Genomic DNA, 241,573 nt, shown 5'->3' on the forward strand with positions numbered 1-241,573 from the left:
GGGCGTTCCCAGGGCGTGTCTTTCTTGGTGCCTCCTTCCCACCGGAGGAGGGATTCCTTGTAGGAACTGTCACGGGGACACAAGAGGTAGAGATTTTTCCTGCTTGCAATGCTAATACTATTGTGATCCATCACAATTACCTGTAGCTGCACCTTGTCTTAGGAATTTTCCCTGCCTGGAATTCTGATAGGTTATAATCCCTCACAATTAGCTGCAGCTGAACCTTTTCTTCGGAATGATTGCATTTCTGTTTTCTTTGTTTCCCCTCACATCTTCCTTTCTTCCCCCTTTCTCCTTGTGACCTTGTGCTCTCTGCCTATGGTGATAACTTCTTCTAGCTCAACTAATCATAAAATTAATAGAATCAGATTAAGATAAAATCGAATTTTTATATATGCACATGGGGAATTCCCATACATGTAAAAATTCCAAAGGCAGCGAGGTAAGATTGGGTACTTTGCAGGTAATTTAGGAAGACTGGCACACTCATGGAAGGTAAATTGTTAGGCTATCTAGAAAATAATGCTACACAGGGGAAGGGTGGTCAACAGGCTATACTGGGCGTCTTCCCTCCTTATGCTAAGGAGTTTACCCCAAGTTCCCCTCCTAAACCAGGTCTTCCATTTGAATCTCTTAGGCAGGAAAGAGGGAGGGTCAAAGGCTGTTTCAGAGTCTTTTGTCTCAAACCCTCGAACTCTAACCGGAACTAGAACTCGAACCCGAACTCGAACCCGAACTCGAACTCGAACCCGAACTCGAACTCGAACTCGAACCAAACTCGAACTCGAACCCGAACTCGAACTCGAACCCGAACTCGAACCAAACTCGAACTCGAACTCGAACCAAACTCGAACCCGAACTCGAACTCGAACCCGAACTCGAACTCGAACTCGAACCAAACTTGAACCAAACTCGAACTCGAACCAAACTCGAACCCGAACTCGAACCCAAACTCGAACTCGAACTCGAACCCGAACTCGAACTCGAACCAAACTCGAACCAAACTCGAACTCGAACTCGAACTCGAACCAAACTCGAACCCGAACTCGAACTCGAACCAAACTCGAACCAAACTCGAACTCGAACTCGAACCAAACTCGAACTCGAACTCGAACTCGAACTCGAACTCGAACCAAACTCGAACCAAACTCGAACTCGAACTCGAACTCGAACTCGAACCAAACTCGAACCCGAACTCGAACTCGAACTCGAACTCGAACTCGAACCAAACTCGAACTCGAACTCGAACCAAACTCGAACTCGAACTCGAACCCGAACTCGAACTCGAACTCGAACTCGAACCAAACTCGAACCCAAACTCGAACTCGAACTCGAACTCGAACCAAACTCGAACCAAACTCGAACCAAACTCGAACTCGAACTCGAACTCGAACCAAACTCGAACCCTAACTCGAACTCGAACCAAACTCGAACTCGAACTCGAACCAAACTCGAACCCAAACTCGAACTCGAACTCGAACTCGAACTCGAACCAAACTCGAACCCAAACTCGAACTCAAACTCGAACTCGAACTCGAACCAAACTCGAACCAAACTCGAACCCGAACTCGAACTCGAACCAAACTCGAACTCGAACTCGAACCAAACTCGAACCCAAACTCGAACTCGAACTCGAACCAAACTCGAACCAAACTCGAACTCGAACTCGAACTCGAACCAAACTCGAACCCGAACTCGAACTCGAACTCGAACTCGAACTCGAACCCGAACTCGAACTCGAACTCGAACTCGAACCCGAACTCGAACCCAAACTCGAACTCGAACCCGAACTCGAACTCGAACCCGAACTCGAACCCGAACTCGAACTCAAACTCGAACCTAAACTCGAACTCAAACTCGAACCCGAACTCGAGCTCGGACCCGAACTCAAACTCAAACGCGAACTCAAACTCAAACTCGAACCCGAACCCAAACTCGAACTTCGAACAAGGCAGCATAGGTAAGAGCCAGGTGAGAAGGTAGTTAATTCAGGTGTGCCAAACCGTGCGCCGGGTTTCACCTCCAGGACCCCACATTCCAGCGGGCAGCTTCCAGGGCACAGCCCTGGGTGTGACACATTGGCTCAGAAGCCTTTGGAAAGAGCTTGTCTTGACCTCCACTCAGGTGTTACTCCCAAAATGCACACGAGATGGCAGCAGAGAATAACTTTTCATGGTCACCTGCAACCAGGTGTTATTCCCCATATGTACACGAGATGGCAGCAGAGAATAACTTTTCATGGTCACCTGCAACCAGGTGTTATTCCCCATATGTACACGAGATGGCAGCAGAGAATAACTTTTCATGATCACCTGCAACCCGGTGTTATTCCCCATATGCACACGAGATGGCAGCAGAGAGCATTTCCCTGCCCACCAGCCTTAAAATGAGAATCCAGGCCCCTGGGACTACATTCTCTTTGACATAAATCCTGTTACAGGCCCTTCACAGGCCTCAGCTCACCTACTGGTCCCATTTTACAGAAAAGGCAGAAACAATTAATATCTCCATGCACAGGTAATTAAACGGGAGAGTGATTCTAACACAGTTCTGAGTCCAAAACCGGGACCGAAATGGGCCCACATGGGCCAGTAGAGCTTGCATACATGGGATCCTGGTCAATATTATCTACGTATTATCAGATACTTTAAAACATAAGCAAAGAGTCTGAGTATTCAGACTTCTTTTGTGGTGTTTCATATTTCAATCACTCCCTACCTGTATTATCAGTTGAAGTACCTGACCAAAAGGTGTGATGTGAGAAAGCATTTAGCTTTATACCAAAAGTTTCTAGTTTTATACAAAAAGTTTTTCAGGGTGAGGCCAGGAAGCCAGAGGCCCCTCTATACGGAGTGCAGAGAATGCAGCCCCCCCAGAGCAGATGGTAAACAAAGACAATGAGAGAAAGCACAGACCTTCGTCACACAGGCAGTAGGGATGGTGGAGTGGACAGGGTGTCTCCGGTCTCCCACAAAATGTGAGGCACCTCCAGCCCCAAACCCACTAAATCGTGGTCCCCAGCAGATGCTGCTGGACCGGGATCTGTCCAGCACTAACGGGTAAGGAAGGCTGGGAGACAGATGCCCCTTATGGGCAGAGGCCCCTCAGGACACACTCCCCTGGGAGCTGGCACAGCCAGGCAGAGGTGCACTGGGAACCCCAGCTTCTCCCACTGGCCACCAGGCCCAATGGAGTAAGTGCACCTGGCTGATGGTGGGGACCGGAGAGGATTACCTTCCTTGGTCACAAAGCCAAGCTCCCGGGACACAGAACGGGAAGGAAAAGAAAAACCTCAAGTCCGCAAACACCAGTCTGGAGACAAACACTTAACTCCCCAGCCGGTGGGGCAGGCTCCAATGACAGGCGTATGGGAGCCTGTGCCTGTGTTCTGTCCCCGTGTTGGTTCCTTCTTAGGACAAACGACATGTAAGACACAGACACAGGAAAAAGTGAACATCTGTGGGAGGAAAGAATAAAAACCCTAGAGTCTCTAGGCAATAAGTTCACAGATATTTTTTTTCTGACGATCTAAATTCATAAAAGAGAGAAAAGCCTCGCACCCCTTCTAACTTCTACCCAACCCCACAGACAGAGACCAGGAATTGTAATACATGCGCACCTGGAATTCACATCACCATGAAATTTCCAAAGACAGGAGAAATCAGGTAAACATGACATTTTAGACAAGGGTGGGAGGGGGCTCTTAGAGTTTAGATGAAGAATGGGAGATTTACAAGTAATTCAGGAAAAGCTAAACACATGTGGCAGGTAAAGTTTTGTGAGGCTCCTGCATGGAGTCTTCCTGTCTAATGCTAAGGGGATTGTGCTCAGGGTTTTCTTTGTGCTTCACGAAAGTCTTTAAGGAGGAAGGAAAAGGGGAGCCAGGCTGGACGAGGGAGGCTTGTGTTGTTAAAAGTGCCCGTTTTGAAGTTTTCATTTTATTTAGCTCAGCAGGCCTGGGGCAGTTGTGGGCTGTGTTTACATTTCAGATCTACTCAGCAGAGGGCCAGGGGCAGATGCTGAGACTTTCTCATTTCTATCAGACTGAGAAATCAGCTTCCATTTTTTTGTCAAGTTTCTGATTGGTTATTAAATCCTTTAAAACCTGTTTCAACATAACAGTTCTCTAAATCTTAAATCTCCAGAAAGGTTTTTAACATTTGCACATCTCTTGATTTTCTCTTCTGCCTTTTTTAAACCTAATATTGATATTAGCATCTGATAGGACCCAAGAAGCTAAATACTCATTGAAAAGATTAAGAATATAGTTGAATTTCCTTGTATTCATTTGTATTGAAAATGGGGTCTTTCTCTACGGTCCAATCAAAAAGCTGTTTGTCATAAGAGTTCTCTGACACATTTTCCAATTTAGAAGTTTTTCCAATTCAAAGGATCCATAGTCTGACCACTGAAGATAGGATTTTAATAGCTACTCAAACCGATAAGCCTTTTCACAGCTTAAACAAGAAAGCCACAGGCTTTCGGTCCCTGTGGTATTTCATTGTTACAACAAATGACACAAGAGACATAGACACAAAAAATGACCACCTCTGGGAGGAGAGATTCAATAAAGAAAACCTGTGAGTCGCTACTCCCAAGAAGCCAGCTTCACAAACGTTTTTTCCTGCCAATCTACATGTGGAAAAGAGGAAAAGGACATGCAGCACTTCTAGATTCTCCCCAACACCACAGAAATACACCAGGAAGCCTGACGGTGAACAAAAACACCGCTTACCTCTGCCACAGACGTCCCTGAGCTCTCAGCAGCAGCGGTTTCCAGGAGATAGCAGTGCTCCAGCCGGTAATTCTCCTCGCAGGCTCCCCCAACACTGTGGGGGCTTTAAAAATTATTTATTTTGCTCTAACCTAGTGTGTTATCGGAGAGCAGGTCAGAGTCATCACAGGAGGGCATTCCAGGATGTAGGTTGTAACAACGCCTCATGAACAAAGGCAAGCAGGCCGAGGAAGTATTAAAAGAAAACATATCCACAAAATGCAAGAGGGGACAAGCCAAGAAGTAAGAGCAACTGTGCTGGAACAAAGAAAATTTAGGATTGTACTTGAAAAAGGGCGCAAAACATTCAGGGATGGAGTCACAGGTGAGCCCAGGGCATTTCCAGGGTGTTCCCAGGGCCTGTATTTGCAGACCACTCCTTCCCATCGGAGGAGGGATTCCCTCATAGGAACTGTCCTGGTGACCTAGAGGGTGGAGATTTTTCCCTGCCAGCAATGTTAATAGTATTATAATCCATTACAATTAGCTGTAGCTGCACCCTTTCTTAGAAATGATCTCATCTCCTCTCTTTTCTTTGTTTCCCTCACATCTTCCTTCCTTTCCTCCCTGCTCTCCCCTTGGCCCTGTTCTCTCTGCCTATAACAACTTCTTCTAGCTGAGCTGATCATAAAATTAACAGAATCAAACTAAGATAAAATAGAATTTTAACATATGTGCATGGAGAATTCACATACACGTGAAAATTCCTAGGACAGTGAGGTAAGATTGGGTGCTTTGCAGGTAATTTAGGAAGAGTGACACACTCATAGAAGGTACATTGTTGTTAGGCAACCCACAAAAGAATGGGACATGGGGGAAGGGTGGTCAGCAGGCTCCCTGGGCGTCTTCCCGCCTTATGCTAAGGAGTTTATGTCAAGGTTCCCTCCCTGATCCTGGTCTTTCCATCTGCATCTCTTAGACAGGAAAGCGGGAGGGTCAAAGGTTCTTTAGGAGTCTTTTGTTTCCTAATAACCAGCTTAAAGTCAATATGCCCAAGGGCATATTTTGGTCCTCTTCATTCCTGCCTTTGAAACTTTAATAAAAGTTTCACATCCAGAAGTACAATTAATAGATTTTCCCATATTTCATTGATCTAATCATTCAGACTTAAGAATAAGTTACTTTGGTTACATGGTTGAATCTTATTTCAGGACCCGGTGATGTAGATACACTTCCAAATTTCACCTTTTATTAAATATCTGATTACTTGCTTATGTGGGGGAGAAACAGACTTTCCTCTACCTTCAGGCTTCTGACTGCTGTAATAATCAAATAGACATGAAACAGATTATCAAGAGAAATAAGCAGATTTCATACATACACATTAGAACCGGCACTGTGTTTCCAGGTCTTCCGTATATTCCTTTAGGCCCCCCAGGACTGAAGTTCCCACGCCAGACCAGCCCTCTGGACCCAAAATTGGCCCCAGCCTTGGACCAGACACTTTATGCCGGGGCAGAGGTAAGGAATTCTACCCCAACACACCGGACAGGTCCAGCTACCTCAGCTGTGCAGGGGGGTGGCTGTTCCAGCAAAGCTGCCCCAGGAGCCTGGTGTTCAGCTCCCCTGCAAATGCTGCACAAAGGAGAGAGTCAGGGACCCCACATGCAGAAGAGGTAGGGAGATAGAAAGGAAACGGGGACATAAGACATCCTGAGCTAGGGATAAAGTAAGGTCTCTTGGGGGCTCGAAAGGGTCACTGCAGGGTGATGACAAGAGCGTGAGGATGGAAAGGGGCTACAGGTTAAAGCTGACAAGCTCAGGAGACTGAAAATAGCCACATAGGACGGCGTGAACATAAAAATTCCTAACTAAGGTGGGCCATGGCGGGAAGTCACATTCTTGCCCTACAGCTTCCTTGACAAAGGTCAGTCTTTACCTTAAGTGAGCCTGTCTGTTGTCTTTTTGCATCTAAGATAACATACACTTTGGAAGGTCAGTAATCCCTCCCTTCCCCCCACCACCACCACCAGAGCAGGAAACTGTAGAATCCCTCATTATTCTTCTACGGATGACCATCTCTGTGGGCTGTAAAAAGTGAAGTATAACTATCCTGTACACACATATGTGTAAGAAGTACCTTTCTCTCCAATTTACTTGAATCACAGAGATTTCCCGTTTTGCTTTCTCCCACCCCATTAATCTACCACCGGTGGATTTCATGTAACCCTCCTCCTGTGATTCTAGGTATAAAATCAGCTGCAAACCGCCGCTTTGTGGAGCGTTGTCTCCGTCAGTTGAAACTTTGCTTCCCAGCAATTGGCATCGGCTTGGCTCAAATTAACTCTTTATAGGCTTTCTCTTAGGCTGGATGTTTTTCCATCGACAAGCATGTTTCATTAATATCTTGAACCTAGTCAGACAAAGACAGATGTTGACAGAGACTGAAGGAGAAGGTCACACAGGGGCAGAAATAGACAAAGAATGTAGGGTGTGGGGTGCTGAGCTGCTGCCAGCCCACGGTTGCTGACTGTGTGCGTGACCTGTGGGTTTGGGATCTCTTGGGGTGTCCTTGGCTGACTCTGCACTGTTTTCCCAGGTCTTCCGTATATGTCTTTAAGTCCCCCATGACTGAAGTTCCCACACCAGGCCAGCCCTCCAGACCCGAGAGTGGACCCAGCCTTGGACAAGAGCCCTTATGCCACAGAAAAGCTGAGAACAGGTCCAGCTACCACAGCTGTGCAGGGGGTCGGCTGTTCCAGCAAAGCTGCCCGAGGAACCTGGTTTTCAGCTCCCCCTGCAACTGCTGCACCAGGAGTGGATTCCCCAAGGCCCCTTTAGCTCCAGAACCCAGGCCAGAGCCTGGGATCCCACACAGCCTACCTCCCCAGCTATCCCTGGGGTTGCAGTCTGGCCTCTGCAGGCCTCCCTATGGCCTTTCCATACCCAGACTTTCTGCTCTTAGACCTGGAGTCCTTTTGGTCTGGTCCTCCTGGGCTGCCTCTTTTACAGGCAAAATAAATCTTTCGTTTGTACCCTGCTAACCCCAGTTGTGGTGTCTTACAGCGGCTTTCTAAGCACACTGCTCAAAAACGGCCCTGGGGGTGGGGCGGGCGCCAGCCCAGTGGCTCAGGCGGTTAGAGCTCCATGCTCCTAACTCCGAAGGCTGCCGGTTCGATTCCCACATGGGCCAGCGGGCTCTCAACCACAAGGTTGCCAGTTCAATTCCTCAAGTCCCGCAAGGGATGGTGGGCAGCGCCCCCTGCAACTAAGATTGAACACAGCACCTTGAGCTGAGCTGCCGCTGAGCTCCCGGATGGCTCAGTTGGTTGGAGCGCATCCTCTCAACCACAAGGTTGCCGGTTTGACTCCCACAAGGGATGGTGGGCTGCTCCCCCTGCAACTGGCAACTGGACCTGGAGCTGAGCTGCGCCCTCCACAACTAAGACTGAAAGGACAACAACTTGACTTGGAAAAAAGTCCTGGAAGTACACACTGTTCCCCAATAAAGTCCTGTATCCCTTCCCCAATAAAAAAATCTTTAAAAAAAAAAAAAAAAAAGCAACGGCCCTGGGGAAGGTCGGAAGCCAGGAGGGGAGGGTGGCATAAGGCAGCATAGGTAACAGCAAGGTGAGAAGGCAGTTAATTCAGGTCTGCAAAGCCCAGTGCCAGCTTTCACCTCCAGGACTCCACATTCCAGCGGGCAGTTTCCAGGGCACAGATGACTGCACCTGGGGCACAGCCCTGGGTCTGACACATTGGCTCAGAAAGTTTTGGAAAGAAGAGCTTATCCTGACCTCCACTCAGGTGTTATTCCCAAGATGCACACAAGATGGCAGCAGAGACTAACTTTTCCTAGTGACCTGCACAGGGTGTTTTTCCCTATATGCACAAGAAATGGCAGCAGAGAGCATCTCCCTGCCCACCCTCATTAGCATGAGAATCCAGGCCCCTGGGACTCCGTTTTCTTTGAGATAGATCCTGTGTTAGGCCCTCAGAGACCTCATCTCACCTACTGCTCCTATTTTCCAATTGAGGCAGAGACAACTATTATCTCCATTTCACATGTATTTAAAATGAAGACTGATTCTAACGCAGTCCTGAGGCCAAAATTGGCCCACATGAGCCAGAATAGCTTGCACACACGGGATCCTGGACAAACAGAGTGATCCAAACAGTCCTTGCAGCGTTGGGTGCAACCTTGGTCATTCTATTGAGGAAAACCTGCACGTAAGATAATGGTGCAGCGTTGCAAGGCACTCACCCAGGCTGGTTTTGGGGTGGAACCGGGGCCAGCAGATGGGGACGGGGACAGGTGGGAAGGGAGGTGGTGGCCTTGCCCTTCACAGGAGGACAAGCAGTACCAGATCCTTGTGACAATGACTCCCACACACACACACAGCTATGCCCTGACTTTGCTGGGGTCTTTTAAAACCTCTTTGGGCATCCGGATGGCTCAGTTGGTTAGAGCACGAGCTCTCAACAGCAAGGTTGTTGGTTCAATTACCTCATAGGACGGTGGGCTGTGCCCCATGTGACTAAGATTGAAAACGGCAACTGGACTGGGAGCTGAGCTGCGGCCTCCACAACTAGATTGAAGGACAACGACTTGACTTGGAGCTGATGGGCCCCGGAAAAACAAACTATTACCCAATATTCCCCCCGCCCCCCCAAAAAACAAAAAAACTTAAATCTCTTCTTCCTCAGCCCAGGGCACGGCTCTGCTTCTTCCCCATGTTCCCTTCCTCTGAGGTCACAACTGACAGGAGCTTCCTGGATGCTCAGAATGGAGTCTGGGGTAGCACCTTCCTTATGGAGGGTGCCTGAGCCTCAGACAAGCGCAGAACTGGCTTCTGTCTCCTCCAAGTACTAGCTGTGTGACGTCAGACAAATACATGGAAATTCCATCTTCTCACCTGTCAGGTGGGGATAACTGCTCCCTCTCAGGGTGGCTGTGAGATCAGTGAGATGATGCAGGTCAGTCCTGCCCCACACGTGATGGGCCCTCACTCCCCCTCCCTCTTCCCTTCCCAATCCTTTCTCTACCTCCATGGGCTGGAAGGATCAAGAGTTTAGCAAATAGTCAGTCTCCTGGTGGCGGAATGAGCTCTCCTGTTGGTGTCCACACAGCCACAGTCCTGAGTGCTGACTCTGGCATCTGTGCCAGTTTCACCCTCAGGGCAGCGCTCACCACAGCCTCTCCATCTTCTGAGCTGAGGTGAGACCATGATCACCTTGGTTGTGTATGTGCTGTGACAGGCAGTGTGCTGAGTGCTTTGGCTGGCTGTATTCTCTCCTATTTTACTGCAGTTTTCTAAACCACTTTATGTAGGTACGGTTGACAGAAAAGCCATATGAAATTAACATATGCAACTCGATGAGTTTGAAGATCAGTGTACACCTGTGAAACCATCACCGGATCTATGCCATAAACGTGTCCATCACCGCCACTCGTTTCCTCCAGTCTACATATTTATTTATTTTTTATTAGTACTGTCATCATCACTTGTGTGTGTGGTAAGAACACTCACCATGAGATCCATCCTCTTAGCAAATCTCAAGTGTACAAACAGTATTGTTAAGTATAGGCACCATGTTGTACAGTAGCTGTGTGGAATTTATTAATTGTGCATAACTGGGACTTTCTACCCCAATTACCACAGTGCACATTACCAGCGACACCAACACCAAGCCTGCTAGCACTGAAGCCTGCAGCTTCAGTGCTCCGTGCCCAGGCTTCTCAGACCCTGCTCCACGACATGGAGGGGAAGAGGTGGTGTGCCAGGGGGCCGTTCTGAGCCCATGGAAGTTAGGGAGCTAACGAATACCTCCCCTCATGACTTCTGAGGCTGAGGCCCCAGGTCACCCACCAAGAGTGGACAACAAGGTCCTTATACTTGACCAAGCTCAAGTGTAGGTGGGCTGGGATCCTGAGTGTCTCCTGGAGGCCAGCATGGACACAGGCCCAGGTCTCTGACCCTTGGCACTGCTGACCAACATCCTTGTGGTGGGGGCTGTTGTACAGTGAGCAGCATCCATGGCTTCTACCACCCACTGGCACATCCTCCAGACACTGCCAAGTGCCCATGGGAAGGGACGGTAAGATTGTTCTGTTTAGGAACCCCTGCTCTTATCCTGCTGCACAGATTTGGGCTCTGGCCAGCCCTTGGGCTGCTCAGGCAAACAGGACTTACCTCCTAGCCAGGCCACTGGGTGAGGGGGGCGCTGGAGTCTCTTCCTCTCCTCTCCATCACTGTCTCCTCTCTGTCACGTCTCCTCTCTGTCATGTCTCCTCTCCATCACGGTCCCCTGTCCATCACGTCTCCTCTCCATCACGGTCCCCTGTCCGTCACGTTCTGCTCTCCATCACAGATGTTATCAACAAGATCTGCTGATTCAGCAACTCACATGAGGTTGACATTTCTTCTCTCTTATTCAGGTCGTGAAAACAATATCTTGGTTTCATTATTAAATCCCCGTATTCTTTATGAAGAAAATAATGTTAATCCCCATGTACCTAGAACTTCGAGATTTTAAAGCTACTGCTGCTTCCATTTAAGACACTGACGATTGTAAGGGCTTTGGGAAAAACACATCTTCGTGGGTCTATAACATGTTTCCTTTTTTTTTTTAATTTATTTATTGGGGTAACACTTGTTAGTAACATTACATAGATTTCAAGTGCACAACTCTGTATTACATCACATGTTTCCTTTTTGATCCCGGGGGGGCTCAGGCACCACTTCTGGATGGACTAATTGAAGCTAAAGATTTGAAGAGGATTAGGCCCATTCCCCTCCCTATTTCCTCTCTGTGTCGGGGCCAGTTGCCGGCCCTGTGCAGTGGTGACGGGGGCGCAGTGCAGGGACGCCTCTGGCTGCTGTGCTAGTTCACCTCAGGCCAGGGGACTCACTCCTGGCACCCTCCCTGGGATGGCACCGCCCACCCCCCCACCCCCTTCAACCACTGATAACTGGCAGAGCACTGTAATGACTTCCAAGTGGGGCCAAAGCTGCTGTGTCTTTCGGTTGCCAGGCTGTAACCCTGAGACAGGCAAGGAAGCCCGGTGGTGCCTGTTTACCAATAAATACTGCGGTCAGTGAGGGGACCTGTCCAAATGCCTCGTGGGATGCCTGCAGAACTTGCAGAGGCCATACGACCCCTCTGGTGAGTCTCCACATTTAATTCAGTTGAATCTGAAACCTCACAGAGGCAGCTGGCGCCAGCACTCAGCACGTGACTGGGTGAGTATGCACCACCTGGAGCCCACCCATGGGCCTCCCAAAGCTCTGGGGACTCACGGCTGTGTGAGGACCGGTGGAGAGCTTTTCAGTCATGCGGCTGGACTGTGAAGAAGCTTTTCCAGCCAAAGGCTCAGCTCAGCCAGTTGTTTTTGTCTATACCTGACCCACCCACAGGGTTGAAGCCGTAAAGAATCCAGTTCAAGTCTTGGCTGGAAACTCAGGCTCCACCTGCAAACAGCCAACTTTCCCAGGCTTTCCTCCTGCTGATCAAGCTGATCAAAACCTGACGGGGCGGCAGATAACAGGAAGAGGAGCAACCTGCCCATGAACAACCCAGGGTCATGTTCAGATGTAGAATCCACTGCAGGGGCTTGGGGGGGGGGGGGTGCCCTAATGATTGCCAGGTGAAGCCCACGTTGGTTGCTGGGCCTTGGACACACTATGCCATGAGTGTGGCAGAAACAATGTCATTCCATCAAGCCTGGAATTCTGTTCTCTCTAGCTTTCCCTCCCACTCTTCAAACCCTGAGCTTGCTGGTAGGTGCACCCCCACCCTAGAATTATGTTCGTTTCCCCTCAACCCCTCAGCCCACCTGGAACATGCACCCACGCCTCTCCGACACACACAGGACAAGGATGTCCACTGTCGGCCATCACCAGTACCCTGGGACTCTTCTCAGGGCCTTATTCAGTTCAGGAAATGGCCTTTTGAGAGAAACTCATCTCCTCTGGACACTGCTTGCTCTCTCTTAGCTTGCCCAGTAGGTATCTCTCGGACATGTTTTGATTCTGCCTGGAATTTATTAAATTTTGTATAGATAATTAACACACCAGGTCATTCCTAGCTTTCAGACCAGTGGACATGCTGAACCTTCCGTTTGGAATAGTTTTCCTGCCTCTGTGGGAATCTCTCGACAGTTTTGTTTGCTTGCTTACTTCACATGTGCCTTGTTTGGGAAGTCTGTCTGCATGTCCAGCCCCAAGCCCAGCAGGATGTTTCTCCTGAGGGCACCTGACTGCTGTGACTGCTTCCTGCACTTAACGGGACATTTAGTGAAACGAAATGAAAATTAAATTTTGGTAATGCAATTGGGCAATCAGTACTAAAGGGCTTATAGATATGCATACTTTGTGGCCTCGTAATTCCACTTTTAGTTAGGAGTCCAGTCTAATAAAATCATGAGAAATAAATGAATTCAAGAAACACAGTATTACATAAAAGGTAATCATTGGAAACATTTTAAACATCCAATAATGGAATGGTTGAAAAGTATGCCTGTGTTCATATACCCAATTTTTAAAAACCATATTTTCTAAAATCGCTTAATGAAAATGTTCTTTACATGAGTTGAAAAGAGCAGGCTGCGAAACTGATTAAACAGCATGATTTTGTAAAATATGTAAATACTTATGCAGAAGAATAAACATAAAATATACCAAATTGTTAATACAATTGAATGCTGAGTAGTGTGAGTATAGGTGGTTTAACTTTATTTCATTTCTTTGTATTCTCTGGATTTCTTTTACAATGAATTTATAGTACATTTATAATTATACATTGCAATTATTTATAGTATACTTTCTCGGAGATAACAAGTAACAACTGATGCTATCTATCTCGGAACATGTGTTTTTCCTACGAGCCTGGGCAGAAGTCTTCCTTCTCAGAAGACAGGCCGAGAGGGGCTCTGACCCTCTCCTTACCCCTATTACTTTGACCTGTGCCTTAGGAGTCTGCCTCCTGCAGAACTTCGCCCAGACCACCGAGCGCCTGGAAGCCAGTACACACAGGTGTGGTTCCTCTGTCATCCAAAAATCGGCCCAAAGCAGCCTCCTTAACGGCCGTGCTGGGGAAGCGGGGCGAGCACTGGAGAGAGAGCGCGGGCACGGCGGTGGGAATGAGGTGCCCTGGGTCGGGTGGGCGATGCTTGCTTTCCAGGCTCAGGATTGCACCGACAAGAGCGCGCACCTATCACTGGCGGCAGCCTGGGGGCGGGTCCTTGACGGCGGGGCGGAGCGAGTCCTTGGGGCGCGGCGCAGAAGGGGCGGATCAACGGGGTTGCGGGGCGGGCACAAGGGGAGAGTCCTCGGGGCGCGGGGCGGGGTTTGGAGGAGGGTCCTCGGGGCGCCGGGAGAGGGGCTCCTGGGCGCTGGTCCGTGGGGCTCGTGTTGCGGGTGCTCGGGGGCAGGTACTCGTGGGGCGGGTCCTTGAGGCGCGGGGCGGGTCCTCTGGGGCGGGTGCTTGATGCGCAGGGCGGGGATTGGCTGCGGGTGCTCGGGGCGGCGCGCGCCGGCGTCCCCCGCTCCTCTCGCGCGCGGCCGCTGAAGTCCCCGAGGCGCGCGGCCAGCCCAGCTCGGGCCGCCGCACTCCGAGCAGCCCCGCGGCCGGGGAGCGCGGGCCGTGGCCGAGGCCGCGGCGGGGGGCGCCGCCCCCAGCGTCTTTCTGCAGCCCCTGGAGCGGGGGGCGAGGGCAAAGACGGGGTGAGCGGGGCCGGAACCATGAACCGGAGTTTCCACAAGTCTCAGACCCTGCGCTTCTACGACTGCAGCGCGGTGGAAGTCAAGAGCAAGGTGAGCCGGGGCTGGCGGTCTGCGCCCCCTGCGAATGAATGGGCGCCCCGCGGGGCTCGGGGCGGTGCGGGGGCGACCGGCGTCCGCGACAAGTTAGGCGCGCAGGCGCCATCTGGGAGATGCAGGGTCCGGACGTCTTTCCCGCCCCTCTGCGGACACAAAGCCCGCAACCTGGTGAGGCCAAGGCACCCGGAGGGCCAGAGCCATCGGCCTGGCCGCGCGGGCTTCGGACCCTCAGCGGGAACGGCTCTTTTGTTCCATCAGCGGGAAGCGCCCGGCAAGCCGCACGGTGGCGGGGCCTCGGGGGCCCGGGACGGGGGAGGGCTCTGACCGCGTTGCCTCCCCTGCGGAGAAGCGTCGGAACCGGCCAGGGGAAGACCGCAGCCGGCCCCCGGCGCGCCCCAGGCCCATCCTCCCGGGCGCGCTGGGCGGACGGCTCCTCCCGCTGCCGGCGCCCGGCCCGAGCGTGCCCGAACTTGCGGGCAGCTGTGCGCGTTTGGGTTACTGACTGATAGGATCTGGCGCTTCTGCTCTTTGCGGGGGCGGCTCCTTCGCCCCAGACGCTTTTGTCTGCACGGGTCTCTGTGGGGTACCCCACGGGCAGATAAAAAGCTGCAGTTGTCTGTGGTCCTGGAGAAGGGAGCCCTTCAGGCCTTCGGCTGACTGCTGCTTGGAGCCAGCCCTCCCTTTCTCTCTGAGCCCCCTGCCCGCGGTAAAACAAGGCGGAGCAGCCTGAGTGCTGGGAGGGCGGGGCCGGAGGGTGGGCTCTGATCTCACCTGCGCGCACCCTGGAGGCGCGGAGAGGGTGTCTGTACTCTGACGGGTCTCTGGGGAGATGAGTCCAGTGGCCCCCGTACCTGGGCTGCCCCTTCCGGCAAGGCGGGGTGGGGCGTGGGGTGGGGGTCCTCTGTTGTAGGACTTCCAAACCATCCGCCGGGTGTGTGTGTGTGTGTGTGTGTGTGTGTGTCAGTGTGTGTCATTGTCAGGGGCGGGGGATCGAAGCTGCAGTGAGTTGCAGGATTTCATTCTCATCTTCACTCACGGACTTTTTATGAACCCCTAGTTTCTAATAAGGTCGCACCGTTCCCCCACTGCGAATTCTGTGACCCTCGCCCCCGCTTCAGCCCGGGAGTGCCCCACCCCCCAAATCACATGGGCCTGCTGAGTCGTGTGGGAGAAGAACCGCCAGGCATGAGTGGGAGTCCTAAATAACTGTCTGTTTCTTTAGCTCTGTGGGAATGTGGCTTTTTAGAGCTTGTCCACTGCAATAGCCACTGAGCACATGTGGTGATTAACTTTTTCACTTTTTACAAATTTTGAGATCATAGATTCCCAGACAGTTGTGGGAAAAAATAGAGAGCCTTCTCAAAGGTGACATCAGTGTCAGACCCAGGACCTTAGCGGACGTGTTGGCATGTGCTGAGGTCACCACTTTTGTCGCATGCACATTCCTGCAACCACCAGCACTGTTGAGAGACGAGCACTTCTGTCACAGTGGCCACCTGATTCCAGCGTGCACTCAGTTGTCATAGCCACATTCCCGCTGCAGTGCAGCTGCCTGATCAGACGCACAACTCCAGGGGATAAAGATGGAGGAGACGCCCTTCCCAGGCCTTATCCGGCAGCTCTGGACTGCTGGCCCCATGCAGGCCGCTGGGGGCTGGACAGTAAGCCTGTCTTTGACTCTCCTTGGGGACTGGGGCCTGTGCGTGTGCTGGTGGCCCAGTGGGGTGTCTCAGGACACCCTGATCCTGGGTTCAAGTTCATTTGCTGTGAATGCTCCCCTGGAGTAGCAGAGCCAGAGTTTTTCTTGAATTTGGGACCACCTCTGCAAGGGCCACACCGTCCCACCCTTGCTAGGCTGCTTGGTTCTACAGTCCCTGCCCCTTTTGGAGGATGGGCTTGCCTTACTAGCTATCCAGAGGGTTCACATGGCTCTTCCCTTGGTAACACCCTTCCCCGGAAACCAGTAATAGCTAATATTTGCTCCCATGCAGTCCATCTCTGCAGGGATCCTTTACTTCTGTTGTCAAAATACAGGATGCAAAACTTTACAATAGTGATGTGTTTGCTTAACCTAAGTGTAGCTCCAGAACACATTGGTTTGTATGTAGGGAAATGGTGCTAGCGGGCTGAGTCCAGATGGTTCTGCTACCCCTACCCTTGTGAGCTTTCAGGCAAGTCATTTACTTTTCCGAGCCTCAGTTATTCATCTGTGAAATGGGCATGTACCTGTTCTGCTCCCTCCCAAGACCAGATGGGATGATGGGTGTGAAAGTGTGCAGCACCTACAGTCATAGAAGTGACTCACCTGTGTGTGTCAGCTACAGGTGGCTCAGGGCTCTGCTGCGTTTCAGAGCAGTGGGTCTGAAAATCACCTCTGATTCTCTCAGAATGTTTGGTGTCAGCCATCTGACAGCTGGTCAGTTCCCAAAGCCTTGGTGACATTATCTTGACCTGGTTTCTCTCCACCATCACGTCACTTCTTACACTTCCCCAAACGTTTCTGCCTTACTCGCTGCGATCCTGATTCTGACATTAGGGCCACCGTTTCCCCATTTACTTTGACTGCAGCCTCTGCTCCGGGAGACCTGCAGTAGGAGGGAGGGGCCGTGCAAGTGTCTGGGGAGCGTGTTTCAGGCCAAAGGGAGCAAGTCTTGGCCCACCAGAGGGTGGAAGGAAAGCCAGTGCTGGGGGAGGGTCTGCAGGGGTGGAATAACTGGGGATGACTTGTCATTTGAGGAGAAGATAGAAAGTGACACAGTGCCCCTGAGAATTTGGCCGGCCTTTAGCTACATGAGTGGCTGGTCAGCCTCACCAGCGTCTGCGCGGTCTGAAAGCTACAGGACGCAGTCCTCCCATCTCAGCAGTGTGCTCCACCTGGATCCGCCCTCTGCTTCGGGCTGCGGGTTCAATCCCACACTGGTCTCATCCACGGTCCCTTGCTGCCCCAAAAATGCTTTGTCTAAGAGTTTTCCCATCCTGCCGACCCTCAGGAGCAAAGCCCACCCCATGCCTTCCCCAGGCTGGCTTCCTCTGTCCTCTGACCCTGTTTCTGTGTTTCCCTCATCTTAGGGCTCTTGTCACAGTGCTGGCACAGGGTTATTTTAAAGAGCAGGGACCCAGGAAAGTGTTTACACTCACAGGACTTGTGGCTATTGTGTTTGGGGGAGAACAGCACTAATAGAAGGTTTTAATGCAGGTTTTGCTGCTCTGTTTAAATAACATTGGAGGCTTGTTTGGATTCTAAACAAATACATTGTTCATTGGAGAAACCATTTCAGGTGCAAAGGGAGGTAATTCTCCTGTCCAAAGGTGAGCCACTGTATAGGGCTGCCCCGTGTCCACTGCACCCTTTTCATGCTCTCACCTTTGTTTTATAGAAACAGGGTCAGATATAGTAGGCATGTTATTCTGTGGCCCTCATTCCCCCTTCAACTCAACAGTGTAGTGCAAATGTTTTCTTCTGTCATAAATATTTTTAGAAAACATATTTTTAAAATGACTACATAGTATTCCATCTTACGTGTAAACCATAATTAATTTAACCAATATCCCATTTGGGTTATTTCCAATTTTCTCTATAATAAACAATGCTGTGAATAACATCTTTATATTTAACTCTTTATATAAATATACATAGTATATGAAGAATACCGATTCTATTAATGCAGTGCAGAGCTCTGATGTCTTTAGCACACATTCCTAGAAGTGAAATTACTGGGTGAACAGTATGCGTGTTTTTAAGGCTTTGAATACGCGTGGCTGAATTTTCTTTCAGAAAGTCTCTCCTCCCGGTTTATACTCCCCGTCCCGCACCTGTGCCCCCGTCTCTCACCTCCCTTCAGCACTAGTTTTCCGCTTCTTTCCCAATCAGATCAATGAAACGCTGTCCCGAACCCTTGATTTGTACTCATGTGTAGGTGAATTGAACGTTTTCATGTCTGTTTCTCCCCTGCCCCCTTCTGTTTGTGCTCTTGTTTTTTCTGCATTCACGGAGCTGCTTGTCCAGTCGGTGCAGGTGCTGGTAAGTTCGTGTGTCCCCCATCCCAAGTCTTGTCTCTGGCTGAGGCTGCTGGCTGCCTGGACACGCCCTCTGTCAGGTGGGGTGGCTGCGCCCTTGCCTTCCGTGGGCGGGTTGAGAACTGCCTGACACAGTTTGACTCACCTGTGTGTGTCAGCTACACCCTTTTAAGGTCCCGGTTTTCTTGTATCTGTGCATGTCTGTGTTCAAACAGGTTCGGTGACTATATTTGGGAAGTTGCACCCTAGGAGACCACTCAGGGACCAGGTGGAGGTGTCATGTGGGCACTGCAGGGGTCGCTGGCAACCTCCCTGGCCTGTGAGCAGCAGAAAGACCTGTGCACCTTCCTGGGGGCACCCCAGCTAGCCAGGGGTTCCAGCCCTTTCCAGGGACCCATGGTATCTCAGGGTCTCCCAATTTTAGGGAAGGGAAGGACTGTCAGGAATTGGAAGGTGCAACCGTCAAGGTGTCAGAAACCAGAACGTTTATGGATCGTGCCCAGGAGTAAGAAGGGAGAGTATCCTGACCCTTTCCCACGAAGGACCCTCTGGATCTTTAGGGGAAGCAGGGAGGGGATGGGATTGATGACAGAAGCACCCGACAGGTGGTCAGGTGTCCTGAGGGGTCTGGGAGTCACCTGTGTCCCGTTGGCTGTTGACATGTTGACTGGCTCCCCACTTCATTTTGGCAGGTTTCTACTGGCCCCTGCGGCAAGGTGGGAGCTGCTTTGCCCCTTTTAGCTCCAACACACACCCTGTAGCCCTCCTCTGAGGCTGTCCCTGGGTGTAGAGATGGTTCACAAGTATTTCTTTAAATTTATTTAACCACTCACCCCAACATACGTATTTATATACCAGGCACTGTTCTAAATACATTGTGAGTACAGGTATAGTTCATTAATCCGTGTCACAACCCCATGATACGGGTTCTGGGGTCAGTCCCATTCCACAGGAGACAGCCATGACATCCAGGGCGTCTCACTAAGCCACCCAAGGCAGTGTGGATCCAGGCCTCTCCACAAACTGTCTGCAGCCCCTGACCACGCCTCCCCAGACATCCATGGAGTCCGCAGCTCACGCTGCGTGGAATGGTGAGACCCCAGCCGTCTGCATCTGCCACCGTCTTGCTGCATGGCCTTAAGGCACGTCTTCTACTCAGCAGTCGCTCTGAACGTCTGCTCCACCATCCAGTCCTTTATTCACTTGCTCAGCAAGTACTATGCACCAGATCTGGGCCTCGTGCTGGGCTGCAAAGTGGCCAAGACCGACAGTGTCTCCACCTTAAAACATATGGTCCAGTGAAGGTTCGCTCGGGAAATGACTGCATTTGTTGGTTAATAAATCAAAACGAGTAAGGAAGAGACTCTTGGCCTCACAGAATGTAAGGTCCCCACCGCTGACGTGCGAAGGGCTCTCAGAGGCGTTCGACGCTGTGGTCTGAATCGCTGCTCTCCTGCTGTGCTTTGCTTTCCTTCAGTCCACACCAGCTGCTGTGGGCCCTGCTGGTGGCTGGTGTGCCAGGCAGCGAGGAAGGTGGAAGTGTGGGCCTGGTGCTAACTGACAGGTTGCGGGACTGATGACGGTGGGCAGTCTTCCCTTTAAAAAGTGTCTGACTTTCCCACGTGGAGTGGAGACCTCCACCCCTAGCAGCCTCAGGCCTGGTGGTTGTGGAGACGCGTGCAGCCTGGGAGTTGGCCTGTGTCACCTGCAGCTCACACCTGTGCACGCCTGAGCAGGTTGAGGGTCACTGTGCAGCGGAGTCCTGCCGAGGGAGCGTCACACCGGGAAGCTCGTCGGTCAGACCAGGCCACAGAGCTCTCTGTGCCTTTGCTGCTGAGGCAGGACATGGAGCACTGATGGGTCCAGACGTTCACCCTCGAGTCTCCTTTGGGGACATGTGCTGTTAGTTGTGCAAGGGCCCACAGGTACCCAGCAAGGGCTGTGGGAGAGAGAACTGAGGGTCGTCCAGGTGGTGAGCTGTGCGGGAGGAGTTTGGGGACTGGACTTATGTCAGCATCCTGTTTTCCATGGCGCCCCACCCACAAGTCCTGACCTCACTTCCCTCACTGGTCTGGACTGATAACGGGGTGTTGCTATGGGACAAAACAAAACTCTGCAGGTAGGGGGTCTGTCACATGGAGGAGGAGACGGTGGCACTTGGGCCCTGGCCTGAGCTCTTCTCCGGCCCACCGGTAGCCCACAGGTGCAGGCCTGAGAAGGATGCAGGTCCCAGCTGCACACGAACATGCTCCCTTCCTCTGCAAGCTGGCGCAGAGGCTCTGTGCCTGGACACACGTTGCCCAAGGAGTGCTTTTGCGTGACACGTGTGCTGGGTGAGCCCCACCCCGCTGCTCCCTGTGAGCTCAGTGTCACCTGTCCCATCCACCCCCTTCCCAAGATGGGAGCAGTTTCGCAGGTACGTGGCCACACAGCTTGTCAGCGGAGCTGTTCTCAGCCCAGGCGGCCATCAGCACCTATCCCTTGAGAGTGGACGGGGTGTGTGTTTCTGGGTGCACAGCTACTGTGTGGAGCATGGTGGGAGCAGCTGCCCCAGCTCCCATCTCGTGGAGCAGCTGCAGGTGGTATGACCTCTCGTCTGTCTCAGTGACGTGTCACGGCTCCGTTGCTGGGAGCATCAGTTTCAAGCCGGGCTTCTGCCAGCCGTGCTTGGTGCTGCAGACACCTCACGCCTGGGCTGTGGAGAGGCGGCCTGGTGCGTGAGTAGGCTGTGCACTCGCCTGACCAGGGTGCCAGCTGTAAGTGGCACAGCCAGGTCTCAGCCCCTCGGTGCTCCACCTGCTCCATCTCATCCCTGTGGTCCCCGGCTCCCACCTCCTGGGACAGACAGCACCTACCTGCTCCAGATGTGCTCTGAAGTCTCGTCATGACTCCCTCCACCTTCGTCTGCAACACCCCCCGCCCCCCAACCCCTGACACTTCAGGTACCTCTGCCTGAGTGCGTTTCTGCTTCAATACTGTCTCTTGAAGGCAGCCTCCTGTCCACCAGCGCCCCCTCTCACAGCACTTTACCCCTAGCTGCTGGGGTGGCGCAGCTCTGGCTCGCACTGCACCCCTACCCCTTGGCCAATGGCCTCTCTGCCTATGCTGTCAGCTGTCCCTTCCCCCATGGGGTGTCCCTGCTCCTGACCTCCCAGTTGGAACTCTTACCCCACCGTTGCAGCTCTTTGGATTTTATCAGAGTCCCTCCTCTGTTAGCCTCAGTTTCCCTTCACTAGCCTTTGCTCTGACAGCTTATTGTATCTTACGAGGTATCAGGCTCCTGTTCTCTAAAGTGGTAACGGTGCCACCTCTGGTTGCTTCTGTTGGGGTTACAGACCAGCACACAAAGCCTGCTGCTGCTGGTCGTACCTCTCCCAGCCTGCAAGAGGCCACAGACCATGTTCCCAAACCTGTGCCCTCCACGCTCAGCCTGCCCCCGACCCCTGCAGTGCTGTGTCTCTGTGTGCAGATCACATGCGTGCCCACAGCGGTGACCATAGGCGGTGGACCGGGAAGCCTCTTGCAGGACGTGGGGCTTGTCTGAGCAGTTCTGCAGGTGCTTACGGCTGTGCCATCATCACTCTGCCTCGGGGTGGGTGGATGGGCACAGGAAGGGGCCAGCCCTGCTGTGAGCCCCACCCTGTCTGACTCACAGGTCTGTGGCCCGATGTTAAACTGTCCTAACGTCTCAGCACGGAAGTCATCCCCTGACACGGTCCCACGCTCCGACAGATGCAGGTGCCTTGTTAGGTGGCAGCCTGTGCTTCCTGGTCGTCCCCTAAAGGGAGGTCATTCTACAGTTTTCTCTGTGGCGTGCGTGTGCATACATGATCCTTGGCCCTGTCCCAAAGCCGTCACAAGGTGCTTGCATTGACCTACAAATGCACGCTCCTTACATCTTTTCTGATTGGCTCCAGCCCCCTTTCTGACAGAAGCCCCGACCCTGCTTGAGGTTGCAGGGCTCTGACGGTCTCAAGGGAGTCCATTCTCTGCAGTGATTTGTTCAGAGAGGGCCATGTGACCCCCACCCCCCGGTGAGAGGGAGAGTCCTCTTCATCTGACTGTTGTGATCCAGGAAGAGAGAAACATCAGAGCTAACAGCCCACAGAACCATCCGTCACTAGCACCTGACCACCCGGAGGCACAGTGAGACCCTGCTAGTGTGGCCATTGCCCTCTGCGCTGCTGTGGGGGAACTGCTCCCAGTCTCTGTCTGTCCTTAGAATCCTGCCTTGTCCTGCCGTCTCTCCGTTCCTAATTGCACATTTGCACGTATGATTGCTGTTCACCATCGGGCTTTCAAACCATCAGCCCCATGAAGACACCCAAATTAGCACATGGCCCTGCCTGTAAACTTGTGTTGAATGAATGAATCCTGAAAACCGCCCATAGCGTGACTGCTGGGTAGGGAGCTGGGCCCGTGGAACGGAGCCTGGGCCCAGCCCCAGACGCCCCTGCCTCCCGCCCGGTGCCCCCCTGGGCTGCTCTGCTGCACCCAAGCATTTGTCGACCTACTTGGGATCACACGGTAGATTCAGCCCCGTGTCCAAGACACAGCTGTCACTTCCTGTCCTGTACAGTCTTCCTGAGGCATTAGCTGTGTTGGCTTCATCGTATTTCACCCCGGGAATGAGCCCGTCTGTTTGGTGAGCTTTTACTGTTTCCATTTTCTACTGTTGTAAATATTTTGATGAACATTTTCCATCGGAATGCCTGTGCTTCTGATGACCCACTACGGTTGCTCTCACCTGACAGGCTGGAGCTGGGGCCGCACACAGTCACCCCGTGGGCGGGAGCCTCTGTTGGGGCTCGGCCTTGGTGGGGGCGGTGGCGCTTAGGGGCGGGGCTTCTGGGCCTCCAGGTGGGGAGCCCCAGGCCGTCCTAGCAGCAGCGAGGGATCCTTGTCCCCAGAGTCATGAGTGTGCGTCACTTGAGGCCTGCGTTGTAAGACAGACTTCAGTTCCCGGGGAGTCCATGTGTGGAGGGTGTCGCAGGCCCCTGAACACCCCTCGGGAGATAAGCACAGCCTTTGACAACCAGGATGCGACCCCAGGAATCCAGTGCCCAGGCCGTGCCAGAGAGCAGTCGGTGGGTATCGGAACAGGAAGATTGAGTGTCCAGCACCCTCCTTGGCCCCTTGAGATGAGGGCAGTTTCAGGACAGCTGGAAGGACTCTGGCCCTGAGGACTTTTTCAATAAAATACTGCAACCCCAGGAATTCTGTGGGGAGTCAGGACCAGCTTTGTGGCCGTTTGGCAGGCGGTTTCCTGAAACCTCACACCTGGGGCTGCAGGTGAGGTAACAGGCCAGTCCCCTAAGCCCCAGAGCAGTAGTGCAGAGGCCGCCATCCAGGACATGTGAGGAGACCCAGGTGGCCCTGTGCGGGGATGGCCTGTGGCCCTGCCCCTTCCCTTTCCCCAGGCACTTACCACCTTCTTCCTGTATGATTAGGTATTCATAGCCTTTACCGCTCACTCTGTCTTCCACACTAGGCTCTGCCTACTGAGGACAAGCGATTTTCTGTTTTGTTCACTCAGTTGCCCAGTGTGTAGAATAGTGCTGGTGCTTAGAGCCGTTCGGTAAAATGTGAGCAGGAGTGAAAGCATGGTCACACCTTGCACTCACCATTCCTTCAGCAAATGTCTTCAGATCTTCAGAGCGCCTTCTGCATGCCAAGGTCAGTGGGGGTGACATGAAGATCACACTTTTCTTTTACAACCGTAAAGGCCAGCAAAGGCCAGTGTTGGAAAGCATATGTTCAGTAAGTTCCTTCTTGGCAGTGTGAAGAAGTGAGTTCAAGTAAGGAGACACATGTCACTTAACACGACACCTTTGTACAAGTGTAATGGTGCTTTGGTTGTTCTTGGTATCTCAGATGATTACACTTCCTTCTTGGGAAAGTCATTTGGAAACAACCTTTTTTTTTTCCAAGAAAACTCCCAGCACCTTCAGGTAGCCACTGAGTTTCATTGAGACCATGTAAGCCTTTGTGTCTTTCAAACTGGCACTTACGGTGGAGCGGTGACGTATCAAATGAAGTCACAGCCAGTGCCCTGCTAGCTTCCTGCAGACAGTGTGGTTTATAAGTTTAAAGATCCCCAGGTGGCCCGTTCACTCTTCTGTTCACAAAGACTCACTGAAATGCTGCCTTCTTGGCTGTGCCTGTGAGAACATCTTCACCTTGGTGCTGACACATGGCATTTACTTCAGATTGACAGGGCCAGGCAGATGGATGCAGAGCAGAGAAGGTGAAGGCAGGTGCCGGTGCCTGACGCCATGCTCACGTCTCCTGACTTCCTGTTTTGTAACTGTCAGCCAATGCTAATCTGTTTAAATTATAGACTTCTATTTGAAACCGGTGAACAGAAATTTAAGTGGTTGATTCAATAAAGATTTGAGTACTTGCTGTATACCAAGGGTGCACCTGGCTGGAGCCTGCAGGCTGCTCTCACTGGCTGGTCCAGCTGTGAGCTGTGGCAGCTGCTCAAAGGGTAATTAAATATTGTAGCTTCTTCGGGTTGGGGAGGTGTCCGCTTCTTGGGGTTGGGGAGGTATCGTAGAATGACCCACTTACTAAGCAGATGTTAACTGGTAAGGGCTCTTCCTTAGTGCCTGGCTCCAGTGGCCTTGCCTGGTGAGTCACCAGGAGCCAGATGACTTAACCTTTCTCAAGTTTAGAGCATCTGTGAGTCCAAGATACCTTCCCCCCAGGAACAGCAGCATCCAGCAAAAGGATGTTTTCAAAAATTAGCAGATCAGTGAAAAACACAGAGTAGAGCGGTAAGGACAGCGTGCTACTGGTCGTGTAGAGAAGTGGATGTACAGATATGTACACAGCTCACGTCTGTAGTTTCATGTGCAACGCGGGTTCCTGTGGGGAGGGCGCTGGGGGTCTTAACTGACAAGCTTTTGAATTTTGAGCTGTGTGGTTCTATTCCTACTCAAACCAGAAAGAGCTGGCCCAGGTGGGACTGAAACGGCCCCAGGACAGGTGAGCTCTGGGCTCCAGATGGCCCCTTAAGTGTCATTCCAGACACTAGACCTTGTTTTTCTTCCTGGTTTCTTTTTTTTCCATCATGAATCCTCCTCGTTTCTCCAGGCCGTGTCCACAGACACATGTGCTCAGCTTTTCTGACCTTTGTGTGCAGAAGAAAGAATGCTTTTTTGAAAACACCAGAGTAATTCGAGGAAGTGACAGAGGAGGATATAAACTCAGAGTTGGAGGTCTTTACTCCTCTGGTTTGATTCCGTTTTTCTGTGAAAATCAGCGTGAAGGGGGAGGTGACCTGAGGACACTTGTGTCCAACACTGTGGCAAAGTTGACTGCGAGTGATTTCACCTGTTGCTTTTAGTTTTGGCTGTGTACCTTCATGAAGAGGACAGTTCATCTCTCCCAAGAGGTTTGAGATTACAAATGATGTGTGTGTGTCTTCTGTCCCCAAGTAGCTGTTAGAAATACAACCACGTGCGACTGTTTAGTTCTCGCCTGTTCCTCAAGTGACAGAAACAGTGATTGGTTGGTGCTCCCAACCCACCTTTAGGTCATCAAGGGACATCACATGTTCAGGACCTCAGAGCCCTCCCTAGTTCCAAAGACAACAGTGAAAGGACATAAGTAACAAGAAAATACTATTTATGATTTCCCTCCTCTCCCCTTTGATATCAGTGGGTCAGGATGATGGCGGCTGCTCCGGCTAACTCAGAAGTGGCCCTGCAGCCTCCTTGGGGCTGGCACTGGGCACGTCTGCATCTTAATCACCACACATGTGCCTGCCGTTTTATCATTTGTATGTGAGTGAGTTTCAGAGGAAACCTGGAGACCATTTTTCAAATGGAAGATGGACTTTCGGGCTGGCTAGGAGTGGCAGCAGCGTCATGTGCTGGTGGGGCACCAGGCTATTTCCAGCCTGAAATCCAGGATCTCCCGGGCCCTGGACAGGTGTGTCCTCTCTGAGTCCACACGTACAGTGTGGCAGCTTGGAGGTAGTCGTGGGCGTGAAGACAGTGGGTCAGACCTGACGTGCACAGACCAAGCCTTTCCAAAGTAGATTTGCTTGAACATATGGGTAAGTGGAGAGAGACCTCCTGAGGTGGTAGCAAGGAAAAGAAAAGTTTACATCCTTAGTATTTTTAACCTGGAAATAAGAAATGATCATGGTAATAAATTATTCCTGGCGTCACATGACACTGAATGATGAACACAGGTTTCTATTGCTAGAGCCTTGGGCCTCAGAAATAGTCATGTGAAGTTTTAGTTCCAGACTTGGACCAGAGGGACTGAGGCCCTTTTGCACTTTGGGGTCAGGGCGGAGATGGGAGTGTGAGAGAAGGCACCTTGTACCCTGCTCGGCGCGCCTTTCCTCTGACCTCCTTACACTGTGGGACCAATTTGAACTGGAAAAGCTTGCCCTGCCAGCTAGCACTACTGTCACTTTCTGTTTGTCCTATGCAAGGACCAGCGGTAGTGGGGGGCCTTCCCAAGTCCTTCAGTCGTCGCCTTCTGACTGATGTGTGCTGACAGCTGAGGGTTGTGCCCTTGGTCCTCGGGGTACTGGTCTGCCTGGAGACACAGCAGCCCCTCCACCTACCTGCCCACCTGCTGGGGTTCCTGTGTTTCTGATGATGGCCTTCAGTCAGCCTTCAATTGGCTATTGAAAAAAATTATTCTTTAAGGTGAAAAATGGAAAAAGAAATAGGTCTGTGAGCTCTAACTGACATAAAATAAAAATCATCCCTTTGGAGTGTAAACTCAGTAGTTTTTGGTACCGTCACAAGTTGTGTGGTCGTGGCCATGGTCTAATTATAGAGATTTCCTTTACCCCAAAAGGAGACTCCGTTCCCATTAGCACTCGTTCTCAATGCCTTCCTACCGCCGCCCCTGGCAACCACTAGTCTCCTTTCTCTGTGGATTTGCCTGCTCTGTACATTTCATAACAATAGAGTGATACAACATGCGGTCCTGTGTGTCGAGTCTCTTTCACTCAGCGTGACGTTTTCACGATTCATCTTGGTCGTGGCCTGTGTCACTGCTTCATTCCTTGTTCCTGCCAAATAATGTGCAGTCATAAGGATTCACCATGTTTGGTTTATGACATGAGGTAGAAATCCAACCTCATTGTTTTGCATGTAGGTATCAAGCCAGCACCAGTTGTTAAGAAGACTTGTTCTTTTTCACAATTGAGTTTTCCAGGCATTCTTATCAAAAATCAATTGGTCACAAATGTAAGCTTTTTCTTTTATGGACTCCCAAATCTAATCTAGTGATGATGTGTCTATTTATGCCATCACTACACTGCAGTTTTGAAATTGAAAAGTGTGAGTCCTCCAACTCTGTTCTTCTTTTTCAAGAATCTTCTGAATTTTTGGGATCCCTTGCATTTCTGTAAAAATTTTAGGAACAGCTTGCCAATTATTACAAAAAACCAGCTAGGATTTTCATCAGGGTTGAATTGAATCTGTGATCAAGCTGGGGAGCATTCCAGCTTCACAATATTAAGTCTTCCCATCCATGAACATCAAATACCTGTCCTGGTTTCAAGGCCTTCAGTGGTCCTATCTATTCCCTGAAGACATCTGCTGGTAACTTGGAGGAAAGTACTTGGAAAAGGGGACTTACTGGATAACTGTAGTTAGTATATTAGAAACAAAGAGTGAGATGGCCAATATTTTGACAGGCTTACTTCATGCATGAAAGGCTGTTCTGTTTTGGTTTATCCTGCTCAGATGTCCGCAAATGCACTCACACCATTTAGGTTGCCTTTCATTTTTCAACAATGTTCTGTACTCTGTAGTTCTCAGCGTACAAATGTTCTCACTTCTTTTGTTACATTTATTCCTAGGTATTTTTATCTGTTTAGATGACATTTTAAATAATATGATGTGACAACGCTGGAAATGTGAAAATGGAAACACATACCAGAAATAATAGACTTTAAAATAAAGGCTATAACAAGAGAGAAAAGATGTTTCATATGCAGTAGCCAAGATATGGAAGCAACCTAAGTGTCACCCATTGATAGACAAATGGATAAAGAAATTGTGTACACACACACACACACACACACACACACACACACTGCAATATTACCTGACCCTAAAAAAAAAAAAGGAATGTTACCATTTGTGATAACATGGATGGATCTACATAGAGGGTATTATGCTGAGTGAAATAAGTCAAAATGAGAAAGACAAATACCACATGATCTCTCTTATATGTGGAATCTAAAAAACAAAATAAATGAACAAACAAAACAGAAACAAACTCATAAATACAGAGAACAAACTGATGGTTGCCGGGTGGGAAGGGGCTGGGGCGGGGGTTGGGTGAAAAAGATGGAGGCATTAAGAAGCACAAATTGGTTATTACACAGTAGTGATGGGGCTGTGAAATACAGCACAGGGAATATAGTCTATAATATGGTAATAACTGTGTGTGCTGTCAGATGGGGCTAGACTACTCAGGGTGGGGGGACTCACACAAAAGTTACATAAATGACTAACCACCACGCTGTATATCTGAAACTAAATATAATGTTGAATGTCAACTGTATATGGAAAAAAAAAAAGAACACTTTAAAGGAATGGTTGAGATGGTAAATTTTATGTTGTGCATATTTTGGTACCAAAAAAAAATTAGGAAATATGCTTGTAGCATATCATATTTCACACCTTGCTCCTAGCTTTGGAGCTCATCTGGCCTGTTCCCTACATGGCTTGACTGACAGAGCCGACCTCATTAACAAGCAACAGAAGTGCTTTGTGTCAGGAAAAAGTCTGAATTCGTTTTGATTTCCAATCACTAGCTTGCGTGCCTCAAACTGAAATAACCAATATGAGATTGTATGCCAACTGAACTTAAATTTAAAATAAACTTGAAAAATTAACATGGTAAGGCATATTTTCAGGAAAATTATGAAAAGAACTGAGAAACAAATTGAGGTGCATCTTAGATCAAATGGCAAATGCAGTTGTGACAAGAATATCGCCGTTGGTCATTACCACAGTTGCAGGATGTGACATAGGCCTAGCAGACGTGTGAGGAAGAGCAGAGGGGGGCCTGTGTCCCTCATATGAAAAAGAGTGCATTGTGCCTGTTTGGGGGAATATTCAGCTATGAAGTGTATTTAAAGTCAGAAACACTTGCTAGTTTTATTATGCGTGATTAAACTCTTTAGTTGTAGTGCAGAAGGCACATACTGATTAAAAACGAATTGCTGTGGGAGTGAGCATGTACAGTAGTACCACGGTTTTCGAACATCTCTGTTGACGAACATTTCGGTTTACGAACGCCGTAAACCTGGAAGTAAATGCTTCGGTTTTCTGACATGCCTCGGAAGTCGAAAATGTCACACAGCTTCTGCTGAATGCAAGATCCTGAGGCCTAGCTGTCGGCTGTTTTTGAACATTTCTTCAGGAATGGATTACGTTGGAAAACCGAGGTACCACTGTATTAGATACATGACATGGGAAAGGAGACAGTTGACTGTCATTGAAATTAACATACATGATGTGACTGGATAACCGAATCTGAAAATAGTCACACTCAACTCATTTGTAGCCTTGATCTCTTGTGTCTTGAAAAGTTCTGCAGTCGTGTGGGCCAGCCAGTGGTGCACATTTGTGATAAACGCACAGAAGGAAAATGCTGCTTATCTGAAATCGTAGGGGGCTCTGATGTGTGGCGCGCGCACACGCCCTCTCCCCTTAGCGGCAGGCAGGCTTCAGGAACTGTGGGGAGCCGTCTAAGTGGCTTTTCCCAAAGCAGTACTTTGCCTTGTCCTAGGTTGTGTGCCCAGGGCATTGCAGGCAGGGTGAGGACTTTGTTTCCTTTGCTTTTGAAAAGGGGCAGGAGACTGGTTCTCAGAGCTCTGTGCAAGTTGAGGTCTGGAGACTAATTCCCTTAAACCGATGGTTTGGTTTGTGCAGTCCCCAAGCCCACAGCATCAGCTTCTCCTGGGGATTCGTCAAAGATGCGAACTCCTGGGCTGCTGACTCCAGAACTCAGAACTCGGCTGCCTGCCCTGAGCTGAAGGCCACGCCAGCCTGGTTTGAGTTGACTTGCCCTTGACTGACTGGCATAATGTGCAGAGGATATAGTGACTAGATATGTGTAAACATTAAGCATTTCATTTATGTGTATTTTGGAACCAATAGAATTGTTTTTACTTCCACTGACAAGCACAGCATCTCTCCTTCCTGGTGAGTAAGGTCCCTGTTGCCAGTTGGGGAAACAACAGTGGGTCCTGAGCCAGACAAACAAGCTGTGTCCTTGGTCTCTGGACAGCTCAGCCCGTGGGCGGTGACCAAGGATACTCTCGTCACAGGAGGTCTAGGGCTCTGGAGGGAACTCCGTGTGCATCTGGGCCAGGGCTGAGCATTCCCCAAAGCAGGAAGAGAGCACTGCGTTTTTGGAGAGTCCAGCTCTGTGTTTGGGGCAGTTCAGAGCCCAGGCTCTGGTCTCCCTGACATCCGTGAAGTTCCCTGTTTCCAGGTTCCTTTGAGCTTTGTGTGTTTTGCTTACACGTTGATCCTTTTGAAGTGCCACTATTTGGTCCTTTTTAAATGCAAATCATAATCAAGTTTTTTCCTTGCTTACTGTGTTTCTCCAAAAATAAGACCTAACCGGAAAATAAGCCGTAACATGATTTTTTCAGGATGACATCTCCTGAACATAAGCTGTAATGCATCTTTTGGAGCAAAAATTAGGATAAGACCTGGTCTTATTTTGGGGGAAAAACAGTTAAATTGTTCCAGCACTTTCCTTGCCCTCAGCAAAAAGTCGGAAGTTCTGATGTCCTTGCTACTATCCTGTCTCTGGGTGTCTGATGTGCCTCAGGGTGCTTTGGACATCTGCCCTAGGGCCCTCAGCAGGTGCTTACAATTGCCTGTGACCTTGCTCCCCATGAACTGTCCTGACCTCAGGATGTGCTGAGTGAGCTGTGCTCTCACTGCTGGTCCCTGGTGTGCTGGCGTAAGCTCCGTGAGGACGGGGACGCTGGTCGCTGCTGTGTCCTGGGCCGTGTGGGCTCAGGACACACTTTGTCTCTGGTGGCCATCCCCGCTGCTCACTCAACCCCATGTCTTGCGTTGTAGTTTGGGGCTGAGTTCCGAAGGTTCTCCTTAGACCGACAAAAGCCAGGGAAGTTCGAAGACTTCTACCAGCTGGTCGTGCACACCCACCACATCGCCAGCACCGAGGTGACCATCGGCTACGCGGACGTGCACGGCGACCTACTGCCCATCAACAACGATGACAACTTCTGCAAGGCCGTGTCGAGCGCAAACCCTCTGCTCAGGGTCTTCATCCAGAAACGAGGTACCTACCGAGTGGGCCGGGCGTGCTCGCGCTCAGTGCCTGCGTTTGCGGTTTTGCCAGCAGAGCCTCACGGTTCTGGTGTCGCCTGTGATGAGGGTAGAGACAGGAACGTTTGCTTGGTCAGCATGAACCTCTCAGGAGGGCTTACAAATACCTCACTGATTTTCCACTTAGATAGTGTTGACTTGTGATTTTTCGGTACTGAAGAAAAATAAATATTGATCCTTTCAGTATTTTAACTACAAGCAGGTTAATTCAGTAACCCAAAAATGCCAGTAAGTTTTGCACTGTCTTCTCACGGTTGGAAAAACATGTTAGCTTTAAATTCTTCATTTGGTTGACGTTGGCTCTGATGTCCAGTGCGCTCTAAGTAGCAACAGCGTCATCTTACGTGAGAACAAGTGAGTGACAAAGTAGGTTCCTGACTGAAAGGAGGGGTGCCCTGCTGTTGTGGCACAGTGGGGCCCTGAGCTGCTCAGAGCCGCATTCAAGACTTGTTTTCTCATCTCCAAATTTGGAAATCCTTCACGTTTCAAAATAACACAGTTGACCCTTGAACAACAGGGGGCTTACGGGTGCTGACCCCCCCCATACAGTCGAAAAGCCATGTATAGTTTGACTCCCCAAAACCTTAAGTTGTCCATGGGCACCCACGGGAGTGGGTTCCAGGACCCCCCACAGGTACCCAAATCGGGTGCTCAAGTCCCCACATCTGGTGGCGAGATCAGTGCATAGTCGGCCCCCCACATCCGCGGACTCCCAACCGCGGATCAGAAACACACAGGTATTTATTGAAGTTAGTCCGCATACACGTTCAAACCCATGTTATTCAAGGGTCAGCTGTACTGAAGGAAAGAACCACCGAGGTGAAGCTGGATGTTCAGAAAATGGTATTTTGATTGACGTGGTTATGACTGTCCCTCCTGCCCCCGCTGGCCCTCCAGGAGCACAATGGCCGTGGGGACACTGCACAGCAGCAGTCACAGTACCGTAGTCACTGCTGGGAGGAGGGACAAAGGTCTCAGTCTCTCTGGACGAGCAGGGTGGTTTTGCAGAGGGACAGCCTGAGCAGGGACTAGAAATAGCTGCAGTGACGTCCAGGTGCAAGGCCCTCGGGAACGTGAGAGACGGGCCCAGCCGGGGAAGTGCGTGCAGGCGGGCCTGCTGTCCATCACCCACTCACCTGGCAAGTCCCGGTGAGGGGCGTGAGCGGCTTCCACAGGGTGCCCAGGTGGTCTGGACAGTGGTCAGCGCTCTGCGTGCTGGCCACTGCTGTCCTCTTGTTTGTGCTGATGGCAGGGAAAGTGGGAGAGATAACGGCTGGTCCCGGACCTCGCTTTAGACTGTTGTCTGGCACAAGATCAGAGAGCTTTGCATCTGCCTTGCCAGCTGAGCCTAGCTGTCCTGCCGATGCCACTGAGACATCGACACAGCTGTGACTTCCTCACAGAGGCCTGCGCTGTAGCTTCCCGTGTCCCCCGTTCTTTTCCGCATCCCCTGCTGCCCTCCCGTCACGTGGGCATGTGTTCACTCGCCACCCTCTCGGGAGGGCCTGGCCCCAGTGAGCTCGAGTCCCCTCTGCCCGATGTCCTTTACATTTATTAATCGCTCTCAGGGCTGCCTTGTCCCCTGCCCCGATCCTGCGTCTGCAGCTCTGCCCTAGCCACCCCAGCTCACGGCATTTGCTCGTCGGGGCCCTATCACCTGTGCTGCAGGAAAGCAGTCTCCATTGCGTGTGGGGTGCGACAGAAGGTGCTCTTTGCCCTTGGAGAGGCCGTACTAGTGACACTTGGCACCCTGTGTTGTGGACTCACTGAATCTGAGGGGACACAGGAAGCTCCAGGTTTGTGTGTTTGCAAGGGGGACTTCATTGGGTCACCATGGACAGCTCAGACCACGTGGTCCCTTCCAGCGAGGCCCTTCACCCTTGCCCTCTCTAGTGACTCAGTGACATCCCTTCCTTCCCGTGCCATCCGGGAAGAATCCCAAAGTTCAGCGACCTGGCTGACGGTTTCTCACCCTCTTGTTTTCAGCGTGAGCCTGTTGCTTCCAGCCCCTGCCTTTCTCTGTCACATGACAGCCAGGAGCTTGGGTTACCTAAGTTCAGACCTTCCCTCCAGCACCTTCTCGTTGGCTCCATGAGCAATGAGCCCCATGTTCTCATCTATAAAATGGGAGAACAGCACCTTTGGAGGGGTGTTTTCAGGCTTAAATACCCTGTTTCCCCGAAAATATGACCTAGCCAGACAATCAGCTCTAATGCGTCTTTTGGGATAAAAATTAATATAAGACCCGGTCTTATGTATTTTAGTATATACTTACATATTTTAGTAAAATAATTCTGGGTCTTATATTAATTATTGCTCCAAAAGACGCATTAGAGCTGATTGTGCAGCTAGGTCTTATTTTCGGGGAAACAGAGTACAAACCAAAGTTACAGTAATTCTAGATTTGAGAATAATAATTGTTTGTTTCTTTAACTTTTCTAATTTCTTAAATCACGTAGACGACAAAAAGTGCCCTTCCTAACCACTGTTACCGTAATACTGACTTTTGTAATTGCCCAGGTATTTGCCTTTACTGAGATCTTTATTTCTCCAGTTGGCTTCCAGTTACTGTCTAAGTCCTCTCCTGTCACCTACAGGACTCTCTTGAGCATCTCTTGCAGGGCAGGTCCAGTGGTACAGATTCCTCAGCTTTGTCTGTCTGGGAATGTCTGATTTCTCACCTAATTTTGAGGGAAAGTTTTGCTGGATGTAGGATTCATGGCTGACAGCTTTTTCTTTTCACATTTTGAATGTATGGCCCACTTTCTTCTGGCCTCCTAAGTGTCTGATGAGAAAAGGACAGTTTTACCAAGGATCCCTTGTACGTGACCAATTGCTTCTCTCTCACTGCTTTCAAGATTCTCCCTTTGTCTTTGTCTTTTTGAAAGCTTGGTTATAATGTGTCTCGGTGTGGGTCTCTGAGTTCATCGCACTTGGAATTTGTTGAGTTTCTTGGGTTAGTCTTCAGTTTTTGAATGTTTTCAGCCATATTCCTCAGTCTCTTTGCCCATTTTTCTCTCTCTGCTCCTTTTGGGACTCCCACAATTCGTGTGTTGTTCCTCTTGATTTTCCACAGATCCCTGAAGCTCTGTTTGTTTCATTTTCAATTTTTTACTTTCTGTCCCTCAGCTTTGATGATTTCCATTGTCCTGTCTTCAAGTTCACTCGTTCTTTCTTCAGCTCAAATCTGTTTGAATCCCTGTGGTGAAATTTTCATTTCAGTGATTATAGTTTTCAGCTCCAGAATTTCTTTTGGATTTCTTTTTAGGTTTTCTGTCTCTTTACTGATACTTCCATTTTGCTCAAATGTTGTGTTCTTGACTTTCTCCACAACTTCCTTTAGTTCTTTGTGCACCTTTGGACCATTGTTTTAAAGTCTTTGTTGATATCTCTGCCATTAAGTGTTTTTCAGGGACAGATTCTTTTTGTGTGTGTGGCCTCGTGCTTCTTTGCACCTCTGTGATCAGAAGCAGCGGGCAGTAATCACAGCACAGGTCCCTGATACTTGGAGAACAGGGTCCCTTTTGCACCCCGTTCCTGCAAGCTGCTCCAGGACACGTGCATGGCTGCCTTCCACAGCTGGGTGAGGGGACAGGTAGCTGCTACTGTGGTAAAAACTGAAACTGACCAAAAGTGACTACAATTACTGTCCGGTTCTTCCCCTGGACATTGCAAGTCTTCAACAGACTCCAGAGTTCCAAAATAGTTATATCAGATAAATCCAACCCCTGCACGTGTTGTCCATGTCGGGGAAGAGATTCCTGGTGCTTCCTGCTTCACCATCTTCCCAGAATTCTGTGCTTTTATTTGTGATTTCACTGTTTAAAAGGACCCCCAAGCACAGGGCTGGAGTACTGACAAGTTTTCCTGAGCACAAGATGCATGTGATTACACAGAATAATGCTCATGGCTGTGAGTCAATGTTAATGAATCAATAACACATACTAAAGAATTGATTGTCTTTAGCCATACATGGTACAAGTTTGTGTCTTCGTGGGTAGATGAACATGTAAGCAGAGGCTTGCAGAAAGCTAACCCTGTGTCTCTCCAGGAGCCATGGTTCAGTGCTCAGTAATTTGGTGTCCATGGAGACTGCAGAACAGAACTGTGCTAAACAGTGAAACGTCCTAGATGGGCATATCCACAGACAGGAGCAGATTTGTCGTGACGGGAAGGGAGGGGGGTTGGGAGGTACGTTTCCTTCTTGAATGATGGACGTGTTCTGGAATTTGACAGTGGTGCTGGTTGCACAGCTCTGTAAATGTGCTAATAACTGTTGAATTATTCTGCTTACATGGGTGAACTTCATGGTATATAAACTAAATCTCAGTAATGCTGTTAACACAGGAGAAGAAGAAGATTCAAACCTGACTCTCCCTGGTCTGAGCCTTTGCCCTGGATGAGGTCACCTGGGCTCGTCTCCAGCTTTATTTACAAAATTCAGCCATTTTAATATGTAAGAAAGTTTGACTTTTTCATTAATCAATTTTTTGAAAACAAATGTAAAAAACTTTTTAAAAAATCATCTCTTATCATGGTAAGAAACTTTCAGTGACCCCAGCTGTGAGCCGCGCCTGGTGTATCGACGTTGAAATGCGAAACAGCGCTCAGTGCTCTTGAGGGGCTTCTGGTGCGACAGGGGGACATGAACACATTAGGATTGTAAATGGCACTGCACAGTACGATTAGCAGGACCAGGAATTAGTTACCAATAGAAATCACAGACATTTTCACAACATGAAGTAGTGGTAGCCAGATATCTTGAATATCACGTACAATAAATCATTACTTTAAAACAGTGTTGCAGATTGTTATTTAATGTATTAGTAAGAACGCACATATGTCAGTGGGTTCCAGGTCCACAGATTCTTCCAACTGCAGATCAAAATATTTTTTTAAAAGTTACATTGTTGCTTACCTGTACTATGTAGTTAGCCTACAGTATTTACAGACTGTTTTCCTTGTCATTTCCTAAACAATACAGTATAACAGCTAGTTACATGGCATTTACATTGTATTGGGAATTATAAATAATCTAGATGTGATTTAAAGTATGTGGGAGGATGTGCGTAGGCTATAACCAAATGTTACACAATTTTACTCATAGGGCTTGAGCGTCCTGGAACCAGTACCCCCCACGGATACCAAGGGACAAATGTACATTATCGTATACACATTTGGTTTAGTATTGTGGTTATTGTTTTCACAGTGATTTATTTTCTCTGTAATCTCATTCTTTATGCCTTTAAGCATGTTATTCCCAGGGGAGTCCCCCAGCATCACGAGGTAGCTGGGGGTCGAGGGGCATTCGGCGTTAAGAACACAGTTGTAGACAGTCTGCATTTGGGAGCTCAGGCAACAGGCCAGGAATGATTTGGGTTGCTCCCTCCAGGAACCCAGTCAGGGGATGTTTCCTGAGGACATTAGATGGCATTTGTGAGGCAGAGACCACACCTAATTGAATTTCAGTTGCTCTTCTTGCCCTGGGTTCATCCCGCCCAGGGTGTCAGAGGGGCCTCATGTCTTCATCATCCCCAGAGACTTGCAGGACAATTAGAGCACTTGGAACTGTTTACTTTTCAACTGAACATAAATATTGTACACTTGCATGTATCTGTTAGCTGTTCTGGACTTTCCGGTGTACATTTGGGTTTCTAGAGTAAAAAAGGCACATTTGTAAACTTTCTGATTTAGCAGAAGTTGCGTGATTGGGAGCGGGGGTGGGAGGGAATTGCTTGTGATTTCATTTCAGTGAGTTGCCAGGAAAAGCAATTAAGGGGTTAAGGGGTGTTTTTCAAAGTAAAAGTTAGGTTTATTGAGAAGTTGGTTATAGACCTTCACGGAATCTTGAGGTACCAGGTGGAAAAATCCGGTTGTGACGGCTTTGGTTGGGCTCCTCATTAAAAGTAGCAGGAGGTGTGTTTGGTTTTAAGTTGGGGATTCACTGCATAGCAGAAAGTGCTCAGGGTGTCTAACTGTTTAAGCTGCCACATTCAGTGTCTGTATTTCCTGCCCGTTTTATTCTCTTTCCTCAGGCAACGCCAGGGCTTCGAGGCTGTGGGTTGAGGGCAGGAAAGGTGCAGCTTTGCTGAGTGAGCCTCGGCTGTGTCCCGTTACAGACCTGGGCCCAGGGGTTTCACACCCTCTGCTTGGGGAGCCTTCACGAGACCCATTTGCTTCTTTAATTGCCGGAATTCCTGGGAGTTTGTGTGTTTGGAAAATTGCCTTTTTTTTTTTAATTGGAAAAAGAGGGCAGAAACTCTCCCACTGCTCCACCGTGGGAACAGAAAACAAAATGACTGAAGCCTCGTTCCCCCTGGAGTGGGAGTGACAGGGAGAGAGAATGTGCTGAATCGGCTCATTAAGAGGAAAACAAAGCCTAACCACACGGTCCAGAAGCATCCAGGGGCACGTCCTGCAGCCTGGGTCTGCACCGCCCCTCCAGCTGTTCATTCTGACTGTCCCAGCAGCACACCTGTGTATAAGTGATGAACGTTTACTTGATAGAATTAGGCTCTACTCTTATTAATTTTCTACACATATGTACTTTACATGTTCAAACCCATAGTTTATTTCTAATTTGGATTGTTGCATTTTAAAAACCTACCATCAAAACCATATCCTGTGCTATTAAACTCTTTGTAAAACTTTTTTATTAAAAACTCTTTTCTGCTTATAACATACTTGTAAAAGAAAACTCAGACGACATGCAAATAAACAGCCCCACCACCCTGAGGTGAGCACGGTTAGCATTTTGGTACAGGCATAATTAGTTGGACATATTTCACAGAAACAGAGTCATAATACACGCACTGTAGAGATTATTTTAACCTAGCATTACATTTTTGACTTTTTATATACGTGTGTAAAGACATTCCACCCTTTTAATGGACATACCAGTTGTATGAATGTAACAAAATGTAACCAATTCCTTATTAGCTTGTATTTAGAATTTCGCATTATTACAGAGTGTTGTGCACTTTTTTTTTTTTTTAAGATTTTATTGGGGAAGGGGAACAGGACTTGATTGGGGAACAGTGTGTATGTACTTCCAGGATTTTTTTCCAAGTCAAGTTGTTGTCCTTTCAGTCTTAGTTGTGGAGGGCGCAGCTCAGCTCCAGGTCCAGTTGCTGTTGCTAGTTGCAGGGGGGCGCAGCCCTCCATCCCTTGTGGGAGTCAAACCAGCAACGTTGTGGTTGAGAGAATGCACTCCAACCAGCTGAGCCATCCGGGAGCTCAGCTCAAGGTGCCGTGTTCAATCTTAGTTGCAGGGGGCGGAGCCCACCATCCCTTGTGGGAGTCAAGGAATCGAACCGGCAACCTTGTGGTTGACAGCCCATTGGCCCATGTGGGAATCGAACCTGCAGCCTTCGGCATTATGAGCATGGAGCTCTAACTGCCTGAGCCACCGCGCCAGCCCTGTTGTGCACTTTTAGATACGTGTCAGGCTATCTCTGCAGGGTAAAGGAGATGTGATCTTCTAGAGTAAAAGTCTCGCGTATTTTTAACTAAGATGTGTATTGCCAGTGCCCGTCTCCTTGGCAGGACATTAGAAGACTGACGCTTGAATTGGATCTTTTAAAAACACATCTTTGGAGACTGTCCTTGAGTGGCGAGCAAATGGGTGCACTTTGAATTTATCTACTGAATGAGGTAGTGAAGGCCAGGAGGGTCTGGCCCAAGGTGGGGGGTTGGGGGCTGCCACCCAGCGAAGGCCATGTGGAGCTGCGAGTCCAGGAGCTCAACCACTCCCGCTGGGACTGTCCTCAGACACCTGGGGTTTGGGTACTGCCTTCAGGGAGCTGTCAGCCTGTCCCATGGGTGGTTCTGAGGTTTCTGCAACCCAACCGGCGGAATCAGCTTGGTTCCATGGAGGCCCCATATGTGTGGCTGAAGTGATCCTGTCACACAGCAAGGTGGCTTGCTGGGACGCAGGGTTCGCTCGGCGGGCTGGGCTCGCTGGCACTGAGGATGGCTCAAGGATTCCAGGTTTGATGGGAGATGAGGCTAAACACGGGCTCTGTGTGGGGCCTTCTTTGGCCAGCGAAGCCAGTACTCCCTAGCTGAGGGACTGGTCAGGCCTCCTGTGTTAGCGGATCTCTCTTTGAAACAGAGCAGCGTCCCCCTCCAGGGCAGCATGCTGTGTGTCTTCCCCGGATGAGCTGGCATCGCCTGTTTTAGAACCTGGGGACTCTTCTGCCTTCCCAGGAAGTGCGTGCCCCACACCCCGTCCTCCCTCTGTGGTGCCTGGAGCTCGGGGCACCAGGGACGCGGGGGCCTGGTCCCCACCTCCCCTGAGGGCCTGCAAGCATTCCTTGCTTCTGGGCCCCCGATCCTTACACCCTCCCATGTACTGCGGGAAGCAGATCAGCTCCATTCCTGCTTGTCTGAGCGTAGGCCTCCTTGGGGCATGGGGCCTGGGGGCCTGGGGTGCAGGCCCAGGGTGGGGGGCCATGGCATGAGTGGGGCCGGGGCCTCTGCTGAGTCTGATGGTGAAGATGGGGCTACGAGCAAAGCCTCCTGCGGACGGACGGTGCTTCCTCAGGACAGGACCCTACTTGGCATCCCCGCATCCATGGCCGGTTTGGAGGCCTGCTGTGCCTGCAGTGGGTGGAGTGAAAATCTGACGTGATGTTTTATTAAACCTCATTTAAGGCTGGCAGAAGCAGGGCTCTTTGGTGAACAAGGGGCTGAGTTGGGCTTCATGACCCTTGTTGGGGGTGGGTGGCCACACTTGTGAGTACCGGGTTGTAGGCTGTGATCTGCCTTTTGGCACCTTCCAAAAGACAGGTCTTCGCTCGCTCCCCCTGGACCTCCCTAGTTCAGCCAGCGCTAGCTTTGCACAAAGATGCCGCATCATCCACTCGGCAGCTCTTTGCTACTTTTCTCATTCGGCTAATGTGACGCGTCGATGGGCCCCTCCCAGCCTGCGTGGTTGTGCCCCTCTGCCTCGTACCCGGACACTGAGCAGGTTCAGTAGGGCAGCCAGTTCTAGGCTCACCTCGCTTACAGGCACGTGGAAGTCCTGGGGACACAGGCCAGGTCATGGCTCCTGCCCTCAGGGGACCTGCAACCCCACATCCTGTTGGGAAAACCGTGACCCCTGAGGGGATTGTGCCGTGGGGACTGGGAAGTCCTCTGTGTTAGACACAGGCCCATGAGGGCTTCATGGGCAGTGGTGCCACAGCACGGAGTCCTCTGGGGCAGCTTGGAAAGCGAGTGCGAGTCATGGAGAAGCGAGTGGTCCAGCTCAGTTTGCAAGTGCCAGGTGAAGTGTGTGTGGGGAAGAGGTGGTGGGGAGTGACGGGGGGCTGCTGCGGCCCTGCAGCCCTGTGTCCACCTACGAACAGTAGGTGCTCACTGATGAGCTGGTAACCGCGTTGGGAAGCCCCTGGCAAAGGGCCTGCAGACAAAGCAGAGGGAAACAGGAGATTGATAAGCGCTGGTGACCGCGTCACATGTCACGGGACATCTAGATCCAACTTGCCCTGAGTGGAGACTTCAGCACGTTTGCAGCGGCTGGCGAACGCACCTTCTGTGTAGGTGAGAAGTAGTTGGTGGGCAATAATTTTAAACTGTGTTCTCTTAAGCATTTTGTATTTGAGGTATCTTTGCTAGAAAATTGCACCAGGATGGGCCAGTCTGAGTCTGTTCTTAGGGTTACCAAGCTGGGAAGCTGTTTAAATTCCTGTCATTTTGAGCCCAATTATTTGCCATTCCATTCAGAGGACAAATTTTTTGGGAGAGAATGGAGGCTTCTGGTGGAGAGCCTGTAGGTGGTATTGGCCCCATAGAGGCCCCCCGGGGGGGAGGGGGGAGCCTGGCCTACAGCACACGGACGGGCTCACGGACACCCTCCTGGGACAGGCTCCGCCAGCTCTGTGTGGCCATGGATGTGTAAAGAAAGGGCTTCTCATTCAGATGACAGCTGCGGAGACGCAGGGTCTTCAGCTGTGCTGCCTCAGCAGGAGTCACCCGGACAGGCAGCTGAGAGGGAGGGACGCGCGTGTCAGAGATGCTGAGTGAGGCTTCCCTGCCGCCTCCATGCCTCCATGCCAGGCCTCCAATCGCAGCTCCCACGCTGGCTTCCTGGCACCTGTTTCCCTCCTTTCACTGCCCCCAGCACTGCCGACCGTCTGCCACGTTCTGCTCACGTGTCCCCCTGTTGCTGAGCCGCACTGGACCGCCCGTGGGATGCACGGTGGGCGAGCGGGTCTCCTGTGGCCCCTCCCCCTGCACCACGCCTTGTTCAGGTGCAGCCGGAACACCCACTGACCCTGCACACCGCTCACCCCAGTGTCTCCACATTTCTGCCGTCCACAGCTCAGTGATGGCGTCTCATTTCCTCTGACACCCACCACTCCCTGAGGTTCACCGGCCACCACCTGACTCCAGGAGCCCTTGGCCATAATTCCCACGTGGCCCCAGGACGGAGGGCTGATGGGGCAGGGATGGGGGCTGGAAACAGATCCCTGGGGAAGCCCATCCAGTGTCTCCTGTACATGGGGGCTTATGAACCACGGCCTGACACGCATATTCCCCGTCTGCTCAAAGACATGTGCTCATTTCACTTTCGCTGTTCACCAAGGACTTTTCAAATTATCATGTGACTGTCACCACAAAGCAAGTGGTAGAATTATTCTCATATTGCACGTGATGAACGGAAGCTTCAGAAAACCCCACATGGCAGATACAGCTCTGAGCTGCGGCCATTGAAGTCCGCTCGATGGAGGCTGGCAAAGCAGGGCCCTCCCAGCACCTCGCTGCAATGATGCCATGTGTGGCCGACGAGCTCAGAACCAGGTACTCGGTCAGCCTTGGGGACTGGACTCGACTCACAGGACGAGCTGACAGGGTGGCCTGCTCGGGACACGGGGGACCCCATGATTCCTCCTTCCGTCCGCGGAGGCGTTTGCTGAGGGGACGATTTCCCGCGTGTGTTTGGAGTCCAGACAGAAAAGTTTCCACATTGACCTTTTTCTTTTCCAGAAACGGAAGCAGATGTGGGTTTCCTCTTACACAGGGGTCTGTCTTCCTGTTTTTCCCTGTATCTCTCTCTGTTCTTTCCATCCTCTCCTGTGGGAAAATGACTCAGCCCAGGGCCCCACTGGTATCCCGCTTCTCACAGACCCCAAACATTCATGGCGTCTAACAAATGCAGACAGACAGTTGGACTTGGGGCTGTTTGCTCCTAAGCTGTTTCTTGTGGGGGCGCAGCTGCCCGGCCTCATTCTGCCTCCCCTGGACTACAGGCTGGAGCTGGGAGTGCTATACCCCGTGACTCTGAGGGTCAGTTTGTACAGTTTATATGAACAAGTAACAACAGCATTAATACAATTTAATGAACCAATGACAGTGTTAATACAATTTACATGAGCCTATAATGACAGTATTATACTTTATATGAAGCGATAACAGTATTAATCCAATTTATATGAAGCAATAATAAATGCAAATTTTTTGTTGTGGGAAACAGAGGTAAGAAAATTTACCGTTTTAACCATTCTCAATTGTGCAGTTCAGTAGTATTAGGCACATTCACATTGTCGTGAAACCACTATCCATCTTCCGAGCTTTTCCATTTTCCCAACTGAAACCCAACGCATTAAAACATTATGTGTTCTGGTGAGTGAGTTAAATGAGACTTCAAAAGTACCTGTGTACCTGTCAGTATAGATTCCGATAGAATGCCCGTGGGCACACTGACAACCGATAAAGTGTCTGTAGTCTTGTTAGAATTTTCAAATCACAGGGTGAGAAGTTACACTTTTTCCAAAAGCACATCATTCATGAAATAATGGTCTCTTGTGGGCGGAGTCTTCACACCCCTGCCGAGACACCAGACCCCTGGCTGCTCCCTTCCGGTCTGTGCACGGACCACGCCAGGGGTGGTCTGAACATCAGATCGCCTGTGGTGAGACGTCAGTTAAATTGCCCAGGAACAAGCCCCGCCCGGCTCCTCTGAACATGTTGGGCCATCAGCAAAGACTGTGAGGGGTTGGTCACCCTAACCTGTCCCCCACCTGCGTGGAGTACAGAGGGGAAGCACGTTATCTGTTGAGATGCCAGCTCTCATCTGTATATATTTGTTGGGGTGGCAGAGCCCTGACAGCTCCACGTGCAGCAACAGAAACGCTGCAAATCTGCTTGCCTCCAAACATGTCTCCTTTCGCCTCCCAAAGCCAGATAAGGGGAAACCTGGTGATGGCCCAGCTCCCATAGTCCCCTCCCTGCACTGGTAAAGCCCAGGAGGTTCTGTGCTGACGCAGGCAAGAGCAGAAAAGTGGGGAGCCTTGGGTCTGGCGACCCCCTCGTCCCAGGTGTGGGCTGGTGGTGTCACTTTATCTTCCCGCCTACTCGCTCGTCTTGGTGCTGGTGGGCCCTGTGCCGGTGGGTCCCACGGCATACCCTGTGTGCATCCTCACTGCCAGCCACGCAGCCCCAGAGCCAGCTCTCAGCAGTGTTAGACCTGCTGTCCCCTGGCCTTGGCTCACTCAGGTGCTGGGCTGCAGGGGGGCTGGACGGTGGGTCGGGGCCTCTGTGGGTTCCCACACAGATTGGCCCCACACGGCCCCTGCCCATCCACCCTGCGACCGCAGTGGGGGGGTCTGTCTCAGAGACCCCCGCAAAGGAGTGTGTTTCCACGCTGTTTGCCTTTCGGGAGCGCATGCCTGAGCAGGGCGCACTGTCTGCAATGTCTCTTCTGTGCAGCACAGTGTCACCCAGGGTTTCTTTTTGGGGTCCCGAATGAGAATTCCCGAATCTGGCAGTGGTGATGGTTGCTTAGCTGTGAATGCACTGAAAGCTGCAGGATTGTGCACATCAGCGAGTGGACTGGTGGTGGGTCAGTCGTGCTCCACGTGGCATCTCGGTCCAGCTGTTCTGAATGTCCTCTGGAAGCCGTGCTTCCCCTGGCTTCAGCCTCGTCCAATCACGAACACTAGAGGAGTTCTTGGTGCTTTGTTCCTTCTCTGGAAGGAGGTGGGAGAAGAGCCTGTGACTGAGGGGTCTCCAGGCCTGCCATGTGGGAGCAGAGGCAGGGGACACACAGTGGGCGCCGAGTGGGGTGAGGACCTTCCCATGGCATTTGTACTCGGGAGCTGCCAGCCCAGGATGGAAGGTAGCTGGGGCTGCTGGGATTCCCCGTGTGCTGAGAGGAGCAGACACATCGGCCCATCGGCCAGCGGCCTCTCCTTGGGAAAGACCTGCCCCTGTTTCTGTACTGGGCTCAGCTGACGGGCGCTAGGAGCTGGTGGTACTGAAGAAGCCCAGCCGAGGCGGAGCCCTGGTTACACTGGGGAGGGAGGAGGCGCTGGCTGGCACTCCCTCGGGCCTCTTTGTGGGGTCCTGCGATTTCCTTTGAAAGGAAAAAAGATGGTTGGTTTGCTGTGCTGGCTACGCAGGCTGGTAATGTCAGCCGAGAGAGTGGCTAGAGGGTCTGCTCTAAGTATGGGCTTTTCTGCCAACAGTTATTTTCGGCTGTTTGGATTACAGTTGTCCTCTCTGGTTACCACCGTTGCATCCTGTACATACAGCCCAGGCTGTGGAGTCAGGGCTGGAGGGTGAACACGTGGACAGCCCCATTCCTCCTGAGGTGACGGTGGCCTCATGAGGCTTTAAGTAGAGTCTCTGAGGAGACAGCCTGTGGAGGCTATTCTTCCCACAGCCTCTGCTCGTTTACGGAAGTCGCTTCTATGAGGCCCACCGTGACCAGGGGACACATAGCTGCGGAGGTCACACACTGCCCTGACTCTCCGACGACCCTCCAGGTCTGAATTCATGTGGGACAAGCTGCCTTTTACAAATGCCTGTCATCCATTCTGTCCCCCCTCAGCGATCCCAGACGGAATGATGTGGCCGTCCTGGAAGGCCCTGAGAGGCCATGTGACATCTATCGTGCATTTTCGTGGCAAATTGGGGGGGGGGGTCACATTACCTTTCTTTTCCCCATCTCCTCTCTCCTGCATCATAAAGAAGATTTACGTGTGAGACAGTGGGACATGGAGAGACCTCTTGGCAGACTTCCAGGGTGACTGGTCAGCAGGGGACTGAAGCGTCCTTAACCACCAGCAGCTTGATGGGCTGGTGAGATGAGAGTGGTGGCCTTTGGGAATGTCGTGCCATGGCAATGGGACCGCAGACCAGAGCCATGTGGCTTGCTGACCCAGGTGGGGAGGGTGACAGAAGGAGCTGCTGAGCCCCTGAACTTGCTGGCCTGTGTGCCCTTGGGTCTAGGTGGCAGGACCTGGGTTCGCATTTGGGACAGACACCACTGTGTCTGCCAGCCGCCCACGTGGGCTCACCAGCAAGGACTTGGACCACAAGAACACCTACGGGAGCTCACCCCACTTCCCAGATTACTGAGTCTGAGTTGGTGACTTAGGGTAGAACGGTGGCGACCTGACCCAGCGCAGATCGGGAGACGCAGCCACCCTGTGACACGAGAGACGCTGAGTGAGGGCAAGGCTTCACTTCTGGCTCTGAGTGTTGTTACGTAAGCTTCTTGTCTGACGTCAGCTCCCGGAACGTGAGTTTCGTTCCATCTAGTTCCCTTTGAACCAGCAGCCCTCTGTCTCCTCGGCTGTGGTCCTTGGGCGAGACAGGCATCAAAGGGAGCTGGCTCCTCAGCTCACCAGCCACATGGGCTGTGGGGATAGGAAGACGCTGTCTGGTCTTTCAGCAGAAGCAGGGAGGGCTGGGGTCCACTGCCCAGCGCCTGCCCTGAGAGCCCCCAACGCCCCTCACAGAGGCTGGTTGTCAGGCGCACAGAGGCGTCGTCGTCACCTGTCCTGTCTTGTGTACTGCTGGTGGTGGGACCCAGTTCCTTCCACTCTGGAGCAGAAGCGAAGAGCAGTTAAGCCCAGTGCTGCGCACTGGGTGTCACGGGTTGTCACCAGGAAGGAGTGCGCTATGCACAGTGTGAGCCAGGCCGCCCGCCGTGAGGAAGCCTGGCCCTTAACGGTAACTCTTGTGGGATCCTTCCTTGATCTCTTAAGATGATTCTGAAGACCAGAGAAGGTGAAAAGACATTGGTCATGAAGTAGATTTCAGGGATTGAGGGTAAAATTGTGTGTGTTTTAAGAGGGGAAGGAGTAGAAGCTACAGATGAAATGCTTGTTAACGTTTGATTTGAGATTAAGGGGCAGTGGCGTGTGTGCACGGGCATATGTGTGTGTGTGCGTGTCCCATTGTGCCCTCGGGGCTTTGGTTTTGTGCCTGGAATAAGTTCACCTCGGGCTGCTGTGACTTTGGCTTCAGATTTATCTAGATAGGAAACACAGTGAAAGTTAATACACTTTTATTAAAATCAGGCTTAAAATCACTTCTTCCTGATGCAGGAAAACTTAAATCACCTTCCGAGGCTACAACTGGCCGTCCCGCATAGATTTCTAAGTGGCGACTCTGTGACTATGTCACCTGTACGGTCAAGGAGATTCCTGCGCTTGGCGAAGCCGGTCAGCACTTACTAGGCTGTCAGTCGAGGTCAGTTACTGGACAACACGTAGGCCCAAGCAAGGTGATTGTGGGACCTTGTGGTCCCTCGTAGATAGGATTTTCTAACAATACACCAAACAGAAGCGTTTCCTTGAGTCCAAAGCAGAGCGGGAGGACAAGACCTGTCTAGACGCCTTCTGTTCTCACACAGCACTCTGAGCTTGACCGCGCCCTCCGACCCTTGTGCAAGGAGGTCGCAGGCTTGGCTGTGCCTCTTCGGCTGCGCTGCAGGGAAACTGCTGTATGACTGGGTTTCGGCTCTGCCTCTGCCGCTCCTGTTTTCTCGGAGGGTCTCGGTAGCACCCAGGATGAGTGGGCAATGCTGTCAGTGGGCGCAAGGAGCGGGCACAGGCCCTCGGGCTCCGCGAGGTGACAGAACTTCACTAACGGTGAATTCAGAGGGAACAGAGCCCTCGTCTCATTTGCAGTCATCGTCCTCACTTGCGTCAGCTGCTGCTGTGTAACCGTAACCTCTGACATCTACAGAACGAAGATGAGATAACATGCCGGTTCTCACCACATAAAGGCTCTGAGTTAATGAAGTAACGTTGGCAGAGAACCCTGAGCTTCTTCCGGGAAGTGAGGTCCCATGTTTGAATGGTCACTGAAGCTACGACAATTTGCAGGCTCGCCCGCCACTCGCCTCCCTTTCTGCGGACTGAAAATGAGGGCAGGCGTTTGGGATCACCCCTCGAATTGCTGCTCCTTCCTCTGTGGAGCCTGCGTCATCCTCACCATGACCACCCAAGAGACCTCACAGAAGCCAGCACAGGAGTCTTCAACAACCAAAAGCTCCACATTTGTAACAGAAATGAAAGCAATTCAAAATAGTCAGGAAAAGAGCCTCCAACAGAAATAGACACATCACAGATGACTTCGGTTGTGATTCATGGTGCCTCAGTGGTCTGCAGTCAGCCAGGACACCACGGGTAGTGGTCTCGGGCGCCCGGGGGGACCACCGCTGTCCCTGCCCGCACGGGGCCCTCATCCGGGACACACGTGCCCATGGTGAGCCTGTTCGGAAAAGGAGACCATGAACTTGCCTGGGATGAAGCTAGGCGTGTGCTGGATAGTGCGGTACAGGCCAGACCTTTCAGGCTTTCACTCATTGATTTTGGTGTTGGCCTGATCGCAGGGGGGGAAGAAGAGTGGTGAAAAGTGGGGGAAAGGTTAGACTCACAAATCTCGCTCTTAAAAGACATTCTGCGCTCGCAGCAACTAGAAAGCTCTGTGCCATCAGGTGTGTGGGAAGTGCTGTTTTTGCTCCTCCCAAAGCTGGAAGGCACCATTTTATTTATTTTAATGAAAATTTCATTGAGATGTCATTCATATATCATATAATTCACCCACTTAGTGTGCAGTTGGTTGGTTTTCAAGGTGTTCAGAGTTGAACAACCTCAATCAGTTTTAGAGCATTTTCACCACCCCAGAAAGAAACCCTGAGCCCATTACATAGTCTCCCCAGCCCCCAGCAACCACTGGTCTTTCTGTCCCTATGGATTTGGTTGTTCTGGTCGCTTCACATAAGTGGAGTCTTACCGTGTGTGGTCTCTGGCCCCTGGCTCCCCTCACTCAGCATAACGTTTTCAGGGTTTGTCCACGCGGTCTGGAGTGTCAGTGCTTTGTTCCCTTTTGTGGCCGAATGATGTTCCCTTGTGTGGCTCCACCGCATTCTGTGTGTCCTCAGCTGATGGACACTGTGGTTGTTTCCGCCGTTTGTCAATAGAGGTGACGCTGCAGTGGAGCTGTAGGCACAGTTCAGTCTGGCAGTTCCTCAAAACCGTACACACAGAGCTGCCATGGGACCCAGCAGTTCCATCTGGGACGTTGTTTCACATCTTTCTTTTCCACCTGGATGCCTGTCTTTCTTTTTCTTGCCCAGTTGCCATGGCTGGAACCTCCAGTGCAGTATCAAGGGAAGATCGGGCGTCCTCGGCCTGATCTTCGGGAAAAGGCACCCAGTCTTTCCTCAGTGAGCACGGGGTTTGCTGTGGGTGTTTCGTGAAGGCCCCATATCAGTTTGAAGACCTTTTGTTTTCTTCTTATGTGAGGGGCAAATACATCTGGAGTGCGCTCTTAGTTCCATCTTGTTCGGGCCTTGATTAAAAGGACCAAAAGAAGAGAGCCACCTGACCAGTAACGTAGTTGTACCAAGAAAGTCCATAAAAACAGGAGTTAAAGCACTTTTCGCCACTTCAACATTCACTGTACACGTGTCATTGGAATTAGAATTTCTGTTTGTGTCTGTACATGCAGTTTCCCTGTGTGCCATGTGCTCTCAGCCCACAGTGGGACTCAGAGTTGATTTCCTGACTTGGGGGATTTCAACTTTAGAGCACAGCTTCATTTAGAGGATTTGTTGTATTTTCCATTTCTTTTTATTAAGTTGCATGAAACGTCACTAAGGCTGGCTTAGATATAGAAAGCTCATTATGACTGGATTTGCTAAGTCCGTATCTCCATGATCTGGGGAAGGAATGTCTGCAGAAACAAATGACGGGTTTCTCCCAGCTTCTCGGGAAGGGCTTGTTATTCATAGCACAGACACGGAGGCAAAAGACGAAACAGACTCCTACCCAGACTTGCCTGATGCCGGGGTTTGTGTATGAGAGCTGGCTCAGCTGTGAGTGGGGCTCACTGGTCCCACCCTGCTGTGACTGGGTGACCAGCTTGCTCCCTCAGGGCCACTGGAGTTTTCTGACTGTAAAATAAGGGAAGGAAAATGATGCTGGCTGTTTTTGTCTTTTGGTTGTTTCAGTTTGGTTATTTAGAATCACCACTGGGGACACTAGCATACTTTTCCGTCCTGCTGGCTGTTATATGCACACACCCCCCATTCATGGCCTGTCTCTCACACGGCTAACTCTCCCTTCTTCCTCAGTTTCCCTTCAGATGCCTCCTTCAGATAGAGAGCTCGTAAGGGCAGGCTGCGGTCTTACGAGCAGCCTCGGTCTTGAGTGTGGTCCTCCCGTCTCTGAGGGGGGTCTCCCAGGCACCCATGCTGGCACAGTCTGCCCATCCCGCAGGCCCCTCTGGGAGGCTGGGCCACCAAGGCAGAGGGAACAATGGAGGGAGGACAAGGTTCCTCAGCTTTTTGGCACATGTCACATTCAGCTAAGTGTCTCGCCTTGCACCCAAAGCTAAAGTCTAAAAGTGTGACTTTGGGTGAAAAGGTCTCCATGGACGTTTGTCCTCCCCAAATAGCAGTTGTGATAGTTGAAGGAATTAATCAATGCTTGGTCAGCTCTGTGAGGGTGCGTGTCCGACGATGGCTCATGCAGAATGGACTACAGCTGTGTGTCACCTCCCATATAATATCGGGTCATTGAAAAAAGTGTTGGATTAGCACCTTTATTTTCCTGTGAAAGCTATCCGAATGCAGTTTATGCTTCTCTCAGAACGCTTTGGCCAAAAATGTTACCTTAAAAGATAAATTAATTTTTAGTGTGTATTTCCAGATGTTATTGGAAATAAATTCAAAGTTGAGGTGCCAACACCTGGGGATTGATTCCTCAGCCATTAGCAAAGACAGGGACATGTTTATCAGTGGACGCCACTGGTTTTCAGTGCAACCCCACAGTGCAGAATTGGCCGCCAGCCGTTCCTGCAGCTCACACCTCGCCTACTGAGTGTCTGCGTGTCCTGAGGAGGAGAGACGAAAAGGGGGTGGCAGGGGCTGCCGTTCTTCTTAGCCCCTAAACAGAGGCTGACCAGGTGGTCCGGGTGTTTCAGGAGAGGGACACAGCAGTTCAGGGTCAAAGGTGACGTCACGTTGTGGATGCAGCAGGGCCTTGAGTGCCTAGGTGACGCCGAACTCCAGCCTCAGTTTCCCTCCTGACCCGGGGCGGAGGCGGTGTCAGGTGTGGTGCATGTGCGCTCCAAGCCTCATGGGGGCTTCTGGCCGTAGGTGCTGTGGCTGCAGGTCTTGCACGGGAACGTGAGCCAGGCCAGCTCTGTGAGACCCTGAAGCCACGCACAGGGCAACTTTGCTTCGTTCTGTGCAGGGAAGGAGGGCCCCCGCAGGCTGCCAGCAGCCCCCGCGGAGCATGTGGAGAATGCCAGGCCACACGTCACGTGCCTGTGGACCAGGCTGCGCAGGGCTCTGGGTGGGCAGGGTCTGAAGCCACGAGGGGAATGCTGAGATAGAAGGGTCACTTCTCCAGTCATCCGTGTGGGAGCTCTGTGTCCCCAACCAGAACCAGGGGTCGGCTGTGAGTGCGGGCTCAGAGGTCGCAACTGCACCCCCCAGCGCTCTGGTGTGACCCTGTGTCAATGCACAGTGCTCATTAGCATCCTGCCGGCTTCTGGACCCCCACCCTGCGTGGCTTCTGTCTGCTACAAACGCAATGCGAGGGCGGTGCTCTCACTCACGGCCCCACTGCCAGTTTAGGTGGATAACTCTTTGCCCTGGGGCGTCCTGAGCATTGTGGGGTGTTTCTCTGCACCCGTGGTCCCACCCACGTGATGCCAATAGCACATCAAGTTATGACAACCGCAAATGTCTCCACCATCATCATGTGTCCCCTGGGGGTCGGGAACCTTGGGGTCAGTCATGGCTCGTCCCAGGGCTTGCCTTCCCAGGAAAGGCGGCCCTGGGGGGGGGGGGCGTAGGGGGTTTGGTGCATGTTAAGTGTGCAGTGTAGTGCTAACAGCTCAATAGCTGGGCCAGACCTCCTCCTTACCAGGTTCGAGAGTTCCCGTCACCCTCAGCACCCCTGTCGTTGGTGTGATAGACAATTAAGCTTAAAAATGAGATGGCTTTTCTGGAAATTTCCGGGGCAGCTGCAGGCCGAAGCCATTGGGTGGTTCCCAGCTCTGCTGCAGTTAACATCACAAGAAGTTTGTGAAAAATAAGGACACTGAGTCTGACTGGATAAGTCTGCCAGGGTGTGGGGGGGTGTGTGTGAGGGTGGCAGTGCCAGGGCAGCAGGGCACGGACCATGGTGCAGGGTCCCTCCTGCTCTCAGGGTTGTACCAGGACCTCACAGAGCCCGCTCTGGGCCGCCAGCTGTACTGGCACACAGTCCTGTAAGGAAAGGAATATATCCCAGGGCCAGGCAGCGTGGGCAGAGGTGGCCAGCACCCCAGCATGATTTCGCTTTGCCTGGCTGTGGCTCTGTGCCTGAGGCTGCTTCACTGAAACACTCCTGAGTGATTTCAGCTCCCAGGATTACCGAGTGAAAATGTTCCCTCTGGTTAGAAATATATGACTGCAGGCATCCCCCCGCCCCCAGGCCCTTCCCTTTTAAGGCACGTGGGCCACGCCTCCTGGGCCTGGCCATGGGCACAAGGCCGGGCTGTTGGCAAGAAGTCCTCCCTCGTGGTCTTGAGGTGGGAACCATGGGTTCTGATTGGTGCTGTGTAATCGGCACCCCCTTTGTGGCTTCTGCAAAAATGTAGGAAATTAGATGGTTGGCTCTCCATTTCCCTTGACTCGGCATGTTACCCATTAACTGTCTGCCCAGGTTGACTTTCCCTCATTCCTTCCAGGAAGAGGCACAAACAGCATGAAACAATAAGGCTGTTTTGCATTCACCCTGATCTCGTATGTGGGAGGGACAGAGCTTAGGGACTGACATTCAAGGAAATCATGGTAGAGGCCCCAACGCCCAAGACGGTAGCCCTCAGCTTTTGTCCTAGACCCACATCCGTTTTGAGCGGCACAGAACAACCAGCCCCTAGCACACTTCCACGAACCCCTCGCCGAGGCTGGCTCGCCATCCACCCACAGTTGTTGAATTTTGTTTTCTGCTGTGTGTATTATGGAGATAAAGACTCAGGTTTCCCAAAAGGGACGTGATAAGAGGGTTGTGCTGAAAATGACGCTTCTTCCAATCGAGTGCCCTATCCTGTCGGCCCCCTCGAGTATCACTGTCCCCGGGTGAGCTAGGCCCTAGCCGGAGCCTGTGTGGTGTGGGGTGCGGGGTGAGCTACAGTGCTCATGGAAGCTCCCTGGGCTCTCAGCACCTGTGCTCGTCTGTGCGTCCCAGGGAACAGAAGGTCTGGGGGAGCGTCCTGCCGTGGGTGCAGCCGGGAGGACGGACTGGGTGGGGGCACCGCAGTGCGCTCAGACTCACCATGGAGTCTGCCCAATGTCCCAGCCAGAGTAGAACTTACTGGCTGCCTCCCCAGTGGGCAGGCACCTGACAGCCCCCTGAGCCGGGGTGGCGATTTGATTGAGGTTGTTTTTCGCGATGATTGCAGTGGTCACACATCATACACAGATCCCCGTGTCCTGTGCCCAGTTTCCCCCAATGGTGACGGTTCACAAAGCTGTTGCCCAGTATCGCACACTTATGCCATCTGCCCTGTCACTGAGCTGACCCAGTGCTACGTTCACTCCGTCCTGTAGTCGTGTGTGCTGGTGTGGTTTTTAGGAGCAAGTCACAGCAATACCAGGTAAAACTGTACACAGAAGAAAGTCACTGCTTCCCATCTTATGGCAAGACGTGCTGTTTCATCAGACTGAGGTTTTTCTCGTGCATGTTTCCTGTTTTCATGGCTTGTTGAAGGGGCTACTTACATGACTACATATTTTGCCTGCGGCCCAGCCTCCTGAGTGCCTTCCGCCGCGGGGGACAGTCCTGGGGTCTGGATCCCACAGCCAGTGGGTCTGCTTCTGGAAGGACCACAGCAGAGGCCCAAGGCTGACGTGGGCTTCTCTCCCATTCTCCTCCGGTCCCCTCAACATCAGAGACTACAGAGGGGCTAAGATGCCACAGCAGTGGCCGGTTTTGTTGTTTGGGGGGCACTGGGCATTTTGTTTTCAGTTCTGAAGGGAATAGGAAATACATATTATAAGTAGGGTAACTGGTTCTGAAAACAAATTATGTTCTAGGTTCAAACTTAACATATGGGCACATCCATCGTCTGTTCTCTGTGTGTGTAACTTTTCCAGGTGGGGACATTAGAGAACCGCGGTTAAAAAGTGCATATGTGCTATGCACATGCTCTAAGACTGGCCAGGTGTCTGCTCGCATTTCTGTTTTCACCTGTCTCTTTAGCCGCTATTCCGTCCTCTTTCACATACTTCTGTTACTAAAACTTTCCAGGTAAAATGGGAATTCCGACAGTTTCGAGAAGTGTCCTTTAGCCCCCACCCCTTATCCCCTTTGTCCTCCTCCCGCCTCTCTCTCTTCGTCATGACTTGTAGCTCTTCTGCCCTCCTCCACCTTCTGGGCATAAACCAAACCTGTCCTCGTCCCAAAGTGCCACCTCCAGGAAGCCTCTCGGGATTTACTGTCCTCCGGCCAGAACATCACCTCACGTTGCTGGGGCTGGTGGGCAGTTGGAGTTACTGCATTTGGAGAATTCTGCCCAGAAACAGGTTTGAGAATGTCTCGTCCTCTATGCTGACCTGGGCCCAGCAGCCCCCTTCCAGGAAGAGCCCAGCCAGAAGCACGGGCACACGATGGCTGTGGCAGACAGGGCCGTCCTGACACGGAAAGTGCTCACAGTGCAGAGATGGGGATGGCTGTGACTGCACAGTGCTGGGGACTGAATTGTCCCACCATCTGCCCTGAAGCACTGACCCCAGTGCGAGGCTGTTAGGGGCAGTTACGCTCAGATGAGGTCATGAAGGGCTGTGTCCTTGCAAGAGGAGGAAAAGCCCGTGTGACTTGCTGTCTGCCTTGAGGACACAGCGAGAGGCTGCGTCTGCAGCCAGGTCTGTAGCCAGGAAGAAGCATCGCAGACCGGGAACCCTGCACATGGCCTCCCGCCCCCAGGGCTGTGAGACGCGCCTGCCTGCCAGTTAACGCACCCAGTCTGAGCTGTTGTCACAGCCGCTGGAGCTAACTAGTCATATCCCAATTCTGCGACAAAACCTCTATTACACTGCTATTGTGTACATTACCTGTCTATGATGCTGTGATGGGTAATTTCATGTGTCAACCTGACTGGCCCAAGGGCGTCCAGATAGCTGTAAAACATGCCTCTAGGTGTGTCCGGGAGCGAGTTTCAGGTGACGTGACCACTGGACTCAGTACACGGAGTACAGCAGGTGGATGTCCCCAAGGGGCTGGCCCTCATGGGACAAACGGTGGCAGGAGGGTGGGTCTGCTGTCCACTCTGGCCTCGGACGTCGGACCTGCTGTTCCTACAGCTGCGGACGGCGGCTTTGGGGCCATCTCCCTGGCCATGATGCCTGAACCAGTTCCCAGGACACGTCCCTGTTGACTCTGTTTCTCTGGAGAACTGATGAACACATGGGAATGGCTGCATGTGGGAAGGGCGGAATTACTGGGGCGTTTTGCTGCTGTTTGGCTGTTTAACCCATCTGACCCACTCTGTTTACTGCTCTGCCCTGACGTGTGGATCCAGGCATCTCATGTCGTTCCGATGAGTGGTTTTCACCATGATGCTTCACTTTCCCAGGAGCACGCACCCTCCGGCGTTCTGCGTCTCGCCCAGTGCAGCACTCGGAGCTCCTTGGTCGTCCCATTACCTGTGCTGCCCACGTCTCATCTCAGTTTCCCCACCTGTCACAGGATGGTGTCACTGTCCTCAAGGGCCATGAGGACTGAGAGGAGAGGGTTGGACACTCTCACCTGGGCCCAACTTCCAGGAGCTGTGTTCTCAGCCGACTTGGCCTTGGGGCCCCAAGAAAGTCCAGGAATGGCTGCCAGACCCTGCAGCTGCCCTTCTCCGGGGACCGGGGGGGATGCTGGGCTGGAAGGTGGGCCCCAGGCCACTGCTGAGCACCCAGAGTGGGTAATGGATGCAGAGGCCCGTCTGGTGATGAAATTGCAGCCGGGCTGGCATTTGCAGGCATCTTTGCGTTTCGTGCTCAGGAGCCCAGGGAGATGTCAGGAGTGGCTCACAGACTGGACCAGGCTTCTCCACGTATCCTGAAGCGAGAAGCTGTGAAAAGCAGATTCATTGAGCCGCCCATCACTCACCGAAGGGGTCTCCCCAGCAACCAGAACCCTGAATCTCAGAGCATTTTGGGGGCTGCCCAGGAGTCTGCGTTCGTCACTGTGCACTGTGACAGATCTCAGCAAAGCCTCGGGGAGTGGCCGAAACCCCCCAGTACTTGGGCACAGCTTTCTTTGGACCGAGAAGGGTACTTCAGAGTGGATTTTATTTTGACTTTGAGGTGCTTTCAGGAGAGATCCGCTGTTTGAGGAAACTTAACAGAAACAATGCCGATGGGTTTGTGCTTTCTCCCCTGGCAGGTGGTGTCTGCCCATCCGCCACCCTCGCAGGCATGCGCTGGCTCCTGGGCGCTGGGTGGAGCCTCGTCTTCTCCTTGACAGACTGCAGCCCAGAAGCAGCGTACGTCCCCGGGCATCACACACATGAAGTCGGGGACTGGTAGCAGGTACTTCATCTCTTAAGTGAGGACTTTCTACAGTGAGCAGTGTGTGTGTTTTTACATCAAGCTGATTCCAGACAAGGTCGGTCGTTGCCTGGTGCTCTGGGGGTAGGCCTCTTCTGCAGACACAAACTCCTGAGACCAGGCCCCAAGCGCAGAGTGTTGTTTATGTTTCTGGTTTTTTTATACTGGGGCCACAGGTACTTCTGTTTGCCACTTTACCTAGAAATTCACAGGGATGTGACCTTGGATTAAGTGATGGTTTTCTCAATATAACACCAAAAGCACAAGCATCAAAAGAAAAACTAGATTAGTTGGACTTCATCAAAATTTACAACTTGGGGATGTCACAGGACAGTAAAGAAGTTGAAAAAACAACACACAGAACAGAAGAAAATAGTTCCAATGCATGCATCTTATAAGGACTTGTGTCTAGAACATACAAAGAACACTCACATCAACAATAAAAACAGAACAGTGGCAAATGGGCAAAGGATCTGAATAGATATGTCTTTGAAAAAGATGTACCAATGGCCAACATGCAGGTGACAGACAGAGACAAACAAAGGTTGAGAATGTGGAGAGGGTGGACTGACAGACACTGCTGGGGGGACGTGACACTGCAGCCGCCGTGGAGAACAACATCGGTTCCTGAGACAGTCAGAGTGAGCACGTGACCCAGCAGTTCCACTTGTAGGTCCTCACCCAGGAGAAGCGAGCACACATCCACAGAAACCTGTGCACGAACTTCCATGGCAGCGCTCCTCACAATACCAAACAGTGGCAGCAAGTCAAGTGTCCGTCAGGAATTCACGGATAAACCAACTGGTCCATCCACACACGGAACATTTCAGCCATTAGGAAAGCTGACTCTGGGCGGTGAGCACACAATGTGAGATGCAGATGATGGGTTACGGAATGTACACCTGAAACCTATGTCACTTGACTAACCATTGTCACTCCAATAAACTTAAAAAAGAAAAACAAAAGAGAAAAAGAAAGAACACTTCAGCCATGACCAGAAACGCTGCACGGACCTTGAAAATACTGTGCTGAGCAACACGCCAGAACCAGAGGCCACATGGCATGTGACTGTGCTTCTGCAGAAGGTGCCGCGAGGGCCATGCTGTTGAGAGGTTAGTCCTGCTCTGGGCCGTCGCTGAGGGCTGCTAAGTGCCCCCGGCCTGTCCGCCCCACGCTTCATTCAGGAGTGGTCGGGATGCATCGGAGCGACCGGGCGCCTGCAGGGCCCAGGATGGGGCGGTGGGCTGCCAGGTCTTACACGTTTCCTTTGTCGTTGGAGCTGTTGCTGCCAGAGGTCCTAATGAACTTGCTGGCCTGTGTTGTATCTGGAACCAGCCCTGATAAGAGCAGCCACGAAGCAGGACACGTATGTGGAGCCACTTCCTGAGACGCATGGGCCCATGTGCCATGGGGAGCCTCCCAGCCACACGCCTCCCAGACTCGGGCAGCACAGCCGAAAGCCTGTGCTCTGAAGCTAGGAGAGAACTAACCCAGCCGCCTCCTCAGAGCGTCACCCTCATGCTGAGACCTACAGCCGCAGGGGACACAGCTCTGATGCCCACGAATCGGGGGGCGGGGGGTGTCTCCAGGGAGTCGTCTCTGCCCAAAGTCAGCGTCGGGCACTGTGTTGAGTGGGGGTTTGAGGGGAAAGCAGTATGGACTCAGGTCTTACGGCTTCAAGACAAAGTTGGTGGAGAAAGCAGACTGCTGGGAGTTTTGGATTCCTTTGTAAAACATGGCACATTTTGTTTTTCAATTTGTGTGGCAGACTTGAATAATATAAATGTTTCCGGGGCCTCTCAGAGCACAGTCTTGTTCTGACTTGTTTCTGAGCCTGTGGATCAGTTCTTCCAGGATGTCTGTATGTGTGTGTGTTTGTCCAGTTACGGGAAGGGACTAGCTGAGAGCCACCCGCGGGTCCCCTGTGGTGCGCATCCAGTGACAAGCAGTCCTCCCCTTCTCTCCTTTCTTATTTCTAGAATTCTTTGCTTTGAAGCCAGCAGCCATTGGTTGCACCACTTCCTGTGTCTTGGCCCCGTGACTCTCCCAGGTGACCCGGGGGAGGGGCTCCAAGCAGCTCATCCTGTGACCCTGAAGGAAGTTTGGCTGATAGTGTGCTGTGCTTGTCTTGGTGATGCTCGAAAGTCAGCCAGCTGGTCCTGGAAGGCAGGTCCCAGCTCGGCAGTGGCAGGCGGGTGTGGACATGGCAGGCCAGGCCAGACGGAAGACAGGGGGCCTGTGAGCCCGTGTCCCCCTGCTGCCTTCCTCTGTCTGGCTCTATCAGAAAAGCATGGGGCCCTGTCGAGCACCCGCTTCTTGGTTTCTGCTCATCTGGCTGCGAGGACCAAGCATGTGGGTGCAGCACTGCCTGAGGGCGTGGCTCGGCCAGATGTCACCCGCCCTCCGCACCCTGGCCACCCCGCAGGGTGCCTTGCCGGCATTTGCTGTCCTTCCGCACAAATCCTGGCTCTAAGGTGTCGTTTCTGCTTCGAGCTGTTTCTTCTCAGTTATGACAGTTGATGTGTACACACAACCATTCCTGGGATTGCAAATTACAGCTGCTGTGGGTGCCGTTTTCTCAACATGGCCGTCTTCATGTTGTCCCCGGTTATAAGAATGTGCAGGGTACAGGCGCACGTCCAGACTGCGGTCATTTTACAAAGGACACCAAGAGTCCCTATGGTGCCTCACCAGCTGGCCGTGCGAGTGCACGTCTGGGCGTCGGCCTCAAGGGACCAGAGCTGTTCACACGGAGCCAAGACGCGCACAGCCACCTCCCTGCTGGTGGTCAGATTGATGCTGAATGCAAACTGGGTGTGCGGCTGCGAAGCTTAACGTTGAATAAATTCAGGCAGATCCATACATTGGAGCCACATGGAGGCTTTAAAAGTCCCTTAGAGCAGGAAGTTCTCTGAGCAAATGTTGCTCACTCTGCAGCAGTGCTGGGAACAGCATCCTCCAGACACACTGCCTGACACACTCATGCACACACACACACACACACACACCTGCACATGGCACCCACACATGCAAGCTCTCACACATATGCACACTCACGATTTGTATGCTTTCACACACAGGCAACACCAAAAGGTCAGATAAATCATCCCAACTGATGGGGCCAGATGGCTATGTTTACGTGGTGTGCAAACAGCTTGGAAAATTGAGCGGTGAGCTTGTACTATTTCTGAGGTTGGAAGGCACATTTCACCTGCATCCCAACCCACAATGATCCAAAAGTAGGACTGCCCCGGGTCCCGCCTGGCCTGTACACTCAACAACTGAGCTGAGTGAATGGTGGCTAGGAGTCAGGCGACAAATATTCCAGGTACACGCTCTCAGCATTAAATCCCCATGTTCCTATTAACTCAGCAGTTACTCAATTTGTAAAGTTCAGACTTTCTTTGACGTGCCAGCCAGCTCCTGTCGTTGCAAATTGTGAAACAGATGTTTAAGCAGGAAGGTGCCTCCTGACTGGTGCCAGTGACGAGCGTCTGTGGGTGCTGTGACTGAGGTCTCATCTCCCGTGTCCTGTCGTGGGAGCACCTGATACACCTGGGGAAGCCATGCGGGGGGCCCCAGTGTGCCCCTGTGTGCAGGCCGAACCGCCACCTGTCCTGAAGCAGCTGTGGGATGAAGGGGAGACGTCCTTCTCAGTCATTGGCCCACAGGCATCATGTGTAGGCAGGTTTGCGGTCACACTGTAAGTAGTGTCCCCGTGCTGGCAGATGTGAACCAGGAGGGAGCAGGGGCCGCTGGGAGCTTCTTCCAGGTGCCATGGAGTGACCACGAGGGGCATGTCCGTGGACTGGCTGTAGAGCAGCCACTGCCCCCGGTCACACGGGAGGCGCAGTGGCCGGGCAGGCGTGCTTTCAGGCTGCCCGCCCATGGCCTCACTTCTCTTTCCTAGGTGATTTTTTAAATCACCTTATTTCAAAGGTCCTTCTGGATCTTGTTTCATCAATCTGGAATAAATGATGATGATTTTGTTGGTTGATGGTGTAATCGATTGATTGATCGATTCGGCTGAAGGCTGGCACTGGGTCCTGGCTCCAGGGCCAGGTCTTCGCCAAGCGCAGGGCTGGGTCCTGCCATCATCTGGTGCCTACAGCCTGTCCCAGAGGGCCTCTCACCGGCCTCAGTGCCAACTGCTCTCCACATGGAAGTAATTCTGTGTCTGAAGTCCTTTCCTGAGCTGTGACCATGTTCCCTTGAATAAACAACAGGGCGGGGAGCCTGCTTGCCACCCAGTGGCCCTGGGGTTGTGTTTACAGCACCACATCTGGGCAGGACCAATGTGGGCCCTGGGGAGGGCGTGTACTGGGTTCCTATAATAAATCCCACTTGGTCTTGGTGTCTAATCCATTTAATATGCTGCTGAATTCCTTTTGCTAGAATTTCGTTGAGAATTCTTGCATCAGTGTTTATTTATAGGGAATACTGGTCTGTAGTTTTCTTGTGGTGTTTTGTCTGGCTTTGGTGTCGGGGCAATGCTTGCCTCAAGTGTTCCCTCCTCTTCACATTTTGGGAAAAGTTTGAGAAGGATTGGTATTCTTTAAATGTTTGAAAGAATTCACCAGTGAGGCCGTCAGTTCCATGGCTATTCTGTTTGGGGAGATTTTTGATTACTTAACTAATGTACTTAACATAGGTCTTTTCAGATTTTAATTTGAGTCTTTTTTTCCTAAGTCCACTAGTTTCTAAAGTTGTATGGTTAGGTTATTAGTTGGAGGTCTTTCTTGGTTTTTAATGCAAGCGTAAATTTCCCCCTTACTACTGCTTTCACTGCTTCCAATAAGTTTTTTGCAAAATTATGTTTGTTTTCAGTCATCTCTAAGTATTTTCTAATATCCCTGTGATTTCTTTGATGCATTGGATGTTTAATAGTGTGTTGTTTAGTTTCCACATTTTTGTGAATTTTCCACTTTTCTTTATGTTGCTGATTTCTCATTTCAGAGAAGATACTTTGTATGATACCTATCTTTTTTAATCTATTGAGACTTACTTTGTGCCCCAACAGATACGCTATCCTGGAAGGTGTATCCCTTGTGCACAAGTGTGTACTGCTGCCGTTGGGTGGAGTCTTCTGTGAGCTCCGATTTAGCTGGTCTATTGTATCGAGTCCTCTGTGTCCTTACTCATCTCCTGTCTGGTCATTATATCCATTTCTGTCAGTGGTGTACTGAATTCCAACTATTGTTATGCAACTGTTTCTCCCTTCAGTTCTGTTAGGTTTTGCTTCATATATTTTGATGATCTGTCATTAGGTGTGTAAATGTTTTTAATTGTTATATCTTCTTGCTTTATTGAACCCTTTTTTAACGCATAATGTCCTTCTTTGCCTTGTATAATTATTTTAAATTTAAAGACTAATTTTGTCTGCTATTAGTACAGCCTCCCTTGCTTTCTTTTGGTTAATTTTGGCAGGGAATGTCATTTTTTCCCCTTCCAAACATTTGTCTTTAGATCTCAAGTGAGTCTCTTGTTGACTGAGTACAGTTGGATCATTTATTTATCCATTCTGCCAGTCTCTTTTGATTGGAGAGTTTAATCCATTTACATTTAAAGTAATTACTGATTAAGGAGGGACTTCTGTCACTGTGCTATTTGTTTTCTATTGTCTTATGACTTTTCTGCTCCTCATTTCCTGCATTCATGTCTTCTTTTATTTAGTTGTTTTTTCCCCCACTAACATGTTTAACTTCCTTTCTCATTTCTTTCTGTATATATTCTATCACTATTTTCTTTGCCATGGAGATTACATTTATCTTCCTAAAGCTGTAACGTTCCAATCTCAATTTATAGCACCTTAACTTCAATAACATACAAAAACTCTGCTCCTTTACAGCTCCCTCTCTACCTCTTCCAGTTGTTGGTGTCACAAGATTACATCATTATACAGTGTGCCCCAGAATACACACTAATAATTTTTGTAAATACATTAGTCTTTTAAGTTATGTAGAAAACAAAATTTTAAGTTACAGACCAAAGTTACAACAATACCACTTTTTAGCATAATGATTTTTGCCTTTTTCCTTAAATGTGTTAGTCTTTTAAATCATGTAGAGAATAAAAAGTGCAGTTCCAAACCACTATTACCGTAATACCAGCTTTTGTAATTACCCAGGTATTTACCTTTACTGAGATCTTTATTTCTCCAGTCGGCTTCAAGTTAAGTCCTCTCCTGTCACTTGAGGATCTCTTGCAGGGCAGGCCAGTGGTACAGACTCCTCAGCTTTTGTCTATCTGGGAACGTCTGATTTCTCACTTACTTTTTTTGGGGGTGGGGGAATATTGGGGAACAATGTGTTTTTCCAGGACCCATCAGCTCCAAGTCAAGTCGTTTTCAACCTAGTTGTGGAGGGCGCAGCCCACTGGCCCAAGTTGGAATCGAACTGGCGACCTTGGTGTTATGATCTAACGAACTGAGCCAACCAGCTGCCCTGATTTCTCACTCACTTTTGAGGGACAGCTTTGCTGGATGTACGATTCGTGGCTGACAGCTCTTTTTCTTTTCGCACTTTGACTGTATGGCCCACTGCCTTCTTGCTTCCAGAGTGTCTGATGAGAAATGGGCAGAGTCTTACCAAGGATCCCTTGTATGTGACGAATTGCTTCCCTCTCTCTGCTTTCAAGATTCTCCCTTTGTCTGTGTCTTTTGAAAGTTTGGTTATAATGTATCTCAGTGTGGGTCTCTTTGAGTTCATCACACTTGGATTTTGTTGAGCTTCTTGGATGTTTATATTCACGTCTTTCATCAAATCTGGTAAGTTACAGGCATTATTTCTTCAAATATTCCCCTCTGCCCTTTCTCTTCTCCTTCTAGGACTCCCGTGATGTACATTTTAGTTTCATTAACCTAAAAACAAAAGGCCTTTCAAAGTAAGAATCAAACAAGCGTTCCTTTGAGATCAAAGAACAGCTATTTGGGCAGCACTGACTCCGGCAGATTCCCAAGCAATGTTCCGAAGAGGAGACCAAGGCAGAGGGTATTTATGAGAACAGGAAGGGAGACAATTACATCCATGGAAGGAAGGCATTGCTATTGGTGGGGATAACATAGTGATGCTGATTCTAAGCAATGTTTTTAATTTTCAGTCTGGCAAGCATAATATCTGCTTTCTTGTTATCTTTGCAAACAGTTCTTTGAGCTCAAGGTTGCTTAGATCCAGTCCAAAGATTACTTTGCCCTGTTTTTAACATCCCAAAAGTTTGAGGCATCAGATGTGCCAGGAAGTTCTACTGGGATGGCAGCTCCTGCTCCATTTTAAACTGGCTCCATTTTTATTGTTTACAGTTTGCTTAGTGGTGTCACACAGGTCCCTTAGGCTCTATTCATTCACTTTTATTTATTTATTTTTTCTTTCAGTTTCTCAGGCATAATTTCCATTATGCTATCTTCAAGTTCACTGATTCCTTCTTTTGCTTGTTCATATCTGCCTTTGAATCTCCCTAGTGAATTCTTCATTTGCTATTGTACTTTCCAGCTCCAGAATTTATATTTAGTTCCCTCTTAGGTTTTCTATTTTTTTTTTTTTTTTAAAGATTTTATTGGTGAAGGGGAACAGAAATTTATTGGGGAACAGTGTGTATTTCCAGGACCTTTTTCCAAGTCAAGTTGTTGTCCTTTCAATTTGTGGAGTTGTGGAGGGCGCAGCTCTACTCCAGGTCCAGTTGCTGTTGCTAGTTGCAGGGGGCGCAGCCCACCATCCCTTGTGGGATTCGAACCAGCAACTTTGTGGTTGAGAGCCCACGCTCCAACCAACTGAGCCTTCTGGGAGCTCAGCGGCAGCTCAGCTCAAGGTGCCGTGTTCAATCTTAGTTGCAGGGGGACTCAAGGAATTGAACTGGCGACCTTGTGGTTGAGAGCCCACTGGCTCATGTGGGAATCGAACCGGCAGCCTTCGGAGTTAGGAGCATGGAGCTTCAACCGCCTGAGCCACCGGGCCAGCCCTTCTGTCTATCATTGATATGTCAATTTTGTTCACATGTTTTTCTTGTCCTGTTGTTTCAGGGACAGTTCCTGTTTCTCAATGGGCCATACTCTCCTGTTTCTTTGAATGTCTTGTGATTATTTTTCCTGACTACTAGACGTTTGGATCTAATAACATAACTCTGGAAATCAGATTCTTCCCCTTCCCCAGGGTTTGCTGGGGGTTTCTTTGTTCTGTTTTTTGTATGTTCTCTCTCTGCCAAGGATCAGCCTGAAATGTACAAGGTGAAAGTTTAAATTTTAAAAATTACAGTAAAAAACACATTGTCATTAATTACCCCTCACAATACTCCCCCTCACTTCGAACACACTTATCTCGTTGTTCTTGCCACTTTCTGAAGTAGTTCTGGAAGTCCTCTTTCATTAGTCTTTGCTTTATCCTGCATCATGACATCGCACCATGTCACACATCGCTTCTGATACAGCAATTTCTGTGGAATAAAAACGTTACGGTGTCACCTCCTCCACTTTATTCACTGGATCTGGCACCATGTGTCTTCAGGCTCTCCCCCACAGTCAGAAATACCGTTTAAGGTAAACATTTAGAATTGATTCAGGACATCGAGGCAATCATGACAGCACAACTAAAGACACAAAAGAGGACTTCCAGAACTGCTTTAGAAAGTAGCCAGAAGCAAGGGGGGGTATTTTGAGAGGGATTAATGGCAATGTGTCTTTTACTGTAATAAATTTGTTAAATTTAAACATTTCGCCCTAGTTTGTGGTCACATCTCGTAAACATAATATCTCCTCAGGTTTTTTCTGAGCCATTCCCTGGGTGTGTGTGGTTACTTCCTAGTTTCTCCTATATAAAGTTGGTTTTGAATGTCCTAGTCTTTAATATCTGGCTCCCAATGGTGAAAAAAGTGACAAATGAAGGCGGTAGAAGGGACTGGTCCTTTAACTTTCCTGGAAGTACTTGAGCCAGAGGGGGAGGTGCATGGAGATGCACCGAAAAGGGCTGCCCCCCTCTTTGTCTGCATCTCTGTGACCAGAAGCTGTAGTCAGTGATCAGAGCACAGATTCCCCAATATTTGGAGGATAGACTCTCTTTTTGCCCATGTTGGCTCCCACATTCTGTGTACAAGCCGCTGCAGGAACAGGTACACAGCTGCCTGCGTGGTGCTTCCTGCTCCACCGTCTTCCCACAATCCACTCAGGCACTTTTAAACCTTCCATCTATTGCTAATTCTCTGTATTGCAGTCTCTCATTCCTACCTCTTAACCTTTCAGTCATTTCATTGGTTGCTGTGGATCAGTTTGGAGATTTCTAGAAAGTGAATTTTAGGAAGGCAATCCCAGTGGAACTGGGCCTCTAATTCGCCTGGTGAACACTGTGGGGCCCGGTCAGCGGTGGCACCATCGTTGTGGGCACGGTGACACAACTCAGTGTGACACAGTGACACAAACTCCAGCGTTTGTGTATCATCCTGGATGCTGTTTGATACTTTCCAGAACAGGGAAGTGTGGGGAAATGACTTGATAATTCAACTCCTGGGCCTGAGAGACCTGTAAATAATTCCTTGAAACACGCGACTTGACGGTAGCACGCCTACCTCAAACCTTTGCTGAGGTCGTTGCCAAGCAGAGGTTGTCAAGTAAGCCGCCGCAGGAGCCGCCGGGGTCCCAGGTGCTGCCAGCTGTTTGCCTCGTGCTTGCTCACTGCTGTGGTGTCTGTGCTGACTGTCCCCTCTTGCCCGTTTCAGAAGAGGCGGAGCACGGCGGCGCGGCTGCAGGATCGCTGTCCCGGCGGAGGAAGGCGCTGGCGCTGCGCGAGGAGAACCCGCGCCGGCGCGCACACCTGCACATCGGCCTGCCGCGCGACTTCCGGCCCGTGTCCTCCATCATCGATGTGGACATCCTGCCCGAGACGCACCGCCGCGTGAGGCTGTACCGGCATGGCTGCCAGAAGCCGCTGGGCTTCTACATCCGCGACGGCACGAGCGTGCGCGTGGCGCCGCAGGGGCTGGAGAAGGTGCCGGGCATCTTCATCTCGCGCATGGTGCCCGGCGGCCTGGCCGAGAGCACCGGGCTGCTGGCCGTGGACGACGAGGTCCTGGAGGTGAACGGCATCGAGGTGGCCGGCAAGACGCTGGACCAGGTCACGGACATGATGATCGCCAACAGCCACAACCTCATCGTCACGGTCAAGCCGGCCAACCAGAGGAACAACGTGGTGCGCGGCGGCCGTGCGTCCTGCAGCTCGGGCCGCTCCTCGGACAGCGTGGCCAGTCGCCACAGCATGCCGGCCGCCCCCGCGCCACCCGGCCTTCTGCCCGACGACATGGAGAGCGACGACGAGGCGGACGTCGTCCTCGAGGGCGAGCCGCGCCCGGTCCCCAGGCCGCCGATGGCCAGCCCCGCGCGGCTCAACGGCGCGGGCCCGGCTCCCGGACTGCTCGGCCCGGGCCACGAGGGCGGCGCCCGCACCCAGCGGCTGCTCAGCTCCCTGCGCGCCCACCCCCGCCACAGCCTGGACCTGCCGCCGGGTGGCGTGGAGGAGCACGGCCCCGCAGTCACACTGTAGGTCTGGCAGGTCGGCGGCGGGGACAACTGCGACCGTGTCACGCTCCTGTTGTGTTATGTATCCCTGCCTTTCTTCCACAACCCTATTCGTTGTTTCCACTTTGGATGGAAAATGAGAATACTCCTTGTGTAGCATTTCCCCACAGAGCCTAAAGGACACGCACGCGCGCACCAGGCCGGGCGCAGGTCCTAGGGCCTTTGCCAAGTGGAGGAAAGGATCTGACCAAGCGCAGAAGAGACTACTTTGAAATTCTAAAAATACTGCATTTTTTAAATGAAGCTTTAAAATTACTTTTTAAGAAGAGTCAGTTCACGTTTTTAACCGATACCATGCACAAACGCCCCATCTGGTGGCCAGCGTTTGCACCCGGCTGCCTTCGGCCTTGCACAGACCCTGCTGCCTGCCGGGCGCCGTGAGGAGGGAGGGTTCCCAGAAGGTAGAGACTGGCCTTAGGAATAGGGACCCCCAAGCCTGTGACAGGATGACAGACGACGCACTTCAGATGTTCCCACTCTTTATAGCCCTATTGCAAACAGCCAGGTGGGGGCTGAACACCCAGATCGCTGGGAAAGGCGCGCTCTCTGGAAGGGGTGGTGGCAGACGGCCGCAGCCAGCTCTGCTGGGTCGGAAGGTAAAGCTCAGCACTACCGTTCGTGACCAAAAGCCGATATTGACTCCGAGATAAAAGCGTCTTTATGACTGGATTGACTTTGAGGGCAATTTTTAAATGTTTCCACGCATGGATGGGTCGGCCCACGGCACACTTCCAGGCCCACCTCTGAAACCTTAGCCATCAGGGCGGACAGGTTCTGTTACCTTTGTTTTTAAATATTGGCACATGGAACTTGATGATTTTTAACATATTAGGTTCATTGTCACTTCTCGTTGATCTTCTAGTACTATTTGCATACTGAGTAATTTTCAATGTTTATTCATGTTTATACCAATTAAATTTTATATGAAATGTATTTTGTTTGAATCTGATGTGGAGGCAAAAGTGTTACACTTATATTTTGAGAACTAAACTTTGACCAAATAAAGCTTTCCTATGAACACAGGTAAAACTATTTTTCTAGGTGGCCTTTCTATGCAGCTGCTTCTCTGTGGTGCGGGGCCCCCTGCTGGTCAGTGGCAGAACTGTCCTGACTTCATGGGTGTCAGGCCGGTACCAGATGGGAAACTGCCTTTCCATGTTTTCATTGTTTCCTGAATTCGTTAAGTGAAAAGCAAATTGTTTTACTTTTGTGCAGAAACTATTTATTGTTCATAAATAGCTTTTATTGAGTAGTCGTGGTTTCCTGCGCCTCTGTTTATTTTGTTATTTGAATGCCAGGCTCTTTGTCTGTTTTGTTCCTAGCACAGGGAAAACCAAAGATGCTCCCTCTTTGAGGTTTGAGCTCACACTTCCAAATTTGCGAGCTCCAGAAACTGTACCAGCATCGTGTTTGGCACCACAGCAGTTGGAAGCTTTCTTTACTACTACGAGTATTACAGAAGCAGAATTCTACTGCTAATTTACTATCACAGAGGAAATGTTCGTTTACTAAGTTATTGCTGGTTAATGAGTGTCTTATTGAATAACTGGGTCTGTTACCAAGAAGGAATGTTATATTTCTTACCATGTTTTCAGTTGTCGAGCAAATGTGAATAATTTTCTTAAACCAAGACAGGCTTGCTCAGATTTGTGCGCTATTGTTCATAATTTTAGGATCATGAGCTGCTTGGAACACCTGCTTGAGTGTGTTTTTCTACCCAGGTCTACACTTCTGCCATTTCTTTCATAAAACAAAGACAGAAACAATGTTGTATTACATGGTAAAGTTTTCTTGGTTTTATATAACAAAGAATAAAGATGGTTGCTTTTAATGCCATTTTTCATTTGTGTCCTAAATAATGGAGAGATTGTCATTGCTAATGATTACAGGTCAGGATGGAGAGCCTGTAACACCAAGTGCCCTTCATGTGTCATCTTTTCTCACTTAATCCTCACACATTCTCCATGAGGCAAATAGTAGTATCCCCACTTTACAGGTGAAAAAATGGGCCCAAACTCAACCACGTAGTAAGTCATTTTAAATGACCAAATTATAGTCATATTTGATGGGTGATAGATGTGTCTTAGCTTCTTTTTACTGTGTATCACTGAAAATAACACCTATCCGGACCATCGGCTCTAATGTATCTTTCAAAGCAAAAATTAATATAAGACCCAGTCTTATTTTAATATAAGACCTGGTATAATATAATATAATAATATAATAAAAATTTCGGGTCTTATATAAATTTTGGCTCCAAAAGACACATTAGAGCTGACGGTCCGGTCTTATTTTTCGGGAAACACAGTAGATCCTTTTTAGAACCTTCTTTTGAAGACTTTAAAAAAGCTTTTTTGAATACTTACTATACAGCTCTTCCTAAATATACTCTGGTTTCAAAAATTAACACTCTGTCATTCTGAGATTATTGCAGAGCTTCACCAGACACGCAACCAATAAATTACAATTTTATGGAGATTGCAGGGAGTGCCAAGAACTCCTGGAAGAATCAGGTACACGTAATGGGCTTTACGAGCATTCGTCGCCCACTCAGTCCCCTCGATGACACTGAGCCGTATGCAGCCCTGTTCAGTTTCGAGTTGGGGAAACAGTAACTGGACAGTGACCATCACAGTCGGATGAGATGGTGCTGAGGCAGGTGGTCAGGTACCGAAGCTGGATACCTGCTCTCAACTCTCGTGACGCAGTGCAGGTGCACACCCCTGGCTGCTGGCAGCTGCCACACTCAGAGGAGCGGCCATTCAGCGGCCGATGGGACTGTACACAAATCAGTAAGGTGTAATTTTACTAACAATTGTCACCCCAATAAATTTAAAAAATAAATTATAAAAAAAAAAAATCAGTAAGGTACTGTTGTATCTCACAGTTTCACACAGAGCGGTCACAGACAGGGGGTGGGGTCTCACAGCACGTTGCAAAGGCATTTGAAAAATGCTGAGACTAAAAAAAATCCAGCTGAGCCACAATTTTGAGGTAAGTCTCTCAACAGAAGCTATTAAGTTCCTGTCACATATCCATCACATTTTTTTTTAAAACTGACTCAAATATTAACCAAACATGGTAGAAATTCCCATTTCTAATGCTTGCATGAAAAAATAGCCCCTGGAATGGATGATGGCAGGTTGTTTTGTGGGTGAAAACTCCATAGCAGGAGTTGGGACCGAGTTTTTTGTAGCAGCACTAAAAATCACAACAGTCTGAACAGGGCAGCTTACAAGTCAGGCTGAACTAGTAGCCCAGTCCTAATGCACAACAGTTTCTACAGGAAGTACATCCTCCTTAGCTGAGTGCCAACTCAGCTTATCTTCCAGGAAGCTAAGCTGCTCATCTAAGCTCAAGTGCTTCCCATTTCACTCGGGCTGGCCGGCGCTCTCTCATCTTGACCCCGAATTGTGGGTTCTGTCACAATCAGCCAGAGTGTCTGGCCCAGCACCCACAGAGGCTCGGACTTAGCAATTCTGGGGATGGAACTTGAGGGTCGTCAATTCTCATGAGTTCCCAGATGATATGGAATCACACTTTGAGAACCATTGGCTAATTCCCCTAAGAATATTGCCAAGAAAGTTACAGAATTTACCTCTGAGCTTGGACTTAAGGAATGCAGGGACCCGGCCCACGGGCAGATGAGCTGGCCAGCAGTCAAGGTCTCCAGCTCCTTGGGACGCTGTGTGCAGGCGAGCAAGCCTGACAGATGACCCTCCCATAGAGGTTCTCTGTACCTATAGAACCTTGCTGCTTCTCTGCCTGTGAGCAGAGCGCTGCCCCTCTGGCCGGCCGCCGCCGCCGGAGACTCTCCCCACTCAGTCTCAATAAACCTATGTCCGCATGCAGCTACCTGGTGTGCTCTTTGGGCTGGTGGCATCTCAGGCACAAATCTTGCAACAACTCAGACTCTGAACAATGACCAAGGTTCCAGGATCTTCCTCTGGTCTACCAGGTACCCGTATTGAGACATGAGGTGACATGAGGTGACTTGACTAAGTATTTCCTGATGTGCAGAAATGCAGTCTGTGAACGTTCTTATCCCCCCGAACTCCACTCCTACCTGTCTCCATCAGCCTCCTAAGGCTTTTACCCGGAAGACATCCTGTCTATATACACGTCTTTTTCCTCTTTCCTCACTTTCCTTATCTACTTTATCGTCATAAAAAGAGAACTTTTGCCAATGAGAACTTTTCATTACTGACCCACAGTTCCAAGGAAAGGCATCAACTATTATGTTAATAAAAAGCAAACAAAGTGACTCAGCATTGGTCACCCCAGCCCAGGAAATAAGTGCCGTTTCCACACTCCCTCCCCAGTGAGCTTTGAAAGTAAACACATTATTTGTGACCTGAAGCCTCCTGACCTCAAGCTAACATGCCAGGGGAAGAGTGCTTTTTTAACATGAGTTTCAACTTCGGAGCCCATCACACGGTCCACTAAATGAGTGTGGTGCTTCATGGCCAAGGCGGTCCGAGGGTCCACCCTCAGCTCCAGACCAAGTTATGTGGTCCGTGTGACGTTCCCTGAAGCCCAGAACCCAGTCGTCCCCACAGAGACCCTGCAAGGCCCTGGAGGGAAGCCTGCAAACCCCGCTTGGTGTCATCGGTTGCCATTTGGTTCTTTGAATTTTGTCTCCTAAACCAGCAAAGCTCTTTTTTCAGAGGTTACATTCTCTACCCTCTGTCCAGCTATTAATTATTTAGTGAGTGTGAGCACACACACGTTTCCATGGACCTTACACTTCAAAAACATCACAGCAGATGAGGACACCATGCAGTATGTCGTTTGCCAGTAATGACTGTGTACAAAAACAACCGGAAGGAGGGTATTGTAAATCTCGACCGTTACTTTTCAAATGAGGAAATGAAAACACTGATGTTTCCAGGATTCCACAGTAGTTTTCAGAGCCACAGTTCACACTATGTGCTGACATCCAGTACTCTACCCATCTGCTTCCAGAAACGCAATGTCTGTCAACACACTTCTGGCCAAAGAAACACACTCCCTCCAGCCGTGAATTACTCTGGAGTGGCTATAAACCTCCATTCTGTCTGACAGGATTGTCATCTTGCACGAGTGACTTCGCATATATGAAATGAAGGGCTGCTCCCTGTGAAGGGTCACTCAAATGGCTCTTTGAAAATACTGAAGGGCAGTTCCCTACTGTGGGACACTGACCCACAGGAAGGAGACAGTGACTTCTCTCCTCACCTTTCTCCTCACTTTCTCCGAGTCGTGATTCTCGTGTGTGAAAGTATCGTAGAGAAGGAATGCTGCTGCAGTGGGAACCGGAGCAGGAAGTCTCGTTGTGCCTTCCAGTAACCAAGCTGCCATGACCGGGCTGTGCCCCTGGCCACATGCCCCAGGGCCCCTGCCACAGGAGTGGCTGTCGCCTGATTGAGAGCAACTTGGCAAAGGCTCCCAATGTTGAACAGCTGTAGTTACTGTGAAATTTTGACAAAAACTAAGTGCCCTCCCTGTAACCACTGCACATTCTTGCTAGTCTGTCTCCTTCGGCTGCTGTCTTCTCATTGCTTTGTCAACACCGCTCCTAAAATGCAGTGTCCCAGGCTGAACTCGGTACTGCACATGCTATCCGGCTGGTTGGAGCCCAGGGAAGGCCACATTTACGGTTCGCACGCTACATCGTGCCACGGCGGCCTGCAGCACCGGTGCCAGGGGCCACCGACCTGCACACAGGCCACGCAAAGCCTGGTTTCCCCAGCCCTGCACTTGTACAGCTTGAAAGTTTTTAGACTATAAATTTAGATTCCAGTAGAAATTAACATCAAAGAACATGAGTGCATTAAACAACACAGTAACTAAGGATGCATTCCCAGGTCCTAGTGCCCTACTGCTCCCTAACTCGGAAAGCACACCGACTAGTGAGCGACGCCTTACTAGACACAAGCAGAGGCCAGCTTTGTCCACACTGGTAGGCGGCGAGCGACTTGAGGGACCACCAACCACACTGAGCAATGCCGGGCGGTGGGCCTGGACCCTGTACAAGGGTCCACTGTCCCTATGACCGGAGGACAGGTCACCTGGCAGAGGGACGACACCTGCTACCTGGCAGGGTGGCGTGACTACAGGGAAAATAGCACCACCGTAAATTGCTGGTGGTTCGCCCACTTCTTGCCGGTGCCCTGTGGTGCTGAGGTGGGAGTTCCAGCTGCAGCTGCTGAGTCCCAGGACACTGGCTCTCCTGAGGGCTGTGCCAGCAGGAATGGAGGGTCCAACCTCTTGCCTCAGCATCCTGCCTCTGGGCAGGAGCTCCAGCCATTACCACTTGTGGTTCCAGCAGCCCTGGGGGGCATCTGCCTCAATCTCTTTCCTCTGTGGATCCCAAAACCAATGCAGTCAGTTCTCCCCATTGAATTTCCTTCGTGTGAGACATATGGCAGTTTTCAATTTTCTAACTGGACCCTGATTGACAGATAAACACGTGGGCAACCCGCAGTTGACAGTGAGGAGAAGAGCGTGGGGGCGGGGGAGAGTGTAGACGCGTGCCATTGGTGGGGTTGGGGGGTACATGCACAGAAGCAGGGCACTGCCACAGGGGCTGGCAATTCCTGGCACCCCCTTGGAGTGCCCACCCTACTCTGAGCTGAGGGAGGAAATGGTGCTGGAGTGGGGAGCGTTGTTGTCCCGGGATAGAGGCCTTCGCTTTCACACTGCAGCTGTTTTTCCGGCTTCATTTTGGTCATAGTAACAGCTCACACCATCAGAAGCCCCCATGGACAGTGTGACCCTCACAGCACCTGTGAGGAAGGTGTGACACACGCTCCTGCTCAGCCGCTTGGCTGCCTGCGGCTGACAGACCGAACCAAGGCTCCCAGACCAGGTTCACACCCTGCTCCTGCACAGAGATGGCCCCAGCTGGCGCTCCTAGAGAAGTGCTCCCTGCCCCAGCTCTCGCACAGCCTCTCCAGGTGTCCAGCGGGGCCCAGACGCAAGGAGAAATGGCAACCAGCACCCACCAGAAGTCCCCACCAGGCTTCCTGGTCCCTGACGCACTTCCCACGTACACTCTGCTCATCCCCTTGTCACATGAACCCGCCCAGTTACCCACAGAGAACTTCGGAAAGTGTGACCCATGGAAGTCGGACCCTAAGGAAGACGTGGGCATCTGGATATTTTAACACGAGCAGACCATGAAGCATGGACCCCTAAAGGTGCAAAGGCCATGACAGTGGTTGTCAGGGAACGGGCTGACAGACTTTCCTTTCTAACTCTTTGAGATTTTCAGAAAAATACAAGCAACTAACTATGTAAGCAGAAAAATATAGATTCTTCCATTTTTGAAACACGGTAAAAATGGGGCAAATGAGGGTGATAGAGATAAACCCTGAGACTTCCAGGCAATACAGGGTCTGACGAGTGTCATAAGGCCTCGAAACCTCCAGAAGTTTCTAGCAGACAATACAGTTGTGTGGTGTTTTTTTGTTTTGTTTTGTTTTGTTTTTCAAAGGTGACTAACATGAGGCAAGCTTCTTTTTTTTCTTTATTTTTTTAAGATTTTATTGGGGAAGGGGAACAGGACTTTATTGGGGAACAGTCTGTACTTCCAGGTTTTTTTTCCAAGTCAAGTTGTTGTCCTTTCAATCTTACTTGTGGAGGGTGCCGTTCAGCTTCAAGTTGTTGTCCTTTCAGTCTTACTTGTGGAGGGCGCAGCTCAGCTCCAGGTCCAGTTGCCGTTGTTAGTTGCAGGGAGCACAGCCCACCATCCCTTGCGGGAGTCGAACTGGCAACCTTGTGGTTGAGAGGATGCACTCCAACCAACTCCAACCATTCGGGAGGCAGCTCAGCTCAAGGTGCCGTGTTCAATCTTAGTTGCAGGGGGCGGAGCCCACCATCTCTTGCAGGACTCGAGTAGTTGAACTGGCAACCTTGTGGTTGAGAGCCCACTGGCCCATGTGGGAATCGAACCAGCAGCCTTCGGAGTTAGGAGCACGGAGCTCTAACTGCCTGAGCCACTGGGCCGGCCCTCGTGTGGTGTTTTTAACCTTAATTTTGTTGTGACTGTAAAGTTCATAGATGCTCTTTCTGAAATTATGAAAACTATCAGGTGGATGAAGAAGAGAAGCACCCACGATACCTTCCTACCAGGTGGTCGCTGCTGCAGGGAAGGGTCCTGCTTAGAAGCCGTGGGACAGTAATGCTAACACACCAGGTGAACAGACACCGTGACCATGCATCTCACTTTCTCAAGGAACTTATCACAGGGATTTTCCCATGGCCATAAAGATTCTTCCAAAACTGTATTTGTAACAGCTGAAAGTAAAACGTGGATATACCTAAGTTAAATTTGGCATTTTCCTGACGGATAATGGGTTTTTTAGAGTATTCATATTACAAAAAGCACAGAAGCTTTATGTGCTGTGAAGCTTTAAATCTGGGGTTAGATTTCTGGTTATTTCCTTAGGAAACAGTCTTAGGATTAAAATCACTGAATCCAGGGCTAGGGATATTTTTGAAGTTCTTTCTTCTTTTTGAAACAATCTCACAGAGAAGTACGGTCAAACGCTTCGGAATATGCTTTCAGACTAAGGCCCCAGGACCCTCAGTGACACCGTTGCTACGAACAAGCACAGCTGTCCCAGCCAGAAGCAGACCAGCAGACTCCAAGCTCACCTGCTCCCGAAAACCCTCATCTACAGCTGCTCAGGGACAGTGTCCTGAGCGAGACCTGCTCAGTGTCCTGAGCAGACTAGCTGTACGGCTGCTTCATCCACACAGATCCACAGAGAGCCACAGCCAGGCCGAAGGGAGGCTAAGACTCAGAGTCACCAAACGCACGGCGACTGCAGTCAGGAAGGACCCAGAGACCTGTGCAAAGCCTATCTACTCTCCCCAGAGCCATCCCGCTCCTTGCTCCCCCACACGCAAGGCCTGGATTAGGGCTGGGCGTTCCCACCAGGCATCAACCCATTTACTCCTGCTGCATACCCAGCATTAGGGGGGGGCTCGCACGCAGTGGGACCAGTGGACAGATGGGAAACACATCACGAGGGGCACAGTTTCAGGACAGAGGCGGGACCTGTGGCTCTGCAGGGGCCTGGGCTCAGCCAGCAGCTGCATCAGTGTTTTTGTCAACAATTATTAAATGTGTGTCTAGAAAGAAAGCGATGTGTTTGATGTCCTCTTGCCTTTTACCTGTCCCAGGGCCATCTCCACATGCCCAACCGGCCCCAGTGGGCAAGGGCAGGGGTGGGCATGGGGCGTCCCCACCTCCATGGACATCCTGCAGCCTTTGTGGGTTGCTAAATGCAAGCAGAGCGGGAGGAGAAAAGTTCAAGGGCTCTTTCATGAGGCCCTTTGGCAGGAGGACGGGCTGCGTGGCGCTGTGTTATGTACGCTTCCTTGCACTCGAGTTTCAAAGGTGATAAAGACATTGGATGATCTGTTGACCCTAGAACTCGGCTTTCTGTGCTGCTTGAACTACAAGCATAAAACTTCTGCAGCCGAGCAGCAGCTCGTTTCAGCAGTGACAGCCACAGCTCCATGAACACTGATTTAGTGTGTCAACTGGTAACACTGTTAGATGACACAGCACTTATCTCTTTTTAGAGAACTAAGTAAATACACATTCAGTTTATAAAATTTGTCAAATACAGAAAAACAAGCGAATGACTCCTGGCCTCCCTGCTGTGTGGCCTGGGGCCTGCCTGCCTGTGTTTCTGTGACACATTCCCCTCCTGGCTGAGGCACACTGGGGCCTGGGCATTCAGAGCATTAACTGAGAGCAAGTGAGCACAACGGTTCACAGCGTGTTCACACAGCAGCTTTCCCAAAGGCTAGGATGTGGAAGAAACCCAGTGTCCAGGCACGGGTAGGTGGAGAGCCGGTGTGTTCCGTCCATACAGTGGAATATCACTCGGCCCGAAGAAGAGGACATCCTGGTGCTGCTGCGTCGACGAAGCTGGAGGACCTTGTGCTAAGTGACAGAACCCAGAGACAAAAGGACAAATGCTGTGCAATTCCACGTATGCGAGGTCTACAGTCGAGACAGGAAGTAGCTGGCGGTGCCAGAGGCTGGGGGCGGGGCGAGGGGCTGTTTAATGGGGGCAGAGTTGCAATTTGGGATGACAGAACGTTCTGGAGGTGATGGTGGTGACGGCTGCACACACTGAACGCACTTAATGCTACAGAACTGGACACCTCAGTGGTTACGATGGCCAATTTTATGCTATGTGTATTCTACCACACACACAAAAAAAAAATGGGGGAAAAAGCAACTGAGTCTAAACATCCAGCTGTAAGCACTCTGGAAATACATTTTAGATTCATACCTGATTTGTTCTTTGAGGTCCCTCCCTCTGCTCGGGGTGCCGTGCACAAGCGTTGCTTTGCACACAGCTGCCCTGTGGTTTGATAACCCTCAGCACCCAGGTCACGTGGGGCACAGTCCATGTGGGCTCTGTGTTTGGACCCTAAAGCCCACACACCCAGCCTTGACGCTCCGTGGTCACAGGCAGACCTTGCTTACGGCGCTTCGCGTGAGCACGCTTCGCAGGTGTTGCGTTTTTCACCAACTGAAGGCAAGACCCTCCACCAGCAAACAAAGATCTCACTGTGTCCCAAGGTCTGGACAAGAACCGGGACAGCTCCGAGGCTGCCCCGCATTTACTTCTCACCGGCAGCCCAGCCGGTTCTTAGTTGCAAGAAACACAAATGATTCGGTGATCTGAGCAAATGTTGCAATGGGAACGGTGAGGGCAGTCGGGTCGAGACAGCACTACTGTGAACATCGTGTTTTCTGACCCGATGTGAAACCAGTCCCCAAAGAAGACACAGAGCACAAACACCGCCCCTTCCACAGAGATGGGCCCCAGGCACCGCTCACCAGCTGGGGTTTGGAGCCAGGGACTCTGGCGCAGGGCAGGGGCGGCACCACCTACCTTGGCAGAGCGGCCAGACGTCGCACAGCCAAGTTCCCGGCTTCCAGCAGCATTGGAGGGTAGGCAGGCAGGTTCAGTGGCTGTGTCCCTACGGTGTCACTGGGGTCCTCACACAGGACCCCGCCCTGACTCCTGCCCGTTTCCTTTCTAAGCAGCTGAGAAAACCCTGGGCTGCACCTGCTGCAGCCTGTAGCTGTAGCTGGGGACGCTGGCTGATATGCTACAGCAGCCGGAATCATCTGGGCTTCAGGACTGCCCGGCTTTCCAACCACCTCTCTCCAAATCTCCTTATCTCGTGTTGGCTTTCTCTTCTACAGGATCTTCTGCGTGTCCCAGTTTGAAAGGCTGTTGGAGAATGTGAAAGCCAGCACGGGCTGAGCCTCTGGTGGGGCCACAGCCACCCGTGGCAGCCCGTCACCACTCCCGACACCAGCTGCCCTCCAGCCGGATGCCCTTGGGTTCTGGATTGGTGGCATTTAAGCCACTGTGGCTGCCTTCCCTCTCACTGGGGAAGTGCTCACCGCACAGATGAAACCCTCCCTCTTCCTTAAAGACTTGTGTTTGCGATCATGTAGATGGGAAGTCAGTCAGTCAGTCCTCCGCCTTCAACTTGGGTCTGGATTCGCAGGCCCAACGCCATTTAACCACCTGGGCGGGCTTGCGCGTCTGCCCCTCCCAAGGGATCAACCGGGATGAGATTCAGGTGAGCAGACTGGGTAAACCAGACGAATGCAGACTCCCAGAGGCCACGTTCTGTTGGAACACCAGGCACCACACCTGCATTGAAGCTCTCACAACTTGCCTTTAAGGAAGGCTCACTGACCACCCAAGGTGGCAGGAGCGTGAGTGCCCCACACCCACCTGCGTGACGAAGCCCAGGCGGAACTTAGGGAGGAAAGCTGACCAGTCAAGGGGCAGACCTGTTCATCAGCGTGGGGCGGCACTGCGGGCACCAGGCCCCGCTGCATCCGCCAGCAGCCAGTGTCACAGAAAGTGAATGACTGAAGGAGAGGGAGGAGTGACAGCACGGGGGATACTCGAGGGCAAGAGTGGCTGTCACCATCTACCGTCCCACACCTAGCCAGGCGCCCTGCACGGCACGGACAGGGCTTCAACATGTGCACTTTGCAGTTGACACATGTCAGGAAGCCCCTTGGCTGGGGCTTCAGGGCTCCTTTCAGGTTTTACAAATGGCAGTAATAGAAACAAGGAAAAACAAGTTAACCACGTTGAATTCATGGTTACTTCCATTAAGCAACTTCTATCAACTTAAAAACATAAGAATTTCACGTGAAAATAGATTTGCTATTCAAGTTATCAAGTTAATAATTAATGGTACTCTTGTCAAAGCTTTTTAAAAAGATTTATGCATAAATTAACTTCACAAATATAGTTAATCCTAAACTAAGGTTTCTTTTTAAAACCCAAAGCTTTCGACATGAGTCTCGCAGACCCGACTAGAGATGATGAGTTTGTGGGTATGTTAGATACGGTGTTTGGTGTTTGTCCCAAACATCGTCATGATTTAAACACTACCATGGAGTTATATATTTGGATTTTTAACTATGCTATGCACATATTCAGATGCCAACTGAATTTGCAACAACAGAAAAAAATCTATTTGATCTAGTTCCTGTCTTTTCATTTCAGGTTGTAACATTGTAATTAGCACCTGACAAGGGATCAAATGTTAAGATTAAAGTTTTAGGGCCGTCCATGCTTTCGGCCAATGGCAACATCACAGCAGCTCACATGTGGGAACCAGTGACATCTGAGGGCAAAACAGGGGAGGGGCTGAAGCAACAGACACAGACCCAAGTCACACATGCTTGTATGCACCCTGCAGCCTTCCAGTGAGGAGGGACTCAGTCATTTGAACCCTTTGGTGAAACAGTAATGACTAAATTTGACAAATGTGAGGAACTTGGACTATGTAATGCAGTAATGAAGGCCACAGTTACCCCCAATTTTGTGCAGGCAGAGCTTGGGGATCCTGTGCTTCAGTTTCAGACCCCGAGAAAACGAGTTTGGCAGAAGAGTCACGCGAATATCTGGGTTTCCCAGAACACACAGCAGTTATGTTTACACTGTGCTGCAGTCTATCACGTGTGCAATAAGCTTATGGTTTTTAAAAAGTACAAACCTGGGGCCGGCACGGTGGCTCAGGCGGTTAGAGCTCCGTGCTCTTAACTCCGAAGGCTGCCGGTTCGATTCCCACATGGGCCAGTGGGCTCTCAACCACAAGGTTGCCGGTTCAACTCCTCGAGTCCCACAAGGGATGATGGGCTCTGCCCCCTGCAACTAAGATTGAACACGGCACCTTGAGCTGAGCTGCCTCCCAGATGGCTCAGTTGGTTGGAGCGTGGGCCACAAGGTTGCCAGTTCAATTCCTTGACTCCCTTGGGCAGCGCCCCCTGCAACTAAGATTGAACACGGCACCTTGAGCTGAGCTGCCGCTGAGCTCCCGGATGGCTCAGTTGGTTGGAGCGCATCCTCTCAACCACAAGGTTGCCGGTTCGACTCCCGCAAGGGATGGTGGGCTGTGCCCCCTGCAACTAGCAACGGCAACTGGACCTGGAGCTGAGCTGCGCCCTCCACAACTAAGACCAAAAGAACAACTTGAAGCTGAACAGCACCCTCCACAACTGAGATCGAAAGGACAACAACTTGACTTGGAAAAAAGGCGTGGAAGTGCACACTGTTCCCCAATAAAGTCCTGTTCCCCTTCCCCAATAAAATCTTTGGAAAAAAAAAAAAAGTACAAACCTTAGTTAACAAGGCCCCATTGCTAAGACCGTCAGCTGAGCCTCCGCCAGTCGTCCCCTTTCTGCTGGTGGAGGGTCTCGTCTCCATGTTGAAAACACAGCTGAGAAGCACGACCAAGAGAAGCCCAGTAGGCAGAGTAGCTTATGGTAGCCTCACCCTCCTTTTAGCTTTTAGAGTTGTGATGACTCTGCACATCTTGTAAATTAAAGCCACTGACATGAGGCAGATGCGAGCTTGGCAAACTTGAGGCTTTGATACATTCTGAAAGATTCACGTGAACGGTGGACACCAGTCAACTCACAAGGAAGGTGTTCAACAGCTGAAGTGAAGCAACTAGCCCTGTTTCATTGGGTCTCAAGCTGTCCTTTGTATTTTTTTTAAAGTACATTTTATTGGGGAATATTGAGGAACAATGTGTTTCTCCAGGGCCCATCAACTCATAGTCGTCCTTTAATATAGTCGGGGAGGGCACAGCTCAGCTCCAAGTCCAGTTGCTGTTTTCAATCTTTAGTTGCGGGAATTGAACCGGCAACCTTGTTGTCGAGAGCTCGCGCTCTAACCAACTGAGCCACCGGGCCACCCACTGCCTTTTGTATTTTTATTAGCATCTTTCTACCCCTGGACATGTCATCTAATCCGTAATCAACTTTGAGAGGCAGACAAATGTATAGAGCACATTCCAGGGAAATTTGGTCCAAAGATACTTTACTGCTTTAGCAAGAAAGGTCAGCAGCATTATCTGTATGGTGAACTTTTTATAAAATAATTTTGCTGACAATTTTAAGAGGATGCACACAAATTTTGTTTTACTTTAACGAGAAACAGGGCGCTTACATAATCTGCAAAGCTTTCCACACAGTTACAAAGGGAGAGGAACGGCCCGGCAGACACCACAGCCAACAGAGTGGCCCAGGCAAACCTCGGCAACAGACACATTAGCAGCACTTCATCCCAGGGCATTTCCAAACTCCCTGCATCACTTACTGCAAGCTGTCTCACTGGTGCACCTAGTCACTCTATTTAGTTACTCAAAAGTATTGATAAAATCTACACAAAATTATTTTTTTAAAAATAACCCCAAATGACCTCCTCTGTAAAATGCAGTTTCTTTACAATGATCTCTTAGGAGTTTCCCATTGTTTTCAGAAGTCATCTTCCACAAGAGAACAGCAAACCGTGGATGAGACCTTAACTCGAAATCTGCCGGAAACCTCTTCGCAGATTCGTAGGGAAATTGTCTTCAGAGAAACTACTGACCCCATTAAAGCTTTATTATTACTCACTGCAACCAGTATTCCATTTTCTCTAGTTTACCTTTAGGTAAATGGTAAATTATTTAACATTAAACTGTTCATATTGAGAATTATAAACGTAAGGAACTAATTTCTGAAAAAATACATTCATTCAACTAATTCTGAATTTGTATTTGAAAGTATCACCACACAATTTTAGTTTATTCATAGTAAATACACCTATACGGTTTCTGAAGTTTGGTTTACAATTTCAATATTAATAACAATATTATTATTGGAACACTTCCCTTCTAAAAGGATGTTATGTACTTTTGGTTTAAAAGTAAACAATAACAGTGCTGACGATTTTTTGTTTTGGTTGGAGAAAACGTGGTTTAATCAATGGCAAAGTCGATTTCTGCAGCTGCAGCTCTTGCACAGACAAAAACAAAACAAAGCCCAAAAGAATGCTGACTACACAAAACCTGTTTCTGATGGATCCTCCTGTCCCTCGTACTCTGAGGATGAGGGGAGGAGTCCCTTAATCCTCCCAACACAGAATTCTCACGCAGAAATGGGGTTGCGGATGGACCTGGGAGCTTCTGAGTGAGATGGGAACCTGGGTAGCTGGTCTGGGGTGCAGGAATGTACACTGCTCATGATTTGTGGGTGGGATACAGAAAAGAGGTTTGAGGAGCCCCTCCCTTACGAGTCTGTGAAAAACTAACCTTAACTACTATTTAACAGCATTCTGCACATATTGTTTCCTCTCAAAATGTGTAGCTACAACATTTGTGTGGACGACTGGTATTAGGTTTGCAAACAAATCTACAATATGGTGGATTTAAAGATCACCATCAGATACACGGATTTTTCATCTATTTTATAAGGTGGCCCTTCCAGATAGCAGACCCTAAACAAGTGTATGACTTAGACTGTTCTCATGTGTCATTATCACAGGTCTTTGAGGTGGACAATGCAGGTAAATTCTCATCATACTGTGAAAAATCTAATAGTAATCGAAACTTACACTTTTTTCGATGTTCACACTTTTTACTCAGATGTTTCATGTATCACAAATTAAGAAGCCTTTAGAATCTGAAAAAAAGTAACCATGGGCAGAACTATGTAACAGCTTTATCGCCCAAATGATTTTTATACTTCTGGTTACTTTAAAGACTAAGTAGTAATGAGGACAAACTATCAAAAATTAGAGTCTAAAGCTGCAATTTACTAACTGTGAAACAGAAGTCTGAATCCAGGAGGCCGGAGTTAGCAGTTATGCTACAAAGTAAAGCTTCCTGCTGAGGAATGTGTGACATCTAGCTGTTTACTGTCACCACCACGGAAAGGGAACTGGTCTGAGAACATTCAAGTTATAGAAACCAGTAAGAGAATAAAACTCAGCCTACGTTTTTAAAACTAAAAACAGTTTTCTGGCAGAACAAAATTTTCATTCCCAAATGGATAGAAGTTCAGCTTGTATCAGATTTTGCCTCAACTTGTCAGCCTGCACAATTTGTGAATAACCGGTGATTAGCATAATCTAAGAAGGCTCAACATCCGGAGCTGAGCTACAGCGACAACAAAATCGATCAGAACTCCTTTCACAGCAGTAGTCGTCAGGCTGCTTCTACCCCCAGGGACACTTGGCCATGACACTCGCAGCTGTCACGACTTACAGACTTACAGGGAGAGGAGGTGCTGCCTGGGAAGCCGGGACACTGCTCCAGTCCTGCAGCAGCCAGGACAGTGACCCCCACAAAGAGTGATCAGGCCCCAAATGTCAACAGAAACCCCCTGATTTGCATGAATACAGGAAGGTGGGAGAAACCAGGGACAGCCACTCACTGCGCTGGGGCGGCCTGACCTGGCCTCCTCCACTCAGGAGCCCAGCCTCCATCCACAAAGGCAAATTCCTTTTTGACCGTTTGGGGGCCCACTGTTACAGACTCGAAAGTCTAGCCACATGACCCTATTTCACGACCCTGGTAATTAATTAGCCGGCTGGAGTGATGCTGAGTTACCTTCACAATGACAAGTAATGTTTTTGAGAAAACAAACATGGCATCTATTTCCACCTTGAGATTATTGCTATGAGTGCCAGTGACGTTTTAACTGTTAAAAGAAGTAAACAGTTCTATTTGCAGTGGTATAACAAATTTTAATTCAAAATAGACACTCTGAAAACAATAGGTAAAAAAAAAAAATAAACTTCAACAAGCTCTTTTTGAATTTACAACAGAGTACACCAACAACCACAGACCAAGTTCACAATTGCTTCAAAAATGCACATTGTAGCAATCACATGCAAGTATATTTTTAAATCCATAGAGTAGCATTATCTTATTTCCCAGAGACAGTCATACCTTCTGAATACATCGGACAGGTGCCTCTGTGCATCCCAGCAGTGATGTAAGGTCTAAACTGGCTGGTTTCCATCACTGGTTCTGGTGCTTTAAGTTCTTTTATATTGTGTTATTACGTGAAAGAAGTAACAGAAAACGAGGTGTAACGGTCCAAAGAACGCTAACACAATGGAGTCCATTAGCCCGACACTGGGCTGTGTGGATGCCTATTTCCCCATACGAACACGCTCACTTCTAGAAAACCATCAGAAATTAACAGACCAACCATGGAAACTTCCTCTTGCCCCAGAAAACCTATGCTTACATTTCAGCACCCACACTCAGGGGTAAAAATTTCATTCCTGAGTAACACAGTTCTTCCCTTTCACTGGTTCTGAACAGTTAGGTTAGGAGGAAGGGTGTGTGTGTGTGTGTGTGTGTGTGTGTGTGTGTGTGTGTGTTTCAGTGTTTATTCTAAAGGCACTAAAGATTTACTGTCTTACCTTTGACTGGAGAAATTACTTAATCACCATATCAAAAAGAGGGGAAAGTCTACATTGAAAAGTGTTTCTGCAGCTACAGAATTAATTCATTTGTAAAACAACTCTTGACTTATAAGCTAAATACTGGACTTCAGGTTCAGTGTATTTTTTAACAAATGAAAACATGTGGTTTTCTATGAGTGATAATCAAAAACAGCTGTTAGGTCAAACCTGAAAAAAAGGAAAACGAAAATCAGAGTCCAAGAAGCAAATATCTTACAAAGAAGAAAGCAGCCTAAGTTACTGCCGTGCGCACTCGCTTCTCTAAACATTTACTGTTTCATTTGCGGCAGCTACGTGGGAAAGGAGGGAAGGGAGACCTCAGCTCTCATGTGCAGTTCATTAAGTATTCTGAAACAAGCTGAGATTTCCTTAAATGAAAAAACAAATATACGTAGATTTGTTTTTATCGTATGATACTGACACTACTGGGAAAACAAGGCGTGCATGAAATACCAAAAGATTTGATTTACCTGACTGAGGAAAAAACTAAAATTAATTATGTCAAAATCAAACCGCAGGAAACAATAACTTTGAAAAAGAACTATCACTTCTTCATACAGAAGTCCTGCAGAGCACCTGAAATACATCTAAGGAGCAGCATGAAGACCACTGAAATTGATTAGTTCAACATACAGTGAGGAAAATAACATTTTTTAAATCTCAATTGAAAAAAACTACTAATTTCCTAAACTTTTTATGAGTTTTTTGGTTCGTACTCAAAGTTCAATCTGTGTTTAACGTTTTTAAGTTCAGACATATCAAAGCCTAAAAGCACAGAAGGCTTGTGATTTCGTATTGCTTTCATGCAAATGTACCTCCTTTTTCCAAAAAATGAAGCCACGTCAATTTTCCACACCCATAACAGTGAAGATAACAGTTCTATTTCCTTTTTACTAGGATATGGCCTCTTATGGAAGTAATCTCTGAGAAACTGCTTCTTTTCTTCGTAAGAACGGTCTTCATATTTTTTGGGGTTTAACGCTAAGATCTGAAGAGCGTCATCGTTAACCGCCAGTGGCCCTTCCGTCCTGCTTTCATTCCTCTGTCTTTTGAAGGGCATGACGCTGGTCGCCTTTTCCGGAGCCGGGTCTGCGTCGGTGTTTATGACCAGAGGCCGTTCCTCCACAGCCCTCTGGTCTTCGGGCCCCAGGTGGCCGTCAGGCAGCTTCCTCTTCACAGAGAAACTGGCGTCATGTATGACCTCGCCGTTGACCACAACCAGGTCACTGTTGTCGATGAAGCTCGGCTGCGAGTGCAGGTCGGGGCTGCTGTCCTTTGGGGCACTCCTGCAGCGCAGCAGGTGGATGGCAATGGCGGCCAGGGTCATGTTGCCGGTGTAGACCCCACAGCAGTGGATGCACTTGAACGCCGGAGATTTCAAAATCGTGTGCACGGTTGGCGTGATGTGGTGCCTGTCCTTCAGGTGCAGCTCGTAGGCCTCAGGCGTCCCAAAGGTGCCAAAGCAGAAGGGGCAGGTCAGCGCCCGCCGGCCGGGGCTCCCGGAGGCGCCCTCGGGCTGGGGCCTCACGCGGATGTACACGGGTCCCAGCGACTTGGGGTGCAGGCCTGCCAGCACCGCCAGGTGTACCTCCCGCTCCCCGAGCTCCTCCCTGGGCAGCGTGGTGACAAAGTCCAGGTGGGGGAACAGCAGGTTGCCGTTGGCGTCGACATCCAGCTGGAAGCCTCGGTCACTGTACTCCGTGGGGACCTTCTTCCTCCCCGGGTGCACGGTCCTGCTGTGCTCGCAAAGGCCCCGGAGGTCGTGGAAGGTGCTGGGGCAGAGCAGGCAGCCCAGACCGTGCATGAGCACGTGCTGCATGAGCTGGGGCTCCGACACCGGGCACTTGCAGGACAGACAGCGCACCGCCTTCTCCCTCACCCACTTGAGGAAGGGCGCACAGGCGGCCAGCCGCTCGGGCTCCGGCTTCTCGGCAGGCTGGGCCTCACTGTGCTTGTGTGCCACCTCCATGTGCACCTGGTACACGTTGGAGGGGAAGAGCTCGTTGCACACCGGGCATGTCTTCCACTGCTTGGCCTGTCGCAGCGCCTGGCCCGCCTCTGCCGCCGCGGCGGTGGCGGGAACGAGCGCACTCTGAGCGGCACCGACCAGCACCGGGGGCGAGGGCGCACTGGCCACAGAGCCCGCCACCTGAGCGGCCGCGCCCGACGGCAGAAGCTGAATGGGCACCTGTGGGGGGGCGACGGTGGCCACGCCCGCGGCTGGCACAGGCAGAGTGACAGAGACTGGGGCCAGCGTGTACGTGGGGATGCCGTTCACTTGTTTCCCTGTCGGAATCAGCTGTCTCAGAATGGAGCCCGACGTCAGGAAAGTTGTGTTCTGGGAGGCGCCAGGTCTCACTGGCTGGTTTGCAGGCAGAATGCTTGGATTCACAGACTGGTGAAGCTGCAGGACCCCGGGCCGCACCGGCTGGCTCACAGGAAGGACTCCCGACATGACGGGCTGGCCGAGCTGAACGACACCGGAACTCACACCCTGGTTCACAGGGAGAATGCCTGACGAGACCGTCTGGCTGGGCGAGAGCAGCCCCGGCGGGACCACCTGGCCTGCAGGGAGAACCCTCAGGGGGACCGTCTGGCCAGGAGGGAGAACCCGTGATGGCACCGTCAGCCCCGGGGGCAGAACTCCCGATGGGGCCGTCTGGCCAATGGGGAGAACCCCTGACTGCACCATCTGGCCAGCAGGGAGCACCCCAGAAGTTGCTGTCTGTCCCGAAGGGATCACCCCAGCAGGGGTGGCTTGGCCTGCAGGAAGAACACCCGACGGTACTGTCCGACTCACAGAAATCAGCCCTGGTGACACCGCCTGGAGAACCCCGGGGGTGACTGCGGGGCTGACGGGAAGGATGGCAGAGCCAGCAGGTCTGTTCATGGGCCCAACAGGCTGGGTGAAGGGTGGAGCTCCTGGGCGGATGGCCGGGTTCCTGGGGAGGACTGCAGCTCCCACAGGCTTTGTGACAGGCCCCACTGCTTGCGTCAGAGGCAACACAGGAGGATTTGCTGACTGATTCAGGGGGACTCCGTGGGAAAGAAAGACTGGGGGGGGGGCTGCGGGCGGCAGAGTGAGGCTGCCTTGGCCAACTGCCAGGGGGCTGGAGACGAGAGTCACGTGGGGCTTGGCCACGGCAGGCGGAGAGTGGGCGAGGCTTCCAGAAGCGCCTGAGGCCACCGTCACGGGCTGGACTGTGCCCTGGCCTGGTGGGGCGGCCGCTTGGCTTTGACCACTCTGTGGCAAGGCAAGATGAAAGCAAGGGGCTGTGGCTGGGATGCCTGGGGCACTGCCATTTGGTGGCGTGGGCACCGCTGGTTTGGGGGCAATGTGCAGCTGCTTCCAAAGCCCGGTCTTCTTAACGTGCTCCGAGATCACGGACCTCAGCTTGTTCTCCAAATCTCTGTGCACGTCTGATGTGAGGAGGTGATACATCAGTGCATCCTGGCTGCTGGCGCTGGCCTCGCACTTCTTGCAGTAATACCTGTCGGGGGGTGGCGTCTTCTCGGCAGAGAGGGTGCCATCAGCTTTCGGTGGCTCAGCCAACGCCTCGGTCCGCAGGCCGAAGTAGGAGCTGATCAGGTGGTGAAAGTGGGCAACCAGAACGTGCTTCTTCATGCTGTAGTACAGCGTGTTGGAGAAGTTACACTTCAGGCATGTGAAGCTTATCACATCGCCCCGGGACGAGCGGGTCTCGCCCAGGATGCTCACTGTGTAGCTCTGGACCTTCCGCACAGGTGCGTGGAACATTCTGAAGTGCCTGCCCACAATCTTGGGCTGAGAGGAAAAGACACAGTTTGGGCACGGGATCAGCAGCTCCTGGTCAGCCTCTTCCTCATGGTAACGATGCAGGTGGTTTTTGAATGATGTAAGCACTTTGGTGGAGTACTTACAGAGGCCACAACAGTATGGCTTCGTTCGGTATCTCTGTGAAAAGACAAGAAAGTCACGCATAGTTTAACCCAGTCAGTGGATGGATACCACTCCGACAGTTCACAGTGTTTGTGACTCTTTCTTCGAACGTGCGAGAACCTAACACCATCACTCTCAGAGAACGTTTGTTCTCAGCCAGGGCAAGATTTTTCTTCAAGGGCCAGAGAAGAATATTCTAGGCTCTGTGGGCCACCCACACAGCCTCTGTGGTGAGTCCTTGGTGCTGCCACATTAAACCAAACAGCGCAGATGACACACACGTCCGTGAGCATGGTTCTGTGCCAATAAAGCTACAGACACTCATTGAAATTTCAAGCATTTTTCACATGTCAGAAAATGGTATTCTTTTCACATTTTTTTCTTCTCAAACATTTAAAGATTTAACAACTATTCTTAGCTTGTACTCCATACAAACACGAGGTGGCCTGCAACTCAGTTTGCTGACCCATTTTCCAAACCATCCGCTACAACCACATCTCATTACTTAGACCTATACTTTGAATTAACTGCACAATTAAAATAAACTTGCTTATTCTCTGCAAGACAGTTATTTTCTCCCCTTCTTGTCCTATTTCTCCACTGTTGTTTTTGCTCCAAATTTGAGAACCTCTAGAATTCATCTACAAATAACTTGCAAACTGTGAAAGCCATCACTACTATTTTTTACTTCCCCCGTTATAGAAATGTCTTAGGGAAGGTGAGAGCCAAATGGACAGTGCTTAGCACGGGTAAGTCCAGCCAACTCTGAAGCTATGTGACAAGCAGTAAAGAAAGAAGGGCTGTGCCTGAGTCACTGTGAACAATCTGGAGCTAAGATTTGGAACATAGCACTGACAGTCTACAATTTCTCTTTAAAGCAAGTCTGGGGAATTCAACAAACCAGAGGCATAACAGACACTGGAACCACAATTGGACACCTGGGGAGTGAGCCCGTTCTAACATCCAGTAAACCTTGTTGGTCTGTGACAATGGAAGGGAGTGAAGTCTGTGATCCTGTGACAGTCCCCAGACCCTGGAGCCACTCACCAACAACACAGCTGGCCCTAGTTTCACAAGGACGATGGTGAGACATGGACAGACGGAGCACACAGCAGGGTCCCCAGCACGGCTGTGCCGAGGTCGTCCCACACTGGGACACTGCTACTCGTTACACAGTGGCCACAGGTTAAGTCCTACCCTCCCAGATCTGCGCTCTGATGATCCATCTCCCTCAAACACCACACATATATTCCCATTCTGTGACTGTCACCCAATCTGTCCAGGTCATGCAGGTTTCCCTCTTGAGTCACAGGTCAGAGAAATCATCCAAACACATTCAATAGCATGTTGCTACCTCTGAGCAGTTAGGCTTTGGTATTTCTGGTAGGATCTATAACAAACCTACGGCCAACCACAGGCTAAAAACCCATATTTCAATGATTCTGACCCTTTTTTTTTCCCCATACTTTAACACCTCTGAAATCTGGGTATACTTTACAACTGATGGCTCCGTGGTACCATTTAATTATCACTTGAGTTTTCTTAGGGGACCAGTAAAAAACGGTGTGTCTTAACGAAATACTGTACTGAAAACCAGATACTCAGTGAAAATTACACTGAATCAAAGAGCAGACAGAACCTACTAACAACTGCATATTATTATCTGTTAGTATTGAGTAGATCTTTGGGTGGGGAAAAATCTTTTCAACTGTGACACCATAAACATGATCCATCAGAGGAAAAAAATGACAAATTGGACTTCATCAAAGTCTGAAAACCTCTGTTCTTTGAAAGACACTGTTTAAAAAATAAAGATCAGCCACGAGCTAGGACACAGTATTTGGAAACCACACATCTAATAAAGAGCTCATGTCCAGAATACAAGTTGTGGACATGTTCAAGTCAATAAGAAAACAAATGACCCAATTTTTAGAAAACAGACCAAAGATCTGACACTTTACCAAGACGGTATCGGAGGCCAACCAAGGACATGCACAGATGCATCGCGCCCTCAAGTCAGTGGGGAAGTGCAGACTGACTCAGCACACACTACACACCTACTGAAATGGAAATAAACAGCTGAATCCGCAAGCACCCTCACCCGACAACAAGTCTGCAAGGCACAACTAGAGCTCTCACATTGCCAGTGGGAAAGCAAATGGAACAGCCACGTCAGGAAACAGTTTGCTGTCTTTATAAAGACAAACATATGCTACTTCCCAAATACGCCCAGCAAGCTCATGCCTCGCATTTACCCAGGAGAGACGGAAGCAGAAAGCCGGATGCGAATGTCCTAGACAGCGATCGATCCGAAGTGACAGGAGTGTGAGGCCATGGCTCCCTGGTGAGGGACACAGCCAAGGAGAGAAGCAGAAAGAAGTGGAGTCGGGTACTGGGCGCTGGGAGAAGTCTGCCCCAAAGCGTATGCCGCCTCCGACAGCGCCGTCACCTCAGGTAACCTCCGCAGGTCTGTCCCCAAGACCCGAAAGGCTAACATCTCATTTTTCTGAACTCCTAAGGGTCTCCCGGTAGCATGACCAACAGAATCCAGTGTGGTCACAACTTCTCTGCTGTGTGGCCTGACTGTCTCTGCTTGTGAATCATGGTTCCCCACAACAGCAGGCAGACTACCTGAGGAACGCAGAGGAACAGGGACTGAAGGAGCAGGCCACACGGTCTCTGCCACGCCAGACCACAGCAGCTTTTTCTGCATACAGTATCTTACATAGAAATTCCAATACAGATTCACTCTCTACTGTCTACTATCTCATATTGTCAGTTAACATTTGTGGTCTAGGCCCTATTCACCTCAACAAAAACAAACTCCTTGAGGAAAAGAACCCTAATTTTTATCCCTGGATCAGGCACTCAACAAGTTCTATCTACTTTAAAGCAGGAATTAAAAACAAGTGTTTGTTGATGAAAAGCACATAATTACATACATCCTGCAGATGACATGTTTTAATAACTGAGGTGAGAACAGCCAGTGTCACAGAGTCACGGAGTTAATGTTCTCCACACGAGGCCTGCTGCGTGGCCCTACGAGCTGTTCTGAGAACTATCACCACGTCCGGGACTGTGGGTGGGGGCAGGGAGGGCAAGACTACACGTGGGACAGCAGACGGGCAGAAAAGCAGCCTCAGGAGGACAGGCTGATCACAGCAGGTTTGGAAAGAAAATTCTGACCGAACAATGATGGACGAGTTACAGGAATTTTCTTTAAACCAAAATTTCCACGGCCACCATGACTTGAACCAATAGGAGGGGAAAGGATAAGGTTTAGGCCGAGTGCGACACTGACGAAGGTGCCTCCTCACAGCTGGGTGGCAGGCAAGGCTCCCAGGAAGACACTTCAGTGAGGAAAACCCAGCAGTGTGCCACATGCCTTAGCTTGAACTTGCTCAGGTTTGAGGTTTCCAATTATTATAAACTATGTTCCTCAATTCAAGATGCATATTTTTATTTTAGTTTCTGAAACCAGGACGCACCTGTATTGTACAGACTTAATGTCATGGCGTATCATTTTACTCAGAATAATTATAAATCCAAGGCCCTTCTTACATCACTCATAGTGACATGCGTGACAAGTATCATTGTTATCACTTAACTTTACATACAGAAAACTCTCAAAGCAGCAACAGTTATTTACCACAAAACATGTAACTTTGTTTTCCTTTGTTTCCCTGAATGTTTGCACCTCCCCATTCATGCATCAGCAACCCCAACACATGTGATGTTCCTTAGGATTAAACTGACCCTCACCCCCAACCTTTGAGGAACCATGAAAATCAAATACAAAACTACATACCACTTTCTTTCCAGAAGGTTCCCAGAGAGCAATATCTCCCCACGATGTGTTATAAAAGTACTTCTCTCCTGGATCAAAGCCTTTAAGGTCCTTTTAAAAAGGGAGAGAAAGAAGGAAATCATTATGCAATTTCAGAAGATAAATACTGAATTAGAACCTGATAGGGTTACTAGTCCCGGTAAAATCTACGTTGGAAAAATGAAATAAAAATGCCATCCATGGGCAGACTGTAAGAGAGAGCCCACTAAGTATGAAAACTGAGGAAAAGGTTGAAATGATCCAAGTTAAAATTAATTTTATAAGAAACAAACATGACATTTCCCACAACTAATTTTTGGAAGAGGGAAATGGTGTGAGTGGACACCACTGCCGCCTGAGGGCTCTGGAGGAGAAGTTCGGATAATGAAGCATCAGTGGGAGCTCCAGGAGTGTGTGTGTGTGGGGGCGACGGGGGGGGGGCGGGGGGGGCGGTGGCGCACGATTTAGACAAGGGCGGGGCTCACATGCGTGGGCACGAGAAGACCCACAGGGACGGGGTCACTGAGATCCCAGCAACCAAGTGCAGTGGGGTCTAGACTGAGTTGTGGTTCAAACTAACCAAGCCTAACAAGTGTTGGGGGAAAACTGGAGACTGTGAATGTGGACTGGGGAACAGGCAAGACAAACACCGAGTGACACAGGAAGATGAAGGTAACTCAACAAAGGCAAGTACTAAAAAAGCATGATCAATATGGACTCACTGTGGTAAAGACCACAGACACACATACACACGAGAAGGCTAAACAATAAGATGTAAATAGTGGTAATCTCTGAACAGTAGACATGTGGCATTTTAAATTTTATTTTCTAAACAAATAATTACCTGTATTTTCTCTTCCCCAGTTTATTACTATTTTTATAGTTTATTTTTAATATATTAAAAAATATTAGTTAAACCAGAGAAAGACAGTTAATATAACAATTGCCTTTGAATATACTTTTCCAAGGCCAATAATACTTTGAATCAAATTCTTCACAAGTTCAAAAAATTCAAAGCAGATCTGGTCTCTATTTCAATAGCTATGAACAAAATACACATAGAATTATCAATGGCTATAAGGATACACAGCCTGCCTATTTAACAATTTTCTTTACTAGATATGCCAGCAATATAGTCTCAAGTTATAATAAAGGATATAATTATGAGAACACAATTTATCTATAAAGTTTGTCCGTGACCTTAATTTTTAAGCTTTTGCAAGACTACACGTATTCAATTAAAAAATCAGAAAAAAACAAAAGCCTATCATATAATGGATGCATCCCCATTTGTTGACAGTTAATACTGAGAAATTAAGTTAGGGTCTTCTTTTGCCAAAGTAATAAGTAATTCAACACATTATCCTTCAAGATCAAAACCACATACACGGTTAACCCTTGAACAACGTGAGGATCGGGAGCCCAACCCTCAGCCCACCCCACCCCTGCCCAGTCAAAAATCTGCATGTATCGTTTGACTTCCCAACAGCTGGTTGTCCTTGAGTACCTATGGGAGATGGGTTCCAGGACCTGCTGTGGATACCAAAATCTGCAGATGCCGAAGTCCCCCACATAGAATGGCACAGAACAAGGCACACCGTCAGGCCCCCACCCCCCACCCCCGATTCCCAGCCACAGATCAAAAATCCCGGTCCTCATCTACAGTTGCTTGAATACGCAGATGCGAAACCCAGGGATACAGAGGGCTGACTGTGTATTTATTGAAACAAATTGCTAAGTGGACCTGTGCTGTTCAAACCTGCTCATGGGTCAACAGTATTTTTACACTGACTATAAAAAGCTCCTCATAAAAGTAACTTTAAAACTTGAACAGTTTAACCCAACTCAAGTAGAAAGACATAAATAAGAATTAATAACGCTCTCATGCAGACATTTCAATGAGCAATTTCCACCTTGAGGAATCTTACCCATTATTCCAAAACTCCCAGTTCAAATCTCACCTCCCACAAGCCCACCCTCGCATCTCCAATGTTACTGTCTTCTCTTAACCTGTTACTGATCCTCTTACCTTCAGCAACTCCTTGCAGCTGTCAAGCCCAATATCCACAAGAATGTCTTTCACTTTTTTTCGTACCTTCCTGATGTTGTCAAGATTTTCCACAGGAATTTGAAACATTTTTGAAATTTTCCTGACAAGGGAAGAAAACAGAACTGTAGTAGACACGTGTGTATGTACATATGAATATATATTATGTGTGTGTGTGTGTGTGTCTGTGTGTGTGTGTGTATACATACATGCATTTTTTTAAAGAGATTTGATAAACACTAAGAATAATTTTCAATAAATGATGCTGGGACAATGGGCTATCCATGCGCAAAAGAATGAAGTGGCAGTCTTTCCTTACACCACACACAAAAATTAACTCAAAATGGGTCACACACCTCCATGTACGAGATAAAACTTTCAGAAAACTCTCAGTAAAAACATATGGGTAAAGCTTCGTGACCTTGGATTTGGCAATGGATTCTTAGACACAACACCAAAAAGCACCAGCAACAAGAAAAACTAGGTAAGTTGGACTTCATGAAAATTAAAAACTTTTGTGCTTCCGAAGAAACAATCCAAAATGTGAAGAGAATCCACAAAATGGGAGAGAATATTGAAAAACCGTATTTCTAATGTGGAACTTACACCTGGAATATATAAAGAACTCTGATAACTCAATAATTAAAAGATAAATAACCCATCTTAAAAATGAGCAAAGGATCTGAACAGATACTTCTCCGAAGACAATATACAAATGACCATAAAGCACATGAAAAGATGCTAAACAGTATTTGCCACGTGGAAATGCAAAGCGAAACCACAATGAGATACTACTTCACACCCACTAGGATGGCTGTAGTTTTAAAAAAAGAAAACAATTAGTGTTGGCAAAGATTGGGAGAAACCACATCTCTCCTACATCGTGGGGGGGGGGGGGCGGGGCGGGTAAAGTGGTGCAGCCAGCTTGGAAGACAGTCTGGCGGTTTCTCAACATATTAAACATACATGTGCCATGTGAACCAGCAATTCCACCCAAGAGAAATTATAAACATGTGTCCAAACATACACTTGAACAAGAATGTCCATAGTAGCATTATTCTTAATAGCCACACAGAACAAATAACCCCAGCGTCCACCAAATAACCAATGAATGGACAAATAAAATGCGGGATAGACATACAATGGAGTACTTTTTGGCCCTAAAAAGAAACGAGGCACTGACACACGCTATGACGTGGGTGATCCTTGGGGAACATCATGCTGAGGGAAAGAAGCCAGACACAAAGTCACAAGCTGTATGACTCCACTTCCGTGAAGTGTCCAGGACAGACAGATCTCAGAGGCAGAGGGGCAAGTCCTGGGTGCCTGGGGCTGTGGAGAACTGGAAGGTGCTGACTAAGGGGACACGGTTTCTTTTGGGAATACTGGCATTGTTTAAAACTGACTGTGATGATGGTCGCACAACTCTGTGAATATACTAAAAGCCACTGAACTGTACAATTTCAATAGGCGCATTGTATGGTATATACATCACATCTCAATAAAGCTGTTTTGAAAATATCTGAAAGGCGTAAAATTAAAATACACTCTGTGATACCTGACTGGAAAAGAAGGTACAGGTGTGACCTTATTGCTTTTAATATATGCATAGATGAAAAATAAAGTTGTAAACATGTGTGTAGTCCGTAGCTCTGTACACTGAAGGAAGCAGTTACACTGCCCAGGAGCAGTGGACACTCCTGGGGCCCAAACCTCATTTTATAAACACCACTTTGCATTAAAAGGAACCCAGGCTCCTTGCAAAAATGGCTGACTCTAGGGATGGAGCATGGAAAAGGCAAGCTGAGCCTAGAACACCTTGTGCCGGAAAATAAGGAAGTTAGTCAAAGAATGGAGAGTAAATGTCAAAAAGACTCAAAAGAAGCCAACTTGAAGAAGTTGCTACAAGCCAAATATGGGGCAATTGGGGCATCAAATAAATAATGATTGGAGCGGATTATAACCCGTGGCACTGAATTTTCCAAAGATAATGCAAAAATATATCCCATCCCACGTGTTCTTAAAATATGACATGGACACTCCTCCCAGAAAGTGAGGGCATCCAGACCCCCACCCTTAGGACCTGGGCAGAACTTGTGGCTGCCTCACCCAATAACGTGTGGCAGAAGAAATGCCATGTGACTTCCACGGCTAGACCATAGCAACGCCACACTTCTGCCCGCTCTCGGGCATCCAGACACCACGTTGAGGAAGCTCAACTAGCCCAGTGGAGACTACATGCAGGGGTCCCCCATCAGTCAATGGTGTGTGATGCAAAGTCCTCCAGAGCTCCCCGCTGCCCCATCACCCCAGGCTTTGAGTCTCCCCACATCAAGGCCCCAGACACTGGAATAGAAAGAAGCTATCTGAACTCCCGCCTGGACTCCTGACACAAAGAATTATTGAGTTGCTTAAATAAAATGTTTCACTCCACAAAGTTTTGGGGAGGTTTGGTAACATAAACTTAAGTCCCTGGTGATTTACTTAAATGGATTGAAAGTTTGATGAGAAATGGGATATTTTCATGGTTTCCAAGCACTTCCCCACGAAATACTGATAACCAACAAAAAAAGAGTAACTCACAGAAGTCTGGCATACAAAACCAAATTAAGAGACACTGTAAAAAACAACTAGCCTGTAATATTTAGAAATGTCCGGATCAGACAAGGTAACACTACTCACAATGGCCAAAAAGTAGAAACCACCCAAATGTCTGTCACTGGTGAACAGATACACAAATGTGATGGATCCACACAGCGGAATACCACTGGCAATAAAATGCAACTAGGTACTGAGTCGCACTGGAACTCCAATGGACCTCAGAAGATGCTGCTGAGTGAAAGAAAACAGATGCCGATGTCCTTATACTGTCTGACCCATTTCTATAGAGTCCAGAGAGGACAAACCTACAGACAGAAGGTAGACTTGGGGTTTGGCCTGGGGTGTGAACAGGTAGTGACTGCAAATGGATTTTAGGGGTGTATGCTGGAAATGTTCTAATACTAGATTGTGATGATAGCTGTACTAAAAATCAATGAATTATACACTTTGAAAATAAAAGATCATGGAAGGAAAAACTAAGGATCTGTTCCAGATTGCAAGAGCCGGGATAACTAAATATAAAGTGCAATTCTAACTAGACTCTTTTACTGTAAATGTTATTGGAACAACTAGCAAAACTTCAATGGAGTCTAAGGATTCAACGGTAGTAATGTATTGATTACATGATTTTGATGGCTGTGCTCTGGATATATACCCCGTTTCACCGAAAATAAGACAGGACATTATTTTTGGACAATAGCAGGACAATCAGCTCTAATGCGTCTTTTGTAGCAAAAATTAATATAAGACCCTGTCTTATATTACATTATTTTATATAAGACCCGGTCTTAAAGTAAAATAAAACCGGGTCTTATATTGATTTTTGCTCCAAAAGATGCATTAGAGCTGATTGTCTGGCTAGGTGTTATTTTTGGGGAAACACAGTAGGAGGTTCTTTGCAGGAAAGACAGTATTTGGGGTAATGTAGCGTCTCGTTCAGCAACTTACTTTCAAATCATTTAGGGAAAAAAATTCTTTGATTGGGCTTGCAACTTTCTATAAATCTGAAACTATCTCAAAAAAATTTTTTTAATGTGTAAGCTATAAAAGCAAAAAACAAAATTGATAAAATTCGAGATAAAGGAATGCCAGGTGAAATAATGTCAATTTTTTTATTATCAAAACAGTAACTTTCAAATATTGATAATATTCACTGGTAGTGAAGGTAAGTAAAAAAAACACTGTAATTCTTACATGTTTAGAGGGCAATTTGCAGTATCTCCCAAGATTTTAAATGACGATTTCTGAGTCAGCAATTCCACTTCTACAGCACTCTTGTGACCCCTCCTCCCCAAGGGTAAATTCGGGCCTCCCAGGAATCCCCAGGGTAACCAGTCTATACTTCTCTCATTTGCACTCACCTCACTATGTCGCAGTTATCTGTGGATATTCTTATTTCCCCTAGGGGACTACACTTCAGGGCAGGAAATATGTTTCATTTGCATGTCTGAGGCCTTAATAATCCATATTAAATGTTCATAATAAATGAACAAAAGGTGTAAAATAAAACAGGGCAAGAATCATAAGACATTTACAAAGTGCTATGGAGGGCTACAGAGCTGGTACCCAAAACATTCCAGGTGAAGAGCTCAGCATCAAAAATGACTGAGGTAAAGGAGGAAGAGTCTGAATATACTTGGCAAAAGGTAAATTAAACCAAAAGGGAGACTGGAATCTAATTGGAGAGGAGGAGGGAGGAATTTGGGATGGGTAATAAGGAAACATGAAGTTTCTTAGAAGCTGATTTGGAATGGGTATGTTTTCAGACAAGTTATCTATGTGAAAAGTGATCTTAGGCTCAGGAGAAGGAGAGATTCAATGATCGTTTAGTATTTTAGAAATGGGTAAAAATAAAATTACTAAAAATAAAATGCACTGAATTGGGCTCTAGGCTTCAAAAGCACAATTGAACAGAGCTGTCAAGCAGCTCATGATGGCATCCTCAAAAACTAAGCTCAAGGTCACTTTCAAGCCCAACCGCCTTCTTTAGCCAGAGCAAGCCTCGTCAGAAATGTCTTAGATGCTTTCTAGTCATTCTATCAGAACTGCTTTCATTTCCTCCTTAGAGTGCCACTATCCTGTCTATCCTTTGGGGTTTCTTCTTATTGTTTAAGGTGTGGAACAGCATCCACATATATCTGAAACAAGCTAAATTTATTGCTTGCAAAAAAGTGTGGCATTATGCTGTGCTCGCTGGTCTTATTACAGGGTTTTGAGAAGCATGGCCAGCAGGGACTGGTGGGCTTTTAGACTTTCAGAGCAGCAGTTCAGGCACTGGCTGGATCCAGACTGGCTGACTCGGGAGGAGGTATTGAAATGAGCCGTCAGTGACTGGGCAAGCTTTAAATAGGCTCTATCGTTACTTGTTCAGGCTCAGGAGTAGGGCCAAGAAGCTGTCAGCCTTCTCCCTTGAACTGGGAGAATAGGAACTTTCTATTCTCAAGCGTAAGTGCCCACCTTCCGTCAGCATGATGATTGTACCCCTGCCCCAAAACACACAGATCCCTTATTTAAGTTAAAAAAAAAAAAAGTTTCCCATTACCCTTTTTTACTGTTTTGGGGATAACTGTTTGCTGTTTAAGGATAACAAAAAATAAAACATGGGTAAATTACTGAAGTTTCATAACCTTAAAACAGTTCTTTCAAGAGCCCTGGTCTACAGTTGCCAATCACTTTGGGGAAAAGCAGCTGAGTTTTACCATAATTTTTCCATTGCAAAATACTAGAACTTATCCATTCTAACAGACCAGAGTCCACACAAAATGTCCTGTGACTTAACTATGAAATAAACGGGTGTTTTCATAGATCCTCTGTGATGCTGTTGTCCACACGTTCTTGGCACTCGGTTAAATCCGTACAGCACCTGTATGTAAGGGACAACACCAGCACATGGCAGGCTAATGCAGTCGCACCAATCTGTCAATCTCAGCTCACAGCAAGTGACCTGTAACTTCTGAGTGTGCGCCAGGCATGAAACTACCAGGAATCCCACCGATGTGGATGAGAAAATACTTTCCAAAGGGGCACGTAAAGGACCTCCTCTGTTGTGTTTTTAGTATCATGACCACTGAAGAATATTCCGTTGTGGAAAAAAATACACTCCAAAAAATAAAGTCAATCAGATAACAAGTAATAACCCTTTATGCCACAGAACTTTCTGTTGAGCTTCTGTGAAATCTAAGTTCTAAAAAATTTTCACTTGAGAGGAAACACAGCTGCCTGGATTCAGATCAGCTCCCCAACTTACAAGCTGTGTGACCTGTGGCAAATGACAACCCGTGGGCCTCAGATGCCCACCTGACAAACAGGGAGAGGACAGCCTACTCTAGAAACAGCTGTGAGGGTGAATGAGTTAATACAAGAAACACACTTACAACACACGCACAGTGAGTTCGCTCTCTAACTCCAAAAATCCAAATGCAATGTCCCAACCACTGGAACATAGGTCTTTAAAATAAACAACCTTAAAGATCACATACTATTTGTGCCACACATGAAAGCAAGCAGATCCCTCCCAGACACCTGCCTTTCAGTCTCCTCCTAGGAAGCACACTGCCCTAACAGCCAGCGTGGACAGCCCACAGACTGCTGGGGACTCAGCCCCCCAAGAGTTACTACAACCATAAATTCACCAATAGCACGTTGCAAACCAGAGTTCAAATTAAGAAGGGGTTCCAGGATCTCTTCAGCTAAAAATCTTGCCATATCCCCAATCTTGCCAAATGCTAATGCTAATGCAGCCCTCCCGTTACCAGACCCCTGCTCTCCTCCCCAGCCCTGTCCACCCTCTGGCCTAGCACCAGTTCCCTCCCCACAGAGATGTGTCACTTGCCTGCTTAAAGATCACTGGCCCAACAGAGTCCCAACTCCCAGTAAGATAGAAGTTCGTTCACTATACGCCAACTCTAAGTTACCCTCATTGTACTTGACTTCCAACCAAAGATGAACGTGCATTTTCTACAACCCCTCCCACAACAGCTCCGGATACCCCCAACTCCTACCCAGACTCCAAGCGCTACTTATTTGATAAAACCTGTGTGCCTTCTAATTATAACGAGTTTTACCAGCATTCAGGCAAGTCTCTTATTCAAACGCAAACAAAACACTTACAGTATTTAACTATTTGCCATTCTGCAACTGTGCACTATTTGGACTGGCTGTTATGATTTTTGACATTCCAAAGCCAAACGTCACAAATTTTGCAAACAGAATTTGCGTCAACGCAGTCAGCAATGGCATATGAAAGTTAAAATGTTAATGTCAATCACCAATATTCACATCCAAAGGGTGGACACAGGGATTTGCCATCAGCGGTCCTTCTGGGGGAGAAGCCACGACAGGGCAGACTTCGGCGTGACCGTAGCTTCGCGGCCCACATTTTCACTCACTCGAGGCTGCAGCTGCGACAGGCTCCGGGAAGAGCCGCGCCGCGCGAGGGGCGCCCTGCAGGGGCCCGCCCTGCCCCTCCCCCGGCCCGTCCCCCTGTCCCCAGCCCCATCTCCCACTCGTCTCTTGACCCCCGCCCTCCACGCCCTCCAGCCCCCTCGCCCCCAGTCCCGTCCCCTCATCTCCCGCCTCGGACCCCCGGCCCCGCCCCGCGGCGACCACCCCCCGCCCCCTCGTGACGTGAAGGGGCGACCGGCGCCGTCCGGGCCGCGAACCCCGCGCCCGCAGAACGTCGCGGCATTCGTGAGGCGGCCGCGGGTGTGGGCGGGGCGGGGCGGGGCGGGGCCGCCGCCGGGACTTCGCGGGCCGGGCCGGGCCGGGCCGGGGCGGCGCCGCGGGACCGGGCCGGGGTCGTACCTACCCTGGGCGCCTGGAGCGCCGCCGCGTCTCCCGCCGCCTCTCGCCGCGCCCCGCCGGGGCCCGCGCTCCCTCCGCCCCGCGCGGCGGGACCCCCGCCTCAGCGCGCGCCCACCCCCGCGCGACCCTATCCCCTCCTCCCAGCTCGGCCAGAAAGAGAAAATGGCGCTCGATTTGCCTCCGGAAGTGACGCGTGCCCTCATTTGCATGGTGGTGCAGCAAGCCAATGGGAGGAGAGTGTGCATGGGACCCCTGGGCAGTGCTCCACAGACCCCTTGGGGCCCCTGCCTAAAGCTGGACTGGAGGCTCTACAATGGGAGTGGGGTACCCCTGCTGGAGACCCTGTCTTGACGCCCCCTCCTGCCACAGTGGGTTGGCCTGCCAGCCCCTCAACAGCATCTGTGCACACTCTCGTGAGAGTTTGAGTGGGTGATGACGTCATTAAAGGGGGTGGGGTAATGGAGTCCTCAACCACGTGACTAATCACGTGGGCTCACCAGAACTTTGACTTCATTTGCATGGAATGGGGGTGGAGCTAGTGGCTGCCGCAGGAATGGGTGGCCCCGCCCACATCTCAGAGCCAATAGGAAAGTAGCTATGAGGAGAACCCTTCCTGCCATTGGAGAATAGAACTTGAGCTTTCAGAACTTTGGGAAGTGTGCCCTTGATTGACACATCTTGGTGAGCTGACTGGATAGGGTCTCCTGACTTAATTACCTTCTATGAAAATTAATGTCACACCTTTCCTTGAGAATTCTGATTTTTAAGTTAGAGCCACTATATATTGTGTAGGGAAAAGGTTAATTGCATACATTTCGTAAAAACTCCTAACTGGCCTAAAAGTTCACTTTTGCCCAGATTAATTAAAAATTGTGAAACTATTATATTTCTCTAAATGAGTGGAAACATGGAGTAAGAACTTTCAAAATGGGTCTGTTGTCTTCATCCATTGAGTCCAGCGACCATGGGGAAGAGAAGCACCACTCCACCCTCAGGAAGCTTGCAGTTTAAGGAGAGGCCAGGTGTATGCAAAAACACCTACTTTTATGTGTCTGGTCCCTGTGGTATTCCCGCTCCTTAATGACTATTCCAGGCCTTTCCCACTTCACCGAAGTTCCCTGGGCAGCACCTGTCCCTCAACTTCCTTTCCCACGAAAACCACGTCTCCTCCCCAGAGCACCAAGACTTGGCCTCCGGACCTCCCAATCCCCACGTGCACACCGATTTCCTCAACAACCGCCCTGACCTTACAGCTCGTTTCAGAGGGTGTGTCTGCCCACGTTCAGGGCCAGTAGGTCCGTCATTGGACCTTGTCACCCCTGCTCTGCCCAGCACCTCATTGTCCATTCATACCCCCTCCGCCCCCAAATTTCAGCTTCTCCCTACGGGTACCTTCCATTCAGTTTTAGCTTAGCAACTAAAAACCTAACAGGTACCAAATAAATGTCTGAATTAATTTAAAGATTACACTCAATGCTGGACTGATGTGATCTGACCAGTTTGATTTTTCCCTACAGAAATACAAGTCATAATTGAAGGGCAGTTTGTACTTCATATTTATTTATGCGTTGTGATTTAATTTGATCATGAACGACAGCGGTAAATGGGTATGATGTCCTTAGCTAGCTTCCTTTGAGAAACTATGGGTGTGATGAAAAGTGAAGTCGAATTGAAGCCCTGCAGTTCTGTGATCCAGACCCAGACGCTCCAATGAGACTTTTGTCACACTTCTCCATCCATCTCCTCTGCTCCCTTCGCTCCACATCCTTGTGCTCTCTCACTCCCATCCTCACCACGCTGCAGAATAGCCTTGGTCACCAGTGACCTCCTATTTGCTGAACCCAAGAGCAGATATTAGTCCTCATCTATTTGTAGCCCGTCTCCCTTCCTGCCCTTTTAATCTTCTCCACCCTCTCTGATTGCTCCTTGCATCTTTATCAGATTCCCTTCCTCAGCCCACCCTTGAGTGTTGCTCTCCATGATTCTGCCCACTCCCATTGCTTTTTCACCCACACTCACCACCCATGTCCTACCGTGTTTCCCCTAAAATAAGACGTAACTGGAAAATAAGCCCAATCATGAGTTTTCAGGATGACATCCCCTGAACATAAGCCCTAATGTGTCTTTTGGAGCAAAAGTTAATATAAGACCCGGTCTTATTTTCGGGGAAACACGGTATGTGCCAGGCACTGCACTAGGTATTGGAAATCCCATGCCTTTCATTTAGTACTCTGCGTACTCTTCCTTGTTCATCACAACCACAGATTCAAATTATTTCACTTTCAAATCAATGTATCCACTGCTTTCCCAAGTATCAGTTTTATTTTTCTGGCTGCCAACTGGTCAGCTCCACTTGGGTGTCTCACAGGCACCTCAAATTCAAAATATTCAAAAGCAAACCCATCATCCCCTCACTAGCCTCTCTCAAAGTAGGCAGTATGCTTACCGAATCTTCATTTTTCCCATTCCCAGTTCTCCACGTTTACATCCTAAATGTCCCTCAATTCTATACCCTCAACTACAGCCCTACTACCATGTGTACATTCAGGACATGGCCTGGTTGGAACACCAACAGCAGCACCAGCATTGGTGCCTCGCTGCTTCTCCAGTCAGCCATCTTAGCATCTTATCGCATCTGACCCTGTCATTCCCCCTCTTACCTTCAGCCATTCCAAATCCCCCACAGGATCAAGCCCAGAGAGTCAGCATGGCATACAGGCTCTCCAAGGTTCCAGCCCATCTCCTGCTCCTCCAAATACCACACAGTGTTGTTCATTGAATCTCTTCCCTCTTCATTCCAGAACTAAATTCTATCCCATTGCCCTTCAAGGCTGAGTTCTGCTGGCCTCTCTTCCAGATAGATCTCCCTGACCACAACTACCATACACATACACATGACAAAATGTGGGTACCCCTCCATATCCCCAGAACCTTCTGTGTCTTTTGCTGCACTCACTGTATTATCATTTTCTGCTAATGTGTTTCTAAGAGTGCTGTAACAACAGGGACCATATCTTCTTCTTTATTATAGTCTCCCTGATGCCTTTGTTACTTAAATATATGCAAGTATTTTAATAATTATAATAAAACTTTAATGTTGAATGAATTTCCTTCAACACATTACGAAAAATTTTAAATGTATTGAAAAGTTGAAATAATTATAGTGAACACCATCACCTCGATCTTACAATTAACATTTGCTCTATTTGCTATATATCACCCAGCTATCCAACTATTCATCTCTGGATCCATTTTTTTTTTATGCAGTTGAAGAAAATTGCAGACATCAGTCCACTACGTCCATAAACACTTCAGCATGGACATATAATAAACAACATTGAAAATGACATTCAACAGCTTTGATGTTGAAAGGATGGTCCCTCACCATGAGCAATCTGACTCAGTGGGACTCATCAAGATTATTTTCAAGTTTCAGGAAAGTGCATGACAGAGATGTAATCAAATCATTCAAAATCAGAAGTCAGACCTGAGGCCCTACATGCTGGGCATGCCACAGCACACAGCATACTTGGCATCGGTGTGAGTACTGATGCTTTGATTTCAGTTGTTCAGTTGTGTGTAAAAATGAAGATGCTGGGGCAGCCAGATGGCTCAGGTGGTTAGAGCGCAAGCTCTCAACCAGGTTGCCGGTTCAACGCCCCTGCAACTAAAGATTGAAAACAGCAACTGGACTTAGAGCTGAGCTGCGCCCTCCACAACTAGGTTGAAGGACAACGACTTGGAGCTCATGGGCCCTGGAGAAGCACACTGTTCATTAATATTCCCCAATAAAAAAATTAAGAAAAAAAGAGTTAAGATGCCACAGTACCTTTCCTACTCTGGCAACTGGTTCCCCATAGTCAGCATCAGCATTTGTGAAGATAATCATCCAGCATAAAGAGAGCACTCTGGGTGACCATGGAACAGACACAAATCTTAAACTGGCCCCAGTGCCTGATGTGTCAGCACAAGACACCTTTGTAAGCTTTGGGTGAGTGATCAAAGTGCTAATACAAAGTGCCAGCCTCACATCAGGGCACAGACCTGGGCAGCAGAGTGGGCTGGATTTGAGTTCCCATTTCCCTAACTCGGCTTGTTTCCATGTAGAGTACACACACTAGACAACTACACTCAGTAGCAGTTTGGTGTACTACAAAGAGAAACTGTACACATGCTCATCTACAACAACATAAATTGCTAAGATTAATCTAAAACCACTGAAATTTCTAGGGGAGACAATTATTCTTTGTGAGCTACGTACTTACATGTGATATTGGCTTTCTTGTTTCTGTTCTACATCTGCTTTGTGTGTGTCCACTAGGTGCCAAGGAGACAGTCTGAGCAGAAGACAAAAGCAGACTCATTCCTGCTGTCCTAGAGCTTATAGTCCAGCGGGGAGAACACCATCAATGAAATAATTACACAAGGAGATGTTCATTATAAACTGAGGCAAATGCTCCTGGAGAACGTGGGCTCCCCAAGCGTCTATGACCAAGAAAATGGATCTAGACTCGCAGTGTTGAAGGAGACACAACCAGAAGGACAAGTAGACGTTAGCAGATCAAAGCAATGAGAGGTGGTGAAGGGAGATGTCCCTAAGCACCAGCAACGGCCCCTGCAAAGGTCCTGTGCCTGGGGGAGCATGGCACAGTCAGATGGAGCAAAGAAACAAGACTGGAGTAGAGAGCACAGGAAGGAAAATGTCATGAGGGGAGGTGAGGGACAAGATCAGGAAGCTGTTCTGGTTTTTTGAAGACTCATGAGAAGCCAATGAAGTGCTTTTAATGAGTGGGTTGATAAGAATCAGGTTTGCATTTGAAAAGTACAGCTAGCTGTAGTGTGAAGGAAGGAATGGTGATGGGAGGAATAAAAATTAGGAGATTGTTCGAGTGGTCCAGGGAAAGATGATGGTAGTTTGGAACTGAGATTAGTGTAGTAGCACTGAAGCTGAAGAGCAGCAGACAGCTTAATCTCTTTCACTACTTTAATTGATTTCAAATTTTTTCAAAATGTGTCAAAAATCCACACAAAAAATAAAACATTCATATTTTGACTATTTTATACATTTAATAACATTTCGAGGGGCTTTGTACATAAATCACATTTTTATTTTAAACCTTTGTTATATGGTAATAAATTTACCATCATGTTGAATTTTAGCAAGAAATACTTAAAACATACTAAGTGGTATCAATTAGATTTAAGTATACCCTGTTTCCCCGAAAATAAGACCTAGCCGGATAATCAGCTCTAATGCATCTTTTGGGGCAAAAATTAACATAAGACCCAGTCTTATATTACATTATATTATATAAGACCAGGTCTTATATTATAGTAAAATAAGACAAGGTCTTATACTATAGTAAAATAAGACAGGGTCTTATATTAATTTTCGCCCCAAAAGATGCATTAGAGCTGATTGTCCAGCTAGGTCTTATTTTCGGGGAAACATGGTAGATAAATTAGAATCTAATGGCATTAAAGACATAAAAAATTTATGACAAAATGTTACACAATATGGCATACAAAACATCTTTGTTGTTGATAGTGCAACAGGAAAACATATCTGAACATCGCAGCAAAAGAGTTACGAGATACTTGAGGTGAAGTGAACAAGACTTGATAATAGTTTGGATGTGGCCACAAGTCAATGTCCAGGATGATGGCATTGAGGATGGGTAGTGCAAACACTGGAAAGAGAATAAGGGGATCACAAGTTTGGTCTAAACCACGTTAAGTATGGCTGTTGAGACTTCTAGGTGTTAATAAACAGATAGTTGGGAATACAGGTCTGGGTCTAAGAAGAGAGCCTGGGGTAGAAATAGAAATAAGTCACATAATATGCATTATAATTGAAGCCATGAACATGGATGAGAAAACAGTGAGTCAAACACAAAGGGATGTATTAGATGGAGTGTGCTTTCTGAAGTCACTTCTACACAGTGATTCTATTAATTTAATACAATAATAAAATACAAGTCACTTTATAGACATCTTCCTAGGTTTATTATGACAAACAAGATAATGAAGTCTTACAATCCATGAGCATGGGATGTGTTTCCATCTACTTTTGCCTTCTTAATTTCTTTCAGCAATGTTTTGTAGTTTTCATTGTACAAGTCTTTCATCCATATGGCTAACTTAATTTCTAAGTGTTTTATTCTTTTAGATGCTATTGTAAATGGAATTGTTTTGTATTTTCAGATTGTTCATTGTTTGTATGTAGAAATGCCATTGACTTTTCACATTGTCTCTGTATCTTGCTATTTGTTGAATTCATTTATTACATCTAACAGCTCTTGTGTGGAGTCTTTAGGATTTCCTATACAAAAAATCATATAATCTGCAGAGAGATTTTACCACTTCCTGTGCAATCTGGAGTCATTTTATTTCTTTTTCTTGTCTAATTGCTCAGGCTAGGACTTCCAGTACTATGCTAAATAGAAGTGGTGAAAGGGGACATCCTTGTCTTATTCCTCATCTCAGAGGAAAGCTTTCAGTCTTTCACCATTGAGTGTTTGCTGTGGGTTTTCACATATGGCTTTTATTATATTAAGGTACTCCTATTCTTATTTTGTTGTTCTTCATAAAAAGGTGTGAATTTCGTTAAATGCTTTCTCCGCACCAGTTGAGATGATCATGTTTTTTCCATTCATTTTGTTGATGTGGCGTATTACATTGATTTTTCAAATGTTGAATGTTGCATTCCAGGAATAAATCCCACCTGATCATGGTGTATAATCCACGTAATATGCTCCTGAATTCCGTTTGCTAGAATTTTGTTAAGAATTTTTGCATCAATGTTCATAAGGAATATTGGTCTGTAGTTTTCTTTCCTTGTGTTATCTTTGCCTGGCTTTGGTATCAGGGTTATGCTTGCCTCATACAGTTAGGAAGTGTTCCATCCTACTCAACTTTTGCAAAATTTTGAGGATTGGTAGTAGTTTTCTGTAAATGTTTGGTAGAACTCGACAGTGAAGCCATAGGTCTAAGGCATTTTGTTGTTGTTGGAAGATTTTTGATTACTGATTCAATCATCTTACAAGTTATAGGTGTATAGATTTTCTAATTTTTCATGCTTTAGTCTTGGTAGCTTTTGTGTCTCAAGAAATTTGTCCATTTCAGAGAGAATGAGATGGAATGATAGAAGCAAAGGTTGGAGAGATACAGGGCCACGAGTCAAGAATTGTGAGCAATCTGTACAAGCTGGAAAAGGTTAGGAAATGCATTCCACCTAGAGCCTCAAAAAGAAATGCAGCCCAGTGAAACCTATTATGGAGGACTTCTGACTTCCATAACTGTAGGATAATAAATTTGTGTTTTTAATTCACTAAAAAAAAAAAAAAAATTGTCCATTTCATTGATGTTTTCCAATTTCTTCATATTCTCTAATAATTCTTTTTATTTCTATACAACTGGTAGTCATGTTTCCAATTTCTGATTTTAGTAACCTGAATCTTTCTTACTTGATGTAAAGGTTTGTCAATTTTATTGCTGTTTTGGAAGAACCAACATTTAGTTTCACTGATATTCTGTACTGTTTTGTATTGTTTCATTTATCTCTGTTCTAATCTTTATTTCCTTCCCTCTGCTAGCTTTGGGTTGTCAAATGCACAAATAATTTTCCAGGCAGTCCACCAAAAGACAGTTTATTCGGGAAAAGAAAAAAGCAAAACCATCGCAGCAGTGTGAGAATGCGCACCTTCAGTCAGCCGTCAACGTGCAAAAAGTGAGTCTCCTCCCAAGATGGCCCCTATAAATAATCCCTCCCCCAGGAAGTTAGAACCATAAAGTTTTAACAGGAAGTCAGGACTAGAGAGTAACAGGAAGCCCAGCTCCATCCATAGACCTCTCAGTTCTTGGGTTAGTTTTCTTAAAATGCCAGTTCACTTTTATCAGGGTTTAGTGTGTTTTTTTTTAATTCCTTAAATTGTAAAATTAGTTTGTTGACTTGACATCTTGTTTTTTAGCGTAAAAATTTATAGCTATAAATTTTCCACTTAGCACTTCTTTCACTGTGTCCCATAAGTTTTGGCATATTGTGTTTTTTCATTATCTCTAGCATTTTCTAATTGCCCTTGTGGTTTCTTCTTTCACCCACTGATTGTATAACTATGTCTTTAAATCTATTGAGACTTAACTTGTAGCCTAACATATGTTCTGTCCTGTAAAATGTCCCATGTGCACTAGAGAAGAATGTGTATGATGATGTTGGGTAGTGTTCTGTATATGTTAAATACAGTTTGTTGTGTTAAGTCCTCTATTTCCTTACTTATCTTCTGTCTTGATTTTGTATCCATTGTTCTGAGAGGGGTACTGGTCTCCAGTTGTTATTTTAGAACTGTTTCTCCTTTCAAGTCTGTCAGTTTTTGCTTAATACATTTTGATAGTCCACCATTATGTGTGTGTGGGGACAGTCCCAGAGAGCAGTTTCCAGGCTCTCGGCCTCACGTGGAGAGGTGCTGGCTCAGGTAATGAATGGCTGTCAACTGTGATTGGTTGGCCATCGGCTGTGACCGGTTGGCCGATTGGCTACTGGTGTAGCTGCGGGGCTGCAGTGATTGGTTGGTTGGCAGGCAGAGAAGTGAATGGCGGACTGCAGATCGTGTGGCTACTACAGCATATGTCTCGCCCGGCTGCCAGAGAGAATATAGTGGTATGACTCCCCTATCTATGGCTCCGTGGGTGTTCCTTTTTGGCTTGGCCATATCCTGCGTTCTTATGTGGGGAGTGGGACCAGAGGCCCCGCAGGCCGCCCCGCACGACATGTGTCTAAATGTTTATAATTGTTATATATCTTGTTTTATTGAAACTTTTATTAATATGTCCTCCCTTCTCATGTAAACTTTTATATTTAAAGGCCTTTTTTGTACGATTAGTGTAGCTAACTAACCCTGCTATCCTTTGGTTACTATTTGCATAGAGTATCTTTTTACATCCTTTCACTTTCAATCTATTTATGTTCTATGATCTAAAGTGAATCTCCTGTAGACAGCATATAGTTGGACAATGTTGTTGTTGTTTTTTTGTTTTGTTTTGTTTTAAAGGACTTTATTGGGGTACAGTGTGTACTTCCAGGACTTTTTTTTCCAAGTCAAGAAGTTGTTGTCCTTTCAGTCTTAGTTGTGGAGGGTGCTGTTCAGCTTCAAGTTGTTGTCCTTTCAATCTTAGTTGTGGAGGGTGCTGTTCAGCTTCAAGTTGTTGTCCTTTCAGTCTTAGTTGTGGAGGGTGCTGTTCAGCTTCAAGTTGTTGTCCTTTCAGTCTTAGTTGTGGAGGGCGCAGCTCAGCTCCAGGTCCAGTTGCCGTTTTCTAGTTGCAGGGTGCGCAGCCCACCATCCCTGGCGGGAGTCAAACCGGCAACCTTGTGGTTGAGAGGACGCACTCCAATCAACTGAGCCATCCGGGAGCTCAGCGGCAGCTCAGCTCAAGGTGCCGTGCTCAATCTTAGTTGCAGGGGGCGTTGCCCACCATCCCTTGCGGGACTCGAGGAATTGAACTGGCAACCTTGTGGTTGAGAGGATGCACTGCAACCAACTGAGCCATCCGCGAGGCAGCTCAGCTCAAGGTGCCATGTTCAATCTTAGTTGCAGGGGGCCAAGCACACCATCCCTTGCAGGATTCGGAGTAGTTGAACCAGCAACCTTGTGGTTGAGAGCCCACTGGCCCATGTGGGAATCGAACCGGCAGCCTTCGGAGTTAGGAGCACAGAGCTCCAACCACCTGAGCCACCGGGCCGGCCTGGACAATGTTTTTTATCCATCCTGTCATTCTGTCTTTTCATTGGAGAGTTTAATCCATTTACATCCAAAGTAATTGCTGATAAGGACTTCTGTCATTTTGCTATTTGGCTATATGGCATATAGTTTTGTCCCCCATTTCCTGCATTACTTTTTGTTTCTGTGGGGGGTTTTCTGTTTTGTTTGTTTGTTGTTGTTTTTTGTAGTGAAACATTTAAATTCCTTTTTCATTTTCTTTTATTTTTCCTTGTATATATTCTATAGCTGTTTTCTTTGTGGTTACTATGGGGATTACATTTAGCATCCTGAAGCTGTAACGTTCTCATCAGAATTTGTACCAGCTTAATTTCAACACACAAAAACTCTTGTTTCTTTAACAGCTCTGCCCCCAACACTTTTGGTTGCTGATGTCACAAAAGTACATCTTTACATACTGTGTGCCCAGCAAATAAACTAATGATTCTTTTCAATGCATTAGTCTCTTAAATTCCATAGAAAACAAAATGTGGAGTTACAATACTAGCCTTTAATGATTTTCAAAATTGTATCAGTCTCTTAAATCATAAACAAAAAATGGTTACAAACTGTTGTTGCAAGAAAATTAGCTTTTATAATTGTCTGTGTATTTACCTTTCTTGAGATCTGTATTTCTCTATACAGCTTAGAGTTACTGTCTAAGTCCTCTCATGTCACCTACTGGACTCCCTTGAGCATCTCTTGCAGGGCAGGCCAGTGGTACAGACTCCTCAGCTTTTGCCTATCTGGGAATATCTGATTTCTCGCCTACTTTTGAAGGACACTTTTGCAGAATATAAAAGTCTTGGTTGAAAGGGATTTTTTTCTTTTAGCTCTTCGAATATATCAGACCACTTCTTCCTGACTTCCAAAATTTCTGATAAGAAACCTGTTAATCTAATTGAGGATGCCTTGAGATGATTTGTTTCTCTCTTGCTGCTTTTGAGATTCTCTGTGTTTGACTTTTGAAAGTATGATTATGTGTCTCAGTGTGTGTCTCTGAGTTCACTGAACTTCCTAGATGTTTCATTAAATCTGGGAAGTTTTCATTCGTTATTTCAATATTCTCTCTACTCCTTTCTCTCTCGGTTCTCCTTCTGAGACTCCCATACTGTGTATATTGATCTGTTTGATGGTGTCCCACAGGTCCCTTAGGCTCTGTTCATTTTTCTTCAGTCTTTGTTTTCGTTCCTCAGACTCAGTAATTTCCATTGTCTTATATCCCAGTTTGCTGTTTCTTTCTTATGCGTCCTCAAATCTGCCTTTGAATCCCATTAGTGAATATTTCATTTCAGTTATTATACTTTCAGCCCCAGAATTTCTTTATGATTTCTCTGTTTTCTATCTCTTTATTATATCCATTTGGTTCATAGATCATTTTCTTGACTTTCCTCAAGTTTTCTTTAAGACAGTTTTAGTCTTTGTCTAGTAGACCTGCCGTCAAGTCTTTTTTCTGGGAGAGTTTCTGTTGATTTTTCTTTTGAATAGGCCATAATTTCCTATTCCTTTGTATGCCATGTGGGTTTTTGTTGTTGTTGAAAACTGCACATTTGGATCTAATTATGTGGCAACTCTGGAAATCTAATTATCCCCATTCCCCAGAGTTTGCTGTTTTATTGATGTTTTGTTTCGGTTTTTTCCTAGTTGTAGACTGTCTGTGCTCAGAATCAGCCAAATCCCTCCACAGGCCCTCTCCCAATTCCCAAACACCCTCCATCTTATCAGAAATGTACAAGGACAGGGCGTCCTCGTATCTACAGAGAAAGGTGCTGGCGGGGGGGTGGGGGGTAGGAGATGAGGGTAAGGGTGATCAAATATATGGTGATGGAAGGAGAACTGACTCTGGATGGTGAACACACAATGGGATTTGTAGATGATGTAATACAGAATTATACACCTGAAATATGTAATTTACTAATAATTGTCACCCCAATAAATTAAAAAAAAAAAAAAAAGGGTGCTGGCGGCCTGCCAGCATCACAGATGTGAAGCAACATTCTCCCTCCTGAAATACTTTACAAAAACAGAAATGACATTCCAGGTTTCCTTGCTTTACCTTAACAGTGCACCTGCCTATCTGAGCTCTGTTAACCTCGTTTGTGTACTTCAGGCTGATGGTACTCGGAGAGTGCTTATCCACGCAGAACTAAATGACGATGCACTTGACTTTCTCCAGCAGCACTCTTGTGACACCCCCCAACACGTGTCCCTTCTTTGAGAGGCTTATCACAGCCACACTAGGGACACTAGGCAGTGCTCTAGCTGCACACGGGGGCCATGTTTAAATAATGAAATCACCATCAGAAGACACACAAATGTGGAAAATGTAGCACAGCTACACTGTGAAAAGCACAGTTGGTGACAATACGAGAGGAAGCGAGAAGGCAGTGTCACCTTGTCTGAACTTCACTGATTTCACCTTTGCACACATTGAGAATGACCGTGAAGGCACGAGTTACAAAGACATTTCAGTGAGTCTGAAAATAATGAGCCACCTGAGTACCATCAATCTAAAAGGTTTTTATGCACTTTCCACACACCGTCTCACTTCTCACAGTGACAGTGACAAGAGTGCTCAGTGAGGACAACTGCACGCCACACGAAGGCTTCCCTGTGAGACACTAGAAGTGGCTGCGCTGCTCAAAGCAGAGGTCCCATCACGTGCAGCCTTCCCATCCACTCCCTGGTGTGCTCAACAGTCCCTCAGCCTTTGCTGTTGTAACCTCTCTCCACCTCTGGTAACTGCTCTGCCTCTCGGAGTTCCCACTCATGACCTGGGACGGTCTCCTCACAAAGGGTCCAGCCATCGTCCAGGTCATCTTCACTCCCCGCCCCCCACGGGCCGCTCCTGGGAAAGGTCACTGTCTGGGCGGGGCTGGCACTTCTTCCTCTTTTTCTTCTGCTTTGTCAGCTCAGCCACCTGTTCGGGCCCCGACCACACTGGGCTCACGCGCCCACACCCCTTGTCCTTCCTCCTCTTGTACTCCGCGATCTGCCTGCTGAGAGCCTCATGATCTATCCCACTCAGACTCGAGGACACAGCGGGGCCCAGGGTGTCACATGGCGGTGTGACGTCTCGGGCCTCAGGGTCCCTGCAGGGAAGAAGCACTGGTGACATGCCCGATCCACTCTGTGGGGCTCCCAGGGTAGTCGGCACCTCCCCACACCCACTGTCCCCTGTGCACTGTCCCCATGCCCTCCGGAGGGACACTGAGAGGACAGGACGGAGGGTGGGCCTGGGGCTGGCATTCTCCAACCCAGAGCCACTGCGCCAACACTGCATGCGCCTGTGTGTGGCACAGGCCAGCCCAAGTCTGATGCAGCCATCTGCAGGTCACTGAACACATTTCAATGCTCCCATGTAAACATGCCAGTGCAACAGGCCAGTGACACACAACTATGGTTGGGGCCTTTTACGTCCATCACTCACATTACCTGATGAACCGAAAAGAATGAATTGTCTATTGTGAAAACCAAACCAGAGTGATGCTTTCAAAACCCCAATCTGTCCACATCACAGCTCTAAACCCCCTAACACTTTACTCAGGAAGGTTCTACGACCACAGGTTTGCCTCCCCACCTGCCTCCTTGGTGCTGCCTGGAGCCTCCACTCTAGCTCAGTGGCCCTGAGGGCCCCCAAGGCCCTGACAGTGGCACATGAGGGTGATGCGGCCAGCTGTGTGACAACTCCTGCACCTGGGACAGCCCTTCCACACACAGCCCTCGAATCCTCACATGCCTTCCTCGGAGGCAACGCTGCCCCCCACTGGGTGTCCCTCCCCTCCTAACACATTACTGACTTCTCTCCATGATGGTAACTGCTTCCTGTCAGCCTCCCCAGCAAAATGCAGGCCCCAAACACACCACTGTCCTCTGTTCTTGCCTGTCCCCTAAGTGCAAGGACAGGGCCTATCGTGCACTGAGGGCAAGAAAAGGTGAGGGACACGTGTGTCTTTCACCTACACCAAAGGCACTTCTGGGTGGACCTGAGGACCTCGTGAGGCCAGGGCACTGTCAACAGGCTGCTACGAGAACACAGGGCAGGGCCCGGACGCAATGACAGCTGGGGGCGCCGTGGACATGCAACCCACACCTGCGTCTGTGCTGAGAGCACCCAACACACGCCCATGTGCGTCACCTGAAGCTGTTCTGTATGACGTCGTCTTTTTTATCACAGGGGCCAAAGTCAGCAACTGCCAGTAACCGGTCAACCTGAAAGGGAACAGACCGAGGATGATTCAGCCACACCTCCCGGTGCCTGTGGCAGAGCCTGGATCCAGCTAACCTCGAGCGTCACGCATCCCCTGGCTGGCTTAGTCGCAGGCCTTCTGATGGCACTTCACTGTCACTCCTTCCAATAACACTGTTCAAATGATGAGACCTGTTCCAAGCTTGTGCTTTCACACACCTGTTATTTTAACAATCAGGTTTTCTCTCATAATGAACAGTTTTTAAAAACTACATTTAAAACTTGTAAATGTTAGTCAAATTTATGGGAGAAAATTAGATATTAGCTGAATTAAATAACTAATATTTACTGGTTTGTCAAATGCTTACTTTGCCATAGAATTCATTTGGGGAAAAAGCCCCTCACATGGCCACATAAAGTCAGTTGGGGCCACGTCCAGTGAGCCCAAGGCAGCTGAGAGGACCAAGCTGCAGGGCTCTCACGCTGCCCACCTGAGGGCCTCACCCAAAGGGCGCCCTGCTCCCTGCACACCAGGGGCGGCTGGCGTATCCACCTGCCCGCTCCACCTGCCTCCGGGTCGAGTCACCAAGACTGTGCGCTGAGGGCCGACCTCAGTGACCACTTCAGTGCAAGCCAGGGTGGGGGTGAGGGTGGGTCCTGCCATTCTGCAGCAACCAAAAACACCACACCAGTGACCATTACAAATGTGGACAGAAGTAGAACCAAAAGAAAAATCAGTCCACAGAAAATACCAGAAATAGGACTGACGATACCACAAAACGAGGACAAACTGGACTTCTCCCAAGTTAAAACAGGAAGCAAAGATTCTCAGCACACATCTCTGACAAGGGACTTCGACTGGATACATAATGAACTTACACACATCAATAACAGCACAAATAAAAATGGGTAGGATCTGAACAGATCTCAGAAAAGGCGTGATCCACGGGCAAGTGAGCAAAAACCCAAGATCACGAGGCAGCGAGAAAACGCACAGGAGGAAATCTGGGGAGATGAGAGGAGGCGGCAAGTCCGAGGGGTGGGGGGCAGTTCTGACTGCCTGAAGCTTGAAAATCGAGGAATGGAGATTTGGTTCACCAAAGTGACAGGGATAGCCAGAAAATGAGGTTACCTCTGGCAACTTAGGCTGGGAAGGGGCACGGGAGCCCTACTCTTCATTTGCACCCTTCTAAGTCTACCTTTTTTAAACTGTATACATTATGTTTTCAAAAACCTTAGTCCTGTAAAAGTTGACATCATTAAAAGTTTATTATGTAAAGGCCTCACCTCAGCTAGGGCTGCATGTCCTTTGTCCTGAATAAACACAATTGGCGGTACGTTCCTCAGAGTCTGCTGGGACATCAAAAGATGCCTGGAGAAAAACAGGGCAGATTTACACTTAGTGCAGAAGTGTGACAGTGTCAGGAACAGAAACATGATAATCTTGTGAAGACGTAAGAAATAAGATCCGCTATCACATTATCCTGAGATGAAAATGTCAGTGGGCAATGTCTGCTTTAGCCAATGGCACCTTACGAAAGGGTAAGAAATGCATCCTCAGCACAACTGATTTTACTTTTCTAAATGCAGCTTGTGAGGTCCCTATAAATAATTGGACCTGAGTGCAGATAGCCTCTTGGGCTCCACAGATGGGCACTAGCACCCTGTCCGTGTGACGTCCTCCACTCAGGCGACATGCAATTGCCCCAAAGTGCAACACAATCCCCAAGGACCCAGACCTCAGATGCAGGAGTGATCCCTGTACCACTGACACATAACTCAGCAGACATAAGACAATCTGGGTGTCAGTACCCAGTGAAATGGGGCTGCAACACACAGCACGCCTGCTCAGTGACTCGCTGCCTCTCTTTGCAGTTGTGGAAAAACCCTTACACTAAACCCTGGGTGATCAGAAGGGTTGGGAAAAGGGACATTCTGTTCAACTGAATTTCTAACTACCTAAAAATTAATCAGAAGACATTATCTCGATAATTGTTGGAAATCTCTCACCTTTCTGTTAAATGTAAGAAATGAAATTAACTGACAATTGCTCAGACACAAGTTTACACTCCCAGGGATGACGGCAATGGACGTCACTGACCACACTGTAGGCTGGCTAAGGACATGGTGTGAAAATACTAGTTCTGTGTACTACTGACTTTGCAACATCTGTCCCCTGCCCCTGACAATGAAGGATGACGTACGGGGAGGGGCAGCCGGGATAGAGAGAGGAGAGGGGAGCAGGAAGGACAGGCTCAACTGTGAGGGTGCAGATAATGAGGTTTCTGCATCTTTTGAGCCTGAGGAGAAAACTAACTTCTTGACTGTCACCCAGCTCAGCAGTTCTCAAAACATCAGGACTCCTTTACACTGAAAAAATTACTGAAGACCCTCTAGAGCTTTTGTTTATGTGGGTTGTGTCTACCAATGTTTGCCATACTAGAAATTAAAACTAAGAATTTAAGGGCGGCCGGATGGCTCAGTAGGGTGGCCAGATAGCTAAGCTGGTTAGAGCGCGAGCTCTGAACAAAAGGGTTGCCGGTTCAATTCCTGCATGGGATGGTGGGCTGTGCCCCCTGCAACTAAGATTGAAAACGGTGACTGGACTTGGAGCTGATGGGCCCTGGAGAAACACGCTGTCCCCCAGTATTCCCCAATAAAATTTAAAAAAAAAAAAAGAATTTGAAAAATATGTATGTAGTAATACATTTTAAGTAAACCTACTAAACATCCATACAGACATTTTTAATTAAAAATAACTGTATTTAGGGGCCGGCCCGGTGGCTCAGGCGGTTAGAGCTCCGTGCTCCTAACTCCGAAGGCTGCCGGTTCGATTCCCACATGGGCCTGTGGGCTCTCAACCACAAGGTTGCCAGTTCAATTCCTCGAGTCCCACAAGGGATGGTGGGCTCTGCCCCCTGCAACTAAGATTGAACACGGCACCTTGAGCTGAGCTGCCTCCCGGATGGCTCAGTTGTTGGTTGGAGCGCGGGCTCTCAACCACAAGGTTGCCAGTTCAATTCCTCGACTCCCGCAAGGGATGGTGGGCAGCGCCCCCTGCAACTAAAATTGAACACGGCACCTTGAGCTGAGCTGCCGCTGAGCTCCCGGATGGCTCAGTTGGCTCAGTTGGTTGGAGCCTGTCCTCTCAACCACAAGGTTGCCGGTTCGACTCCCGCAAGGGATGGTGGGCTGTGCCCCCTGCAACTAGCAACGGCAACTGGACCTGGAGCTGAGCTGCGCCCTCTACAACTAAGACTGAAAGAACAACAACTTGAAGCTGAACATAACCCCCCACAACTAAGATTGAAAGGACAACAATTTGACCATTGTTCCCCAATAAAAGTCCTGTTCCCCTTCCCCAATAAAAAAAAAAAAAAAAAAAACTATTTAAAAAAAAAAAAATTTATTGAGGAGTGGCACTGTTTACACAGGTTGCAGACTTCTTTCCTGCCCAGCTTAATGGAACCCAGATGGGTCCTTACGACTGCATCTGCATTCAATCTGTTCCGATGTTATTTTGGTTGAAATATAAGAAGAAAATTTGGCCTCACACAGATCTGTAACTGGAAAATGGAGGGGTACATGAATATCCGTCAGAAAAGTGTCGATTTTTTTGTTTTTTAAGGAGGGCGCAGCTCACAGTGCCCCAAGTGGGAATCATACTAGCAACCTTGGTGTTATTAGCACCACGTTCTAACCAACTGAGCTAATTGGCTGCCCCAAGTGTGGATTTTTTTGACACTAAACAAAAACTCAACAAATGGTAGTTTTTTAAAAGTTAGTTGCAATGTGGAATCTGAAACCACATCAAGATCGTGTCCTACTCTGTAACGTGAAAATCCACTGCATTATGATCTTTCCCGATGCGTGAGTCTGTAACCTCACGCACTGGTCATCAGGAAAGACTGGGTCACCAAGCTACAGTTTCAGAAGGTCGACAAATTTTACTACACGACACTGCACTTAATATCACCCCCAATCTCATCCAGAGTCCCTAAGTATTGGAAAGCTGTCAACCTCACAGTGGTAGACACAAGTTTTCTAAAATTCTGATTGTCACTTGAAAGCTTGAATGTTATCATTGGCAACAAGTATGGTCAGTTGTTGACCCAGCAATCCTCCTGCTGGGTATCTACCAAAAAAAATCTGAAAACATTTATCCATAAAGACATATGTGCTCCAATGTTCATTGCAGCTTGATTTACAGTAGCCAAGACATGGAAACAACAGAACCATCTATCTTCAATAGATGAATGGATAAAGAAGTTGTGGTATATATACACGACGGAATACTATTCTGCCATAGGAAAAGATGAAAGAGTGTCATTTGCGTCAACATAGATGGACCTTGAGATTATAATACTAAGAGAAATAAGTCATACAGAACAAGTAGAGAACCATATGATTTCACTGATATGTGGGATATAAAACTGAAAACAACAAATGAACAAGACAAACAAATGAAGAAAGAAAAACTCAGACACAGACAACAGTTTAGGGGTTACCAGAGGGTAAGGGGGGAGGGAAGTTCTAGAAGATGGTAAACAGGGTCAAATATATGCTGACGGAAGAACTGACTCTGGGTGGTGAACACATAATGTGAGATGTACGTGATGCATTACAGAATCGTACACCTGAAAGCTATGTAACTTTACTAACAATTGTCACACCAATAAACTTTAATTAAAAAAAAAAAAGGGCCGGCCCAGTGCCTCAGGTGGTTGGAGTGCTGTGCTCCTAACACCAAGATCACTGGTTCGAATCCCACATGGGTACGTGAGCTACGCCCTCTACAGCTAAGATTGTGAGCAACAACTCTCCCGAAAGCTGGGCTGCCGAAAGCAGCCGGAGGTTGTCATGGGCTGCCGTGTGCTCCTGTGGGCTACCATGTGCCGCCAAGAGTGGCCGGTGGCCAGCGTGCGTGGCTGGCAGCCAGCGTGAGTGGCCGGCAGCCAGCATGAGCCGCTATGTGCTACTATGGGTTGCTGTGTGCTGCTGCGGGCTGCTGTGTGCTGCCGTGAGTGGCTGGCAGCCAGCATGAGCTGCTATGTGCTGCCATGGGCTGCGGTATGCTGCCCTGGGCTACCATGTGCTGCCATGAGTGGCTGGTGGCCAGCATGAGTGGTCGGCAGCCGGCGAGAGCTTCCGTGCGCTGCTGTGAGCAGCCGACTGACAACCAGCGACCGACTGCCTCAGCCTGGGGGGAGTGCAAGTCTCATAACACCAGCATGGCCCAGGGAGCTGTGTCCTACACAACTAGACGGGGAAAAAAACAGCTTGAACCAGAGTTAGGGGCGGGGACGCACAAGAAAGGGGGGAAAAACGTATAGTCCGTTGTTTTCCCTGAAGTGACAGGCTCACCTGTGTCATTTGAAGAACCGTGTCAGTCAAATACCCAAATCTGAATAACTATAGTTGATTCACTGGCTCCTTCGAGTGAAATGGTATCCTAGCTAGCCATCACCACATTCGGCCAGGGGCAGCCACCCCCTCAACCCTTAGCGAGCACTGCACCACCCTGCCTGCCAACAGACTCACACCCAAGCATTGAAATTTAATGACATTAGTAACTTCTGCTTGTCCATCAAGGCTACTCCTAAATACAACTGGCCTTGGTTTGACTAAGCATGCGGCATGAAGTTCCACTGACCACCAGGCCACCTGGGCCAGCAATTTGACCCACGTGGTTTCAGTGCTATTGTGCATAGTGAGAAAGGGACAGAACATGTTACTGGGGAAGCAGCTTTAACCTCACAAACCCCTGAAAGGGTCTTGGGGGGCCAGGGATGCAGGACCACTCTGTTTTGGAGAACCACAGACCTAGATTACAGCTCATGTGATAAAATAAATTATACTCTGAAGTTCAAGAAAACGCTTCCAAAATTTTCCTTAACAGCAAAACGACGTACTGAAGCAGGGCGGGAGCTCAAGTTGTTGCAGAAGCATCACTGGCAGCCAGCATGCTCACCTCAGCTGCGTGGAGCTCCTCTGCAGGACGGCCTTCACGTGTGTGTTCCGCTCGGCAGACAGAGTAGCCTTCCAGTACACCCGGCAGGCGGAGAAGTCCCACGTCACAGACACCTGAGTCCACCCGGCAAATCACTTTCAGCTCACGTGGGCTTTCCGATGAAAACCCAAGTGACAGCAGTCTTCAGCAATCAGCCACCTGAGAGCAGGTGCTCGGGCGGGCACACTGCCACAGCCCACCATCCCCACCATACACCCAGACACCAAACTCTCAGTGCCCACGCCACCCCACGGCTCTCGTGACAACTCCTGAACTGCCCGTGTATCCTCATCATTTCCCTTCAGCTAAACTTACGCTAAGCAGATAGACGGTAGAAGTCACCTCCCTCACCTTTACACCAAGACAAAGGCAGAGGTGGCCACTTCTCACCTAGCCCCCAGGCCTCCCAGGTCTCAACTTCCTCACACTTACTGGGCGTCTCACCACACACTCCATGCTGCCTGGTCATGGCCCCCATGTGCAACAGGAATGTGCCTCCACACCGCACACGTGGGCTTACACTGGCACACTCAGCACCACTCCCACAACGCAAACTAAAGACCTGGAGAGGGACACGATCAGGCCTGCAGACCTCAGCCCCAACATTTCTCGATGCGCCCGGGCCAGCTACCTTGGAGAGCTCCACGTTCAGGTCGTAGATCTCTTGGCTCACTTGGGGGGTGCACAGCAAATCGGTGAGTGCTTTGTAGAGGAGGCCGTTCAGGGCCCTGAGGCGCACATGGTCTTCCTTCTTGGTTTTCTTTGAGGTGCTCTTGGTTGGGAATTCCAGCTGGGATGGCTTGTAAATCTCCGTTAGGAAAGCACACACAAAGGCCAACATTACACTGTATATTATAACTGCACTAACTTCCAAAAGGGGGCAGCTGGGAAGGACCTGAACACCTCATACAGGAGAAATAAATGTTACTCTCAGCTATCTCAGCTTTCATTAAGATGCAGTGTATTTTGCAGAGCTGGATCATTCCAGATTTTACCCAGCATCCCTCCAAGATTAAAAGTACTGCCACTATGTAGTTTTTTCTAAAAAACATTTTATTGAAATGTAATCTACATATCATAAAACTCCCCCTCTTAAAAGGTTCAGTTCAGTGGTTGGATACAGTGTTTTTTTCTAACAAGAGCCATTCATTATCTAAACTTTTACAGTATATCTACACACGTGTTTCACACACACACACACTCACACAAACACACACACACTAAAAACTGAATGGACATTCCCATGTTAGAATTTGATCATAAATATGCCATTCTGGAAAATTATAATGTCAGGTTTGTTTGTATAAATCAAAATTCTATGTTACCAATGCATCTAGTCCCACCCCTATAGACTTTGTCCCCTTCAGTATGGAAATGGACGGACTGCCAGGCAGGAGCTTTGCCGACTTTTGGAACCTCATGCCCATCAAGGTTCTAAAGTGGCTCATCGCTGCTGCTGTCTACTTACCAAGTGAGGGCCCAAGGAAGGACCTTCATACCAAAACTTTTTTCTATGGGGAGAAAATAAAACTATGTTGGATATTGATACAAAATTAAAGGAAAAAAGTTACATAAGCTAACTTGAGGTTATGATACCACAACTGTATCTAAGGGCTAAACAAAGTCTACTTCTAGTCCAAAACGTAGAGAAAGAGGAACTTAAAAATACATGAACCAAACTGCACATGAACACTGTGCTTTGATACAGCTGTTTCCCGGGGGTACAGGGTAACAACTGACTCACAGAGATACTGGGGTTGAACAACTAAGTAAACAGGTGGTGGGTAGGGGAGCCAGGCTTTCAATGTTGCAATGGGAGGTTACAGAAGGGCAAAGTAAGGAAGCTAGAATGGTCCATGTGGTAGTGGAATAGAATTGGAGATCTGTATGATCTCAAGTTTCATTTAATACAGATACTGGTGGTGACATACAGAATCGTTTACAGTGAAGTGTATATACACGGGTTAATGTACACACCAACTTTTTGCTTTGTCACCTCAAAGGGCCTAAAAGACAAACAGCAAGTAGCAATGAACATACTGAGCTCAGATCATGGTTTCTAATGCCATTCTCCACTAATGGGAGAGCTCCATGGAGAAATGCCTGATTCTAGAGCACAGGCATGCACTTGAATGATACTCTATCAATACTGGTTCATTAATTATTTCAAATGTGCCAGAACAATGTAAGATGCTAATATAGGGGAAACTGGGTGTGGTTTATGGGAACTCTGTACTATGTTTGCCAATTTTTCAATAAATTAAAAACTGTTTTTTAAAAATAGTCTACCAACAAAAATAGTCTAAAACAAAACAAAAAAACTTACCACATATACCTACAAAAGTAGTATAGAAATCACCATTATACTTACCTCTTATCATAAAAATCTACCCTGATAAGCTTTCTTCATTCCTCAAATCAATCCCACATGGAAAGTATTAACGTGGAAAAAAAATTTCTCATGGTTTTCAAATTACCCTCTTTATTTGATGAAACTACTCTCCTGAAAAATGCTTCTAGTAACAATAATCAATATAAATATACACATCACTTTGCTTATTATGTTCATGATATACTGTTATTTTTAAAGAGTCTTAAAACTATGTTATCTCAACTGTAAAAGACAAGAAAAAAGGTGGAGTGGGAAAAACAGCAAATGTTAACAGGGAGGGGTGGAATTGTTGGTGACCTTTCAATAATCACTAATCTAACAGGCAAAGTCTGAGCTTGCTGGCCGAGTGCTGGGAGCCCGGGCTCTGGGATTCCCGCCCTTCGCGTGGACCCCCGCCCCGTGGGCACCACCCTAGCCCCGTCACCTTGAGGGAGCCGCCCCATCCCCCCGCCCCTCCGCACTCGGGGTGCGTTACTTGGTTTTCGAGGCAAATTTCTTGAGCAGGTTCTTGCCGCAGGAGATCGGCGAACCGTGCAGGCCCCGGGCGCCACCTGAAAGAAGCCCCGCATGGCGGCCGCCAAACAGGGCCCAGAGCTCAGCGCGGAGAACCAACAGTCCCCGGACCACAACCCACATGGCCGCCGAAGGAGCGCCGCAGCGGGATGAAGTACAGCGAAGTTACGTGGGGCGTGGCGACGTGGGCGGGGCGGGGCCTGGAGGATAGATAGGCAGGACCTGAAGTGGAGGGGCGGGGCCTGGAGGATGAGTAGGCGGGACTTGAAGCGGCGGGGTGGGGAGACGTACGTGAGGAGCGGTGCGGACGACGGGGGTGGCGCGGGGCGGGGCGACACGGGGGGAAGGGTGGGGCCTGGAGGGCGGGTAGGTGGGACGTGCAGCGGCGGGGCGGAGCCGTGTGTTGAGCGTGTGGACGACGCGGGGGCGGGGGCGGCAAGGGGTAGGGCGGTGCGTAGAGGATGCGTAGGCAGGGCGGAGCGACGTGGGGCGGGGTCTAAATGATGGGTAGGCGGGGCGTGGAGCAGCGGGGAGGGGCGAAATGCGTGCGAGCGGGGCGGTAAGGTATGGGATAGGGCGGGGCCTGGAGGATGCGTAGGCGGGACGTGTCACGGCGGTGCGCACAACGCGGGGCGGGGCGAAATGACGTGAAGTGGGGCCTGGAGGGTGGGTAGGCGCGACGTGAAGCAGCGGGGCGGGACGACGCGGGCGGGACGGAGTCCGGAGGACCGGTAAGAGGGACGAGAAGAAGCGGAGTGGGGCGACGAGCGTGCGGAGCGGTGCCGACGCGGGGCGGGGTTTTGATACAGGGCGGGGCCTGGATGACGAGTCGGCGGGACGTGGAGCGGCGGGGCGGGGCGACGTACGTGCGGAACGGCATGGGGTGGGCGGGGCCTAAAGGGTGGGTAGGCGGGACGTGAAGCAGCGGGAGGAGGCGACGCGGGCGGGGCGGGGTCCGGAGGACGGGTAGGCGAGACGTGAAGCGGAGGGGCGGGGCCGAACGGCAAGGTGGGGTCACGTGTGGAGAGCGCAAGGACCGTTAGGCTTCTGTGAGCGCAGGAGGAGGGATAAGGTTTATGCAAATACACGAAGCTCACTGAGAAGGGTTCATTGCAACTCCCCTACCACTAAGTAGCAAATGGAAGCAGGGAAGTGAGAGCTCTTCGCAGGGTGGTTTAAATGAAATGGGGGCCGCCTGGAGAGTTGCCCCTGCTACTTACACAACTAGGGAGGATTCATGTCTCTGCCTGTTTATACTGCCATTTCGCTTACTCATGCCTGAGTGTTTTCTTCCTGCACTACGACCTCACTAGGTTACCTGGAAAAGGACGCACACTCATCCCAAATCCATCGTCCTCGTCCTCCCTGATAACTCCTGCAGGGAACAAGGCACACTTCCTCCTGATCCCCCCCACCCCGCCTTGCTCATCACTGGCTCTCAGGGATAATGGCTCTGTTTGGTTTTCTCCCCACTAGGAAGTAAACACCCTGAGTGGCGACTTGGTTTCCCAAGGTCACGCCAGCACTTAGAACAGGACTTGGCACCTAAAAGGTGCTCGGTAATCATGTTTTGAATGATTGAAAAAACCGAATGGACAGGGATTAGAGTATCAGGGAGACTGTAATCCAAGACGCTATCAGAATTTAATAGGATGGAAAGCAACAGCCCACTGGAAAATCCACAGAACAGTCCTGGATTTTAATCCAAATTCAAATATTTGCAAGCCCTGGATGTTAGACAAGTACTTCTCTGCTCTGTTTCGTGGTAAATGATAATAGAACTTCCCTCATGGAGCTGCCTTGAGGATGAAGTGAAAATGTAAGTAAGGCACTGAAATTAGCAAGCTCTCAATAAATGGCAACTATCATTACTATTCTTAAAGTTTTCCAGATAAAATAATAGTAAACCAATCCACATAGTGGACTCTAACAGAAATAAAATACACAAAATCATAGTTTTTTTCATTTAATCTGCCATGTGTTCATCCCTCTGCATTCTCAGCCTGCATAAATCATTTAAGTAGCACTTCATTAGGAATGGGAAGGCCATCCAGAGAAGCCCGGATGCTTTCAACCATGTTTTCCATCATCTGTAGTCTGGCTTGATGAGTTGCACTTCCAATGTGAGGGGTCAGAATGATGTTCTTCAATTTCAACAAAGGATGATCTCTGAAATACAGATTGAGGGAAACCATTCAGAGCTTTTTTGTCTCTCGAACTTCATATTATAGTTTCATGTCCCACCCTGAGATGGGGAAGGTCCAGGAGGCCTTATGGCATATGCTAAGTTACACCTAGTTGTGACCACCACTCATCTTACCCTAGTATGTGGGACCCTACATTTTTGGGTGTAAAACACATACCTTAACTGCATCCAGGACATTAGTACAGAATGGCACAACATGCTAGTGGATTAAACACGGGCTCACAAGACAGAAATGGGCCTCAGGGGAGATAGGTTCTGGTCCTAGCATCACAGGACAAGCTGAATGCACCTTTATTGAGGACTAGCATTCAGAGGGAAAAAGTTTTATTAACTAGAATTAGCAGAGTAGAGGGAGTCCTCTTCCAGGAAGAAGGCAAGGATGGAAGTCAGCCTGTAAAGATAATTGTTGTCATGCAGCAGCCTACCCGTCTGTCCCCTCGTGCCTACCCCTAAAAAGAAGGAAGAGTCTGTGAGACTGATCCTTTCAGGGACTTTGCTTCACCTTTGTGCTTACACCTCATGTCTCTCTGGCCCCGGAGGATGGCTGGTTAGCCAATGATGGGTAAGATTCCTCAAGAGCGGAACGACCTAAGACAGGCACAGTCGCGTGGGGACCACAAGAAGAACTCAACGGGGTCGAAAGAGGTGGGCACAGCCCTCCACTTTCCCCCGTCTAAGGAGAGATTTTGCCTATGTGGCTGTATTCCTTCCCACAACCTGCTTGGGAAGTGATAACATCAGTTCTCCATCTCAGTAAGTTTTCAACATAAAGGTTTTGTCCCCTGGGGAGGTACAAACAATAATTATTTATACATCATGGGACTTTCGACAGACAAGGGTGATTGGTTTGAACCAGTTTTCTGGTATGGTGTATGAGACTCACAGACAGTAGTAAAAACAATGTTACTTCCTTGTATGTGCATCAATATGAGCCACAAGGTGGCCCGATTCGGGGCTCTCAGTCCTTTGAGGCTGTGAGACCCTTGGCCCCTGTTTCAAAACTTTCTTGATTTCTGTTTCTTTCTTAACCTTTCGCTGCCCCTTCTTGTTCTCTCACTGCCTGTGTTGTGCTGGACGCGACAGATAATGAGGTTTTAGTGAAGTGGGTCAGGCAGACCAAACAATGATGTATAACACTATAACCCAACAATGGGAAACAGCTGTAACCTGACCCAACAGGGCCTCCTATTTTAATACACAGGCCAAGTGGCCACGTGACAATGACCCTCCACCCTAGCTACTGAGGCTCAAGGGGCACACTTTGGGAATCTTACAGACCCCTAAACCTATGGAAATCTCTGGGGGCACTTGTAACTTATATCAAGGCACTATGACTGCCCTAGCCCCCGGGACTGATCCAAGTAAGACATATCCTGCAGTACACTTAGCAGGGGTGAGAACTATTCTGAATAACGCTCACCCTCCTCATGGAAGGAGGTGGGCCTTACTACATAAAAGCACATACTGGAAACCAGTCTCAGGAGGAGGCTGTGAACTGAAACAGGGTTACTGGCTTCGTGACAATGGACTTGGAACTCAGAGATAACTGGCGTGGCCAATTGTAACAATACCTGTCCATAATAACATCTGGTATATAGGCAAGAGCCAATTCTGTTGAGAAGGCACAGCAAATACCTCTGTAATTATTAGTGATTTGTTATGTAATGAAACTGAATTATAGCATGACTAATATTGTGATACAGTGTAACCCTGGCATTGCTGGTAAATTTAACTGCTTCGTGTAAATACGTCCTATAATAATACCGACACTGAGGGCAATAGTATTGGGAGATTGAGTTAAAGCCTCCTCAGAACCTGATACCAATAGGAAACGACTGGCCTGAGCAAAAACTAGATTTAGCTAACCAGCAGCTAATTTATACACTAAATAGCACTTCACAAATCCAAATAATGGTAGATCAGTGGGCAAACTAGAACAAAATACAAAAAAGTACGTAATGGCCTTATAGGGTGGTTTAGTTGCTGCTTTAAATCTATTCCTGCCTCACTGGCTACTCCGCGTGCCAGGCAGTCCTACTGATAGTCTCGCTGTAGCCGTCACATAAATACTACAGTACATGCAGCTGCTCCGGAACATCCTGGCATTCTGCTGTAAGATTGCTCTGGTCAAGACGGCATGGCCATGGGGTAAAGGACTGACTGCAGACAGGCCCAGAGCGTCACACCCAGCACCTGCCAACGACAGGCTCTGGGTGACACACTGCCTGACAAGTGTCTTCTTGTCCCTGGGGCCATGAGGAAAGCCAGACAGCTAATGCTAAGAGTCATTCATGGTGAATGCCTGCTTTGGCTGACCTGGAGCCCTGGGCCACTCTGCATCATTCTGACCTCTGGAGGGACTGGAGACCAACTAGCAAATGTCAGACATGGAGGTCCTCCATGGCGCCAAGGCTTGGGAGAGCTTCCCTGGTTAGAAATACTTCAAGTGTGTTGTCAGACATCACTGCGGAAGTCGTAACTGCTGCCCCTCCAACTGCACTGGGAGAGGACAACTGCTGTCTCCTGGGATGCACCCCACCCACTGCCTGCCTTTGCTGATTTGAATCTGTATACTTTCACTATAATAAACTATGAGTATGAGTGGAAAAGCTTTCCTGGGCGTCTTTCCAGCAAATCATTAAACTTGAAGGTGATGTTGGGGGCTCCTTACTCTATTGGCAAATGAATTTTTTCTTTTTAAAATAATCTTGTAGTAAATCCCTTTATAAGACAAAGAACACTTAAGTAGTATGATTAAATAATCCCAAATTTCTTACTTAAAAGTTTTACAGTAAACAGCAACAAAATGTCTGCCCCAAAAATCAAGATGAAAATTTAAATATATCTGATACATAGATTAGAAATTAATATGGATATCTAAAGATCAATCTATTCCAAAAATAATTGCTAAATCTCTCAGCCACAAAAATGAGTTGACCTGGGACACTGGGAGCACACCACCTACACCACCTATTAGGATAAACTAAACTTTGGGCTTTAAGCCAGGTATTGGCCCTGGGACTTGTTAGTGAATCTAAAGAAAAGCTCATTTTAGCAGAGTAGGCAACAGTGGTGATCATGTGACTTCTAGGTTTCGAAGTGGACAACTGTCTAAAATGTTCATGTTTCTTAATTTATATTGAAATTATTTTTTGGGCTAGATTAGTGGTTCTTTAATATTTAGTCTCAGAATGTCTTTACACTTAAAATCTGAAAACCACAAAGACCATTTGTTTACGTGCGTTATATCTGTCAACATATACTGTATTAGAAATTAAAACTAAAAAAAAGTTAATACAGTAATACAGAAGCACACATTTCTTTAGCTAAGAGTCATGCATGTCATTTGTCTCTGGAAAACTCTATGATACTTTTCAGAAAACATGAGTGGAAAGGTAAATCACATCTTGACTTCACAGACCAAACCATTGATCTAGACAACCTTCTAAGAAACACTGTTCTAAATAAATTATTTTTCTCATAAATGTCTGTAAGTTCTAGGTTCAATCTTGATAAATTTAGATATTAAATTTGGTTCTAATATCATTCAGCTGACTGTAACTTGTTTACTGGATAGAAATCAAAGCTGGAGGAATGAAAGCTACCGTGGGACAGCTAGTTTAAAGGATGACAGCATCAAGATTTCAAAATAAATGACAAAATCAAGGCTCTAGCCATAGCAGCCTGATCTTTGGGTCAAAGCACAGAAGCAAATGAAATTAAATAGAAATAAATGTAAAATTCCACACATACACTTAAAAACCAATTGAAGGAATAATAATTTCAGTTTTAGCTAACTAAAAACGTAATGAGCTAAGGGTGCCACAAGGCCTCTGAAAGCATGTGCTGCCAACATAGACTTTGGGTGACTTTTCTGCAGGGCCCAGGTCATAACGCAAATACTGCGTTCGGTTCTTGAGAGGTCCTTAAAACTGAAGAGCTGGAGGACAGTCCCAATGAGGAGGTGTCTAGAAATGCCTTTATTTAGGCTAATATTGAAGAACTCGAAGGTATTTAGCCTCAGAAAAAAAGACTAAGATGAGAGAGGAATTGTTTTAGAATGCGTGGCAGTTAGTAAAAGGGAAGAAAACCAAAGTTGGCCTCCATGCTGCAGAGCAGACCAGGGTCAGTGGGAGGGGGACTATTTGTTGCCGAAGCCCACTGAGCCCCGTCCCTGGAGGTGTCAGCAGAGGCCAGCCTGTCCCCAGGCCTGCCTGCACAGACCCCTCCCAGGCCGAGACCTTGCATTCCTGGCCAAGCACGGCTGTCTGAGGGCCATGCCCACCCCAGGGGCTGTGGGCTGTGTGGCTCATCACCTGGGCAGGGGTTCCGGGTGTGTCACATCCAGTGCCGCCGCCTTGATGACCCCGGTCTGAAGCGCTTCCAGTAGTGCGTCCTGATCTACTAGCAGACCTGAGGCAACAACACAAGGCCTCTGCGGTTACCATGGCAAGGAGGACACCGGGAAGACCTCGGTCACGTCAGCTACTACTGCAACACGTGTGGGGCCATCAAAGGCCTGACACGGTGGCCTGTGACAGTCAGGCAGGCACGGAGCACAGTGACCCACAGTCACTCAGGGCACAGGCATCACACCCACTGAGACCATGCGGCTCCAGTGGAGACAGCTCACACACACATTACACATGCGCTGCATGTTACACACATATCACATGTTACACGCATCACGTACAAGGTCAGACAATTATGTTCACAAACTTGTTGCAATGCTGTTGCTAACCTTTTTTGATATCAGAGGGATTGTTCATTATGAATTTGTACCAACTGGACAGTTAACCAAGTTTACTATTTGGAAGTGCTGAACAGGCTGTGTGAAAAAGTTAGACAACCTGAACTTTTCACCAACAATTCATGGCTCTTGCATCACGACAATGCACCAGCTCACATGGCACTGTCTGTGAGGGAGTTTTTAGCCAGCAAACAAATAACTGTATTGGAACACCCTCCCTACTCACCTGATCTGACCCCCAATGACTTCTTTCTTTACCCGAAGATCAAGGAAATATTGAAAGGAAGACATTTTGATGACATTCATGACATCCAGGGTAATACGACGACAGCTCTGACAGCCATTCCAGAAAAATAGTTCCCAAATTGCTTTGAAGAGTGGACTACGCACTGGCATCAGTGCATAGCTTCCCAAGGGGAGTACTTCGAAGGTGACCATAGTGCTATTCAGAAGTGAGGTATGTAGCACTTTTTCTAGGAGGAGTTCATGAACTTAATTGTCAGACCTCATATGTTACACATAGATCACACGCATTATACACACATTAAGACTGCGTGCTCCCTACCTGTCATTTCAAACGCACACAGTAGGCAGATGTGGGAGGGAACCCTGTCCTCTAGCCCAGGAGTCCTGCCTGCCGGCAGCCCTGTACCCTCTCCCTTCTCCCCTCCCCCAGTTTCTCTATTTCCAGAATCTACTATGTTCCCTGGCTGCTGGTGTCACCGGAAGCACATAATGCACTCGTGCTTCTTGCTCAGCTAGAGGGTCCGAATTTTCAGACAACTTTCACACATTAACTCAGCCCTGTGAGTTTCCCGGAGGAGGGACACGGGTGGCTGCTGGCAGCACCAGGTCTCATGCCCTGCGGCCCCAACCCCGAGAAGGCCCAGCCAGGATGTTTGGCGTCAGTGTGCTGTCACTTGCCGGTGTCCAGAGGACTCTGAGTCTTTATAAATGCCACACTAGCCCCCCACGATATTAGGTTATACCACCTCCTGTGTGTAAACACAAACCACACTACCTAAACGTCAAAGCCATGCCAACACTGGTTAGTCTTCAAAGTGAAGGCTCAGAAAATTCATCCCCATAAATTTTGCTTAATTGCACCTAGAAAACCAAACTGTGAAACACCTCTACCCAAAGTACCTGCCCAAACCTGGATTCCAAAACCCCCACATTGCAGATTTTCATTCTTTTTGCTACTAATTTGAAGACCAAAAGATGTGAAGATAAAAATCAGAAATATTTCTAAATAGAAAGTAAAATCCTTTTAACTTATGCTCCCCCAGTCTAGTCTAAGTGGGGTTTTCAGCCCCTCGAGGAAAAAGTCCACAGCAAACGCTTGGGACCATGAGGGGTTATCCTGTATGGTTGTCCAGCCACCTGGCCACACAGAAGCGGAGCAGGTACCTCTGCCAATGTTGACGAGAATGGCGGTGGGCTTCATCAGCCTCAGCTCCCTCCTTCCAATCAGGCCGTGGGTCTGGGGCGTCAGGCTCACGGCCAACATCACAAAGTCCGATCGCTGAAGCAGATCATCCAGCCTCTCACAGTATGTGGCCCCAACAGCTTCCTCCTCCTCCAACTTCCTATGAAGGGAACAGGGAAGAAAAATCACGTTCTGTAGTCAGAAATTCATCAAGTCACCCCAGGAAGGAGTCTCTGAGGGGAGCCAGGGCCTCCGTCTCCCCTCCATGTGGGGCTAGGACTCAGCCATGAGGCCCCGTGGGCACCTTTGGGTTGTCCAAGCAAGCCCTTGGCGTCTGCAGGATTTCACACCGGACCCAAAACTCCTTGAGGCCGGGCGCCTCCTCTCACTCACCTGGAACACTAGAGTCTGGTACAAGCCTGATCGAGCGTCAGACATGTCAGAGCATTACAGGACGTGGGAAACACATCAAAGTTTCCAGAAAACAAACAGGAGAGGGCCTGGGAATGTTCTGTCAAACAGAAAGCGAGGATCCAAGGATCTGGTGCATTCTGTTTGGGTCCAATCTGAACCCCTGCTCTGGCCACCCCGGACAGCTGATTACTCAACGCAAATTCAAGCTCCAGGAGGCCACAGCACCCCAGGTGGCTGCCACTGCCACACAGACACGAAACCAAAAATTCTAGGAAGTCTCTCCTAACACGAGTCTTGGGGGGGGACTGCCAGGAGGGAAGATGAACGCCCTGCCCGCATCCCACACCTAGTCCTGGAAGAGCCCGGCCTTCATGTTTGCCCCTCATCACACTGAAGCTGTGACAGCTGCCTAAGCCAGTCCACTGTTCACTGTGCAAATGCAGTGGCTGAGAAAGGGCACGGTTCGCATGTAACATTTCCCAGCTCAGCACCAAGCACAGCTCCATTCAGCGTGCTGTGGGAAGCCACTGACAGCTGGTGCCCAGTGGCCGTCCTCAGGCCCATCTGCAGAGGGGGCTGGAGTTCAAGAGCAGACAGGCAGCTCCATAGAGGGATGTGTGCAGATGAAGTGAGAGAGAACAAGCGGATCTGAGGGTTGTTTTGGACATGGAGTCAGTAGGACTGTGTGTTGGGCTGAACTGCATATGAAAGGAAATGGGTTTCAGAATGAATAAGGGAGTGGATGAGCATATACCTCAGAACTAAAGGAACCAGTACAATCGCTCAGTGGGTGTGGATAGCATCTCCCATGATCAAAAAGTCACTTGAGAAATAAAAGAACAATTATAGGTGAGTTAAAATCTTTCTGGTGACTTTTTCAGTGGAAACAAGTCACAGCCACGTTTCTAGGCAACCATAGAAATACCATGGTCCCTTTCTGTACCATCAGCCCTAACTTTCTAGAAAGAAAGAGCCAGGGAATCTTAGGAAACATGGAGGGATCCACATCCAGCCACATTTAAGTCACCGATGGTGTCAGTGCCACCCCATGCCCTCCAAGCCCACTTCGCGAGTCCTACCTGCACTTCCTGTTGTGGTACAGGATCTTCATGTCGAACGCCCTGGCCCTCTGAGCGACCTTGTAGCCAATCCTGCCCATGCCCACAATGCCCAGGGTGGCCCCTGTCACCTCCTGGCCCAACCAGTTTGTGGAAAACTTCTCTGTATCTGGTGAGATGGCCAACTGATGACCTAAGGTACACAACGTGACAGTGGGAGTGGAGATGGTACCGCGCAGAAAACCCACAGCCCTTCCTGGGACCTTCTGACAAGGTTACGAGGGTAGAGAATGCTGGTGGCCGACCACAGCTCTCAGGCTTTTTATCCTGACAACAATCAGGTTTCTGCAAAGGAAAAAGGGGGAACAGACGGCAACGTCCTCACAACAGAACCTCCTGGCAGAATGCTTGAAAATAGCAACTCCTTTCCCATTCAGGAGGAAGTTTTGGTTAAAATGTGTTGGTTTTGGGGTGGGTGTCTGTATGTGTGTGACTGTGTGCATGTGTATGTATGACTGTGTATGTGTGTAACTGTGTGTGTGGCTGTTTGTGACTGTGTGACCGTGACTGCATGTGTCTGTGTGACTGTATGTGACCGACTATATGTGACCATGTGTGACTGCACGTGTCTGTGTGTGACTGTATGTGTGTGACTGTGTGAATGTGTGACTGTGTGTGACCATGTGTGACTGCACGTCTGTGACTGTATGTGTGTGACTGGGTGACTGTGTGTGACCGTGACTGCATATGTATGTGTCTGTGTGACTGTGTGTGACTATGTGTGAGTGACTGTGTGACCATGTGTGTGACTACACGTGTCTGTGTGTGTGACTGTATGTGTGACTGTGTGACCGTGACTGCATATGTATGTCTGTGTGTGACCATGTGTGTGACCGCACTGTCTGTGTGTGACTGGATGTGTGCAACTGTGTGTGACTGTGTGACCATGTGTGACTGCACGTCTGTGACTGTATGACTGTGTGAACGTGTGACTGTGTGTGATTGTGTGACCAGGTGTGTGACTGCACATGTATGTGTATGTTTGACTGCATGTGTGTGTGACTAGGAGTGGCAACCAGCACACACAGAAACAGAAGAGCCTGGTTCTTGCTTCTCTTTCCTCAGCCCCTTCATGCCCAAGCTCCATCGGGATGGGCGAGTGCTGACTTCCTGCACTGCCTTTCCTGGGGACACTCCAGGGGTGTCCAGTGAGTGGGCAGGTGGGACTCTGCCTACTCACTTGCAGGCCTTCGCCCCAGGGCAGCATGCCCACGACTGGCCAGTGCCAGGCCCACATGCACTTCCACGGTGGTGCTGCAATGATGTCACCACACACACTTCCCACCTGTTCCATGAGTAGCACCTGGTGGGGAGAAAACGGCCACCGTGAGGCAGATGCTGGGCTTGGGCACAGGCTTGCTGCAAGGGACCGAGACGGGCTTCATCCCCAAGTGCTGGGTGCACTGGGCAGAAATCAGGACAGAAAGACTTGCAGTTTGAAGGTGAGGTTATTCTGTCATGTGTGTTGTTAAATGTCTGTCATCTGACCTCTGGAAAACCAGCATCTCAACACCACGTACCTTCCACGACTCTCCGGGCTGCTGCTAGCAGTAAGGCCATCCCCATATCGGCCGTGGGGCTGGACACCGCCCATGGTGTGTTGGCCACCTTTACGCCAAAGCTGGCGAGGAGCTTCAGGTCCAGGTGGTCCAGACCGGCTCCTGAGTTGGCAACAATCTTGAGGGCAGGCAGGCCCTGCAGAAGCTCCCGGTCAATGGCAGGCTTTCCACCCCAGATATACACAGCGTGAATCTTTGGACCCAGCTGGGTTTTATTTCCCATAAATTCCTGCATTGTAATGAGCCTGAAGTGTTTCTGTAGGTCTCCAACATGCTCTTCACACACCCCAGCTGGGCCTTCAAGTGCAGACACCAGAACCCCTGGCAGGTCCTGCTCTCCCATGACCTGCGGAACAACAAACGTGACCTCTGCAGACAAAACAGTCTTTAAGGGAACCACCTGTGAGCGCTTCTGCTGCTCCTCAGGTTTTCTAAATTATAAGACCAGGATGCATTTCAGGTCCTGGGTAAATTCCTAGAAAACCTGAAAGACAATAGACCCAGACTTCTGAAGGTAGCAATGTCCCATCATGCCTACTTTCCTCCCTGACTCACCTGCCCTTCAGCTGTGGTGCAGCCTCTGAGCTGCCTCCAGTGACACCCTCCTGGTAGCTACGCCCCACCATGGTGATGTGACCCCAACCCTGGAGTGTGCTTCTAGCTAAGAGAACAGGACAGAAGCAATGGGTGGTCACTGCTCCCTCTCCCTTCTTCCCTCTTCCTCTCCTCGCCCTCCTCCTTTTCTCCCCTCTCCCCCCTCCCTTTTCCTTTCCCTCTTCTCCCTTCCCCCCTTCCTCTCCCTCCTCCCTCTACTTTCCCTCCTCTCCCTCCCTCTCCGTCTCTCCTTCCTTCCCCCTTCCTTCCCTTCCTCTCCTCACCCTCCCTCCCCCCTTCCTCTCCCTCTCTCCTCCTCTCCCTCTCCGTCTCTCCTTCCTTCCCCCTTCCTTCCCTTCCTCTCCTCACCCTCCCTCCCCCCTTCCTCTCCCTCTCTCCTCCCCTCCCTCTCTCCCCCTCTCTCATTCCTTCTGCAGCCTGTGCAGAAGCCCTGAGTGAGCTGGAAGCAGATCTTAAGATGCCCGCCAACCACCAGGTCAGCCTTCAGATGACTGCAGCCCTGCGCAACATCTGATTCAAGTTTCTAGAGAGACCTTGAGCAGAACTGTCCAGGTCCGCCAGTCTTGGATTCCTGACCTTAACACCTGGGAGATAACAGATGTGTTTTTTTTCCCTAGCAACTAACATTCAGGATAACTTGTTATGTATGCAGTAATAAATAACTAATAAAATTGACTGTGGACAAAAAAGGGGTTCTATGGAAAGTCACCTCACAGGGTGATCTGACCATAAATTCCAGACTCCGGTGGGTCATGGTAGGTGGGTGGTCACACCTAGGCCTGTAACTTTTTTAGTAAAAGATTACCTTGGCATGAAACAGCTCTGGGCTCACACAGGTTTGAGATGCCAGATTAATCCTATTCATGAGGTTCAGACCCCTGCAGTGTAACCATCTTCAAGAGAACACATGGTTTTGTCAGCTGTCCTGTAATCCATCCCCACCTGCTTTCTCCCACTTTCATTTAATCTTCCTCAAATTCCCTTCTTGATTCCAAATGCAAAAAATGAAGCTGCAAACTGTCCTTCAGGGAGCATTTGCGATCTTGCCTCTCAGCAACTGTTGTGAATTTTGGATCAAATAAAGTCTTATAGAAATTCTCTACAGGTTTGGAAGTTCTTACATCAACATGAGCATTTTCTACTGTGAAAATAAAAGACATTTGTTATCATCTGCCAAATGAATTAAATAAGGTTTTACGTTTCTTGTTACTAATTAAAAACATCTTTAACATTTTATAGCTTTCCTCCAAAAAGAAAACCTGCTGTGTTTCAAGAATTGAGGCTAATTAATGCATTTTTATCTTTGGGTTATGAACATTGTTTAAAATGTTTAAGACTGGTTTAAAGCTCAGAGCATAACTGGTTAAAACCTTTTTTGGACTTTGAGCAAAAGATTAAAAGAGGTCTATTCAAGATAAGACTTCAGTTGATTTTCACACAGAGGCTTTATCTTTCACTTCCCATTGACCTTGGTTGGAGGGCAATGCATATACCCATCACACCACAGGCTTCAGATTTCCCACGTGACTCCATGACTCCGGGACTCTTGGCTGCTGTACATGCTGAGCAGGAAGGAGACTCACAACCAGGCTGAGAGGGAGCCCTAGGCAAAGACTGGGCTCCCACCTTTCTCTGCCTCTTTCTATCCCTGTGGAACTCCTTTCACAAGCATAGAATTTGACCACCTCCAGTCACAGGCCAGGAGTCCAGGAAAGGAACATTAGATATTGGCTGCTGGCACCCAGCCCTGTGCTCAGAGGGGTCGGTGGCTATGAAAGGCTTGGACATCTATCTGCTGTGGCACAGCCCTGTGGCTGGTCAGTGGTCTCTCAGCTCTCCTGAGTTCTTGATGCAACTGGAGTAATAATAACAGGAAGTGTGTTATAGTTACACCCAAAGATCCCATTTCCTTCTTCTCCCCTAATTTCTGTATAAAGAGAACTAAGTAGTGTGCGCCTCTGGGACATGTTCTTGGATGGGCAGTAGCAACATGAGGGGTAGGTTGGGAACATTCTGGCAAGGAAGGAGCATGCAATGCAGTGGATGTACCATCAGTTACTTGCATTTGTTCCAAGTTAAAAGATAAACCCACACGTGAAGTTTGGAAAAATCAGATTTTACAGCTTTGGTTTTGCCTAACAGAGTGATAATTCAGACATATATTTTCTAACTGCTGTGTGCTTTCTCATCATGAGGTTCCATTTATACTGCTAAAATAGATTAAAAATTTGTATTTTCTTCTTGCAAAATGACTGCTTAATTTTTTAAAAAAACTACTGTTTTTGAAATTGCCTTCAACAGATCCAAGGCTCTAAATTCAGGATTTTCTTCTTATAAAGCCGCTATAAAATTGAGGCACAGAAAAGAAAATAAAGTAAAATAAACTTCCAACAGCTTGCTTCAAAAGACAAGTATCACTGACATTTACACAGTAGTCATGGAGGAAGGGCAGGGAGCGAGGTGTGCAGACCCACTGGTTCTGCAACCCCAGGGGCCCTGTGACAGCTGTGCTGGTCCAAGGGGGTGGGGGTGGGGCACGGAGACTCAAGGACAGAGCCACGGAGATTCGAGGACTTCTTCAATTTGCAAAAGGGGCGGAGCAATAAAGAATATGTTTTTTAATTTAAAAAGCAAAACTGGAAAACAAAAAAACCAAATGCGACCAATAAAAGTATGTTTTAGTTTTGGGGATAGAGAGAAAGAGAAACAACCAAGACGGGGTGAGGGCAGGGAAGAGGACAAATGAAAAGAACTAAGCGGGAGGGCTCAGGCCAACTGCTCGGCTGTGCTTCTCTCTGAAACTCACTTTCCTCCAAAGATAGGTGAGGGCGACCGACAGCCCTGCACAGTGGCCCTGAGAGTGAGAGGTGAGGAAGACACATAAAATGGAGTCACTGTGGTTAAGCTGTTACATTACTAACTTCAAGTGGGCTGTGGCGTAAGGAAACCATCACTCCTGCTGACAGGTTCTGACAACCCAAATGTCTGAACTTCCTAGGCCTGCGCCCACACCTGGACGCACATCACTGTGTTGTGCGTGAATGCCTGCATGTACATTAAACCTTCAGTTAGTCATCTGACGACCTCAGAAAGGAAATGTTCCATTGTCTAGACCACCGGACATCTGATGAGTATCATCCTGGACCGATCTAGGGGCTCAGAATGCAGAACTGAGTCTTCTTTTCTTGCTCCTTTGGAACGCTCTGGGTATTGCCAATTTGCAAGCCCCAAGACCTTTGAATAAATCTTCCTCACTTATTTCTAGCTAAAGCCTCCTGACTCCTTTTGAGTATATCCCACAGAGATAACATGCAGAGCCCGGAGAGTCAACTATAAGCTTTCAGTGCATGCAAGTTACTAATGTTTAAATCTGAGCAATTCAGATATTAATATTTACCCGTCTCTAAAAATAAACAAAATTACACCAAAGAGGGAGACTGAATTCATAAAACACAGTGAAATTCCTTAAAATCCTATTCCTCACACATCTTCCACTCTTAATATTTGACAAGGGGGTCTAATATACCCCAAATCACCCTCACTTCCCCAATGTACCAAGACTTGCCTTAAATCAGCACCAGCTGGCTTTTGTCTCCCCTCCCTGCCAAACCTGCCCTCTTCTCTCTCCAACTCCTTTCAAAGTCTATTCTCATCTCACCTACAGTAGTTTTCTGCCCCCACCATGAGTATAAAATCAAAATTGTTTGCTCTCTGTCTCTCACACAGACTCCTGGCCCAAATTGTGCACAAGAGACTCAGAAAAGAGGCTGAAGCCCCTCTGCTTTCTTATCATCCTTAGCATATTATCTTAGCACGGAAACTTACCTGATCAGTACATGGCTAGGTAAGGGGACCTAAAAGATTCAGCTACGCCAGAGTTCACAGATTCCTTGATGACCTGTTTGCTAGTTAGGGATTAATGAAAACTGAACTGTTTTCATCTTTTGTGATGTTTCTTTAGTCACTAGGTATCAACAAGCCCAATATAATTTAAAACCACAATGTGTCTCAGCAAAAACAGGTGCTACACTCCTAAAAAACTAGATTCCTGTAAGGGAATAAACTATGAACTAAAATCTGATGTGAGTGTTAGGCCATATTTAGGCCAGGAACAGGAAGCTTCTTATCTTAAAAGCCATCTTTGTCCTGCTTTAGACCTTGTACCTTTGGGTTACTGTTTGCCTTAGGCCTGGAGACGCAGCCAGGAAAGTAGAAATCATCTTACCCTGTCTTGCTTTGTACTTTGTCTCCTATGGGCTTGTGATCAGCGGGCCTGGGCAGACGGAGGCCTGGGGGCCAGGGTGTGGAGCCAGCAGGAGGGCTTGGTCATGCCCTGAAACCCTTTGTTTGTAGAGACAAGGCAACAAAAACCCCCTGACACATTGAAGGGGGAACAATTTTGTTTACCCCCACCTATAAAACTCCATACCCCTTTTTGCTGGGGGAGGTTATGATCTTTTCTAGCCTGACCTCCCGCAGCTCAAACAAGCCAAATAAATTCTAATAGACCAATTTTGGTCGCTCGCGACTCATTCATTCCTCCAGCCGTCCCTAACAGAGAGTACCTGTATTTTACCCATTTAAAGCTTAATCTGCCATTGCCTATAGCTCAGAAAAATAAATACCTGTATAAATTGACCTTTAATTTCTAGCAGAGTCCCTGAAGCCACTTTAAACCTCTCAAATGCGGCAGGTATAAAATAATAACAACGTTGGGTTTTCCCTGTTAAATCCTTTAGGCTCCTGAAATGCGGGTCAGGATGCGTGTTAGGACTCTAACGCGGCCCACCAATCCCACGTGAGGTCTGGGGTCACAGCCACGCCCACGCGGCAGAGCTCGGTCCAGTCTCCGGCCCATGCCATGACATCCTAGGGGCACGCTTACCTTTTAAAAGGACCTCAGATTTGAGGGACGCTCTGGTGGAACCCAGCTTCCTGGGAAAGTCCATGACAAGGACCGCCGGAGGTCTAAGACCACAGCATCCTCCCTCCCACCTGCCCACCACGCCCCAAATTGCCCCAGGCCCCGCCCCGGGCCCGCAGGCCCCGCCCTCTGTCACGGACCGCTGTCCGCTGCCCCGGCTCCAGGCCCCGGCCTTCGCCCCAGCCCACGCCGCAGCCGCAGCCCGCCCCCCTCGTGCCTAGCCACGCCGCGCTTCGTGCCGCGCTCGTCCGGCCTCTCCCGGGGCCAGCAAGCTCTGACCCCAGCCTTGGCCAAGCCTTTTCCCCGCCCCTTGGACCTGGCCACGCCCCCTACCTTAGCTCCCCGCTAGAGGGCAGCGGAAGTGGTGGCGGGTCGCACCGGAAGTGCACTTGCGTGCCCGTGGTCGACTGGCCCGGGCTTGGGATGGGGCCCCCTTCAGTAATGTTGGAGAAGCCCCAGGCCCAGGATCGGGGCCTGGGCCGTGGGTGTGTAGGGCCTGCGTGGTGGGGAAAGTTGCTGGTCTGGGTTTCAGCATGGCCGGAGTGAGGAGCGGGGGTGTTCCCATGCAGGTTGGGGGGTCGGCACTGCACACCTCAGGGCTTGGAATCCTGGGGGCGTGTTAAGAGCAGAGCAGGTCTTAAGTTGTGTGTAGGTTTAATATGATTTCGATACCACATGTTTATGACTTAAGTTGTTTCAATACACTTGATCATGTCAAAGACAAAAATGTTGCTTTGATGTAACAATGAAGTAAGTCGTGCTACGTCTGTTGTCCTTGATAACTAAGCAGCCCAGCGGCCCAGTGGTCCCTCTGGGGGCTTATTGATAACAGGATGTGGAGAAGCCACTATGGCAAAGGGACATTTAAACTACAAATACTGTGAATCTGTAAGGGCTATTTTGAGAGTTTCAATTTGGATGAGGGGACTCTTCCTAACCTGAAATCTCTCCAGAAGACCCCTGGGGCATTTCCTCCTGTGTCAGCATCCCTCCTGGACAGTGGTGATAAACCACTGGGGAAAATGGATGGCATCCTGCCTCCCAACACTGCAAGGTTACAGAATGCAAGATCAGTATACAAAAACCAATTGTATTTCTACACACTAGTTATGAGTAATCTGAAATTATTTAAAATAATTCCAGAGAGGGGGCAGCCGGTTAGCTCAGTTGGTTAGAGCGTGGTGCTGATAACACCAAGGGGGTCCTTTTGATCCCCACACGTGCCACTGTGAGATGGGCCCTCCTTAAAAAAAAAAAAAAAATTAAGCTGGACATCTACCTAACAAAACACACAAAAATTAACTTAAAATGCTCACAAACCTAAATATAAGAGTTAAAAGTAAAAATCTTTTGGAAGGAAACAGGAGTAAACATCATGAACTTAAATTAGGCAATGGTTTCTCAGATATGACACCAAAAGCACAAGTAATAAAAGAAAAAAAATACATAAATTGGGCTTAATCAAAATTTAAAACTTGTGCTCCAAATGACACCAATAAAAAGTGAAAAGTCAATCCACAGAATGGGAGGAAATATTTCCATATTATGTGTCTGGTAAGAGAAGAGTTGGTTCCACAGCTGAACAACCGCTTTACCTTAAATGGGTGACTTTCACATGACAGTATGTGAATGGCATCTCAACAAAGCTTTTTAACAAAAGGCCTATCTGAAGACAGTGCTGAAGGCTGCGAACGATGTGAATGTAGTTAATGCCACTGAGCGCTTAAATGGGATTAAAGTGGTAACTTTTACATGTACTTGACCACATGGAATGTAAAAATGCTAATCTCACTAAATTATTTCGGGGCATGTGAGTCTTATGCATTAGCTTGGAGGACTTCTGTTAACATACTGCTCTTGACAAGTAAAGCAAACTGTGTTTCTGTCTGGACAGCATGAGTGCCACACGACTAATCTGGGGCCTCTGTGTGGGAGTCAAGGGGACAAGCCCTGCCTTAGAGGTGCCCACCTCTCGGTGCGGCCCCACCACGGCCCGCGTCCTCTCCGTCCCCCGCCTCCGCGGGGCTCACGGAGTCCTCTCACTTCAGCGCCGCCTCCTGCCCGGTCGCGGGGGCATCGCGGGGAAGCCCGGGCTCTCCGACGCTCTGACCGGACAGACAACAGGTCTGACAGCCCACCGCCGCCATCCCTCGCAGCAAAACTCTCGGCAACCACCACAACCCAGCGCAAAGCCTCCCAGCCGCGGACACGCGCACGCACGACAGGCACGCACGGCGGACGCACGCTCGGCAGGCGCGCACGTGCACGTCAGTGCGCGTCGGCGCCGGGGTTGACCGCTTCGCGGGAGGTGCGTGCGAGCCGAGGTGGAGGGAGCGGGGTTCCGCGGGAAGTGGGTTCGGCGGGGATCGCGGCCGTGCGTGGGTCGGATTCGGCGGTGATCGGGGCCGGCGTGGGATCGGGGCCCGGCGGGGAGCGGGTTCGGCGGGGAGTTGGGCTGGGCGTGTGGTCCGGGCCGGGTGGAGAGCGGGGCCCCGCGTGGGATCGGGGCCCGGCGGGGAGCGGGGCCCGGGTCTGTGGGGAGCTGGGCTGGGCGTGTGGGCCGGGCCGGGTGGGGAGCGGGGTCCGGCGGGGGATCGGGGCCCCGCGTGGGATCGGGGCCCGGCGGGGAGCGGGGCCCGGGTCTGTGGGGAGCGGTGCGGCAGCCCCCGCCAGCGCCGCGCGCTGTGGCTGAGGCGGAAGAAGCTCGTCCACCGAGTTCCTCTCGCGCAGGGGCCAGTTCAGTCGCCAGGATGTCGTACATGCTCCCGCACTTGCACAACGGCTGGCAGGTGGATCAGGCCATCCTTTCGGAAGAAGACCGAGTCGTCGTCATTCGGTTTGGACACGATTGGGACCCCACGTGCATGAAAATGGACGAGGTTCTGTACAGCATAGCGGAAAAGGTAACGCAGCCCCATGGCTTCACGTTGCGATCCACCGTCCGCCTTGCCAGTTGGCAGGAAAATTTTAAAGTGAGGTTAAAAACTGCATTCTATGTTTATTCTTAAGGCCTTAATTTCTAATGTGCGGCACAGCCTCCAAATAAAGGGAAGACGCAGGATTAATACACGGACAGATTCTTACCTTGTGAGGTGAGGATGTGCTCGCTGAAATCGTACGTAATAAGCATATGTCTTTTTCTGGGAAAAGTTTCCATACATTTTCAAATGTTAAAGAGGTTCGTGATCCTTCTCCTGAAATAAATTAATAAATCCTAGGGATGGGATATTTTCAGACTTTACATCTGTAGCACCATGAACAAAACACATTTGCAGACTTTGGCAAGGGTATTGAGCTTATTTTAGATAGCTTAGTTTAAAAGGATTGTGCTTTTTGGGGGACTATGTTTAGTTGTTGGATTTATAAAGCAGAACGTTTATGTTAATAGCATAATAAATCCTGTTCTTTTTCTTTTTGTCGTTTTTCTTTTGTTTACCCCACCATGCTCTTTGTAAGTCACTTGATTTATAGCTTAGAGTGATTTACATGAAGGGCCTGGTAGAAGAAAGTGGAATTGTGCTTTGTTAGAGCTAGTTGTCCTAATTTTTAATATTAGTACACTGGTTTGTCTGTGGCGCTTATTTACTGACAATAAAAGTGCAATTGTAGGGCACTATTGTATAACCAGGCATCTAATTCTTTTGTTTATACTTTCCTTGTGGCGATTTTAAGTTAGCTTTGATTTGTATTTTTGCAATTGTAGCAAGAGGACAAAAGGCAAATATATTAGGGTGTTCGTGAAATAATTAACTTATTAATCTATAAATGATTTGAGAGGGCATTCATTTTAATGAACAGTAAAAGTGGAAACACTGAAGACGTCTTTCATGGGACTAGGAGATGCTAAAATAAGCTGGGTTAAAATAACACCTTTGAGTGAATAGTAGATGTAAGGATATATTTTGAATTTAAGAAAGGAAAAGCTATCTGACCTGCCATTGCTAATTTTTACTGTCTCATGTTTGGTAGAAGAGTGAGGTGTGGGTGGTGCATTGTGAGCCTTAGGGACCAGCTTCCATGTCATAGGTACCACTTGGACTGCTTACCAAATGGCATAACAGTGATTCTCAATCTGTAGGTCTGGGGTGAGGTCCCAAAACTGTGTCATTAAGAAGTTCCCTTGGGAACTGTGATGTGACTCTCAGAAAACCTCCAACAGAGGTCAGGGTTAGCGTAGGAGTGCTGCGTTTATCAGCCATCCCCTCCTCTTCCTCTTGGACACCAAGACAGTCAGGAGCTTGAGGAGGTGCCTGGGGAGCTCTGCAGAGGGCTGTTGGCTTGCACTAGGGGGCCTCCCAGTTGGGGTCAGAGGTCATGAGTCAGGTGGTACCAGGGAGTCATTTAGTCATTATTTAAGCTGTAGAGGTCAAGGGCAGCTACTGCTGACTTCAGTGAAGACGACCAAGCACTTCTCCAATAAGCAAATCATTAGCTTGTTGACTTTGAAATAACTCAGGGTGTGTGTTCTCGATTCTGCCTCACAGGTGGCGGCATAACCACCAGGTGATGTCTGATCCTGCTGCCCTCAGCACGAGGCTAGGATGGCTGGAAACCTGAGGGTTGGTTGGCTCTTCCTGTCTGAGCAAAACTCAGCAAGATGCTCTTAGCTAGGAGGCAGATTTTGTGAGTTAATGTAAGTGTTCAGGGACTTTCACCAGAGTTGTTCTTTTCTAATCCCTTTCTGTCGGTTACACACTGAATCGCCTTGTCAGTAGTAAACACACTTGGTTTTTTTTTTTGTTTTGAACCTGTTGATCAGGACAGTTTTAATTGGGCTCACTTAGAGTATTTTTGTTTGGTGTTGAAGTTACTCTTTTTCTTTTGTCCAAAAATTTGGGTTTTTATTTTAATAACCTTTTAATACTGTATTATAATATGCAGTTCAAAATGCAAACTTGAAGTGCATTCCAAGACTATTAATGTTTTATTTTCTTCTTAGTATAAGGGCAAAATAAGACAATAATTCTGGAAGCTCTCTCTGGGGAAGCTCAACAGGAATTTTTGAAATCGAAGGCTTTAGTGTAAAGAACAATTTAACTCTGTTTAAAAATCTCCCTCTGCAGAAATGGCAGACAATGGGGGATCCTCCTCACCTTGTCACGAGCCCCGTTTGGATACCCCAGCTGTTCTGAAGTGAGTAAAAGTTCAGTGTTGAGGCCGAACCTGATGTTTCTCCTGGAATGTGGTGTATTGAACTTGACCTGCCAGGGCTGGCTGGACTCATTTGAGCTTTCCTGAGACGGAGGTTGCTTCCAGACTTGACAGATGTCTGGAGGTTGGTGGAGTGATAGAAACAAATAAAGCCTGTTTAGCAGCTTTTTTTATGCACAGCTTCGAAGAGACGCTATTTCGTGCACCCCTGAGCTGTCTTGCCATTTTGCAGGAGCACAGTTTGTCACAGTTCTATGTCACCTAAGTCCCACAATGGGTAAGAATAAGTGGGACGTTTCATTTTTGTGTGTTAAAAAGCCCAGACGAATAGTTTAAAACATTCAGAACCTAAACAATGTCAACTCGGGATCGTACATTCTAATCAAGGTACATATAAGGCAAATGTGTGTGTGGAACTCTAGGAATGATGTAGGATTGGTCTTAGCATCCTGTGAAGTAAGTCAGCCAGTAGGAGGTGCTTCTCAGTCCATGAGGGGTCTGCCAGGAATCGGCAGAATGTGCACGGTTCGGGTCCACTGTGCATTTGTGTCTTTGGATCTAAGAACTTTGCAGCTAGTGGCAAGCTGTGAGGGGCAGGATGGAGCGGTGGTTAAGGCACAGACCGAGCTGGATTCTGCCACTGACTACCTGTGTGACCTTAAATAATTGTCCCTGCGCCGCATGTTACTCTTTGGAGGGAGGGGTACCAGTGCCTAACTCACAGGGCAGCGGTGAGGGTAGAATTCATATAAAGGCTTCTAGAACACTTCCTGTCACAGAGCAAGTAGTCTATTTGGTAATCATTAGCTACCATTATTATTACTCTCACATCACAAGATTTGCAAGAGTTACTCTAGGTAGAGCTAATCAGGGCACGTAGTAGTTTTAGAAAATAACTACCATGCAGTTTTTTTTATTTGAAATGAATTACCTACAAGTGTAATAATTAGTTCTTGAAGAATACACTGTGCCAATTGACAGCCCAGAACATTTTTTCTGGCGTATCGGGTGGATTCTTCGCTGGTGGAGGAGCTCTCTACAAAGGTGGGCTGGTGGTTGGCATCACGTGCTGGCCTGTCTTAGTGGTCTGCATGAGTCACCTGACTTGGAGACAATTTGGTGGCATGCAGAGAGATTGCTGGATAGCTGAATCACTGACTTGCTGAAGAAAAAACGTGTGCTTATGAATATGCAGACAACAGGATTGGAAAGGATATTCACTATTGTAGGTGATCAAAAGAGTGTGTACGTTAAAAACAACTTGATAATAGAATGAAATTTCTACATGTGGTTCTTGGTTTAAAAATTACTATTCAAACACCAGTTAGGACTACTGCAAAGATAGTAGGCAACGTGTGTTTTAAATATGAAAGTCTTATGCAAATAAGCTTAAAGTGCCCTTTAAAAAGGCTCCCATGTATAAATGGGCAAAGAACTTGAAAAAAAGAAATTCCAGTAGTTCAGTAAGCTTCAAAGAAACAAACGTTAAAACAGTGCTCTGTCGTTTTTTCAGACACATCGAAAAGTGTATTTAATTGTTGGGGTGTGGTAAAAGTTGTATAATCAGAGGGGAGTAAAACTGGTACCATCCTTTTGGGAAGCGGCCTGGGATTATATGAAAAGCCTTATGAACAGTCATCTTTCCCAGTCATCCTGCCCTTAGGGAGGCAAAGGTTTATGCTCCATGACACCATTGCTATGATTCACAGCGAAATGAGAGGCAAGCACAGCGTCCGGTGACAGTGCCCAATGCTGACCCTCTTTCTGAGCACTAAGGTCAGTCAGTCACAGCGCCAGCTAGGAAACGACCCCCCACGTGGTCCTGCACAAGTCCTATGCAGGCACTACCAGCCATCTGTCTTGGAAATTGGGCTTTAGCCTGGGAACGTCCACCCCAATGAGTGGACTATTACTTGGCCATGAAAAAGGATTTCCTAAGAGCTTTACGGAATAACGTGGGGAAACGTAGTGATGTCAGCTGGAGAAGAGCAACGTATACAGTGTCCTCACAGCAAGCATGTGAGGAAAGGGAACTTTCCCCACTTTTCACTTCAACACACTCATACTGCTGATTAATTTTGCCTGTCTTATGTTTTGTAAAGTACATATATTTGTTTGAAAAGTATTGGGCTGGATACAAAGGAGTGATTTTTCAATTTCATTTCTATGTTTTCCGAGTGAACATTTTCTTAAAGGGAGAACAGATATCTAGCTTAATTTCAGTTTTACGTAAAAAAATACGCAGGGGTTTTAGTTCACTGCAGGTTCGTTCATGGATGTGACATGTTTAGGAGAAACAGTTCAGGCCTTGTGGGAGGCTTCATGTCGGTCCTCACAGCCCACACTGGAGGAAGCTCTAACCAATGGCATCTTCTCCAGAGGAAAGAATCAGGGAGGGGTCAGAGTTAGAGGAAGGCCAGTTGGTTCTGTATTGGGACGTCCGTACATAGCTGCCCAGAGGAGATTAGGGCCATCGAAGGTGGTGGCCCCGCCTTCACACCAGAAAAAAATGGGAAAAGATACTAAAACATTTACAGCAATTATCTCTGTGTTGCGATTTTATTTAGAGTTTTCTAAATCTTTGATGAACTTGCAATTAAAGAAAAAAATACTAAAGAAAATTTTACATACAATATTATATTTGGGGTACTAGTCTGTTAGTATTTACAAGAGTTCAAACCTAAGTGAGTGAGGGATGTATGGGTGATCTCTAAAGACATTCTTTAAAGCGTGATTAAGGAGCTGTCAAAGTGCAAGTTGCTCAAATTCACGTAGATTAGCATGAATAATGTATCTGGACATTTTCTGCAGGGCTCGTGTAAGTAGCTGTTCTGAAAAATGGTAAAGTGAGGTGTGAACAGCCAGTTCAGGGTCCTGGCGTGTTGTTTTCCTGTGTATTACCTTTACTGGGATGAATGTTGGAGAGTTAGTTGGCAAATTGTTGTGTTATACACAACAAAGATTGTTGTTTTTGTTTTTGAATGTGCTTTTACAGAATGAAAAATTGATTGATTTTAGGTTTTTCTTTTTTTTTTTTCCAATCTTTACTTTTAGGTTAAAAATTTTGCAGTTATTTATCTTGTGGATATTACAGAAGTACCTGACTTCAACAAAATGTATGAGTTATACGACCCGTGTACTGTCATGTTTTTCTTCAGGTATGTCTTCTTAAAGTTATTTAAATTGAAATTGTTGGTCTGGAAATTTAATATAATCAAGATATCTTTAGATTCTTTTATTTAGAAGGAAGTCAGTTATGTAGTCATATCACATACAGCTTGTATCACCAGACCATCAGGGTTATCTTTTAAATAATTTTCAAAGTAACAGTTCCAGTTTTAGCATTTTCTTAGTAAGAAATTACCTTTTTGAAATAACTGCCCAGAAACGTACCTGAGGTGAATTAAATAGCAGACATTCTTACTGACATTTAAGATACCTTTAAATGTAATCTATTGATGAAAATTTCTGTTTTAAAGTAACTCGCTTTTAAAATATGATATCAGTAACTCTGTTTATCACCCTTCTGTGCTACCCAACAGGAAAACCTGTACTTAATTTCTTTGCTTATAAGTACAAGGTTATTTTATCAGCTAAAGCTTTCTGTTGCAGACTCTCATTAATCAGTTACTGGAATGAAGAATAGAATTTCCCTACTTGCCTTAGATTAATTTGTATCCTTGACTTACGGGCTTTGCGTCAAAGGAAAACATGGGGTGGACACTGGCCAGTACACAAGCGTCGGGTGCAGATGGCCTATACACTTGGTGGTACTTATAGAATAAAGTTAAGTAACATCACGAGTAAAAAGATAATTCTGTTGTGGAGGTTTAATTTACAAAGAAATCACTATTTGACATTGTTATGCTTGTCAAAATTCCGTACTGTTACCACTGAATCAGTGAACAGCAACACTGGCGGTAGGAGACTCACTAAAGGCCGAGCTCTGCTGCGAAGGAAGGTCGGGTGGCCTGCACAAGGAGTGTGTTAGCTTTACACTCCATGTAACAAACTAGCACGGACTTGGATGCGCTCCAGGTTCTGAGGGCCAAGCCCGGGCAGGCTCAGTGGGTTGTCAGGGTCTCCATGTCACAAGGCCTGGGCTGTCGGTCCAGGAGGAAGCCACTGGGCTCACTCAGGTGGTTGGCTGAATTCACTGGCTGGAGGTCGTGGGTCTGAGGCCTCGTCCTCGCTGGCTGTCGCTGGGGCTCCTCTCTGCTCCTAGAGGCCCCTCCATCTCTGAAGCCCTCAGTGGCAGGTTAAGTTCTTTTCACACAGTCTTCAACTTCCTATTCTGCTTTTAGAGGGCTTGTGTGATTAGATTAGACTCACCCAAGTAATCCAGGATTACCTCCTTAGCTTTTTTTTTTTTTTTAAAAGATTTTATTGGGGAAGGGGAACAGGACTTTATTGGGGAACAGTGTGTACTTCTAGGACTTTTTCCAAGTCAAGTTGTTGCCCTTTCAGTCTTAGTTGTGGAAGGCGCAGCTTAGCTCCAGGTCCAGTTGCCGTTGCTAGTTGCAGGGGGCACAGCCCACCATCCCTTGCGGGAGTCGAACCGGCAACCTTGTGGTTGAGGCGACACGCTCCAACCAACAACTAAGACATCCAGGAGGCAGCTCAGCTCAAGGTGCCGTGTTCAATCTTAGTTGCAGGGGGCGCTGCCCACCATCCCTTCAGGGACTCAAGGAATTGAACTGGTAACCTTGTGGTTGAGAGCCCACTGGCCCATGTGGGAATCGAACTGGCAGCCTTCAGAGTTAGGAGCATGGAGCTCTAACCGCCTGAGCCACCAGGCTGGCCCACCTCCTTACTTTAAAGTCGATTGATTAGTAACCTTAGGGACATCTGCAGGATCCCTGTGAAGTGTAATGGAACGGTCTCACCATGTCAGTCTCAGAGGTTAAGATGGGGAAATCCTGGGGTTTAAGGGTTTTACCTACTGCAGACTGCCCTCTGCCACCCATGTGCAGAATCGGTATGGACCCACAAGCACAGCTCCCGGACCCCCCTCCTTACCTGTGTTCCCAATTCTCCCAGAATGCAGTGTGGGGCAGGCATAGGAAACAGGTCTGGGTTCAGGAGGGGCTGGAGGGTAGGGGTCTGGTGCCAGGCTGGGCTCCTGGCCGACACCCGCCCCGAGAGGGTTCTAACCTGGTTTTCCTGCCTTCTTCGTGAAAGGTGTTTGCAGCTGGGTCATTTCTCAGCCTGCTTCCTGCCAACAGCATTTGGGGTTTCATCAGCTCCTTTCACTGTATGCTCTGTCCTCTCAGGCTGAGCCAGCAGTATTTCTGTCCTGGGCATCAAGGACGCCCGCTGTGTGACAGTGGCTTCCTGGGGAACATGCATGATGCACACCTTTCCTCTGCCTGACAGGTCTGTTGTGGGTTTTAGCAGAAGGTTGTGTGGCCTCTTCCTTTTCTCTGTGCCACATGTCCAGCAGCCATTTGTGGATTTCAGCATCTTTTGCTATCTGGAGAGTCTGAGAATTTATTCTTTTTCTGTTGCATTTTGTAAACCAGCTTGTTTCTCATTTTACTGTAAGCAACAAGAAACCAGGTGGCATCCTCAAAGCTTCGCTTCACATTTCCTCAGCTAAATGTTCGAGTTTATCACTTACGACTCCTGCTTTCCACCAGTTGCAGGACGGTATCGCTGACACTCTACCACCATTAAGGACCCCTTCCTCCATTCCCACTGATGCGTTCCCCACTTCCTCCCGAGCCATCATCGGTGGTGGTCTTAGATCCGAGGCTGCCACTAACAGACTACTCACGGCAGTCGGGGCGTTTTCTTCATGCTCCTCTTACTCTTCCCCCATCCTTCAGGTGGGATTTGTGAGGTCTGTCCAGGGTTCTGCCCCCACTGCACATGGCCAGCCAAGGGCAGGAGGTGCTGTCTTGGTTTGGGGGCTGGGGCTGCCCTCATGAAAGGGTAGAAACCTCCTGTCTGCGACCCCCAATTCTAAGACAAGCAGTGTCAGCATGCCAGTTAACTTGTCCACCGGTGTGTACGCTGAGTCCTGCCAGGTTTTATGGTCCAGTGCTGGGACATTAGGGTTCCTGCTGTCACAGAACTTCATCTGATGGACTCAGCGGAATCTGTCAGCCCAGGGAAGCAGGGAGAGGGCAGAGGACAGGTAGTTACAGACAAGACACCAGGCCAGACAGGGCAGCGGGGAGTGTGGGGTGAGCCACGTGTAAGCACTCCCCCAGGGGCAGAGGTACAGACGGCATGCTGTGTGGGGACCTGCAGGAAGGTGGGGGGACATGCGTGAAGGGCTGCAGGAGGCATAAAAAGGCAGGGGTGGGGCAGGTCCCTGGGTCCTGGCCAGTGTGAGGACTTGGAAGCTTGTCCTGGGGGTGAAGGTTAGCAGCAGAAGTGACATCAAGTTTGTCTGTTGACGCTTGACTGGCTGACAGGAGGCCACAGCGGGGGCTTCAGGATGGAGCGCTTGCCGTGGGATGGTGGACCAAAACCACGTGTCCGAATTTGTGCCGTGAAGTCTTCAGGCAATAAAATCATCTCGAACAGCCCAGGAAGATGAGTGCGCAGGCACAAGCGTTCAAAGCTTCATTCTATAAAGTGCACCTGTAAAATTAGCCTCCTGTGAAGAATCGTCTGCTTCCTGAACAGACATACTAATCATATTCACAACCAGTAATTTCACTATAAGTAGGACTTTTAATAAAACTTACATTCAGTACTCACAAGAGCATCATGAAAAACTCATACGTTGCTTTTTTCAGGTAAATGAGTGCAACCCCCTGGGAAACAATTTGGCTTTCCAGGCGACTAACCCTGGAGTTTCATTGTAGGATACTTGTCCTAGGGAAACGCTGACGCATACAGGAAGGCTGGTGGATAGTCCATTGAGTGTTTTTTAAAATAGTATTTAGGCTCTTTTCTAGTCTCCTAAATCATGGTGTAGCCTCTTAATTGTGTGTGTCCTTGTCTCAAATGATTTTTTGAAGGTTTTACATGTACTCTTTATTCCTTCAATGATGCCCTGTTTGAAGGGCACCAGTGCTGTCACCGGGCCTCAGTTAGGAGTTGGTTTTGAAAGAACTCCGCGTTCCATCACTGGGTGATCACTGGCCTCTGCACTCCTTTGGGGTGACTGCCGACAGGACGCGGGTCCACTGTCCAGTTCCTAATGCTGGCCAAGCCAGCGTCCCCACACTTGTCAGGGAAATCAGGCGTCCCTTTCTGTGGCTTTGCCTTGCCATTGTTTGCTGAGTGTGTCAGATTCGGAGATGAGATGACTTACTGTGTTTGTGGTTGAAGGAACCATCAGGAAGTGGCAAGTCCAAGTCTGAGGTAGGGGCGGCCGGTTAGCTCAGTTGGTTAGAGCGTGATGCTGATAACACCACGGTTGCTGGTTTGATCCCTGCATGGGCCACTGTGAGCTGCGCCCTCCTTTAAAAAGGAGAGGGAAAAAAGACCCAAGTCTGAGGTGATTTCTGACAGGTGCTCGTAACAGTGGGGACACTGGCTATCCATGCCTGTTGACCCTGTTTCCTCTTTGTAGGAACAAGCACATCATGATTGACCTGGGGACTGGAAACAACAACAAGATCAACTGGGCCATGGAAGACAAGCAGGAGATGATCGACATCATCGAAACTGTTTACCGAGGCGCCAGGAAGGGTCGTGGCCTGGTCGTATCTCCCAAGGACTACTCCACGAAGTACAGATACTAGGCTTTCGTCCCAACAGCTCCTGAGCCCTTGTCCCAACAGGTACTGAGCCCTCCTCCCGACAAATACTGAGCTTGCCCAGGCTGGGTGTGTGTGTTGTAGACTCAGTTCCACGTGGGAATATTCTGAACTATTTAAAGGGTTTGAAGAACAGTAAGCCCACGGGGCTGGAGGCCCTTTGCAGTATGGGGCACAGAGCCTCAACTTGGAGTCGGCCTGGCCACTGTATTTTTATATTAGCAACTATCTGTAAATACTACGCTGAAGTAAATAAAACACATGATGATTGGAACAGTCCTAATCATTTGTTTCTTAAGAACCTGGATGTATAGATTACTGATTTGGGAAGTCGAACCTCAACTCTTACCGTTACCATCGGAGTGAAGTTCAGGTATGTGTCCTGTGGGCCACTCTGTTTTGCACACATGGCAGTGGGACTCTGAGTTTCCTGGGGCTGCTGTAACAAGTACCACGGCCTGGGTGCCTTAGCAGAATCTGTCCCACAGGCCTGGACACGGGAAGTCCGAGCCAGGCGTGTGTTCCCTGCCCATCTTCCAGCTCCTGTAGGTGTCTGGCAGTTTCAGCAGCTTCGGCACTGGCGTGTGGATGCCTCTCCTTCACGTGGCCTTTTGCTGTGGGTCTGTCCAGATTTCCCCTCTAGTAAGGACCCAGTCGTTGGATGACGGCCACTTGACTCCAATGTGACCTCGTCTTAACCAATTATGTGTGCAGCAGCCCCATCTCCAAGTAAGCTCACATTCTGAGGTCATGCACAATTCAACCCAAAACAGAATCCAAAGGCTTGAATTCAGAAAGAGTACACACATAGGGAAAAATGTTTCATTCTTCTGTTGTAAAAACAGTGAAATAAAATAATGATTTTTGTAGCCTTTAAAATGTAAAGAGTAAGAGCTTTTTCTTCATTCCTAAGAATGTGTCTGTTCTCTGTATACAGTGTGCTTCATGCAGTAGTTTCCTTATCAATCTTAGGTTTCTCTTCTTTTTTTCTTTTTCTTTTTTTTTTTTAAAGATTTTATTGGGGAAGGGGAACAGGACTTTATTGGGGAACAGTGTGTGCTTCCAGGACTTTTTTCCAAGTCAAGTTGTTGTCCTTTCAATCTTAGTTGTGGAGGGTGCTGTTCAGCTTCAAGTTGTTGTCCTTTCAGTCTTAGTTGTGGAGGGCGCAGCTCAGCTGCAGGTCCAGTTGCCGTTGCTAGTTGCAGGGGGCACAGCCCTCCATCCCTTGCGGGAGTCGAACCGGCAACCTTGTGGTTGAGAGGACACGCTCCAACCAACTGAGCCATCCAGGAGCTCAGCGGCAGCTCAGCTCAAGGTGCCATGTTCAATTTTAGTTGCAGGGGGCGCTGCCCACCATCCCTTGCAGGAGTCGAGGAATTGAACTGGCAACCTTGTGGTTGACAGAACGCACTCCAACCAACAACTGAGCCATCCGGGAGGCAGCTCAGCTCAAGATGCCGTGTTCAATCTTAGTTGCAGGGGGCAGAGCCCACCATCCCTTGCGGGACTCGAGGGATTGAACTGGCAACCTTGTGGTTGAGACCCCACTGGCCCATGTGGGAATCGAACCGGCAGCCTTCAGAGTTAGGAGCATGGAGCTCTAACCGCCTGAGCCACCAGGCCGGCCCCTCAGGTTTCTCTTCTGAATCTAGCCCTGCAGCAGGGCGGTGGCTGTGGGTGTCTTCAGAGCACATCTCTGCACAGATGGTGCAGAGCGTGTGTGCGAGGCTTAGGATGGGGGCACATGCTTGGTTCCAGAGCCCACCTCTGCCACCTACTCAGAACCTCGGGCAAGCGGCCTCTTGGAGCTCCATCTTCGGAGTGAAGGGGTGATAGTCACCGGAGAGAAAGTCTGAGATGTTCTAAATTAACTCACAGCGCCCACAGTGAGAGCAAGAGAGAAGCATAGGTGACCAGTTCACAGCTGGGCCTGCTGGCAGAAGACCACTCCCATTCCGAATGTGTGTGTTGGAGCTTTGAATCAACCCCAGGTGTCTAGCCGCCGACCGCTGGACATCACTGCATCCTGCATACACATGGACGTTCTGGACATTGTCTGGAACTAATGAAGAGTCTAAAATGTTTCCTTCAGACTGCATCGATCGCAGGGCTGCTCCCTGCCTCTCCCCCACCCCTTATCTGTAGGTAGCCAGTGTAAGTTCTTTCAAAACAACTTCTTCCTTCGCCAAAACAATGTATAAAAGCGCCCCCCAACTCCAGGACTGCAGGTATGCTTGTCTTCTCCCCCCAGGCTCACTGCTCTGCTGGTGGTTTAGACTACACAACCCAGGACCTGGTCTATTTCTGGCTACCCTGTGGCTCAATAAAGCCTTTCTTTAAAAAAAAAAAAATTTTTAGCCAGGAGAGTTTTTTTGTTCAGCAATATTGTGTCTGTTGTGATTGACGTGTCCGGACCACTCAGAACAGTGCGTGAACGTGCTCACTGCCCTGGTCACCTTGATTGCTCGTCTTTGACACATGAGGCGTACTTCCCATAGATTGAAACCAACAAATACAAATGGGGGTGTGGTTTTAAATGGATTTAAAATTCAACTGCATATCTGCAGTTTGATCTCATTTTAAAATTTTGGCGTTTACAAACAATGAGATACCAACTCGTGAGGACCTGGCATATAATAGTCAATGTTATGCTTCTGACATTTCTTAAAGATAAATGCCAATAACCATATGAAAAGAGTGTCACTGTCATTATCACCAAGGAAATACAAGTCAAAATCAGGAGATGTGACACAGGAGGGTGTGCATAGACTCAGAGGCAGGGACCTGGAGAAGCTGGAGCCCTGACTGCTGGTGGGAAGGGAAAACGCTGCAGTCACTTTGGGAACCAGCTTCGTAGTTCCTCCAAAAGTAAAACAGTTACCATGTGACCCAGTCATGTCACTCGTAGGTACATGCCATGTCAAGAGAACTGAACACACACGTCCACACAAACACTTGGACACGAACACGTATGTCAGCGTTAAAAGAGCTCAAATCGGTGAACAACCAACCGACATGTCCATCAGCTGCTGAAAGGAAACAAAATATGCTCCATCCATACGATGGAATATTATCCAGTCTGAAGAAATGAGGCTACAACATGATGAAGCTTGAAAACACGAGAGTGTGTGAGAGAAGCTAGTCAACACACACAGTATGATTCCACTGACGTGAAGTGTCCAGAACAGGCACGTCCATAGAGACAAAGCAGATGAGTGGTTGCTTAAGACGGGCAGGGAGGCAAGGAGGTGATAGCTGCTGGGTACAGGATTTCTTCTTGAAATTGATCTTGGTGATGGTTTACATATCAGTGACTGTACCATAAACCACTGACTTGCAAGCTTTAACTGGATGAATTGTGTGGCATATGAACTACATCTCTTACTGATAAAGTTTTATTAGCTGTTAAAAAAAATACACTCCACATTTGTAAATTTAATTCATATTGTAAAATTGCTGTATTGATAAGTTGTAGTAAGTTCCTTCACATCTGACTTGAATAAGTGTCTTTTCACTGGTGCTGTGTAGTTGAATATATTGCAGCTTATAGACTGCAATATAGATGAATTTATTATGAGTGGGTCTCCTCATTCCAAGTTTACATCTCATTATAATGTATCTGTTGTCTGCCTCGCCCTGAACTAAGTGATTCACAAGCCATTTTCTCAAATCCTTCCACCCACCTGCTGGGCAGTTTGCAGAGAAGGAAATAGGCTTAGGTTGCACAGCTGGTTGCAGAGAGCATGAACCCCAGCCTAGGCCAGATCATTGCTGTCCTGTGTCACTTTAAGTTGGCATTAACTAGTGGCCAAGCCTGTGGACACCCCGGCTCCGAGCCCTGCAGGATCTGTCTCCCGTCCTTCCCAGGATGGCTTTTAGGCCAAGTCCAGGAAGGAGTCCTTCCCCTGACAGAGGCAACAGGAGGTAGAGAGCACATCCAGGAAACCAGTAAGTGACCCAGTACCCCAGAGACCCGGCACACACAGGAGGCGCAGGCGCGTTCGTTCATCGGAGCGTTATTTGGAAACGTTAGTCGAACGGAAAGTAGGTAATTCAGAGGGTGACACACGCAGCAGACAAGTGGCCTGCTGCTGGGGAAGGATACTGGGTGTATCCTACAGGCCGCTTTCAGACATTCAAAACAAGGAGCCCACACATTACAACACCCAGCAACAGCGTGTGCAGTGGGGCGGGGCACCTGAGCCACGCAGGAAGGAGGTGACACCCACAGGGTCCAAGCACCCACGCCCACAACCACCCTAAAACAGCCTCACTGGTGTTTCCAAAACCCACACCCAGTCAGGTGTCTCAGGTTGATCAGCTAACGGACAGGTGTACTTATGGCCTCACCAGGTGTCTTACCTTGAAGCTCAGATGCTAACTGAGAAAGACTGAGGTCTCGAAAATCAGAATGGAGACCTTGGGATGGCTTGCTTTATATGGGTGCCATCTTGAATAGTGTTTCATGCAGCATTTTTATGAATCGCTTTGAGAAATCACCGGATCCTAGCATTCTTGTGGCATTTTTACATTTATCATCAAAAGCTAAGCAGAGAACACCGACGGTGCCTTAGTGGGACTGCTGCTGTGCAGGCTCAGGTGAGTGACATGCTGTCTCCCAGTCACTGCAGTTAGTCCTCCCTCTGGCCCTGAGTCTCCTTGTTCAGTAAAGGGGTCCAGCTCACTCATCTTCATGGGCAAAAAGCATCAGACATAAGACTGCAGGGTGTCCTGAAACTTCAAATTTTCATTCAAAAAAAAAATGTTTGCGTAGCTCCTGTGCCCCAGGGATGGTGCCAGCACTGGGTACACAATGGTGAGCAGAATCCATCCGGTGGCACTTTATGGGGACAATTGATCACATACAAGCATGACTGTGACAGTTGGCAAGTAGAGTGCTGTGACATCGTATAGAAAGAGTGACCAGACGTCGACCCAGGGAAGGGCTCTGCGGAAACTATTTCCAAGCTGAGATCAGACATAAAAAGAGGTAACTGGGCGGGTGTGGGGCCCCCTTCCAGAAGGGGCCCTGTGGGGACACAGCCCCGATGGGGGAGCTGGTGGGGCTGGGCGCAGTTGGGGGAGGGGTCGCACAGCGCAGGGTGGCCGTGCTACGGGAGGGAGCGAGGTGCAGTTCTGAAAACATCTTTCTGGACCCAGCTTAGAGGAGCTAAAAGGAGATTTGGGGAGTTAAAAGTCTGTGGGGCTAGATCAGGCAAGAGACCAGGTTTGTAAAGAAAGGAAGTCACGTGTGAGGATTTAAGACTTCAGACAATTGCACCCAGAACTTCTGCCTTACACATTCGACTCTTTACTAAGCTTTTCCTAAGTTTCATAACTTGTGTTAGACGAGTTTTAAGTTACAGGTATATAAATATAGTATTTGATATTGAAGTAACTCCATTTTATTTACGTATTCTATGAATAAACCACTTTCTACTGAAGTATATAAATGTACTGTAGGGTAGAAGGAAAGTTTAAACAAATGTAAATATATCACTTCCCCTCTATTCCTATGGAAACATCCTGACTTAAATATATGTAAAGGGTGCGGGGAAATAGCAATCAATTATAAAAATGTCAGAAAGATATTGAAACAGGCATGATCATACAATGTCAAATAATCTCTTCAAAGGTTTCAGGGAATAATTGATATATTAAATGTCAGCCTATAAAAGGGGATCAGCTTGGAACTTTCTCTAGAAAGAAATTAGCATATTTTTGACAGTATCAATGTTTTCATTTTAGTTAATAACTAATAGAAACTTTCTTCTCTACTTCTTAAAAACCCTGGGTTTTAAACTGTTCTATGTGTTCATGACAACTCAGATCTATTTGGTTTTCTTCAATTCAAATATACCAGGGGTGCCAAAAAAATGTGTACAAGTGGACACCTTGATCAACCTTGCTCAAGCAGTAGTTTGCCGCCATCAGAAGTGTCTGTGGCTCAGGCAGTTAGAGCTCCGTGCTCCTAACTCTGAAGGCTGCTGGTTCGATTCCCACATGGACCAGTGGGCTCTCAACCACAAGGTTGCCAGTTCAATTCCTCGAGTCCCACAAGGGATGGTGGGCTCTGCACCCTGCAACTAAGATTGAACACGGCACCCTGAGCTGAGTTGCCGCTGAGCTCCCGGATGGCTCAGATGGTTGGACCACAAGGTTGCCTGTTCGACTCCCGCAAGAGATGGTGGGCTGCGCCCCCTGCAACTATCAACAGCAACTGGACCTGGAGCTGAGCTGCGCCCTCCATAACTAAGATTGAAAGCACAACAACTTGACTTGGAAGAGAGTCCTGGAAGCACACACTGTTCCTCAATAAAGTCCTGTTCCCCTTCCTCAATAAAATCTTAAAAAAAAAAAAATACTCCACGCTTACTGATCACAATCTCTGGCCTAGCATTTTTTCCGAGTTACTGTCATCACTGCTCCTGGGTTGATGACCACAAAGGAGAGCCACATCACCTGAGGGAAGGCTCCATGCAGACCCCCATAACCATCATGTGGCGTCTGAAGGAATGCCCAGATTTTCTCTTAAATATCCCAGGCTGGTCTGAGAACGTTCAGGCAGTTTTTGAAGGTGTTACACCGGTGCTCTGATAATAAATGCTTATTCTACTACCCAACTCCTGTGTCTATCTATTGGCTAAGTGGCGCAGGCAGCACGAGCCCTAATCTTGACTGGCCTCCAGTTTCACTATCATGATTTTAAATCACCAAGAATATTGAATTTAAATGATGTAATTAAAAAATTTTGGATGACGAAATACATGCATCACTGTTGGGAGTATAAAATGACACTTCCTTTCTTAGATGCATTTGGCTAAATGTTCTTGACCTACTCTGAGCCTAATGAACTGTGCAAAGGGAATTCATGGATGAGAATGTTCATTATAGATTATTTATAATAGAAGAAAGTGGGAAATGACTCAGTGTCCAAGAAATATTGAAGGGAATGGTTAAATTATTAAACATATGGGTGGCCAGTTGGCACAGTGGTTAGAGCACAGTGCTCATAACACGAAGGTCACTGGTTTGATTCCCACATGGGCCAGTGAGCTGCGCCCTCCACAGGTAGATTGAAAATAACAACATGACTTGGAGCTGAGCTGCAACCCCCAAATAGATTGAAAAACAATGACTTGACATAGAGTTTATGAGGTCCTGGAAAAACACACTGTTCCCCAATATTACCCAATAAAAATTATTTTATAAATTATTAGACATACGATAGACTCTCAGTCATAGAAAACTGTGTATGAAATTTTCATCTAGGAAAAAAATTTATGATGCGAAAAGAACAGGATATTAGATTATAAACAATACGCAGAGAAAAATGTTGACAGTGGTTAATTCTAAACTATGTAATTATGGTTGACTTTGACTTTTGAATGAACAGTATGATTTGTTTTATATGCAGGAATAATGTTATTTGTTTACAATGAGAGCCTATAACTGCCCCCATTTTTAGGTGATCGAGTTTATTTTACTCTGGCTTGGAGAGAGACATTTCTACATAACCTACAAAGACCTGATTGCTAACTACCTCCCCAGGGTGGGACTGTGAAGGTGACCCCGGAAGTAAACATGGAGCTCCTGGGTCACCTGCCTTCCTGGTTTTCATTTGGTTTGGAGAACACTGCTGTCAAGATGTTAAATTGGACAGATTAAAGTGAGTCTTTCCCAAAACTGTGCAACTGGAAATGTGGAGTTGGAATGCAGTCATTTAAAAAGCAACTTCTATCAGAAAACTGATTATGATCTTGTTAAAAGAGATCTTTGCAGAATTTGATTCAGAAAGAGATTTCGACCTCATAGAGCTTGTACTTTTCCTCCATGATTTACGAGAATTAGGTGTGCATGGAAACACGCTGCCGTTTAACTGCTACCAGGTTTCCCCCAAAATAAGACCCAACCGGAAAATAAGCCCTAGCATCATTTTTCAGGATGACGTCCCCTGAACATAAGCCCTAAGGCATCTTTTGGAGCAAAACTTAATGTAAGACCAAGTCTTATTTTTGGGGAAACATGGTATGTCTTCAGTGGTTAATTGCCTTCTAGATTACACTCTTAAGACATTGCCTTTGTTCTTTTTTCCTTAACTTTAAAAAAAAATTTATTTTAAGTGTGGTTTTCCAGGACTCATCAGCTCCAAGTCAAATAGTTGTTTCAATCTAGTTGTGGAGGGCGCAGCTCCACATGTGGCCCATGTGGGGATCGAAACTGCAACCTTGTTAAGGGCACCTTGCTCTAACCAACTGAGCTAACCAACTGCTCCCCATTGCCTTTGTTCTTTTAGCTGTTCATTTTATTAAAATGAATTTTTAAGTTAAATACTAAACATCAGAACTCAGGTCATGTAGATTATTACTCAAAAAGTACACTTTTTATTTTATCACATTTTCAAGTGACTGATCTGCTGTCTTCAGGTCTATAAGAAAAAAATTGGAAAAGAGGTAACGATTGACTTATATACCAATTAATGCACAGTTAAGTAAAGTGGAATCCAAGCTTTCAATAATTGTACTATGTTTCCTGTAATTACTAAAACGTTTTTGTATAGGAAAAATTCAGTAAATAGAAAAATAAATGTTTTATGATTTTCATTTCAGTCAGATGGAGTTGACGTGGACTCAAGATCAAGGTGAGTGAACAGTGAGCTTTGTGTCAACATCCCATCACCTGACTAACGTCACTGGCGATGGGAGAGCACACTGGGTGACAACGTGGCTGTCTATGCTGAACTAAACGCGGGCAAGGGGTTACAGGTATGGTTTAATGTGGAGACTGACAAAGTGCCACACCTTTCAGAATACAGAGCAGTACTTTTAACTTGATGTCATGGACCCTCCTCCCACAAATAGACACACCAGTGGAGGGGGCTAGCAGAGTCCCCTGAAATCCAGGCACAAGCCTGACCTAGCGTCACACACAGGCACACACGTAAACTTAGGCCTTTCTTTTAACTTAAAAGATATTAACAGCCTATAAAAAAACTTTCAGATAGCTGAACTTCTCCCATGCTGCTTTAAATAATGGCTGTATCTGCATAAAAAAAGTGAGGTTTCGTACCGTTGAGGTTGACGCCTAATATTTCATGGAATTTGACCAAAATTAAAACAGCCAGATGGAGTAAGGGTTGGGCGATAAAGGGAAGGGACTTACTGCACCACCATCCCATGCCTGGCAGTGTGCCAAGATGCGGCCCACTGGTCCCTGCCCTCAGGCCCTGGCTTATCACCAACCAGTCCTCAGAGGGTGGCGGCCATAGTGCCCAGGGAGGACAGATGGGCAAGTGGGCCCTGCCTCATACAGCCTGGGTATGGGAAGTGGTATTTTCCCCCTAGGGACAGAATTTCAGAGTGCCCACCCCTGTGTTTTCCAGCTTGTGTGTAGCAGGACACAGGGTACTGTTGTCTTTTTTACTGGACTACCAGATGCACCCTGGTAGGTACACTCTGGTAGGTGCACCCGCTCCAATTTACCAGAATAAATATGGATAATTGGCCAGCTGACTTAGGGTAACAATTGTCAAAAAAATGGGAAAACAAAAGCATCTAATTGTTCAACTAAAGCACGCTCAACAGTCAGAATATCATGCTGGTAAAAAAAAGGATACGTGTCTTAAGTTTGTATATCCGTACACGATACATGGACATGAATCCAGCCTGAGACCTGAAGCTAAGTATTTATTTGCATCTTTAAGATTAAGTGCAAAATTCCACTGGAAAAGAGATGCTTGCTTTGTGGGGGGGCCCGGTGGGACCCTCCAGACCACTCTCAAACGCACAAGTGTCTTCTTTAAATGGTTCCATGAACATATTGTCTCAAACAGAAACTGCTCATTATAATCCCCAATCTCTAACTCATCATGATTTGTGTTTTGACTAAAGACTAATTTGAAGGGTGAGGTTAAAAAGTACTTCAATAAAATCCAATTTTTAAATAATAGTTTTTTCAGTTAAAAGTGCACTTTTGAAGGTTGGTGTATTTGGAAAAGAGCATTTGAGAAGGACTTTCATTATTCCTAAAGTTTCCATGTAGCACAGAGGCAGTGATTCGCAGTGGACAAATATGGGACTGCATTCTCCAAGATGAAAGAGTCACAAACTGCAGAAAGTGAGCTTCTCTGTCTCCTGACAAGAATGGCGGCAGCCTTGCCGCTTGCTCATGACCAGAAGTGTTGGTCCCCGCTTGCACCATTAAGTCACTGGTATTCTTCTGTAAGTTCCCGTTATGAATCCCCATTTCTTCTAGTTCCACATTAAGGACAGCTGCACATGGAGTGCAGAGCTGCTCGCCAGAAAGCCCCAAGGGCCCTGCTTCAAATCATGCCTGCTCATCTTGGGACCTGACCCAAGGCCCCAGCAGTTCGACTTGCGACATGAGGGAGTCAGGAGATTCCGGAGACCGTGGCACAAACTAACACCTGAAGGTCCACAAATGCTTCCCTGAGGTTTTTGTAGTGTCTTTAACCTTTGAACTGTGAGCTCAGTTCTGAAAACTTGGCTCCTCTTGGCTGGACACAGATTCAGGGGTAAAAGGTAGTCTGGTATGTTTATATCTTTAACCAAACTCTAATGAATATGTAAATACAATGGAAATGAACTCAGCTTAATTTTATCATTTTTGAGAATCTATGTTTCCCTGTGAGAACCCATCTACAGAACCAGAAATTCCAAGTTAATGGTTAATACTTTACACATAGCTTTTAAGGAATGAATTTAATTGTGTGACGTGACGTGAGCTCAAGTCTTAGGGCAGAGTGACGCTACCCTTGTCTGGATTTGCTCAAACGACACAAACATTCTTTTCTAATTACGTTTGAATTCATGTCTTAACAAAACAGTGAACTGCTCAAGTTATAAAAGAAAATACAATAAAGGTGGGGAGAGCCGTGTACAGCGCCCTGTGTTGGAGAACTTCTGTGTCACGTCTGTGGCTTTCTGAAAGCCCAGATTTATTTAGGGCTTGATGGAAAAGTCCCATTGGGTGACACCGCGCAGTGTGTGCTCGTGCTTGTCCTTGCTGTACAAAATGCCCTGCACGGCCAGTCGCGCAGGAAGCAGTTACCTGTGAGTAGTAATTCATACATCAGGATGCCACGTAAAGCCACGTATGGAAACACCAGGAAATCCTAGGCCAATAATTATCCACCAAAAAGACACTCCAGGATGATTTGACAGTCCAAAAGCATCCCAGTATTTGCTAGAAGATAGAAAAGGGTATTTCTGAGGCTTAGTGTTGCAGTCAGAGCTTGAAAATGTTCTTGAAGTTCCTGGAATAGATTTTCTGCCTGAAAAAAATGAACCATAAAACAACTGAATATTTACTCTCGATGTGGGGCTTTTTGAGCATCATGGACTAGAACCATCCATTTATACAGATTTCTGACAAGGTGCCAAGACTTCCATTCAAAAGATAAGGGGAGCCTTTTCTCTCTCTCTCGTTCTTTTTTAATATGTAGAACAAGATAAGCATGTATTTGAATTTTGTTGTTAACCCTCGATGTCATATTAAGGAAAGCCTTCTCCACCAGCAGGGCTGGCACACTGAGAGGGCCAAATGCATGACTACAGAAGCAGGCCTGGCCCCTACCTCACAGCACACAGACGCCAACTCAGACTGACCAGAGCCTCACAGAAGCTCTAGAACTAGCGAATGTCTTAAGGTAACGCGCAGAAATCTTCTTAACCTTGGGTTCCTCAGAGCGTTCTCCGTGGGGCCGACACACAGCTCATGGACGGGTGGGCCTCTGCCCCCTTGCCCTGGGGGACTCATTAGCTGGGAGGCCTGCCCAGGCCAGGCGCTTACCACAGATGTCCCTGCTGTTGGGGAGGGCAGGCCACACGGACATGCTGCTGGGTTTACAAATGGAATCTCAGACTGTTTACTGTGTAACCCTCCTCACAAGCCAGCACCCTCTCCATTTTAGAGATGCGGATGCGGATGCGGATGCGGGAGTCATCCAGAAAGTGCGTTTCGTGAAGATTTGCTGCCCTCTGTCAGCGGCTTTCTCTTCAGGCACCTTTCTCAGGAAAACGTCGGTTCAAGTCTACAACACCTGCCAAAGGATCCAGCCTTTACATGTGGCTTCCCGGTCACTACTTGTCTGCTCTCGGCCTGCGGGAGGGTGGCTGGCGGCGCCACGGGGCTGTTTTCCCGCGGGGCAGGGGGCGCGCTTTTCTGGGCGCCTTCGGTTATGGGGTCCAGCTCCCGCCCGCAGCTGGGCGCCCACCGCACGCATTCCGCCCCCCAGTCCCCTTTCCAGCAGCCGGAGGGCGAGGAGGGAGGCGGAGGCGGGCGGGGGTCCCCACTCACCGCGTCCCGCAGCGCGTCCCCGCCCGGGGCTTCCGGTCCCCGTGCGTCCGTGTGGACCCTGGGCCGACAGAGGGACCCGGGCGCATCGGGTGGATCCCGCGGTCCCCGTGAGCCGCCTGCGAGGGGAGTGACTGACACCGACGCTGGGAGCGCCAAGAACTTCGGTGCGACCGGGAATTCCTGGGCGGGGCGAGGCCGGGAGCTGAAGTCTTCATTCTGACGGTCATTGTCATTGTCGTCTGCCGGGACAAGGCCGTGGTCTGAGTGCTGTCGCAGCGCTGATTTCCTTTGTTTCATTGCATGGGACGTGATAAAGAGCGATCTTTACTATAATAATTGTTAAATATACACGACATACAAATGGCCCGTCTTAACCATTGTTAAACGCACGGCTGGGCGGTAAGCACATTCAGTGTTGTGCGGCTGTCACCACCTGCACCCACAGCGTTTCCCATCTGTCCCCGCTATACACTAAGTCCTCGGCCCCTGGCACCATCTTGTACTCTCGGTACCTACATTCCATCCGTTTTTATGCCACGTTGTCACCTCTCCTGATCGGAAGGAAGACTTTCCTTCTCCCTCCTTCCTGTGCCCTTTAGGCCCATGTGGATGGGGCCTCACGGGTCACTTCGTGGGTGGTCCCCAGGCACCTGTTTTGTACCCCTGTGGACTGGAAACTCTGTGGGGCAGGGCTGTGTGTCTGGGTCACCCCAGTGTTCTGGGGGCTCAGCTGAGCAACAGCACATGTGTTTGTGAAACTGCCACACCTGCAAAGACGCCCAACATGGTTAGTCAGGAGAATGCGAATCAAAGCCATGCTTAAGATCCCATTCCACACCCACTGCAGTGGCTAGGATCAAATGACTGACAACAAGTGTTGGCCAGGAGGTGACAGAGCTGGAGCCTCACTCACTGCTGGTAGGAACGGGAAGCCATGCAGCCAGTGGAGAACAGCCTGGCAGCTCCACAAAAAGTTAAACATACACACAACCCCAATCCCACCTTTAGGTGTTTGTCTACTCAAGAGAAACGGCAAGTGACCACACAGGAACGTGCACACAGATTCCCAGCAGCATCACAACGGGCAGAGGAGGAGGGACCCACCCAAGTGTCCATCAACAGAATTTGCCTGAGCAGAATTGGTGTGGATGGAGTCTCAGCCACAAGGAGTGACGCTCACTCCTGCCGTGGGATGACCTTGGGAACAGATGCTCAGTGAAGAGTGGCCATAAAAGGCCACACGCTGTAGGGTTCCATTGCTAGGAAATGGCCAGAACTGGGGAGTCTGTAGACAGGAGGAGTGGTGGTTGCTGCATCTGTGGGAGAGACTGATGAGTAGTTGGGTTTCCTTTAGGACAAAAAATACTCTAAAATTAGATGGTGGTGATGATTGCACAACCCTGTGAATATACTAAAAACCATTGAATTGTACACTTTAACTGCGTGGATTTTATGGTACGTGAATTATATCTAAGTAAAGCTGTTAAAACAATAACTTTTGGAAAGGATGGCCACTTTGCTACCTTTCTTGTCTTTTTAGCACCTGCCTGTTTCCCCTGCCACGGTCGCGGCAGTGGTCGGGGTGGGGGGAGGGACATTGTCTGGGCTCCTTAAGGAAGAGGGACTTGGGGGGCAGGGCGGTCATGCTGAGGTTCCCGGCTCCTCCTCAAGGATGGTTCCCCGTGAGGAATCCTGCCTGACAGCTTCTGCTTTCTGTCTGAAGGAGGCAGGAGGCCATCTGCCCGGAGGGAGGAGGGCGAGGCAGCAGAGCTCCCGGCAAGGCAGTCCCAGCGTCCCCCGCCTGGCGGGCCCGCGGGAAGAGACGCCCAGGGAAAGCCTGCTGGATGGAAGCGGGAAGCCGTTCAGGCAGAACGCGTGGGTCTCGAGGACCGGAACCCACTCAAAAATTTACAGAAAAAGCAGGGGAAATCAAAGGGTCATTTCAAAGAGCCAGCCTGCGGGGGGGTGGGGATAAGGGGAAGGTGAGAGGTTTAGAAAATAGTCGGTAACCACAAGATGGCCATGGGGTTTTGAAAATTAATTTGGGGAATGTACAGAGGGATAGTGGATGGGGGGAGGGTGTTTCACACAGTGTGAGGGATATAAATGATAAACGTCTAAGTTTTGCTTTGTCTTGTGCACCTGAAACTAATAAAATAATAATAATTTAAAAAAAAAAAAAAAGCCAGCCTGCTGAAGCCCCTCCAGGTTCCCGGGAGAATGTTCTAGTGTCTGGAGGTGGGAGGTGCGGGGCATGGTGCACCGCACCGCACCGCGTCGCATCGCAGGGGCGTCCTGGAATGCCTTTACTGTGCCTGGGGGTGGTTGCCTCACGACGGGACCCACCTCGTGGGCTGAGCTCAGGGCTGGTTTCCTTGTGGAACCAGACAGCTTTCTAGAAACCACGCGGCAGTCTCACCCCTTCACGCAGGGCAGGCCGCGGGTTCTGGGCACTTCTGACTCCAGGAGCCAGCGGAGGCTGACTTAGGAGGGGAGGTGGCAGGGGCTCCCGCAGGGAGCCAGCCCTGGTGCAGGCTCACGCTGCAGGGCCCGGCTTTCCTTGTTTGTAACTACAGACGACGGGGGCAGGCAGGGCCCGGCCACAGCAGCCTGGACTACAGATGCAAAAGGTGGTCTGTGAGTTCAAGCTTCCTGAACAGCTTGAGCAGGGTCCCTGGCCTCTGTGTACCCAACGGGCTGCGGGGAAGTAAGAGTAAGTTGTGACAACGAGGCCCCAATCCCCAGCTCAGAGAGTGGAGGTCTAGGAGGATCGCAGGGGTCTCCCCAGGTGGATCTATAGAGCTGGCCCAGGACCACCCCCCGGAGACAGAGCCTCAGGACAGGAAGTCCCTCCAGTATGAGGCCTGGCGGGTCTCCCAGGGAGGGGAGCGGGCTCAGGACCCGTCCCCTCACGGAGCTGGGAAAACAGGGAGAGCAGGAGGCAGCGTGAGGTGGGGGCTCACGCAGGCACCAAGGGAGAGAGCAGGCAGGGTAGGAGACCGTGGTACCACGAGGTGTTGGAAAGGAAGTTCCAGAAGTGGGGCTGTGGGGCAGGGCGAGGACTTTGATGTGGCCTGGAATAGAGGAAAAAGTCACGGAGGTGGGATGGCCTCTGTGTGGTGCTTAGAACAGCACACACGTCCCAGATGCCGCGCCCAAGACACAGCATCTCCATCACCAGGGCCCTTCCCGAGCCCAGGAACATGCATTTCCACGGCCATGTCAAGGAATGCCCTGCACAACCCTGGAGCTGCACAGCTGGGCCAGGTAGAAGCGGGCGCCAGGAAGGCTCACCGGTGGGGGGGTAGGGGGATCCCAAATGCTAAAAGTTCCCAGGTGCTCTGCACATGTTAACAGGATACAGTGGGCACAGACAAAGGTATGCTCAGTTTACCTGGGAAGATAGGACAAGGTGCATGAAAAGGGGGCACCCAAATTCTGTTGCTGGAAGAGGGACTAATACTATTTCCATTACTGTATTCATCTGCATAATAGCCCACAGGAGGCCGATACTGTTGCCCATCGTACACCTGAGGCCTCGGACTTCACCAGGCCGCCTGACACCACAGGACAGGGCCAGGACGGTGCAGCCTGAGGGAGCACCTCCTACCCTGTCCCAGCCTCTGCCTTCAACCAGCGGAGCAGGGAGGTGCAGGCTGGTCTCCCCTGTGCTGTCTGTTACATGTTAAGGGACCTGGGATCCTTCAGTGTTTGAGCACGGACACAGCCCTGGACCCACACCTATCTGTTCCAGCTCAGGAATCTGGGTCTCTGGGGTGATGGCACGCATCCCTAAGTTATGGTTTGTTTTATAAACCATGACTTGTTTTCTTTGGCATAAAAGTACATCTTCCCCACACTGGATATCCACATGCCACAAGTGAAGTTGGGCCCTTACCTAACACCACATACAAAAATCAGTGCGGAAGAGTCAGACCTAAATGGAAGACTAAACCCATAAAACTCTTAGAAGAAAACATAGGGGGACAACTTCATGATAATGAATTTAGCAATGTTTCTTGGATATGACACCAAAGGCACAGGCAACAAAGGACAAAACATAGGTGAGTTGTACTTTATCCAAATTCAAAGCCTTCAGACATCAAAGGGCACTATCAACAGAATGAAAGGCAACCCACGAAACAGGAGAAAATACTTGCACGTCATATATTTGATACGGGATTGGTATCCAGAATGCATGGAGGACTCCTAAAACTCAAGAACCTGATTAAAAGTGTGCAAAGGACTTGAATAGACATCTCTCCAAAGAACATACACAAACAGCCAACAAGCTCATGCAAAGATGCTCAACATAACTAGTCATTAGGGAAATGCAAATCAAAACCGCCAGATATTACTTCACACCCACTATGATGGCTACTATCAAGTCAACAGAAACAAGTGTTGGAGAAATTGGACCCTTGTATCACTGGTGGAAATGTAAAATGGGGCCGCCGCTGTGGAGGATGGTACTGCTGAAAAATTCAACATAGAATTGCCATATGAATCCGCAATTTCTCTTCTGGATGTACACCCAAAAGGAGTGAAACTGGGGACTTGAATAGATATTTGCACACTATGTTCACAGCAGCATTACTTACAATAGCCAAAAGGAGGAAACAACCCAAGTGTCCTGCGAGAGATGAATGGATAAATAAATGTGATACACACAATGGAATGTGTTGTGCAGGGTGCCATGCGGGGTCTCTAGCCCCGCTCCCCATATAAGAACGCAGGACATGGTGAGGTCAAAAAGGAACACCCAGGAAGCCATAGATAGGAGAGTCATGCCACTATAGTCTCGCTGGTGGCTGGGTTGGAGACACAGGAAGCAGGAGCCACAAGATCTGCAGTGGGACATTCACTTCCTTTGCCTGCCAACCAACCAACCAATCAACTCAGTCCCTGCAGTTACATCAGTAGCCAATTGGCTAACCAGTTACAACTGACAGCCAACCAATCACAGTTGATGGTCATTCACTACCCGGAGCCAGCACCTCCCCACCCCAGGCTGAGAGCCTGGAAAATGCTCCACAGAATGTTATTAAGTGTTAAAAAGGAAGTTCTGACACATGCTGTGACATGAATGACCCTTGAAGACATTATGCTCAGTGAAATGAGCTGGACACATAAGGGATCAATGCTGTATGATTCCACTTATAGGAAGTACGTAGAGTATTGAAATTCATAATGAAAGACAGTAAAATGGTGGGGTTTCTGTTTGGGAAGATGGAAAGTTCTGGACTGTTATTGGTGATGGCTGCATGCACTGTGAATGCACTTAATGCTACTGAACTGGACACCTCATTGGTTACGATGGCCAATTGTATGTTACGTATATTTTACCACCATATGTATTTTTTAAAGTACATCTTCCCAGCTTCAACTGCTCAGTTAAGAATTCAAGGACCCATGACTCTCCCTCCTTCTCCCTTTGCATTTTTTTTTTAAGATTTTTATTGGGGAAGAGGAACAGGACTTTGTTGGGGAACAGTGTGTACTTCCAGGATTTTTTTTCCAAGTCAAGTGTTGTCCTTTCAATCTTAGTTGTGGAAGATGCCGTTCAGCTTCAAGTTGTTGTCCTTTCAGTCTTAGTTGTGGAGGGCGCAGCTCAGCTCCACGTCCAGTTGCTGTTGCTGTTGCTAGTTGCAAGGGGTGGAGCCCACCATCCCTTGCGGGACTCGAGGAGTTGAACCAGCAACCTTGTGGTTGAGAGCCCACTGGCCCAGGTGGGAATCGAACCAGCAGCCTTCGGAGTTAGGAGTATGGAGCTCCAACCGCCTGAGCAACCGGGCCGGCCCTCCCTTTGTATGTTTTAATAGGTGCTTTATCTTTCTCAGCTGGTCCACTGGGAACCTACCCGGAAATGATCTGCTGATCCTGAGAACCCAGTGTTCATGGGAGAAACAGGATCTGTCATTCTGCACCAAGCCCCTGGATATTTTCACCCATACTGCATGGTCAGGGATCAGATTCTTAGCTCTGTGGGAGACAAACTCTTTAACATGGAAGAGACAGTCACTCAATAGAGACCCATTTTGTTGAGAACACTGAATTTCAGGAACGGGATTTGGGGGAATCCTCTAATGCAACTGACTTAGGCAATCACACACACTAGCTGTGGGGCTGTGGGATGGGGTGTTTTGCTGGTGCAAGGATTGGGAAGAAAACAGAGTCTGAGTAAGAAGTGCATATTTATGGAACCAAAGACAAGATAATAAGAGCAGAAGCTAAATGTAAAACAGAACTTTAAAGGAGAAAACCAAATTTTTAATTTTGATTTCCACCCCATGGAGCATAAATGGCAGGGGAAGAGCCCCAGACACCAGGCTCCACGTGTATGGTCACATTTCTAAGGCTTTTAATCTAAGATGCTGCATGATTTTAAGATGCACTGTTATTGCCAAGAAAGAGAGAAATGCTGTCAATTAGACTGTCCTGTCCAATTTTTATTTTACGTTCATTAAAGAGCTCTTGTATAGTTATTGATGCTGGGTGATGGCTACCCAGCCTTCCCCGCGCTACAGTCCTGCTTTTACGTGTTTCTAAATTCTCATTTAAACATTCTGTCAGAAAAGAAGTGTTCTTTGGCAGTATAGATTTGGGTATACAGATTATGGAATTTTTTTGCTTCTTTTTTTAATTCTACAAGTTGCAATATTTTCATAATTTTAGCTTGCATTTTTTAATGCAATATTATCAACTATTTTTAAATCCACTAATTACTTACTATGCAGTTCTGGCTCCATTGATAGCAAGTGGCCTTTCTTGGAAGCAAATTATCCTGAGTCATGAGGACTTCCTGTATCGGGTGTGCATTTTAAAACAGTGGCTCTGAAACATGGCTGCACATTACAGCCACCCGGAGGCTTCAATGGGCTGCCCAGACTTTAGCTGCACTCTGGAGGTGCTCCCTACACGCCCCATGGGTCCTGAACCGCAGGTGGCTGAGCCCTGGCCACCAATCTGTCCAGATATGCCAGAAAAACAGGGCCAGCAGCAGTGATCCCAGGTGCTCCAGAGTCAGGAAGGAAGCCTGTATCCTTCCTCCAACACCCAGAACAGAGAGAATGGAACATTCTAGAGGCTTTAGAGCTGGGACAGGAAGTGGCTAAGTAGGGACACCTCCTTGCCTGTCTGTCTACCTTCTCTGAGTATTGTGTTTTTGTTTCTCTGTCCTTTCCTGTGGATACTCTGAACAGTGACTTCCCAGAAGTACCTAAGGTCTGCCCCAGAGGTTTGAGAGGAGACAGAGGAACCCTGTGTGCCCCTCCCCCACCACACCAGGCTTGTTGGGGAGTTGTTCTTGGCAAGGCTGTAACTGTTCTTGTGATTTCCCACAGAACCTACCAGGTAGAAAGCAGGCGGCCAGACCTTGGGGGAGGGGAGGGGACTCTGGTGCGCAAGCTGGGAGCAGGGGTGTGTGCCCCTGGGGCTACCCTTTCTCATTCACCAGGCCTCCCCTTTTGGGGTGCCTCGGGTCTGCCTGGTTGCCAGGGGAGCTCCGAGGGCAGCTCCTCTGCAGACAGAATCCTGGGGTCCCTGAGCCGCACCTGCCAGAGCACCTGCCAGAGCAGGGCTCTGGCACGCAGGGCTGCTGGCTTCTCACAGGCCGCCCCCATCACCTGGGCACTGGGCTCCATGCACCTCAGCTGTCCAGCATCTTTGTCCGGAGCACCAACCCTAGGGCCCCTGGGGGCTCACCTTGGTCGGGAGACACCGCAGGAATTTCTATTTTGTGTCTGTAAGGGTACCCTATTGATTCGCGTCGCAGAACGCGTGGCTGAGACCGAGCAGTAACACCTCTAAGACACCTGTGCATCTCTAAGCCTGGAGTGCTTGACGTGGAAGGGACACTCTGAGGACCTGCTGAGGCTGCGGGCTGCGCGGTGCGCTTCATTTCCCGGGTGAACCGCCCCACCCCACCCGGCTAAACTCCCCGGACACTGAAAACTCCCTAATCCTGCTCCTCGGGTCTCCGCCTGGATCAGGATGGGGGGGCCGTGACTCCCCCGGTCAGAGAATGACCGCTTGGAAGGACCCCTGGAATCACCTGGGGGCGCGCGGGTGGCGACCCACTCCCCCTGGTCCCCACGTCCCTCCACCCGGACCTTCCCCACGACAGGGTCGTCTGCCCAGCCAGACCCTCCCTGTCCCCAGGACGGGGGTCCCCAGGCCTCGCACTGACCACAGTGAGGCGACAGGACACCGTCCTCCGCTCCTCGCGGCGCAGTGCGGCCTCTACAGGGCCACTGTCCCGGGACAGGTGGAGAGAGGGGTCCACGCGGGCACCTGGCCATAAAGGAGCGGCCCTGCCAGGCAGGAATCTCCTAACTCGAGCCGAGCGGACCGCCGAGGAGTGTCCGCTGGAGAGCTGAGCGCCGCCGCCGCGACCCCAGTCCCCGGACCTCGTTCGGGCCCCGCCCCCACCTCTCCCGGCCTGACTGTGCTCTCTAGGACCCGGCGGCGCGCGTCCCGCCCGGCGTGGGCGGGGCCCCGGGCATTGTGACGTCACGTCGAGGCGGGGCTCCGGGCTTGGTCAGACAGACAAACGGACGCCCCGCGTATCCGCGAGCCGGCGCGGCGGGTGAGTGCCAGGGCGGGATCCGCGTTGCGCGTGGGCGCGGGGTGCAGGGGGGGGCCACTGGACGGGACCCCAGGACCAAGCTCCCTAGGACTGAGCCTCCGGACCCAGTCCACCCAGGTCCGAGCTCCGCCAGGAACCCCCTCCGACTGAGCGTCCATCTCCAGGACCGAGCCTCCCAGGACCCAGCCCTCCCGGACCGAGCACAACCCGAGGACCGAGTCTCCCCCACCTCCCGGGCGGTGCGTCCCGCGCCTCTGTCCCCCATCGGAGGCCGGTGCGCGCGCCGAGGGTTCCCTGAGCCGCCCGTGTCCGAGAAAGGGGTCGCGCCCCAGCCGTGAGCCCCAACGTGTGCCCAGGGTGCGGCCTCGGCTTCACGTGTGTCCCTGCGGAGCGCGGCGCTCCCTCTGCTCGAGGGCCCTGTCCCCAGTTCTTTATCTCTTCTCCTCTCTTGCCAGGCTCCGGTGGCGGAGGATCGCACAGGGTAGTGGCGGCCATGTGGGGGTGACAGTCAACGCGCGTTCCAGGAGCCCGTGGGAGCGAAGGGGACTTGGCCTGGTGCACGTCAGCACGCCAGCAGGGCGGCACAGGTGTTCGCAATGGACGCACAAGGCTTGGACTGGCTTTTGGTGCCGCTGCACCAGCTGGTTTCCTGGGGGGCAGCTGGGGCCATGGTCTTCGGAGGCGTGGTGCCATATATCCCGCAGTACCGGGACATCCGGAGGACTCAGAATGCCGAGGGCTTCTCTACTTACGTGTGTCTGGTACTCCTGGTGGCCAATATTTTACGGATACTCTTTTGGTAAGTAGGGGGCTCTCTTACTGTGGGGGTGCTCCCAGAGAGATGGCTTGCTCTTGGGGTTTCTGAGTGAAGCCAGGAGGTGGAAGTGTCTGTACTTCTTAAGAAGGAGCTGGTAAAATGGATGAGATTATTTCCCAGGGAAAACAGGATTGGAGAATCTCACACAGGATGTCAGTCACATCCTACCCCAGGCCTTTGTCCTCGGCCTGGCTCCCTCAGGGTATTTGCATGATGGGGGACTAGGGGGAGGAAAGAGAGGTGAGACAGGGGGGAGAAAACGAACTGAAGAAATGAATGTGAGTAACAAAAAGCCATGAGCAGTAGGAACGGCTTTCCAGTGTCCAGTGGAGCCGCTCAGGAGGGGACATTGGAGCCTGTCAGGAAGCCGCTCCCAGGCCTCCACCGGGAGGGGCACTGCCTTCAGCCTTCTCCGTTGTGTGTGTGCGTTTTATGTTTAAATAGGAAGTCAGCTTTCTGGATAACACTTAAGAGACTATTTTTTCTTGCTCCTCCCAGCCCAACTTCCTCTTATCGTTTGCATTCTGGTGAGGAACTTGACGTTAATTTTAATAGTTGCGGAAGCCAGACATAATTGGGAAGTGACTTTTCAGAGGAAATGGGGAGAGCTCTCATAGCCTCATGCTAAGACCCCCAAAGTCTGGAACTTCCCTTCCTGGAAACCCCCCCCCCTTGTCAGCAGATAATCAGGAAGGTTTCTCGGGAAGCAGGGGGCTAGGGCTTCTGGCTCCTTTTGGGCCCCGTCTGAGTAATTGTGCTTTCTTGCTCATTGATTTTTAGTCAACCTTATTGGGATATGAGTTTCATTAACTAAAATCACCCATTCTAAGTGGACAGTTTGATGAGTTTGGAGGTACATTCCCCTCCCCCCACCGTCATCACCATCACAATCATGATGCAAATTTCTGGAGTCCAGAAGTTCTGTCTGCTCTTTTGCGTCGTCCAGCCCCAGCCCCAGCCCTCCCTCCCTCACTTTCACTGTGTATTAATTTTGCCCCTGTCGGGGGTTTTTAAAAGGTGAGTCGGTGAATCTTTCACATCACGAGTTTTGTCTCTGGGCCAGCCAACTTCTCAAGGAAGGGTAGGCAGGAGCTTATTTTTGTTTGGCACAAGTTGAAAAACTGCATTTTGAAGATTCCTCTTTTCCCTGTGGCTGAGGGCAGAGATCAACCTGTGAGACATGACTCGTTGCTTCCCTTTTCTGAAACAGCCTTAAGTCTGAGATTGAACAGATGCAGGTTGAAATACTGTTGTTCACTCTGAGCACACTGGAGGGGGTGCTGGCCACCCAGGCCCACTGTGTCAGGTGCGGACCGCGTGCCCTTTAGTTATGGAGTAAGTCTTCTCCCACAGTGGAGGGAACGGCCTGGGGTTGGATTACCTTATGGGAAAATAGTTCCATTTTGAGGTCTTTCCCCCCAATATGCTTATCATTCAAAACTGCAAAAAGAAAATAGAATATCTAACCTACATCTGAGTATCTTGTTTGGAGGAGTCAGACCAGTTTCTTGAATGCCATCTTGTCCATGCCCCTGGATTTAATTGGCATCTGAGGAGGTTGGGCCGGGTGTTCTCTCTTCACTGTGGGGTCTGAGCCTTTGAGAAAGAGTCCTGAGCTCTCAGAGGGCTGCCTTTTGTGGATTCTAACCTTTGTCCACTGGCAAGTCTGTTTCTGCACATCTGGTTGGTCCTTCCCCATACATTCAGCTTCCTGAGCTGCCCCGGGTCACTTCAGGGGTTCTGTGGTTACCGTGGGAACACACAGGGCTGCCTTCAGCCAGCATTCCAGAAGACTGGATGTGTGGGATGAAGGGAGGGCTGGCAGAGGGCATGGTTCCCCTCGAGGGTCTCTGGCGTGGGGGCACAGTATCCCTGCATTTCATGCCAGCAGAAAGGCAGGCCTCCATTTATAACTTGTGCAGGTGTGCACCTTTGCCCTCCTGGTCCCAAGACCCCACTGCTCTGAGGGTGAGGCAGATGCTCCCTTTATTCCTCTCTCACTCCTGGGTCCCCCTCCAAGCTCCATTTGATTTAATGGGCTTTTGAGGTTTGGAATGTGCCAGACACTGGGTCAGCAGCTGCCGGGTTTCCACTGTAGTGGGAGCATGGCATGAATGTACCATACGAGTTGTGGGTAGTGCAGGTGAGTGTGGGTAGTTGTGGGTAGCTCCCTCCAGGTGAGACAGGAACTGGCTCTACAGGAGAACAGTGGTGGTCTTAGGAAGTGCTGGAGAGTGCACGTCCTGAGTTGTTTGGGACCCGTGGCCTCAGAGCTCCAGTCCACCTGGGAGGCCACTCAGAGATTTGCAGTGCGAGGCGTGTGAGTTGCTCAGCAGTCTGCAGGAAGGCCAACCGCACTGTACAAAGCCAGGGTTCTGAAACTGGGAACTCCTGTTGTTTATAATCCTTACCATCCTCTTGCAAAACTAGCTGTCAGCAGATCTTAGTACATAAAATGCTGATGTACGGGATTTGGCCCTTGTGGTGTTAGAAGCCAGGAGAAGGGCTATGTGAGGCCTTGTAGCTAATATTTATTTATAGGCTTCTGATTTTGTAGAGATGAAGGGGAGGGCAGGGGCCAGGGTGCGTGGATGGTGTTGCAGGACCTTCTGACCCAGACCTTCATGCATTCATGGAGTTAGTTCCCAAGGCCCATCCCTATTGGATGAAAACACTGTATCAGAGATATGGTAGCATTGTATCAAAGATACAGCAACACTGTGTTGGAGGTCTGGTAACACTGTAGTGAAGATGTAGTAACATATCAGATGTAGTGACACTATAAGAGAAATAGTGACACTGCATTGAAGATTCAGTAACATTGTATTAGAGATGTAATGACACTGTATCTGAGATGTAACATTGTATCAGAGATACACTATCAGAGATGTAGTGACACTGTATCAAATGCAGTAACATTGTATCAGATGTAGTGATACTGTATCAGAGATGTGGTGACACTGTATCTGAGATGTGGTAACACTGTATCAGAGATGTAGTGACACTATCAGAGATGTGGTAACATTCTGCTACTAAGGACCGTAGTTGTCGGTGGCACAGAGAAGTAGATGCACACCTTCTTTGCCACTTGAGCTGTTTTCTGTTACTTTGAAGAAGTAGAGAAGATGGTCCTTGTAGAGACCTTTGCTTGGTGGACTTGGTGAAACATTGCACATTCTCTGCAATGTGTGTCTCCTTGGAGACGAGACACATACACACTGCATCCAAGAGGGAACCTGCTTTGACTGGCTTCTCTGGGCAGCAGGCCCCACACCTGTCAGGTGGGCTGTCCCAGTCGTTTGTAGTAGAAGAGGCTGTGCCAACCCCCATTCTCGGGCAGGGGAGGAGGAGGAGACGCTCTCATGACATCCCGCCAACACAGACTGTTAGCATTTAAGACAGAAAACACTTCCAGTTTGATAAGTAAGAAATGGTATCTTTCCATTTTAATTAGCTTTTAAGAATTACTAATGATATTGAACTTTGTTTCATATTTATTTTGTCCCTGTATATTGTTTGTGGAAAGTTGTACTTTTTGAAATTTTGTGTCTTGCTTAGCCGGCCTTCACCTTGAAATCAGTTAAATATTCACCTCTGCTCCCTCTCACTTCACTTTTTTTTTTTTTAACTTTTATTTATTTAAGTGTTTTTTTCCAGGACCCATCAGTTCCAAGTCAAGTAGTTGTTTCAATCTAGATGTGGAGAGCACAGCTCACGTGGCCCATGTGGGGATTGAACCTGCCACCTTGTTGTTAAGAGCAGTGCACTATAACCAACTGAGCCATCCAGCCGCCCCTCACTTCACTTTAATGGTCTCATTTTTACTTAAATATTGAGTTCATCTAGATTTGATTTTTGGTGTGGTACAAGGAGAAGCTGCAAACCTTGATAGTTTTTCCTCCAGTTTTTCTAGTCACTTGTTTCTGTTGAACATTTGAAAAACAAACTGTGTTTTTCAAATAATGGCCCAAATTGCACATGTTCAGCCTGGGAATGAGCTTGGTGGGCAGGGCCCAGTGTGACTGAGTTTGTTGTGATGCCCGCTGCTCAGGAAGTGTCTCCAGCCTCCTCAGCCTGACAGAACCTTCACTGTCCCCTTGTATTACCTCTACCCATGCTTGAGTCAACCTCCGGGATCGCTTAGGTAGCCAGTGGGGACCAGTTCTTAGAAATGACTAGGAATGTCCCCCGATGGTCTTAGGGGTAGTGTCTGCACTTTAGAGAAGAGATAAGGGGAGGCAATGGGTCAGGGGCCAGCAGGCCTGGGGCTGTGTGGTGAGTGGAAGCCCGTGTGTGGCAGAGCACACAACCCCCCCCCCCCCACCATCTGGGCTCCGTGGAGAAAGCCTGGGCACCATACCTCTTCTGGCAGCAGCTTCCCACTCACCCAGGCCTGGCTCATCAACCCTGGCTTCTCCTACCTATCAGTGGTCCCTGGGGAGCCATGCACGTGATTCCAAGGACCCCTCTGTTCCAAGGACCCCTCTGTTCCTAGCTCTGTCCCACCGTGGCAGTCATGGGCCACCATGGCTGTGAGAGGCCCCGGGCTGCTCTGGGTTGGCTGGCGGGGCACTGGCGTGGGGCGCCTTGTGACGTGTGGTGTCTCCGCAGGTTTGGGCGGCATTTCGAGTCCCCACTCCTCTGGCAGAGCATCGTCATGATCCTCGCCATGTTGGCGATGCTGCAGCTCTGCACCGAAGTCCGCGTGGCCAACGAGCTGAACGTCAAGCGTCGTCTCTTTGCAGGTTGGTGACAGCAACGTGGGGGTGAGGCCACTAAATCTGCCAGCACTGTGCGCCTCGTGTTTGTGGGTGAAGCGAGAGCCACTCCAGTCCGTCTAGTCTGAGCAGCTCAACTCCCGGAGGACAGCTGTCTGTGACAGCCGGACAGCCGACTGTGAACGCGGTACAACCGAGGCAAATTTGCATCTGGAATTTGGGCCAGTTATTGACTGATCTCAGCATAGGGTTCTTCACCTGATCTCACTACACACGGGTTCTGCATCGGAACAGGAGGCCTGTTGCTCTGGTCCCCTGTCCTGCTTGATCTGGTCTGAGAAAGACATTGCCTGAGGGGGCAGCTGGATCTGACTGTATGCGGGTTACAGAAACCCGTTGCCCAGTGGCCCAGTTAACTGTACTTTTGTCACATGCCTGGTTAAAAATACTCCTGAAGCCATGCTTGTGTGCCCCCAGCTGAGTGCCCGCCCGCCTGGAGTGGGCAGGACGGGCCACACGCTCCGCCTATGCGTGCCTTGACTTTTGGTGACTCGTGAAATAGAAAATGCTTCTTGCTGGTTTTGTCCTCTCTTTTGGAAAGCTCCTTCCTAGTCGAGGCTCTGGGTTTGAGCACTCAGCTGATGGGCTTCTAGCACAAAGGAGGGCTGGTGCCTTACTCCTGGTGTTCTTCTAATGACTAAATCCATGGCAGCTCTCACTTGGATTTTGTCTGTAGTTATGTGTGTGTTCAGTCTCAGGTGTTGCTGAGAGAGCATTTTCTGCACAGTGTGCTCAGCTCTGGGACTCTGGTGGCCTGGAGGTCTTGCCCTGTCCTGCGTTTTCATTCCTGACGGTTCTCTTGGTTATCTCCTTCCCTCAGTGTAGCTTCTGTTTTTTGAATGAGAGGAATGTATGCTAATTTCAGTCTTTGGAGAAAGTAGGTCAGCTTTGAGCTCTGATGCGGAGCCTGGATCAATCAGTGTCACTTAAACTGTGAAGTGACTACGCTGCTCCTGGAGTTTTGGTCTTTGTTCCTGTTGAGGCCATCTCTCATCCACAGATCTATTCTGTCCCCCTGTTCTGATTGGGGACACCACAGGGGAGATGGTGCTGGTCTTGCCTAGAAAGCCGGGCCCTTACTGAAAGGAGGTGCCTGCCGGGCCCTTCAGTTTTCCTGGGGTGAGGGCTTTCTGCTCGGGCTGCTGCCCGTCTCTGTGTCCTGTGCCCCTTTGAACCTTGCCTTTACTTTGGCACAGGTGCTCCTGGCCAACTGCAGAAGGGCATTCATCCTTGGCGGGGAGAGACACTTGGGCCACAGCTCTGAAACAGGAGACCAGGTTTTGTGACCTTGTTTGCGGTGGGGCGTGGGCTCTGATGATGTTGGTTGCCTGACACAGCACGTGTTGCCAGGCGTGCAGCATGTGACAGTTTAACATTTCTGTGACCTCGCTGAAATGCAGGCGTGTCTCCCCTCACTCGGGTTTTCCCGGCATGTCTTCAGGGGGGTGCAGGTGGGGGTGACGTCAGTGGGGACTGTGAGCAGGACATTGAGCCTCCTCGGCAGCCTCTCTCAGGAGGGTTCTGGATAAACTACCTGGGATGGTGGACGTCTGATCAGTTTCTGTTGACTTGCTGTGCTCTGTGTGAATTCTTCCAAAAGGCATATTTCTGTTCTGTTACGTTCACTTGAGTTAAAACAGTAAATCTCCAGTAATAGGTTTGGAGTCTGAAGTTTAGCAAGTGACCGTCTATGTGGTGAGCACAAAAATGCCCCCCATGTCCGCGCCTGGGGACCTGTGATGTTAAGGTTGGGGCCTCAAGGGGTGGCCTGATGTCCTCATAGGACCCTTACAGGAAGAGGAAAAGAGAAGAGCTGATCAGAGACACGGAGGTCTCCACCTGTTGCTGGCTTTGAAGGTGGGTGGGGCCTGCTTCTGACCCTGGATGGTCATCAGCTTACAGCCAGCAAGAGCGCGGAACCTCAGTCCTCCAGCCACAAGGAACCATTCTGCCAACAAGTTGAATGAGAAGGAGCCTGCAGTTTGGGCAGAGCTTGGCAGGGAAGCCCTGTCAGTTGGCTGTTCGCGGGTTCCTCCCGCCCTCTCTCTCCCCTGTCTCTCAGTCACTCACTCCTTGCTCACCTATCTGGGTTGGTGCCGGCTGTCAGTGGGCACCTTAGTGGGCCTCTGCTGGGATGTCCACATGTGGTCTCCTCTTGTGGCCTGCGGCCCAAGCTTCAAGGGTGCGTCAGAGAGAACTGGGTGGACGCTGCGTCTTTTTAAAGATCTAATCTTGGGAATCATACAGCTTCACTTCTGCAGACAGCAGTGGCCACAGGCCCACCCACAATCGGGGGACAAGGACGCCGCCTCCTGGTGGGGCACAATGAGGTCCTGAGGGAAGTGTGGGCCTGGCCTGCAGAGTGTTCAGCGCAGACCTGCGGAACACCGGCGCTGCTGAGGACATTCCTGACGTCTCTCCTCTAGGCTGGCCCACAGACATGCTTTTCTACCACACAGGTCTGATCAGGTTGCTTTCCAGCTAGGAAGCCGGGGCCCAGCCCGTCCGTTCACCCAGCCCTGCTGGCCGCTGGCCGTGTCCTGCGCCCCCCACTCTGTCCAGTGCTGCCAACACTGACATTCATCACACTGAGTGGCACGATCTGGCCACTCAGAGGAGGGACTCGGTCTGTTCGCATCTGAGCTGCAAGCACCTGAGCTGAGCTCTCTCCTGCACCCCCTCCCCCACCCTGCCCCTTTCCTCCCCCTTTTGGGACCTTGTTCTTTAGAGGAGGTGCCAATGAATGGTGAAATTGGTCTCAGTCAGAGAAATAGAAGCAGAACGCTGAGAAATCCAGGGAGGCAGACCCCTGAAGACCAGGGGTGGTGCTGGGGAGAGAGGCGGGTGAGGGGACATTGCCCTGAAACCTTGCACTGCCGTCCTGTCCTGGCCACTGTCTGGTGTTTACTGTTAGCTGTCCACTTGCAAATTTCCATTTTCAGATAGAGTCCACATTGCCTGGGGCAGGACACAACCTTTGATCCTCCCCCTTCCGCTGTCTGATCACAGTGACTCATTGAGTCTCACTCTTCTGGTCACCACCTGCCGTCAGAGACCCCCCCGCGGGCGCTCTGGCTGTGTCTTGGGGACTTGGGCTGCTGTTGGGGACAGCGCACAGTAGGAGGTCTCAGCTGGGGGTGGGCTGGGGAGAGCAGGTGCCTGAGAATTGAATCATTGCCCTGATGTCAGGGCTCCTGGGCTGAGTCACCTCTGTGTTTGTAGCGTCGTCTCCGTGCCTCTCATGTGCTGTGTCATCCCAGCTCTCCTCTCACCATGCATTTCGCAGCCTCCTCAGCAGCTGTCTGCAGGCTTTGACCCTGGGTCTGGACAGCAGCCCAAGTTTGCACACAGATGTGTTTCTGGGGTAAAGTGGAAGCAGAGTCCACTGGATCTCTTTCCGTCAGCTCAGTGGACATGCGGTGGGCTTGATGCCACCTCTGACCTGAGAAGTTAAACGAAAATGTGGTGACTTCACTTTTGGCCCCAAATTTCCTCCCCCTCCTCTAAACACTTATTTTGGAAGGGGGTAGGTTTGGTGAAAAATAGTTCAAAAGTAGACTTCCTAATGCACAGAAACCAAAATCTTATGGTCTTTCTGTTCCAGTTTTTTTTAAAAAAAGAAATGCAAAAAGGACTGGGAGACCCCGCTGCTTATCAGTGTTAAAACCCATCTGTTTTGTCTTTTCTTCCATTCTGTTTCTGTCTCTTTTTAAATGTAGCTGCAGATAAGGAAGAAGAAATCAAAGTCGCCCCCAGGCGGTCATATCTGGGTATGTACCACACTGCATGCGGCCATCCCCTGAGATGTTTGTTTCATTTCATTGCAGCTTTGTTCCTCTCTGTCATCACTTTCACCTGTGCTGGCATCTTGACATGCACGTGACTCATTTCACTGAGTGTGGCCACGACTCCAGCAAACTAACCAACCATAGCTGTTGTCAAGCGCGGAGGAGCTCCTGTGTCTGAGAGGGAGGGAGCGAAGGAAGGATGAAAGGAATGATCAGAGTACATACAAGCTTTGGAATTCTCTTGTTAAACTTACTCTGAAGTGTTCTTTTTGATGCTATGGTAAATGGAACTGTTTTCTTAATTTAATTTTGGATTGTTCATTGCTACTTTGTAGAAATCAAATTGGTTTTCACAGATTGATCTTGTGTCCTGCAACTCTGATGAACTCATTTATTAGTTCTAATGGCTGTTCAGTGGATACTTGAGGATTTTCTGTGTACGAGATTTTGTAATCTGCAAACAGAGTTTACTTCTTCCTTTTCAATCTGGATGCCTTTTCTTTTTCTTGCCTAATTCCCCTTCTCCGGAAGTGGACATGCTTGTATCACCTGGTCTTAGGAACAAGGTACTTAGTCTTTTGCTGCTGAAGGAGTAGATTCTACGTAGACGCCCTGGGTGAGGTTACGCACCACCCGCCACCCTGGGCTTGTTGGGTGTTTCCTTCATGGAAGGATGGTGACGTTTGTCAGATGCTTTTCTGTGTCTGTTGAGATGACCATGTGGTTTTGGTACTTTATTCTATTACTATACTGTATCCCATTGATTGATTTGTGTATGTTGTGCCACGCTGGCATTCTTGGGAAAAATCCCCTTGAATCAGGAGGTATTATCCTTTTCAGAAATTGCTAGATTCCATGTGCAGGTGTTATGTGTCAGTGTTTGTGCCCAAGTACATGACATACTGATCTTTTTTCTTCTTGTGATGACTTTTAGTACCCGGCTAGCTAGCATGGGCCTTCTTTATAAAACAAGTTGGGAACGGGAAATGTTCCTTCCTTGCTGTATGTTTTGAAGACTTTTTGAAGGGTTGGTATCAACTATAAATTAAAATTAAATTGAGATGTATGGGATATACAACATTGTGTAAATTTAAGGTTTTCATGTTAATTTGATACAGTTATATGTTGTAATATGATTGCCATTGTAGTAATAATTAGCACCTCTCGTTACATAATTATTTCTCTTTTGTGTTTGGAATAGTAATTGATTTTAGTCTCTTAGTTTGATGATTGTATTACAGAACTGTTGGCTCTGGTCACTGTCCAGTGCAGTGCGGCTTTAGGGCTCCTTTATTACCCATGGAGCTTATCAGTTCTTTAAATGTTTGGTGGGAAGTTTTTAAATTACTAATTCAATCTCTTTATTGTTATAAGTCTACCCAGATTTTCAATTTCTTCCTGAGTTAGTATTCATAGTTTCTTAGAATCCGTCCATTTAATCTAAGTTACCTCATTTGTTGAATTATAGCTGTTTTTAGCATTCCCTTATAATCCTTTTTATTCCCGTAAGGTTGGTAGTGATGGTCCTTCTTCATTGCTGACTTTAGTAATTTGAGTCTCCTTGCTCTCCTTTTTCTTTTGGTCATTCTAGCTCAGGGGTGTCCAAACTTTTTTCAACGTTTTTTTACCAAGGGCCATATGCGGTAAAATACACAAACAGCCGGGCCACTCACTCGAGGTGAAGTACGTATTGCCTCCCTGGTTTATTTAAGTAAACTAAATATATTTTGGGAATTTGCTGCGGGCCAATTAACAATGGATTGCGGACCGCAGTTGGCCCGTGGGCCGCAGTTTGGACACCCCTGTTCTAGCTAAAGGCTTGCCAATTTTATTGATTTTCTTTCAAAGAACCAACTTTTGGTGTTGACTTTTCTCCACTGTTTTTCTCTCTGACTCCATGCGTGATGATTCCCAAACATGCTCGTCTCTACTTCCTGAAAGCAGGGCCGTGCACCCTGTGAGCTCACGCGACATCTTGGCCAGAGAGGCGGACACTTCCTGGCGTGACTCCAGCTCATGTCACCAGTTTCTCCTAATGTGGGCGAGGATCTGGTCAGAATCGCCTTGCGTTTCCTTTCTGCGGGAGCAGTTCTCTGACCCATGCTTCCAAGGGTCAAGTCCACCCGCGTCCTGGGGTCCCTGGGCTGCTTTCCGTCGCGGCCTCCGGCCTCGAGCTCCCGCCTCCCCCTGGGATTAATCCAGTTCTAGGTGGCACTTTGAAAGTATATACAGCGCTGTCCTCCTCAGATTTTCACTGTGTTCCTGTGTTTAATGTCAGCAGCAAGGACACAGGGCTTCCCGCTTCATTTAGTGAATAAACCTGTTTGTTCTGCCCCTGAGTCTGGTTCGTCCTCAGGTGGCTCCTTGCGTCCTGCCCCCACAGATGGTCCAGGCTCCTGATGTAGCCGCTGCCAGCCATGGGAGGAGGTGTGACTGCAGATTGTGAGGGAGGATGGTGACCAGGGCAGAGCCTGGGGGCCATTGTGCTGCGTGGGAGGGTGACCCGCACGACTGAGGCGGTGTGGAGGGAGGGGCCAGCGCCGGGGTCCCCGGGCCTCACTGGGTTTGGTTCTCTGTAAATGGGACGAGGAGGGTACCCTGCTGGGCTCGGTGGGACTGAGAGTTGGTGAGCTTTCATCCCAGAGAAATGTAACCGTCACCCGTGTAGCTGCGGCCAGGGGAGCTCAGCCACGGGGTGGGGGACAGACCGGCGTTGCCCCAGCTGATGTTGAGCACTCAGCATGTGTCAGGCTCTGTTGTGTTTCATGTGAAATTGCTTATTTAATTCTCACGTCAACTTTGTGGAGAGGACTGTGATTTCCCCTGCTTTACAGATGAGGAAACAGGCACAGAGAGGTTGGGTCACTAGGCAGATGGCCATGCAGCAGTGAGCAGCAGGGAGGAGCCCAGAAGCTTTGTTAACACCAGGCGCCACCGTAGCACAGGGGTGTCCCCTACTGTGCCTGGATGTCAACTCCGCCCGCTACTCTGCCAGCTGCACCCCCTCCACACTCCCTTGGGACCCCAACGGGGCGGCCATGCCCCCTCCCCCCCGTCCCCCTTGTTGGCCCCTGGCTCCTCGCTGGGCCCAAGTTACTTGGCACCGTGCTTGCCATGGACCCTGGTGGGCAAGCCCCTCCGTTCCCTGGGTGGTGGTCTTTTCAGGAATCCCCTGGGCATTTTCAGCTGCCCCCTGGGAGGGGACAGGAGCTCGGGGTCCGCAGGCAGCTTCTGTGAGACCAGAACGTCCAGATGGTCTGAGCCCTCCGCACTCGGTGTCTCCTGGCCTTCTGAGGACGGGGCCATCCCGAGGGTGGTCTCGCTCCTGAAAGTGGAGCACGTGGAGGCCCCATGGCTGTTCGTGTGGTCGCTTGGGGTCCACACCACACCACTATCCCCAGTGGTTTTTGGTCGCTGCCATGGCCACTGCGAGTTGCCACTGGGGGGAGCCAGCTGTCCTCCACCAGTGCTGCCTGGGCCGGGTGGGGGGTTGTGGGGGCTGCGGTTGGGGGTGGGGGTGGGGATTCTCTCGCTGCTTTGGGAGCAGGACACATTTGAACCTATGGGGACCACCACACGCAAGTGCTGCAAGACTGCTGGCCAGAGAGCTGACTTTACACTGCAGGAGGCAGTAGGGTCTGGCTTGGAGCTCAATAAGGATGCATGGCTGGAAACTACCTGCCAGGCCAGGACCTGGTGCGGCTGGACGTGGTTTCCTCTGTCCCTGCCCAGGGGTGGCCATGCTCTGTCACTCTTTTCTGCCTGGGGTGACACTGAGCTGAGACATGGGTCCTTGGTTGACCAGCATTAACATCCAGTTGCTGTGCTGGCCCCACCCCCACCCCGTGGTGGCAGCGGCAGAGTTGGGCCACGCACCACGCAGCACCAGTGCCCTCCCAGCGTCTGTGAAGCCACATCACTGCCTGCCCGGGGCCTGTGTGCCCCTCAGAGAGCAGAGGTGTGGGCAGGGCTGTAAGCAGGGGGTGCCTTCACAGTCCAGCTATGAACACAGGCGTGCAAAGTCTGTTTGACACTCTGCTTTCACCTCTTTGGGGCGTATACCCAGAAGTGGAATTGTAAGGAAGTTCTATTTTTAATTTTTTGAGGAAACTCCACACTGTTTTCCCCAGTGGCTGCACCAATTTGCAATCCCACCAACAGTGCACGAGGTTCTAATTTCTCTGCATCCTCACCAACATTTATCTCTTGTCTCGTGATGATGGTCATTCTAAGAGGTGTGAGGTGACATCTCATTGTGGTTTGGATTTGCATTTTCCTCATGATCAGTGAGGTTGAGTGTTTTTTTATGCACCTGTTGGCCATTGTATGTCCTCTTCAAAAAAAGCTCTATTTAAATCCTTGGCCCGTTTTTAAATCAGATTGTTTTCTTGCTATTGAGTTGTATGAGTTCCATGTATATTTTGGATATTAGCTCCTATGAGATAGTTTGCAAGTATCTTCTCCCACTCTGTAGGTTGCCTTTCGTTTTGCTGATTGTTTTCTTTTGCTGTGTAGAAGCTTTTCAGTTTGATGTTGTCCTACTTGTTTATTTTTGCTTTTGGTGCCTTTGCTTTTGGTGTCAAATCCAAAAAAATCACTGCCAACACCCATGTCAAAGAGCACCCTAGAAATAAAGAAGTTCAAAATATTGATGAAGTCCAATTTACCTATTTTTTTTCTTTTGTTGCCTGCTTTTGGTGTCATATCTAAGAAACCAGTGGTAAATCCAACGTGTGAAGCTCTCCCTGTATTTTGTTTTTCTAAGAGTTTTATAATCTCTTCCATTTAGGTCTTTGATCTACGTTAAGTTGTGCATATGGTCATATAAGAGTCCAACCTCAGTCTTCTTTTTTTTTTTTTTTTTAAGATTTTTTTATTGGGGAAGGGGAACAGGACTTTAGGGGAACAGTGTGTACTGCCAGGACTTTTTTCCAAGTCAAGTTGTTGTCCTTTCAGTCTTAGTTGTGGAGGGCGCAGCTCAGCTCCAGCTCCCGTTGCTAGTTGCAGGGGGCACAGCCCACCATCCCTTGCAGGGGTCGAACCGGCAACATTGTGGTTGAGAGGACGCGCTCCAACCAACTGAGCCATTCGGGAGCTCAATGGCAGCTCAGCTCAAGGTGCCGTGTTCAATCTTAGTTGCAGGGGGCAGAGCCCACCATCCCTTGTGGGACTCGAGGAATTGAACTGGCAACCTTGTGGTTGAGAGCCCACTGGCCCATGTGGGAATCGAACTGGCAGCCTTCGGAGTTAGGAGCATGGAGCTCTAACTGCCTGTGCCACCGGGCCAGCCCCAATTTCAGTCTTTTCACAGTAACATTTTTTTCCCAATTTATTGGGGTGACAATTGTTAGTAAAATTACATAGATTCCAGGTGTACAGTTCTGCATTACATCATCTATAAATCCCATTGTGTGTTCACCACCCACACAACAACTTTTTAATAAGGATTTTTGTTAGTCATTTGCCACTTGACTTGCTCCTTGAGAACCTAAAATAGAAAGGCTTCCAACAGATGGACGTCAGACCCAGTTTCCTACGTCCCCGGACCTTCCCCTGCTTCTTCAGTTCTCCTGTCCATGTGCACCCTGTCCTGGCCCGCGTTCCTCAGCTCAGACCACATTCTCTCCGCAAACACAGAGCAGGGACCTCAGCCAGGTCAGATTCTTCCTCTCAACGCCGCCTCCTGTGACCTCTGTCTGGAACCCCTCTGGTTTTGCCCCCAATTCTGTGTCCCCGGTTCCCCCAGCACACTCAGGATGCCCCCATCTGCAGCTGGGGCTTCTTCACGAAGCACAAGTGGCTCACACCCTGCCATGCTGTGAGAGGTGACACCCACTCTGGTGTGGCCTCAGACCTGCAGACGTGTACCCCCTTATCCAGTCCCCACCCGTACTCTCCCTTTCTAGCTCAGAAGCTGGCAGTATTCTCACATGGGGTAAGGGAGTGGAGCTGCTGGGGGGCCTAGATCTGGAGGGCTGGGAGGACAGGGTGTATTTGTGCAGCTTGGACACCTCCCCTCCCCCTACGGCACTTCCCAGCTCCCGGGATGGCCAATGCTGACACCTCATATCCTCGCCCACACCTGGAACCCTTGCTGGGCCTTTTTCCTGACGGGGTACCTGGCTCCAGAGCCTGTCAATCTAAGTGCTGGGTCAGGGTCAAGTGTGTCACACCCCTCCATTTTCCTGACCTTTCCCGAAGCTGCCTCTGTCCCCAGGACTGGCCATGTCCATCTGCCAAAGCCTGTGAACTTCCTGTAGTTTGCTGATTTTTGTGAGTGCTTCTGATTTTGGTTTCTGCAGGACACATCTATGGACAAATGATAATATTCTGTCAACTAAGAGTGTAGTGATAGTAATTATATACTTTTACGGGGCCCTTATCATGGGTGGGACACTTTATAAGATTCATAAGATTCACTAATTTAACCACTAAATCATTATTAGTAACATTATTCCTCTTTTGCATCTAAAGAAATGGAGACACATTATTAACAGTCTAAAGTTGTGGAGGGGAAGAATGGGTGTTCTGACCCAGGAAAGAGATTCCAGAGGTTCTGGTGTGACCTTGCACTATGCTAATTATCAGTCCTGGTTTAGGATGATTGAAGGGTTTAGCATCATTTATGTTGAGTTAATATTTGTATCAAGGTGCCCTCACAAGTGCCTTAGTTGATGTCAGTTGGAGCCCCACAGCTTACACTCCTCTCCTCACACTGACCTTGACCTGTTCACTCAGTTCATGTCTCTCTCTTCACACTGATCTTGACCTCCCTTAACCAATTCACATCCCTCTCCTCATGCTGACCTTGACCTCCTCACCCAGTTCACACATCTCTCTTCACACTGACCTTGACCTCTTCACTCAGTTCACATCCCTCTCCTCATGCTGACCTTGACATGCACATGGAGTTCATGTCTCTCTTTCCCTCTTGCCCTAGACTTCGACCCTCACCACTTCTGGCACTGGAGCAGCTTTGCGGACTATGTGCAGTGTGTCCTGGCCTTCACGGGTGTAGCAGGCTACGTCACATACCTGTCCATCGACTCGGTCCTGTTTGTGGAGACCCTGGGCTTCCTGGCTGTGCTGACTGAAGCCATGCTGGGAGTGCCGCAGCTGTACCGTAACCACCGCCACCAGTCCACGGAGGGCATGAGGTAGGAGCGTGTGTCACTCCTGCCATGCCTATTGGCACTAGTGTGCCCCCCACATGTTGGGTAAAAACCATTGTACAAATCTGGCTGCTCTATTTTCAGTTATATTTGTAAAACTGCCAGTTCCAGAGCAGGTCAGGTTTGACCACCCTGGGCCTTGGACCTCCCGATGTGTGAGCATCGTCAGTGTGAGCAGATACTGAGACCCCTCATGAAGCAGATAATGTGTTGGGTTGCAGGGTCTGGGAGCCTGAGCCTCGGAGTGGGAGGGAAGTGCTGAGTGTGGGAGCAGGGACGGGAGCCCAGCAGGCTGTGCCGAGTACAGAGGTGTGCAGAGGCAGCCTGGTCCCGGGGGTGTTGTGAGTTGGGCTGTCAGGATACACATCCAGTACATCATGTTTTATTAAATTTATATCAAAGTATTTCATTTGCTTCTGAGTGATTGTAATTGGTATTGCGTTTTTAATTTCATTTTCCATGTTCACTGCCGGTATACAGAAATACAGTTAATTTGTATGTTTATCTTGTATCTAGTCACCTGACTGAACACATTAGTTTTCATTTTCTTGTAGATCCTGGATTTTCTATGTTAATAATCATGTGTAAATAGGGACAGTTTTATATCTTCCTTTCTGATCTGTAGGCCTTTAATTTCTTTTTCTTGCCTTATTGCACTAAAGGCTCTCCAGCACTATTGAGTAAGAGCAGTGATAGTGGACTGGTTGCTTGTTCCTGATCGTGAGGAGAGCACATCCAGTGTTTCATTACTAGGCGTAATATTAAGTGTAGAAAGTTCTCTATTCCTGTTTTTCTGAAACTTTTTATATTAAAGGAGTGTTGGATTTTGTCAGATGGTTTTCCTGCGTTGACTGACATGATCATATGATTTTTGTTCTTTAGCCAGTGATAATTATATTGATGATTTTCAAGTGTTGCAGCAGCCTTGCTTCCCTGGAATAGAGCTCACTTGGTCATGGTGTGTGTATGTGTGCATGTAGATGTGTATAAACAAATATAAACAAATAGTTGAATTCTACTTGCTAATATTTTAAGGATTTTTGTGTCTGTATTTATGAGGGATATTGGTCTGTAGTTTTTCCTTTTTTGTAGTTCTTTGGCTTTGGTATTAAGGTAACACTAGATGCATAAAATGAATTGACAAGTCTTCTGTTTTCTGGAAAAGAATGTGCAGAACTGATGTTAACTCTTTTTAAGCATTTACTAGAATTCTGTGATGAAACTATTTGAAACTGGATATTTCTTTTTTGGGAGTGTTTAAATTATGGATTCAATTTCCTTACTAGTTCAAGGGTTATTCAAATGATCTCTTTCATATTGGGTGAGCTGTGGTAGAATGGGCTTTTTGAGGAACTGGTACATTTAATCTATGTTGTCAAATTTAAGTGTGTAGAGTTTTCATACTATTCCTTTCTTGTTTTTTGATATTTGCGGGGTCGGGAGTGATATCTCCTGTTCCATTACTGGTAATTTATATATTCTCTCTTCTAGAAGTTCGTCAATTTATTAATCTTTTCAGAGAATCAGCTTTGTTTTGTTGATTTTTCTGTCTTAAATTTCATTGATATTTGTTCTTATCTTAATTTAGATGATTAGTGTGACTTTCTTTTTTCTAATGTAAGCATTTAGTGCTATACCCTCTTAGTACTGCTTTAGCTGTGTCTCACAAATTTGTCATTTCATTTTCATTTTCATTCATAACTATGCATGTGTATTTCCTTTAAGACTTCCCCTTTGACCTACAGATTATTTAAAAGTGTGATGTATAATTGTGTTTAGAGATATTTTTTCTTTCCATTATTTATTTCTAATTTGATTCCATTATGTTTAGACTACTCACTCTGTATGATTGCAATTCTTTTAAGCTTGTTGGAATTTGTCTTATGGCTCAGAACATGGTCTGTCTTGGTATGTGTTCCATGGGTACTTATAAAGTATATGTATTCTGCTATTGTTGAGTAGAATGTCCTCTATTAGATTCTTTGTGCTTATGATGTTGTTGAGTTTCTGTATTGAGGCTTTCTTGCTTAGTTTTTCTATCACAGCTCCCAGAATAGCGTGGCAATCTGAGGTCAGTCAATCTAACTCTATGACCTTAAAAGTGAGAAGCTGAGTCTCTGTGCAGGTTGAAGAGTGAGTTTGAGGGAGTGTGTATGCTTCCTGGTAAATAATCTCCTGTTCAGAATTGTGTGTTGAAGATGTGTGCACACATGCACAAGCACTTATGGAAAGGAACAGAAGCCTGAAAAATGACAGCATGAAGTTTTTCTCTCTTTTTTTGCGGACCAACTAGTACCAGTGACTGGAGCCATGGGAGATGTAAATGCCTCCTTGGATCTGGTTTGGGACACTCGGCCTCAAGTCCATTTCAGACAGAAGACCACTAGGGGGTGTGAATGGGAAGGGACTCGTGGATTCTTCCCTAAGTACACTCGCTTCACTATCCTCCTTGCAGAACGTGTTAAAGGACATGAGCACATACACACACACGCACACTCGTGCACACACCCACATACACACATGCCCGCTCGTGCACACACCCACTTGTGTACATATACTCACACTCATTGGACATGTGCATGCGCGTGTGCAGTCATGTGCACACGTATTCACACACACACGCTTTTACTGCCTTGAAGCAACTGTAAGAGATATTTTGAATGATTTCCTTTTAATATATAACATATTAAGTATTCGTTGCTTCTGAACCAGTAATAAAAAGCAATGGCGCTTTTGAAGTCGCTCTACCAACTTGATGCAGGCAGATTCTGTGGGATGGCTGTGTGCCCTCCCCCCATGTTTCGTGCACCTGAAGACTGTGCCCTGGCACCTAACTGGGAGAGCCTGGTGGGTGGGACAGGTCAGAGAAGGCCCACCAGGTGGAAACCAGCGTGGGGAGGGGACAGAGAGGCACCAGGAATGCAGGACAATGTCACTGCCGATGCTCCAGAGGACGGCGTCAGCGGACGCCCACTACAGGCCCTGGTTGTGATCTTGTGGCACGTGAGGAGGTAATGAGCGGGAGGGAGGCTGCTGTGTGTCTGTGTGTGAATGTGTGTGTGGCACGTGTCACAGCCATCGTGTGGCGGGGGACAGGAGGCGCAGGCCACCCACTGTGGCTGTGCTGGGCAGAATTTGAACCCACCTCTCTGGGGCAGCAGTTCCGGGCTGCCCATGCCAGCATTCCTAGTCCCAGCCGGACACTCAGTGTTCGTGCCTGGCGGCCACACCCGGGAACCACCTCACCTGCTCCCACTCTGGCCTTGCACTTGAACTCTAGAGCAGCAGCTTGGAGTGATGGCTCCTTGGGATGTGGGCAGCGTGTCCCCGAGGTAACGTCTGCCTCACTTGGCAGCCCCCAGGTGCTTTTCTCTCTGCCTCCTCGACCCCTAACAGGCCAGGTAATTGTGGGAGTAGAGGATGTTCTACACGACGTGTGTGGTTATGTGCATGTGTGTATACGCGAACACACACGTGCGCATACACCGTCCAGTCAGCGGCTCAGTAAAGAGGAGGGCTGGCATAATTAGGGTTCAACAAAAGCCCTGGAACTCTTTAAAATATCTTCATTGAGATGTAACTCATCATTCAATCACCCAAGTAAAGTGCACGTTCAGAGCTGTGCTACTGTCATGACTCTAGTTTGAGGACACATCATCACCCCACAGAGAAATCTTGTGCCATTGGCAGTCACGCCCCATTTGCCCTTGGCCCCAGCCTACCACTGACCTGCTTTCTGTCTCTCTGGGTGTGTCTGTTCCAGACACTTCATATAAATGGAATCACACAGTCCGTGGGCTTTTGTGCCTGTTTCCAGCATAATTCCATCCATACACAATGTCTCCATGCCCCCTTCCTTTCGAAGGCTGAATAATGTCCCGTCATACGGTACAGGACGTTTTGAGTATCCCTTCTTCAGTGACGGACATTTCAGTTGTTTACACTTTTTTTTTTTAATTATTGGGGAATACTGGGGAACAGTGTGTTTTTCCAGGATGTCAAGTTGTTGTTTTTTTCAATCTAGTTGTGGGTGGGTGCAGCTCAGCTCCAAGTCTTTGTTTTTAATCTAGTTGCAGAGGGCGCAGTTTACTGGCCCATGTGGGAATCGAACCAGCAGCCTTGGTGTTAAGAGCTTGCACTCTAATCAACTGAGCCATCCAGCCGCCCCCAGTTGTTTCCACTTTTAGCGATTGTGAACAGCACTGCTGTGAACATTCGTGTGCAAGTTTCTGTGTGGACGTGTGTTTTCCTTTCTCTTGGAAAGGAACTGCTGGTTCACATTGTCCCTCGATGTGTAATCATTTGAGGCACCGCCAGACTGCTGTCCCTGTGGCTGCACCATCTTACGTCCCCACCAGCTGTGTATGGGGTTCTAATCTCCCCACATTGTCACCAACACTGCTTACCGTTCCAGCCGTCCTAGTGCATGTGAAGTGGGGCCTCGCTGTGGTTTTGCGTTTTCATTCGCGTTTCCCTGGTGACTAATGGTGCTGAGCATCTTTTCATGTCATTGTGGGACATCTGTACCTCTTTGGAGAATGGTCTGTTCAGATCCTTTGCCCATTTTAAAATTTGGTTGTTTGTCTTTTTATTGAGTTGTAGAGTTCTTTAGCTACTTTGGAGACTAGAACCTTTTCACATATGGGATTTGCAAATCTTTTCTCCCCTTCTGAGGGTTGTCTTTGCCCTGTCTTGATGTTTTCCTTTGCAGCACAAAAGGTTTTAATTTTGATGGAGTCCCATGCGTCCTTTTTAAATTGCCTGTGCTTTTGGTGTCATACTCAAGAACCCAATGTCTAACCCAGGGTCACAAAGACATACTCGTTTGGGATGTGTGGATTTTGAATTATGGGGAACTTTGGGTGGGTGGGAAGCACGGCAAGGTCTTGGCAGGCTGTGAGGCGGGAGTGACGGGTGCGTTGGCAGCCTGCAGGGGTCGACGTGTGGGAGCCTCCTGCGGGATGTTGGGATAGGCACAGGCATCTGGCTCTCGGCTCCCGGGCTCTGGTCTGGGAGGGGCTTTCTAGGCTGCCGGACAGGCCACGGATGAGGCAAGAGGTATTTTAGGAATAGTGATCTGGCAGCGCAGTTGGGAGGCAAAATGCTGGAGCCAAGAATGAGGTCATGGGAGCTGGGATTTTAATGGGGGTTAGGGGGGAAGGCCAGGTGCAGGAGGTGGCAGCTGGAGTTGGGGACCTAGAAAAGGGTGTCCAACTCCCAGGCCACCAGCCTGAGCTGGGAAAACGCAGCCTGGGGCCTGGGAGGTGACAATCTACCCTCCCACCCAAACTAGCCCCATCTGCAGAGTTCTCTGTGCTCCGGGGGTGGGCTGTCTATACTGTCGGGCCCTGTGCTGGTTGAATTTCCTCACTTGAGGACGGGGCTTCCTCTGGTGGGACTCCCGCCACGAAGACAGGGCCAGGCCCAGCCCCTTGCAGTGGCCCAGTTTCAAACTAAGTGTCCATTAGCACGTCCCTGGCATGTTGAGCAGCCATAGCAGAACCTCTGAGGTGCCCACTTGTTCGTTCGCATCACTGTTGAGGTTGAGGGTTACATAACAGCCCATGTCAAGGAAGAATGGGAATTCATATCTTGTTTAAAGTCCCAGGAGACGTGTGGAGTGAGTACCTGGAGTCTGGCAGACATCAGCAGGGCACCGCGCAGTCTTGCGGGGACCAGAGGGTGCCAACAAGGTAGTTGTCATGTGTCTGGGGTGTCCCTGCCCAACGTACCAGGGCATTCCCTCTGATGAGCAGAGCCTCAGGGCCCGGGCGGGAAGAACTGCAGTAATATCTGACTTGCTCTGCCCCTGCCCCCCGCCCGATCCTTCACACAGGCGTCTGGTCGTGGGGCCCCAGCCAGGCTCTCAGATTCCTGTCCCCATGCAATAGATGACTGAGGGCCAAGGCCAGGTGAAATGTCTGAGCAGCTAAAAATGTTCCTGTGTGTCAGGCAGAGCCCAGCTCCGGCAATGACCTCACATCTGCACTTGCCAGAGTGAAGTGCGCACCTGTGCGTTCAGGGCCCCGGGGGACACTGACCAGGCAGGCACCAGGCAGGCAGCGCCAGGACAGGCAACAGGTGGTCCTGGGACCCAGTTCCAGCTCCAGCCGTCCCACCCCATCCCTTCCTCCCCCGAGAAGCACCAGCTATGTACCCTTGGGTGAGTCCCTTCACCTTTCTGTGCCTCAGTTTCCTCCTCCATGAAAGGGGTGCCACGCAGGCCATCTCTTGTTTTGGGATGGGGTTGGGTCCTGGCAGCTCTCTGCACATGTGGCCATTCCTGACGCATGCATACATGAGGGTATGGGGTGGGGGGGCTGCCTTTCACACGGGAGCCCTCAGTTCTAGTCAAGCAAACCAGGCCCGGAGCCACACCTGTCAGATCTGGCTCAGGTCACAACATGTCCCCTTTACAGCCCCTGGCTGTCCTCCTCACTGTGGCCGCCTGGCGCATGACTGACCTGGACGGCAGCCAGTGGCTCTCAGGGGAGCTGACAGCCCAGCTCCTGCTATTCTCCCACCCACCTCCCTGGTGGCTCTCAGGGGCTGGGTCTGATCCCCCCAGGCTCCCCAGTGCCAGCACGTGTGCGACTGGATATGTGAGTCCAACTTCGGGAAAGGACTTAGGAGTCAGACATCAGCTGGAGACCTAAGAAGAGATAAATGCAGATGCGTCTTTGTGTGGAAGGTTCCAGAAGGAACCTCCAATAAAACTGGGCAGTCCATTTACTTCCTGTGAGTGTGGAGACCAGTGTGCCTGCGATTGCAAAACGGGTTTGGCTGAGCGTCTAGGTGGTAAGGGGGAGTGTGTTCTGTAGTGACAGTTCGCAGTGGGGACTGGGTGTTGTGCCATGTACTCCACTCCGGTTGCAGTGTGGACGAAGCAGTGGATACGAAGGGTGGGCGGGCTGTGCTGGTTCCTGGGGTGTCAGACACCATGATTCTGGGATCAGCCTGAGAGGCGACTCCTTTCTTCTGTGCCTGAGCTCTGTGCACAGAAGAGAGGAGGTGACAGAAAGCTCAGGGCAGGGCCCCTGGGAGGTGGGGGTTGGGAAGCAGTGGGAGGTGACAGCGGGGAGGTATCTTGGAGGAAGGTCTGAGGCATCTGTGTCAGCACAGGACGCTGCAGGTAGGTCTAGGGGGTGTTAGGAGGGACAGGCTGGGGTCTGGGTGTCCCCTGACCTCTGGGTGTGCCCCCTGATTGTGGGCATGTCCCTGACCTTGGGTGTGACCCCTGACCCCGGGTTTGACCCCTGACCTGGACGTGCCCCCTCACTCCTGGCATGTCCCTGATCCCAGGGGTGCCCCCTGATCCCAGGCGTGCCCCTGACATGCCCCTGACCTGGGCTTGTGTCTCCACAGCATCAAGATGGTGCTCATGTGGACAAGCGGCGATACCTTCAAGACAGCGTACTTCCTGCTGAACGGCGCGCCCCTGCAGTTCTCTGTGTGCGGCCTGCTGCAGGTGCTGGTGGACCTGGCCATCCTGGCACAAGCCTACATGTTCTCCCGCCACCCCCCAAAGCCTGCCCCCCACACGGTGCACCCCACCAGTGCCAAGGCGCTGTGAGGCAGCCCGGCAGATGAGGACATGCGACCGTGGGCCCGAGACGGGTGACTAGGAGCCCCAGGATCCAGTGTGTGTGACCCTGAGCCCAGCACGCAGGGCCTGCAGTCTCAGCGGCAAGGGCATTCGGAACGGCCGGGTCCAGGGTGTGCCCAGCCTCATGAGAGGGCAACGCACCAACACAGGGCCAATGCCCTCGTTCATCTGGCCGGAGCTGGCCTCTCCAGGGCCACCTGCACGCGGCCACCCCCCAGGATTCAGGACGGGGCCTTGGCCCTCGGCCTGGCAGCTACATTGGCCTCCTCCCTGGGGGTGAGGGCACAAGTCCCGGTCCGTGTCAGGCGGGCACTGGCCAGAGTAAGCTCAGGGGGTTTGAATCAGAGCCTGAACTTTTCCACGAGTCCTAGAGGGGGCAGCCGGGTGTTGGGGGTGCACGTGAGATCCCTGACGGCCGAGGGCCCAGGGCTGGGCCAGCAGACGCACACAGCCACCCCCAGGAGGGCTGCACGTGCAGCGTTTCCCCTCATTCTGGGAACGCACACTCCTGCAGCACATGGACGTGATGTCCATCTTCCGGGATGGGGACAGGTGAGGCAGGCCTCCCTGTCGCAGCCCCGAACCCACACTCCACAGCTCCCGGGCCTCAAGTGACTTCCAGGGTGATGGGCCATGGCCTGGTGAGGGGGTCTGTGCTCACTGTCCTCCTGCCTGTGCACCGCTCTCCATGTCTGCTGCACCTGGCTGTGTGGGGGCCTCTGGCCTGACACCAGGCACCCCACGTTTGTCCCCCCTTTCAGTATTACATGAGTGTCTCCACCATGCCCAGCAGCCCTGTGCCAGCTCCCAGGCCCTGAAAAGCCAGGCGTTCCAGATGTTTCCGTGTGGCTCCCACAGGCATCGCTTTCCCTTCTGCTGGGTGGAGGGGTGGCTCTCAGTGCCAGAGCTCGAGAAGGACCTTGTGGCCAGTGGGGCGTCCCTGCGATGGCCGGTGAGAAGCTTTTGAAGCCAATTCCTCCTCCTGAGTTTTCCTGAAAAACTCCTGAATGTTTCAGTGAGGATCCTGCTTAGTTCTTTGGCCTGAAAGATGCTTTTAAAACATTTATTTTAAAAAATGAAGGCAGATGTCTGTAGCAGTAATTGCCTTTAAACTAAAATGTCACCGATGGCAGTGGTGACCGAATGTGCCAGGTGTGGAGCACGCAAGGCTCTGCCAATATGGTGACTTTAAATCAATAAACCGCTCGCGGATGCAGTGTGGCCTCGTGAATGGAATCCAAGTGGGACCAGGACAGAGTGAAGCATCGGTCCCCTGTTATTTCACCTTGGGGGTCCCCAGGGAAGGGCCCACACACGTCCCCTCCCAGGGCACATGTGGCCTGTCCTGTGAGACTTGGGCTGCAGCTCAGTCTCCCCCGAACAGTCAAACCCTGAGGACAGTGACCGCAGGAGCCATGGCTGATGCCTGCCTAGGGGGCTGGGCAGGCCTGGCTGCGCTCACAGGGGGGTGGTAGGTGGTGGCCACGTGCCGAGTCCACTGTGGACACTCCGTTTCCCCATCTGATGAGCTGACGTGAGCACCTTGGAGAAAGCAGACAGTGGGAGACAGGCTTTGCCTTCCAGTGGTTTGTGGACCCTCAGCTCCGTTTGAGCCCTGGTACGTTTCTTGGTTGCTGGTAAGACCAAGTTATTTCAGTTCCCCTGCTTCCCAGAGCTCCTGTTCGCTTGACATTGACTGACAGACTCAGTAGGTGGAGCCCAGGGGTTCCTGTATACACTGGGAGTGAGGAGGACACAATGAAACCCAGGCTGCCTTGTGGTGGCCCCTGCAGGGCGCAGCTCAGTGTACATCCTACCAGGTGCCGCCCTGGGATCCAGCTCTGGGTATGTACCTGGCCCCACCCTGGGGGGAGCAGCGTCAGAACGAGGCTGGGGGTACTTGGGACTGAAGGGACACGCCTAGCTGTGCATGCACAGACACTGTCTAGGTAGAGGGCCCCACACACTGCATGTCTTGTCTTCGTGGTCACAGGGAGCTCCTTCCTGGCACCCCCGACCCCTGTGCTTTGGGGCGGATGCTGGTGCTGCCTGACAGAGAAAGCCTTACAGGAGAGGTGGCACCGCATGAAACGTCTGCAGAAGCCCCATCCTGGCTCCCGGCCCCAGCCTCCCCTTCCTCCTGGCTCATCCCCCCCACCAGGACAGGCCCTGCTAAAAGCTGGGCTGGATGGCGATGGGGTGGGTGCCTGGCATCAGTGGGGTCTCCGGGTGGTGCGGCTCCTCTTCCTGCAGGGTCTGTGGCAGCAATGTTCCAGGGGTCCTGGCTCGGCTCTACAATGAAAAAGTGCAAAGCAGCATGCTTGGGAAAGCTCCATGCTCCATCTCCAGAGGAGAAAAGGCCCAGGACTCTGTGATGACAGGCTTCTAGCAGCTGCACGCCCAGGGTCCCTGCCCCCATCCCCTCCCTGAACCTCCTCCAGGCCTGGAGAGGGACAGAAAGGTTCCTCCAGGACACGGGGTGTACCAGGAGGCAGGGTGCAGTCCGCAGGGTCCATGGGCAGAGGCATTTCAGGGGAGAGCTGTGAGGAGGTGACCAGAGAGAGTGTTACGGAATGAGGTCAGAGGTCAGGGCTGGGCCCCCAAAGGGTCATCAATGTCACACCTCTTCCTATCACTTGGCAGGGATGAGGGCTTCTGCAGAGCTGGATGCACAGGGAAGGCCTTCCTTCCACGGGGACAGCCCACCTTGGATGTGGCAGGAGCAGGGACTGCCCCTCCTCCCCCATACTGTTCCTCCAAGGACTGCCCCTCGCAGGCTTAAGAGCAGGGAAGTCAGGCTAGGCCTGGGGACAGTATGGCCTCGTACTCGCTACAGGCTTGGAATTGCTGGGACTTCTTCAACTTATTTTTATCTCGCCATAAAGTCCAAACTTCAACGGGAATAAAGGAAGAACAGGCTGGCGGTGCCTTCAAGGAATTACTTTTACTCAAAGCACAGGGTGGCTGTTGTCCCTACCTCCGAGTCAGGCGTGCCAGCCTGGGCGGAGTCCTGGGGCAGCGCTGGTCAAGCAACATGCACGTGGACGGGAGCGCGAGGCCCCTTCCAGCAGCGGGAGCTGCTGCCCCGAGGGCGGTCCCTGTCCCTCTGCAAGCGGTGGGAGGTAACGACTGTGGTTCCATTTCTACAGCTCATGAGGGGCAGCCTCCTGTGCCAGGGACGGCCACGGCGACCTCTGGGGGCAGGGTCTCCGGGCCAGTCATGCTGGCCCTGCGCGCACCCACTCGCGGTCCGTGGAATCCCCGGCCGTTCCAGTGCCGTCGGGACCCTGCGAGCTGTCCTCGGTGGCGCTGGCGGAGCGCGTGCTGTCCTCGCGCAGGGCCGGCGCGGGGCTGGCGACGCGCTGCTGCTGCTCCTTGAGCTCCGAATAGGAGCGTGAAAAGGTGTGGAAGATGGAGGTGACCGGGAAGGCCATGAGCAGGATGCCGCTGAGGATGCTGCTCAGCGCCACCACCTGGCCCGGCAGGCTGCGCGGCACCATGTCGCCGTAGCCCACGGTGGTCATGGAGATGACGGCCCACCAGTAGCTGGCCGGCACGCTGGAGAAGTCGCGGCGCGCGCCCAGCTCGCGCTCGGCCAGGTGCACGAGCGGCGCGAAGAGGGCCATGGCCACGCAGAGGAAGAGCAGCAGCAGCCCGAACTCGCGCGCGCAGCGGCGCACCGTCAGGCCCAGCGAGCGCAGCCCGAGCGAGTGGCGCGCCAGGCGCATCACGTAGAGCACGCGCAGCGCGCGCAGCAGGCGCAGCACCAGCCCCGCGCGCTCCAGCAGCTTGTTGCCACCAGCGCCCGCGCCCGCGCCCGCGCCCGCCCGCGCCGCGCCGCCCGCCGCCAGGCCCACGAGCAGCGACACGTAGAAGGGCAGGATCGCCAGGATGTCGATGACGTTGAGCGGCGTCCGCAGGAAGGCGCACTTGCTTTCGGCCTGCAGCGAGCGCAGCAGGAATTCGAAGGAGAACCAGGCCACGCACACCGTCTCCAGCACGAAGAGGTTGCGGCACTTGCGGGAGCACTCGCCCTGGAGAGGAGAGGGACACGCGTTGGGGGCAGGGAGGCCTGCGCCCTTGGTTCCCCAGGATGGGCGGATGTCACAGCCAGACTGCCCTGATTCCGACCCCAACGCAGGCAAGTGTGCCACTGCAGGAGGGCCAGGGGTGCCCACTGAAATGCCCAATTCCTGTCAAAAAAGGGCTCCATTGGAGACTGGCTTGAGGAATGAGCTCAGCCGATCTGCTCCCCAGCAAAACTGGTGAAAATCGTTAAGAAAACAGCCATTCAGAGCCCCTGGAAACAGTCCTGAGGGCAAGCAGCAAATGCAACATCAAGAGACTCTAAGAAAATTCCTGAAGGCCAGAGTCCACTCTTTGAACCAAGACCCCCCCCCCCCCAGCCCCAGCCCCTGCTCAGGGAGGAGACTCCGCTCCAGAGGCTGCAACTCCCTCCCAGGTGGGGCTTTCTCCCGGGAGGAGGGGGCTTCAATGTCTCTCCTCCGGCCCCCAGCTGAGTCCCAGGCGAGGGGGGTTGAGAAGAGGGCCACCTCCCGCCCCAGTGCCCGGAGAATACTGGGACCCCGGCGCCTTGCCCTGGCTCAGGAGGGGTTTTCATGTCAGGAGCGGCCAGCAGGGGGACCTCAGCCTGTGCCTCCCCCTACCAAGGAGCACGAGCTCTGAGAATGGGGGTCACCAGAGAAAGCAGCTTGCCACTGTCCCCACCCAGGTCCAGAGCTCCCCATTTCTTCCCAAAGGATCTGACTTTGTTTGCAACAGAGTGTGGAGAAGTTCAGGCCTAAAAGTGCCCTCAAGAGCAGTGGAGCTTGTGCTGAAGGAAAGTGGGTCCAGTGACAATGGGCCTGGGCTGCAGGGGAGAGCTGGGGTACAGGATGCAGAGGGGAGCCCGGCTGGGTCAGAACAAGTGCCAGACTCGGCTTCAGAAGCCCCACTTTGATCAGATCTTTTTGTAGAGGAACTGGCAGTTGCTCGGGGCTGGTGGGGGCGAGGGCACTGACTGTTACAAACACAGCTCTCTTTGGGGTGATGGGAATGTGAACGAGCCTCCGGTGAAAGCTGCACAACCCTGTGAATACACGAAAGCCATTGTACACGCGAATGGGTGGAGGGTATGCAAGCAAATCATCTCAGTAAAGCTATGTTTTCAGAAAGACTTCATTTCTGAGCAAACCCCAGAGTGTGGGGCAGGCTGGTGTGGGGACAGCAAGCCTGCAGAGACGCTGCCGGGAGTCCCGTTGTTGGCAGCTCAGACCATGGAACATGCAGACCCCTCAGTGCTGCCCAGCTGCGGGTAGCTCGGCCTGGCCATGTCTCCCCCTGGACTGTGAAGCCCAGGCAAACCCCCTCCCAGGTTACATCAGGGTTGAGGACCTGCTAATGTCAGGACACGCAGGTTCTGTTGATGGTCACCGCACAGCGCAGTGTCCGAGCTGTTTGCCAGAGCAGCAGTTTCTGTCCACAGTCGGAAGGCCTCTCCTGGCCATCGAGAGCACACGCAACCTCGACTGTTGCCACTCCAGATGCTCTCACTTCCACTTTATTCCACAGTAACTGGGGTGCTTGTCACACCTGCTGCCTCCCTTGAGGTGCCCGGCCGCAGGTGAGAGGGGTAGAGAGCGAAGGCCACACACCCACTGGAGACCCTACAGAGGGGGTGGGAAGTGGGGCCCATCGGCCCCTCTGGCTTGGGGCTCCAACAGTGACAGAGGCTGGGGGCTTTGAGTCAGTATGGCTTCTCTGTCCCAGAGCACGGAGCAGCCCCTTCAGTGAGCCTCCGTGACAGTGTGACCGCACCAGTTAGCTCTGACAGCTCCTCACTGCCTCCAAGCACCAGGCATCGAAACACCTCTGTGGGCCGAGGCTCGGGGCACTGCAACCTGGCAGTGAAGGATGGGGAATGTGTGCGCTGTTATTGCTGGGTCACCTCTCCTGGGAGCCCTGGGGAAACAAGGCTCACACTGGGTGTGTCATTTTGGTTTAGAATGTATGTTTTAGGATCAGAGAATTCAGTAGAACTTGCTGTGGATGTTTAGGGTTCGGGTACTTCTAACTTTTGTCCTTGCAGACAAGATGGAAGAAACTATTGAGCAAGTCACCCTAAGCTAAGGCCTGGGTCTGGGAGTCTTTCCTTCCTGGGAGGCCACGGCCGCTCCTAAATGGCCCGCCATAGACCCAGGACTGGCGCTGAGGTGCAGGCCTTGGACAGACCAGGTGGGTCCTGAGTGCATGCCCTCTAGGTCCCGCAGCTGGAGGCCACGGCACGGAGGTCCCATGCAGCTGGGGTACACGGGGTGGGGACAGGTGGGTGGTCTTGCTCCCCTCTCTGACTGGGTGTGCCCCGAGGTGCCCACAATGAAGAAGCACATTAATTTCATTGAGGACGCTTTGTTCTTAGGTTCTGAAAAGCTGTTGGCGACACATGGCAAGTGTTTTGCTCCAAGATAATTTAGGATTGAGTGTGTGCCACAAGATTTCCGGGCGTGCTTTCCAGCTGTAGGTGGGCACATGTGCCCGACAACAGGCCTTTGCTCCTTAGATGTTTCATATTATCCCCAAGCCACTGTGCTTTCCTGCAGATTGCAATGGCCAACTCTGGTGTCACAGCACCAAGGCACCCTGGCGTTTGAAACCCCTCAAGCAGGAGGTGGACTTCCTTAAGGAGAAAGAAATATCTCACATCTGCTTAGTTTGAGACCGTGAGCACAGCACAGGAAGTGCGGGGACAGTGGCGTCCCCAGGAATAGCACTTGCAGTGAGTGGCCCCGGGCTGGAGGCCTGAATGTGGATGAACCTGGAGGACATTATGCCGAGTGCACAAATTATACAGAGCACAAATATGGTGGCATCCAGTTATGTGAGGTATTTGCAGCGGTGAACATCCTAGAGGCAGGAAGTAGACGATGGCTTCTGGGGCTGGGGCAGGACACTGGGGAGACCGAGTCGCAGTTTTACAAGATGAAAAGTGTGCATGGATGAGGCGGTGGCTGCACAGGCTGTGGGTGTATTTACACCACTGAACAGCACGCTCAAAAATGGACAAGAAGGCAATTTTATGTATGTTTTACTTCACACGCACACAACACGGGTGAAACATAACTTTTGCCCCTGCGGTACTGCCAACACCCACCCTTCTCAGCACCCACGCCGTGCAGTGGCCCGGGTTCACCAACACCCCTCACAGGGCGGTGGGCGGCACGTGGCCATACTCACCAACCCTGCACGACAGCCCTGTAACCTGAACTGACTTGGAAAGACAGTCCCTCTGTGGTGTGAAGTGGTACTTCAGGAAATGGGGAAAGGGTGGGGGTAGACAGGACGCCAGAGAGGATTCTGCAGGGGCCTTGGCCTCTGGGATGCTGTCACTGGGTAAGTCCCTAACGCCTCCTGTCCCCTGGTCCTTATCTAAATGACCACCCTCCGGCATACTGCATGCAGTTATTGCCACTTAGAAAACCCAAACACGTCAAATATCTTTTTAGAAGCAGAATCCGACACTTGGATCTGGTTAAGACAACTGGAGACAGCTCAGGCATCAGACACCCCAAAAATGAATTCCCTGAAATTTACAAATTGAACCTGCAGTCAGGGTTGCCATTCTCTAGGGCACATCAGCTAATGGCCAGTGTTCCCGGAAGACATGGGATATTTCCCTTCAGCTCCTAACTGAACAATGAACTGATAACTGCGAGCTTGGCAGAACCTCCCAGATCAGAGGCTCTGGGGCTGAGCCACTCAGACTGGCCGCAGCCTGTGCCCAGCTCCTGGCAGGCGGGAGCCGGGCACCATCCTGGGGAGGGGCAGGCAGGGCCCCCCACATCAGGAAATACAGGCGACACTCAGGGCGACACTCAGCTGCATCCTTCAAACACTGCAGCATCCTCTTCTAACCCACCCACTCGGGCCCCACAAACGGCAGCCTTCTGTGACCATTTCCTGAACATTCCACGACACGCTCTGCACAAACGCTGATCCAACAATGACATTTCTGCCCACATTCCACGTACTGGCATTCTCACAGGACAGAACAGGGGCGAGAAGTCTACTGTTTGCTCAGAAAGGAGCCCCAGCTCCCGAACGCAGCCATCCCTGCCGGTGCCTGGCCCTCCGCCCTGGAAAGATGCGGAGGTGGCATCCCATGGGTGACAGGACTTGAGCAGACAGCCCTCTAGACCTTTATGATACTGAATGTTCCAGCCCCAAGGTGACCAAGCTTCAGGGCCTGACTGCTGCAGAAACTCAGTGCAGAAGGTCTGCTGACCAGCCACAGCCCCACTGAGTTCTTGAGCTTGGCCTCTGCTGTCCCTGCACAGCCGACGAAATAACAGCCTCCGGGGCTCGCCCAGGGCACGTTACCCAGGGCAAGGCAAGGTGGACCCCCGCGCCTGTGCTTTCAACCACCAACAACAGAGGGGTGTCCACCCTTCAGCGGGCGCTCCCTCCACCCAGGCCTAGGCCCTGCTGCGCCCATGCTCTGCCCAGGGCACCGGAGGCCAGGTCCCAGCCGCCCCCAGCCCGCACTCACCCGCTCCTCCTCAGCGCGGATGTCTGGCATGGTGCTCAGGCAGAGGCCGACGGCCGTGACGGCCACGAAGGCGACAGACACGCAGGCGAAGAGCTTTCCGGCGAGTCCCGAGTGTGGGTTGTCCACCACGTCGCGCAGGCGCCGCCGGCCGCGCGCCAGCCGCCCGTCCGGCCCCAGGGCGCAGCGCGGGCTGTCGGGCGCCGCTCGCTCCGCAGGCCCCGTGCGCGCCTCGGCCGCCTCCTCCTCCCGGCGGCGCAGGCGACGCAGGCAGCAGCGCTCCAGGCGCGCCTCGTCGATGCCCCAGTAGGCCAGCTCGTCGCGGAAGGCCAGCGCGCAGGGGCCGCGCAGCAGCCTCAGCTTGCCGGCGCGCAACAGCGCCACGATGGCGCGGAAGGCGCACGGGCTGCGGTCGAAGAAGAACTCGTCGCGGCTCACGTCGTAGTCATCGCACACGCGCAGCAGCTCATCGTGGCCTTGGCAGGCCCGCAGGCGCTCGAGGCGCGCAAGGGGACAGCGCGCCAGCGCGGCCCAGGCCAGGCGCACCCTGCAGCCGCCCACGTTGATGATGACGTGCCGGGCGCGGCCCCCAATGCCGCCTCTGGGGGGCGCCGTGGGCCCCCGGAGCAGGGCCATGGCCCCATGCACAGGGTCAGGGTCAGGAGGCTGGGCCTACAAAAGGGAATGGAGAGCGTGTTAGGCTGCGAAGCCAGGAGCTCAGCGACACCCGACCACCCACGTGTTTGAGCCCTGGGCCGGGGGACCCAGCGGAACCAAGGACTCCCTCCCGCCCACCCACTTGGTTCTTCTCTCCTGAATACCTGCCGTCTACAGGTGACCCAAATATCAGATCACAAGCTTTCCAGCATACCCCAGTTAACAGGGCTCCTCAATTTATCTCCTAGAGACTGGGAACAGGCCACAGGAAGCCTGGCCTGGAGAAGCTGCCTCAGGAGAGCTGGGCCAGGGCCAGACATCAGCTTGTTATCTGATTGTCTTCAAATAAAAGTCAGGAGGGAAGAGGGCTGTTATAAATCTGAAAGAGGCTTTATCACCCCAACTTGGGACTCTCTCAACAAAATACTAGCAAATAACCATATGGTCCTTTATCACAGGAATTTACCACAGGAATGCAAGGGTGGTTCACCATACAAGAATAGAGGTAATATACATATTTATAGAAGGAGGGAAGAAACACACACGATCATCTGATAGATGCAGAAAAAACATTTGACAAAACCTAACATCTTTCCATTGTAAAAAACTCTCAGTACCTACTGTGTTTCCCTGAAAATAAGACCTAGCCGGACAACCAGCTCTAATGCGTCCTTTAGAGCAAAAATATTAATATAAGACCTGGTCTTATTTTACTATAATATAAGACCGGTCAATATAATATAATATAATATAATATAATATAATATAATAATACCTGGTCTTATATAAATTTTTGCTCCAAAAAACGCATTAGAGCTGACTGTCCAACTAGGTCTTATTTTCGGGGAAACAGGGTAGGACTACAAGGGTATTTCCTCGACATGACAAAGGCCATATATGGAAAGCCCACAGCTAATCTCAGACCCAATGGCAAAACTGGATTCTTTCCCCCTCACTATGATCAAGAACAAGAGAAGGAACAAGGATGACTGTTGTCATAATTTCTATTTCTTGAAAAAGCAAAGTTGGAGAGCTATAACGCACTAAAAAGCTACAGTAATCAGAGGAGTATCGTAATGGGGTAAGAAGAGCCCTACAGACTGATGGAATAGAATTGAAAGTCCAGAAATAAATCCATACATCTGTGGTCAATTGAGTTTTGACAAGGGGGTCAAGACCATTCAATGGGGAAAGGGCAGTCTCTTCCACAAATGGTGCCGGGACACCTGGATGTCACATGCAGAGGAGTGAAGCTGGACCCTTACCTCATATCATGTACAAAAAGTAACTCAAAATGGACCAAAACCTAAAAAGAAGAGGTAAAACTCTAAAACACACTTAGAAGGACATGTAAGAGTAAATCTTCATGACCTTCGATTAAGCAGTTGTTTCTGAAGTATGACACCAAAAGCATAAGCAACAAAAGAAAAATTTATCAAAATTTTCCTGTACGTTAAAGGACACTATCAAGAAAATGAAATGACAACTTACAAAATAGGAAAAAAAGATTTGAAAACCCTATATCTGGTAAATATCTAGTATTCAGAATATATAAAGAACTCTTACAACTCAACAAGAAGACAAATCCAATTAAAAAATGGGCAAATACTTGAATAGACATTTCTCCAAATATACATGTAAATGACCAACAACAAGCACATGAAAAGATGCTCAACATAACTAGTCATCAAGGAAATGCAAATCAAAACTATGAGATACCACTTTGCATCCATTAGCCTGGTTATAATCAAACAAATGGGGGAAAAACGGTGCTGGAGTTGATGGGGGAGAAGTTGGAGCCCCTATAAACAGCTGGTGGGAATATAAAATGGAGCTGCTGCTGTGGAAATAGTTGGTGGGTTCTCAAATAGTTAAACGTAGTCACCATTTGACCTGCAATTCCACCCCTAGCTATAAAGTGAAGAGACATGACAAATATGTTCATACAAACACAGGTACATAAATGTTCACAGCAGCTTTATCCATACTAGTCAAAAGGTGGAGACACCCCAGCTGACCATCGACTGACAATGGGTAAACAAGTGGTGTGGGCACACACTGGGATAAAATTCAGGCATGAAAAGGGAGGAAATGCTGACACATTCTACAGTATGGATGAACCATGGAAACCATGTAGGTGAGAGGAGCCAGACAGAAAAGGTTACATATTGATGGATCCATTTACAGGGAATGTCTACAATGGGCACATTTGTAGGGACAGAGGTAGGTTAGTGTTTGCCAGGGGCTGGGGGCAGGGGTGACGGGGGTGCCTGCTAATGGGTCCAGGGTTTCTTTAGGGTGGTGAAATGCTCTGGAATTAGGTAGTGGTGATGGCTGCACAACACTGAATATAGTTAGAAACACTAAATTGTACACTTTAAAATGGTTTAAATGGTAAACACTATGTTATCTGAATTTTATGTCAATTTTAAAAAAATTAACTTCTGAACGAGTAGGTCTGGGGTGAAACACGGTACTATGCATGTAGTGAGCTTGTCTAGTGCATGAAGTCTGTTGTCAATGATTTTGTACTGTCACCACTGCCAAGTGAAGCTGCCACCTGCCACCAGGGTGACTCAGGAACCATGAAACAGGCATTGCATGGCTGTGTTCAGCATGTAGCCCAAAGTTGCCACCTGACCCAGGAGTGGGACTCACCTGGGGTTGGGGTGGTGGTGAGAAAGCCCAAACCAAATGCAATTAGCACAGACTTGCCATGGACAAGCAAGCACTACTTGCCAATAAAGAATCTGAGGATTTCTTCTGAATATGAGAAAAATTGCCTTAGGAGGTGTAGCAGCAATGAAGGGGGTGGGGTGTTCCGTCCCTTGTGACAAAGGTTGTGGGGAGCACGCAGGGTAAGGACAGTAGCCATGAATAGAGTGAAGCAGGGCCAAGGAACCAGCAGCCTCAAGGTCTGGGCTGGGGCGCCTGATCGGGCCAACACATCAGCTTTTATTACTTAGGTGAGGAAGTAAAGGAGATGAAGCTTGTCAATCTCAAGATCAGTGAATCCTATACATCATAATAGGAAACTGATTCAAGCCAATCACCCTTGCCTGCAGGCAGCTGGACAGTAAGTCTCAGGATATCTGTACTTCCCCAAGGGACAAAATTTTATGCATATGAATAGATGGAGAGCACACCATTGAATCTCTTCCCTTGCAGGTTGTGGGAAGGATTGCAGTCACAGAGGCAGAGGCTTTCCTTAGCAAGGTGAAGATGGGGGGCGCTGTGCTCACCTCTATGAACCCCGTGGGTTCTCCTGTTGGTCCCCACTCGACTGCGCCTGGCTTGAGTTGTTCCCCCTCTCCCCCCGTGGGGAATCTTACTCATCATTGACTAACCAGCCATCCTCTGGGGCCAAACAGGGAGACATAGGTGCAAGCACAAAGGTGAAGCAAAGTCCCTGAAAGGATCCGTCTCACAGACTCTCCTTTCTTTAGGGGCAGGTACAAGGAGACAGACGGGTAGGCTGCTGCGTGGCAACAGTGGGGAACTTTTCAGTGATCAACAGGACAGCATGTGCTTTGACCTCTGAAGCCAAGTTCATTGAGTGTTACTGTGGAGAAAGTGATCTGGACTGAATTTTGTGTGTCCTTATGCCCCAAGTCAGTTCAGCACTCAGTAAAAATTTTATCAGTATCTGCTGTGCCAGTCACTGGTGCTCAGGACGTGGCTTCTCAAAGCTTCCAGTTTGGGGGCACAGGTCACCCAGCACCTCCCACACTGCAAAGTCAGTTCTACAACAGGGACAGAAGAGGGTGCTCTGGAGGGGTCCCCAGGGGGCTCCTCAGGGACGGCTGGCGGCTGGCCGGGTGTAAGGTTGGGGGGCATTTGGAAGACGCAGTGCCAGAGGAGAGAGGTTTTGTTTTACTTCAAAGTGGTGGTTTAGGCCACAGAAAGAGGTTGCTGACATTCCCTGAGCGTCTTCCTCACATCGAGGACTCAGGTGGAGGCTCAAGGCTCTGAGAGCCCCGCTCATCAGACCCCCTGAATCACAAGACAGAACTTCCCTAATGAGGTGGTGAGAGGACATTGCAGAGATCTACGGCAGTGCTTTGCCAAGGAAGGCTGGAATGGCCTGCGTGTGGCGCTCTCGGGGACACCCACAGGGCAGGTCCAGAAGAGGCTCTCACAGAGGAGCCCCCGGGCAGAGGCTGAGGTGTGGCTCTGCTGGCCGGAAGGCGCCCACACCCCCTTTCAGGTGGCTGTTGAAATCAGAGCTGAGAGAAGCAGTGTCAAGTTTGGCCATAGGGACCGTGATAGCCTGACTTCTGTGACAAACATGCTGGAAAGCCTGCCTGGGCCACATATGGCTTTGACCCCTCCGTGTTTCCTGTCCCCTTTAACCATGTACCCAATAGTAGCGCAGGCTGGTTGATGCTTTTTGTAGCCAAATCAAATGTGTATTCCCCATTCTCTGTAGGCAGGAATCGTCATTAAAACAGTCCTCCAAAACTGGATAATTAGCTGAATATGGAACTTCTGCTGTACAGGGTTTTCTCTCCCAGAATATACATTTACAAAATACACATAAATTATATGTTAAAAAGTGTTTTTGTTCCCCCCCTTCTTCTGCCTCCCCCCCCACTCCGGTTCAAGCTGTTGCTTCTCAGTCTAGTTGTGTAGGACACAGCTCCGCAGCCCATGCTGGTGTTATGAGCTTTGTGCTCCCCTCCGGCTGAGGCAGTCAGTCACCGGTCGTCGGGCGGCTGCTCACAGTGGCTCATGGCAATTCTCACCAGCTGCTGGCCACTCACACGGGCCACCAGCCATTCATGGCAGCACACAGCAGCCCACAGCAGCTCACGCTGGCCATCGGCCGCTCATGGTGGCACACAGTAGCCCAGGGCAGCACAGAGCATCTCACACCACCCTCCAACTGCTCATGGCAGCCCAGCTCCAGGGAGAGCTGTTGTTCACAATCGTAGCTGTAGAGGGCGCAGCTCACCGGCCCATGTGGGAATCGAACCCCTCGCCTTCAGCGTTAGGAGCACGGCGGTCCAAACGCCTGAGCCACCGGGCTGGCCTGAAAAGTGTTTTTAAGTTAACTTCTTGTTCACCTGAGAGACTGCAGTTACTTCTGAAGCTCTTCCCATGCCCTCACGTGGAACATAACAGACATTGAAGTGTGGTTGATTTTAAGAAAAAGACTGACAGCTCAGTAGAAAAAATGAGCAAATTGCCAAATACAGTAAAGGAAGAAAAAGCATTTTAATGTGAAAAGATGCTTGTCTTCATTTATAATAGCAAGAGTAAACATCTCAAATGACCACAGGTATTATAACAGATGAGCGTTTGATGACACAACCAGTGGTCAAGGGTGCGGGGTCTGTCTGACTTGTCCATTTCTGACGGACAGTAAATTGCACAACCCTGTGGCAGGAGGTAGAGAGTCTGAACTAATCCTACAGGAAGCAGGAACCCTGAAGGGCTGCACCCTCAGTGAAAGGGTATGTAGGGGGAGAAACATCTACCTGCTGGCACAGGAAGGTTCTAAGATTTCTCTGTCTGCTGTGTTAAACACATGAGAGTGTGTTTAAAAGCCGACCTACACAGTGGGTTTGAGGTTGGAATTTTAACCTGTGAAACTCAAAGCTAAGAACTTCTCCCCATAAAAAGTAGTCTCACGTGGGCAACATCTATGAGGCATGTGTTAGAACCAAACACATACTCCGTCTGGGGCACTTGGCAAGGCCTGGGGATAGTTTTGATTGTCATGACTGGGTATGAATGGGTACAAACTGGGGTGCTGCTAAACCCCATAGTGCACGGGACAGCTCCCCAGAACAAAGGGATATGCTCTCAATTCAGGCCTCATAGAGTTCCCACAGCTGAAGCCCCAACTAAGATGAATTTACAAACCAAAATTCTAAAACACACAAGAACCCACGCAAGCAAATACCAGCAGACACACACATGACTAGTAGGGTTAGACTCCTAGGAAATTTAGATTTATCAAAAACAAAGACATGAAAGAATTACAAGCACAAGAGGAAAAAAGACATTATCAGAAAGACGAGGAGGTGAATCAGAAACAAACCTCCCAGAAATGAACCAACGCATCCCACAGCTGCGACTACCAGTGGGGACGGTGACGCGGTGACACTGGGCTCCGTGCAGGCACTCTCTCCCAGGCCCCCTCAAGGGGTCGACAGGAGCCACCATCTCCTGTCAGGACTGCTGCAACCATCCCTAGCAGCTCTCCCACTTCTCCCTGTCACTCGTTCCCAACACACAGCCAGGGTGGCCTCTAAAGCCTACCTGCCACCCCTCTGCTCAACTCTCCATTTCTGCTCTCACAGACTGAAACCCCAGCAGGGCTAATGCAGTCGGTCCCCTCCCCTCCCTGATCACTCTCCCACCCCTCCTCCCTGCTGCTCCTCCCTCAGCCTCGGTACAGCCTTCCTGTCCCCCTGATGCCCTCACCCCTGCAGTTCTCGTTCAGGTCTTACCTCTCATTGAGACTCACCTCTGTCACTCACCTCTGTCACTCACTTTATACTGAAATTCACACCTGTGCCCTCCCCACCCTTTTACTTGACTTTCTCTTTTTTTCCATAGCTCTTTTCTCCTCCTAAAGGACTAATTGACTTATTTGTCACGTGTGCTGTTTATTTGCTATCTGCTCCTGCCAGAATATAAGCTCCACGAGGCCATGCTGCTGGGTTTTGTCCTCTGATGTGTCCCAAACACCCCAACACAGTCCCTGGCATAGTGTGGTCGAGAAACATTTGCTAAAGGACGAAGGAGAAAATGAGTGAGCCTCAGATTCTGCCCTCACATCACCCATGGCCTGGAGCACTGTCCAGCCCACAGCCTGGCATGGTTTTGGGGTTGAGCTGGTCTGAACTGACACAGGTACCCAGGAACATGGCCCACGTCATTCCCCAGAAGAAACCACACACGTCCTAATGAGGCAGAGCCTGAGCCCACACCAGCGTGGGCCAGGTGGAGCGCCTGCTGGGGTCAGGTCCATGTTTAATATGGCTCTGCCACTGGGGACCATCGAGAAGCCACTGGCCTCCTTCTGTCTGGTCCCCACCTGTAAGATGTTGGTCCAGCTGTGACCTTCCATAGTCCACTCCTGGCTGGGGACCCCTGATAGGCGTGAAATGTGGATGACAGCGATCCCAGGAGGAATGCAACTCTCACCTCTGTGGGAAAACCTAAGCTCCTCCTTCCCTGAGAAAGGAGCCCATCCGGTCCCCCAGAGTGCCTGGCAATCAGGCCTCAGTGCTTTCTCCTCAGATGCTGTTGGGGGCGTGTTGGCCCAGGTTCTCTGAGACACATCCCCTTCCTCATTAATTACAGTCTAAATCTCTCATGTGTGACTCCACACACCCAGACAGCACGCAGGCTGCTGGACATTTGCTGGTATTACAGAAGTAGAGCAAAGATTAAGTTGAACGCAAAATGCTCCTGGGGACTGAAGCATTCATGCCAGCACATTCGTTATTAGATGTATCAACACTGTCCTCTTCCGGGCACCACCCTCCTGAAAAGGGAGGACGCTTACTTGAAGGAATGTCATTAGAGAGCGGTGGTACCACCCAGGCAACTTTAACCCCAATTCCAGCCCCAGGAGTCTTCCTGCCCAATCCTACTCCCTTCAAAAAAGTAAGACGGTCCTAGGAAAACAATGACTATTTTGTATAAATCTGGCTGAATACTTGTGAATTCATTAACTGGCTCTAGGACCCCTCAAGCAGTTTAAAATAAATGTGGCTTACATGAAATCATGGACATAATTCCATTTGTACTGAATTGTCTGCACTCAGATCACAATGTGCATGCCGGCCACCCCCGTCCCCGAAACCACAGTGTTGCATGAGGTTGTCCAGGACCTTGTGGCAAGTGCGGGTTTTCCTGTGTCTGGACGTGTGTGAACACCCGAGGGCTTCCTGGTAAATGTGATGAAGACAAGTTGCTGGGATACAGTATCACGTATGTTCTGAATTTCATCGCCCATATAGCTTCTGTAAGTGCTCACGGGGCCGCTCACGCGCACTAAGTGCCTGGCTCGAGTGGGTCTGTGGATGTGCATGGGCACTGCCAGGACGTCAGACAAACTGCTCTGGGGGGCCTTCCAGACCAGGGGTCTGCTGCGCCCCCTCCCTGCCACAGGGGACACTGTTTGTCACGCCTGGGGGCTACTGGCATCAAGTGGGTGGAGGACAGTGTGCTGTTTAGCACCCACAGAGCACAGGATGCCCATCTCAGAGTCACCCAGCCCAAATGTCAGTGTGCTGAGGGTGGACCTGCTCAAACGCATCTGTCGCACTGACTAAACACTCATTAAAGAAGCCATGCAGGGAAAGGAGTGACAAAAAGCTAGATTTCAATTTAGAGGCTGGTAGGCATCACACGGCTGTTGGGGGGCCAGTTGCCCCCAGATGCATGCGAGGCTAGCAGGCTGCCATCAAAAGGAGGGTGTCACCGTGAGGAGGAAGCTCAAAGAGTGGTCTGACCTCAGCTTAAAAGGCAGCTGCTGGGTGCCGGCTGGATTGCTCAGGCGGTTGGAGCTCCGTGCTCCTAACTCTGAAGGCTGCGGGTTCAATTCCCACATGGGCCAGTGGGCTCTCAACCACAAGGTTGCCAGTTCGAATCCTTGAGTCCCACAAGGGATGGTGGGCAGCGCCCCCCGCAACTAAGATTGAACACGGCACCTTGAGCTGAGCTGCCGTTGAGCTCCCGGATGGCTCAGTTGGTTGGAGCGCGTCCTCTCAACCACAAGGTTGCCGGCTCGACTCCCGCAAGGGATGGAGGGCTGTGCCCCCTGCAACTAACAACGGCAACAGGCCCTGGAGCTGAGCTGTGCCCTCCACAACTACAACTGAAAGAACAACTTAACTTGGAAAAAAAAATCCTGGAAGTACACACTGTTCCCCAATAAAGTCCTGTTCCTTTTCCCCAATAAAATCTTAAAAAAAAAAAAAAGCCAGCTGCTCTAGGATGCCAAATGTTTCCAATGATAGATGTGGTGACATAATTCATCCAGCAGTTACAGGCTTTGACAAGTGGTTCCCTGCCTCCATTTTGGTTTATGTGTTTTCGTAACTCTGGTTACACTAGTTTACCTATTCCCTCTCTCCTCTCACCATCAGCCACCCTGGGGCCAAAAGTGTTGGTCTGTGGTAAGATGGAACCATGCCTCAGCTTCACAAAGATGACTCGACACGCCAGCCTGCTCTTGGTCTGGTCACTTTGCTTTGCAGTCAAACACTTACCCTCTGACATAACACAGGTTCTCAAGAACAAACACATGAAACAGGCTATGTGGCAATAGAGAAAACGTGGTCTCAATAAGACATGCTTCTCTTCAACCAACCCACTAGCACTGACTGTGGCTGAGAGGTTAAAATAAAGATGCACCCACGTCCTGACAATAGGGAGGCTGCTGCACTTGTTTGCAAGTCTTACTGTCCTCTCAAGCCAAACTTCATAGGAATTACAATAAAAATCACCTAGAGGGTGAAAAACAAAGAGCCCAAGGTAAATAACTCATTTTAAAAAAAACATGATTCTTTAGGAGGTTTTCACAGTCTTAAAATAAAGGTAAGAACTATTAGGATCATTTCTATAATTTCTTTTGGACTGTTAAACTCATATGTGTTCAATCATTTTGTTTTGAAATAGATTTATTTTCTATATGTCAAAGTTATGCAAATTACAAAAGGCTTCTAAATTGTGTATATGAACAAAACTGAAAACTTGCTAATTAGATCTAATTTTAGCTGTGTTGGTGACAGAAATTGATGATTTTTTCAGTTATGATTTATGAGAACCACATAATCTCCAAATCTATGACACATGGAAATTTAATAACTAATAACTCTTACCCAAATAAGCAAGGTGTATAGAGCAGAGCTGCATATAAATTAAACTTTTAATTTTGAGACTGCATAGATCTCATGTGCCGCTTACCCAGTTTGCCCAACGGCAGTATCATGCAAACTGCAGCCCAGTCTCACAGCCAGGATGCCAACTGGCATGGTCCAGACGCACTACTGACTCGTCTAAAACAACTAATCTGGGCTTCACCTCTATACTTCTGTCATTCCAAGAATGGTATAGAAATAGACGCAAGCGGTTATGTAACCTTTTAGGACTGGATTTTTTTATTCGGTGTAATTCTCTGGAGATACATCCGGGTTGTTGCTACACCAACAGTTTGCTCCGAGGGCTCTCTCATGAGAGGCATGTGCCACAGTTTGCTGAACCATTCACAAGTTGAAGGATGGCTGGTTTGTTCCCAGGACATGGGTATTATGAACAGCACTGTTATAAACATTTCCATAAAGGATTTTCTTTCCTCTGGGATAAAAGCTCAGTGAGGCAAAAGTTTTACTTTTGATAAAGTCCAATTTATCATTTCTTCTTTTATTGACTGCTTTTGGTGTCAAGAATAATTTGCTTAGTACACCATCCCCAAGATTTTCTACGATTCGTTTTCTAAAATTTATAGTTTTGCATTTAAGTCCATGAATTCATGTTGAGTTAATTTTTGTGTAAAGTGTGGGACTTAGGTCAAGATTCACTTTTTTGGCCAAGGGATGTCTAATTGTTCCAGCACCATATGTTGAAAAGAGTAGCTTTCCTCCATTGAAGGTTTGTCAAATATCATTTGGGCATGTTCGTATGCATCTATTTCTGGGTTTTCTATTCTATTCCGTTGATCTATGTAAATATCTATCCACCAATACTACACAGTCTTTATAACTATAGCTATAGCGCTAGTCTCAAAATAGGGTAAAGTGATTCCACCCACATTTTTCTTCTTTTCAAAACAGTTTTACCTATTCCAGTGCTTTTCTTTTCCTTCCAAATAAATTTTAGATTATTTCATTTACGTTTACAAAAAATCTCAAGGTCTCCTCAGATTAATACTATTAGAGTCACCCTGGGTCTCCTCACATCTAATCCTGTCAGGGTCACCCTGGGTCTCCTCACCTACAATCCTGTCAGGGTCACCCTGGGTCTCCTCACCTACAATTCTGTCAGGGTCACCCTGGGTCTCCTCACCTACAATCCTGTCAGGGTCACCCTGGGTCTCCTCACCTACAATCCTGTCAGGGTCACCCTGGGTCTCCTCACCTACAATCCTGTCAGGGTCACCCTGGGTCTCCTCACCTACAATCCTGTCAGGGTCACCCTGGGTCTCCTCACCTATAATCCTGTCAGGGTCACCCTGGGTCTCCTCACCTACAATCCTGTCAGGGTCACCCTGGGTCTCCTCACCTATAATCCTGTCAGGGTCACCCTACGTCTCCTCACCTACAATCCTGTCAGGGTGACCCTACATCTCCTCACATGTAATCCTGTCAAGGTCACCCTGGGTCTCCTCACCTATAATCCTGTCAGGGTCACCCTGGGTCTCCTCACCTATAATCCTGTCAGGGTCACCCTGGGTCTCCTCACCTATAATCCTGTCAGGGTCACCCTGGGTCTCCTCACCTATATCCTGTCAGGGTCACCCTACGTCTCCTCACCTACAATCCTGTCAGGGTCACCCTACGTCTCCTCACCTACAATCCTGTCACGGTCACCCTGGGTCTCCTCACCTATAATCCTGTCAGGGTCACCCTACGTCTCCTCACCTACAATCCTGTCAGGGTCACCCTACGTCTCCTCACCTATAATCCTGTCAGGGTCACCCTGGGTCTCCTCACCTATAATCCTGTCAGGGTCACCCTGGGTCTCCTCACCTATATCCTGTCAGGGTCACCCTACGTCTCCTCACCTACAATCCTGTCAGGGTCACCCTACGTCTCCTCACCTACAATCCTGTCAGGGTCACCCTGGGTCTCCTCACCTACAATTCTGTCAGGGTCACCCTGGGTCTCCTCACCTACAATCCTGTCAGGGTCACCCTGGGTCTCCTCACCTACAATCCTGTCAGGGTCACCCTACGTCTCCTCACCTACAATCCTGTCAGGGTCACCCTACGTCTCCTCACCTACAATCCTGTCACGGTCACCCTGGGTCTCCTTACCTACAATCCTGTCAGGGTCACCCTACGTCTCCTCACCTACAATCCTGTCAGGGTCACCCTGGGTCTCCTCACCTATAATCCTGTCAGGGTCACCCTACGTCTCCTCACCTATAATCCTGTCAGGGTCACCCTGGGTCTCCTCACCTATAATCCTGTCAGGGTCACCCTGGGTCTCCTCACCTATATCCTGTCAGGGTCACCCTACGTCTCCTCACCTACAATCCTGTCAGGGTCACCCTTCGTCTCCTCACCTACAATCCTGTCATGGTCACCCTGGGTCTCCTCACCTATAATCCTGTCAGGGTCACCCTGGGTCTCCTCACCTACAATCCTGTCAGGGTCACCCTACGTCTCCTCACCTACAATCCTGTCAGGGTCACCCTACGTCTCCTCACCTACAATCCTGTCAGGGTCACCCTGGGTCTCCTCACCTACAATCCTGTCAGGGTCACCCTGGGTCTCCTCACCTACAATCCTGTCAGGGTCACCCTATGTCTCCTCACCTATATCCTGTCAGGGTCACCCTACGTCTCCTCACCTACAATCCTGTCAGGGTCACCCTGGGTCTCCTTACCTACAATCCTGTCAGGGTCACCCTACGTCTCCTCACCTACAATCCTGTCAGGGTCACCCTGGGTCTCCTTACCTACAATCCTGTCAGGGTCACCCTACGTCTCCTCACCTACAATCCTGTCAGGGTCACCCTAGGTCTCCTCACATCTAATCCTGTCAGGGTCACCCTGGGTCTCCTCACCTATAATCCTGTCAGGGTCACCCTGGGTCTCCTCACCCACAATCGGGTTAAGGCTGTACAATCTCAACATGCACATCCTCAGGTATTAAGTACATCACTGTGCCTGTGTGCCTAAGATATTTATGGAGAATATTACATTCTAGTGCAATTGTAGCTGCCAGATCCATTTCAGTGTATAGGTAAGAGAATTATAATTAGTGCATTTGTTTGCACATGTACTGTTAAACCCATTTTTTCTCTGAAGTAGCTATTTACATGAGTATTTTTGCTTCTGGACCCCAGAGACGAGAGATTCCATCCACCCACCACAGTGAAGTACTCCCAGCTGTGGCCATGGCCTGTGGGTGTCGGCGTCACCCATAGGCCTACTGGTGGTGCTGGGCCTGCAGTTTTAGGAGACGTGATTCCCAACGGAGAGTTAATACTCCTGGGAGTTCTGTCTTTCCTTCCAGCAATTCCAAATCCATCCTGAATGTCTCTTATCTCTGATCTATGGTCTTGGGGACAGTGGATGGGTCCTCAGGGTGTCAAGGAACCCCAGGGAAGGGGCCCCCATCAATTTCTAACAGGGTGATGGTTGCACATACAACAAACATAACAACAGCTCTTATGGCCTCAATAGTCTTATGACTGAGAAGTGTGAGAGCTGCTGTCCTAAACTACTGAGTCCCCACCCCTGCTCTGCTATGGGGCCTGAGGCCTCATTGGGCCCAGACTCCTTCCCTGCCAAGAAGCCTGGCTCTGGCCCAGCCTAGCCCTGAACACCACTCAAGCAGACGCATTTACACAGAGCCGCTGGAATTGCAGGGGGGCATCGAGACTTGGTTTGAAATTCTTGTGGATTCCAGGAGTTATCCCTCCTGTCCTCTGGCCACCATGCAGCGGTTGGAGGGAGGGTGCCCCTGTGTGACCCAGTATGCCGGCACCTGAGAGGTGGCTGGGCTGCACTAAGAGGAGGGGGAGGTCTGGAGCAGCCGCTAGACTCTTCCACGCCCCGGCTCCTTGTCCCCCAGGATTCTCTGAGCCTCAAGTGAGCGTCCCCAGAATGGTCCCCAGAAGGGGGCCTGAGACATCCATTGTGTCCCCATAGAAGTCCAGCAGGTGCCCTCTGAGCCCAGAAAGAGCAGGCTGGCTTCCTTGCAGACACCAAATAGCACATCTCAGTTACCTGACCAGAAATGTTCAGAAAAGCAAATATTCCAGATACTGAATTCTCACTTTTCAATCATGACAACCCTTAATTGGTCTTTTCTTTTCAAGTCAATGCTATTAAACAAGTACCCACATGGGACAGAATGGGCTGCACATAATGTAACTTTCCGTGGAGAACTGCATGACACTTGTCACATTTATCACGCTGCTGTCAGCAGCACAATGTGGGCCAAACAGCAGAATGCCACCGTGGGCTGGATTTCCCTGAGAAGCCCAAGGGCAGCCTGGTTTGTATGGAACTTCCTCCCCAAGGGAGCCAGGCACCTCCAGGAGGCCTGGTGCTGCCGCCTTTCTGCAGAAGTAAGAAGTCAGTCTTCAGTCCAAGGAGCAGCAGCTGCCAGCTTGTGAGGCCCTCATGCTGCAGATACTGTCTCCCGGTCTGACTATGGACACAACCCCTGATGCTTTACTCAAGATCTACAGCTTCTCATGCAGGGCCTGTGCCTTTTTCTGCAGACATCTTCTTCAAGTCTGGGGTATCATGCCCGTAACGTGGTGCTTGACAGAAAAAGCAGGTTACAGAACAGCATAGTGTGACAGTATGTGTGTACACATCATTTGCCTCGGTGGGCAGATGCATAAAGAAATTTCTGGAAGGGAACTGATCAACAGGTTGACAGTACACGGGTTTGGGCAGTGGAACTTTAGGTAATATCTGTTTTCTTCATTATGTTTTTCTCTTAGTCTTTTTTAAAAACAAAAAATATAAGTAATTTTAGTAACTAGAAAAAGGAATAAAACTATTCTCATTTTAGAGGGAGAAATCACATCATATAGTTTTTTTATATGATGAGACTGAAGTCTCCTGAAATGACAGTATAATAAATCGACCTTTGTGTTAAATCCTTATTGGCACTTAATATCCTGAGAATTAAGCTCTGTAAGTCAAACTGATGTCAACCAGCGCTCAGGGAATTGGTTGGAGCCTCTCGGTCAGTAAGCCTGCTCCTATAATTCTCAAGCAACTCAAGCAATAAAATCTTTTCATGATGGACAGCTCTCTAACCAACAGCACAGATTGATAGAAGAGATATTTTTGTATCACACATCAATCTGCTAACCTTTGAGCATCTGGGAAACAATACTCTGAAACATGTTGCTTTGCAAACAATAGGTGTAAAATTCTAGGATAATGATATTTTCCAGAGACTCAGTTTTTTTTCATTTTCCTTTTTTTTTAACCACGTGATTATATTAAAGACACTTAACTTTTGGAACAGAGAATTAAAAAACAAATCATAAGATATAGTTTGAAGTCTTCCATGAAATTAATGTGAAAACCTTGGTGAAATGGAGAATTTCCCAGGAAGCACAGACTACCAAAACTGGAGTCCCTGCAGCTGCAACAAGAGCGAGGAAGATGGACACACGGAGCGGTTCCCAGGACAGTTATACGCAGAAGCTTCCAAAGATGACAGAGGATGCGACACTGGGGGCAAGACAGCAGGTATACAAACCTGCAGGTGTCTGCCACATTATGCAGGACAAGTTCAGGAAGGATAAGCCAGAGACAACAGAGATTGGTCCCCAACAGGGGGCGGTGGGAAAGGCGTGGAGGGGAGGACGGAGCAGCAGATGACCTCCTCTGAGTCCCTTTTGTGTGCCTGTGACCCTGAGCACCATTGTGTGCTCCACACTCCCCCACATGCTACAGAAAACCCAAACCCAAACGGAACGAAAAACAGTAGCACATGAACCTGGACTTATGGCAGATAAGAACCTCACTGAAGCCGTGGGAGAAAAGAACCAGCCTGAGCAGCTGTGGAAACAGTATCTGGTGACATGCTGAGAGGCCACAGACAACAAAAGCGGTGCACAAAAGGTGTGTCGTCAGTTCTCGCAGGCTGAGCATACTTTCTTCTAAAGTATGAGCATTTCTTTTTTTTTCTCCCCCTTCTTCCACCCCCTCCCCACCTCCGGTTCAAGCTGCAAGAGCTGCCAGCCACTCACGGCAGCACACGGCAGCCCACTGCAGTGGCTGCTCAGGGCAGCCCAGCTCCAGGGAGAGCCGTTGTTCCCATTGTTCACAATCTTAGCTGCAGAGGGCACAGCTCACTGGCCCATGTGGGAATTGAACTGGTGACCTCAGTGTTAGGAGCACGGCGCTCCAACCTCCTGAGCCACCAGGCCGACCCTAAAGTGTTAGCATTTGGAGAGGCAAAGATAAGCTGGAGATCTGTCACAGGAGACAGGAGACGAAGGAGAAATACAAGTTCAGCATGGTGTATATGCTGAACAGAGCCCTGCATCACAAATGTCAGTGGGAATGGGTACACTAGAGGAAGGGCATTAACCTGGCTCGTGCACAGGACCAGCGTTAAGTCCCTGGTGGGGTCACCGGTGTCTGTCACGTAAGATTTTATTATGAGGGGAAGCTGTGTGAGGGATATGGGAAACTCAGTGCTAACTGTGCAGCTTTCCTCTAAGTCTAAAATAGTTCAAATAAAAAGTTTTTAAAAACCTAACTTTTTCTTCTTAAACCCTGGGGCACTGAAATGAAAAGCACCTTGACTCTGAATTTGACAAGTTTTAGTGAAGCCTTCATACCCTCTCCCCCTAATATTAGTGCTGGGATTTCCTTACAAGCAAAACCTAGCAGAATGTTCCGCCCACTTCTAGGATAACCTGTCAACATTCTAACAGGCTTTTTTGCAGAAATGGAAAAACACATCCTAAAATTCATATGGAACGCCAGGGACTCTGAACAGCCAAAACAACCTTGAAAAAGACGAGCAAAGTTGGAGGTCCCTCCCGATTTCCAAACACACTACAAAGCTATAGTAATCCAGAGTGTGGCCCTGGTATATGGCTCGATGCACCAATGAACAGAATGTAATAGAGAACCTCACATCAATGATCAGTTGATTTTTTTTTTTTTTTTTACTTTATTGGGGAACAGTGTGTACTTCCAGGACTTTTTTCCAAGTCAAGTTGTTGTCCTTTCAATCTTAGTTGTGGAGGGCGCAGCTCAGCTCCAGGTACAGTTGCCGTTGCTAGTTGCTGGGGCGCAGCCCACCATCCCTTGCGGGAGCGGAACTGGCAACCTTGTGGTTGAGAGGACGCGCTCCAACCAACTGAGCCAACCGGGAGCTCAGCGGCAGCTCAGTTCAAGGTGCTGTGTTCAACCTTAGTTGCAGGGGGCAACTTGAGGAGTTGAACCGGCAACCTTGTGGTTGAGAGCCCATTGGCCCATGTGGGAATCGAACCGGCAGCCTTCGGAGTTAGGAGCATGGAGCTCCAACCTCCTGAGCCACCGGGCCGGCCCAATGATTAGTTGATTTTTGACAAGGATGCACAGACCACTCAATGTGGAAAGGACAGTCTTGTCAACAAATGGTGTTGAGGAAGCTGAACAGCCACATGAAAAGGATGAACTTAAAACCCTACCTCACACCACAGATAAAAACTTAACTCAAAATGGATCAGTGACCTAAATTTAAGAGCTAAAACTATAAAACTCTTAGAAAACACAGGGTCAAATCTTCACAACCTTAGATTTGGCAATTCTTAAATATGACACCACAAGAATACATAACAAAAGAAAAAACAGATCAACTGGACTTCATTAAAGCCAGGCTTAGTGCACTGACAGACACTATCAACACAGTGAAAATTTAACCCACAGAATAAGAGAAAGGGAGAGCCAAGATGGCGGAGCAGCTACGAGCTATGCCTGCTTCATCCCCTGAACACATGAAAATTACAACCAGACTAGAACAATCAACATGGAGAACCATCTGAAATCTACCTGAACAGAAGTCCTATAATTAAAAATATAAAAAAGCCCTGGGGAGACTGGTATGCGGGACAGAGATGCGGTCTGACCAACCCCACATCTCCGTGTGGCGACTGAGAACTGGGAGGGATCTCTTGGCCATGGGTGTCCCCCCCTCGCCCCCCACCAGAGGAGGGACACACACCAGCCTCCCCAGCCCAGAGTACTGGTGTTGGGAAGAGGAGCCCCCACAACATCTGCCTGTGAAAAAAAGTGGGGATTCTGACAATCCGGGTGGGACAAAGTCCGTGGGAAACCCAGGCGTTCTCTTAAAGGCCTGGCGCACAGATTCTCTCACTCCCAGGCACTCACCTTGTGCTCCAGTGGAGGGACAGAGACTCGGGGGCCCCAGAGACATATGGGGAGCAGACTGAGTTGTGTGGCTGTGGGTTGAGGGCTGGAAGACAGTTGCCATTTCCCTGTGAGGGGTCCTTCTCCTGTGCAGTCGGCAGGCGGAAGCCATCTTTCCTGTGTTGAGCCCGCCCCCTATGCTTCCGGCCAAATCTGAATCTGATTGGTCTGGTGAGCTCCACTGCTCTGTCCTGTTGACTCACTGGGCCCCGCCCCACCCAACTCCAATGCCAGAGGCACTTTCTCTCAAGCAGCCTTTTTGGGAAAACTATCAGAGTCAGACAGACCAAAGACGGACGGCAACTGGCCTTGGTGTGCTCTGAGACTTTTGCTGAGACTTTTACTCATAATGCACAAGGCGTTATCAGTAGCTGAACCTTACAGAAGTCGGCAGGTGGTAGCAGACCTCCAGTCCCCTGGCATTTTGAGGAGCAACCCCAGGCCCAGTACTAGTGTCAGATGTCCTCAGTTCACAGCTTGGCCTCTCTCGCATGCATCCAGGGTTAGCACAGGCAGGGAACAACTGCGGATAGCTTTGTAGCTCCTACCAGGTGGTCCCCGACCGATCACAGGCAGTGAGTGGGTGACCTGGGCCTGCACCAGAGCCCCTCCCAAGAAGCCCCAGAACCAACATACTTGGAGGTTGGCTTCAGACCACAGCAGGGCACCACCCAATTAGCCCCACAAGCGGCACACACAAAGGGTGGTCTCAACAGGCACCAGAGCCCACAGGGATGAATCCTACTCAGTGCAGTAAACCTCCCGCACAGTAGACCATCAGCTGTGGATAGGTCTCACCCCACAGCCAGTCAGCCTGAGGGTCAATACCACCCACTGATGTGCCAACAGCCACCAAGGCTCAACTATAACAGGACACACACAGCTAATACAGGGACACTCCTGAAGTACATGGAGCAGGTGACCAGGGAGACTGTGCCAGGGCCCCACAGGGCACATACACACATAAGGCCACTTGGCCAAGACTGGGGGACATAGCAAACCTACCTAATACATAGAAACAAACAGAGAGAGACAGCCAAAATGAAGAAGCAAAGAAATACATCCCAAATGAAAGAACAGGACAAAACTCCAGAAAAATAACTAAATGAAATGGACGCAAGCAACCTACCAGAGACAGACTTCAGAACAATGGTTATAACGATGCTCAAGGAACTTAGTGAGAACTCCAACAAAGAGATAGAAAGCATAAAAAAAAAAGACATAGAATCCATAAAAAAGAACCAGTCAGAAGTGAGGAATACAATAGCTGAAATGAAGATGCACTAGAAGGAATCACCAGAAGACTAGATGAAGCAGAGGATCGAATCAGCAATTTGGAAGAAAGGTAGCAGAAAACACCCAATCGGAACAGCAAAAGGAAAAAAGAATTTTAAAAGATGAGGACAGTTTAAGAGACTCTGGGACAACATCAAGTGTAACAATTTGCATCATAGATGTACCAGCAGGAGAGAAAGCAAGAGATTGAGACTGTAGTTGAAGAAATAATGACTGAAAACCCTCCTAACCTGGCAAAGGAAACACATGTACAAGTCCAGGAAACACAGAGAGTCCCAAACAAGATGAACCCAAACAGGCCCACACCAGGACACATTGTAATTAAAACAGCAAAGGTTAAAAATAAACAGAGAACCCTAAAAGAAGCAAGAGAAAGGAAACTAGTAACTTATAAGGGACCTCCCATAAAACTATCAGCTGATTTCTCAACAGAAACTTTGCAGGCCAGAAGGGATTGGCAGGAAATATTCAAAGTGATGAAAAGCCAGAAGCTGCCACCAAGATTACTCTGCAGTTTGGAATCAAAGGACAGGCAAAGAGCTTCCCAGACAAAAAAAAGCTAAAGGAGTTCATCACCACCAAACCAGTATTACAAGGAATGTTAGAGGGACTTCTTTAAGATGAAAAAAAAAGATAAAAAATATGAATAATAAAAAGGCAATACCTGCATATCTATCAACAATTACTTTCAATGTAAATGGATTGAATGCTCCACTCAAAAGACATAGGGTGGCTGAATGGGTAAGAAAACAAGACCCTTACATATGCTGCCTATAAGAGACTCACTTCAGATGGAAAGACACACATAGACTGAAAGTAAAGGGATGGAAAAAAAATATTTCATGAAAATGGAAATGAAAACATACACACAATGCTGTGTTAGCAATATTTATACCAGACAAAACAAACTTTAAAACAAAGGCTGTAAAACAAGAGACAAAGAAGGACCCAGTAATCCTACTTCAGGGCATTTATCTGAAGACACCCAAATGCTACTTAGAGGGGACATGTGCATCCACATGTTCATTGCAGCAGTGTTTACAACGGCCAAGATGTGGAGGCAGCCTGGGTGTCTGTTGATGGAAGAATGGACAAAGAGGAAGTGGTACATATATACAATGGAATATTGCTTGGCCAGGGAAGAGAATGGGTTCTTGCCATCTGCAACGGCATGGATGGACCTGGAGGGTATTGTGCTGATTGGAGTAAGTCAGACAGAGAAAGACAGATGCAATATGATTTCACTTACATGAATCTAAAGAACAAAATTAACAAACAAAACAGAAACACACTCATAGATACAGAAACTTTTTTTGTTATGGCAGAACAAGCCTTTTAGTTGTTTTTATTACTCCAAAAAGCTTCATTTTTTATTTAGCTTTCTGGCTCTGTGCTTGTGCCTTCAACACTTTCACAACCTCGATAAGGAAAGCACGCTTGATCCTGCACGGACACACTTAGCACACATGATTCCACCATAGGCCGTGCTGACATGTTTTTTCATTTTAGACAACCTCATCAGAACTTTAGGTCTCACAGCACGAACTCCATGAAGTCGGCCTGGGCACACACCACATGCAGATTTTGGTGCTTTCCCCACCTTCTTGGCATAAAGGTAAACAATTCTATCACCAGGGGTTCGGGACAACCTAGTTTTGTTAGAAGCTGTATTGTAGGGCAGCCTCCGATGGATGTCAGACGCTGGACCATTCTGAATGCCTGTAGACACTATCCCCAGAAGAAGAAAAGGGATACAGAAACATTTTGATGGTTGCCAGATGGGAGGGGGGTTGGGGGAGTTGGTGAACAAAGGGGAGGAATTAAGTACAAATTGGTAGTTATACAGTAGTCATGGGGATGTAGGGTACATCATAAGGAATATAGTCAGTAATATGATCATAACTATGTTGTCAGATGGGTACTAGACTAGTCAGGGGCATCACTTCTTATTATATAAATGTCTAACCACTATGCTGTACACCTCAAATTAACATAATACTGAATGTCACTGTAATTGAAAAATTAGAAAAGGGATAAAAGGTGAAGGGGAGTAAGAGGTCCACATTTCCAGGTACAAAACAAATAAGTCATGGGGATGTAACGTACAGAATGGGAAATATAGTCAATACTATTGTGATAGCTGGTACGGTGTCAGATGGTTGCTGGTCTTACCATGGTGATTACTTCTTTAGGTGTATAAATGTTGAATAACTATGGTGTCCCCCTGAAACTGATATAATGTTGTATGTTAGCTATACTTTAATAAAAATTAAACAAAGAATAGGAGAAAACATTCGCAATCACATATCTGATAAGGGTTTAATATCAAGAATACGAAGAGTCCTACAAGTCAGCAATAAAAAGAGAAACAAGCCAGTTTAAAAATGGGCAAAGGACCCCAACAGCCATGTCTCTAGAGAAGTTGCACCCATAGCCAGCAAGCTCGTGCAACGATGCTTGGCTTTGCTAGGCAGCGGGGAAATGCAAGCCAGAACCATTCGCGTGAGCTCCCACTTAGCAATCCTGGGATGAGCAGAATCTGAAAGACAGATAGTCGCCCGTGCTGCCAGGCTGTGGAGACATAAACCGTGTGCACGGCCGGTGAGGACGTGAAGTGATGCAGCGCTGGGAGATCAAATGCAGAATTACCACACGACCCAGCGATGCCACTTGTATGCATCCCCCCCCAAAACCTGGAGTGGTGACTCCCCAGGTAAAGTTAGCCAATGTCCACAGCAGCCAAAAGGGGGGAGCACCCACCAACAGACACTGGAGAAATGAAAGGTGGGATATACACGCAGTGGGGTGTTTTTCAGCCACAAAATGAAGCAGTGACACCTGCTACAACATGAGTGAACCTTGGAAACACTGTAAGTGAAATAAGCTAGACACAAAAGGCCCAATATTGCATGAAACATCTAGAATATCAAATGCACGTAGATAGGAAGTAGGTTAGAGGTCACCAAGGCTGGGGGGGGGGTGACTGGGGAGTGACTGCTAACAGGCAGCCGGTTTCTGTGTGGGGTGATGAAACAATTTTGGAAACAGTGATGACAGCACACAGCATGGTGAACATCGTTAATGCCACCGAGTGGCTGCAGTGGCAGGTTCTGCGTCTTACACGGTGCATGGGCTCCAGCTCTGGCCTGCTGGCTGTGTGGGCCCAATGAATCCTGCCCATCTGTAAAGCGGGGCGCAGACACACTCCAGTCGTTCCCCAGATGGCTCACGGCTCACGACCCAGGGACGCAGCCCCACCGGAGCAGACGCCGTGCAGACCAGGAGCCCAGTGCAGCGCCCGGGGTGGACCATGACGGGGACATGCGGGGGTGGCGAGAGCCGGGGTCTGCACAGCCCTCCCTCCCAGCTCCCCACCCTGACCTGAGCCCCAGTCGCACCTCTACAGCCACCTGAAAGCTTCCAAGGACTAGTGAGGTCATGCCTGTCACAAGGGCTCCGTGAGACCAGCCCACACTGACGCCGTGTCCTGAACCATTCCTGGGCACCGGCTGACCCGTGTCCCCTGTGGGCTGCTCCCACACCTGTGGCCTGGACCTCCAGGCTCCCTCTGTGGCCACCGCCCCTGCTGGCCTTGGAGGATCAGGGGTCCATCCCGGCAGCTGCTTCACGCGCCCCTCTTCTCCTCTTCGTCCTTACCCTGTTTCTGTCGCCTCTTGACTATTCACACACCTGAATTTCGCATTCAACACAGTGTCCACTGAGCATGTGCTTCAGCCAGGCACGGGGCTGGGCCCTGGGCTCCGAGCAGCTGGACTGTGTATCCTCGGGGATCCCAGCAGCCTGGCCGGTCCTTGGGGCCATGCCGCTTCTCTGCCATCTGGGGCAGACCGAACACCTGCTGACCGTACAACAGCGTGACAGCCTGTGTGACAACCTGTGTGAAGTGTCAGCCATGTGTGATGTATGTGACAAGTGCATGTGACAAAGTGGCTTCATGGCTGTAAGCAGAGCTGACGACCTCTGCAGATTGGCTGCAGCCCCCAGCCTACACCCGGGCATTGCTTGAGGACAGTGCGCTCGCTGTTTCGGCCTGGCTCTGTCCTCACGGTGTGCAGGCCCCTCGCTGCTCACCCACACGCCCGCCCTGCAGAGGGGTGTCCCTCACTCAAGGGCAGTGACCGCCCCCAAGGCCCCTCGTCAGGCCATGAGAAGGTCTTTACGGGGTGATTTCACATTTATGAGGAAGAACAAATGATGCATCTGTCCCGCCATGTGCATGCGTGTTGACAGCCTCTTCATTCAGTTCGAAACGGCCTACATCCACTTCAGGAAGAAAAACAGTGATGTGAATTTGAGTGTCTCATTCCTGTGCCATCTACACGCTGAGTAATGACCACTCGGCATCCAGGGGACAGAGAGCAGAGGCGGCCAGCCTGGGAGCTGTGTCAGTCGGGCTTAGAGCTTTTCACGTGGGGCATAGAAATGATTTCCGGCATCCTGGGTCACCAGACCACAAGCCTGGGGGGCTCTGCCTTGACTCCCCCTGAAGCAGGGCCCTGAGTCCTGTGCAGCCTGCCCCACAGGCACAGCACTACTGGGCAAACTTAGCCAAAATGGGTCATCATGTCAGTCCACTGAGTCGGCTTCCCCTCAGCGAAGGGAGCATGTGCAGGTCGTGCCTTCCAGAAAACACCGCATGAGACTGGTCAGCTGCTGGGTCTGGAGAGACGGCTGCCGGACAGATGTCACACTTCCCTATACTGGCATGTGCAGACTTCCAAAGGACGCTTCTGACATTTTTTTTTTTCTATGTTCATTTGCCTAAATGAGCCTTAGATGTTCATCTCATAAAAAGTAAGTTTTCAGCCATAAAACTAACCCATGGGGAAAATGCGAAATTGGACAGTACAATAAATACAACGAAAAATTACCTCTAGTGCCATCACCAGACAACCACTGCAGATTTGGTGGTTTGTGGGTAGTTCTAAACGGGTGGCTACATTCTGACACTGGTTAGACAGCAGCCGAGGCAGCAGCTGCTAAGCCCCTGGTGGCTGCAGTGGCCAGTCGCACAGGGCAGGGCTGGGGACAGGTGGGGCGCTGCAACGGCCAGGGAGGCAGCGTCCTCAGATTCCATTTGCAAAGTTCTCCTCTTTTCTCCCTCCCGTGGGAATTCAACTGTAAAACAGGTTCGGAAAGACTTACAAAGAGAAGAGGTTAGGTTTGTGCTGTGTGGTTGGCCGGGGAGGGTGGGCATGGAGGTGGCGAGTGAGAGTGTGTGTGTGCGAACACATGGGGTGAGTCTCACAGAAACACTGAACGAGACAGAGGAACTGTCCTCATAAATTAGGAGCCATTACCTCTGGAGGCTTTGAAACACTCATGCTTCTCTTCAATCGGTATTTCCAAGTCTCCTATGATGAAGTGTACTTTTATAAGGAGGAAAAACAGTAACAGGAGGTTAAAACTGCATTTGTTGTATCTGGAAATGTGACGAATTATCTCTCCACTTGTCTCTCGGGCTCAGTGCTGATCTCTTTTCGATGTCACATTCCGTTGGTGTGACACAATCTCCTTACAGTTCACGTAACAGGCTGTCATCTGCCAACTCCACTGGGACACATGGGCCTGTCCTCAGCCTGGCAGGGCAGGAGGCCCGTGCTTCCCGGGCAGTAACGAGCACCCAGGAAGCCCACCAATGTTGCAGTTTCTTAGAAAATGACACGTTACGCTTCCCGAGATAACATCTAAGTTGTTTATCCTGAGTGTTGCCCGCCAGCTCCCACACGTCTGCATTTCCTGAGACTCCAGAATTTTCTATTTCTAATTTGGTGAGTATTAAAGAAGCCAATGATATATATTTCCTATCTTTCCTCATCTAAAAGATGTCTTTTTTTCCTTTGGGCGGAAAAAAAATCAAAGAAATTTGTTCACAGTCAGAAATTGTCATTTTCTCGAAGTAACTGTGAACAAGCTAAATGCAGGTGGAGCCGTGTGCAGTGCTGCAGGGAGGGCTGGGACACGGCTGTGCCTGCATCCGAGGGCCAGCACCCGCCCCACCCAGGCTGCTGAAGCCTGCCCCCTCCAGTTACTCATCGGAAAGTCGGCACAACGGGCATTCATTTTTAATGTATTTCATTTCACTGATGCATTGCACTCCAGTGCATTAATTGCTATGATGTTAAAGAAAATATATAGATGTAAAACTTGTCACCCACTGTCCTCCTGTTACTGTACATTCATGGGAGCCTCTTCCATCCCAAAGGAAAGAAACCAGGAAGGGCACCCTCTCCCTGGCTGTCACAAACGCAGGTTTGGCCAGTTCAGGGACTTGGTCAGACTCCACTGGACAGTCAGGCCGACTCTGCCCAGAGCGGATGTGGGGGCATCACACCTGGCTGGGCTGGGGGAGGAAGACTACGGGGGAGGGGCGCCCGCAAGGTGCCCCCTGGGCTGGGGCAGTGGGCCGGCCCTCGTCCTCCTCTATGAACCGTGCCCCTTCGGCTTCCCAACTAAGTGTTTCTGGAAATTTCTAAACCCACTCAGCTGAGTGTAGAGTAAAGGAGAGCTGGAGGCCTAGGCTGGGTGGGGTCTTTCTGTTATTTTGAACCCACAGTAAGGAATACGTTTTATGTGGTAACCCAGGACACCAAACTGTGCTTGTGGCATACACAAGGCTGATCCTTTCTGTTCTTCTCTACCACGCTACAGAGATGCAGGCACAACCTGCAAACCAGCATTTACCACCTTCTCAGTGAGGAGACTCCCAGGAAAGCCTGGTTAGCACTCTACCAGTGGGAACGCCAGTCGGCCCCAGGCACTGACTCTAGGCACAGAGGGGCATGGGGGAAGCGTGGGGATGCCCAGCTGGGCAGGGAGCCCTGGAAGCCACACCAGCTGGAGGCAGGCGGGTGTCTGCCCACACACGCCCTGAGGCCAGTGAGGGCGGGTCAGGGACACAAGGCCACATAGCCTTTGCAGGAATTCTTCACAAAAGTAAATTTGCCTCTTCAAGCCGGAACTCAGTAGAAATGTCCGCAACGTCCACATTAGCCTGGGGTTTGAGGCTCTGCTGGGCCCATAGTTCCAGCCTTTGGTTGTCACGTGCCCAACACCACCCAAGGCTACTCTAAGATTTAAACCCACCATTTAAATATCTGAGAAGGTTAAAAATATCCCAGTACTGGGGGCGGCTGGATGGCTCAGTTGGTTAGAGCTCTAGCTCTTAATAACAAGGTTGCCAGTTCAATTCCCACATGGGCCAGTGAGCTGTGCTCTTCACAACTAGATTGAAAACAACAGCTTGAGCTTGGAGCTGATGGGTCCTGGAAAAACACACACTGTTCCCCAATATTCCCCAATGTGAAAAACAAAAATCCTGGAAGGCCAGTAATTCTGGGAACCGCTGCCTGGCTCAGCCACGCCTGCTCTCTTCTGCCTTCCTCACCTAGCTGGTTGTCCTGAGGACAGCACAGTGTGGCCTGGGGGGTGCAGCAGGGAGGCAAGGGGATGAACTGCCAAATCAAGAGAGGCCCGATTTCCAGCCGCCGCGTGGGGCTGGGGGCTGGATGACAGAGCACCAGGGGACCCAGGAGCTGCGCTGGGAGGAGGGACCGTGGCCGCTGCTTTGCTTTGTGAATTCTGTCAGGGCCTTAGCTTCCCTGATTTCAATAAAGCAATATAAAGGTCTTCTGTACCATTTATACATTACATTTCGGTTAGTCTTTTTCTAAACACAATCAAATTAAAACAATGAGTGTTTTCATTTAGACTGACTGTATTCGACGTCCTGTTTTCAACACCTCTCTCCTCTGAAAGTCAGAGGGATAGACGTTGGTCCATCCAGCCTTCTCATCTGACATGGGAGGAACAAGAAGATATGAATTAACAGGGGTCGGGGGTGTTTGCTCATCTCCCGGAGATACAGCACCTGCCCTCACCGGAAGGCGCCCACTGGCTCTGCAGGCATTTAACAGCGGCGCTCCGGTAAGCAGTTTGTGCACTGCTGGTCAGCCTGCCGTCACCTGTCACATGGACAGGCTGAGCTGCACCGTGGCTCTGAGCAGACCCTCGCAGCGATCTATTTCGACTTGACATTTGGTTCAGTTGCTTTCCAAAGTTTTCTTACAAACAGACAAGCTGGGTAAGCAGAGCCCAGGGAAGGCTGCAGGCCCACAGGTGAGGGCAGGATGTCAGCAGCAAGGGCCGGCCCGTCCTCCCAGGCTTCAGCTGGCCTGAGGAGAACTGGCGCAGCTGTCAGGAAAGAGTGGGGTGGCCACAGGACGTGCTGGTGCCTGCCTGACACCCATGTGGCCGAGTGACCCTCAAACTGTGCTGTGCAGGTCAGTTCCTTGTTCAAAGGCAGGTTCCATTCCGCCAGCAGGTGGGGCTGAGGGCCTGTGTCCCTGAGAAGCTCTGCAGGCTGACCCTTGGTGTGTGGGCTGGCGGTCAGCGGGCTCCCTGCACTGCGTGGCTGCCCTCCTGGGCCTAGGTCCCTTGGCTTCCTGATGACACCTCTCTTGGGTCTGATGGTGAGTGACCTCGCAGGCAGTGCGGGGGGGGGGGGGCTCCATGACTTCAGCCCTAAATTGTCCCTATTCCTCACGCTGCCCATCAGTACATGGGTGCCCAGGCAGTTAGACACACATGCCACTCTCCTCAGACCCCCTGGGCTCCCCACCATCCTGCTCTCCCAGGTCCCCGGGCCGTTCCTTCCTGGCTCATCCGACCCCCAGCACCCACACATCCTGGCTGCCCCATCTGCTCCTGTTCACTCCCACCCCCACATATCCGCACGCTACAGAAGCAGAACACCATCCCACTCCAAACACCCCTCAGCCCGCCTTGCCCTCCTGGTGCCTGAGTAAGAGGCGCCTCCCAGGGAGCGCAGCCAAACCGTGGGCTGGGGGAGGCAGGGGACGGGCTGCCAAACCCCCGGAGGCGCTTGAACCCCCTGCCATTGCCAGGGCAAACCCAGCATGTTGTCATTTCCTGCCAACCTATGTGTTCTGCCTGCCTGTTAATTACGGCGCACACACCTGTAATTATGATAACGCAGTTGCAGCTGGACGCGGGGCAGCAACTCGCGAGTCTTCATTACAACTCAATTAGCCCCGCAGCACATGTTTTCAGAGCATCTGGCAGTGCAGGCACTGAGAAGAAAAACTGCACAGCCTCCCGCTCTGCACCAGCGAGAACTCGCTTCCCTCCCTTCCTTCCCATGCCGACAAAAACACCCAGGTTTTTTCTTAAATTATGGAAATCTCAAGGTATAAAAAAACCCGCTGTGCATTGGAACATATACATCGAATAGGAAAGGGATCAGAACACTATTTGGCACTGGCCTCAGAAAGAATCTGAAAGTTGTTCTCATAATGTGCCCCAGTTGAGGCACAGATATAATAGTCTTGGCAAAGCTGTATAATCCTCAGTGTGTGTGTGGCTGGTCTGCACCCAGGACCCACAGCCAAGCAGAATGCACCCCCAAGTGTGGCACGGTGCCCCCAAATTCACCATCTGAGGGAAGCCAGAACAACTCCATCCCATCCACTAAGTGGGAAGAATGAACCAAGTGAAGCCTTGGTGGCCAGCAGTCCGCTCTGTGTAGCCTGGACGGGGACATGCTTCCTTCTGCTTGAAGCTGTCTGGGGTCTGCAGGACCCTTGCTGCACTTCTCGGCACACAGGGAAACCTCTCCCGACTTGGTCCACTGTGCCTCCAAGGCCTGGCAGACAGGATTGCCTTGGGGAGCTCACCCTACCGACCCCCCTTTCAGCAGCTGGCCTGAGCAGGGCGGAGGAGTGAACCAGCCCTGGCACTTGGGGATCCTGAGAGACCACCTCCCAGCTTCACCCCCATGCACCAATAGAGCCAAAAGCCACGTTACAACACCTGCTCCAAACACCCACCTGTGACACACTCCAGGAGCCAAGGGAGGGAGAAAGGAGGTCCCAGGTAGGGGAGAAGAACTTTCTGGAACTGTAAAGGCCTAGTCAAATCCATCCAGCCCACACCGAGCTCTGGGCTGCAGTTTTGGAGGGGGTGACAAAGGGAGTCACAGCCCATGACCGACTGCAGCCCTGTTCCAAGTGCCAAAAACCAGAAAGCTAACCCGACATGGAGGAGCTCCAAAACCGCTGGAGCGCACACACGTGCGATCAAACGGACGCCGCGGCGTCACCGAGTCCAGGGGACTCGCGGGCTTGGAGGAGTCTTAGGGGCGCAGAGAGAGTTCAGCTCGCCCTGTCCGACGTCCCTGCCATCCGCGCGGAAGCTCAGGACCTCCTCAGCACCCACCCCCTTCGTCCCCCAGGGCCACTGTCCGGACCCTGATCTTCTCCCTGCGCCCCAGCCCCCGCACCCGGCTCCGCGGGCCAGTGCTGGGGGTTGGGGAGGCCCTTGGCCGGGGTCTGGCATGTCCAGCTCCGAGTTTGCAGAATTCGCTGCTGGGGGAGCAGGGCTCCCTCTCCCCATTCAGGTCCTCGCCACGGTGGGCGCCAGGGCCGGAGACGACAGACCCGGGAGGGCGCCGCGCGTGCGCGCGTGCGTGTGTGTGTGCATGTGAATGTGCGCGTGGGAGTGTGCGTGTGTACGGGTGTGTGCGTGCGCGTGTGTTTGTGTGTGTGCGCGTGTAGATCTGTAAGCGGGAGGCGTCCACCTCACCACCAAGGGGCAGCTGGAAGGGTGAGGAAAGGGCCCCAGCCCTCCGAGAACTCGCCCACGTCCCGCCCCTTCTGCGCGGGAGCCGGGAGTGCACACCAACCCAGCCAGGGCATGCACCGGGAGAACCCGGTCACCCCACTTAGGTGCCCCCCACCCCCACCCCCGGTAGCGGACGTCGCTCTGCCCCTCCAGTCCTTGCTCGCACCTGGGTTCCGGTAGATCCGACGAGGACAGACGGGACGGAAGCAGGAATCACGCTCCCGCTGCGGCCGCCGGGACTACCGTGAAAGCGCACGGAGCGGCCGGAGCCTGCAGGGGGCTGGGGGCGGCGCCCAGCACAGCCCCGCCCCCGGGTGGCCCAGGGGCGGGGGGCGGGGGGACAGGGCGCTTCAAACGCCCCTTTCCAATCTCCTTTGCCCCCACCCCACCGCGCAACTGGATAGAAACTGCGCGCGCCTGACCTTCGCCGCTTTGGGACGGGTGCCTGTGCCCTGCTCCGGCCCAGGCCCTTGCGGTGTAGACCCTCTCCGCCCCCCTCCCTGCTGTGTCCCGGGGCCCTCCGGCGTAGACCCCGGCTCCACCGCGGGCGCAACTTTACCTCGGCGCCGGACTCCGCGGGCTGCCTCTCGGCTCGCCCGGCCGGCGGCCTCCTCCGGGCGGAGCGCGGCGTCTCCGGAGCCCGCAGCCCGCGGAGTCCAGCACCGCCCCGCGCGCCGCCCCCGGCCCCGCAGGGCCCCGCCGATCCACCTCGCAGCGGTGGCGCGGCGCCCCCTTGCGCCCGGCCTCGGGTCCCGAGGGCAAGCCGACCCCGGCGCAGCTACCCGGAGCCCCGGGCGGTGTCCACTGGGAGAGAACTATCGGGGGCACACAGGGCGCAGACCCCGCCCTGCGCACCGCGTCCACCAACGCGACAGGCACACGGGCGCACTCACACTCACACACTCGTGCTCACACACATAGTGGGGTGGAGGCATAGAGCCCCCTCTCACAACCAAAGCAACCCGAGGGTTGAAAGGCAGGGAAGGGGCCTCCACGTGGGGAGCCACTTGGCGTCTGCAGACACTCGCCGGGCACCAGCAGAGCCTGCGGTGCGGGGCCAGCGATGCCAGGTGGCTCTGGATCACCAGGCTCGCCCTGGTGAGGGATTTCATCACTTCATTTACAAGAAGGAAGTGAGTGTTCTGCAGCTTGAGCTGAACACCCAGGCCCCGGAAAGAAGGCTTTTCCTCCATAGAAACTCTAATTGGATTAGAGTCAGAGGGACCTGGCCACCCCCGCCCTGGGAGACGACCTCACCTCCCTCAGGAAGTGTTTCTGGCGCCTGTTAGCGAGTCTTCCTCAGCCGGTGCAGAATCTGCCTTTCCCAGCACGCGCCACCCTCTGAATGGGTATTTGTAGCTGCTTGGCCAACTAGGCGACATTCCCCTGAACACAGAAGCCCCCCGACTCTGAGAAACACTGGCTGAAACGTAAATAAGCAAAAGATAACCCGCGGACAGCACTGGACAGTGCCTGCATACTGAGTGCTGTGCTGCTGCCAGTTTTAGTTACATAGGTAAGGATGTATGATTTCTCCGCTAAATATTCCCCAGTCCCTTACTGTTGTTCATGGGAGGAAATTTCCAGACCCAAGGCCACCCAGGCCCTGCTCCTTGTGTCAAGTCCCTGGATTGCTGTGGCCATACAAATGGGGCCAAGCCCATCACCTCCCTTTTCCAGACACTATACCTTTGTATATCCAACCAAAGTGCCCGCCAGCCTTTTCTGACAGCACATCACATTTTCAGCCAACTCTGGCGTTTTAGTCAACAAAAATCTCTAGATGTCTCCAGTCTCTACCTGTGCAGTTGTTTTTTCAGTTTTCCTGATCCATAATTTTCAGTTACGTGGCCCTTTAAAATCTAGGTGTAGCACATTACAATTTAGTCCTAGTCAATTTGATTGTGTTAGTTTTTGCTGGTTTCTGCTAACCTTTTCGGTGAGTCTGTCAGGTGTTTCAGAAGCTTAACACTGTCGTGCAGTGTGTGAGTGCCTTCTCAGCAGGCCATGACATCGTCCTTAAGCCAAGGTCATGGATGCAGTGTCCTCAAAGGGCGGCCTGGAGAATGGGCGGGGCTCTCCGCTGCTCTGGTGCTGACCACTAGCTTGCCTCTGGCCTGATCTCTGTCCTCATCTAGAAGGTTCTGACAGCGCACATTTTACACTTTTGGGGGGGCAGTGTTGATGGAGACAGTGAAAGGCCTTTCTGAAGCCAAATATAAC

The 241,573-nt window shown here is 49.6% G+C and overlaps 8 protein-coding genes and 1 pseudogene across 38 annotated transcripts; 3 read left to right on the forward strand and 6 right to left on the reverse strand.

Moving 5' to 3' along the window:
• The first annotated feature begins 14,281 nt into the window (after positions 1-14,281).
• Positions 14,282-69,139, forward strand: PARD6G (par-6 family cell polarity regulator gamma). Of its 2 annotated transcripts, XM_074339780.1 has the most exons (4): positions 14,308-14,529; positions 18,542-18,556; positions 31,644-31,866; positions 66,448-69,139. In XM_074339780.1, exons 1-4 carry the CDS (start codon positions 14,458-14,460, stop codon positions 67,266-67,268), a joined length of 1,131 nt encoding a protein of 376 aa, XP_074195881.1. In that variant the 5' UTR covers positions 14,308-14,457; the 3' UTR covers positions 67,269-69,139. The 2 variants fall into 2 exon arrangements, with proteins under 2 accessions (XP_019571575.1, XP_074195881.1); XM_019716016.2 differs by lacking the exon at positions 18,542-18,556 and having other exon boundaries at positions 14,282-14,529.
• Positions 69,140-84,968: 15,829 nt separating this feature from the next.
• On the reverse strand, positions 84,969-102,425 carry ADNP2 (ADNP homeobox 2). 4 transcript variants are annotated; one of them, XM_019715995.2, is made up of 5 exons: positions 101,763-101,975; positions 94,876-94,996; positions 92,829-92,918; positions 85,917-89,035; positions 84,969-85,269 (listed from the first exon to the last, which is right to left on the reverse strand). In XM_019715995.2, the coding sequence occupies exons 1-5, from the start codon at positions 101,870-101,872 to the stop codon at positions 85,233-85,235; spliced, it is 3,477 nt and encodes a 1,158-aa protein (XP_019571554.2). In that variant the 5' UTR covers positions 101,873-101,975; the 3' UTR covers positions 84,969-85,232. The 4 variants fall into 4 exon arrangements, with proteins under 4 accessions (XP_019571554.2, XP_074195883.1, XP_019571546.2 ...); XM_074339782.1 differs by lacking the exon at positions 101,763-101,975 and adding an exon at positions 102,302-102,425 and having other exon boundaries at positions 84,969-89,035; XM_019715987.2 differs by having other exon boundaries at positions 84,969-89,035.
• Positions 102,426-114,549: 12,124 nt separating this feature from the next.
• Positions 114,550-125,322, reverse strand: RBFA (ribosome binding factor A). Its single transcript, XM_019715973.2, is given in 8 exon segments — positions 114,550-114,903; positions 114,905-115,141; positions 116,188-116,261; positions 117,526-117,610; positions 122,210-122,322; positions 122,880-123,056; positions 123,717-123,759; positions 125,116-125,322. Coding segments are annotated over 8 exon segments (1,041 nt in total). The 5' UTR covers positions 125,277-125,322; the 3' UTR covers positions 114,550-114,752.
• Positions 125,323-127,105: 1,783 nt separating this feature from the next.
• Positions 127,106-142,464, reverse strand: LOC109437020 (putative 2-ketogluconate reductase). Of its 3 annotated transcripts, XM_019715923.2 has the most exons (7): positions 142,130-142,247; positions 138,050-138,385; positions 136,591-136,975; positions 135,032-135,203; positions 133,520-133,698; positions 131,676-131,772; positions 127,106-127,322 (listed from the first exon to the last, which is right to left on the reverse strand). In XM_019715923.2, the coding sequence occupies exons 2-7, from the start codon at positions 138,107-138,109 to the stop codon at positions 127,166-127,168; spliced, it is 1,050 nt and encodes a 349-aa protein (XP_019571482.2). In that variant the 5' UTR covers positions 138,110-138,385; positions 142,130-142,247; the 3' UTR covers positions 127,106-127,165. The 3 variants fall into 3 exon arrangements, with proteins under 3 accessions (XP_019571482.2, XP_019571500.2, XP_074195884.1); XM_019715941.2 differs by lacking the exon at positions 138,050-138,385 and having other exon boundaries at positions 142,130-142,464; XM_074339783.1 differs by lacking the exons at positions 138,050-138,385; positions 142,130-142,247 and adding an exon at positions 141,470-141,621.
• Positions 142,465-144,344: 1,880 nt separating this feature from the next.
• TXNL4A (thioredoxin like 4A) lies at positions 144,345-168,850 on the forward strand. Of its 21 annotated transcripts, none has more exons than XR_002136183.2 (10): positions 144,345-144,476; positions 144,899-145,071; positions 145,178-145,260; positions 147,232-147,301; positions 150,374-150,477; positions 154,851-155,061; positions 155,352-155,410; positions 155,578-155,766; positions 163,647-166,705; positions 166,970-168,850. XR_002136183.2 is itself a non-coding variant. In XM_074339787.1 (7 exons), exons 2-6 carry the CDS (start codon positions 144,919-144,921, stop codon positions 155,020-155,022), a joined length of 582 nt encoding a protein of 193 aa, XP_074195888.1. In that variant the 5' UTR covers positions 144,345-144,476; positions 144,899-144,918; the 3' UTR covers positions 155,023-155,061; positions 156,372-157,388. The 21 variants fall into 21 exon arrangements, 7 of the variants coding, with proteins under 7 accessions (XP_074195888.1, XP_074195889.1, XP_074195887.1 ...); XR_002136182.2 differs by having other exon boundaries at positions 144,346-144,476; positions 155,337-155,410; XR_002136172.2 differs by having other exon boundaries at positions 155,352-155,766.
• Positions 164,992-168,141, reverse strand: HSBP1L1 (heat shock factor binding protein 1 like 1). The gene is made up of 4 exons (XM_074339774.1): positions 168,123-168,141; positions 167,356-167,594; positions 166,264-166,330; positions 164,992-165,290 (listed from the first exon to the last, which is right to left on the reverse strand). The coding sequence occupies exons 1-4, from the start codon at positions 168,139-168,141 to the stop codon at positions 164,992-164,994; spliced, it is 624 nt and encodes a 207-aa protein (XP_074195875.1).
• A 6,938-nt stretch (positions 168,851-175,788) lies between the features above and the next one.
• Positions 175,789-201,319, forward strand: SLC66A2 (solute carrier family 66 member 2). 5 transcript variants are annotated; one of them, XM_019715795.2, is made up of 6 exons: positions 175,789-175,942; positions 176,398-176,741; positions 181,371-181,504; positions 185,257-185,307; positions 192,266-192,482; positions 199,863-201,319. In XM_019715795.2, exons 2-6 carry the CDS (start codon positions 176,539-176,541, stop codon positions 200,068-200,070), a joined length of 813 nt encoding a protein of 270 aa, XP_019571354.1. In that variant the 5' UTR covers positions 175,789-175,942; positions 176,398-176,538; the 3' UTR covers positions 200,071-201,319. The 5 variants fall into 5 exon arrangements, with proteins under 5 accessions (XP_019571354.1, XP_019571368.1, XP_074195894.1 ...); XM_074339793.1 differs by lacking the exon at positions 175,789-175,942 and adding an exon at positions 175,951-176,299; XM_074339794.1 differs by lacking the exon at positions 175,789-175,942 and adding an exon at positions 175,951-176,181.
• Positions 201,320-203,028: 1,709 nt separating this feature from the next.
• Positions 203,029-239,903, reverse strand: KCNG2 (potassium voltage-gated channel modifier subfamily G member 2). The gene is given in 6 exon segments (XM_074339792.1): positions 203,029-204,137; positions 208,649-209,251; positions 209,254-209,317; positions 230,861-230,918; positions 233,581-233,827; positions 239,517-239,903. Coding segments are annotated over 3 exon segments (1,455 nt in total). The 5' UTR covers positions 209,290-209,317; positions 230,861-230,918; positions 233,581-233,827; positions 239,517-239,903; the 3' UTR covers positions 203,029-203,321.
• On the reverse strand, positions 230,059-230,398 carry LOC109437017 (large ribosomal subunit protein eL34; annotated as a pseudogene).
• Positions 239,904-241,573: the final 1,670 nt, after the last annotated feature.

Source organism: Rhinolophus sinicus, linkage group LG09 (genome assembly GCF_036562045.2).
Source record: "Rhinolophus sinicus isolate RSC01 linkage group LG09, ASM3656204v1, whole genome shotgun sequence".
Lineage (NCBI taxonomy): Eukaryota > Metazoa > Chordata > Mammalia > Chiroptera > Rhinolophidae > Rhinolophus > Rhinolophus sinicus.

What these genes read in the sequence shown, in the direction of transcription:
- HSBP1L1 (XM_074339774.1), bottom strand. An exon ending in GGGACGCGCTGCGGGACGCG is followed by an intron (nt 166,331 to 167,355) that starts GTGAGTGGGGAC and finishes CATTTTTTTCAG; the next exon opens with GCAGAAAATCTATTCCAGGA. An exon ending in TGCAACACTAAGCCTCAGAA is followed by an intron (nt 165,291 to 166,263) that starts ATACCCTTTTCT and finishes TTAATGTGGAAC; the next exon opens with TAGAAGAAATGGGGATTCAT.
- ADNP2 (XM_019715987.2), bottom strand. Translation starts at nt 101,872, where the DNA reads ATGTGGGCCGCGAAGCTACGGTCACGCCGAAGTCTGCCCTGTCGTGGC. An exon ending in GCTGCAAGGAGTTGCTGAAG is followed by an intron (nt 92,919 to 94,875) that starts GTAAGAGGATCA and finishes CCTTTTTAAAAG; the next exon opens with GACCTTAAAGGCTTTGATCC. An exon ending in AACCTTCTGGAAAGAAAGTG is followed by an intron (nt 89,036 to 92,828) that starts GTATGTAGTTTT and finishes GTCTTTTCACAG; the next exon opens with AGATACCGAACGAAGCCATA.
- PARD6G (XM_074339780.1), top strand. Translation starts at nt 14,458, where the DNA reads ATGAACCGGAGTTTCCACAAGTCTCAGACCCTGCGCTTCTACGACTGC. An exon ending in GGTCTTCATCCAGAAACGAG is followed by an intron (nt 31,867 to 66,447) that starts GTACCTACCGAG and finishes TGCCCGTTTCAG; the next exon opens with AAGAGGCGGAGCACGGCGGC.
- LOC109437020 (XM_019715923.2), bottom strand. Translation starts at nt 138,109, where the DNA reads ATGAATAGGATTAATCTGGCATCTCAAACCTGTGTGAGCCCAGAGCTG. An exon ending in TACCACAACAGGAAGTGCAG is followed by an intron (nt 133,699 to 135,031) that starts GTAGGACTCGCG and finishes TTCCCTTCATAG; the next exon opens with GAAGTTGGAGGAGGAGGAAG. An exon ending in TCTCGTCAACATTGGCAGAG is followed by an intron (nt 131,773 to 133,519) that starts GTACCTGCTCCG and finishes TTGTTGCCTCAG; the next exon opens with GTCTGCTAGTAGATCAGGAC.
- SLC66A2 (XM_019715795.2), top strand. Translation starts at nt 176,539, where the DNA reads ATGGACGCACAAGGCTTGGACTGGCTTTTGGTGCCGCTGCACCAGCTG. An exon ending in ATTTTACGGATACTCTTTTG is followed by an intron (nt 176,742 to 181,370) that starts GTAAGTAGGGGG and finishes GTGTCTCCGCAG; the next exon opens with GTTTGGGCGGCATTTCGAGT. An exon ending in CCCCAGGCGGTCATATCTGG is followed by an intron (nt 185,308 to 192,265) that starts GTATGTACCACA and finishes CTCTTGCCCTAG; the next exon opens with ACTTCGACCCTCACCACTTC.
- TXNL4A (XM_074339787.1), top strand. Translation starts at nt 144,919, where the DNA reads ATGTCGTACATGCTCCCGCACTTGCACAACGGCTGGCAGGTGGATCAG. An exon ending in ACAGATTCTTACCTTGTGAG is followed by an intron (nt 145,261 to 147,231) that starts GTGAGGATGTGC and finishes CTCCCTCTGCAG; the next exon opens with AAATGGCAGACAATGGGGGA. An exon ending in GATACCCCAGCTGTTCTGAA is followed by an intron (nt 147,302 to 150,373) that starts GTGAGTAAAAGT and finishes CTTTACTTTTAG; the next exon opens with GTTAAAAATTTTGCAGTTAT.